General features: G+C 44.6%; 2 protein-coding genes and 1 pseudogene across 2 annotated transcripts; 2 read left to right on the forward strand and 1 right to left on the reverse strand.

The window, feature by feature from the left end:
• Positions 1 to 3690: 3690 nt before the first annotated feature.
• LOC117362074 lies at positions 3691 to 33322 on the reverse strand. The gene is made up of 2 exons (XM_033947849.1): positions 33264 to 33322; positions 3691 to 4872 (listed from the first exon to the last, which is right to left on the reverse strand). Exon 2 carries the CDS (start codon positions 4820 to 4822, stop codon positions 3695 to 3697), a length of 1128 nt encoding a protein of 375 aa, XP_033803740.1. The 5' UTR covers positions 4823 to 4872; positions 33264 to 33322; the 3' UTR covers positions 3691 to 3694.
• APBB1 (amyloid beta precursor protein binding family B member 1) lies at positions 32888 to 233817 on the forward strand. The gene is made up of 14 exons (XM_033947847.1): positions 32888 to 33018; positions 54859 to 55602; positions 95922 to 96127; positions 105256 to 105309; positions 114000 to 114085; positions 125779 to 125839; positions 126239 to 126385; positions 138318 to 138445; positions 162904 to 163018; positions 170860 to 170944; positions 201571 to 201654; positions 202625 to 202740; positions 226973 to 227149; positions 231111 to 233817. The coding sequence occupies exons 2-14, from the start codon at positions 54873 to 54875 to the stop codon at positions 231276 to 231278; spliced, it is 2157 nt and encodes a 718-aa protein (XP_033803738.1). The 5' UTR covers positions 32888 to 33018; positions 54859 to 54872; the 3' UTR covers positions 231279 to 233817.
• Positions 101019 to 101149, forward strand: LOC117363240 (annotated as a pseudogene).
• Positions 233818 to 252619: the final 18802 nt, after the last annotated feature.

Consider the following 252619-nt stretch of genomic DNA (forward strand, 5'->3'; position numbering starts at 1 on the left):
GGACGGGCTGTCTTTCTTACTAAGCTATGGAGTGGTTTACAAGAGCCATTTCCATATATAAAACTTGCTTTACGCATGGAAAATGACTCCCGTATTGGAACCCCATCAGCAATCTGATCTGCCTGTCGTTCTGATATATACCCTGGCCTCACAGCATCCATTTGATTCCTTTCCTTCCACCACCACCACCACTCAATTTCCCAGTTTGTCAGTTTCCTTTGAAGATACCTCACTCTGAACCAAATAAGGCACTGACTTAGGGTGCTAAATCTCAAGGGTGTCAAAGGCCTGCCTCATTGGTTGCTCTACAACAGCCAAATTCCTTGCTCCTGCTTAGTGGCAGCATCTTCCCACCCCATCCCCCATGTCCAGCATTGACTGGGTCCAGAATCCTTCAACTCTCTCAACTCCTGGAGTCTACCTTGACTTTCTTGCGTCTAGAGCTATCCTCGACCTACTTCAGTCGAGCTTTCGCCCTCATCCTCCTTGATACTGTAGATCAGTGGTTCCCAAACCTGCCCTGGAGGACCACCAGCTAGTCAGGTTTTCGGGATAGGGTTGGGAACCACTGCTGTAGATCACCGCTTACTCATCGATACACTGTCCTCGCTTGGATCTCATGGTTTTCTTCCTATCTTTCCCATTGCACTTTTACCGTAAGCTCTGAAGGATTCTCCACCACCACCATTCTGATGTACCTCAGGGCTTTGTCCTGGGACTTCTTCTTTTCTCCATCTAAACTTCTTCCCTTTGTGCTCTAATCTCTTCCCATGGTTTCCAGTATTACCTCTATGCTGATGACTCGCAAATCTACCTCTCTACACCATAAATTTCTACAGGAATCCAGGCCCGATTCTTAACTGCCTATCTGGCATTGCTACCTGGATGTCTCGCTGCCATCTAAAATTACACATGGCCAAAACTGAACTCCTTATCTTTCCTCCTAAACTCGCCTCTCCCCTTTCTCTGTTTCATTAGATAACTTATCTTCCCTGTCTCATCAGCTCACAACCTCAGGTTCATCTTTGATTCACCTCTTTCCTTCTTTTCACATTTCCATCAGACCACCAAAACCTGTCGTTTCTTTCTCTACCATGTCACGACCCTCATCGGCGCTCTCATTACCTCTTACCTGGACTACTGCAACTTGCTTCTCTCAGGTCTTCTGCTAAGCCATATCTCAATCTGTTCAGAATTCTGCCAGTGTCGTGTTCACATTATCTCTCTCTTCAGACCACTTCATTGGCTCCCTGTCCATTTCCACATACAGTTCAAAATCCTCTTACTGACATATAAGTGTATTCACTCTGTAGCTCCTCAGTATCTCTCCCTAAACTCTGCTCCAAGAACTCCGTTTCCTCAGGTAAGTATCTCTTGTCTGTACCCTTCTCCTCTACTGCCAGCTCCTGACTCCGTCCATTCTATCTTGCTGTGCCGTATGCCTTGGTACGTCAGGCTCCGTCTTTGGTGGTATTCAAATCCAGGCTGAAAGTACACTTTTTTGAAGCTGTGTTTAAGTCTTAACTCTACCAACTTGTATAGCATCTGTTTGTCATTCCTTCTATATTCCCCTATCCTATCCGCCTCATCATTCCCGTTGTAAGTCCCTACCTATGTTACTATGTTACCTGAGCAGCGTGCATAGATTCACCCTTTTTGTCCTGTGTCTGTTATAATTAAACTGTAAGCTCTTCTGAGCAGCGGCTGCTCTTTGGTGGGCCCTGGAGTTTTCCCTGTAGAAAAAAGAAGTTACATCAGAGGAGGAGGGACGGAACAGGAAAGCTATATGCAGCACACGTCCTAAGAAAATATAAGTTGATATACTGGGACAGACCGAAGGTCCATCAAGCCCAGTCTCCTGTTTCCAACAGTGGCCAATCCAGATCCCAAGTACCTGGCAGAAACCCAAAGAGTAGCAACATTCCAGAGCTGAGACTGTGATGTCATAATGCCTCATTCCACCAATGCCTAAGAGCCAACCTCAGCAGTGATGTCACAATGGCTCGATTGTCCTGTACTTGGTTCACATAAGAACATAAGAGCTGCCATACTGGAACAGAATGAAGGTCCATCAAGCCCAGTATCCTGCTTCCACAGTGGCCAACCCAGGTCACAAGTACCTGAAAATATTCCAAATTAGTAAAACAGATTTTAGGCTGCTTATCTTAGAACAGGGGTGTCAAAGTCCCTCCTCAAGGGCCACAATCCAGTCGGGTTTTCAGGATTTCCCCAATGAATATGCATGAGACCTAGAAGCATACAATGAAAGCAGTGCATGCAAATAGATCTCATGCATATTCATTGGGGAAATCCTGAAAACCCGACTGGATTGTGGCCCTCGAGGAGGGACGTTGACATCCCTGTCTTAGAAATTTCCCCAAGTCCCCAAGCTTTAATGGACTTTTAGGAAATTATCCAAACCTTTTTTAGACCCTGCTAAGCTAACAGCTTTCACCACATTCTCTGGCAACGAATTCCAGAGTTTAATTACACATTGAATGAAGAAATAGTTTCTCCAGTGTGTTATACATTTACCTTATTTTCCCACATATAGGTTGCCCCCATGTATAGGCCACAGCAAATGGTGATCTATGTTTTAAAACCAGTAGATATGCCGCCCCATGGTATTAGCCGCGGCTTATCTTACCGGTACATTACCTGCTGGACGGCTGCCTCCTCAAATCTCCAGCGGTGCAGGGCAGTTGCGATCTTTTTGGCATCCAGCCTGGCCTCGCACCGCTTGCTGAATGGCTGCCGTCAGTTCTCACAGGACTCGCAAGGACTGACGGCAGCCATTCAGCAAAAGGTGCGGGGGGCCAGGCTGGATGCTGAAAAGATCGCAACTGCCCTGCACCGCTGGAGATTCGAGGAGGCAGCCGGCAGCTGTTCAGTGAGGGATATATTTAAGGGGAGGGTGATTTTAAAGATTTAGATAGGCCACCCCATTTAAGTGAACCACACCCCATAGGCAGGTTTGTAAAACCCATGTATAGGCCACGGCCTATATATGGGGAAATACCGTACTACTTAGTAGCTTTATTGCATGCCCCTAGTCCTTTATAAGGGAAAAGGCAAATTTTAAGGTAAACTTGGGGAGGGGGGTTGAGAAATAGGGAATGATGTCAGAGGGAGACTGAGGAGTGGATGGAAATGAGGAGTCAAATCCTAGTGGATAGAGAAAGGAAATTAAAGAAAAGCAATGCCCAAGATGGATGAAGGAAGAGAGGAGGGAGAATCAAGCAATTCCGTTCAATTGGCTGCTTAGGAGGTGGGAATAAGATTTGGTTCTATATTAATACCTTTCGAGGATTTAAACGTCATTTGAATACGCTGTGCACCAGTAGCCTATATGAACCATTTCTCTGCATTGCTCGTCACACTAACCTTGCGTCAGTGTCTGAACAAGCTCTAAGTATTGTGCGTGAAATTTATTGCCCTTAGTATCCCCGAGTCATAAATGTTTCACATCTGAAAACAAACACTGAAGTCTTAGCCCAGCACAGCGCAGTCTGTAATATGAAATGTTTGATTGTGTGAATAGTGACCTGATCAAAAGACTTCCATTTGTTACATTTCAAGTTTTTATTGATTTAGCTAAAGATTAGATCATGACGATAATTAATACATATAACAATAGCTGAATGCATCTCAGTAACGTTTCTTTCTCTTGGAAGATCAGGTCTCCACAGGGATGTCAGCCAAAGATGCACACGGTACCAGTGGCCAGACGATGCTTGTATTCATGAAGAACAAAAGTTGCTTGTGGAAAGTTGCATTTCATGTCCAGTTTCCCAGGGACTGCATGAACAGTGATCCCTTCTCCTAGACCTTCCCCCAACTTCTGCAGCATCCTCTGGGCCAAGTACGTCTTGGCATAGTCTGGATTGGCTTCGATGTTAGCATACACGTCAGGTGGAGGATTGGGTATCTTCCACTCTAAGTCCCCGATCAGCAGGTGGATTTTATTCTTGTCAAGGAAGGAAGGGCTTTCATTATAACATGCCACCACATGGAGACCACATTCATGCCTCACTGAGATGAAGTTTCCCCTTACCAGAATCTCATGGGAGCTCTCCCCAAAGGAGTTAGAGACCATCACTGACCACTTCAGCCAGTCATAATTTTTTTCCAGTTTCTTCAGAATGCCAGTTGCAATTTCATCATTCTTCAACTTTTCCTTGTTCTCTAGGAATTTCTCGATATCCTCCGTTGCTTGTTCCTTGAAGTAGTGAACACACTCATAGGATACTGCCTTCATACGCTTATACAGGGCCTCCATCTTTCCTGACCAGCGAGACATCATCAGAGTGGTGTCTCTCCCAGTGAGGGAACTGTGGGTGAAGAGACAGAGAAGACCAGTTCCAATCACAAAGTTGACTTTCTCACAGAAGGCCATCATCTCCCACCGGCGTGGCTTGTGATCCAGTATCACCTGTTCCAGCAGTGTAATTTGATTGGCCAGGACAGAGACCCCCAGCAGTCGGTTGTATAGGGCATTTAGCTGCCGGTCAATTTTATAATCTGCAACATACTGCAGAAAGAGTTCTGTTTCTCTTTTGGTGAATTGCGCATTGGCTCGAACAACCATGCCTAACTGATAGTAGACCACCGAGATGTTGTCTTCGCAGTACACCACATCTGCATTATGCACCAAGCCTCTCCCAGAAGCCAGCTGTTTGTCAATGGCATCCAAGTTCTTTTGGACAAATTCCAGTTCCTCAGCTTTGGCAGTGCCTTGCAAGTATGCCTCAATGCCCAGCACCATGGACTTCATTGACTGCAGATATCCTATAGGCTCCAGCACTTTCCCAAACAATGCCATCCTCTGCTTGGCACAAGGTCCAGATGTTGTCTTCTCTCAGGCACTATCTACTGTAAGAAAAGATAGTTTAGTGATCTAATAGTCCTATGTCCCTAAAACACAGATTAACTTCTTTATCTTTTAACAACCATAACTTTCAAATTAAGATAAACACCTTGAGGACAATATTCAAGTGGACATTGAGAGGGTAATTTCATAAGGGGATGTCCAATTTAAGATGCATATAAGTGTCTATGGAGCTCATTTTTAAAGCACTTAGACTTACAAAGTTATATAGTGCTTTCAAAATATGCCTCTAAGGTGCTTTTTTAGAAGCATCCATACATCTAAATGGCAGCCTTTAAAATGTCTGGAGAAACCCAGATGTTTAAATGCTATTCAGACGTGGAAGATCACTACATCTAAATGTCAAAGAGTGAGGGTGAGGTTGAGGGTGGGGAGAGGGAGTGACAATAAAACATTCATGTCAAGCTTCTCCCTTCCTCTAGCCTGGCATCTTGACAGGGACACTGGTTTGCTGATTCCACTGTCCTGATGACAGAAAAATCAAACAGGGGCAGATCAATTACAAAAAGGCATCTGAAAGGAGTTCACCCTTTTGGGAGTGATCAGGACACCAGAGCATTTTTGCTAGTTATTTGGGGATGTTGGGGAGGTTTAGGGGACTTTTTTGTTGTTAAGTGAATGATCATTACTTAGTGACTCTAGAAGCATCTGTAAGAAACTTCTCACTATAAGAACATAAGAGTTGCCATACTAGGACAGACTGAAGGTCCAGCAAGCCCAGTATCCTGTTTGCAACAGTGGCCAAGCCAAGTCACAAATACCTTGCAAGATCCCAAGGAGTAAAACTGATCAATGAAACAAAATTCTTAAATTTGTAGATCACAACAGCAGATAAGTACTGTTAAGGCTCATCCTGTTTGTTAAATTCACTTCTTGGTATCGTGCTACTGATCTAATTTGGTCTCCCATCTTCCTAACACTTTCACTACCAGTCATCTCTTAACATTCTGGTAGCCAGTCCCTCTGATCCCCACTGGTCACTTACTCTGGGCCTTCCCAGTTGCTCTGGTTGCCGGCCTCTCGGTCTCCACCGGGCCTGGACACCACTAGTCCCTCTGGCTGCTGGCCTCTTGGCTCCAGCCGGTCCCTCTGATTCCTCCGCTGGTCTCTCCACCAGCCACTGTCAGCCAGAACTTCATCGGTACCTTGGTCCCTCCACAGACCCTAAGGTCACCAGTCATTCCCTGAGGACTCCCCCAGTCCTTCAGGCACTCTCTATGAGTACTTTCTAGGTCAGTGGTTCCCAACCCTGTCCTGGAGGACCACCAGGCTAATCGGATTTTCAGGCTAGCCCTAACGAATATGCATGAGAGAGATTTGCATATAATGGAAGTGACAGGCATGCAAATTTGCTCCATGCATATTCATTAGGACTATCCCGAAAACCCAATTGGCCTGGTGGTTGTCAGCCTAGCAATCAGCAGTTTTGGTTGCCCTAACCAATGTCAGCAAAGCCTATGGGAAATTATATTAATCTGACTCTGGATGCTTAATGTATGTGAATTCTGTGCAGGAGCACAGAATTCTGCAGTTAGGGCAACTAAAACTGCTGACTGCTAGGCTGACAGTGGTCCTCCAGGACAGAGTTGGGAACCACTGCTCTAGGTCACACAGATGCTCTCTTTGGGCCCTCTACTGGTCATCAAGCTTGAGAGCTCTCCAATTCCTCTATGTTCTACCAGGCAGGCTAATACAGGGCAGGCTCTCTCTCTCTCTCTTTGTTGCTCCATGTCCCCTGTCAGTACCTCTACTGCACTGGGCCCCCTATCTGCACCAGCCAGTACTGCAGGAGTTAGGCCAAAGCCAGCATTCCTGCTTCCAAAGGAGCTTACTTTTCTCTGCTTGGCACTTGTCCTTTTCAGCACCACTGTTCCCTCATTTATGTGAGTTATATTGTATTTATTTTCAGTTTTATTTCCACTTCTTTGCAGTGCCCCCTTCCTGATGACGTTATTACGAAACTCGAGTCGAAGGGAGGCTAAGTGGTTTCCAATTGCACAGGATCATTTTAGGGGATTATATTGAAGATCTGTACAAGCGCAGGAAAAACAGAAATACCGCCTTCCTATTTAAAACAACTCAAGCTAAGTGTTCTATTTAACACGTTAATATGAACATCGTAATATAAAATATATATTTGTTGTTGAAAGTGGAACAGAATGCTATGATGGTCCCTGGATACAACTGGCGCTAGTACCTGCATTTGTACTCACAGCGCTTTTTCAGTTGGTGATCTGAGCACTTTATTAGCACTTATTGCACTTTATATTTATAGGTATTTTTTGTCTATTTATTAACTTGTGGAGTATTTTTTAGTATGCAGATAGGCTCCATCTGCTGGTGAGGGACAGGAACTGCACCCTGTCACACTGACCACATCTCAAACAAGATATAGCAGAATTAGAAAGAAAATGATAAAAGGGATGCAATGACTTCCCTGTCCGGAAAAGCTAAAGCAGAAGAGACGGCTCAGAGGAGATAGGATAGAAATCTATAAAATACTGAGTGGAGTGAACAGGTAGATATGAATTGTTTGCTTACTCTTTCTAAAAATATTAGGACTAGGGGACATGCAATGAAGCTACTAAGTGGTAGATTTAAAACAGAACCTCCTAGTTTTTAGCATTGGAGGTTTGGGAGGTTCGTAGATCTCCTAGACGAACTCGTTTCTTTTTGAAAACTTGGGACCCATTTATTCAAAAACTTTCACCTAGACTAGAGCAAGAAGTTTAATTCTTAATGAATTATACTGAAGCTATGGTTGCCTTCATTGTATTCCAAAATCTGGTTGTTTTTGTCACCTTTCATCCTGGGAGGGAGGGGAGAATGGGAAGGGGGTGATAATGGGGGGACTATGGTTTGTATTATAAAATATTTGGAGGAATGATAGTTTTTTCATGATAGTATTTTATAGATTATATTTCTTCACAACATGTAATTAAACTCTGAAATTTGTTGGCAAAGAATGTAGTGAAAGTAGTTAGATTAGCAGGGTTTGAAAAAATTGTTTGGCTAATTTCTTAAAAGAGAAGTTAATATGTCAATGTAAAGATGGATTTGGGAAAATCCACTGCTTTCGCATTCCTAGAATATGCAGCACAAAATCTGTTTTTCTCCTTGGGATCCTGCCACGTACTTGGAACCTGGGTTGGCCACTGTTGGAAACAGGATACTGGGTTTGATGGACCTTCGGCAACTTTTATGTTCTAATTCTATGATAGAGGCACTAAGAGTTACATGCCTATTACACATAATTTAGCATAATTACATATGCACATAAATATCACAGCTCCTCCTAAAATGTGCTTCATTTATATTGCGCAGATTTGCAGAGATTGGGCAGGACCCCCACTTAGGCATGTAACTTACAAAATACATTAAACTTCATGCCCCGTCTCGGACATTTTGGTGCCAACACTTAACACAGCTTTCTGGCTTTCATACAGGAACGTAGGTATCTTGTTAGGCTTATATTCTACAAAGGAAAGAAGACGATCCTACCTCTATCAACCATACACTAAAAGTGCATGCTAATGCCCATGATAATTGGTAACCGCTGTAGTAACAAGGCCCTTCATCCATTTTGTCACACAAGTACCATATATAAATTCCCATATGAAACCCCTGTATCTTTCACCTGACTTCTATCCATATTTGCCCTACAAATGACCAAAAACCATGATAGTGAAGGTCTTCTTTGCCATCTTCAAATTACTAAGACTGATACTTAAGCTAAAACGTAGCCCCTATGTAGGAGAAACTGTTCTAAAAACATCTACATATATATCCAGCCTTTCCGGTATCAGATTTGAAGCCCATATTAGGAAAGTATTTTTATTCGATACTCAAGTACATTCTTGATCAAGGCCAGCATTACAGCTGGATTTAAAGAAGATTCTCAAGGACAGACAGTTCCATTAATAATTATTAGCCAGGTAAACGAGGAAATTGCCACATTCTTGTGAGACTAAGTAACATGGAATGCATCTTCTCATTAGGATGTACTCCTGAGTGACCTAAAACAGTTGGATACTGGGCACCATTAGTCTGATTTGGTATAGAGGGTGGAAAAGGATTAGGACTTGTCTACTGTCTTTTCTACAGTAGTAACAACCACATTCAAATTGATTTACAGGTATTTTCTTAAGTCACAAGGTGCAGCCCTAGGATTTACTATCACAAGTGGTCTGACCAGTAGCCACTATGGATTTGATTCAATTTGCTTAGCTTCCCACCGGAGCCTTTCTCTTCTGGCTTTCCCATCCAGAAGAAACATTGTCCTTTCATTCTTTCATTGTCCTCTCACCACCTCTCTACCTTAAAATCATGGGGCACATTATCCACACTATACCACTTTCTGATTCCTTAGCCTTAAACTTGTTCCCACTTATTTCATTTGGGTACAGGAAAAAGGAACAAAGACTCCCCTATGAGTAAAAATATGTCAGGCAGAAGAAAATAAGGGAAGACCAATTCGATTCCAACTTGAAAATGTAATATAAATCATCAACAATCAACTTGTAGATTAATAGGTTCAGACACATGCAGTATACCAGAAACCTGTCTGTAGATTCAGACTCAATTTCACAATTAGAATTTTAGTTTTTTTCATATGAAATTTTGTACTCCACCTTGATGTTTTCTATGAAAGGCAAATAATCAAATAATAGCTTAAAACAAATGAAAATAGTGCATCTTAAAGTTTCAACTTATGTCAGACCAATGGTCCATGAGCACCATTGGAAACAAAAATGGAAAGAATCCCTACGAACACCAGCACCATCTCCTCAATCAGAGTCTCTTGGAGGTTCCTCTGTTTTCTTCTCTTGCCTGCTACTCCTCTTTTAAAAAATCTATTCTTAGTGTCTCAGTTTCCTTTATTTTCTCCATCCCCTGCCATCTTCTCTTGCATCCCATTCTCTGGGTTTTCTTCATTACATTTCACATCATTTTCTGAAAACTGGAATTCTCTTTTTTCTTTCCCAGTTAAATCATGTTTCCTGCTCTCCTGTTGATTTTATTTCTGTCAGTTCCACATTACTTTCCTTTTCACAATCCAGCAGAAATCAGAGCAGCCTCTCTTCATCTCACCAAAGAACAATCTCCCAGTTCCCAAACCATCAACAAACCATCCCAGTCTCATACAACAGAAAACACACTCTCTCAGTTCCTACCCCAGTCTTACACCCTCACCCTATCAGAAAAGCCTCAGTCTCAAAGAGCCCAGTCTTCCAGTTTCCAAAACAACGCACTGTCCCAGTTTAACATAGCAAATGACGGAAGATAAAGAGCCAAATGGTCCATCCAGGCTGCCCAAACATACACTCTATAATTTAATGATTTTTAATTTAAATCGTACTTTTTCTTAGATATTTCTGGGCCAGAAACCCAAAGCTCTGCCCGGTACTGTGCATAAGTTCCATCTACTGGAGTCTCCGTCAAAGCTCACTCCAGCCCATCCTCAACTCAATGGTCAGTACTGGCCTTAGTTCTTCAATATATACACAGAAATCCTCTGTGTTCATCCCATGCTTGTTTGAATTTCACAAAAACAAAGAGCAACATTCTCAAAAAGAGACTAAGAGATAGCCCCAGTCTCACAGAAGAGTCTGTCCTTCCCTAACTCATCAACACATTGTCTCAGTTTCACACAACAGGGACAATCTTTTACTGCTCCCACTTCAACAGAACAGCCCTAATCTAAAAGAATAACAATCTCCCAGTCACCCACTTCACCAATACACTCTTTGGATTTCACAAAGGAATGGAAAATACTGTGTCCTACTCCAGGAGCAGTCCTGATGTCACAGGCACAACCTTGCATCATTTCACTTGTTCTGGTTTCTTACTATTATGTCTGATCCAGGTTCAGTCACTTTCTGCAGGTTCTGTGGCATGGAAAGGATACCTGTTCTGCAAATCTCAGCTGATGGAAGTAATGTATGAGAAGGACCTGTGCACTTTCAGCTAACTGTGCCAGGACAGAGGTGTGTGAAGGACATTGTGGCTTTGAAATTCTTATCTTTCCTAATCCATGTGATCATAAGAACAAAGGAATACAGAACAGGAAAGTCAACAAGGGACACGTGCCTACATATATTGGGGGAGTCTGGTGAAGGTCAGATACTGTGGTGGCCATGTTAGTCTATTAAAAAAACCCAAGGAAAATAAAATTACCTCAGTTCAATTTAACTAGCAATACATTTTGACTAGCTTTCAGAGCCGTCTTTCCTAGGGTTACCATACATATGGAAAAACCAGACATGTCCTCTTTTTAGAGGACTGTCCAAGCGTCCGGAGGGATTTCCAAAACCTGGCAGTTTGTCCGGGTTTTGGAATTCCTGAGCTCAGAGGCCGTGTCTTTGCACATGCGCGGCTATCACTGAGATGACGATATACACACAGATGCATGCATGTAACATCACTGTGTTGCAAGGATTCCAAAAGTGGTCTTCGAGCTTGAGGAGGTTCGTGGGGGGCAGGACTGGGGGAGGAACAGGGCAGAGCCAGAGCTGGAATGGGGCAGGGTGGGGCGGGGCAGGCGTCCTCTTTTTTCAAAGAAGAAATCTGGCAACCCTAGCCTTTCCAGGTCAGAAAAGTAAGAGCAACAGACGACCACATATGAAACAGTGTCAGGGGAAAAGCAGAGGTGGGAGAAGGAGTGAAAACAGGAGAGATGGTGGATGGGTGATCAGAGCATGTATAGTGCTATTGTGTGGCTCGGCTCTGTATAATGGACATTTTTGTAAGCAAAGGATAAAAGCTGGAACAGTGGAGGAAGCTGCCTCAGTTACTCAATTTTCTGTTTTTTCATGTTGGTTTAGAGCAGCGGTTCTCAACACAGTCCTTGGTTTTCAGGATACCCACAATAAATATGAATGAGATATATACATGCAATATCTCCATTATATGCACATTTATCTCATGCATATTCATTGTGGATATCTGGAAAAGCTGACTGGCTGGTTGCAATGGGGTAGCAGGTACCTGGGGCGGTCCTTCCCTGCCACACTTGCGCCCTCCTTTCCCACCCCATACCTCTTTAAATCTTTGCCAGGGTGAGCAATTTCTCCAGCCTAATGGCATTGGCTTTCCCTCTGACATCACTTCCTGGCCCCATGACCCGGAAGTGATTTCAGAGGAAGCCCAGCCGGTGTGAGAAACAGACTAGAGTAGTTGCTTGTGCTGGTGAAAATTTTAAATAGGTATGGGGGGGGCGAAGGGATGTCATGGGGGGCGGAGAGATGCCTGCACCCCCACCAAGAAAGAGCCAGGGGCGGTCTGGCCCCACCTTATTATGCCACTGGATGGGTGTGATTCGAGAGCCATTGATAGAAGCTGTGGTGTCTGGAAATTTGAATTTTCTTTGGAGAATTCAACTTTGAAGGATTTTGAAGGATAGAAGACTTACTGGTAAAAGAATGATGGCACTGAATAACAGAACAGCATTGAACACAGGAGGGTCAGTTCCAGCCAATTAGTCTATGAATCGCATGGAAAGAGAGAGTCTAATCTAATCTAGAATTTCTGAGTCGTGTTATGCCTAAACAGGTTCAAGGCGACTTACAATATAAGGAATTACAGAATGTATATGTTACATCATACTATACCATACATTTTTCTTCTATACTGCAAATTTCAGTTACGATTCAATGTGGTTTACAAGAAGATTAAGAACTGAGGAGTTTGAAGAAGGCAGAGTTATGAAGAGAGAATGGAGGTTCTACAACTCTACTGGTGTAGCACTTGAGTACAGTGTGGAATTTAGTAACATTAGTTAATTTGAGTTAGTTGTCTACAGTGTGTTTGCTTTCAAAGAAGAGGTGCAGACTGTTGTAGAATGTTTCCATCTGATGTCAGTCGGGAGGTTGTTCCAGGTCTTGGCGCCAAGATATGTGAAGAGCGAGTCAAATATGTGTTTGTATTTAACCTCCTTTGGAGACAGTTGAAGCAATTTCAGTTTTCTGGTTGATATAGGCCAGGAATTGATAAATAAGTTTATGAGTGGTTCCGCAGTTTTTGCATATATGATTTGGAACATTATGCATGATAGTTTGAAGGTGATATGAATTTTGATAGGCAGCTAGTGTAAGTTCTTATATTAAGATGAAGTGAGATGGAGTCAATTTTTTTTAGTTTGAATATCAGTCTGACCGCTGTTCTTTGAATCATCTATAGTTTGTTTAGGAGAGTAAAGACCAGCTTAGAGGGAGTTGCAATAATCCAGTTGGGACTATATAAGCATTTGCCTGAATACGGCAAAGTGACGTCCTTGAAAAAAGGGTCTGGATAAGTCTTAGCCTTCTCACTTTATAGAAGGTTTTCTTCCTTAGGTTGGATACTTGAGGTTCATACAATAGGGTGGAGTCAAGTATGACTCCAAGAACCTTGGACATCTTATTAATATCCAGCGTGGATTCAGAGGTTAGAGTAGTGGAAGGTACCAAGAAAATGTGGTAGAAAGTTACAGAACTCATTCACTTAAGGGTATAAAATGAAAGGGAATGCTTGAGGGTCTTTTGTCATTCCAGGCAGCAAAATTGGACCCCAATTTTATTAGAATTCTATTTGCAGTGTCAGATTACAGAACCCTCAGAAAGGACAGCGCTTGTGTGGTAGGTGGCACAAATTGAGCTCGTTGCTGCAGATACTGGAATTTGTGCCTGTGTGGTAATCAGCATACAATGTGCATGTACAGAGATACCCATTCATTTATTCTTTGATGGAGACGCTTGTGATGCAACAGCATTGGAGGGGGAATAGTGCTTGTGCCTCTTAGCTTTCTTACATGGTTCCCATGATGGCGGCAGCACCGGAGTAGCTGGACATTGAAGTCAACAGCTCTAGAGTAGGGCTATGAAGAGGAGCCTCAGAAGCGGAGTTGGCCATTCTCAATGCTGCGTCAAACTCAACCTGAAAATCTAAAAATTATTGGGAGATCAACGATCTTGAAAGAAAAACCGCTGACACGAGGATCCTCAGCGAGGAGTGGGAGGCTAGTAGGCTGAAGTCTAAAAGCATATTTAATATGGGAGGCCCAAAACATATTCAAATAATACATGCAGAAAATAAAAACGTATAAAATACGTATGTTAAAATCACATATGATACACACCAAAAGATGACTAGAAGACCAAAATATGGCTTCTCTGCTCCGCAGAAAACAAAGATGAGTTGGCAGCAGGGAGGAAGCCACCTGAGCATGCATGGAAGAGACAGGTTTCTTAAAGTGACAGCTCACTTTAGATGGTCCGTGCCGGGTTCTGTGGATGACCTCGACCACTAACAGGCTTAATTCCTGACTATCTTATAGAATCTTTTATCATGACAAACTCTAAACATTCTAGAAAATTTCACTCATTATTTTCATTCCCTTCTGTAAAGGGATGTAAATATAAGAAATTTCAGGAACGATTGCTATCTCATATATATTCATATTCCCAAATTCATATCAACAATTTCAACGTGCCTTAAAAACGTATCATTTTAGGGAATCTTTCAGAAGTTAGATATTGGATATTTATTCATTTCTATTACTCGTCTTTGTGAACCGCATAGAACTTAATGGTATTTACGGTATACAAGTGAGTTTTATGTTATGTGAGAATATGCTGCTTGCTTGTCCTGGGATAATTTTATATAGCTGCCGAAATGATTGAAAACATATAATCTATGCAATACGTAGTTATAATCATTACCAGAATACCACTAGAAAACTTACAAATACTCAGCCCAATTGGTGGGGCTCATAAACTAAACTAAACTAAACCTTAGGTTTGTATACCACATCTTCTCCATAGAGCTCGGCACGGTTTACAGGAGTTGGGAGAGAAAGGAACTCCAATGAAGAGTTAAAGGATAGAGTAAGAAGAATAATTAGAGGGCTTAGAATGCCAAAGATGGAGTAAGTATTACATTTTTGAGAATAGCCAGGTTTTCAGATGTTTGCGGAAAAATTGGAGAGAGCTCAGGTTCCGAAGAGGGGAGGTAAGGTTGTTCCAGAGCTCGGTGAATCTGAAGGGGAGGGAGGTCCCTAGTTTTCCTGCATGGGAAATGCCTTTTAATGAGGGGAAGGATAGTTTTAATTTGTGGGTGGGTCTGATGGTATTAGGATTTGAGGAATTCCAAGAAAGTGGGATAAAGGGAGGGAGGATGCCGTGTAGAATTTTGAAAGTTAGGCAGGCACATTTAAAGTGGACCCTGGCGATTATCGGAAGCCAGTGAAGCTTGGACAAGAGCGGTGAGACATGGTCAAATTTACTTTTTACGAAGATAAGCTTAGCCGTGGCATTCTGAATCCGCTGAAGTTTATGAAGGCTTTTCTTAGTTAGGCTTAAGTAGAAAGAGTTGCAATAATCCAATCTGGAAAGGATGATGGATTGGACGAGGACGGTAAAGTGTTTTTGATGGAAACAAGATCTTACTTTCTTTAGCATGTGAAGGTTGAAAAAGCATTTTTTTACCAAGGAATTGAGGTGGTCGTTGAAGGACAATGTGGAATCAATGATGATGCCCAGAACATTGCTTGAGAACTCAAGCTGCAGGGTGGAGCCAGAGGACAGTGGGATGGAGGTGGGTAGTTGGTCTAGTTGGTCATCCAAATTTAACCCTGCTGCCATTTTTAATTTACCCCATCAAACAAATTCCCATTCATTCAAACCCCCGCTGGTGCTGTGTTATGCTGCAAAAATAATATATTTTTGTCCTCACTAATTATAGCAGCTTATTTTTAAGATGTTGAGAGGTAGAGAATGTAAGGAAGGTCCCTGTCTCAGACAGCTTACTATCAAACTGTGATATAGGCATAGGGAGATTACAATTAGATGTAGCTCATTGGAGATCCTGGAGCAATGAGGGAAACCCCAGAGATCTGCTGGGCTCAGGTAAATTAGGAAGAAGGGGGTCTCACAGTTCTTACTGCCATCATATTTGTATTTTTCTTTCTCAGTGTGACTGTCTAGAAGCTACTCTCTCAATGTTTCTGCTACTTAAACCTCATGTCAGTTAGTCTCTCTCAACGTCCCTGCTATTTAACCACTGAGTCAATCTCTCTTGGTGTCCAACCTCTTAGCCAGGTTCTTTCGACATCCCTGTCACTATGACATATAACAATTATGGGTCATGCATTTGATATCCTGCCTTTCTCTAGTGGTGGGGTTAAGTGACTTGCTCAGTCATCAGGAGTTGTGGTGGCAATTGAACCCATATTCCCAGGTCGCAGCCCACATGTTGCTACTCCTCCACTCCATAGACCACAGGTGTCAAAGTCGGTCCTCGAGGGCCGCAATCCAGTCGGGTTTTCAGGATTTCCCCAATGAATATGCATGAGATCTATTAGCATACAATGAAAGCAGTGCTTGCAAATAGATCTCATGCATATTCATTGGGGAAATCCTGAAAACCCGACTGGATTGCGGCCCTCGAGGAGGGACTTTGACATCCCTGCCATAGACTGTATACCTGCCTATCTATGGTTGGTGTGGTGGTAATTCCAGCATTTTTATTTCACCCTAGATTTCTAAACCAATTTTTGAACACTGAGCAAACACAGGTTAATTACGACGTGTGCTAGATACAACTGTGTGTTCAGAGGTTGGTGTATGCCTTCCCTGTGGTGTGGGGGTGAAGAAGTGTATGCTCCCTGGGGGGAGAGGGGTGTTGGTATATATTGGACAGGCTGGATTAACCTGGCAGGTCTTTTATCTGCTGTCATTTACTATTTTACTCTGTCCAGCCCCATTTCATGAGATTTCACCTGTTTTATTTAATATATTGAAGAGTTTGTTGTACTGCCCAGTCTGTGAAATTCCTTCGGCCCCCCCTGCTGTACAAACAGAACTGGGAGCCAAGCAGATAAGGGCAGGGGAGGGTCAGCTATAACAGTGGTAAAGCTTTAGGCTTCTTCTAGCTGTTTACTTTCAGACCAAAGTCGAGGATGGAGGTCGGCCACTGAACCGCCAGCCTTGAAAAGAAGTTTACAGATGTGCACATAGAGAAATGTTGAGATTTCACATTCTAAATTGTACTTTCTCGTTTCGATGCTGGATACTTGGAAATACCGAGTTTGGCTGGAGCGTGGGCATGATGCCCCATCTAGGCATGAGCACTGGCACCAGCTCTGTGCTTGCTGCAAAGTAAGTGATTGAGTCGAACAGAGATTGACCTATAATTCTAGTATTCTACAAGAAAAGCAGGTGCTGTGGCTGTCCAACTGTGTTAAGGCAGCAAAGGAATATGCTGGAAGTGGGGTTCTCTTGTTCCTAGCTAACAGACCTACGCAGTGCTGTACAGATTTATGAAGGAGACAGTCCCTATTCAAAAGAGCTTACAATCAAGACAGACAAACAGGATGTCATGGATACAGTTATGGGAACGGTTCATCTGCTGGCTGGGTCGGTGGGAAGTAGGGTTATGGATTGAAGGCTATATCAATAAGGTGGGTTTGAAGTCTCAATGTGTGGTTGAGATGATGGTGCAGGGATGAGGGATTTAGATTTGTTAGGAACTAAGCTACCTTCTAGGAAAGGGGGAGCCTATTCCGAAAGGATGGAGTCCAGGCTGCTGACGCTAATATTTAAAAAGGAGTTAGAGCAGCTTTTAAACTGAGATTGGGGGGGGAGGGGGGAACTGACAGTCGCCCAGGAGCAGATGGTTCGGTGTGGATACTGTAGAATCAGAACAATTAGGCAGTCCCAATAGAGAGGTTTCAAAAATGTTGAAAGCCAAGAGTTCTTAAGAGGGAAGCAGAGTAAATATGTCAAGTTATTCCTGTCGTCTTCTCAGCAGCCCATAGATACAAGGAAAAAACACAATTTGAAGTGTCTGTATACCAGATGTATTCCACGTATTGAAAAAGGTGGAAAGAAAATGAAAGGCGATGTGAAAGAGGTTATTACAGTCAAGAAAACATCCTTTAAAGAACGGAAAAAGGATCTCAATGAAAAAAATAAGAAGAGACAAAAGTACTGGCAAGTTAGATGCAAAGCATTACTAGAAGCCTAAAAAATAAAGCGTATATAGCGCTGAAATAGATATAATAGGCATCTCAGAGACCTGGTGGAAGGACAATCAATGGGATACTGTGTTACCTGGGTACACATTATATCGCAATGATAGAGGAGATCAAATTGGAGGGGGGGTTGTGTTATATGTTAAAGAGGGAATTGAATCAAACAAGATAAACATTTTGCATGTGTGGAAGCCAAAAATATACAGCTAGGGTTATACGACCATTCCACGGGTCAGAATGGAGCAGACAGTTGCAAAATGTTTTCAGAGATTAGGAAAGATGGCAAATTGGGCAACAGATTTCAACTACATATTACATTTCTTTTGTGCTTGGCTTTGAGGACGATTAGCCTGCATTGTGTTGCTTTTTGCACCTGCATTCTTGGAGACTTTAATAAAGGATATTTTGAATTATTTTCATATTGGGAGTTTTTTGGCCCATGAAGCCTATCTGAAGCCTTTTTTTTTCTCCCAACTTTTTTGAGTCTTGAAGAAAGGCGACATAAGGAAGTACTTCTTCACAGAAAGAGTGGTTGACCGTTGGAATGAGCTTCCAGCGCAGGTGATCGAGGCCAACAGCGTGCTGGACTTCAAGAATAAATGGGATACATATGTGGGATCCCTACGAGGGTCAGAGGAGGAAAGAGGGGATCCCCAAGAGAGTCAATCTGAATAAATAGTCACTAGGTATAGACTTAAGAGGAAGGGACAGTACGGTGGGCAGACTTGATGGGCTATAGCCCTTTTTCTGCCGTCATCTTCTATGTTTCTATGTAAAGCTGTGTAGGGATTTTGGCAGGTTTGAAGCAGTATCATAATGTTTGACTAGTCTTCTGAGTTGTATGTAGATAAATTATTGGAGCATTTTGATTTCAACTACCCCAACATTGACTGGATACATGTTACATCATGGAGTGCTAGGGAGGTAAAATTCCTAGACGTCATATAAATGACTGCTTCTTGAAGCAATTGGTCTGGGAACTGACAAGAGGGAGAGCTATTTTAGATTTGGTCCTTAGTGGAATGTAGGACATAGTACGGGAGGTAAATATGAGCTAACTGGAGTGACATCGCTAAAAAAATTGACTATATCAGCATTCAATTTTTGCAGGGACAGCTATGAAAAAATGAGGAAAATGGTTAAAAAGAATCTGAAAGGGTCTGTGGCAAAGGTCATGTGTAAACCAGGTGTGGATGTTGTTTAAAAATACCATTGTGGAAGCCCAGACCAGATGTATTCCACATATTAAAAAAAAGTGAGCCTCACTTCAGTTGTTGGAAAAATAATGGAAGTTTTGCTGAAAGAAAGGATAGTGTACTTCCTTGAATCTAATGGGTTACAGGATCCGAGGCAACATGGCTTTACAAAAGGTAAATCGTGCCAAACGAACCTGATTGAATTTTTTGATTGGGTGACCAGAGAGCTGGATCGAAGGCATATGCTAGATGTAATTTACTTGGATTTCAGCAAAGCCTTTGATACAGTTCCTCATAGGAGGCTGTTGAACAAACTTGAAGGGCTGAAGTTAGGACCCAAAGTGGTGAACTGGGTCAGAAACTGGCTGTCGGACAGACGCCAGAGGGTGGTGGTTAATGGAAGTCACTCGAAGGAAGGAAAGGTGAGTAGTGGAGTCCCTCAGGGATCAGTGCTGGGGCCAATCCTGTTCAATATGTTTGTGAGTGACATTGCTGAAGGGTTAGAAGGAAAAGTGTGCCTTTTTGCAGATGATACCAAGATTTGTAACAGAGTAGACACCGAAGAGGGAGTGGAAAATATGAAAAAGGATCTGCAAAAGTTAGAGGAATGGTCTAATGCCTGGCAACTAAAATTCAATGCAAAGAAATGCAGAGTAATGCATTTGGGGATTAATAATAGGAAGGAACCGTATATGCCGGGAGGAGAGAAGCTGATATGCACGGACGGGGAGAGGGACCTTGGGGTGATAGTGTCCGAAGATCTAAAGGTGAAAAAACAGTGTGACAAGGCAGTGGCTGCTGCCAGAAGGATTCTGGGCTGTATAAAGAGAGGCGTAGTCAGTAGAAGGAAGAAGGTGTTGATGCCCCTGTACAGGTCATTGGTAAGGCCCCACTTGGAGTATTGTGTTCAATTTTGGAGACCGTATCTGGCGAAGGACGTAAGAAGACTTGAGGCGGTCCAGAGGAGGGCGACGAAAATGATAGGAGGCTTGCGCCAGAAGACGTATGAGGAGAAACTGGAAGCCCTGAATATGTATACCCTAGAGGAAAGGAGAGGCAGGGGAGATATGATTCAGACATTCAAATACTTGAAAGGTATTAACGTAGAACAAAATCTTTTTCAGAGAAAGGAAAATGATAAAACCAGAGAACATAATTTGAGGTTGAGGGGTGATAGATTCAAAGGCAATGTTAGGAAATTCTACTTTACGGAGAGGGTGGTGAATGCCTGGAATGAGCTCCCGAGAGAGGTGGTGGAGAGTAAAACTGTGACTGAGTTCAAAGAAGCGTGGGATGAACACAAAGGATCTAGAATCAGAAAATAAGATTAAATATTGAACTAAGGCCGGTACTGGGCAGACTTGCATGGTCTGTGTCTGTGTATGGCCGTTTGGGGAGGGCTTCAATGGCTGGGAGGTTGTAGATGGGCTGGAGTAAGTCTTAACAGAGATTTCAGCAGTTGGAACCCAAGCACAGTACCGGGTAAAGCTTTGGATTCTTGCCCAGAAATAGCTAAGAAGAAAAAATTGGATTCTTGCCCAGAAATAGCTAAGAAGAAAAAAAAAAAAATTTAAATTGAATCAGGTTGGGCAGACTGGATGGACCATTCGGGTCTTTGTCTGCCGTCATCTACTATGTTACTATGTTAGGTGGAAAGAAAATGAAAGCCGGTGTAGTTAAAAGGCGATGTGAAAGAGGCTATTAAAGCTAAGAAAACATCCTTTAAAGAATGGAAAAAGGATCCCAATGAAGAAAAGTAGAAGAAACATATGCACTGACAAGTTAAATGCTAAGAATCGATAAAGAAAGCTAAACAAGAATATGAAGAACAACTTGCCAGAGGCATAAACTCATAGTAACAATTTTTTAGGTAAATCAAAAGCAGAAATGTGAGGGAATCCGTGGGATCGTTGTTGGTTAAGGAGTAAAAGGAGCGCTCAGGGAGGATAAGGCCATAGTGGGGAGACTGAATGAATTCTTTGCATCAGTTTTATGGAAGAAGATGTAAGAAATTTTCTTGATACAGAAAACTCGATATTACTCTGTGATGAATTAGAAATGATTTTTTTAAATTTATTTTTTATTTATTTATAATTTTCAAAATATTCAGTTCAAGATTTAACTTGTACAGAAAGTGATTACAACAAAGAAAAATTTTCCCCCCCTAATTATATAAGAAAGTAAATATTGCTTAATCAACTCAAGTCCACAATAAGATGCAAGATGTAATGTAAACGGAATAAGAAATACTAACACAAGAAGCGTGGTTTATGATTAACTGATATACAGGTGTCTAATACATTAAAATTCTCATTTCTTTTCCTTCTCCCAGGGAGACAAAGCGAGAAAAGCCATTAGCTGATATGGCTCAAAAAAAAACATATTTCTAAGAATTAAATTGTATTATACACTTGCATGGGTGACGAAGATAAAAAGTCGCCCCCAGAGCTAATACTCCAGGTTTTAATAATAAAAAATCTTTTCTATGCTTTTGTGTGTCTCTTGCCAAATCTGGGAAGATTTGTATCTTAAAGTCAAAAAACTTTTTCTCTTTGTTTTTAAAGAAAAGTCTCAAAAGCCAATTTTATCCAAAGTAAGAGCTAAAGATGGTGTTACATCAATTGGTCCTTGATTTCTTTCCTGTTGATTCTGATTTTTATTCGGCAAATAGTAGACCTGTGTAAATGGAGGCAATGAATCTTCAGGAACTTCTAATATCTCCAACTACCGTAATAACGTTTTAACATTTCTCTTGGGGTAACTGTTAGAATTCGAGGAAAATTAATCAGTCTAAGATTGTTACTCCTGGAGGAATTTTCAAATGTCTCTATCTTCCTTCTTAAATTAACACTGTCCTTCATTAATGTCTCCTAAATCATTCGTCTTTAATATTCTGGATATTTATTTTTGATTCACCCAGGTCTTGTTTTATTTGAGAAACCTCCTTCTCTTGAGTCTTTATCTTCCCTGTTTTGACTAAATTGGCAGTCAAGTCCCACAAGGCATCTAATGTTACCTCTTGGGGCTTTATAATATTTAAAGTATGCAATTCTGATGATCACCAAAGGTTCTCCTCTTCTCTGTCTCTCCCGGCTCGGATCTAACCCTGATGTTCCATCCTCATGGATACTCAGGCTCCGATGAAAATTCCGAGAGCCTGAGTTGCTGTTTTCCTCACCTTCCCTGGACTCCTGCTCGGGACGGTGTGGGAGTCGAACTCCGCCTCCTGTGCAAATCCTAAAAAAAAAAAAAAAAATCCCTTGCTTCAAGAATATTTCGCTCTTAACCTCAATCTAATCATCTACTCTTTCTCCCCCCTCCCTGAGCCGCCTGTGCTGGTCGGATCGGGCTTGTCTTAGCCCTCTATAGCTCCGACCCCTCCATAGCCTGTCTGAGGACCACCGAAAAACTACCCCAAAGCTGCTCTCCAGAGCTGAGGATATAGGAAGCCATTGCCATCTCAACCCTACTTCCTTCGCCCGACACCACTTGCGCATAAAGAACTGAACCTGTTACCAAATCGTTCCTTTAGCTATATAATTGCCTACTTCTGCCCAAGTCCTTACATAAAACAAATTATGCTAAGCTCCACCTCTGTTTTTATCTTACCAGCAGAAATTGCCAAGTTCCACCTCCGTTTGTATTCTCACTAGAACAATTGGTGCTAAGTCTTCATCGGTTTTTAGTCTTCCCTACGTTTCACTAAGTTCCTCTCCTGAACTCAGTTGTCCCTCCATCCTGTTTATCCAGCTTCTTTGGTTCCCCTCTCTTGTTCCCTTTGACCTCACCATGAAGCCACCTTCTTGGCTCCTTCTCCTCCTACTTTGCACATGCACCAACACTTCACACTGCCAAAAACCTCTCCCTCCCAACCTACTCGATTCCACAAACTGCAGCAACACCTGCCCTGGCCTCAGAATCCCTGCACTAGTACGCACTAGAACCCACCCCTTCAAAAAGCCCAGAGGAGTCAACTATGTTTCCCTAAAGCCTGTTCCTCCAGCCAACCTACCCAGCCTTACCTCTGACTCTCTCACCCCAGTTCCAACACTCTACTGTAACGCCAGATCTGTCCGCAACAAGACCCAAATACTAAAAGACCTACTTGAAGACTTCGATCCGGGTTTCTTGTGCATCACAGAATCATGGATCGAAAAAGATAATTTATTCACACAAAATGAACTCTGCCCCCCTGGATACCATGGCCTCTTCTCTCCCAGAACCAACCGAAAAGGAGGAGGCCTGGCTTTGCTCTATAAATCATTCTTCGATGTTCATCTCCTTGAAAAGGGCAGTCATGCTTCTCTAGAATTCATGTTAGCTTCAGGCAATGATGAATTTCACCCCCACCCATTAGGTATCTTGCTACTTTACCGGCCACCAACCCCCTGGAGCAAATCCTCCGAACTCGTTCTCGAGACCTTAACAAGGGTCTTCCTAAAATTCCAGACTATTGATATCAATCTCCACCTAGATGACAACACCAGCAAGGATGCAACCGAATTCAAGAACTTCCTCACCTCCCTAGATTTCACCGCACCTACGCCTGCCCCTACCCACGAAAAGGGGCATACACTAGACATCATCAGTTTCCTCGACCTGACCGAACACAAAACTTCTGCCGAAGAGGTACGTTGGGAACATGTCCCCGGTCCGATCACCTTTTAGGCTCTTTCTGCCTTCCCATTTTCATGTCTCACCTTGGCAATCCACCCCAGGCCACAAACTATATTATCTACCGCAAAAAAATCACAAGTGAACTGTTCTGGACCCAATTTCTCAACAAACTTCCCTCTTTTCCTAAACCTATTGACCCAGAATCCAACTGGCACAACTGGGTAATCCTTTCTGAGACCACCTACTGTGCTTTTGCCCCTTTATCTACTAAACCTATCTCCTACTCCCGCAAGGCCCCCTGGTATCTTCCATACCACAGGGAATTGAAGCAGAAATGTAGAGATCTGGAGCGTAAATGGAAAAAATCTAAATCCCCTTCAGACAGACAATCCTGGAGAGACAATATCAAGTTCTACAACACAGTATTGAAAAAGGCAAGGAAGAATTTATATGGTGATAAAATTTCCAGATCAAAAAACCAAAATAGTATACTGTTCAACATCTGGCGCAACTTAACTTCAAAAAACAACTCCACCTTTCCCCCCTCCTCCCCATCCGCAGATGACCTAGCTAATTTTTTCAACAAAAAGATTACTACCATAAGGAGCTCTTTCCCCCCAACAGTCTCTTACAATTCTCTGGCACCCAAAGACTCCAACCCTATCCCTGCAGATAGATCCAGGACTGCCTTTGAACTCGTATCCGAACTCCAGATCTCTAAGCTTTGCCTCAAACTGAAATCCTGCAAATGCGTCCTGGATCCTTTCCCTTCCTACCTCTACGATAACATTCCTGCGCAGGCCATCTCCTCCCTTACCAGACTTATAAACTCTGCTTTATTATCGGGCCTGTTCTCCACAGAAATGGGACATATTGCCTTGTCCCCACTACTGAAAAAAGCTGATCATGACCCTTCCTTATCATATAAGGAAATTTGCCCTATAGCAAATATCCCTCTCCTGACCAAAATGCTAGAGGCCGTCATCTCTACCCAGCTCTCATCTTACCTAGAGAGATTCTCCATTCTCCTACCCTACCAATATGGCTTCCGACCTAGCTTCAGCACCGAATCCCTCCTAGTCTCCTTAATTTCAAAGGTGCAACAATTAGATTCTCGAAACAAGTTCGCTGTCCTATTGTAATTTGATCTCTCTGCAGCCTTCGATGTAGTCCACCATGATATTCTACTCTATCAACTTTCCGAGATAGGCATTGATTCCACCATCCTACAGTGGTTCTCGAACTTCCTATGTTCCCGTTCCTACACTGTCAACACAAATGGCACCATGTCCGTTCCTTGGAAACCATCTTGCGGAGTCCCACAGGGATCTCCCCTATCCCCTATTCTCTTTAACATCTATATGTCTTCTCTGAAATTCTTCCATCTATCTCCCCTCGAAACAATCTACATATATGCTGATGACATCCTCGTCCTTCTCGAGACTGAACAGAACCTAACCAACCTCCACGAGAACATTACAGCTTGCATAACAAGACTTCATTCCTGGTCCCTCTTGGTACAGATGAAACTGAAAGAGTCTAAAACAAAACTATTCTGGCTCGGCCCAAAATTAGAACACCTGCCCACCCTCTTTTCACTGCCCTCTGGCAACACTCAGCAGCTTGAGTTCTCAAGCAAGGTCCTAGGCTTCACCATCGATTCTTCCCTCTCCTTCAATGACCACCTCAACTCCTTGGCAAAATCATGCATTTTTAGCCTCCACATGTTGAGGAATGTAAGGTCCTACTTCCGCCAACATCATTTTGCTGTCTTTGTCCAATCTATCATCCTCTCCAAACTAGACTACTGTAATGCCATCTATTTAAGTTTAACAAAAAATAATCTTCAAAGACTCCAGCTAATCCAGAACACTGCGGCCAAGTTGATCTTCGCAAAACGCAAATCTGATCATGTCTCCCCACTTCTGTCCAAACTTCACTGGCTCCCAGTGATTTCCAGAGTTCATTTCAAGTGTGCCCGCCTGGCTTTTAAGATCATTCATGGCATCCTCCCCCTCTAACCCTACTATCTTATAACTCCTCGAGTCCTGACTCCACCAGGCCCACCTAAAAACATAAACTATCCTTCCCCTCTCTACATGGTATTATCTATGCGGGTAAACTGGGAAAATCCCTCCTTTTCAATATCACAGGGCTTTGGAACAATCTTACTGTCCCACTAAGGAACCTGAACTCCCTCCAACTATTCCGTAAGCACCTGAAAACTTGGCTTTTCACAAAAATGTAATTTTCTCTTCCCCCCTTCACGCATCCCCTACCCTTTCTCTTCCCCCCTTTATGCAACCCCAACTCTGATGGACCGCCGCGGGAGCGGACCGCTGAGCAAGATGGACCTCTGGTCTGACTCAACGGGGACAACTTCTTATGTTCTTAAGTTCTTAACCCTTTATTCTGCTCTTCCTATATTTAAGTTCTTGTAAACCATGCCGAGCTCTACATCTGAGGAGAAGATGCGGTATATAAACTTAAGGTTTAGTTTAGCCTCTGGGGGAGAATGCAAGTCGACTTCCGACTGCCTCTCTAACCCCGGGGAACTGGTGGCTCGAGGATTGAGGGGAGGAGCTCTCGTGTCGGGGCTCAATGTGGTCTCAAAGGTCTGAAGAGACGCCTCCGCTCTGTTCCCCGGAAGCGTCTCGGGCGTCAGCAACGCCGACGAGGCTATGACGCCCTGCATATGCCTCACTAAGTCCTCGATATTGCCAAAGGGAGCCGCTCCAGAGCATCACGAGGCTCCAGGGACGCTCTTCCCTCTCTTCTTCGGCATGACTGGTATGTATCTGGCGAACAACGTCGGAAGATAAGTTTTTGAAGAAAAGACTTTGCGGGCAGTCGCTCAGAGAACCGCAACCGCGGCCATCTTGGATCTTTTCCGATACAGCCGCAGCCTCTAGAAATGATTTTCAAGGGTGATGAGATGGATGAATTGAGAGAATTCTCGATTAACCTGGAAGAGGTACCAAGCCAAATTGACAAGAGTGATAAATCACCAGGATCGGATGGTATACATCTCAGGGTACTGAACGAACTCAAATATCAAAAATGAAATTGTTGTTCTGTTGTTAGTGATCTGTAACCTGTCGCTAAAATCGTCTGTAGTTCCTGAAGATTGGAGGGTGGCCAATGTTATGCTGGTTTTTTAAAAGGTTCTAGGGGATATCTGGGGAATTACAGACTGGTAAGCCTGACTTCAGTGCCGGGCAAAATAGTGGAAAAAATAATAAAAAATAAAATTGTGGAACATGTAGACAAACATGGGTTCATTTGGGGAAGGCTTTGGCTCGCCAATTTGCTTGACTTCTTTGAAAGTATGAATAAACATGTGGATAAAGATGAGCCAGTTGATATAGTGTTATCTAGATCAGTGTTTTTCAACCGCTGTTCCGCGGCACACTAGTGTGCCGCGAGATGTTGCCTGGTGTGCCGTACGGTCAGGGCCGCCATCAGGGCAGTACCACCAGTCTAGGGAGAGGGGCGGTCCGCCCCACGTGGACAGGAGAGAGCTGGACGGGGGACCCGTGGAGTTCAATACATCTCGAGCCGCGAGGCTCGTCTTCTGTTCCTGCCTGCCCTGCAGCTAACATATAGCCGATCGCAAGCGTTCCCCGATGTCAGCGCTGATGTCGGAGGGAGGGCTTAAGCAAAGCCTGCCCTCCGACGTTAGCACTGACGTCGGAGAATACTTCCGTTCGGCTATTTGTGCGCGGCAGGGCAGGCAGGAAGCAGAAGACAAGCCTCGCGGCTTGAGCTTCGTTTTGCTGAGAAAGTTGCAAAGATGGGCTGGGAGGCAAACACGGAACACAAAAGGGGGGAGGGAGTGCGTTTTGGACACAAGGCATGAACTTGGGAGAGAGGAAGGGAGGGAAAGAGATGCTGAGGTGGGGGAGGGAATGGGTTTTTGGACACAGAAGGCATGGACTTGGGAGAGAGGAAGGGCGGGAAAGAGATGCTGAGGTGGGGGAGGGAATGCGTTTTTGGACACAGAAGAAATGGACTTGGGAGAGAGGAAGGGAGGGAAAGAGATGCTGAGGTGGGGGAGGGAATGCGTTTTTGGACACAGAAGAAATGGACTTGGGAGAGAGGAAGGGAGGGAAAGAGATGCTGAGGTGGGGGAGGGAATGAGTGTTTGGACACAGAAGGCATGGACTTTGGAGAGAGGAAGGGAGGGAAAGAGATGGTTGTGTACACGGGGAATAGAAGAAAGGAGAATTTTTGGTCATAGGGAGGGAGTGAGGTACAGATAGTGGCATACCAGGGTGGGGGGGGGGCGGTCTGCCCCACCCCGGGTTTACGTCCCAAGGGGGTGCACAGCTGGCCACCCTCCAGTGTTGTCCCTAGGCCGGCAAACTGCGGCTCTTTAGCCACTTGAGTGCCACCGCCGCCAACGGTGTTGTTGGCGGTGGCAGCATTATAAAATACTTTCTTTGTGTTTATTCGATTCCTATTCAAGAGAATTACTTTATATATAGTCAATATAGGCACAGAGTTAAATTTTTTAACATTTTCTAATGGTGGTGTGCCTCGTGATTTTTTTAATGAAACAAGTGTGCCTTTGCCCAAAAAAGGTTGAAAAACACTGATCTAGATTACCAGAAAACTTTTGACAAAGTTCCTCATGAGAGGCTCATGAGAAAATTAAAGAGTCATGGGATAGGAGGCAATGTTCAATTGTGGATTAAGAATTGATTATCGGACAGAAAAAAAAAGGGTAGGGTTAAATGGTCATTTTTCTCAATGGAAAAAAGTAAATAATGGTGTGTCGCAGGGATCTGTACTGGAACTGCTGCAATTTAACTTATTTATAAATGAACTGGAAATTGTAATTACGTGTGAGGTGATTAAATTTGCAGATGACACTAATGTATTCAGAGTTGTTTAAACGCATGCGGACTATGAAAAACTGCAGGCAGACCTTAGTAAACTGGAAGACTGGGCATCCAAGTGGAGGATGAAATTTAATGTGGACAAATGCAAAGTAGAGAGTTGCGCGGGGACAGAAATCCCACCCGTCCCCACCCGTCCCCGCCAAAGTCCCACCCGTCCCCACCCGTCCCCGTGAGGAATCCCTCCATCCCCACCCGTCCCCGTGAGGAATCCCTCCGTCCCCACCCGTCCCCGCGAGGAATCCCCTCCGTCCCCACCCGTCCCCACGAGGAATCCCCTCCGTCCCCGCCCGTCCATATAAACTTCAGAAATAGTTATTTCATTTAATTATGCTACTGAATTAAAGGCTCTGGTAGAAACCCATTTACAAATAAGCAAAAAGACTTTATTAATTTGAAAATATTAATTGGGAAGAATACATACTTTGCAAATGGGTTTCTACCAGAGCCTCTAATGTTTATAAATTTTTATCAACACAACTAATATACTACTTTATCCTGAAGCAAAATAAAAAAAAAGAAATATAATTCTTTTCCTACCTTTGTTGCCTGGTTTCTGCTTTCCTCATGTTCTCATTCAATTCCTTCCATCCACTGTCTCTCTTCCTTCTGCATCTTCCATTTGCTCTGTTACTGTGCCTCTCCCTTTCTTCCCCCTTCCAAATTGGTCTGGCACCCATCTTCTTCTCTCCGCTCCCCCATAGTCTGGCATCTGTCTTCTTCCCTGCCAGTGTCTTCTCCCTACTCTCTCTTCCCCATTTCCTTTCAGCGTCCTGCTCCCCCCCATCTTCCCCATGTCCTGTCAGCGTCCTTCTCCCCCCTCTGTCTTCCACATGTGCTTTCAGTGTCCTTCTCCCCCCTCTGCTTCCCCATGTCCTTTCAGCGTCCTTCTCCCTCTCTGTCTTCCCCATGGCCTTTCAGCGTCCTTCTCCACCCACCCCCCGTCTTCCCCATGTCCTTTCAGCGTCCTTCTCCACCCCTTTGTCTTCCCCATGTGCTTTCAGCATCCTTCTCCCCCCTCTGTCTTCCACAAGTGCTTTCAGAGTCCTTCCCCCCCCCGCCCTTCCCATGGCCTTTCAGCGTCCTTCTCCACCCCTTTGTCTTCCCCATGTCCTTTCAGCGTCCTTCTCCACCCCTTTGTCTTCCCCATGTGCTTTCAGCATCCTTCTCCCCCCTCTGTCTTCCACAAGTGCTTTCAGATTCCTTCACCCCCCCCCCGCCCTTCCCATGGCCTTTCAGCGTCCTTCTCCACCCCTTTGTATTCCCCATGTGCTTTCAGCGTCCTTCTCCCTCCTCTGTCTTCAAGTGCTTTCAGAGTCCTTCCCCCCCTCCTCCCGTCTTCCCCATGGCCTTTCAGCGTCCTTCTCCCCACTCCTTCTCTACCGCCCCGGGTGCAGTACAGCCGGCCAGGTCCCCTTACTTTTGTGGCATTTCCCCAACCGACTGACAACAGCCCCGGTCCGACAAACCTCCCTGCCCTTAACTGCGAATCTAAATTACCTTATTACAGCTGCTGTAAGAAGATAATTTAGATTCGCGGCTACAGGGCAGGGAGGATTGTCGGACCGGGGCTGTTGTCGGTCGGTCGGTCGGGGAAGTGCCACAAAAGTAAGGGGACCTGGCCGGCTGTGCTGAAACCGGGGCGGGGTGTGGCGGGGCGGACCGCCCCCTCCCTTGGTAGCCACTCGAACCGCGAGGCTACTCTCCTCCTTACCTGCACTTCCTGCAGCACAGAGCCAAACGGAAGTCTTCCCGACGTCAGCGCTGACGTCGGGAAGACTTCCGTTCGGCTCTGTGCTGCAAGCAGAGAAGGTAGGGAGAAGAGCCGCGCGACTGAGTACATCCAGCTTTGTTTAAGCCCTCCCTCCCCTCCGACGTCAGCGCTGACGTCGGGAAGACTTCCGTTCGGCTCTGTGCTGCAAGCAGAGAAGGTAGGGAGAAGAGCCGCGCGACTGAGTACATCCAGCCCCGCAGGAACCCCGCGACCCTCGGAGGCGTCCCCACGGGATCCCCGCGACCCTAGGGGGCGTCCCCATGGGATCCCCGCAACCCTAGGGATCCCCGTGACCCAAAGGGGGAACCCGCGGGATGCCCGCGGGTCCCGCGGGATTCCCGTCGTCCCCGTTCCCGTGCAGCTCTCTAATGCAAAGTGATGTACACTGGGAAGAATAACCCAAATCAGTTAGCAGATGCTAGGGTCCACTTTGGGGATTAGTGCTCAAGAAAATGATCTGGGTGTCATTGTAGAGAATATGATGAAACCTTCCACCCATTGTGCCTCGGTGGCCAAAAAAGCAAACAAGATGCTAGGAATTATTTTAAAAGGGATGATTAACAAGACTAAGAAGGTTATAATGCCTCTGTATTGTTCTATGGTGCAACCTCACCTGGAGTATTGCATTCACTTCTGGTCTCCTTATCTCAAGAAAGATATAGCGGCACTAGATTAGAAAAGGTTCAAAAAAGAGGGACCAAGATGATAAAGGGGATGGAACTCCTCTCGTATGAGGAAAGACTAAAGAGGTTAGGGCTCTTCAGCTTGGAAAAGAGATGGCTGAGGGGAGATAGGATTGAAGTCTACAAAACCTTGAGTGGAGTAGAACAGGTACAAGTGGATCAATTTTTCACTCTGTCAAAAATTACAAAGACTAGGGGACACTCGATGAAGTTACAGTATACTTTTAAAACCAAAAGGAGGAAATTTTTTTTTCACTCAGAGAATAGTTAAGCTCTGGAACGCGTTGCCAGAGGTTGTGGTTAGAGCGGATAGTGCAGCTGGTTTTAAGAAAGATTGGACAATTTCCTGGAGGAAAAGTTCTCTGTATACAGTCTCTTCCCGTGTAAACCACTTAGAACTGTTTGTGGTATGGTGGTATATAAAAATAAAGTTATTATTATTATAGTCGGTTATTAAGCCTTGTTTGTCCTGGATCAGTAGCATGGAATCTTGCTATTTATTTATTTTTAAAAATTTCTATACTGTTTTTATCCAAAACTGTTCACAAGGGGTTACATACATAAAATGTTAAAAGTCTATAAGATAAAATAGAAATATTCAGTGCAGCATGAATTCAATATAGTTTAAATCAATTGCTCAGAAAAATGCATTAACAAATAGCTGATTCTTCAACATTTTCCTAAAAGAATTCCCCCTCCACATTTTCGAATTAGGCCAACAAGGCCATTCCATAGCCATTCTGTATGGGATTCCGGGATCTTGCTATTCTTTGGGATTCTGTAGGGAATTTTGCTATTCTTTGGGATTCTGTATGGAATGTTGCTATTCTTTGGGATTTTGTATGGAATGTTGCTATTCTTTGAGATTCTGTATGGAATGTTGCTACTGTTTGGGATTCTGTATGGAATGTAGATACTGTTTGGGATTCCAGGATCTTGCTATTCTTTGGGATTCTGTATGGAATGTTGCTATTCTTTGGGATTCTGCATGGAATGTTGCTATTCTTTGAGATTCTGTATGGAATGTTGCTACTGTTTGGGATTCTGCATGGAATGTTGCTATTCTTTGGGATTCTGTATGGAATGTTGCTACTCTTTGGGATTCTGTATGGAATGTTGCTACTCTTTGGGATTCCGGGATCTTGCTATTCTTTGGGATTCTGTATGGAATGTTGGTATTCTTTGGGATTCTGAATGGAATGTTGCTACTCTTTGGGATTCCGGAATCTTGCTATTCTTTGGGATTCTGTATGGAATTTTGCTATTCTTTGGGATTCTATATGGAATGTTGCTACTGTTTGGGATTCCAGGATATTGCTATTCTTTGGGATTCTGTATGGAATGTTGCTATTCTTTGAGATTCTGTATGGAATGTTGCTATTCTTTGGGATTCTGCATGGAATGTTGCTATTCTTTGGGATTCTGTATGGAATGTTGCTATTCTTTGAGATTCTGTATGGAATGTTGCTATTCTTTGGGATTCTGCATGGAATGTAGTTACTGTTTGGGTTTCTGCATGGAATGTTGCTACTCCTTGGGTTTTGGTCAGGTACTAGGGACCTGGACTGGCCACCCTGAAAACGGGCTACTGGGCGGCTAGTCTTAGGTTCTTTAGGGCAGGGGCTTGACGGGTCATTTCTTGCTGGGATGAACGGTTGGCAGTGGAGGAGCAGCAGCTGATGGGAGGAAGAAGGTTCTCCGGGAGGTAGAGAAGCAAATGGCGAGGCCTAGACGGGCTCCAGGCGAGCGAGCGAGCGAGCGCACGCGCGGTCTTTCCGAATGTACGATCTCAACGTTTCTCCGCGCGCGCGCGCGCCTCCTGGTCTTGGCGCTGCGGGGCGGAAGTGCGTCAGCGGATGTTGAGCGGCGGCGGCGCTTCCCGCTCCGCCGCTTGTTTTCCTGGGCTGTGAGGGCAGGAGCGGAAGCGGATCCGAGAGGCGGTCCTGGCACGTAAGCAGAACCGACGGCCTCTCCCTAGTCCAAGGCGGGGAGCCCAAAGGGAGGGGGCGAGGGCTCTTTCCACCCCCCCCCGGGAGGGAAAGCGCTGGCTGACGTCGTTTGGCGAACGGGTTTCCTGGCAGCCAAACGATCCGCCTAGGAAAGTCACCCCCCCCCCCGCTCCTGGGGGCGGCAGCGAGAGAAAGTGGGCTTTAGGTGGAAGATGTCTAGAGCATGAAGGAAGGGTCATCTAGTACCTGGCTTCCCCATGGACTTTTCCTCCAGGAACTTGTCCAAACCGCTCTTACCACATCCTCTGGCAACGCCTTCCAGAGCTTAACTATTCCTCCTATTGGTTTTAAAAGGATGTCCCTGTCCCCTAGTCTTTGTCATTTATGACGGAGTGAAAAATCGATTGTAGACTTCAATCATCTCCCCTCAGCCGTCTCTTTTCCATGCTGAAGAGCCCTAACCCAGGGGTGTCAAAGTCCCTCCTGGAGGGCCGCAATCCAGTCGGGTTTTCAGGATTTCCCCAGTGAATCTGCATTGAAAGCAGTGCAAGCACATAGATCTCATGCAGATTCATTGGGGAAATCCTGAAAACCCCACTCAAGGAGGGACTTTGAGACCCCTGCCCCTTGGAGGGTTCCCATAGAGCAAGGGTGTCAAAGTCCCTCCTGGAGGGCCGCAATCCAGTCGGGTTTTCAGGATTTCCCCAGTGAATATGCATTGAAAGCAGTACATGCACATAGATCTCATGCAGATTCATTGGGGAAATCCTGAAAACCCCACTCAAGGAGGGACTTTGAGACCCCTGCCCCTTGGAGGGTTCCCATAGAGCAAGGGTGTCAAAGTCCCTCCTGGAGGGCCGCAATCCAGTCGGGTTTTCAGGATTTCCCCAGTGAATATGCATTGAAAGCAGTACATGCACATAGATCTCATGCAGATTCATTGGGGAAATCCTGAAAACCCCACTCAAGGAGGGACTTTGAGACCCCTGCCCCTTGGAGGGTTCCCATAGAGCAAGGGTGTCAAAGTCCCTCCTGGAGGGCCGCAATCCAGTCGGGTTTTCAGGATTTCCCCAGTGAATATGCATTGAAAGCAGTGCATGCACATAGATCTCATGCAGATTCATTGGGGAAATCCTGAAAACCCAACTCAAGGAGGGACTTTGAGACCCCTGCCCCTTGGAGGGTTCCCATAGAGCAAGGGTGTCAAAGTCCCTCCTGGAGGGCCGCAATCCAGTCGGGTTTTCAGGATTTCCCCAATGAATATGCATTGAAAGCAATGCAAGCACATAGATCTCATGCAGATTCATTGAGGAAATCCTGCAAACCCGACTCAAGGAGGGACTTTGACACCCTTGCTCTATGGGAACCCTCCAAGGGGCAGGGGTCTCAAAGTCCCTCCGAGTTTTCAGGATTTCCCCAATCAATCTGCATGAGATCTATGTGCATGCACTGCTTTCAATGCATATTCATTGGGAAAATCCTGAAAACCCGACTCAAGGAGGGACTTTGAGACCCCTGCCCCTTGGAGGGTTCCCATAGAGCAAGGGTGTCAAAGTCCCTCCTGGAGGGCCGCAATCCAGTCGGGTTTTCAGGATTTCCCCAGTGAATATGCATTGAAAGCAGTACATGCACATAGATCTCATGCAGATTCATTGGGGAAATCCTGAAAACCCCACTCAAGGAGGGACTTTGACACCCTTGCTCTATGGGAACCCTCCAAGGGGCAGGGGTCTCAAAGTCCCTCCGAGTTTTCAGGATTTCCCCAATCAATCTGCATGAGATCTATGTGCATGCACTGCTTTCAATGCATATTCATTGGGAAAATCCTGAAAACCCGACTCAAGGAGGGACTTTGAGACCCCTGCCCCTTGGAGGGTTCCCATAGAGCAAAGGTGTCAAAGTCCCTCCTGGAGGGCCGCAATCCAGTCGGGTTTTCAGGATTTCCCAGTGAATATGCATTGAAAGCAGTACATGCACATAGATCTCATGCAGATTCATTGGGGAAAGCCTGAAAACCCGACTGGATTGCGGCCCTCGAGGACCGACAATGGACACCCCTGCCCTAACCTTTTTAGTCCTTCCTCATACCAGAGGAGTTCCATCCCCTTTACCATCTCGGTTGCTTTTCTTTTGAACCTTTTCTAATGCCGCTATATCTTTCTTGAAGATTGAACGCAATAGTCCAGATGAGGTTGCACAATGGAGCGATACAGGGGCATTAGTCTTGTTAACCTCCCCTTTTTTAATAATTCCCAGCATCCTGTTTGCTTTTTTGGCCACCACTGCACATTAGGTGGAAATTTTCATTGTATTGTGTAAGATGAAACCCAGATCTTTTCCCCAAAGTGGACCTTAGCATCCAGTAACTGTGATTTGGGTTATTCTTCCCAATATGCATCACTTTGCATTTGTCCACATTAAATTTCATCTGCCATTTGGACGCCCAGTCTTACAATTTCCTAAGGTTCACCTGCAATTTTTTTACAATCCACATGCGTTTTAACAACTTTGAACAGTTTAGTGTCATCTGCATATTTAATCACCTCACTCGTCAGTCCAATTACCAGATCATTTATACATAAGTTAAATAGCACCGGTCCCAGTACAGACCCCTGCGGTACTCTACTGTTTACTCTCCTCCATTGAGAAAAATGGCCATTTAACCCCTGATTTCTATCCGATAACCAATTCCTAATCCACAACTGAACTTTGCCACCTATCCCTTGACTCTTTAATTTTCTCAGGAGCCTATCATGAGGAACTTTATCAAAAGCTTTCTGAAAATCTAGATAAACTATCCACATGTTCAAAGAAGTCAAGCAAACTTGTGAGGCAAGATCTCCCTCAGCTTTTATTGGACTAACTCATTTTTGACTATACTGGAGTTTAGGACAGAATCAATAAAAGAGCTTAAGCTGTCCTTCCTCTGCCCTTATCAAGTTTAATGAAATAATCTATTCAAATCCACCTTAGAATTCCTGGGTCCCAGATTCTGGAATAGACTACCCCTATACTTATGTCAGGTCCCCTCCTATTACAGCTTCAGTAGAATAAGAATTACCATACTGGGATAAACCAAAGGTCCATCAAGCCCAGGATCCTGTTTCCAACAGTGGCCAACCTAGATCCCAAGTAGTAAAACAGATTTTATGCTGCTTATCGTAGGAATAAGCAGTGGATTTCCCCAAGCCATCTCAGTAATGACCTATGGACTTCTCTTTTAGGAAATATCCAAGTCTTTTTTTAAACCCTGCTAAGGTAGCTAACTTCACCACATTCTCCAGCAACAAATTCCAGAGTTTATTTACACACTGTGTGAAGAAATATTTTCTCCAGTTTGTTTTAAATCTACTACTTAGTAGCTTCATCACATGTCCCCTAGTCCTAGTATTTTTGAAGAATGAGCAAGTGATTTACATCTACCTTTTTACTCCACTCATTATTTTTTAAACCTCTATCATATCTCTCCTGAGCCATCTCTTCTCCAAGCTTAAGAGACCTAGCCTCTTTAGCCTTTCCTCATAGGGAAATCATCCCATGCCTTTTATCATTTTCATAAGTAAAGTCTGTACCTTTTCTAATTCCTCTATATCTTTTTTTGAGATACAACAAGGAGAACTGCACACAATATTTGAGGTGCAGCCATACCATAGAGCAATACGTGGGCATTATAACATTTTCATCTTTGTTTTCCATTCCTTTCCTAATAATTCCTAACATTCTATTTGCCTTCTTAGCTACCGCTGTATATTGAGCTGAGGGTTTCAACGTATCCTCAACAATGACACCTAGATCCTTTTCCTGGGCAGTGACTCCTAACATTGAACCCTGCATTACATAGTTCAGGTTCCTCTTTCCCATATGCGTCACTTTGCACTTGCTCACATCAAAAGTCATCTGCTATTTTGACGCCCAGTCTTGCCGTCTGACAAGGTCCTCTTGCAATTTTTCACAATCCATTTGCGATTGAACAACTTTGTGTCATCAGCATATTTAATTATCTCACTAGTTATTCCCATCTCTAGGTCATTGATAAATATGTTAAAAGCAGTGGTCCCAGCACAGACCCCTGGGAAACCCCACTATTTACCCTTCCCCATTGAGAAAATTGATCATTTAAACCTATTCTCCGTTTTCTTTCAACCAGTTCTTAATCCATAATAGGGTGTTCTAAATTGCAACTTACTAACAATAGCTCTGGAAGTTCATTTTTCAATTCTATCAGTACTCGGGGCTGTATACCATCAGGTCCAGGCTTTTTGCTACTTTTCAGTTTGTCAAACTGCCCCATTACATCTTCCAGTGTTAGAGATTTGTTTCAGTTTGTCTCATTCGGAAGCATTGAATACCATTTTTGGCACTGGTATTTTCCCTACATCTTCTTCGGTGAAGACTGAAGCAAAGAATTAATTTAATCTCTTCGCTAAGGCCGTGTCTTCCCTGAGTTCCCCTTTTTCCCCTCGGTCATCTAGCGGTCCAAACGATTCTCTTCCTGGCTTTTTTAAATATACCTAAAGAAGATTTTAGAATGGGGGAAATTCTAGAAATGGCACCGGTAAGATAAACTGTTCGAGGAGAGGTTTGATTTTTATTGTTGTAGAATCTGATTTTCTTTGTATTTTTCATGTGTGAGGTTGCAAGTCTGTATTTGTTGTCTGTTTTTATTCCTATTTTATTATGTAAGTAAAGTATTGTTGGATATGCGGGCTACAAATATTTTAAATAAATAAAATTAACAACTGCTATTTAAAATGGTAGAAAACTGCAACGTTAAAAGTGCCTACCAGCACATAAATAATTTGTGCAGGAATCGTGCCTATGTAGGCGCTTTAGGTTGTCTAGTGCCAGAAGTGGGGTTAAGTGGCCTAAAGCGCCTGTGAGACGCAGTTCACGAGAAAGGTGCTGGAAATGCAGACCTGGACAACCCTGGCCTACATTTCCGGTGCCTATCTTTCATGGAGGTACAATTCTCTATAGGGCGCCATTGCATGATTGGTGGCCAATGATTATCGGCACCCTATAGAGAATCTGGACCTATGTGTTTGTAATGCTATCTTCTTTTCAAGGGCCTAGATTCATCAACCTGCCTGATCCGGGCAGGTCTGTCGAATTTTGGAAGCTAAAATATGCAGATGGAGGCGATTGGAGGAACGCCCCCATCTGCCAGCACAGATCGCTTTTCTGCGATCCCCACGCATGCGCAGACCATCTCATATCTGGAAAAATTCAACATCCTAAATGACAATCAATCAGGTTTCCGCTCCGACCACAGTACCGAAACCATCATAGCCTCTCTACTAGACAACTTACACACACTCTTTAGCCAGGGCTCCAGCGTATTGATCGTGCAACTCGACCTGAGCAGTGCTTTTGACTTAGTCGACCACAACATTCTCTTAGACTGCCTTGCATTCATCGGCATCGCCGGCCAGGTCCTTAACTGGTTCCAGGGATTCCTAAGAAACAGATCATACCGAGTATTTAAGAATGACTCCTTTTCATACAGCTGGGACAACTCCTGTGGGGTTCCGCAGTGCTCCCCCCTGTCCCCTACTCTGTTTAATGTCTACCTCGCCTCCCTAGGTAATCTTCTGCATAGCCTCAAGCTCAAATTCTTCATATACGCTGATGACATCACAATCCCGCTATCCAGTTTCACTCCAGTATTCCTCACCTCCCTTTCAAATACACTCAATCAGATAGAACTTTGGATGCAATCCTACAGACTAAAACTAAACCCCGACAAAACAAAATTTTTCCTGGCTAGCCCCAAAGACAAAATCATAGACACCACAATTCATGTAAAATGATCGACCTTTCCCCTCGAACAAACCCTAAAAATACTAGGAGTCACACTAGACAAACACCTAACCCTGGAGAAGCACACCGACATTACAGTTAGGAAAAGCATCTCGGCGCTCTGGAAACTACGCACCATAAAAAAATATTTTGATGACACGTCATTCCGCCTCCTAGTGCAATCCTCCATTCTCAACATACTGGACTACTGTAATATCATTTACCTGAGCTCCACGAAGAAAACTATCAGAAGATTCAGAATGATCCAGAACACCGCTGTCCGCCTCATATTCGGCCTGAAAAAATGGGGACATGTTACCCCTTTTTACCACAAACTTCATTGGCTACCATTGGAATCCAGAGTCCTATTTAAATTCGCCTGTTTCTGTTACAAAACAGTATTCGGCCTAACCCCAAACTACATCAACCCACACTTCATTCTGAATCACAGAAACAGGAACTCCCGCAGAATCCAGCTATTTGCTTTCCCCTCTCTAAAACTCTGCCACTCCAATAAATTCTTCGGCAAAACCCTCGCCTTTCAGGCCGCCAAACTAAACCCATGGATAGCCCAATCAATCCTCGAGGCTCCAACCTACCTCAGCTTTAGAAAACTACTCAAAACTCACCTCTTCCAACGTCACGACACTTAATTGCCCCCTCCTCAAAGAACCCCGCCCCACCCCCCCTTTTTTATCTCGCCCCCCCACCCCCCGATCCATTCTATCCTCTCCCCAATTTTATCTACTTCGTCGCCCACATCCCCATTTAATTGAACACTTAACTCTATGTAAAACTGTTTAATTAATACTTAATTGCATGTAACTATGTTTAAATAATGTGTATCACATGTAACAACACACGTAACTATGTTTAATTAATGTAAATCTGTTCAGTTAATACTGTACCACATGTAACCATGTCTAATTAATGTGAACCGCCTAGAACTCACTGGGTATGGCGGTATACAAGAATAAAGTTATTATTATTATTATTAGCCCTGCGAGCCTGTGGTTTTAACCCGCTTTAAACCTGTGGGTTAAAACCACGGGCTCACATGGCGGGGAAGGGCAGGAGATTTTCGGGGAAGTTAGGGCAGGAGAACCAGGATGGCAAGCAGGCAGGAGATTTTCGGGGAAGTCAGGGCAGGAGATCAGGGGTGACGATGTGGCAAGCAGGCAGAAGAGGGCGGCAAGCAGGACTTTCAGAGTCGGAAAGAGGTTTTCAACTGGTCCCCAGAAGTCACTTCTTCAGTTGATCGGCCAGCCCAGTCAGATCGAGAATTTTGTGTTGTGAATCGCGTCCCTGCCTACTTTGCATGCGTTTCTCCTCATTTGCATGCACGGATCGCAGGAGAGGTTAGTCAATGAGGCTCGAGGGAAATCTGGTCGCAAACCGATCGGTACACGATCGGTTTCCTTTGTGAATCTAGCCCAAGGTCTCTCCTTGAATTTTTGGCTTGCCATTCATTGTGCTGTTTCCTATTACTTTCAGTCAGAGCTATCCTCCACTTTCTGAAGGATTTTCTTTTAGCTCTAACAGCTTCCCTCACTTCACTTGTTAACAATGCCGGCTCGTTAACCACAAGCTTCAGTCCCTGGGAGCTTTCTGCATGGGCCCCCTTGTGATTTAACAACTCTGAATACTTTGTGTCATTTTCATTTCCAGATCATTTATAAAAGTTACAAAGCACTGATCCTAGCATAGATCCCTAGGGAAGCCCCTTCAGTCACTTTTCTTCATTTGAGAGAGTTAACCATTTAGTCCTACTCCGTTTTGATCTTTTTACCAGATTCCAATCCACAATAGGACATTGCCTCCCTCTGTGGCATCATTTTAATTTCTTCAGGAGTCTCTTATGAGGGACTTGGTGTATCTGGGTTTTGAGAAAGTGTTTGACGCTCACAAGTTTAGAGGTTAAAAGGGTGGAAATTGTGGCATTGTCTTCACCTGACTAATTGAAGGCCGAATGAGTCCTTTTTCTCTCTTTAGGTCTTGTTAATAACTTTAAAAGAAGTAGCAATGAATCACTCAGACAGGTATTAAAACCTTTCCATATTCCATGTTTAGTTTTGTATTTTCATTTTCACTTCATTTTTTTGTATTATTTATAATTGGATTATCTTAACACTTTTTAAGTTGGAGCAGATTTCTGAGGAAAATAACTTCAACTTTTAATCTTGCATCAGCTGGATTGCCAACTCAGTAATTTTAACAGATTCCCAGGTTTCTTTCAGACAGGCATGCCTGGACATGTTTTAAGCATAGGCAAAGTCTTTGCATAAAGTGCTATATCTGATCTGGAAAGACAGCGTCACAGGTATAGTATGGGTAACCTCTGTAATGCACTAGGGATGATACACAAAGTCAGAGGCATGAAGAAAGTACAAGAGTTTTATTTACAGCATGCCGGACTCTTGTGCAGTGAGCAGCCTGCTTACAAGAGTGCCAGAAACAGGAAATGCACGGACATTTATGCCCTTTTCACTAAACATATGCAGACTAATATATGCAAAATCTACAACTTCTCATTTGTTACTTCTATAACTTTTCTACAATTATTATTGGTCCTAAGCCAGCACTTGTGATAGGTTCAGGGGTACAACTTATAGTCCTATAGGAAGCTAGTTCATTTACCTGCTTATCTAAGCCTTGCAGTTCTAACTGTTACATGTTTAGGAGGGCAGGGTACATCATGGCTCAAACTCTTATCTATTTAGCTTATAATGTGCAGGGACATTCATTTCAAGCAGGGACATACATTTCAAGCAGATGATATCAGCAGATTGTACAATGTTTCCAGTTATGTAGGCCAGAGCAGCATTTCAAACAACAGTTAACCATTTCATGACCCTACATTCCCCTCTTTCTGGCTGGCGTACCTAAGGAGCCAAGCCTGACAAAATAAAGTTAAGGGTCAGGAAAGTCGGGGTCCCCAGTGGGTACGGGACTATACTGGGAGAGGGCAAGAGCCAATGCAGCAGTGGAACGGTTGACAGCAGAGTCCACAGTGTGATGAAGAAACTTCATGGCCAGTGGGACCAAACAAGGTAGACAACATAGAACCAGGGAGGACAAAGCAGTTATCAGCAGAATTGTTTTCAGGGTCGTACCGGACGGTAACCAGGAGCCCAGGGAGCCAGAGAACCAGTCCGCGTTGAGGCCATGCCATATTTGAACAGGAACATGAGCCAGCTTGGTGATTCGGTCTACAACTTCCTCAATCACTTTCCCATCATCATCAAGTTCAAGGCAACAGTTGGAGAGGTCGAATTTACCACAGACACCCCCTTCAGCAGCTAGTAAATAGTCCAAAGCTAGACGATTCTGATAAATAGCAGTGCACATTTTAGCATTCGCTCTGCCAATGGTACTCAAAGCTCGGGTGGTCTCATTAGTTATCAGTTCGAGTACAGCTTGTAGACGAATAATGCGGTTCAGCATGTAGATTGGGGTCCTCGGCCCATGTGGAAAGTCTGTAAACAGCAATAATTCGTTCAGGAGGCCGGTCGTCACCCCATTTTCCAATCTGGAGGGAGTCAGACCGCTTCTGGCGACCCCTGGCATTGAAGATAGGGGCACCCAGGCTTTCGCCATCGGTAACAGGAAGAAGCTGGGGCGGATCATGCCGAGTACACATGTACCAGTCCAGTTTGCTGGCAACCAGGAGTATGCAAATAAGCCGCAGAGCCAGTATCGATCATCAGGGGCCGGCCAGTGATTATAGGAGATACCATTGAGCAGATTTTGTAGGGGGCTACCTGGCAAAGTGGAGGTGAGGTTGGTAGGCCAGGGAGTCCAGGTAGCTGTAGTGGCATTGAAGGACCAGAGCGAGGTACATTTGAAGTGTCCGACTTGAACATTGAAGGGACCATCAATCAGCTGCAGGCTGTGAGAGGCAACAATGGAAGTCCGCAAAGTCCATCGAGGAGGCCGAGGAGTGGAAGCAAAAGTAAGGTTCTGTGTAGATAGGCTTAACATGTCCAACTGCTTTGCCTCCCATGACCATTGCTCACCCATATTAGTTCCACCACAAACAAAACAATTGCTAATATTAAGGGTTTGTCCAGTAGCCTCAGCATATATAAACAGGTTTTGAGTAACTGCTGGAATTTCAATGTCTACTTTCATGTTTTCATAAAACTGAGGAAATACAATGGAGTGATGTACTGGTGCTCGGGGTTGGGTCACTACCTGCGTCAGACCCTTTGCCTGAAATTCTAAACCCAATACTCCCTTTCACATACTCTAATCGCTGATTCCACTTTTGGGGTTTCATGATAGTGAAGGAAACTGGGTTGCAGGCCCCTACCGGGCAGGTAGGGCTGGCATAGGGCCCAAGTGTAGAGTAGCGGAAGCTGGGGGTGGCTGGCCCTTTTTGTGGGTTAGGGGTTAAGTAGCCCACTTAACCAGGTGCCAATATTTACAGGCAAAGGCACCATACTTTCTCTGCCCGTACGGTGGAAGGATTATGAAAGGGCATATGTATTTATCACATGTGGAGTAGTATCTCTGCCAACTGAGGGACCCACAAGAAACAAAATACTTAGAGTCCTCCAGATCTGCAGCCCTATCAGCAAACCCACATGCATTAAAATACACAGTTACTGGCTTCCTGGGATCTACTATGGGAGTTTGGTTAACAAGCAGACCATCAGCCCCATTAATGCGGACTTTACCCATTTTTCATCTTCAATACTAGTGGGTTGGTAACATATAACTCCATCAGTGGTCTGGCATTTGCGATAATTGACTCCCTCATTGGAACAGACATCAGGTAAAGGGGCAATGTGACAACGGAATTGGGTTAATAATAATAATAATAATAACAGCTTATATACCGCAATACCGTGAAGTTCTATGCGGTTTACAGTACAGGAGGGCCATTTCTACCTGATTTCCATTACGGACCTCAAAAAGACATGGTTTACAGGACTCACGGGGTTGTGCCTGAGCTTCTGGCACAACAGGAAACAAATACAAAAGGAAGAAGCATAAGACAGTAAGAAGAAAACAGCAGTCAGATATGACACATAGGAGCATTCGGCAATGTATACACAGAAAACCCTTTTGTCACAGAGTGACTCTCAATGTACATAGAAGAAGGTTCAATTGGGGCAGTGGTTAACCACAAACAGTCAATCTAACTTAAAACTCTTGCTTAGTTCAGCACCTGCCTAGCAGCATAATAGTAAAAGTTCAAAACAGTCTTGGGATCCTGGTGATCTTCAGCTGCAGATCTGTTTTGCCCGGGATGGTCTGCCAAGTAGCAGCGGGTTTAATCCTGCTGTAGTGGAACCATGTTTCATGTCCGGACACCTTAACAGCTGTGGGAGAAGAAATTAGAACAGTGAAAGGCCCTTTCCATTTAGGTACTAGAGGGTCTGACTTCCAGGTTTTTAGCCATACTGTGTCCCCAGGGACATATCCATGAACCTGAATGGCTATTGGTAAGGGAGCTTGCTCTAGAACCCATTTATGCAGTTCTTGGAGGGTTCTAGCTAGGGATTGAACCTGGCTCTGGAGGATGTCTGAATCCAGGATAGTAATGGATCCAGGGTCGGGGTTCACAATTGGAGGCGGTCAGCCAAACACAAGTTCAAAGGGACTCAATCCGGTGGGTTTAGTTGGAGTGCATCTGATCTGCAGTAGGACAGAGGGTAATAGGACTGGCCAAGGCAAGTTGGTTTCTTCAATCCGCTTTGTGAGCAAGATTTTCAGAGTCCTGTTTATTCTTTCAACTTGACCTGAACTCTGGGAGAGGTACGCCGCGTGCAGTTTCCAGTCTATTTGGAGTGCCTGAGCCGTTTGCTGAACGACTTCAGCTACAAAGGCAGGGCCATTATTACTGCCTATGGATACAGGGAGGCCAAAGTGCGGGATTATGTCGTTCAGGAGGTGTTTAGTTACTTCTCGGGCGTGTTCAGTTCGAGTGGGGAAGGCTTCAACCCACCTGGTTAGAGTGTCTGTAAAGACTAGAAGGTGACTGAAAGAACGGGAAATAGGCATGTGGGTGAAGTCTACAGACAGAATTTGCATGGGATGTGCCCTGAGGGATTGGTGTCCCAGAGTTGGCAACCTCCTGGTAACAGGGTTAGTTTTGGAAAAGATGACACACTGGCGGACTGTATTGTAGACCAGCTGATCAAGATGGTTAATGTAAAAATGTTGCCGGAGTGTCAGTTTCATGGCGAGTTCTCCCGAATGTGCCAAAGCGTGGCACAGTTGGACTACTGTGAGGGCCAGGTGTTGTGGGATAAAAATGACCATTCTAGTTAATGTATCAGTGTCAGAAGCTGAATCGGTGCATATCTGAATCCACCCCCCTTTCAGGACAGACTGGCCTGAGAGTGTAAGGGCCCAAGTCTGCTCCTGAGAAGTATATCGAGGGGAAAGGTTGGCAAGGAAGGGGGTGATAGTGTAGAGGGAGCTGAAGGAGGGGGACAGAGACTAGCAGTTTGAGCAGTACGGTCGGCAAGGGCATTGCCATGAGAGACAAGATCCGTCACGCGCCTGTGAGCACGGCAGTGCATAACTGCAACACGTGAGGGTAGTTGTACAGCCTCAAGAAGGTTGAGGATAAGGGGGGCATGGTGGATCAGGGTGACCAGAGGCGGTAATGAAACCCGATGTTTCCAGATGGCCCCGTGGGCGTGAAGGTAAAGAAGGCATATTTAGAATCAGTATATATATCGCAGGACTTGGAATCAGCATACTGCAGGGCAGACGTGAGAGCATACAGTTCAGCTTCCTGGGCAGATGTACTGGTGGGGAAGGGCCCCATCAGCAAGGGAGAAGTGGCAGTAACTACAGCATAGCCAGCTACTCGGATACTGGAAGGTGTGACAGAGGAACTGCCATCTGTGAAAAGGGTAAGATCAGGGTCCCTAAGGAATGTCAGTGAGATCTGGACGGGAGGAATAAACAAGATCCACAGTGTCAAGACAATTATGTGTAACAGGATTAGGGGAGACCCGGGAGTAGAGTGGAGGGGTCCAGGAGGGATGAGACAGCAAGTGAGACCTGAGGATTTTCGCAGAGTAGCGCCTGATACTTGAGGAGGCCCTCATTAGTGAGCCAGAGGGAACCTTTATATGCTAAGAGATTGGTGACACAGTGGGGAACAAAAAGGTCGACATGTTGACCGAAAATAAGTTTGTTAGCATGCTGCAGGAGATCAGAAACGGCGGCGACGGCCCGAAGACAGGGAGGCCAACCAGCAGCGACAGGGCCCAATTGGTGAGAGAGATAAGCAATAGGTCTCCTCCAAGAGCCAAGGAACTGGGTGAGTACCTCTGGCCGCAATTCCAGATTTTTCTTGAACGTAGAGTTGAAAAGGTTTAGAAGGGTCGGGGAGGCCAAGAGCCGGGGCCTGAGTGAGGAGTCTCTGGAGACAACGGAAGGATTGTTCCTGTGATGTAGTCCAGGTTAAGGGGTCCAAGTCGGTACCCTTAGTAGAGTCATATAGGGGACGGGCAATTGTGGAGAAATCAGGGATCCAGATACGGCAGTAACCAGCAATACCAAGGAAAGTATGGAGGCTCTTGCGGTCATGGGGTGGTGGGAGACTACAGAATGCCTGGACACGAGACTGGGGAAGGGTCCTGGTGCCCTGAGTGATGTGGAAGCCGAGGTAAGTAACACGTGGCTGGCACAACTGGGCTTTACGGAGAGATACACGGTACCCACACTGAAGAAGGAACCAGAGGAGACAGCGGGTGTCTTCCCGACAAGCAGAGGCAGACAGGGAACAGAGGAGAAGGTCATCCACATATTGTAGGACCAGTGAATCAGAGGAAGGGGAGAACTGGGCCAGATCAGAAGCAAGAGTAGTGCTGAACAAGGTGGGGCTAATTTTAAAACTCTGGGGGAGGTAGGTCCAGGTTACTAGGGAGACTTGGCCTGTGTGTGGGTTTTTCCATTGAAAGGCAAAGATGGGCTGGCTAGAGGGGGCCAGACGGCAACAGAAAAAGGTATCCTTAAGATCAAGGACAGTAAAGTATGTGGCAGAAGGAGAACCAGCTCTAAAAGAGTGTGAGGGTTGGGGATCATGGGGTGAATATCCTCAGTGAGGCGATTAACAGCCCGCAAATCTTGAACTGGATGATAATCGGGAGGGTTTCCTGGCTTCAGAACTGGAAGTAAGGGGGTGTTTCAAGGCGACTTACAAGGGACCAAAAACCCACAGTCTAGTAGCCAGGACAAGTGTATGTGTATTCCCTGGAGTGCAGCCTGAGAAATACGATACTGCTTAATGGAAACAGGTATAGCAGAGGCTTTCAGAGTGACAACAAAAGGAGGGATGTTAGATGCCAGTCCAGGAGACCCAGACTCAGCCCAAATGGTCGGATCGAGGTCATTAAGGAAGTCATAGAAACATAGAAATAGACGGCAGATAAGGGCCACGGCCCATCTAGTCTGCCCACCCTAATGACCCTCCCCTACCTTTCTCTATGAATAGATCCCACGTGTCTATCCCATTTGGCCTTAAAATCAGGCACGCTGCTGGCCTCAATCACCTGTAGTGGAAGACTATTCCAGCGATCAATCACTCTTTCAGTGAAAAAGAATTTCCTGGTGTCACCTCGCAGTTTCCCGCCCCTGATTTTCCACGGATGCCCTCTTGTTGTCGTGGGACCCTTGAAAAAGAAGATATCTTCCTCCGCCTCGATGCGGCCCGTAAGATACTTGAACGTCTCGATCATGTCTCCCCTCTCTCTGCGCTCCTCGAGCGAGTATAGCTGTAATTTGTCAAGCCGTTCTTCGTATGGAAGATCCTTGAGTCCCGAGACCATCCGGGTGGCCATTCTCTGCACCGACTCCAGTCTCAGCACATCCTTGCGGTAATGTGGCCTCCAAAATTGCACACAGTATTCCAGGTGGGGCCTCACCATGGATCTATACAATGGCATAATGTCTTCCTCCTTACGGTTGACGAAACCCCTTCGTATGCAACCCATGATTTGTCTTGCCTTGGACGAAGCCTGCTCCACTTGATTGGCAGACTTCATGTCCTCACTGACGATTACCCCCAAGTCTCGTTCTGCTACCATTTTTGCTAGGATCTCGCCATTAAGGGTGTAAGACTTGCATGGATTTTTGCTGCCCAGGTGCATAATTTTGCATTTTTTGGCATTGAAGTTGAGTTGCCATGTCCTAGACCAGCGCTCCAGCAGGAGTAGGTCGTGCATCATGTTGTCGGGCATTGAATCTTCGTCTGTTGTGCTTTTGCCCACTACATTACTTAGTTTGGCGTCATCGGCGAATAATGTTATTTTACCTCGAAGCCCTTCTGCCAAGTCCCTTATAAAGATGTTGAATAGGATTGGGCCCAAGACTGAGCCCTGTGGCACTCCACTGATCACCTCCATCATTTTGGAGGGGGTGCCATTCACCACCACCCTTTGAAGCCTACCTCCAAGCCAGTTCCCAACCCATTGCGTCAATGTGTCACCTAATCCTATAGAACTCATCTTGCTCAGCAACCTGCGGTGTGGTACACTATCAAATACTTTGCTAAAGTCCAGGTACACGATGTCTAGGGACTCCCCAATATCCAGCTTCTCCGTCAAAGTCAGGCACAGAGAGAGAGGGTTTGTCAATGCTGGATACTGGCGATAATGGGTTAGTGACAAGAACTTGGCGGAGGGGCATGGCTAAATGGTCAGTATCTAAAATTTCTTGTCTCGGACATCTTCTCAAGGGAATCAGGGAAGGAGGATCAGTTCACAGCCGGTGGCTAATAGGGGAATCATCAGAAATGGAGTGGGTGTCTAGAGACGGGTATATGTTCTCATGGACTGATATGTTGGCTGGGGGTTGTGCAAAGGAAGCTGCGGCTTGAACAAGAGATGCAGGATTAGGATTGGGTATGGGCTGAGGGACGGTAGGTTGTTTAACAGGGGGATCAAAATTAGGGTGGGGTACTGGCGGCAGTGCCTCCAAATAAGAAGGTGGGGCAGTGGGTAAGGGTTGATTTTTCAAGTTTGGTACTATAATCGAAACCAGTTACAAATCCTCTCCTAAAGTTAGCTAACATTGTTTCAAGGGGATCCCCATAAACAAACAGACTTCCCCCCATCGTGCAATGGAGGACAAAAACACAGTGGCGTACCTAGGGTATGTGGCACCCGGGGCCCATCATTTTTTGACACCCCCCCCTATGTAAAAAAATATTTTTTGTAATGACCATGAAACAGAATAAATGGTCAGAATAGAAACAGGCAGTGAAAATTTTCTTATATTCCAAACATAACATAACATAAATTATGTCTGAATTGTCATGACATCAGAAGTACATATGGAGTAGTTGCAGGTGATGCTTGGGACAGTTCTGATTGTGTTAGTTCGGTTTTATGTGTTTTTTGAATAGAAGGGTTTTTATTTCTTTTTGAAGGTTTTGCAGTCTGTGGTTGATATCAATTGGTTGTAGAGTTGGGGGTCGAGTGTTGCAGCTCGAATGGCTAGGAGGTTGTCGAACAGTTTTTTTCTTTTGACGTTTTTGGTTGGAGGGTGTGTGAATGGTGCGTGAGTTCTCCTATGTCTGTTTGAAGTGGATTGAATTATTTAGCTGAATAAATTATTTACCCCCTCATCCCACACACATTAATTCTCTTCCATTTTTGTTCCCATTATAAAAAACACTGATAAGTTCCCAGAAAAAAAATACATTAAAATAAGAAGTGAAAACAAAGGCCCCTACAGATGAGAACATAACATAAGAATAGCCTAACTGGGTCAGACCAATGGTCCATCATGCCCAGTAACCCATTCTCATGGTAGCCAATCCAGGACACTAATACCTGGTCAAAACCCAAAGAGTAGCAACATTCCATGCTACCGATCCAGGGCAAGCAGACACTTCCCCCATGTCTTAATAACAGATTATGGACTTTTCCTCCAGGAATTTGTCCAAATCTTTCTTAAAACCAGCTACACTATCTGCTTTTACCATAACTTCTGGCCACTTCATTTTTAAGTTTAGATCTTTCCTTTCAAACAGAGACCTTGCTAGATGTCAAATACAGCACAAAGTAACTTCACATGGACTTAGCTGTGCAGGAAATGTGAATCTTCTCATACACCCACCATATAGTGCAAAAATGTGGAAAGGTCTGTTTTTTTCTTTCGATCACTACATAGCCTAATGCCACACAAGCAGCGCTGTTACAAACATATTCTGTAGGTCAATGCTAAGGATAACAAAGTTTCCTTCCTTGGACCAGAAGGAGATAAACCACTGGAAGAGATCCCAAAACAACACCCAAAGACCCACTCAGTGTGTGAACCAGTTGAGTGGAGTGGACTAACTGGGGGGTGGAAATGGGCCCGGAGTTTGCTCAGCAGAATTTCCCAGACCACCTCTTCCTCTCAACACATTGACACGCTGCCACCATCACCACTAGGAACACCTCACTGGGTAGGCCAGCTATGCTATAAACTTTATAAAACACATTATTATATTTTCTTATAAAGCACATATTTTAACTGAACTCTCTGACATCCTCAGCCTTTCCATTCACAAAAATAGAAGGAAGAAAAGTTCCCATTTCCTGCTGTCTCATGTCCCCGGCCTATACAATATTTTTTTTCTGCAGACCCTTTAAAAGTCTGACCAAATCCTCGTTTCACTTGCATTATAAAGTACTGAGGATGCCATCTCTCCCCAATCCCAGGTCCTAAAGTCTAAGACAGTAGCGCAAACTAATGCTGCCAGATACAGGAAAAAAAATTTTGATTCGATTCAGCCCTATTGAATTGGTTTTTCAATTCAATTTTCCTGCCCAGTTGGGTGATTTTTTTCAAAACTCCTGGTGGGTTTTATAGCTTTTTCACCCCCTTTGGCTTCTCCTAACCACACTGGCGCTGTGGTGTAAATAAAATAAAGAAACAAAAAGGACTTTTCCTCTCTCTGTTAAATCCTAGCTCACGTTTGCAGTCCAACACCAGCTCTGGCAGGATACACATTTCAAATCTGACATATTATAATCACAAAACAGAAAATAAAATTAATTTTTCTACCTTTTGTTGTCTGGTTATATTTCAAATCTTGTTGGTCCAAGGCTCTGGTTTTCTTCTGATAACTTGCTTGCCAGGGTCTCCTTCTTTCTGCATGCTAACCATCCATCTGCCAACTCTGTCCTCCCTTTCCATTTCCCTTCCCTTCCCAGGAAGTCTGGTATCTCCTTTTTTTCATCTCCCTCCACAGATCCACCTTTTCTTAAATACCCTTTCATCCGGCATCTCTCCCTCCTTCCCCACCATCCCAGAGTCCACCATCTCTCCCTTTCTTTTCCTAATTACCCTCCTATCCAGTATCTCTATCCCTCCTCCACACCATCCCTTGTGTCCAATTTCTCTCCCTTTCTGTTCCTTCCCTCCCTAAATCCCATGATCCATGATCTCTCTCCCTCTCCTCTATTTTCAGACCCATTATTTCTTCCCCCCCCCAAAGTTTGGCATATGCACGTCTCTTTGAACACCCCCTTCCCTCCGTGTACTTCTAAATCATGGTCCCCCCCAAAGGCCTGTCCCCCCTTAAAGGTCTGCCTGTCCCCCCTTGAAGGCCTGCACCCCCCTTGAAGGCCTGTCCCCCCCTTGAAGGCCTGCCTGCCTGTCCCCCCCTTGAAGGTCTGCACCCCCCGAAGGCCTGCACTCCCCCGAAGGCCTGTCCCCCACTTGAAGGCCTGTCCCACCCCCTTGTAGCTTCTCCCCCCCCTTGTAGGCCTGTCCCTCCTTGAAGGCCTGCCTGCCTTTCCCCCCCTTGAAGGCCTGTCCCCCCTTGAAGGCCTGCACCCCCCCTCGAAGGCCTGCACTCCCTTGAAGGTCTGCACCCTCCCCCCCGAAGGCCCCACTTGAAGGCCTGTCCCACCCCCTTGTAGCTTCTCCCCCCCTTGTAGGCCTGTCCCCCCCTTGAAGGCCTGCCTGCCTGCCTTTCCCCCCCTTGAAGGCCTGCACCCCCCCCCCCGAAGGCCTGCACTCCCTTGAAGGTCTGCACCCCCACGAAGGCCTGTCCCCCCCTTGAAGGCCTGTCCCACCCCCTTGTAGGCCTGTCCCCCCTTTAAGGCCTGCCTGCCTGCCTTTCCCCCCCTTGAAGGCCTGTCTCCCCCTTGAAGGCCTGCACCCCCCTTGAAGGCCTGCACCCCCCCTTGAAGGCCTGTCCCACTTGTAGGCCTGTCTCCCCCTTGAAGGTCTGTTCCCCCCCTTGAAGGCCTGCATCCCCTTGAAGGTCTGCACCCCCCAAAGGCCTACACCCCCCCCCGAAGGCCTGCACCCCCCCTGAAGGCCTGCCTGCCCCCCTTGAAGGCCTGCACCCCTTGAAGGTCTGCACGCCTCCCCCCGAAGGCCTGTCCCTCCTTGAAGGCCTGCCTGCCTGCCTGTCACCCCCTCCCCCTTGAAAGCCTGCTTGCCTGCCCGCCCGCCCCACCCTGAAGGCCTGATGCCCCGACCCACCCCGAAGGACCGCTCGCCCCCCTGGCCTCCCCGCACCACCTATGAAGCAGCCGCAGCAGGATCGCGAAGTCAGCGTCAGCGATCCCTGCGCTGCTTCCTGCGCCACGGTCCCGCCCCTCCTCTGACGTCAGAGAAAGGGCGGGATCGTGGCGCAGGAAGCAGCGCAGGGATCGCTGACGCTGAATTCGCGATCCTGCTGTGGGCTGCTTCACAGGTGGTGCAGGAAGGTCAGTGGGGCGAGCGGTCCTTCGGGGGTGGCGGGGGACTGAACGGCAAGGCCGGGAACACCCCCTTAGGGCTGGCACCCGGGGCGCACCGCCCCCCCCCCCCCCCCCCCCCCCTTGGTACGCCACTGCAAAAACACTTCCTCCTGTCCCTGGCCCTGCCCGTCGCCGAACGAGGGAAACGCAGTACTAGGAAATCTACACTCGCTTCATCCCAAGGACATCTCAATCACACACAATACACACGCCAGTAATATCTGTTACTCGAAACAGTGAAACACAGGTCCTATATTTCCTATCCGCGACTTCGGCGATGGATCAAGTGGCTTTCTAGGCAGGAGAAAAGAGACAGGATAGGAATGATCAATTCCTACTTACCAGATGGTGGCCACTCCAGGACAGAATTAAACTGATACAGATTCTTGTACTTTAAACTGAGATTGGATAAGTCAGTTGAAGTGGTCGAACTGCCCAAGGTTCTGCCAACCCCAAAAGGAGGGCTGCCGGCTAGGCAGACATGTCAGCTGTAGGACCAGAGAGAAGTGACCAATCGAGTGACCAGTGGTCAAGAGACCTTCAAGTCCCTGTTTGGGCGCCAAATGAAAGGTCACTTGGACACACAAAGTCAGAGGCATGAAGAAAGTACAAGAGTTTTATTTACAGCATGCCGGACTCTTGTGCATTGAGCAGCCTGCTTACAAGAGTGCCAGAAGCAGGAAATGCACGGACTTTTATGCCCTTTTCACGAAACATATGCAGACTAATATATGCAAAATCTACAACTTCTCATTTGTTACTTATATAACTTTTCTACAATTATTATTGGTCCTAAGCCAGCACTTGTGATAGGTTCAGGGGTACAACTTATAGTCCTATAGGAAGCTAGTTCATTTACCTGCTTATCTAAGCCTTGCAGTTCTAACTGTTACATGTTTAGGAGGGCAGGGTACATCATGGCTCAAACTCTTATCTATTTAGCTTACAATGTGCAGGGACATACATTTCAAGCAGGGACATACATTTCAAGCAGATGATATCAGCAGATTGTACATTGTTTCCAGCTATGTAGGCCAGAGCAGCAATTCAAACAACAGTTAACCATTTCATGACCTTACAATCATAGAAACAAAAAACATGATGACAGATAAAGGCCATATCACCCATTTAGTCTGCCCATCCCATGTGCCTATCCCAGGCCCTCATGAATTCACACACAGTCTCTGTCTCCACCACCTCTTCCAGGAGACTGTTCCATGCATCTACCACCCTTTCTGTAAAAAGGTATTTCCTTAGATCGGGGTAGGCAATTCTGGTCCTCGAGAACCGGAGCCAGGTCAGGTGTTCAAGATATCCACAATGAATAAGTATTAGATGGATTTGCATGCACTGTCTCCTTGAGATGCAAATCTGAATGCATATTTATTGTGGATATCCTGAAAACCTGACCTGGCTCCAGCTCTCGAGGACTGGAATTGTTTACCCCTGCCTTAGATCAGTGGTTCCCAAACCTGTCCTGGGGGACCCCCAGCTAGTCAGATTTTCAAGATATCCCTAATGAATATGCATGAGAGAGATTTGCATATAATGAAAGTGACAGGTATGAAAATCTCTCTCATACATATTCATTAGGGATATCTTGAAAACCTGACTGGCTGGGGGTCCCCCAGGACAGGTTTGGGAACCACTGCCTTAGATACTGAATATCACCTCTTAACTTCCTCCTATGCCCTCTCATTGCAGAGTTTCCTTTACATTACGTAGGTATTTAAGCATCTGCCCATCCGCAGTAACCATTATCTCTTTCTCCTTCTGAGAGATCCCACGTGCCTATCCCATGCCCTCTTGAATTCAGACACAGTCTTCGTCTCCACCACCTCCTCTGGGAGACTGTTCCATGCATCTACCACCCTTTCTGTAAAAAAGCATTTCCTTAGATTACTCCAGAGCCTATCACCTCTTAACTTCATCCTATGCCCTCTCATTGCAGAGTTTCCTTTCAAATGAAAGAGACTCGACTCATGTGCATTTACATTATGTAGGTATTTAAACGTCTCTATCATATCTCCCCTCTCTCATCCAAAGAATACAGATTGAGATCTTTAAGTCTGTCCCCATACGCCTTATCACAAAGACCACACACCATTTTGGTAGCCTTCCTCTGGACTAACTCCATCCTTTTTATATCTTTCTGAAGGTGCGGTCTCCAGAATTGTACACAATATTCTGAATGAGGTCTCACCAATGTCTTATTCAGGGGCATCAGTACCTCCTTTTTCCTACTGGCCATATGCAACCTAGCATCCTTCTAGCTTTCACCTTTTCCACCTGTTTAGCAGTCTTTCTCACTTGCTTTTTTTTTTCTTTAGGATTGTAGGGGGCCATGTCAGGATCGTTTACGAAGGATCTGTTAAATGATAACAGCTTTCTGCAGTCAAACCTGACCTTAGACCTCCACTCCTCCCACAACCAGCTTCTCAACAACCAGATAACAAAGAGCACGTCACCTAAGAGCCGCAAGATCTATGCTTCCACCAATGTGCAGAACGCCATGGGCCTGGGGGCTCCCTCCATTGGTGCAGGATCTGACTGTACCAATACGAAGTGGATAAAGGAAGGGCAGAATCAGCTGCGCAAAGCTGCCGAGCACGTGATGCAAGACCAGAATCAGAATGTGACTTGTGAGCTTCCCAAGAAAGAGCTATCTAATGAAAACCCTTTTGGGGACAAACAGGAAAGCCAGTCTTCCAATGCCAAGGGCTTCCTCGGCTATTACTCAGAGCTTGAGGTGTCGGCACGGAACTCCATGAACAGCAACAACAGCAGGGAGACACTGTTCATTGAACTGCAGGAAGAGAAGAAGGAAGAGAATGAGGAGGATGAAGACTCTACGCCGGTGCAGAGCGAGCAGATGCATCCTATTACCATGGATCTCAGCTCTGAGACTCTGAAACCCAAGCTTGAAGTAGATCTGCAGCCTGAGGGACCAAAAGATCATGGAAAGAGTGCTAGCCTACTGTTTGGAATGAGGAACACAGCAACCAGCGATGAGGACTCCAGCTGGGCTACACTGTCACAGGGAAGTCCATCCTGCAGTTCTCCTGATGATGCAGGTAGGACATGGGTAAGGGAGATGCCCTACAGAGCATTTTGTATTATTGGTGCTGCTTCTCTGTGTAATTATATTAGCTGCCTCTGGGCTTGAACTACCAACAGATTTTAAACTCTAAATTTCTTGGACCTCTGGAGTTCTAGTTCTGTTTCTTTCTCTGGGACCAGCAAAATCTCATAACTGCAGCTAAGCTTGGCTCAGTGACCTGCTGGGGTTGGGATATTGTACTATGGAGAAAGGGTGGGGAATTGCTTTAATATCTTTTAATGATGCCTGAAAATACAAGGATGATAATAGCATTTTATTTGTCTCTTGATATCCCATCTCACTAAACAGCCCAAATTAATTGCTGTTTTGAATCTGAGTGATATATAAGCATTTACATTTTAGATCGTGTTGATTAGTGTGTTGCATGCCGAGGAGGTACAAGTTATGATCATCAAGTGCTGATGAGCATAAAAATTGCTTAGTTACTTTTCTGGCCACCTGTGAAGGTGGTGGACCTTCCACATTAATAAAACAGGATTGTAGGTACATAGGGTACCAGCAAATGATATAAAAGAGGGATTCTGGAAGTCAAAGTTAGGCTTTTAGTAGAGAATGACATGGTGACAAGAATTTGTCCCTGTCCTCGTGGATAACTGTGGGAAACCGTCCCGTGTCATTCTTTAGTGTCAACCTCAGTCCTTCTACACTAGCATTCTTCAATGCAAGGCTTGAAGGTCAGTGGTTGTGTCCATTCAGACTTTGAATCTTATGTGAGCCAAGTTTAAGATAATGAAGCCATTGTGACATCACTGATAAGTTTGGCTCTTATTGGTGGAATGAGACATTATGATATCACAATATCTGCTCTGGATACCAGGACTGTCATTCTTTAGTGTCTGTCTCAACCTCAGTCTTTCTTCACTAACATTCTTCAATGCCAAGGCTTGAGGGTCAGTGGCTGGGCCCATATGGACTCTGATTCTTCCTCCTTAAAGAATGACATGGGGATGGTGACAAATTCTGTCACCATGTTAAGGTAGCATAGCATTGGGCTATTTTTCTATGTGGACAGTTATCTTTAACTATGCTTTCCCCAGAGGTCTGTATTTATTTTAGTTATTATTGGGAAACTTTTCCTAGATTCCATAAATCACCTTTTACAAACAATACTCCCCCAAATATGACAAAGGAAACCAGAAGTGAACTTAGAATATTAAATTAGTTAATTATAAGAATTAAATCAGCAAATTACAAAGAAGAATAACAGTACAGCTGGTTAATATATATTTTGATATGTGATCAGATTGTGTAAATATTTCTCAGCCCTCTAGCTCTTCAATCTTATTATTCTATGTTCTCCTAAACCTGGATTTTTGGGCCAAAAAATTGGCCCAAAAATGGGGGTCGCGGTTTATATTCGAGCCAATACACCGCCCTGTCCAAAATTTTTGCAGGCTACCGCCGCCGATCATCCTGCCGCCCTTCCTGTCCTAGACTCAGGCTCATACCTCTACTGACGATCGTCGGTGGAGATGCAGTGGTCAGGAGCAAACTTTCCAAATTCCTGCTCCGCTGTTAACTGGCTGCCGTGTCTGATCATCAGTGGAGGTGCAGCGGGCAGGAATGAACTTTCCATGTTCCTGCCCCGCTGTTAACTGGCTACAGTGTCTTCGGCCGCTGAGAAGAAGCACGAGCAGGTGCGAGATTTTGCGCTGCTGCTCAGTGCTGAGCGGCTTCCTTAATGGTTCCCACGATGCTTGGGGAGGGGCTTAAGGCTCTGATTGGCTCGGACACCTAAGACCCCTCTCATGGGGAGGGGCCTTAGGCATCTGAACCAATCAGGGCCTTGGGTTCCACTCTCTGTACCCCGGGAGTGGGCATTCCTCCTGCCTATTTTTGCTGGTGCAGAGAGGTTGGTCCCCGGTGCTGGTTCAATGGGGGGGAGGGGATTTTTTTCTTTTTTTAATGAGACAGATATTATGCCTGTATAACATGCACATCTGTGTCCGTAAAAAATAAAAGCTTTCCTGCCCTGAACACCTGAGTGGCAGGACACTTTCCCTGTCTCTCAGCTGTTTGAGCTTTCCCTGCTGGCTCTCACAGCGATCAATTGGACAGGGAATCGGGGATTATGACAAATCTCCACGTGAATCATTTGCATGCAAAGTTTTGGGTGCATCAATAGCTCTTTTAAAATTGGCCAAAAATCGGAGCGGAGTGGACCTAGTGCTTCTAGCTCTCTGTCTCTTTTTTTTTAATTATAAATTTTAAAGTTTACAATATCAAAGATACCAAGGATAAAGGTTACTTACATCAAATTTTACAATCATATACAGACACAAACTTTCCTTTTCAAGCCCACAATAAATGGAGAGGCATACATTAATCCAACTAACAAAATAAAGATAACTAAGAATTGGTTTAGATTCATAAAGAATCTTGACCATTCCATACTATTTGGGAATCAAAACCACCTATATTCTCAGTAGTGAGTCATTAATAAGCATTAAAGAAAAATATAATTTCTGTTCTCGAGATATTAGAAATTGTGGCAATTGAATTGGATCCCAAAATACATATTCTATGTCTTGTAATTTAACAACTGGATACGATTAACAAACTGGGTTGGAGTGTCAAAAGTGTATATTTCTTCAATAGGACACCTCAGCCCCACCACTCCACCGCTATGCCAACTCAAGAAAGCGGGAGATTTATGTGGTGCCTCATCATAGGTCATCCATTTTAAGTGCTGCGTAATATTTATTATAGTTTATAAAAGTTTTTTTTAGTTTAAATAGTTCAATAATTTATAATGAAAAAGTTAAAGAGCTTGTATACTTAGCTTAAACACAGCCGAACCTGGGAGTCTGACCCGACATGTTTTGCACATATAGTGCTGTCTCAAGGGTCTCCCTGTGTAAAAAACAAAAGTATAGGGAAGATGTAGTGAACCCTTCTATATACACTACCTCCCCCCCAACATACTCGCATCAACTCCCCCCATCTCAACTCAATCTTACCGAGGCCGCCGTTGTCATCCGACTCACAAGTAAGATCTCTGTGAAAGATGGCAGCGGTGTCCTCGGCTCGCATTTAAATTCAAAATCTTGTGATGTCATAACCACTCCCCCCAAAAACCTCATTGGTCCATTCAACCACCAGTCAAAGTAACCCATTCAACCTCCCCATTCAGTCCCCGAGGTTCCACCGTATTGAGTGAAAAAATCAACCTCTGCTCTTCCTCATTTAATCTCCGTAGATCTTTCCCACCATCCCACCCCGTTATCCTTTTGATAACACGCCATCTGATCTGATTAACTTATAATTATATAATCATGACGTTGATCAGATCAGATGGCGTGTTATCAAAAGGATAACGGGGAGGTATGGTGGGAAAGATCTACGGAGATTAAATGAAGAAGAGCAGAGGTTGATTTTTTCACTCGATACGGTGGAACCTCGGGGACTGAATGGGGATGTTGAATGGGTTACTTTGACTGGTGGTTGAATGGACCAATGAGGTTTTTGGAGGGAGTGGTTATGACATCACAAGATTTTGAATTTAAATGCGAGCCGAGGACGCCGCCATCTTTCACAGAGACCTTACTTGTGAGTCGGATGATAACGGTGGCCTCGGTAAGATTGAGTTGAGATGGGGGGAGTTGATGCGAGTATGTTGTTAATCGTATCCAGTTGATTTGAGAGGGTTGGTATTATCATTACATATTGGCCATTGTTATATAAGCTAGTTGTAATTTAACAAGACATTTACATGGAAATTTTAAATAGAACAATGCCTCAAGAGCTAAAACTCTTACTCTTAATTTCAAAAATTCTTTCCTTCTTAATTGCGTAGCTCTTGAGACATCAGGGAAAATTCTGACTAAATCTCCAAAAATTTTGTCAGCCTGTTTTTAAAGTAAAGTTTCATGATTAACATTTTGTCTATCTCACTCATGCATGTTAATACCATGGTGGACCTACTCTGAATAACATCCTGAGTATCTTCCAAAAACTCTCAGATTAATTTCACTTGCTTCCTGGTCGGATTGTATTTTCTTTTGCGGAATATAATAACAATTATATTAATTGGGAAATTCTCCGGATTGGGTAATCCCAGTATATCTTTAAAATACTTCCTTAGCAAAATTTCGGGAGATAGTAAATGAGTCACTGGGAAATTAACCAAGCGGAGATTCCTCGCTCTATGTATATTTTCCAACATTTCTATTTTAGAATATAACACCGTAGAATCCTTAACCGCAGACACTGAGACAGCTTGTAATGTATTACTTTGAGTTTCAACCACGCTTAGTCTTTTATCCAAAAAACTTAAATTGGAATCCACATTCTCAAACTTTTGAGATACAGAATGTGAATAACCCACAGTTTGTTTCATTGACTCTCTGAGAAACCCTTCAACTCTAGATATACCTAACCATAAATCCTTAAGGGTAATATCTTGTTTTTCCACTGCTAGTGGTTGATCTTCTACAACACCTGAAAACTCAAGTGGTTTAGGTATTTCAGAAAAATCCAATTTACTTATCTGGGTGGAAGATACCCCTAATTCAGTGGACATAGCGGGCATAGTATTCCCACTAGCGCAAGATACTGGTGAAGGGGGGGTCCTTTTGAGGGGACTCATCGATGCTCCTGATATGGGAGAGTTCATGTCCAGTGGAGGTCGTGAAGTGATTTCCGTAGATATTGTTAAATGTCTATCCATAGGACCCATAACAGCTGGTGTGGAACTTTTAGGCTTAATTTTCCTTTTGCCCATGGTAACAGAATTAAAGCGAAGAACCTTTGCTCCCTCTCCCCGGTTCCTCGTTGCGCCAAGGGGCTCCCAAGGGGCGGGGGAGCCCCTTCGGCCACGCCCTGTGGCCGCAACTGCAGCAGCGTTTGAATTTAAGGGAAATTTCACGAGCAGGGAAGACGGACCCGATGACGTCAGGGGTCCGTCTTCCTCGATGCCTGCCCGATTCTCCTTCGAGGCCAACGCTTTTGCAGAAGCACAGGGGAGCGTTCAAAAGTCTCCTCTGAGTGTCCCAATGAAGAAATAAATGCTCTCCCAGCTCTCTGTCTCTAGAAGGGTCACAATCCATACCTTCAAAAAGATATAAGCAGGATGGAATCAGTTCAGAGGAAGGCCACGAAAATGGTTGGTGGTCATCATACGGTGTATGGGGACAGACTTAAAGATCTCAATATGCGCTCACTTAGCTGCCCCTCACTATTTCTCTTCACTTATCTCCCCATGATCCCCCTCGTGAGCTCCGCTTAGCTGGTAAGTCCTTCCTTTCTGTGCCCTTCTCTTTGGCTGCCAACTCCAGACACCGTCCCTTCTGCCTTGCTGCGCCGTATGCTTGGAAAAAGATGCCTGAATCCCTACGGTGGGCTCTGTCTCTGGCAGTGTTCAAGGCACAGTTAAAAGCCCACCACCTCTTTGAGAGTGTTTTCGACCCCTAACTCCTTTCACCTTGGGTTCTGCATCCCCAATCCTGTATGTCATGCTGTCTGTTCAAGTTAGACTGTAAGGTCTTCTGAGCATGGACCGTCTATACATGTCAAAATGTACAGCGCTGTGTATACGTATCTGTGCCCATTGAAAAACAGATGACTGTCTTGACCAGTCACTTTTTTTAATGGCTTTTTTGATGGGGAGGTTTTATGCATCGCCAAGCGGGTAGTTTGCATGGGATTTTAATATTAAATATCCAATTTGTGAGGCTGGATCGGAAAATGGGTGATTGAGGGGAAAAATACGCGGTGAGCCGTTTTGTGCATCGGTCGTCAAATATGATCATCGCTAAAGCAGTCAAAATTGGGTTTAGCAACAATCGCTGACTTTAGCGCATCAAGCTGAGAGAAAGTACCTGCATATAATAAAATGTAAATTGCTTTGACTGTACCACAGAAAAGTAGCAGATCAAATTCCTTTACTCAAATTGTAAAGGGGTGGGTGTGCATGAATTTTGAGCACAAGGGACATCTCAGATACCTTGGTTAGTACATTTCTACAAGGGTAAATCAAAAGGTAAGGGCAAAACACATTTTAACGGTTTTAATAGAAGTAACTGTGTGCAATTGAATATATAAATTTTCCACATAGATCCCATGCAAGACGACACATTTGTTGTATTGTTCAACTAGCTTCTGCATTCCTGCAGAGAAGAAGTTTTTTGGCTGCTCCCGAAGCTGTCATGCTTTGTCTTTTACTCTCCGGGTCGCAGTGATGCACCCATGTTTCATCATAGGTGGCAGTTCTCTCCAGAATACTCAGATCTTCTTCATACTCTCTTGGGAACTAGGTCGCTGTTGCTTGTGCAGATCAGTAAGCTGTTTGGGAGCCCATCGTGTGCAGACTTTCCTGTATCCCAAGTCATCATGTATATGGCAAATGCAGATCCATAGTTAATATCCAAATTTGCATCCATTTGAGACACTGTTATCCATCAGTCTTCTCTAATCAAGGCATCTGCCCTGTCAATGTGTGTGCAATGTTGATGGGCAGCCAGAGCGACTTTCGGCGGTTACATCTGTTGTTCCCACTTTAAATCTTTTTACTTACTCACAAACCTTTCGTTGATTCATGATGCTATGTCGATACTGAGTCAATATCAAACGGTGAATTTCCACAGGTTTCACTTCCTCTGCCCAAAGAGACCTCACATTGTTCATTGGTGCAATCTTACAATGGAGTGTCCATGTTTCAGGCTAAGCACTGAACTGTGTGTGGACAAACTATTCAATAGGCAATGTACAAGTACATGTGTTGTTATTGCGTAATTTAACAATTGCCTTTAATTTCTGATTTGCCTTGGTAATTGTTCTTTCATGTTAATATGCAGAGTATCGTGTGTATTTCAATGAACAAAGCTCCTATCTTAATGCCATATGACTTGCACATTTGTTTTACATTCTGCTGCCATAAAAAATTCAAGGGTGTGAAGATTTGTTGCAAGGCACTAGCTAATTCCATTAGTTGAACAATATTTAGTCCGGTATGCTCCTTTTTTGCAAGCTAAATGCCTTATCAAATTATGAGCAAGGATTATCTTGCAGAAGGACGCATTGAAATGGGCTTAACAGGGCAATTGAAGCTTAACACACCTTCTTGAAGCAGCCAGAGATAGCTGTGCTTTGGGAATCCTGTCTTGCTACTGCTGCTGGGTTTCAGGTCCCACACATCCTGCCTTTTTTCCCTTCCTGAACACCTGCTATAATATTGCACAGAATTGTAATTTGGGAGGGGAGAAGACAGATCCAGGTCACTGTAATAGGTGGAGCTGTGGCAGAGATTAGAAAGGTTAGGACTGATAAGCATGTACATAAGGTAGACGATGGCTGATGTAACTCGGAAGATAATGCCGAGTGAAACTGAAGAGGAAAATTGATAAAAATAGCCGGAGTTCACATGACTTCTAAGAAGCAGCTGACAGGAAAGCTCTGGGAAACACCGAGTAGTAATTCTGTTTCAGAACACATCGGGGTCTTGGTATGGAAAGATAGGGGAAGTATGTCAAGCACAGCAGCTCATAGTTATATTTATTGATTTAAAGTTATTTTTATACCACCTCTCAGTGGAGGTTGTCTAAGCGGTTTTCCCTACCTGGGCAATGGAGGATTAAGTGACTTGCCCAGGGTCACAGAGAGCAGCGTGGGTCTTGAGGCTTTAGCTCTAACCACTGGGCCATTTCTTCCTGCTTCATACTGGTTGCTGTTAGCTGTGATCTGATAGTTTAGCTCTCTGCAAACACACTGTTCCCTCTGGATTTATGCTCTGCAGTATGAGCACTGTTGTTCTGCTTACAGCTAGTCCATTGCTCTCATGCTTTAGTCCAGGGCTTCCCAGACAGCTGAATGTCCAAAGTACCTTTATATAGTATTTCTATTCTGCTCTTTGAATTTTCTGTTCTTATCCTATACCATAAATCTTTACTTACGGTATATTAAAATTGGTACATGAGACACGAAGAGCTGAAACCAATTTTCCTGAGTATTAGCATCTTGTATCTGCTGCAGGTTTTTCATTAGCCAGGCTGGCTTTCGGGATGGTCACAATGAAAAGTGCATAATTTAGTCCACTGCCCCCATTATGTGTAAATCTATCCCATACATATTTGGTTTGAATATTTTGAAAACCAGACAGGTTTAACAAAACCAAGGTAGTAGATTACCCTAGTGATCAAAAATTGAGCTACAAGTGGCACTTGCAGTCAAAGAAAGATTAGCAGTAGGGTTAGGCAATGGATTCACTAGAGGTAGGTATTGTCAGACAAAACTGATCATAGTTGACCAGAGGGAGTGTGCTAGCTGTGGTTTATTTACATTTTAGCAAACCCTTCGACAGTGTTCACACAGACGTCTAATAAATAAACTGAGTGCCCTTAGGATATGCCCTAAAGTGACGGGTTGGGTCAGGAACTGGCTAAGTGGAAGACGACAGAGGGTAATGGTCAGTAGCGATGGCGCTGAGGAAAGGGATGTTACCAGTGGTGTTCCTCAAGGTTCGTTTTTTGGGCCTGTTCTTTTAAACATTTTTATAAGCGATATTGCCTTTTGGATAATACCAAATCTGCAATAGAGAAGATGCCCCGGATGGTGTGAATAACATGAAGAAAGACCTGGCGAAGCTTGAAGAATGGCCTGAAATTTGGCAGCTAAAATTTAATGCTAAGAAATGCAAGGTCATTCATTTGGGCTGCAAAAACTAGAGGGAATGGTACAGTTTAGGGGGTGAAGAACTTATGTGCATGACAGAAGAGCGGGACTTGCCTCATATCTTAAAGCAGGTAGATTCAGATAATCTGATGAAGAAATTACCTCAATTCTTCCCCTTCCCTGGTAAATATAAATTTAAGGTTTTTAAGAGCCTTTCAGAGAAACGTGGGCACTGGAGAATCCAGGTGGCAAGGCAGGGATCTGCAGATGGCAAGTCTTCAAGCTGCAGCTTCTCTAGGCTGGAAGTCATCCACACCACTGGGGCATGCGTTCTCTGTGGAGTTAATTATCTGTCTTTCAGGCTGTTTGTATCCAAGGCTCCATGTATGGCTGAGCTTTGTAAGCTTGGTATGGTGGTGTCTCAGCAGACATTGCACTGCATGTCCTAAATTTCAGAGGGCTGCACCCGATTGTTTCCCTGTACTGCTGACCTCAAGTAGAAGGTTTGGCTTGGCCTCTGTTAGTTTTGCTGCCTCCTGTTCAATAAAATTACTTTTCTAGACTATCTGATTATTCATTGTATGCTTTTATTCTTTTGAGCCCAGAGGGCATTAGAAAGTGAAGGAGAATGTCTGGAGCAAAATAACATTTCCAAAATTTCATGGAATGGGAACAAATTTGATGTGGGAGCAAATAGGTGAAAAGACGAATTTGAGTTGAAAAATGGACCAGATTGGACTTAAGGGATCCTGAGAAATAAGAGCTCCTTCTAATATGGTCCCCATGCTGACTTTGAGTGAAAGATGAGTATTTAAATTCCTTACAATAAAAGTTGATTTAAAAGTGCCAATCTTGGTGGAGTTTTGGACCCATGATGAGGATAGCATGTATGGTCTTATGAAGCATATTGGCTCATAAGTAACGTGACCATTTATTTTTTTCATCAAAACGGGATATCTGTTAATTGTTAGTCCCGCCTTCAATCCTGCCCTAGCTCCGCCCCAATCCTTCCCTAGTCCTGCCCCCAATTTCTTCCATTAATTTTTCATGTACACATAATATCTTATCTAATATAATAAAAGGCTAAGCCGCGCATGCGCAATTCCATCGCGTGTTCCAGCTGTCATAGGGGAAAACACCCTCTAGGGATTCAAGACAAAGTTAGACAAGTTCCTGATGAACCAGAACGTATGCAGTAAGGCTAGTCTTAGTTAGGGCACTGGTCTTTGACTTAAGGGCCGCCGCAAGGGTGGACTGCTGGACTGGTCTGACTCAGCAGTGGCAATTCTTATGTTCTTATGTAAGTTCTGGTCGCTTATTAGTGTGATTGTTTTATATGTATTTTTTATTATGTATGTTTATACTTGTGAGGTGCTTTGGAAAAAGCAGGGTATAAATAAAACAACCCCCCCACACACACACACATGCAATGCATAAAAAAGTACTTGGCTTTCCCTTTTGGTTTATCTTTGTTCATACTTATTGCTGATTGTTTTGTTGAACACTCTTTTTTCTCCATGTTTGTTTTTTAAGTTATATGTAATTACACAATCATAAATGTACAAAATGAAAACAGCCTGGAGAAGGACATAAAAGGAATTGAAGCGGTCCAGAGGAGGGCGATGAAAATGAGACGGGAAACCCTGAATATGTATACCCTAGAGCAGTGTTTTTCAACCTTTTTACACCTATGTTCCGGCAGAAATAAAAAAATTATTCTGTGGACCGGCATCTGTCCGTGGACTGGCGGTTGAACACTGGGCTAAGTTGTGGGCCAGACCCCGCCCCCATAATAGTACTAATTGTAACACTATTTTTTCCATTCATTTTTCACCGATACAAAATATGATCTTATTTACAACACACAATGGTTAACCACAAAATTAAACTACACAAAGCACACTGACAGCAGATTTAATTCTCAAAATTGACATAATTCAATCACTAAATTAAAAAATAAAATCATTCCCCCCTACCTTTGTTGTCTCCCTCCCTCCATGCTATGCCTTACCTTCTGGCCTGCTACCGCCTGGCCATTTTATGCCGCCCCCGGTATTATCTTCAGGCTGTCTTCCTCACTGATGCAGTGCACAAAGCTGGGGGCAGCAGCTCCTTGCGAATCCCGTGCCTCATTTGGAAGCCTTCCCTCTGACGTTGCAACGTCAGAGAGAAGGCTTCTGGATCAGGCGCAGGACACACGTAGGAGCCACTGCCCGTGGCTTTGTGCACTGAATCAGTGAGGAAGAGGGAGCTGGCTCGAAGATAACACCACATCGATCGCACCGTGGACCGGCAGTTGAAGAACACTGTTTTGGGCCTGATGCACATGCCTGCCCTGTGGACCAGCAGGAAATTTCTGTGGATCGACACTGGTCCACGGACCGGTGGTTGAAGAACAATGCCCTAGAGCACATGGGTGAAACACAAGACCTGCGGGCCGAATCCGGCCCGCCTGGCCTTTTTATTTGGCCCGCATCAATGCTACCAAACTGCCCTTTTTCGCAGCCCAGCATGTCCTCCCTCCCGTGCCGGTCCGATGTTGCCGTCGCGCCAGAAAGTCTACTGACTTCCGCAGCGATTTGGCAGTGTTGTCTGTGGCTCTCCCTCCTGCCTTCCATCTGCCATGGTCCACCTGGGTGGAAACAGGAAGTTGCGTGTCATTGGAGACAGATGCGGCAGGCGAAAAGCAGGAGGGGGAGCCATATACACCACTGCCGAATCACTGAGGCTGGAGGCCGGCAGACTCCTCGGCTTGGCGGCGACATCGGACCAGCGCTGGAGGGAAAGACACCAGGCTGTGAGAAGAGAGGGACTGGTGCTGGAGGGAAAGGCATGCTGGGCTGTGAAGAGAGTGAGATGAAGGGAGAGAGATTGGACCTGGGGTAGTGTGGAGAAAGAGGGAAAAAGATTCTTGAAGGGAGGACTGTTGGGAAGAGAAAGGGAGAAATAGTGGACCTGGGGAGACGCAGGCAGGCAGGCAGGGGGAGAGATGGGATGGGGGGCAGTTGGAAAGAGAAAGGGAGAGAAGTTGGATCTGGAGATGGAAAATTGATAGGTAGCTGAAAATTTAAAAAGGAGAAGGATGAGAAAGAGGGCGAGATTTGAGTGGACAGAGGCAAAAAAGAAAAAAGGAGAAAAGTTGAAAGGGAAAAATCAATATGTTGGAGACAGGGACTGGAACAGGAGAGAAGAGCAGAAAAAAAATGGACAGCAGACACTGGAAAGAGAATTAGAAGACAGACAAAATCAGAAAGAGAAACTGGGACTAAAAGCAAAATGACCAGACAACAAAAGGTAGAAAAAAATAATTTTATTTTCTATTTTGTGATTACAATATGTCAGATTTGAAATGTATATCCTGCCAGAGCTGGTGTTAAACAGCAAGCGTGAACTAGGACCTAAAAGAGAGAAAGTCTTTTATTTATTTTGTAGCCGGCGTGGGGTTGGAGAGATTGTATCCCTATACTTCTGCTAAGACTCACCCCCTCCTTTGCTGGTGCGCAGCGTGGGTTTTTGCGGTGGCAGCTATTGATCCGATGTTCACAGAAGTCTTGTGAGCATCGGAGCAGCCACTGGTGCTGGGGCCCAAACTGGAATGCGCTCCCGAGGGAGGTGGTGGAGAGGAAAATGGTGACAGGGTTCAAAAAAGCATCAGATGAATAAAGAGGATCTAGAATCAGAAAATAGTAAATATTGAAGAACTAAGGCCAGTACTGGGCAGACATGCACGGTCTGTGTCCATATATGGCCATTTGGTTGAGGATGGCTGGGATGGTTTAGATGGGCTGGAGTGAGCTTTAACAGAGACCACATTGTGAATGAAAAGGAAATCGCAATCAAAATAGGAATGACCTCCAAATACAAGAAGAAGAATAGGAAATTAAATGGCGAAACAAAAAGAAAAAGCAGTTCAACACTGTGTAATACTTTATAACCTAACAATAATATCTTTAATTGGATTCCTGAAAGCTATCAGTAACCATAAGAACATATATGAATAGCCATACTGGGTCAGAGTAATGATCCATCTAGCCTAGTATCTTGTTTCCACAATGGCCAATCCAGGTCAGGTCACATGTACCTGGCAGAAACCCAAATAGTAGCAACATTCCATGCTACTGATCCTAGGCAAACAGTGGCTTCCCCCCATGTTTGTCTCAATAGCAGACTATGGAAATTGTCCAAACCTTTTTAAACGCAGCTGCGTTAACTGCTGTTACCATAACATTTGGCAACATGTTCCAGAGCGTAACTGTTCTCCAAGTGAAAATATATTTCCTCCTATTGGTTTTAAAACTACAGGCCTGTGAGCTTGACCTCGGTTCCGGGAAAGATGATGGAAGCAATGGTAAAGGACACAATCTGCGAACACATAGAAAACAATGGACAACTGAAGGTGAGCCAGCATGGCTTCTGCAAGGGAAGGTCGTGCCTCACGAACTTGCTGTACTTCTTTGAGGGAATAAACAGCCAGATGGATAAGGGGGAATCCATAGACATTATTTACCTTGACTTCCAAAAAGCCTTCGACAAGGTACCCCACGAGCGGCTACTTAAAAAGCTGTGGAACCACGGGGTGCAATGGGATATCTACCGATGGATCAAACACTGGTTGGCAGGCAGAAAACAGAGGGTTGGAGTAAAGGGCCAATACTCAGACTGGCAATGGGTCACGAGTGGAGTTCCACAGGGGTCGGTGCTGGGACCTCTATTGTTCAATATATTTATTAACGATCTGGAGACGGGGTCAAAATGTGAGGTTATCAAATTTGTTGATGACACCAAACTCTGCAGCAGGGTTAGAAACACGGAAGACTGTGAAGCCCTGCAAAGGGACCTAACGAGACTGGAAGACTGGGCAAAAAAGTGGCAAATGAGTTTTAACGTAGAGAAATGCAAAGTCATGCATGTAGGGAAAAAGAACCCGATGTTCAGCTACAAAATGGGGGGAACACTGCTAGGGGTGAGTAACCTTGAAAGGGACCTGGGGGTGATGGTCGACACATACTGCACAATTTTGTATGTCCAAGCACCTAAACCTATTGTACATCTTATTTGCCTAATTACTTCTACTGTGTATGTTTACTTGTAGACCGTTCTGAGCTACTGGGAGAACGGGATATAAATCTAAATAAATAAATAAATAAATAAATAAATCACTGAAACCATCGGCGCAGTGTGCGACAGCCTCAAAGAAAGCAAACAGAATGCTGGGCATCATCAAAAAGGGTATCACAACCAGGACGAAGGAAGTCATCATGCCGCTATATCGCGCAATGGTGCGCCCGCACCTGGAGTACTGTGTTCAATACTGGTCGCCGTACCTCAAGAGGGACATGGCGGTACTCGAGGGAGTGCAGAAGAGGGCGACTAAACTGATAAAAGGTATGGAAAATTTTTCATACGCTGACAGGTTAAAAATGCTGGGGCTGTTCTCCCTGGAGAAGAGGAGATTTAGAGGGGACATGATAGAAACCTTCAAAATCCTAAAGGGCATAAAGAAAGTGAATAAGGACAGATTCTTCAAACTGTGGGGAGCCACAAGCACTAGGGGTCACTCGGAGAAGTTGAAAAGGGACAGGTTTAGAACAAATGCTAGGAAGTTCTTTTTTACCCAGAGGGTGGTGGACACATGGAACAAGCTTCCGGAGGAGGTGATAAGCCAGAACTCTGTACAGGGGTTCAAGGTAGGTTTGGATAGGTTCCTGGAGGATAAAGGGATAGAGGGGTATAGATAGAACTTGAGGTAGGTTATAGAAGTGGTCAGAAACCACTTCACAGGTCGCAGACCTGATGGGCCACCGCGGGAGCGGACCGCTGGGCGGGATGGACCTCTGGTCTGACCCAGTGGAGGCAACTTCTTATGTTCTTAAAAGTATTTCTATGGTAACATTACATTACATTAGTGATTTCTATTCCGCCAATACCTTGTGGTTCAAGATGGATTACAAAAGAAGTTATCTGGCCATTTCCAGAGGAATTGGAGAGAAGAGCGAGTTGCTTCAAAGAACTGGGAAGAGTCTTGCGGTGTTAGTTTGTCTTCAAGGATTTCTTGAATAGCATGGTTTTTATTTCTTTTCTGAGCGATTTGTAGTCTGGTGTCGTTATTAGTAAATTGGAAAATTGGTAGTCCAGTTTTGCTGCTTGTGTGGCTAGAAGGCCATCGTACAGTTTTTTTCATTTGATATCTCTGATTGGGGGATGTGTGAACGGTTTGTGGGTTCTCCTATGTCTGGTTGAGGTAGTTTGGATTAGGCGGTTGTTTAGGTAGGCTGGGCTGTCTCCGTTTATGGTTTTAATAATAATAATAACTTTATTTTTGTATACCGCCATACCCAGGGAGTTCTAGGCGGTTCACATCAATTAAACAGATTTACAAGAATTACAATTAATCAGATTTACAAGCAATGAAGTCGTTGAGGTAAGCATGAAGGGGTTGTATAAGTCATTGGAGTTAGCAGGTTGGGAGAGAACAATAAGAAGGAGTAAAGGGAGAGTTCATATCTTTGGTGGGGAGGTGAGAGAAGTGGAAGAAGGGGGGGATTAAATAGTAGGCAGTAGAATTTGAATTGTACACTTGCTTATATTGGGAGCCAGTGTGAGTCGAGGTATGCCGCCGTGATGTGGTCATGCTTCCTCAGTGAATAGATAAGTCTTAGTGCTGTATTTTGAACTGTTTATAGTTGTTTTTTCATGGTTGCGGGGCAGGGGAGATAGAGTATGTTGCAATAGTCTAGAACAGTGTTTTTCAACCTTTTTACACCCGTGGACCGGCAGAAATAAAATAATTATTTTGTGGACCGGCAAACTATTAAGACCGAAATAAAAAAAGCACATTTCTGCCCTGTCTCCGCAAACTCGGTCCCTACAAACCATCTGATCCCATCCACACAAGCCCAGTTATGATTTTATATTGAATGTATTTTATTAAAGTATAAAAAGAAACAATATTCTGTACAATTGTCATTTTATAAATATAAATATTCAGAGCAAGGACCAATAAAACCCCTGTCTCCCCTCCCCTTCACATATATCCCCTCTACTATCAAGAAAACTGAACAAGCCAAATTATTACAGAATGCTACACAGAAATATGCTAACAGAATACTGCAGTCAACACATGGCAGGAATAGTGTTAGGCTTTGCAGTCCCCAGTTATGTCTCTTAACAGGATATATATTTCAAATCTGATATATTGTAATGACAAAATAGAAATAAAATGATTTTTTTCTACCTTTTGTGGTCTCTGCTTTCATCTTCTTTCTACTCTTCCTTCCAGCGTCTGCCCGTTCCATCCACTGTCTGGCCTCTCCCCCTTCCATATGTATCTGACTTCTTTCTATGCCCCTCTCCCCTTTCCATCCAGCCTGTGCCTCCTCTCTCCTTTTTACATCATTCATTTCAGCTTCACTGCTTTCTTCATTTTTATCTCTCCTACACCAGATCTAGCATCTTTATCCCTCTCTCATTTCTCTGCTGACCCCCCTTTCCAGCATCAATCTCTCTCTACTTTCTCATTCCTGTCTCTCCCGTTTCCCTCCTCTAATCTCCCTGCCAGCTGTTTCCTTCTCCCTTCCCTCCTCCCCCCTATCCAACAGTAGCTCTCTTCCCATCCCTTTCCCTCTTCCCCTCCCAGCAGCATCTCTCCTTCTACCTCCCTCCAGGTGCAGTAGCAGCTCTCTCTTTATCCAGCAGCTTCCCAGCCTCCAACAGTGGCTTCCTCTCCTTCTAGCAGCTCTCAGTACTTGCTTGCAGCAGATTTCCTTAGACAGCCTTGGGTCCGTTGCCGCCTCTGAGGAAAGGGGAAATTGCCGAAGTGAATCATTGCCCTGGTAAGTACAGAGCTGCTAGGAGAGGAGACAGCCACTGTTGAAGGCTCCCCATGATCTTACTCCTGCTATGCCTTGCACATTCACGACCCCCCCAAGCCGGCAAAAACAACTTTGCACCGCAGGCCCTGCCGCCCAAAATGAGCCGGAGGCTCCTACCCACCGCATCCTGAACGTGGGGAGATTCTCAGCACAGACACTGCTGATGGCACCAGTCCACACACTGACCCCCACGTGCACGCTGACCCTTCTACTTGCACCTTCCCCGCAGCCCTCTTCTGTGACTCAGCAGGGGCAGCGATCAAGACAGGCTGCCGACGTCGAGCATTCCCTCTCTGAGTCCCGCCTATTTTGTTTCAACTTCCTGTTTCCGCATAGGCGAGACTCACAGAGGGAATGCCCGACGTCGGCAGCCTGTCTTGATCGCCCGAGGCTGGGAGGAACAGAAGATTTCCGCGAACACCACCGGGACAGGAAATTTAACAGCGTCGATCTCGCCAGCCCTGTGTGGACCGGCACCGGTCTGCGGACTGGCGGTTGAAGAACTGTGGTCTAGAAGACCTAGGACTAGGGACTGGACCAACAGCTGGAATTGTGTTCTGTCGAAGAATTTTCAAACTTGCCTCAAGTTTCTCATGACCATGAATGATTTTGTATTGTTTTGTTGATTTGTGGCTGCATAATATAGTATCTGTCTATCGTCATTCATAGAAGTTTTAGAGTGGGTTGTAAGGGGTATGTAATTGAGTTTATTACTAGATTTGTTATGGTTGGGGTTTTATTATTTTCGAGAAGAATGAATTTTGTCTTGTATGGGTTCAGTTTCAGTTTGTGATTTTTCATCCATATTGCTACTGCTTCAAGTGTCCTGTGTAGTGTGTCTGTCATGGAGGACGTTGGTTGGTCAAAAGTAAGGAGAATGGTGAAGTCGTCTGCATAGCTGTAGGAGGTTAAGCTTAAATTGTCCAGGCAGGTGCCAAGGGATGCAATGTAGAGATTGAAGAGAGTTGGGGATAGTGGAAATCCTTGGAGTACGCCGCAGGGGTTGGACCATGGTTCTGAATTTTCTTTGTTCAACTTTACTCTGTAAGTTCTGGATTGTAGGAATCCTTGAAACCATGTGTGTACCTTGTCTGTAATTCCTATTGTTTCTAGTATTTGTAGTAGAATGTTGTGGTCCACCAGGTCAAATGCTGCGGTGAGATCCAGTTGTATAATCAGCATTTTTCTACCTGTGCTGAAGTGTTGTCTAGCTGTGTCTGAGGGAACCCAGTAGTTTCTCTGTGCTGTAGTTGGTTCTGAAACCAGATTGTGTAGGGTAGAGTATATTGTGGTCTTCTAGGTAGTTGGTGAGGAGTTTGGCTACCAGGCCTTCCTTTAGTTTGACATAGAGTGGTATTGAGGCTATGGGTCTGTAGTTAGATGGTTGATCCGTTGCTCCTTTAGAGTCTTTTAGGATCGGGGTGATGACGATTTCGCTGAGGTCTTGTGGGAAAAGACCATCTGCGAGCAAGGAATACCTTTCATATGCTGAAAGATTAGAGAAACTGGGACTCTTTTCCCTGGAGAAGCAGAGACTTAGAGGGGACATGATAGAGACTTACAAGATCATGAAGGGCATGGAGAAAGTAGAGAGGGACAGATTCTTCAAACGTTCGAAAACTACAAGAACGAGAGGGCATTTGGAAAAATTAAGAGGGAACAGATTCAGAACCAATGCTAGGAAGTTGTTCTTCACCCAAAGGGTGGTGGACACCTGGAATGCGCTTCCGGAGGGTATGATAGGACAGAGTACAGTTTTGGTGTTCAAGAAGGGATTAGATAATTTCCTGAAGGAAAAGGGGATAGAAGGGTATAGATAGAGGATTACTATACAGGTCCTGGACCTGATGGGCCGCTGCATGAGCGGACTGCTGGGCGTGATGGACCTCTGGTCTGACTCAGCAGAGGCACTGCTTATGTTCTTATGTTTGTATCCATTGTATGAGGAGAGCGCGGAATTTGGTATTGGAGGATTTTAATAGGTATGGAGGACAGTGGTTGTATTTTTTGTAGAGTTTGTTAAGGTCGGACCATTGTATAGTTGGGAAGTGGGACCAAGTTCTGTCTGCTGCAGCTAATTCTTTTTCTGTGGGGGGCATTGTGATCTCTTCTAGGTTAGTTGGGGTTCCGGTGAGGGTAGTCCTAGCAGTTGTGATTTTGTTTTTAAAGGATTCGGCTAAAAGGGTGGCTGAGGGGGGAGGGGTGCCATTATTGGTCAGATAGAGTTTGGTGTCTGTGAGTTCTTTCAGTATTTGGAATAGTTTTTTTTTTGTGTCTTGAGTTTCTTTGCCTATTAGGTTGGTGTAGTGTGCCTTTCTTTTTTCTTTTAGTTTTAGCTTGTATTGTTGGTTTAGTTTTCTCCATGCTGTTTTCGTGGTTTCTTGGTTATTCTTTCTCCATTTTCTTTCTAGTCGTCTGCATTGTCTTTTGAGTAGGAGTAGTTCATTATCAAACCATTTGTCTGAACGTCTGCTAATTCTGGGTTTTGTTTGTATTGGGGCTAGCTCGTCTAGGGTAGCTGTGCTTAGCCTGCACCATTCTGAGATGAAGTCTTTGGGGTTGCATTCTTGGATTGTTGCATCTGTTTTAGTCCAGAATTCGGAGGGATCGATGTGTTTATGTGAGTTGTAGGTTGATCTTTGGGGTTTTGGTTTGGTTTTGTCTTTGGCCCAGTTGATGTTGAAGGAGTATGTGTAGTGGTCTGACCAGAGGGATCGAGACCACTTTCCATTTGATGTTTGAATCTCTGGCAGTAAGGGCTGCTGGGTCATGAAGGCTGCGATGTCTTGTTGGTGACCTTTCTCGTAACATCATCGAGAGTCCCCTAGTCTTTGTAACTTTTGATGGAGTAAAAAATCAGTGCTGTATCTACTGAAAAAAATCAAAGCTGAAGATCATAACATGGGATTAGAACTGAACATAAACAAGCCAAAGATCATGAACACAGAAAATGGTGGAAGTTTTTGAGCTTGAAGGCGATAGAATAGAAGTTGTAAAGGATTTCAATCTCTTGGGCTCTTTTGTAAACAAAGAAGCAACTAGCAGGGAGGAAATACTCCACACTTGGTCATGCTTCAGTGAAGGCTCTCGACAAAGGAGGTAAGGAGGTAAGAATCCAAACAAAGACCAGTCTTGTCCACACACTCATTTTCTTAGTGGTCAGTTACAGATGTGAAAGCTGGACACTTTTTTTTTTTCTTTATTTCTGGGCCATAGACCTTAGAAGGTCGCCCGGTACTGTCCTTTGGCTCCAACCACTGGAGTTGCCGTCGAAGCTCATGTCAACTTATCACCTACCAGGATTCAAACTGTGAAAGTCTGCCCTGCATCGTCCTCATATTTCAAATTGCTGGGGTTCCCATTGAAACCCTCCCAAGCCCTTTCTAAACCCAACTGCCGGGAGGACATGGACCATGCAAGTCTGCTTGGTACCAGCCTTAGTTCTTCGATTTATACCATTCACATTCTAATTAGAGATCCTCTGTGTTCATCCCATGCTTTTTTGAACTCTGACACCGTTTTCATTTCCACCACCTCCCTCGGGAGGGCATTCCAGGCATCCAACACCCTCCCAATGAAAATGAATTTCCTAACATTATTCTTGTCTATCAACCCTCAACCTCAATTCATGCCCTCTAATTTTACCAAGTTCCCTTTTCTGGCAAAGATTTGATTCTATATTAATACCTTTCAAGTATTTAAATGTCTGTATCATATCATCCCTGTCCCTCATCCCCTCTAAGGTATACATGTTGAAGTCTTCTAGTCTCTTCTCGTACGACTTTTGGATCAAACCCCCTACCATTTTTGTCATCTTCCTCTCTGGACTGCTTCAAATCTTCTTATCCTTAACCAGATACGGCCTTCAAAATTGAACACAACACTCCAAGTGGGGCCTCTACTGTTTATGCCTCTCTCAATACAGCCTAGCATCCTCCTGGCTACAGCCACCATCTTGCACACAGTTTTGTCACCTTCAGGTCCTTAGACACTATCACGCCAAGGTCCCTTTACCCTTCCATGCATATCAGCCTTTCACCTCCCAGCACATACATCTCACTTGGATTTCTACTGCTCAAATCTTTGCATTGAATTTTAGTTGCCAGACATTAGACCAGGGGTGCCCAATACGTCGATCGCGATCGACCGGTAGATCGGGAAGGCAACGTGAATCGATCGCAGAGCCCATCCCGGGCTCTGTGATAGACTTATGTTGCTGTCCCGATCTACCGGGCCGATCAACCTTTCTCTCCCCAACGTCAAAGTCGCCGCCGCCGGGCATCCACTTTAGTCTGGTTTTTTTTGTCATTTGGGGGGGAGGGAGGGCGGTGGCAGCAGTAGCAGCCTGAAAAAGAAATCATCCTGGCCGGGGTCGGTGTCATGCTCCGGAGCTTCTACCTCTTCCAGCAGCCTTCCTACCTGGCCCTCTCCCTTCTACCTGCATCCGGCCACACCCCCTGCTCCGTGGCTCTTTTCGGCAACTCGTCAGCAGCAGCGATCGACACAAATTTCTGACGTCGGGGCCTACCCTCTGCAAGTCCCGCTTGTTTCAACTTTCCACAAAGGCGGGACTCGCAGAGGGAAGGCCTCAATGTCGGTAGCCTGTCTTGATTACCATTGCTGACGAGTTGCTGAAGAGGGCTGCAGGGAAGGGTGTGTAGCTGGATGCAGGTGGAAGGGAGAGGGCCAGATGCAGAACTCGTGGGTGAGGGAGGAGAACGAGAGAGAGGGGAGGGAAACAAAAGGAAATATTTCATACCGGGCTGGGCTGGAGTGGAGGGAGGGTGGAAAAATTCTGGCTGCAAGAAAAGGGCGGAAAGCTGAAAATGGAGATAGTGACACAAGGAAGAGAAAGGGTAAGCAGGACCTACTGAATAAGGATAGAGATACAGAGGGGACATGCTGAAAGCAGGGGTGGTGGTGGTTTAACACAGAGGGAGAAATCCTAAAAAGGGGTTACATGGGTTTACAGAGGGAGACAATGCTGAAAGAGGCTAGATTGGCACACTGAGGGAATAATACTGAAATGGAGGGTTGATGGAGATACAGATGGAGCAATGCTGAAAGGGGGAGAGGAGATAGGGACACAGAGAGGGAACAATGCTGAAAAAGAGGAGGTGAAATAGAGACATAGAAGTAATGCTGAAAAAGGGGGGGAGATAAAGATATTGAAAGGGCAAATGGTGAACATGGGGTAAAGACAAGGACAGAGACAAATGAAGATTCTGAAAAAGTGGTGAGATAAGGATATAGGTGAGATGGACACAAATAAAGGTGATGTTGGAAAATAAGTGGAATGGTAATTCTGACAGACCACAGAAGGGAAATGCTGGATCAAGGAGAGATTGGGCTCAGGCAGGATGGAATGGGGAGAAATGCCTGGTTGGCCCGAAACTTCCTCTCCTACGTCAGAATTGACGTTGGGGAACAGAATGCTGGTTAGCGTGACACTTCTGCAGGGAGAGTTTGGGGCGGTGGTGGCTTGGGGGCTGTTCCCCGATGGCAGCGGCGGCAAACTGAGTGGCTTGGTGGAGGGCAGGGAGAAAGAAAGAAAGGGGGCAGGCAGGGAGACAGAAAGAAGGGGGAACAGGGAGACAGAAAGAAAGGGAAGCAGGGAGATAGAAAGAAAAAGTTGGGGGAGAGAATGAGGTCTGGAGGAAAGAAAACATACAGGAGGCTGAAAGAAGGGAAGAAAGATTGGATGCACAGTCAGAAGAAGAAAGTGCAACCAGAGACTCATGAAATCACCAAACAACAAAGGTAGGAAAAATGATTTTATTTTCAATTTAGTGATCAAAATGTGTCTGTTTTGAGAATTTATATCTGCTGTCCATATTTTGCACTATGGCTCCCTTTTACTAAACCGCAATAGCGTTTTTTAGCGCAGGGAGCCTATGAGCATCCAGAGCAGCGTAGAGCATTCAGCACAACTCCCTGTGCTAAGAACTGCTATCATGGTTTAGTAAAAAGGGAGGGGGTATATTTGTCTATTTTTGTATGGTTGTTACTGAGGTGACATTGCATAGAGTCATCTGCCGTGACCTCTTTGAAAAAACCCCGGAATATGAATGATAATTAACATTTTCTCTGCCTTTCAGTGTGCTTTGTGTGTGTTTTTTTATTTATTTCATTGTTGGTAGATCATTTTGACTTGGTCATTTTAAAAGTAGCTCGCAAGCCCAAAAAGTGTGGGCACCCCTGCATTAAACCATTCTTCCAGTTTTGCAGATCCTTTTTTCATGTTTTCCATTCCCTCCAAGGTGTCCACTTTGTTACAAATCTTGGTATCATCCGCAAAAAGGCAAACCTTATCTTCTAACCCTTTGACAATTTCGCTCACAAACATATTGAACAGAATTGGCCCCAACACCGATCCTTGAGTCACTCCACTACTCGTCTTTCCTTCCTCCGCGTAAATTCTATCAGCCACCACCCTCTGACATTTGTCTGTCAACCAGTTTCTAGACTAGTTCATCACTTTGGGTCCTAACTTCAGCCTATCAAGTTTGTTTAAGAGCCTCCTATGAGGAACCATGTCAAAGGCTTTGCTGAAATCCAAGTGGATTACATCTAGCATACATCCTTGATCCAATTCTCTAGTCACCCAGTCAATGAATTCAATCAGATTCGATTGGCACGCTTTACCTTGTTAGAGAATGATACGGGGACAGAATTTGTCCCCGTGGTTAACCAAGGGAAACCATCCCCATGTCATTCTTTAAGGAGAGAGGAAAGAATCAGAGTATGAATGGGCACAATCACTGACCCTCAAGCTTTACTTTTAAGAATGCTAGTGTAGAAGGACCGAGGTTAAGATAGACACTAAAGAATGACACAGTACGGTGAGATTAGAATCCATTAGATTCTAGGAATTCACTATCCCTTCCTTTACAAACGCTACCAAATTTTTCCCAAATAACCAAAGTGAGGCTTACCAGTCTGTAGTTTCCCACTTCATCTCTGTGACCACTTTTGTGTAAAGGAACCACATCCATTCTTCTCTAATTCCACGGAACCTCTCTTGTCTCCAGAAATATATTGAACGAATCTTAAAGTGGACCTGCCAGAATCTCTCTGAGATCCCTCAATATCCTGGGATGGATCCCAACCGGTTCTATGGCTTTGTCCACCTTCTATTTTTCAAGTTGTTTATAAATCCTTTCTTCTGTGAATGGCATGGCATCCACTCCATTTTCACATGTAACTTTGCCAGCCAATTGCAGTCCTTCTCCAGGATTTTCTTCTAAGAACACAGAAGTATTTCTTTAGCACGTTTGCATTTTCCTCATCACCTCTAATTCCCAGATCCAAATCAATATATCACTGCAACTGGAGGCCCTATGTGTGGCGCTTAAACTTGCAGGAACTCCTTTTCTCTAAGCAAGTGTGTAATTTCTTATGCCTGTCTCCATTGTAGCATGAACCCTAGAATGTAGAAATAAATAAACTCAAAGCCATTCAGAGGAAAGTGACCAAAACAGGATGGGGTCTGCGCCGGAAGGAGAAGAGAAGACAAATTCATGAAAGAATAAGGAAGAAAACAATCTTTCCCAAAGATGGAGGGGTTCTAGAACTATAGGATATGAAATGAAGTTGCAAAGGAAGAAACTGAAAAGCAATACCAGGAAATAACTTTTTTGCCAAGAGGGTGGTGGATGCCTGGAATGTTCTTCCATGGGAAATGGCGGGGTTTAAACCAATGATAGCATTTATAAACGGCATGGTTCCCTATATGAGATGAAGATGGAATGTAAATACAGAACATTTCCACTCACAGTAAACCTTAAATAACTTTCACATTTTAGGTTCAAACAATTTTTAGTGATGCAAACAACAACAAAGAAAATGGTGCAGTCTTCCCACATTTTAAAGCGTGGAAGACACCCCCAGGCCTAGAGGGGGAAGACTGCACCAGGCAATCGGAATTCTGGCTGCCTTTCTGAGCAGACACAGTGGGCCATGTTGGGGCGCTATCGACTCTTGCCACCTTGCTGGGCAGCCTAGATGGTCTGCGATCTGTTACTGTCTGCTTTTAATGATGAACTGGTCTGTGGCAGTGGAAGCAGAGATGCAGTAGCTTCTGGCTCATCTGTTGGGAGTATTGGCACACTGTTGAGAACGTGCTTGTTTGCTGGGGCGGGGAGTGACGGGGAATTGCAGATATGCTCCTGCTCATAAAAAACCTGATCTTCTTTTTCCCATAGACCTAGGATGGCAAAACAGCCATAGTAATTCAGATCCTGAAGGAGGGGGTGGGGGGAAGACTATGGGTTTGGAGGTCCATCTTCGGTTGGAATATAAAGAACTTGAGAGAGAGCTCTCACCTGTTGGCTCATACATACAAAGAAAATGTGGCCCCCTAGAACTTTCCATGTAACGCCGTACCCAGATGCTTCTCTGACTTCCTCCCTTGACCCTTCTCACTCCTGCTTTTGATGCTTTGGCTTCTCTTATATCCTATTCACTTTGTTCTGTCCTGTTTCACATTCTCTATATCTCTCATCATTTACTGTGTTATTGGCTTGACAATTTGTACTTATGTTGTCAAAATACTGTAAAGTGTTTATAAAGAGGTGAGAAGGATATGCTACAAATTATGGCAAAGCTATAACATGGACAATCCGTGTCTAGGAGATATATTTCACTGTTTTGCCACTTCTTCCCTTTACTGCCTTTGTTCATGTTGTTTTCTCTTCTCCCTTTCTCGCTGCTGCTTGTATTTATTATGTTTTTCCCAGGCCCCTCCCAGTATTTATTCCTTTTTCTGCCTTGATGGCATTTTATATTCACTCTGCATCTCTTTCTAGTCTCTTATGTTCACCCTGCCACTCCTTCCTCTCTCATATTTATGCTGCTTCTGCCTCTGTCCCTTGCTGCAGTTTCCCTGAGCACATTGCCTCTCTATCTATTTTATGTTTATACTCATCTACCTTGTTATCTTCTCCATCTCTATTCTTTGTCTGATACTCGGTCTCCCCCTTGAGAAACCAGACTTGCCTGCACGCAGGGGGACAGTGGGAGGGAAGAAGAGCTGCTTAGATCATGCTGCCGCCTGTTCACTTGCATCTTGGCTGGGAAGCAGAGAAACAGCATGTCTGCTTTCTAAGTGCTCAGAGCACAGTGTGGCTTGATCTTTGAGTCGGAGCAGAAATAGTCCTGAATCTGAGACTGCGACCCTCGGGATCAGTCTCTGAGGATTCTAAGATGGACTCTCTGTCGGCCTCAGCTGCTTCCTCTGATCATGTACACTGAGGACTACTTCTTGGCCATCATTTTGCAGGATAGCTCTCCAGGTAAGGTACGGAAAGCTGCTTGTCTTTTTGCTTGCATTTATCTAATGGGATTTTCTCAGTGTGTAAATCTGCCACGCTGCAGGGCTTTCAAGCATGCCTGCTTCTAGAATCTCATTCCATCACTGTGTGTTATACTCGGTGTTCAGGAAGCAGAAAAGAGAGTTCATCTAAAGAAATTACTGTCTCTTACACTCACTTGAAATATCTACTAATCTGAGGCACCACCTTAGTCCTTGTTCAAAAGAGTATTAACATTACTTGCCTTTCTCCCACCTGAAGCTCGGATCTTTACTTCCTCCAGCTCTTCCCTGTATGTCTTCCATCTGAAGCAGTAGTTTCCTCTCCTACTCTACCTCTAGCATTGCCCTGACATATTCTCATCCTCTGCTTCTATCGTGTCTTTATTCTTTCTTACAAGTGCCTTCTCGGTCCAAGGCATCCACGATTGTTTGACTTTTCAAGTGCTTACCGCAAGACTAATGCTAAGGGCACCACCATATTTACAGTCTGAGCCAACAAGGCAGGATTAGCTCAAGCCCCATCCCATTAGACGTCGGAAACTCTCCTGACTAAGTTCCAGGGGAGGAGTAGAGAATGACATGGGGAAAAGATTTGTCGCCGCCCCATCTCCATGAGCTCTTGTCTCCATCCATACAAAAATTCAAATTGGTGACCAGTGGACTTTCCTGCTCTCTGAATTTCAATACTTCTCTCTGCCCACAAATTTTGTGGTAGAAGCCATGCAATGAGATCTTCTGCTAAAAGAGCTTCTTAAGAGAAGCACACATTGATGAATTCCTCCCTTAGCTGCACTCTTTAAAGTAGCAGTTAAACTATGAGCTTGACTCTTGCTGTGTAAAAAAATAAATATTTAGCCTCTCATGAACTTGATTTCTTGTACCTTTTTACTAGCAACCAACTAATGCTTGAGGTTTCACCTTGAACCAGCATGTGCATAAGAATTGCCATTCTGTGACAGACTGAAGGTCCATCAAGCTCAATGTCATAAGAACATAAGAATAGCTTTACTGGGTCAGACCAATTGTTCATCAAGCCCAATAGCCTGTTCTCATGGTGGCCAATCCAGGTCACTAGTACCTGGCCCAAACCCAAGGAGTAGCAATATTTCATGCTATCGATCCAGGGCAAGCAGTGGCTTTCCAAGTGGTAAAAATGATTTTATACCGCTTATCCTAGGATTTCCCCAAGCCATCTCAATATTGGACTATTGACTTCTCTTTTAGGAAATTATCCAAACCTTTTTTAAATCCTGCTAAGCTAACTGATTTCTGGCAATGAATTAGAGTTTAATTACATGGTGTACGAAGAAATATTTTCTCTGGTTTGAATTAAATCTTCTTCTTAGTTGCTTCATTGCGTGCCCCCTAGTTCTAGTATCTTGGAAAGAGTGAACAAACAATTCACATCTACCCTTTCCACTCATTATTTTGTAGACCTCCATCTTATCACCCTTAAGCCATCTTTTCTCCAAGCTAAAGAACCCTAGCCGCATTAGCCTTTCCTCATAGGGAAGTCGTCCCATCCCTTTTATCATTTTCATTGCCCTTCTCTGTACCTTTTCTAATTCGGCTATATCTTTTTTTCAGATAAGATGACCAGAATTGCACAAAGTATTCAAGGTGTGGCCTTACCATAGAGTGATAGAAGGGCATTATAACACTCTCTGTTTTCCATTCCTTTCCTGATAATTCCTAACATTCTGTTTGCTTTCTTAGCTGCCACCACACATTGAGCTGAGGTTAAGGGTTTCAATGTATCCTCAACAATGACACCTATATACTTTTCCTGGGCAGTGACACCTAACATGGAAACCTGCATCACATAGCTATATTTCAAGTTCCTCTTTCCCACATGTATCATTTTGCACTTGCTCACATTAAATATAAGAACATAAGAATAGCCTTACTGGGTCAGACCAATGGTCTGTCAAGCCCAGTAGCCCGTTCTCAAGGTGGTCAATCTAGGTCCCTAGTACCTGGCCAAAACCTAAAGAGTAGCAACATTCCATGCTAGCGATCCAGGGCAAGCAGTGTCTTTCCCCATGTCTTTCTCAATAACGATGGACTTTTCCTCCAGGAAATTGTCCAAACCTTTCTTAAAACCAGCTACACTATCTGCTCTTACCACAGCCTCTGGCAATGTGTTCCAGAGTTTAACTATTCTCTAAGTGAAAAAAAAAAATTTCTCCCAGTCTCACAATCCTCTTACAATTTAACAACTTTGAACAACTTTATGTCATCAGCAAATTTAATTCTCTTACTAGTTATTCCCATCTCTAGATCATTGATTTAAAAAAAAAAAAAAAAAAGTCAAAAGGCAGTGGTCCCAGCACAGACCCCCTGAGGAACCTCACTATTAGACATTCCAAAAAGAGCTGTGAAAAATGAGTGGAAATAAGCAACAAAACTCTTGAAAATTGTCACAGGATGAAAACCCTCAGAGCCCCATTAAGGAGGAAACACTAATCCAGCTGGAAAAGCAAGTGACTTCATCGGCATGAATGCATCCTGTCCATTAGCCTATAAATACTAAAATTAGCCTATAAACTCTCAAATTTAAACAAGGCAGTTCATTGCAGATAAATACATGTAAAGTCATGTCATTATTGTAAATGCTAGAAAAAGTTAGTCAAAACTTATCTCTAGTTGTATCGGAAAGCAATGCTCATTCTCCCTGCTGATGTGGCCAAGCATTTCGAAAATAAAATTATTTTTTTCTACCTTTTGTTGTCTTGTCATTTCATTCTTCAAATCATGTTGGTCTCAGGCACTAGTCTCTGTTTTCTTTTGTCTTCTTTTAACTCACTTGCCAGGGTCTCCTGACCATTTGACATTTCTTCTTTCTCCATTAGAAACATAGAAACAGACGGCAGATAAGGGCCACGGCCCATCAAGTCTGCCCACCGCAATAACCCTCCCCTACCTTTCCCTGTGAAGAGATCCCACTGACGATCCCATTTTGTCTTAAAATCAGGCATGCTGCTGGCCTCAATTACCTGTAGCGGAAGATTATTCCAGCGATCAACCACCCTTTCGGTGAAGAAGTATTTCCTGGTGTCACCGTGTAGTTTTCCGCCCCTGATTTTCCACTGATGCCCTCTTGTTGCTGTGGGGCCCTTGAAAAAGAAGATATCCTCTTCCACCTCAATAAGGCCTGTGAGATATTTGAACGTCTCGATCATGTCACCCCTTTCTCTGCGTTCCTCAAGTGAGTACAGCTGCAATTTATTCAGCCATTCCTCATACGGGAGATCCTTGAGTCCCGAGACCATCCGGGTGGCCATTCGCTGAACCGACTCAAGTCTCAGCACATCTTTGCGGTAATGCGGCCTCCAGAATTGTACACAGTATTCCAGATGGGGTCTCACCATGGATCTATACAAAGGCATAATGACTTCGGGCTTACAGCTGACGAAACTCCTACGTATACAACCTATGATTTGTCTTGCTTTAGATGAAGCTTTCTCCACTTGCTTGGCAATCTTCATGTCCTCACTGATGATCACCCCTAAGTCATGTTCTGCTACAGTCCTCGCTAGGATCTCACCATTAAGGGTGTAAGTCTTGCATGGATTTTGGCTGCCAAGGTGCATGACTTTACATTTTTCGGTATTGAAACTTAGTTGCTAGGACCTGGACCAGCGCTCCAGTAGAAGTAGGTCGTGAACCATACTGTCAGGCATTGAGTTATCGACAGGCACTGTTTTCTTGTCTGTTGTGTTCTTGCCTACTACATTGCATAGTTTGGCGTCATCGCCATCCATCTTATATCTCTGTGTATGTATTGTTCCCCATGTTTAGCATCTCCCTTTTCTATGTTTATTATTTATTTGATACCTTACCAGTGCAGAAGGTTATGGTGGCTTAACAATAAATGCATAAAAACAATGAAAGAAACGCCAAAAAATAATAGTAAGGTTCATGCTCGTACACGTAACCAATCGTACAAATTTCCAATTGTAACATCTAATTCTGATCAGTCTCACTAAAAAGAGTAATTAAAAGCCATTTTTTAAAAATGTGTTTTTAAAATAGACTTAAATTTAATAAATGATTGTTCAGCCTGAATCTGAGGAGGTAAGCTATTCGATTAAAAAATAAGCTGTTTTTCGTGTGGATTCATAATGGACAAATTTGGGAGCAGGAAGAACCAGTCTATTAGCATCAATTGACCTCAGTGCACGGGAAGGACTATATGGTACAGTGACAGATGCTAAGAAAACCAGCTGAGAGAAGTGAAGTGCTTTAAATGTTAAGCATAGAATTTTGAATTGGCATCTGAACTGGATGGGGAGCCAATGTAGGTAGTTGAATCAATAGAGGAGGTAACATGCTTATATAATTTTGCTTTGTAGAGGAACCGAACTGTGGAATTTTGAAGTGTTTGTAAGCAATGTAGATTTAATGATAGAAACATAGAAACATAGAAAAGACAGCAGAAAAGGGCTATAGCCCACCAAGTCTGCCCATTCCAAATTCCCGCCCTTCTGATTTCACATGGGATCTCTAAGGGAGTAAAATCAGAAGGGCGGGAATTTGGAATGGGCAGACTTGGGCTATAGCCCTTTTCTGCTGTCTTTTCTATGTTTCTATGTTTCTATCATTAAATCTACATTGCTTACAAACACTTCAAAATTCCACAGTTCGGTTCCTCTACAAAGCAAAATTATATAAGCATGTTACCTCCTCTATTGATTCAACTACCTACATTGGCTCCCCATCCAGTTCAGATGCCAATTCAAAATTCTATGCTTAACATTTAAAGCACTTCACTTCTCTCAGCTGGTTTTCTTAGCATCTGTCACTGTACCATATACCGTATTTTCACGCATATAACGCGCGCGTTATACGTGTTTTTACCTACCGCGCATACCCCTCGCGCGTTATATGCGTGAGCGCGGTATACAAAATTTTTTTTACATAGTTCCCACCCCGCCCGACGCCCAATTCACCCCCCCCAGCAGGACCGCTCGCACCCCCACCCCGAAAGACCGCTCGCACGCGCTCCCACCCGCACCCGCATCCACGATCGGAGCAAGAGGGAGCCCAAGCCCTCTTGCCCGGCCGACTCCCCAACTCCCCGACAATATCGGGCCAGGAGGGAGCCCAAACCCTCCTGGCCACGACGACCCCCTACCCCCACCCCGCACTACATTACGGGCAGGAGGGATCCCAGGCCCTCCTGCCCTCAACGCAAACCCCCCTCCCTCCAACGACCGCCCCCCCCCCAAGAACCTCCGACCGCCCCCCCAGCCGACCCGCGACCCCCCTGGCCCATGAAGCACATGGGCCCAACCCGACCATGTGCCTCAGGCCGCGCCCCCAGGTGGGACCTAAGGCTCCAGGGCCTATTCTGATTGGCCCACGCGCCTTAGGCCCCACCAGTAGGCGGAGCTTTGGGACGGATGGGCCAATCCGGCCTCATTCCGTTGTTGGCTGCCTGCCGGACAGGCGGGTTTGGCTCCCGTCTGTCCCAACTACACAAAGGTACGGGGAAGGCGGGTGGGGGTGTCGTGGGGGTCGGCCAGGGGGGTCGCGGGTCTTTATAGTGCTCATGCCTAACTCATTGTCTTTATAGTGCTCATGCCTAACTCAGGGTTACCCGTGTGTCCATTTTTGCGTGCGTGTGTGTACACGCGCCGGAATGAGATATTGTCATCACAACAGCCCGATTCAGCCCTTCCCTGCAGCAATCAATACAGATAAGTGATGGCAGTAACTTTCCGTGCCGCTGACACAGCTGAAACCTGAACACAGTAACTCATTTGAGTTCGCTGCACAGTCTCTTCTCGTGGGTTCTTATTAGACTCTCTGCTGTGTCTTCCAGAAGGGAGGATATTTAGTGGGCAAGCCATAAGCTTCTAATAAAAGCATTTATGAGGGGGCGGTCGGAGGTTCTTGGGGGGGGCGGTCGTTGGAGGGAGGGGGGTTTGCGTCGAGGGCAGGAGGGCCTGGGATCCCTCCTGCCCGTAATGTAGTGCGGGGTGGGGGTAGGGGGTCGCCGTGGCCAGGAGGGTTTGGGCTCCCTTCTGGCCCGATATTGTCGGGGAGTCGGCGGTCCTTCGGGGTGGGGGTGCGAGTGGTCCTGCCGGGGGGGGGCAGGGCAGGGCAGGGCGGGTAAACGGAGAGTCGGGACAGCGCACGGAGAGTCGGGGAGGGCGAAAGGAGAGTCGGGGTGGCCAGAGGAGAGTCGGGGCGGGCGAAAGGACAGTCGGGCAGCATGCGCGGTATACCCGTGAGCGCGGTATACAAAAGTTTTTATACATAAAATCGTGGTTTCTGCGCGTTATACCCGTGTGCGCGTTATACACGGGTGCGCGTTATCTGCGTGAAAATACGGTAGTCCTTCCCGTGCACTGAGGTCAATTGATGCTAATAGACTGGTTCTTCCTGCTCCCAAATTTGTACGGTAATACGGTAATACTGCAGTAAACTGTCTATTCTTGACAGAACAAAAGCGTGGACAAAAGTATTCAATGCCTGGAAATCCAGGACAAAACTAAAGAGTCTAATTCACCGAAGTCAATAATAGCCTTTTTTGATCACCTGTGAAATCTGAAGATCAGAGCAGAATGCAGAATCAAAACATACTCCAAAATAGCGAAAACATGTCACAGTGGTCAGGTCAGTATCAAATAGATGAATATCTTACTTTGGTACTGGTAGAAGACCGGTAACCCAACAAACAGTTGTTTTTGAAGGGTTCAGAATGATCCCATGAGTTTTAAGCCAATTTGGAGTTTGTGAAGGTGCATTGTTGGAATGGTGACAAATTTATATTTGATGAAAGAACCAGGGAAACCCAAAGAATGTCATCGGCATAAACAAATGCCTTAATATTGGATCTTGAATCAGTGTGGCGAGAGGACTAAGAAATATATTAAACAGCAGTGGTGACAGAACAGACCCCTGAGGGACTCCACAATCTAGATCGAAAAGAGAGGAAGTCAAATTGATAGAGGCTAGGACTGTACCGGAAATCCCAATAGATATTAACTGTGATATGAGTAACGAATAATTGACCAGGTCAGAGGTTACTGAAAGGTCAGGTGATACTAACAGGATAATTTTACCTGCATCCAGATTAGAATGTAGGTCACTAGGGCCATAATAGTTGTTTCTATACTGTGGTTCGTTCTAAATCCAGTCTGTCGGGGATGTAAAATAAGCTTTTTATCGTGAGCTGGTCAAAAACAATTTTCTCTGTTATTTAGAAATGATACAAAGGTTAGATATTAGACAAAAGTTCTCTGGAAAATAATCAATAGCCAATTCTCTGGAAGATAATCAATAGCCAATTTGTCTCCTTTATGTCCCTTTCTAAGAACATAAGATTAGACTTACTGGATCAGACCAATAGTCTATCAAGCCCAGTAGCTCGTTCTCACGGTGGCCAATCCAGGTTACTAGTACGTAGTACGTGGCCTAAATCCAAGTACAGTAGTAGCAATATTCCATGCTACCAATCAAGGGCAAGCAGTGGCTTCCCCCATGTCTTTCTCAGTAACAGACTATGGACTTTTCCTCCAGGAAATTGTCCAACCCTTTCTTAAAATCAACTACGCTATCTGCTTTTATCACAACCTCTGGCAATGCGTTCCAGAGCTTAACTATTCTCTGAGTGAAAAATGTTTTCCTCCTATTAGTTTTAAAAGTGTTTCCCTGTAACTCCATCTCGAAGATGCTAATAATAAGGATGTTTCTGATTTTTTTATCTTCTCCATTCTATGGACTTTTCATTACCATCTATCACTTCTACTCACAAAAAGGGACACTCATTGGATATTATCAGCTTTTTAGATCACACTACCAAATGGACATCTATTGATGATGTCCACTGGCAGAAAGTCTCTTGGACTGATCATTATCTTGGTGAATTTTCTTTACCTATTTTCATGTCCCATATCTCGGAGAAATCTCAGCAGAAAAAAATCATCACCTTTAGAAAGAAAAATTCATTCAGAGCATTTCTGGTCTCAAGACCTAGCTTTTCTCACCCATTCTCCTAGCGAGTATTTTATTGGTGACACTTAGAATAATTGGAGATTCCTTTCAGAATTTACTCATTAATCTCTGGCACAATTAACTTCCCAAACAATCTCCTATGTTCAGAATGCACCGTGGTTTTTGCCCATTCATAGAGACCTTAAGCAAAATTATAGGAAGCTGGAAAGAAAATGGAAAAAATCCTACTCAGAGATAGATAAATTAAATTGAAGGCACATGCAATCAGGAAATACAATTTAGAACAAAGGAAAGTGAGAAAAAAATTACTATGGGTGTAAAATAGCTAAGTCCGATAAGCAAAACAACATCCTATTCAGATTTTGGCACTCTTTGACTAATTCAAATTTAAAATATGATCAATCCCTACATGTTGATGGTCGGTATATTAAACACAATAAAACTTGAAACTTGAAACACTGCACCTTCACCAGCGGGTAGAACTGGTGCACCAGAAGGTCCACAGTTAATTACTAGGTAACAGTAACTGGAAAGGCACCGGAGAATTTTCTAGCCTGAAACCCAACCATACTTGGTTTGTTTGGGCTTTTACTGCTGTATTTTGGTGGTGCCAGTTATGGAAAAATGCTCAATATTTAGGGGCATGATGGTCTAGTTGTAGTTGATGGACAGGGGATAGAGATGGGCTGGCAGAAGCCTTGGTCCGGGATGGAGATGCCCCTTCCCTGTGGAACTGGCCAGGCACACCACCCAACAGTTCAGGAAGGGCATCAGCGGAGAGGCCGGACAGAGGCATAGCGGGTGGATCAGAGCAAGAAATCACTGCCAAAAAAAACAACAACTTGTGGGGGGGGGGGGAAGAAATCCAAAATTCTGCGGTTTGTGGAGACCAACGGATCTATCGTGCAAAGAAAGTTTTCAGGACACGAGCTCATGACCCAGTATTTCCAAAAAGGGTCCTGCACCCTGCACATGACTGACATGAATCCTTCCCTCTGACGTCAGCTCTGACGTCGGGGGAAGATTTCTGGTCGGCTACGTGTTCATGCTGTAGGCAGGAAAAGACAAGCCTCTCGGCTCGAGCTGCCTCCAACCCCTACTATTATCTGGACGCAAATGTGGGACGCAAAAGGGGTTGAACGTGGGAAGCAAATGCAGGACACAGAAGGGGGGGAGGGAGTGCGTTTTTAGACACAGAAGGCATGAACTTGGGAGAGAGGATGGAGGAAGGTAAGGAAAGAGATGCTGAGGTGGGGGAGGGAATAGAAAGGAAGAATTGGGTGTGGGTGTGTTAGTGAGAGGGAAAGAGAGATGGTTGTGTACATGGGGAATGGAAGAAAGAATTTGTGGTCATAGAGAGAGAGTGAGGTATAGATGAGAGGGAGAAATATTGTGGTGGAAAATGAACAGTGGGACAGATTTAAAGGGTTAAAAGAGGGAGGAATGTTGGACATAGTGGTGAAAGGAATGGAGAAAGAGATGTGGCATGGTACTGGAGAGGGGTGATAGAAGGAGAAATGTTGGGCATGGGGCTGGTGGGCAGGAGCGAAAGATGAGAAAGGGATAAATGCTGGACCATGGTAGGAGGAACCAATGGACAGCAACAGAAGAATTTACAGAAGATGGGAAAGCGGAAAAAAGAAACTTGATGGAAAAATAAGTCTCCAGACAACAAAGGTAAAAAACGGAATTTATTGACTAAAATATGTTAGCTTTGGGAAATGTATATAGCAGATGTCTTTGTATTGTGTTCAAAAGAAAATGAAATGAATTTCTGGTTTTAATTTGTACAGTGTTGAAGTACTTGCTGACCCTTACTGTGACTGGTGGGGATCCCTAAGCACCGCCAGTAGAGGACCTCCTCTGGAGACGGCCAGAACTCCCTTCCACCAAGTGCAGCAGTCGCTGGCAGCATCCATGAACCACTGAGGTGCCAGCATCTGTGACTCAGGGTTGCTACTGCTGCCTGCCAAGCTTGGCAAAAGGGACCCCCGGCCAACTGCAGAGGAAGTCCTCAGCTGACAGCTTGGGAATCCTCATCAGCTGAGTATTTATATTTTATATTTACATTAGAGGCTCTGGTAGAAACCCGTTTACAAAGTATGTATACTTCCAAATTAATATTTCCAAATTAATAAAGTGTCTCTGCTTATTTGTAACATAGAAACATAGAAAGGTGACGGCAGAAAAGGGCTACAGCCCATCAAGTCTGCCCACTCTACTGACCCACCCCATTAAGTCTGAGTGCTGCTCGACCTACGTAGGGATCCCACGTGGATGTCCCATTTATTCTTAAAGTCGAGCACGCTTGTGGCCTTGATTACCTGCGTCGGAAGTTTGTTCCAGTGATCCACCACTCTTTCTGTGAAGAAATACTTCCTGATGTCACCTCTAAATTTCCCTCCCCTGAGTTTGAGCGGGTGCCCCCTTGTGACCGAGGGTCCCTTGGGAAGGAATATATCGTTTTCTACCTCGACACGACCTGTGACGTACTTAAAAGTCTCAATCATGTCACCCCTTTCCCTGCGCTCTTCTAGAGAGTACAGCTGCAATTTGCCCAGTCTTTCCTCGTATGAGAGACCCTTGAGTCCAGAGACCTTCCTAGTGGCCATTCGCTGGACCGACTCAGCTCGAAGCACATCTTTACGGTAATGTGGCCTCCAGAATTGCACACAGTACTCCAGATGAGGTCTCACCATGGTTCTATACAGTGGCATTATGACTTCAGGTTTGCGGCTGACGAAGCTTCTATTGATACATCCCATCATTTGCCTCGCCTTGGATGAGGCCTTCTCCACCTGTTTGGCAGCCTTCATGTCTGCACTGATGATCACTCCCAAGTCCCGTTCCTCTGAAGTCTTAGCTAGTGTTTCTCCATTCAAGGTGTATGTTCTGCATGGATTTCTGCTGCCGAGATGCATGACCTTACACTTTTTAGCGTTGAAGCCCAGCTGCCATGTCGTGGACCATTTTTCCAACTTGATCAGATCCTGCGTCATACCATCCGTGGGATTGCTTCCACCCACTATATTACACAGTTTGGCGTCGTCGGCGAACAGCGCTACTTTACCCTGAAGCCCTCGGGTCAAGTCCCTTATGAATATGTTAAAAAGGGATGGTCCCAGGACTGAGCCCTGCGGCACACCACTAGTCACCTCCGATGTCTCAGAGAGGGTGCCATTGACCACCACTTTCTGAAGTCTTCCACTCAGCCAATCGTTGACCCACGCCATTAGTTTCTCACCTAACCCCATCGATTTCATCTTGTTTAATAGTCTACGATGTGGGACACTGTCAAAAGCTTTACTGAAATCCAAGTATACTATGTCCAGAGACTCTCCCGAGTCCAGCTTTCCTGTCACCCAATCAAAGAAGCTGATGAGATTGGACTGGCATGACCTGCCCTTAGTGAATCCATGTTGACAGGGATCCCTCAGATTCCCATCATCCAATATTGCGTCTAATTTCTCTTTAAGTAGAGTTTCCATGAGTTTACACACTATCGATGTGAGACTTACTGGTCTGTAATTTGCGGCCTCCGCTCTGCAACCCTTTTTGTGCAGAGGAACCACGTTGGCAGTTTTCCAGTCCAGGGGGACTCTCCCTGGACTGTACCAGGGAGAGTCCCCCTGGACTGGACTGTAAATGGGTCTGTACCAGAGCCTTTAATTCAGTAGCATAATTAAATAAAATAACTATTTCTGAAGTTTATAGGGATGGATGGGGACGGTTTTGATTCCAGCGGGGACGGACAGGGACAGATTTGACTTCAGCGGGGACGGGTTTGACTCCTAGCGGGAACAAGTTTGATTCTACCGGGGATGGACGGGGACAGGTTTGATTTCTGTTCCTGCGCAACTCTCTATTACACACTGGAAAATGGATATTTCTCACAACCCATGGGGCAAATAACTCATTCCTCTTTTAAAAAGAGCAGATTTGGATCCCACCATTTCCTCTCATTACCGACTAGTTGTTAATATACCTTCTTTAGCAACTCTCCAGACCGACATAGGTTAATCTTACTAACGGGTTATATCTCATCATGACCAGCTGGTGGCGAATGAGACAAAACTTTGGAATGGTACTTAATAGGTTACTCCCCCTAATTACCTCAGTCTCCAGCAGGTGTTGGTGAGCTGTACCCATCTCCCTTTTGGAGGGCTGTTGGAATTTGTTCAGGACTCCCTAGTCCCTGTTTTTATGCCGGACTGAGCTTGGGTGGGCCCTGTTTGGGGGTCTGTCCAACCTTGGGGGTGTCAAAACCGGCGGGTCTCGAGTGGGGTCCCTCCCCCATTCCTCTACCTCCCCAACATTTTTTTACAGGTGCTTCAGCAATAAGCCTTGCCCCCTAAATCAAGCAAAGCGTACTGTTTTGAGAACCAGTGGAGTCTGTTCTGTGTAAAAAAGAAAAATAACTAAATCCTGAGGCAGTGCCGTTCTGAAGGGTTGCTTTCCCTTTAAATATGCTGTAAATTACTGTATTTGTTCAACTAACCGGCACTTTTTCTTAGCTAGGTTGTGTATGGAGCAATGAGCACTTTGCAGGGGAAAAAGTGCTCATTGTGATTCAGACGTGAGGCACTTGCGGCTGACCTGAAAACAGCTGTTCGGGCTGGTGCGGTGGAGGAGCCTCGTTGGCAGTGGGTGCTGGCGTACAAGGCTAATGCCTTGCTAGCCGGCAGCTGTTTGCAGGGAAGTCTTCCCCTGCCGCCCACAGAGGGTTTCCCTTACCGCTAAAGCAGCTGGGGATTTTCTGTCAGCTGTTTTCTCTCACAGCTGATGCCGGCTTGCCTGCTTTAGCAGCTGGGACAGTTCAGGCTTCCCAGCCGCTGCAGGCCCTGGAGAGGTTATTTTTTGGCATGATTTTCACATTTTTTGTCAGAAAGCCCCTCCATCTTGGATTTAGCCTCAGGTGACCTTCTCCCTGTTTTGGTATAACAGGGACAGTTATCAGCTGGGTCCCCTGCTGTGGCAGGAAGTCCCATGGTGCCACTGGGGGGATTTTTCCCCTCATTTTCTTTTGCTTTGTGTAAAGCATATATTCAGGCGGCTGGGGGTCCTGCTTGTGCCCCGGGAGGGGGGAGGGGTTGTTCCCTCTGCGCCCCCTGCTGTTTTGACCCCTTAACTCTTTCGCGTCCCCCCTCATCCAGGCTCCCGCAGGTGGTCTGGGACGAGGGCTTGTTTTTTTGAGGAGTGTTTTAACCAATGCATGAGGACCTGGACCCTTGTGGAGACCTCCAGGATCCTCTCGAGGGGATGTCCGCTGGTACGGGGACTCGTTTTTTTTCTGTCTACCAGCGAGGAGGTGTTCATGGTGCGCTTTTTTATTCAGAGGGACAAGCTCCCAGTTCTGATTCAGCCCTTGGTTCCTGCCCCCCCTCGCATGCCTCGCAGCACGTAGTACAAGGATGCTCCTCATCTGACCATCAAGTGCAAATTTGGCATGATATGGGGTCCACACCACCTGAGATGTCCATAATAATTGATTTTTACTAAAATGTAGATTTTTGAAATAAAATTAGGAAACCTAAGATAGCTGCTGCATTTTAGCACTAAAAATAGCTTGTGGGAGCATATCCAAAAGTCCAAAATTACAGAAAATAGGATTTTAGAGGGGAAGACATCCTCAAAACCCCTCAGTTTTGCTGAATTCAGATCCACCCTGATTTTCCTATAGACAGTAATGAACTGTACTCGCAGATCTGCCATCAGCTTCTCACTGCAATGGGAAAGGGCTTTCTGCCTTAGACAAGCAAGGGTAGCTCTAGTGGTTTGTTTATTTGGACTGCCTTTTATTCAGGTTCCAAAAACCTGAAACCTTCAACCACTCTTGATCCCACATGATTTTTCGGTGGGGGTGACGCAGCCAACCTTCTTCGCCAAGCCTTCAGGCCAGTCACAAGGACCAATCAACCTGCACTCAAGTGCCTGACTCCACAGGGGTGAGAACTGCTCTCAGGGAACCTAGCCCCAAGCTCTCAAGTGTTAACATAGGCAGGCCAGGCTACAGACCCCAAAGTCTGGCTCTTCTAGGCAGAGCTGCCCCAGGTTGGAACCTCTTAGCACAGGGAAGCCTCAAAAAATATCAGATTAAACCCCGAAAATAAAAAAATCTAGAGCAGATGAAAAGATATCTTCCCAACTCGCTTGCAAAAGTTAAGACTGGGGGGGGGGACTGAGAGAAGAAAATGATTGATGTCTTCTGCAAGTAGCTCGTGAGCTGAGGTGCTTAATCTATCCATGAGGAATCGTATGCTGTTTGCACAGGAGCTTAATTCATAGTGTCAAAACAGTGTACAAATTTAATTGTATACTGCGATAACCATATTAACCACATCGAACTCCATGGTGTTAGACTGTACATGGGCAGTGCAGGATACAAGTACAGGCTGCCAGGGAGCAGAATGTAATTGGCGTTAGAAACAGTTATAAACACAGAATACAGGTCACTAACTAAGGAGCAGAGCTTTGTGTAGTGTTAATCTTGTGTGGATTGCTTGTTTACATTTTCAGATTCCATCTGGAACCGTAATACTTTTGAGACGGACTCTGACCTGCCTGCTGGATGGATGAGGGTACAAGACACTTCGGGGACTTATTACTGGCACATTCCAACAGGGACTACCCAGTGGGAGCCACCCTTGGCACACTGCGATAGCAGTGGGACTCAGAAACACACGACCTGTTCTCAGGACACCACCCCTTCTGAAGAGCAACAGGTGAGCCTCCACATATTTTTTCAGTGTTTTCATAATAGCAATATTGGAAGCTGACTGTTGGATCATATTACATATTACTATATTACATTCGTAGGGACTTTAGTTGCATTTCTAAACTCCAAACGTGGGCCCAGTTTGTTCGGATGAAATTGAATGCATCCAAGACAAAATTATTGTGGCTTGGCCTGAAACTGGATTATCTCCCTAGTTCTGTAGCATTGTCCTCTGGAACTTCTTTACAAATCAAATTTTCTGCTAAGATTTTGGGAGTCCCTTTCGATTCCTCGCTCTCTTTTAAGGATCAGATTAGTTCTGTGATCAAGAAATGTTTTTTCAATCTGCGTATGCTTAGGAAAGTCAGACATCTTTTCCAACAACATTTTTCCTTTCTGGTTCAATCGATTATTTTATCTCATCTTGACTATTGTAATGCCCTGTATCTTGGTATTACAAAAAACTGTCTTTCTTGATTACAATTGATCCAGAACACTGCTGCCAGATTGATTTTCAGGAAATATAAGTTTGATCATGTAACACCATTACTTTATAATCTACACTGTGTATTTTAGAGTCCAGTTTAAATGTGCCTGCGTTATTTTCAAAATTCTCTTTGGAATTTTCTCTCCGCTAGACCCTCTATCTTGGAATCTTTATAGATTCTCTTTCGCAAGGGGCGATCTACAATTTAAGCTATCTTGTACATCCAGTAAAGATATCAAAAGAATCAAAGCTTTTGGTCAATCTTTGCCCTTCAAGTTCACTCAACTTTGGAATGATCTTCCACTTTCTCTACGAAGTTTTAGTTCTCTTTCATCCTTTAGCAAGTCTTCGAAAACCATTCTATTTACCAAACACTTTGGTAATTAATTTCTTTTTTATTTCTGCTATATTGTTTATTTGTATAATTTAATCACTGTTTTATATTTTTATTATCTTATCTAACCACTGTAAACTGAGTCGAGCTTTCCTAGATTGAGACCCGGTATACAAAACTAAGCATTAGATTAGATTAGGGCAGATTGTCCAAATGGGTTAATTTTGCACAGACATAACAGTAAATGAATCTCACTCCTAAATCAAAATAAGTGGAATATGACCTTTTTTTCTGAAAATAGCTGCTGTAGTAACATAGTAAATGATGGCAGATAAAGACCTGAACGGTCCATCCAGTCTGCTCAACCTACATGCTCCATAAATTAATTTAATTTAAATGGTCCTTTCCTTAGCAAAGCAGCAGATGAATCCAGAGACCAATGGGATAGCTCACTTCTACCAGCAGGTGGAGATAGAGAAACTGATTAACAGGTGTACTTATTTGCTGGCACTCCTCCTGTCTCATCAGTATTCTCTATCTCCAAGCAGGTGGAAGTCGCTATTCAACTAGCTCCTGGATTCTGGCTGTGGCTGGAACTTTATTACCTCCTGTTGAGATTTTCTCTTCAGTGAGACTGCCATTCTGTTTCTCCTGTTGAGCTTTTTCTCTTCAGTGAGACAGGGGTGTCCGGCTAATCGGTGCCGGCTTTAGAGGTTACACTTGGGCCCCCCCTTGTCCCTGCCTCACCCTCCCTCCAATGATAGAGGGTCTGCCCTGGTCCCTATTTTTCTTCTTTCCCATTTAAAAAAAAAAAAAAAAAAAAAAAAAAAAAAATGGGGCCTACACAGCTGACTTTTTTGCCCTGCTCGTGCTGGGCAGCAGGTGTTGCCGGCATCTACCGGCACTATCCAGTAGATTGTGAGTATGTGTTTTATTCTACTGGTCTCTGAGCTTTGTGGTTGTGTGAGAGCTGTGGGTTTTTGACTATGGCAGTTTTGTTTTGTGGTGGAATATGTTTTGGTATGAGCTTGCTTCAGTGAGGTAGGTGGCCTCTGTATTCCTGCGCATAACTAAGGAGCGCTTCTTTTTCTTACCCTAGCGCTTGTGCTGTGGGGTTGGTAGTTTCTGGGACATTGTTTCTTGATACTGCCACGACCCGTGGGTAAATGTAACTGTGTGGCTCTCGATATGGCCGCGAATTGTGAGGGCGGCTCCGGGTGTGTTATACATTATCTGAACTGGAGCTGAATCGTTCTATAGCGCGGGTGGTGCGAGCTTGTGCTCCCCTACTGTTGGGAGCCATGCGCCTTTTCCCCTTTCTTCCCCGAGGTGTGTTTTGCATTTTTTATATGCTTCGGTTATGGGCTCCGAGCCGGTGTGAGCGGCAATGTTCTAGGAGCCGGCCTATTTTGGCGCGAAACAGTCCGAGTTTGGGTCGCCAGCACTGCAATACTCGGGGAGTTATTCTGGGCGGCTGCCTTTCTCAGCGCGGGCCTCGCCGTCTGCTTTGCGGAGCGGTGTGCTGCGGTTTTGGCTATGAGCTCCCGGTCTGTTTTGTACAGCGCTGTTGGGGGAGCCAGCCGGTTTTGATTCTGGCAGGAAAGTGCCCGCGCTTGGGCCCCCAGCGCCGCGAGGTTCATTGACTCATGTCCTACAGCTAACTTAAGCGTGTACCGCGGCTTATTTTTGTTTGAAATCAGCTGTGCCCCGTATTGCAGTGCTCCATTTGCTGTGGTGTTGTCCACATGCTTCTCTTAACAAAAAAAAAAAAAAAAAAAAAAGAGGTTGTTATTGGGGGCTGTCCATTTATATACCTAGGCACTTCCACATTAAGTTTCTGCCCTGAGTTTGGCTGCCTATGCTTGGTTTTGCTGCCTTATGGGTTAGCGAACAGCAAGGTGGAGTAGGTGTCAAGGGCGTGCCAGTGTATCATTCGTGTGGTTCATTTCTTCACTCGGGGTTCCGATAACATGCGGCGATGTTGGAGGTTTCCTTAGGCCTTCTGCCTGGGTGCTGCGTCCGCCTGCTTGGGCTCTTGACTTGTTTCTGCGGGGTAGTTGCAGGAATTCCGAGTGGAGGGTCTCTCTTGAGGCCTGATGGTTCTTTTCTTCTTGCTGTGGGCCAGCTTGTCTGTGAAAACCTAGTGGCGCAAGGGTTGTGTGCTGGGTTAGTAACAAGGAGCTGAGGTTCAAGCCCCAGCTAAGGAGTAGAGCTGATATGGCTCCAAAAGAAGAGGCGAAGGTTCAAGTCTATTTAAAAAAAAAAAAAAAAAGCTAGACGGCCTTCCGCTCTAGAAGCATGGTCTAGTGGCGGCTGATCCCTAAGGGCAAGATCCTCTGCTTGCGAGGTCGTAGGGTAGCTGGCACTGTATGCCCAATGAATTCTCCCCTTCCGCTCTCTTTTGGAGTGGAAACCTGGTCTGTTTTCGGCCAGGTACAGCTCGTTTCTCTGGAGAGGCGTATGCTGCTTCTGGATTACGCCTGGTGCGCCTTGTCTTTCCTTTGCTTGCGTAAAGCTCAGGCAGGTTGCTGAATGTCCTCATGCTCCCCTTCACATCGCAAGACGGTGTTCTTTTTCCTGGTTGACAGTTTTCTCATGAAGGAGTAGTCGCTTTACTGTCATGTCAGGGAGCTGTGAACTTTTTTCAGGATGCTTGCACCTTTGCATCCTCCTCTCGTTTCCAGAGTCTCTCTGTTTTGCGTTTCTCTTTGAAGTGTGGTTGGTCCTCGGGACAGTTCTTGTAGTTCTTAGGGTACCACTTATTAGTGGGTGGCCAAGATGGGGGCTTTGGGCAGGCTGGATTCCATTCGGCTGCATTAGTTTCTCAGGGTTACCCATTTCTGCAGTCAACCTGGGAAGATATTTACATTTTCTCTATGGACTCTGAGTCTGCACTAGGTTGGCCTGCCTCTCTCGGAGCAGCGCTTTCGGTTTGGGGCACATTCCATTTCACCTACCCAAGGGTTCGGTGGCACTGCCAGGCGATTTGTCTGATTTATGCTTGACTGCCTGCTTGATTCGGACGACTTCCAGTCGGGTCTTTTGACTGACACGAAGCGGGTGGTTTCTTTTCCTCAATTCTTTACATGCGCATCTTCATATTTGCAGTGCTCTTTTTTCCTATACTAGTTATAGGTATATCGGGTTGAGGCGGTTATTCTTATAGGAGAGACTTGTAATTCTTTCCAGAGCCTTGAGTGTGGAGTCTCGATCTCAGATTAGCGTTCTTCGCTTACCATGGCTAAGAGTATGGGATTCTGTTCAGGTTCTAGCATCCATATTGCTGACCCCTCTGGGAACCTCGGCTTGCTTTCCCTTCTAACGCTCAGCAGCCGCTTTTATTCCAGTGGTTCTCGGTATCTCTGGGCTCCTATTAGTTGCTAGGCTTCTCCTGCATAGCTTTGTATGATTTAGGGGCTCAGAAAGATTGTCTTTCCAGGGCATGCCTCGGTCTTTCCTGGACTAGCTTATGACCACCGACTATTCCGGACTGTCGGGTTGGGGGGCTCGGGGGCTTCCATCCTCAGCTTCAGGAGTCTGGTCTTCAGAGGCGACTAAGTTCTGGTTCCTTCTTCTACTCTTGAGCATGGTCAGGCTTCCTTTCTGGAGCTTCAGACCATTCTTCCGGAATGCCGCTGAGGGCCCTTTCAGTCAGTATTATGATGGGGGTGTTTCTCTGCAGCTTGGGCAGTAGGTGATGTACTCAGTTGCCAGGTACAGTGGTTGTTCTACTTCGATGGGTGGACCCTCATCTTTCTATTCGGTTGACCGATCATTTTTCAGGTCAGGAAAAGAGTTTGGTTAGTCTTTCTCTCTGCGAAATCTGAGCATAGCTCATTTATTGGATGTTACTGTGTACAGCACTGCGTACGCTCTAGAAGTGTAGACGTTAGTTATAGTGATATCTTCTACATCCTGGTTATTGGGAATTTTGGCTCAGGTGTTCCACTTTTCTTGTGGTGGAAATAAGATCTCCTGGAACTTGACCTCATGGCCTCGTCTCACAATTCCATGCTTCCTAGCTTCTTAGGCGGGCACAGGAAGTGGGAGTTAAAGGGGGTAACAGTGTGGCTTCTTTCTTACAGCCATACCACCCTGAATGTGGTGGTATGGCTGTAAGATCCCGTCTGATCTCAGAAGCCAACCAGGATAGGGCCTGTTTAGTACCTGGATGGGTGACCACCTGGGAATACCAGGTGCTGTAGGCTTGAAAAAAAAAAAAAAAAAATCCTCTGGTTTCTCTTTTTCACTGTTTTCCCCTGGCTGATGATAGCTTGGATTTGCCATCTCAAGCTCGCTTTAGGGGCACAGTATTGGTACAATCTCTGGCTTGGCTGCGCTATGTGGATCTGTTGAGCCTTTCGACAGCCGGACTAAGAAGTTTCCTTTTATCTCCGACTTTGCTCTCCTTGATTGAGATCAACATGGATATTCATACTACTTTGGTATTACGACCTAGCTTTTGAGCAGTCTTGACTGGCGTGTGACGGTAATGCGAAGCAGGTTGTTTCTTCTCTTATCCAGGCGCTACAGACGTCTTCTCCTGTGGCTTCTGCTTCCTTTTGGAGGTGTTTCCTTTCTTGAATACTTCTCAACAGTTGCACCCTTCCTGAGTTCCTTTTTAGCACAGGTATATTGCCGATGGCATAGCGTTCAATTCCCTTCAGCTTCAATTACCATTCTTGGCTTGTTACAGGAACTAGGTATATGGCTCTTCGCTGACTTCTCAGCTTCCTGTAGTTCAGTTCCTAAAGAGAAGGCGGTATATTCATGCACCTCTTAGAAAGCCCGGTTTGGTGTAATTCATTCACGTACTTCTTCTAAGTTACCGATGGCTTCATTTTAGCCTTGTCCTTTGGGGCTCTAAAGAGCTGTGCGGTTGTCCATGGGATTCCTTGTGGTCATGGCTTCAGCTTTGAAGTTGCGATGTTGCAGGCCTTGTTCAACGGGGATTCCTATTCCTTATTTCCGTCATATGGGGTGTCAGTTCGGATGGTACCACTATTTCTTTCTAGGGGGTGTCATCCTTTCTTTTACATCATGCTCGCTTTTCCTTCCTTCTTCCTGGAAGGAGATAGTGGAAGCAGTACTTTTATTCACTGCATTTTTTGAAACGTATGTAGCGTTCTCCGCGAGATCGGTTTCTAACAACTGTTAGTGGTTTATATCTCCTTTTTGGGATTCTTCAAGGAACGCCTCAGGCGTATGGCGGCATCCGATGCCTACCTCGCTCAATGGTCCAGGAGGACATTCTTTATACTTGCCTGCTGGCAGGGGAGCGGGTGGCGATTGAACTTCATGACCATTCCGCTGGAGCGATGGCTGCTTCTTGGGCTCGGCCCAGAGGGGTTTTGCCTTGGAGGAGATTTGTCTCACGGCTAACTGGTCTTCCGAGAGTACCTTCTCTCCGCGTCTCTGCATGGATGTGCGGGCACATGCGATAGGGTTTTTTTGATGCTTCGGTCGTTGCGAAGGCGGCGTTTGCTTCCCACCCAAATTAAGGATTGCTTTGCTACATCCCATTGGTCTCTGGATTCATCTGCTGCTTTGCTAAGGAAGGTAAAATTATGTTCTTACCTGTTAATTTTCTTTCCTTTAGAAGCAGCAGATGAATCCAGAGCCCCACCCTTTCTGGTATCTGGTTGTCAGTTTTTCGTGTACGGCTTTTAGTGATTGGGTGTTGTTCATGATTGTATTCTGTATCGTTGCTGTTCGCGAGGTGTTCTGGGAAAGAAGTTTTTTACATGCTATACCTACTGATGGTTAAATGTGCTTGGGCAAGGAGCTATACTGATGAGACAGGAGGAGTGCCAGCAAATAAGTACACCTGTTAATCAGTTTCTCTATCTCCACCTGCTGGTAGAAGTGAGCTATCCCATTGGTCTCTGGATTCATCTGCTGCTTCTAAAGGAAAGAAAATTAACAGGTAAGAACATAATTTTACCTTTTCTTAGATATTTCTGGGCCAGAAACCCAGAGCCCTGCCTGGTAGTGTGCTTAGGTTCCATCTACTGGAGTGTCCATCAAAGCTCACTCCAGCCCATCTTAACCATCCCAGCTATCAAAGACCTCCCCAGCCAGTCCTCAACTGAATGTCCATATATGGGACACAGGCCATGCAAGCCTGCCCAGTACTGGCATAAGAACATAAGAAGTGCCTCTGCTGGGTCAGACCATAGGTCCATCATGCCCAGCAGTCCGCTCACGCCGGAACCAGTTGAGGACATAACCCGAGATTCCAAATGATGCCAAACAGTCCAGAAGAATGGTATTATCAACCAAATTAAATGCACTACTCAGGTCAAGTTGCAAGATCTTAGCACTTGAACCTTGGCTGAAAAGTAAGTGCAGGTAATCAAACAATGAAGCTATGATTGTTTCGGTACTGTAACCTGACCGAAAGCCAGATTGGTTGTCATATAAAATGTTATATTTCTCCAAATATGTAGTAAGTTTAGCATTTACCACCTCTTCTGCTAATTTAGTGACCGGAGATATACTGGCGATAGGTCTAAAATTAGATGCAATATTAGATGGTTCTTTTGCGGGGGTTTTTGATTAGTGTAATCATAATATGACCTTGTTTCACTGGGAACTTTCCTAAAGTTAATAAAAAGTTTATCCAAGTCAACAGCTTAATCTTAAAATTGACTCTGTGTGTTGCAATCTGTTGACTCTGTTAAATCATGCTGATAATGCAAACGAGGATGACACACTTGAGATGTCGCAAGACATATGAACACACTGAGCATGACCCACACCCCTTATGACTAGCCGGTACATCATTTTTCTGTCTCATGCCTCTACTGAACTGTGATCTAGTTATAAGATCTTTTAAATTTTTTCCCCTTGCATAAGCAAAGCGTGGCATGGCTTCAAATTGTGGATGGACTTGCAAAATGTGCTAATATTGTGTAATAATTTTGTAAGTCCATCCACAATTTGAAGCCATGCCATGCTTTGCTTATGCAGTCCGAAGAAACTGATGGAGAAATGACGGACGAGATTAAACACAACTGCAAGGGAGGCAACACAGTTATCATGGGTGACTTCAATTATCCGGGGATAGACTGGAGCCTAGGCACCTCCGGCTATGGTAGGAAGACCAAGTTCCTGGATGCTGTAGGTGATTGCTTCCTGGAACAACTTGTCAAGGAATATGCTTATCAGAGAGTGGATGCTTCAGATGGGCAGACTGAATAGGCCATTTGGTCGTTATCTGCCATCATGTTTCTATAACCATAAAGCTCTATGACCTCACAATGCAAGTGTTAAGCCTGTCTGTGAGAAACAATCTCCTGTTTCTTTTAAGGTGCATTTGACCACAAGTGTTGCTTTGTTGTGGGCCAAGACTCGAGCGATCTCTCTGCAGATCGGCAACTTGGTCCATTCTCCACACCTTTGCAAAGTTTTAAAGGGTGGATGTTGTGGTACAAAAGGACTCTGCCTTTGGTGCCTCCATGTTACAGGCCGGCACGGTCAGCCTACCCTAGATCCCTGGGACTGCTTTTGTATATCCCGCTATTTCTAGAATGGCACACCTATTGCACTGGAAAAAAAGATTATGTCCTTACCTTGATAATATCTTTTCCAGTAGACTCCTTCCTTGTCCTTCCTCCACCTGCCTACTGTCTCATTCTGTTAATGATTCTCCAAATTGGTTTTGGATGGCAGTCAACCCTTTGAGCCTTGAAGAATGCTGTGTTGTAGGTTGAGCATTTCCAGGGGTACTCCCTGAGCTCCTTTGATGCTTCTGTTAGCTGTTGCTAGTTCATTACTTGTTATAGTGTTTATGTTGATGCAGAACAATTCTATTGTTATGGAATGTCCCATCTGTATCCCATATTTGATTTGAGCTCTAGCATGCTTGGGTACTAACTGCAGGTGGCAGTAGAGTTCACAGTGAAGTAGGGGGGGTGACACAGAAAAAAATCCAGAGTGGATTCCTTCTGCAGATGGCTCTTAGCCATGGGGAGATAACCTGCTTGTCTAGATATTCTCAAGGTAAGGACATAATCTCTCTTTCTCTATCTTTGGATTATGTCTAGGTAATTTTAAAAAACCTTATCAAAGCCTGCAATTAGCTTAGGTTTCTCCATGATCAGTAGTGCCAGAAATCTTCCTTAGAGAGAGGCTCGTCACCATATGAGAGCCCCTGACTGTTAGTGGGCCAAATGTAGTGCCTAAGCCTTTGCTTGAAGTTCAACTATTTACATTTGTTTTCTTTGCTTCTTATACAAACACATAGCATAATCATGCCCTTTTGTAAAACATCTCACAGTTATTTTTTCACTCTTTTTGCCTCTTTCCTCAGCTAACATGGATGGGATTCAGTCACGAGCGATATGATGATGGAGAGCTCTGGAAGGTAAGAGTCCAGCACTGCTTATTTTTTTTAGGATGAAGGCAGTTCATTTTATATCTTGCCATTCTGTGATGCAACCAAAATGTTTTGCATATTATATACAGGGATTTTCACTATTCCTAGTGGCCTCACAATTTTAGTATTTGTATCTGGGATAATGGAAGTTAAGTGACTTTTTTAGGGTTGTAAGGAGCTGCCGTGATGAAGTTAAGAGGTGAGAGGCATAGGAGTAATCTAAGAAAATGCTATTTTATAGAAAGGGTGGTAGATGCATGGAATAGTCTCTCAGTAGAGGTGGTGAAGACGAAAATTGTGTCTGAATTCAAGAAAGCATGGGACAGGCACTTGAGATCTCTTAGGGAGAGGATGAGATAGTGGATGCTGCAGATGGATCGTTTGGCCTTTATTTGCCATCATGTTTCTATAACCATAAAGCTCTATGACCTCACAATGCAGGTGTTAAGAGCCTTAGCAAATAGGAAGAGGAGATGCAAATGTTAAGAGCCTTAGCCAATAGGGAGAGGAGGATGTAGTGGATGCTGCAGATGGACCATTTGGCTTTTATTTGCCATCATGTTTCTATAACCATAAAGCTCTATGACCTCACAATGCAGGTGTAAATAGGCTTAGCCTATAGGAAGAGGAGAGGCAAATGTTAAGAGCCTTAGCCAATAGGGAGAGGAGGAGATAGTGAATGCTGCAGATGGACCATTTGGCCTTTATCTGCCATCATGTTTCTGTGTTTCTATAACAAACAAGCAAACAATGGAGATGCCCAAGAAAAAAAGGTTACTCTTTATTTCAAAACTATGCTTTATTAGTATAATGACTCGACATGTGTTTTGGACCAATCAGCCTGCCTCAGGAGTCTTATTGTTTACAGAATGTATAATGCAGAGTAAAGTATATCAAAATCATATCAATAAATGCACTCTTTACCTTAAACTTCATGGTTGCTGAGAAAAGTGTGATAGCTTGATCGCAAATGAACATTTAGGATCTGCATAGCTCGTGCGTCTGACGTCAGTACCTTTCAATGTTGTACTGCGACTATGTGCTCTTTGGAGAAAACAATGCAAGTGTTAAGAGCCTTAGCCTACAAGGAAAGGAGGAGAGAGTGGGTGCTTCAGATGAGCAAACTGAATGGGCCATTTGGCCTTTATCTGCCATCATGTTTCTATGTTTCTATAACCATAAAGCTCTATGACCTCACAATGCAAGTGTTCTCCCCAGAAATTTTTTCCAGCTGGGTGGCATGAAAAAGTAGCCGGGTGGGGCGGGATGGGGAAATTTGGTGGTGGGGAAAATTAACCCCCTCTTTTACTAAGGTGCACTAGCATTTTTAGCACGCGTAAACCCCTGCGCTACATGGGAATACGCTAGTTCAATGCTGGCGTTAGAATTTTAGCGCGTATGGCAATTCTCTGCGCGCAAAGGGTCAAGGGTCTCTCGTACGAAGAAAGACTAAACAAATTGCAGCTCTACACTCTAGAGGAAGGCAGGGAGAGGGGGGACATGATTGAGACATTTAAATACATCACGGGACGTGTCGAGGTGGAAGAAGACATCTTCTTTCTCAAAGGACCCTCGGTAACAAGGGGGCATCCGCTCAAACTCAGAGGAGGGAAATTCAATAGTGACGTAAGGAAGTATTTCTTCACAGAAAGGGTTGTAGATCACTGGAACAAGCTTCCAGAGCAGGTGATCAAGGCCACCAGCGTGCTTGACTTTAAGAATAAATGGGATGCCCTAGTGGGATCCTTACGAGGGTCGAGTTAAGGAACTAGGTCATTAGTACTCAGACTTAATGGGGTGGGTCAGTAGAGTGGGCAGACTTGATGGGCTATAGCCCTTTTCTGCCGTCATCTTTCTATGTTTCTAAAGCGCACTCTAAAACCACCATCGTAACTTAGTAAAAGGAGCCCTAAATGTGTACTATTTTTATTAGTTAATTATTATTATTATTTTCCAATGCTCAATATGACTTCCTTTTTTAAGGTTTGACACTTGTGCCAGAATATTTTTACTAAATTTAAGAAGTATTTGCCCTCTTTCAAATGGTATAGAGGTTTAAAAAAGGGAAAGGCATTAATGAAGTCATTAGGTTCAATCTAGCCATTTATTTCTGCATGAATTTAAACAACAACAAAAAAGATAAATATAACTCATACAAGAAATGGCTCTACAGCAGGGGTGCCCACACTTTTTGGGCTTGCGAGCTACTTTTAAAATGACCAAGTCAAAATGATCTACCAACAATAAAATTTTTAAAAAAATACAAAGTACACAGTACGCGGAGAAAATGTTAATTATCATTTATATTCTGTGGGTTTTCAAAGCGGTCAAGGCAGACGATTCTATGCAATGTCACCTCAGGAACAACTATAAAAAAATAGACAAATATACCCCCTCCCTTTTTAGCAAATCGCAATAGCGGTTTTTAGCGCAGGGAGATGCACTGAATGCCTTCGCTGCTCTCGATGGTCATAGGCTCCCTGCGCTAAAAACCACTATTGCGGTTTAGTAAAAGGGGGCCATAGTGCAAAATATAGACAGCAAATATAAATTCTCAAAACAGACACATTTTGATCACTAAACTGAAAATAAAATCATTTTTCCTACCTTTTTGTCTGGTGATTTCATGAGTCTCTGGTTGCACTTCTTCTTCTGACTGTAAACCCAATATTTTTTTATTTCTGCCCCTCCCCTTTTCTTTCTGTCTCTCTTTCTTTCTCTCTCCCCGCTGCCTGCCTGTCTTTCTCTCTCCCCCTGCCCCCCCCAAGCCATCGCGCCGATTTCTCCACTTCACTGATTCTTTCCCTACCCCCTAAGCCATCACGCCGATTTCTCCCTGCTGCTTCCACGAGCCAGGCCAGGCACGTACAAGCGCCGGACTCACAAGACTTCACCTCTGACGTCAATTCTAACGTTGGAGAGGAAGTTCCAGGCCAGCCAGGCAGCAATTGGCTGGCCCAGAACTTCCTCTCTGATGTCAGAATTGACGTCAGAGGTGAAATCTTGTGAGTCCGGCGCTTGTATGCGCCTGGCCTGGCTCAGGGAGGCAGGAAGAAAAAGATTGCAAAGGCAGCGCGATTGACTCACATTGCCTTTGCGATCTACTGGTCGATTGCGCTCGACCATTTGGGCACCCCTGCTGTTATGGTATCCTGTCCTGACCTGAGGAAAGGGGTTTAGTCCCCAAAAAACTGCCTTATTTCCATTTCCTATTTATAAACTTTCTCAATACTACTTGATTCTATGTAAAGGAGAAAAAATCCATTTTTTTGTACCTTTTGTCGTTTCTGCTTTAATCATCTTCTCTTCGCTCTCTTCTTTCTATTCAGCATTTGTCCTCACTCCCTTCCATGCAACATCTGTCCTATCTTTGCCCCTTCCACCCAGCCTCTGCCCTCTCTTTCTACCCCTTCCATCTACTGTCCACCCTCTCTGTTCCCCTTGCATCCACTGTCCACCCTCTCTGCCCTTTCCATCCAGTGTCCGCCCACTCTCTGTTCCATATGGCATCTTCCCTCTTTCTACGTCCCTTCAATAAACTGTATATCCTGTGCCCTTTCTCTCCTTTGTACATGATTCATTTCAGCTTCACCCCCTCCCCTATGCTCTGGCATCTCTCTCTTCTCCTTTCCTTCCTTTCTTCCCACTCCACCCCATGGTCTGGCATCTCTATCTCCTTCCCTTCTCTCCCCCCATGCTTTGGGATCTCCATCCTTCCCCTCCCCCCATATGCGCTGACATCTCTCCCCCTCCCCTCCATGGTCTGGTAGCTCCTTTCCTTTCCCTCCCCTCCCATGGTCTTGGCATCTCTTGCCTCTCCTCTCCCTTCCCTGGTCTTTCTCCTCTCCCCAATTGGGTGCTGCTGCAGCAGCACTTCTCTTCCCCTCCCCTCCCCAATTGAGTGCAGCAGCAGCTTTTCTCTTCCCCCCCCAATTGGGTGCACCAACTTTTCTCTTCCCTTCCCCCAAAAATTGGGTGCAGCAGCAGCGACATTTCTCTTCCCTTCCCCCTACCCCCAAAATGGGTGCAGCAGCAGAACATTTCTCTTCCTCCTCCCCTCCCCCATTCAGTGCAGCAGCATTTCTCTTCCCCCTCGCCTCCCCCATTCGGTGCAGCAGCAACATTTCTCTTCCCTTACCCCCCAAAATGGGTGCAGCAGCAGCAAATTTCTCTTCTTCCTCCCCTCCCCCCCATTCGATGCAGCTGCAGCATTTCTCTTCCCATCCCTCCCAGCTCACACACCCGTTAGCAGAGTCGCTAGGCAAGTTGTAAGCTTCCCTCCGTCGCTGACCTATCTTCCATAAGTCAGCGACGGAGGGAAGCTTACAACTTGCTGCTTTTACTTGCTTCGGGCTTTCCTCATTACCAGGTCCTGTCTACTTTCTGTTTCCACAAAGGCAGGACCTGACAGCGAGGAAGGCCCAAAGCAAGTAAAAGCAGTAAGTTGTAAGCTTCCCTCCGGGGCTCTATCGTGTGCGTGCCGGCTTCCCTTCTCTTCCCTCCGAAACCGGAAGTTGCGTCCCATGGGGGGGAGGGAAGAGAAGGGAAGCTGGCACGTACACGATAGAGCCCCGGAGGGAAGCTTACAACTTGCTGCTTTTACTTGCTTCGGGCTTTCCTCACTGCCGGGTCCTGCCTTTGTGGAAACAGAAAGTAGGCAGGACCCGGCAACGAGGAAGGTCCGAAGCAAGTAAAAGCATACAGGCAAAAAAAAAAAAAAAAGGCAGGCGTCAAACAAAATTTTCGGCGGCAAGTCAGCCCAGGAAGGAGCATCGGCAGCAGCAGCAAGATTCGGCGGGTGGTCATCTAAATTAGCTGGGCGGAGCACCCGGCTAAAAGACCCTGGGGAGAACACTGCCTATGTATGTATAAACAACCAAATCTGTAACTCCTCTAGTATGTTCCACTCCATATATGTTAACTTGTAATGAAACAACAAGGCAAGCAGTCCACCAAAGAATCCAACATGAAATAAAAGAAGATCGGCAGAAAATAAATATTCAAATCATGTTTATTAAAGGTGCTCTCAAGAACCATGCCCGATGCATTTCGCCAAATAAGGCTAGTCAACACTAACAGAAAACCATGTCTTTCATACACACAGAACACAGATTCACCCTCACCCAGTATGGAATAAGTAATCACAAACTAAAAATAGAAATATGTTGATAAAGGTTAAACTGAACTGCCAAGAAGCCAAACTGCATACAGTGAAACACCACAGAAACAATGACACATAGCCCCCTAATACTCTTCAAAATATAAATATAGCAGATGTAAATTTGAAAATACCGACAATCACCACTTTACAAATTAACAAATAGAAATAAAACAAAAATTGAAAATACCATTTTATTGGACTAATCCATTTTTCAATTCAGAGGCCCTAGCCTCTTTCTTCAGGTCAATATAGTATACTGCTGTTACGTTATACTGTCCTGACCTGAGAAACGGGGTTTTGGTCTCTTAAAGTTAGAAAAAAAATGTATTAAAATGAGTCCAATAAAAAAATTACCTTATTTTCTACTTATAAAAGTTTTTTCAATACAAGTACAATACTATTTTATTCTAAAGCAACAAAAAAATTTTTCTACCTTTTGTCATGTCTGCTTTAATCATCTTCTTTCTAGCCAGCATCTGTCCGCTCTGTCTTTCATGCAGCATCAGCCCCTTCCATCCACTGTCCGCCCTATCCCGGTTCCATATGGCATCTTCCCTCTTTTTATGCTCCTTCAATAAACTGTCTATCCTGTGCCCCTTCTCTTCTCCTTTGTACAGGATTGAATTCAGCTCTGCCACCTCTCCATTTTTCTCTCTCTGTCACCACTCCATCCCCTATGCTCTGGCATCTCTCTCTTCTCCTTTCTTTCCTTCGCACCCCACAGTCTGGTATCTTCACTTCCCTGATTCTCTGGCATCTCTCTCCTTTCCTTTTCTTCCATCTCTCCCTCCTCCTCCATGCTCTGACATCTCCTCCTTCCTTTCCCCTTGGTCTGGCATACTTTCCTCCTTCCCTCCATGCCCTGGCATCTCTTCCTCCCTCCCTTCCCTCCAAGCCCTGGCATCTCATTTCATTCCCTCCCTCATCTTCTTTCTCCCTCTAGTTGGGTGCAGCAAGTCTCTCCCCCTCTGCTCCCTTTCCTCCTTCTGTCACCCAAGGCCTGGTGTCATGAACTTCTTCGGGCATCAATAGTCACAATTTGCTGCTTTTGCCAGCTTCGGGCCTTCTTCTCTGTTGGGTCCTGCCTTCATTGAAACAGGAAGTAGGCAGGACCCGACAGAGAGGAAGGCCTGAAGCTGGCAACAGCAATGAATTGTAAATGCTGTTGCTAGCTGAAGAAGTTCATGACGCCAGGCCGAGCACCCGGGGCAGACTGCTACTCTCTTCCCCCCCCCCGACTCTCCTATCTCTCCCTCCTTCCCATCACGTGACTCTAAACAGCACTGCTTCACTCTAAGCAGGCTGCTTCACGGCTTTCTCCTGCCGTGATTCCCTCTGGCACATCACTGATGAGGGAAGGAGGGAGAGATAGGAGGGTCAGATCGGGTTGGGGGGGTGCTCGGGATGATGATGAGGCTGTTGCTGCTGCCGGCGAATCTAGCAAGGGTGAGGTCCCAAAGCACAGCACTGGCGGGCCCCCCTGACCATTTCGGGCCCTAGGCCTGTGCCTACTGGGCCTATCCTTTAATACGCCCCTGCTTCCCCCCCCCCCCATATGCCCTGACATCTCTCTCTTCCACTCCATGGTCTGGTATCTCCTTTCCCTCCCTCCCATGGTCTTGGCATCTCTTTCCTCCTTTTCCTGGTCTTCCTTCTCCCTCCTTCCCTCTCTCTCCCCAATTGGGTGCAGCAGCATTTCTCTTCCCCCCTCCGTCCAAATTGGGTGCAGCAGCATTTCTCTTCCCCCTCCCTCCCAATTAGGTTTAGCAGCATGTCTCCCCCTCCCCCCATTGGGTACAGTAGAAGCAGCATTTCTCTTCCCCCCAATTGGGTACAGTAGAAGCAGCATTTCTCTTCCCCCTCCCCCCTAATTGGGTGCAGCAGCATGTCTCTTCCCCCCTCCCCCCATTTGGTGCAGCAGCAGTATCATTTCTCTTAACCCCCCTCCCAATTGGGTACAGCAGAAGCAACAGCATTTCTCTTCACCCTCCCCCCATTTGGTATAGCAGCAGCAGCAGCATCATTTCTCTTCCCCCTCCCCCTCTAATTGGTTACAGCAGCATTTCTCCTCTCATTCACCCCTCACCCCCCCAGTCTCACACACCCGGCAGATTCACTACAGACAAAAAGTTGCAAGTTTCCCTTCGTCGCTGACCTATCTCCTAAAGTACTAAAGTACCAGCAATAAAAGGTCTCAAAAAAGTTTATAAACAATTCAGGCCTCAGAAGTACCTTACTGTATGTCTATTTTTCTTTAAAGAGCATACAGGTCAATTATGGCACCCATGGTCGTCATAGGCCTCTATATAATTTTTTATCATTTTTTAATTTTTAGAACAGTTTTTTAGCTTAACAGCAAATAACTTATCTTTTATCTACGCGGGTGGGGGTAGGCACTCCAAAGGTCTCCTAAAGGTCAGCAACAGAGGGAAGCTTACAACTTGCTGCTCTTGCTTACTTCGGGCTTTTCTCGTTGCTGGTTCCTGCCTTCACAGAAACAGAAAGTAGGCAGGAACCGGCAGTGAGAAAGGCCAGAAGTAAGCAAGAACAAGTAAGCTTCCCTCCATGGCTGGCTTATTTCCCGCATGCTCCAGGGCTCTAATGGAACCACTGTCCGTGCCGGCTTCTCTTCCCTACCTCCCCCCCCCCCCCCCAGATGTAACTTCCGGTTTCGGAGGGAAGAGAGAGGAAACCGGGTTCAAGTCGCTTGCTGGGTTGTGTTTTGTTTAGTCAGGCAGGAGTCTTTCGGCGGCTCTTCAGGCTGCGCATTAAGCAGTGGCGGCAGAAGTATTCGCGGCAGGTGACAGCTGGGCGGGCATCTAAATTTGCTGGGTGGAGCGCCCGGCTAAAAAGCGCTGGGGAGAACACTGGTTAAGAGCAGATGCTGCGGATGGGCCATTTTACCTTTATCTGCCATTGTGTTTCTATAACCATAAAGCTCTATGACCTCACAATGCAAGTGTTAAGAGCCTTAGCCTACAGGGAGAGGAGGAGAGAGTGGATGCTTCGGATGGGCAGATTGGGTTGGCCATTTGGCCTTTTATCTGCTATCATGTTTCTAAGCAGTGGGAATTGAATCCAGTTCCCTTATTTCTCAGCCCACTACACTAACCATTAGGCTCCTCCTCCACTCTTTGATGGTGACAGGAACTCAATATATCACAGAAATCAGGATCCATATTCCAAGATATTAGTGTGAGCAGGATTAGAACTAATATCAGGATACAAGGAGTGGTTAGAGCAGTGGCTGAGAACCAGGGAAGCTCCTTCAGGCATTGGGAAAATCACTTAACTCTTCATTGTCTCAGATACAAATGTTAGACTATATTCCCTCCATAGACAATGAAATACCTTCCGTCCCTGAATGCAACTCTTAAACTACAACTGACAAAAAAAATTAAGAAAAAGGCATGACTTACATTCAAAATCTATGCGAGCAAGATCTGCATTTCAAAGAAAAACTACTGACAGGATATGTAGGTGAGCATTGTGAATGTGATGTATTTGCTTTCCTTAGGATCTCCAGTCAGCAGAGATGATCTCCGAGTCCTGTCAGAAGGATGTTGAAGAAAGCACCCTAGGCTATGTATCTCTGAAGATCAGGTGAGGAGGTGTAAGAAAGCTAAGGAAACTGCAAGTGGCACACTCTGCCTTGTGACAGTGTTTCATAGCACCATGAACACAGTGTGAATTGCTGAAGAGGGTTCAGGGGGAGCCTTTGCCACAAAAACATTCCCTTCTTTGCCAGGGTTCTTGTTCTGCATGCCTTTTCTTCACAAATTTCTTTGGGGTTTTGGAGTTTTCAGCCTGATAGTCTTTCTCCTATCTGTATTTAAAATTTTTTTAAAAAGAGGAGGATGAAAGAATTAGAACACTTTCCCTTCTACTTACAATACAAAAACATAAGAACATAAGAATTGCCGCTGTTGGGTCAGGCCAGTGGTCCATCGTGCCCAGCAGTCCGCTCACGCGGTGACCCTTTGGTCAAAGACCAGTGCCCTAACAGCCTAGCCCTACCTGTGTACGTTCTGATTCAGCAGCAACTTGTCTAACTTTGTCTTGAATCCCTGGAGGGTGTTTTCCCCTATGACAGACTCCGGAAGAGCGTTCCAGTTTTCTACCATTCTCTGAGTGAAGAAGAACTTCCTTACGTTCGTACAGAATCTATCCTCTTTCAATTTTAGAGAGTGCCCTCTCGTTTTCCCTACCTTGGAGAGGGTGAACAACCTGTCCGTATCTACTGAGTCTATTCCCTTCAGTACCTTGAATGTTTCGATCATGTCCCCTCTAAATCTCCTCTGTTCGAGGGAGAAAAGACCCAGTTTCTCTAATCTTTCACTATACGGCAACTCCTCCAGCCCCTTAAACATCTTAGTCTCTCTTCTCTGGACCCTTTCAAGTAGTACTGAGTCCTTCTTCATATATGGTGACCAGTGCTGGACGCAGTACTCCAGGTGAGGGTGCACCATGGCCCGGTACAGCGGCATGATAACCTTCTCCAATCTGTTTGTGACCTCCTTTATCATTCCTAGCATTCTGTTCACCCTTTTTGCCCGCCGCCGCCACTCATTTCATGGATGGCTTCATTGACTTGTCGATCATAACTCCCAAGTCTCTTTCCTGGGAGGACTCTCCAATTACCACCCCGGACATCCTGTATTCATGCATGAGATTTTTGTTACCTACATGCATCACTTTACACTTATCCACATTGAACCTCATCTGCCATGTTGATGCCCATTCCTCGAACCTGATTATGTCACGTTGCAGATCTTTGCAATCCCCCTGTGTCTTCACTACTCTGAATACCTTCGTATTGTTCACAAATTTAATCACCTGACTCGTCGTACCAAGGTCTAGATCATTTATAAAGATGTTGAAGAGCACGGGTCCAAGCGCCAAGCCTTGCGGCACCCCACTGGTGACGCTCTTCCAGTCCGAGTATTGTCCATTTACCCCCATTCTCTGTTTCCTATGATACAGCCAGTTTTTAATCCACGTGAGTATTTCTCCCTCGATTCCATGGCTTGCAATTTTCCGAAGTAGTCGTTCATGCGGAACCTTGTCAAATGCTTTCTGAAAATCCAGATATACAATTTCGACCGGGTCGCCCTTGTCTATCTGTCTGTTTACTCCATCAAAGAAGTGCAGCAAGTTCGTCAAACACGATCTGCCTTTGCTAAAACTGTGCTGACTGGTCCTCATCAGCACGTGTCTGTCAAGGTGATCAATGATGTGGTCCTTTATCAGTGATTCTAACATCTTTCCTGGTACCGAGGTCAGACTCACCGGTCTGTAGTTTCCCAGATCTCCCCTTGAAACTTTCTTGAAGATCGGCGTAACATTTGCCACCTTCCAGTCTTCCGGAATCTTTCTCGATTTGATCGACAGATTGGCTATTAGTTGAAACAGTTCAGCTGTGGTCCCTTTCAGTTCCTTGATGACTCTCGGATGGATGCCATCCGGTCCCGGGGATTTATCCTTTTAAGCCTATTAATCTGCCCACACACCTCCTCTAGACTGACCGTCAATCCTGTCGGCTTTTTGTCTTCGTTTACAGCATATAGCCTGATGTGTTCCGGTATGCTGTGTACATTTTCTTCGGTAAATATAGATGCAAAAAATGTGTTCAGTTTGTCGGCGATTGCTTTGTTCTCCTTTAACGCTCCCTTTATTCCATGGTCACCCGCTTCGTTCGCGGGTCGTTTCCCCCTTAATATATCGAAAGAACAGCTTGAAGTTCTTCACCTCTTAGGCTATTTTTTCCTTGTAGTCTCTTTTGGCCCCTTTTACTGCCCTATGGCACTTGTGTTGATGTTGTTTGTGCATGTTCCAGTTTTCATCCGTTTTTGACCTTTTCCATTCCTTAAACGAAGTTTTCTTGTCTCTTATCACTTCCTTCACCTCTACAGTGAGCCACGCCGGTTCTTTGTTCTTTTTCTTCTTCGATCCCTTGTTGATATGCGGTATATATAGATTTTGCACCTCGGTGATTGTGTCCTTAAAAGGGACCAAGCTTGCTCTAGCGTTTTTATAGTGCTTATCCTCTTCTTAATCTTCTTCCCTACCATGAGTCTCATCCCTTCGTAATTCCCTTTTCAGAAGTTCAGTGCCGTGGCTAAAGAGAATACACATCCCCGGGTTCAGAACTTGTGACTTCGGTTATTCGTAGTTTTCATCTGAATGACCCACCTCCCAGACCTCTCCACGTACTCGCTTTTCTAACAGTGAAGTGGTTCAGGAGTGATCTTCCTACGCTCCTGCCCTGTGCAGAACTGGGAACAAAAATGTCTGCCATGAGTTCCCATGGTGTCGCGGGAACTCCCTGCAGTCCTTTTTATTCCCAGCTTTGCTAGACCACCAGACTTTAAAAAGTAAGTACAGTGGAGAAGTCCAGGAGGGAGGTGTAGGTGGGTCAGAGTCAGCTCTAAGGTTATTATGCCCTTATTGTAACTTTGTCCCCTTTTTCCCCGCTTTCTTGTTAGTCATTATTGAAATTTGTTGTTTTTAAAGTATATTAATGTTTCTATGTTTTATTATATTATGTACATCGCTTAGAATGTTTATATAGGCGATATATTAAGAATTAAATAAACTTGAAACTTGAAACTATTCATGATTTTTCTATATTTGCGGGCTGGCTCTGCTAACTAATCCCCGCGAATATGAAGGGAGAAGTGTATACAAATTTTGGTGTTCTCATTAACTACAAAACTCCATCTGCTATCAGTCAGTACTATATATTCAGAAACTGTCTGTATCCTTGGTGGACTTACAAAGCTGCCTTTTCAAACCAACTTGAACATCCAGGACCCAATTAAGCAACATCTCTGCCTATGAAAAATAGGAAATCGAAACACAAGACAACAGTGTGCCTAGAGCACTGATACATAGATCCAAGAACAGAACTGGTAAGACCACTGCAGACTCCTGCATAGAAATTGTGCACTAGACCTTGATCAGACATGCACACCACAAATACACAAGTTAGAAAGAGAGATCACTGAACTGGTACCTGAGTCTCCAAGATCCCATCTAGGATGCCTAGTGTCAGAATAAGCCTTAAGAAGCATAATAGTCTCTGACATCATATCACACATTTATTGTAAAGATCAGTACCTGCAAGGGCTGTGAACAGGATATAACTGTGCAGACCCAAAACCAGGATAATGGCAGTCTCTCTTATTGTCCCTCCCTTCCGCCCTCCCCCCAATCCGCCTCCCTTACCCCTCCTTCTCCCATCTGTTACCTCCTTAAAAAATTTTAAAAAAATATACTCTATTTTCATAGCTCAAAGATTCAGTGTTCAAGATAAAGCTGTGTGCCCTTGCTGACAAACATTGAATATAGGGTTCCCAGGTCATCCATAAATGTCGTTGCTGCTTATTAATGGGAGACATTGCATGTGCCTCCAAAAGCATGAGAGTATGATTTCCTTAGCAACAGCAGCAGATGAATCCAGAGACCAATGGGATAGCCCACATCTACCAGCAGGCGGAGATAGAGAAACTGATTAACAGGTGGTCCTATTGGCTGGCACTCCTCCTGTATCTTCAGTATTCTCTATCTCCCAGCAGGAAAAGGTCGCTATTCAACTAGCTCCTGAATTCTGGCTGTGACTGGAACTTTATTTTCTCCTGTTGAGGTTTCTCTTCAGTGAGCTGGCAATGCTATTTCTCCTGTTGAGATTTTCTCTTCAGTGAGACAGGGGTGTCCGGCTGAACGGTGCCGGCTTTAGGGGTTACACCTGGGCCCCCCCCAGGTCCCTGCCTCACCCTCCCTCCAATGCTAGAGGGTATACCTAGGTCTCTCTTTTTCTTCTTTCCCTTACAAAAAATAAAAAAAAAGAGACCCTAATTACTATATATGAATGTGCCCTTCCTGTGGGGCTATACCGGTGTCTGCCAGCCCTGTCAACCAGGTTGTGAGTATTTCTTTTGTGAATTTCAACTGTGGTTTATATTTTCTAGTGGCGTTGGTGCTGTGAGTTTTGTTTTTGCTGTTGTCTTGGAACTGCAGGGTTTGTTGTTAGGTGTCCTGAATTCTGCGGGTTATGTTTTGGTAAATTATTTATTTCTGAATCACTGCACTTTGGACAGTTCGCTCGTGCTGACTTGGGAGATTAAATTTTGAGTTTTTCGTGTGTATGCTTATTTCGCCTGGTGGGCTCCAGCTATGTAATTTGGGCGCAGTTGTCCGAGCCGGTCCCTTCCCGCGCGCGGGAGATGCGTGCTTGTGTTCATGCATGGGTGGGAGAGCCCTAACGTTTCTGGCCTGTTCCCTACAGCTGCCGTTTGCCCGGTATCAGCTGCGGCGATGTTCCGGTTGAACGGATGGCCACGTTTGCGGAGCCTGTGCCTTTCAGCGAGCAGGAGGCTCGCGCTAATGCTCCAACGCTGGCGGGGGCGCTGCTGTGTCCTCGGAGTCTGTTTCAGCAGCTGGCTTCTCTTGGCGCTCACCGCGGTCTCCCTGTTTTTTAAAAAACTAAAAAATAACAGAAAAGATAAATTGATGCAGCTGTGGGTTGCAGTTGCTGTTGCCACGACAGTTTGATTCCCTGTGCGAGTTTTTCTCCAGAGGCAGTTCTTGAGGAGCCTTCTGGCTGTGCCTAAGGTTGCTGGAGTGGGAGACCCTTTCCATGCTTTTTCCTGCACTGAGTCGGTGCCGACAAATTGCCGCTGAGGGAGGTCAGTGGCAGGGGGATTCCCGGATCTTGGTTCGGTCCTATCCTATTATCTCCCAGGGTTGCTGTATGGTAAGGATTCTACTTGGTGTCTGTTTTCCTCTTCTTGGTGCCTTGGGGGCCGCGCGGCTGGTATCTGGTAGCGCTATAGCAATTTTCCTGGTACTGAAGTGCTAGGTATCCGGTTGACCTGCACAGTGCTTATGGTGCGGGGTAGCTTGGTAGCACCTTGCATTTTCCAGTGTGCAGGGCTCAGTTTTATTTGTTTCTGGAGCGACGCCAGGTTCTGTGTTTTCCAGGTTGCCATACGGACTTATGTGGCACCTTATTCTTCTACTGTTGGATACGTAGCCCCTTATTTTTTCCTGTGCACTTAGTTCTTCAAGTGTTCCCGTCTCCTTGACGCCATGTACTAGGCTGCTCTTGGACGCGGAAGCCCAGGCTATATGTCCATTTGCCTTCTCCTTGAAGTTTCTATTTCGGGAGGGGAGTCTTTCAGACATCCAGATATGTGGACTTTGCCAAGGGGCACTGTATTCTGTTTGTGCTTTTTCTTGTGGGGTCTTCCCTTTTGGAGCAGTTGGTTTTGGGGAACGCTTAAGTGGAGTTGTTTTCGCTCCCAGCTGTCCCGACTCTTCTTTTCAGTATTCTGGGCTGTATAGTCCAGGTTGGCCGGGTTCTTCTTCTTCTTATCATCTTTCTTAAGCTGCAAACCAGGTGTTTCTTTTCTTTGGTCCAGAGCTTACCACTCTAGTCCAGCCCATTCCCCGGCCTCCCGTGTGTCGTTCGATAGGGGCTGCTGACTCCTTTGATGTTCTAGCAGAAGGGGGGGGACGGGACGGGAGCATGTCTGGCCAACTTGGCATCCTCTTCTCCCTTTGCTGGTTCTTTCTGCACCTCCCTATATGTTGGGCAGCCAAAGGTGATGCGGGTGCAGGGTCCCCTTCAAGGCTTCCTGGCAATCGAGGCAGTAGTTCTGGTTCCCCCGGTCCAAAGGAGCATGGACGTGATACAGTTTTCTTGTTGGGGTCGATTAGTGGGAGTTCTTTACGGTGATAGGTCTCACAGGCGTATTCTTTCATATCCCCATATGGTATCGCCGGTATTTACACCGAACTCCGAATCGGCACTTGGTTTGCTTGCCTCTCTTAGAGCAACGCTTTCGGTTTTGCCCCATGCCATTTCGCCTACACAAGGCTTCACGATAATTTTAGAAAATGAGGGCAGTAGTTTTGGCACTACCAGGCGTTTCGCCTACTTTCTTCTTGACTAGCTGCTTGATTCGGACGTCGTTCGGTCGGGCCATTTGATTGCCTCAAAAGGGGTGGTTTCTTTTCCTCGGTTCTTTGGACTTGACTTCGAATTTGCATGGCGCTCTTTTCTCTTGTACTTCTTACAGGTATATTCGGAAGCTGTTTTTATTCATATAGGAGAGAACTGTGTTTCTTACCAGAGACTAGGGCGATGGGTCACAGTCTCAGGTTTGCATTCTTCTTCGGTCTCCATGCCCAAGAGTATGGGATGCTGTACAGGTTCTAGGATCCATGTTGCTGACTCCACTGGGAAATTCGGCTTGCTTTCCCATTATAACGCTACAGTAGTCGCTTTTGTTCCGGTTGTTTCCGGTATCTCAGGGCTCCAATTATTTGGTAGGCTCCTCAAGCATAGCTCTCTATGATTTGGTGGCTCAACGAGATTTCTCTTTTCAAAGGCATGCCTCGGTCTTTGCTGGACTACCACATGGTCACCAAATATCCCAGGCTGTCGGGTTGGGGGGCTCGGTACCTTCCATCCTCAGCTCCAGGAGTCTGGTCTTAAGAGGCGACTCAGTACTTGTTCATTCTTCTACTCTGGAGCATGGTCAGGCTACCTTTCTGGAGCTTCAGACCATTCTTCTGGAATGACACTGTAGGTCTTTTCAGTCAGTATTATGATGGGGGTATTTCTCTACAGCCTGGGCAGTAGTTGCTGTACTCAGTTGGCGGGTAAAGTTGTGGTTCTACTTCAATGGGTGGACCCTCATCTTCCTCTTCTGTTGGCAGATCATTTTATGAGTCAGGAAAAGAGTTTGGATAGACTTTCTCTCCGCAACATCTGAGCAAGGCCCATTTATTGTATGTTCCAGTGTACAGCGCTGTATACGCTCTAGAAAGTGTAGATGTTAGTAATAGTAAAATCTTCTACATCTTGGATATTGAGAATTTTGGCTCAGGCGTTTCAGCTCTTTTTATGGAAGTGAGATCTCCTGGACCTAGAACTCATGGCCTCATCTCAAAATTCTAAGCTTCCTAGCTTCTTCAGCCGGCACAGGGAATGGGAGTCAGAGGGGGTAGCAGCATGACCTCTTTCTCGCCTCTGGTTTCTCTTTTTTCAGTGTTTTCCCCTGGCTGATCTTGGCTTGGATTTGCCATCTCACGCTCACTTTCAGGGCACTGTATTGGATTGGCTTGCTATGTGGATCTGATGAGTCTTTCGACAACTGGTCTGTTGAGTTTCCTGGTTTCTCCGGATTTGCTCACCTAGGGTCCGATCACCATGGATATTCGTACCACTTTGGTATTACGACCTAGCATTTGAAAAGTCACGGCTGACATGTAAGGGTTATGCAAAGCAGGTTGTTTCTTCTCATATCCAGGCGATACAGACGTTTTCACCTGTGACTTATGCTTCCTTTTGGAGGTTTTTCCTTTCTTGGGAACTTCTCAACATTTGCACCCTTCCAGAGTTCTTTTTTGGCACTAGTGTATTGCCAAGGGCTTAGCGTTCAATTCCCTTCAGCTTCGAGTGCCATTCTTGGCTTGTTATAAGGGCTCTGTATAGTGCTCGTCGCTTACTTCTCAGCTTCCTGTAGTTCAGTTCCTAAACAGAGTACGGTATATTCGTACACCTCTTAGAAAATCCTGTCCGGAGTACAGTCTTGAGGTACTTCTTCGCAGTTTACCGAAGGCTTCATTTCATCCTTGTCGTCTGGAACTCTACAGGGCTGTGCCATTGAACACGGGGTTTCTTGTGGCCATGGCTTCTCCTCGGCGGTTGTCTGAGTTGTAGGCCTTGTTAAGCGGGGATTCCTATTTCTGATTTCCAAAATCTGTGGTGTCAGTTCGGAAGGTACCACAATTTCTTTCTAAGGAGGCGTCATCCTTTCTTTTATGACACTCTCACTTTTCCTTCCTTCTTCCTGGAAGGAGAAATGGGAAGATATACTTTTATTCTCTGCATTTTTTGAAAGTGCGTAGCGTTCTCCGCTAGCTAGGTTTCTAACAACTTTTAGTTGTTTAGATCGCCTTTTTGTATTCTTCATGGGACGCCTCAAATGTATGGCGGTGTCCAAAGCCTCCATCGCTCGATGGATCCAGGAGGACATTCTTTACGCTTGCTTGATGGCAGGGCAGCGGTTGGCGAAAGAACTTCATGTCCATTCCGCCAGAGCGATGGCTACTTCTTGGACTCGGTCCAGAGGTTTTTTCCTTGAAGGAGTTTTGTCTCGCGGCTACTTGGTCTTCCGAGAGTTCTTCTCTCAGCATTACTGGTTGGATGTGAGGGCGCATGCGGTAGATAAGTTTAGTGCTTCGGTTGTTGCGGAGGCGGCGTTTGCTTCCCACCCAGATTGAGGATTGCTTTGCTACATCCCATTGGTCTCTGGATTCATCTGCTGCTGTTGCTAAGGAAGGAAAAATTATGTTCTTACCTGTTAATTGTCTTTCCTTTAGACCACAGCAGATGAATCCAGAGCCCCACCCTTTTTGGATATTGTCTGTCGGTTTTCTTTTGCGACTTTCGAAGTTTGTTGTTGTGGATGGTTGTATTCTGTCTTATTGCCTTTTGAGATTTATTATGGGAAAGAAGTTTTTTACATTCTATGCCTATGGATGGTTGCGGCTGCTTGGGCAAGGAGCTATACTGATGATACAGGAGGAGTGCCAGCCAATAGGACCACCTGTTAATCAGTTTCTCTATCTCCGCCTGCTGGTAGATGTGGGCTATCCCATTGGTCTCTGGATTCATCTGCTGCGTCTAAAGGAAAGAAAATTAACAGGTAAGAACATAATTTTTCCATGCTGCTCTCTAGTGCCAAAAGGAGAGTGGAGCCTCCTCCAGCCAGTTTCAGCAAATGGATTTAAATGAATCTCGAATTCTTGTATTACAAAATTATCTACAAACTTTGGAAAGTGAAAATATGTAACATAGTAAATGATATCATCAACACCATACATCCAAAAATCAATCCAGTTGATATACAAAATAGGAGAAAAGACCTCAGTGTCTAATATGGGTGTTTTATCAAAAATGCAACTTCCCGTTTAGATAAACCTATCTCAAAATACCAACTTTGAGACTGGAAGACACATTCTTGGTCAAAACTTCCAAGACAAGTGGAAAAATATATTTCTTCTTGCAGCTATCTTATAAATATATCAAAATATCATCACACTTATTTGAAAAAGTAGTCTTCGTAGTGCTGGGCTTTAGAAGCAGGAAAAACCCGCCACGTGGAGCATAAGCATGTTGCAAAGCGGCTATACAATCTCCACCACCTGCACACTAATACCTCAATTTCCAAGAGGGCTCCCTGTTTTGTAAAAAGCTTCGTCAGGGAATTGAGCGTAAATTATCCAGCTTCACCAACACTGAGGTCTATTCTCCTATTTTGTATATCCTATTTTGTTATACTGTATGTACTGCTGGGTTGATTTTTGGATGTATGATGTTGATGATATGATATTGACATCCTTTCTTGTTTTTTGAGATTTTTGTACATAGTAAATGATGACAGATAAAGACCTGAATGGCCCATCAAGTCTGCCCTGTAACTACGTGCATTTCAATTTCATGATTGAGTTGTTGGGGTTTTTTTTCCCCCCACCTTTGTTTCTTCTGGACCACAAACCTTAGAAGTCCTGGTTCTGTCCTTAGGTTCCAACAACTGGAGTTGCTGTTGAAGCTTACTCCAGCCTATCCAAACCACCTCTTTTGAAGGATTCAGACCGTGAAAGTTTGCCCATTCAGATTCTGTGTTCATCCCATGCTTTTTTAAATTCTGTTACCACTTTCCTCTCTACAACCTCCCTCGGGTGGGCATTCTAGGCACCCACCACCCTCTCTGTGGCGCAGTGGTTAGAGCTACAGCCTCAGCACCCTGATGTTGTGAGTTCAAATCCCATGCTGTTCCTTGTGACACTGGGCGAGTCTCTTAATCCTTCATTCCTCCATATACATTAGAACCCGGAATGGGCTCCGTGATCGATTCGCGTTGCCTTTGCGATCTACTGGTCGATAGCGATCGACCTTTTGGACACCCCTGATCTAGAGTATACACATTCAACTCTTCCAGTTTCTCCTTGTTGTTGCCTTCAGATCCTTAACTACCATCACCCCAAGGTCCCTCTTCTTGTCTGTGCATATCAGCTTCTTGCCTCCCAGCACATGCATCATTTTACACTTGTTTGCATTGAATTTTAGTTGCCAGACATCAGACCATTCTTCCAACTTTTGCAGATCTTTTTTCATTTTTTCCATTCCCTCTGGGGTGTTCACTCTGTTACAAATCTTGGTATAATTTGCAAAAAGGCAAACCTTTCCTTCCAACCCTTTGGCAATATTACTCACAAATGTATTGAATAGCATCGATCCTTGAGTCATTCCATTATTCACCTTTCATTCCTCCAAGCAAATTCCATTAACTACCACCCTCTGACGTCTGTCCATCAACCAATTTCAAATTCACTTCACCACTTTGGGTCCTAACTTCAGCCGTGTCAAAGGCTTTGCTGAAATCTAAGTAAATTCAATCTAGTGCACTTCCTTGATCTAATTCTCTGGTTGCCCAGTCAAAGAATTCAGTCAGATTCGTTTGGCATGATTTACCTTTAGTGAAGCCATGTTGTCTCAGATTTTGTAACCCATTATTTTTCCAATCAAAGTGAGGCTTACAGGCTTGTAGTTTGCTGCTTCATTCCTGTGATCACTTTTATGCTATTCTCCAGTCTTCTCTGGATTCATCTGCTGCATCTAAAAGAAAGAAAATGATCAGATAAGACATGAGTTTTCATTATTATTATTATTATAACTATCTTTTGAAGTTGTAAGCCACTTTTTTACTGGCTCCATATTATAAAGGCTTGCCAGATTGGTAATGGGGTCCATTTCTGAAGAGGTTCTGAATGCCAGGCCTGAATCCATCAACATAGAAACATATTTATAGAGTAGCTGCTGTTATTTAAAGTCATACCGTCACATTGCACTGCAGAATTGTCATTTGGCTTCAGCTGATGATGCCTTTGAAAGTTGTTATAGCAGGTAGGTATTTTTTATTTATTTATTTTTGCTAAAGCCATTTGGTGCTAGTAAAAGAATGAGAGAATTGTAGTTTATCTTGTTAATCCTTTCTCTATTAATTGTCATTTTGGTTAGCTTCATTTCCTTCCTCTGCATACTGTTGATTTGAAATAGGTGGTGACGTGGAACGTAGATGGAGAAAATGGATATTGGACCTATTATGCCAATAGAAGATTTCCTTTGGTGCAGGGGGGAATTTAAAAGAAGGAGTCAACACTGTTCTTTCTCTTTCTTCAATGCCTCTACTTATCTTGCTTTTTGTTTGGTTTTCTTTCAGTTCTGATCAATGTAAAGATGAAGAACATCAGCCGTTGATGACCAATGAGCAGGAGTCTAAGGTGCCGATTTTGCAGGCTTTTATTAGCGAATAATCGCACATAGGTAGACATGATGGGTGATTATACAAGGGGACGGGCGCACGAGGAAGGGGTTTCACAATATGGGTAATTGAGAGGTGAGCAAGGAATGCCATGGTGTGGGCTATAGATTTGAAGATAGATGAGAGAGTGGTGTGTGGGAGCAAGGTTCACAGATGGCCAAACGAGTGGTGATGTGTAGAAGGTATGAGAGACACAGGGCAAGAGGTCTTTTGTCCTAATCAGAGATTTATAGCTGCAGTGCAAGATATATGGGTGATGTGGGGCAAATGGACTTTGCTCACCAATACAAGAGAGCTGTAGGCTTTGCCAAATGAAAAGCTGAAACATTAAATTGTAGCACTGTTCCCTTACCTGCAGTGTTTCTCAGTGCGCTTGCTGGGTTGGGTAGAGATGACTGAAGAGGAGCTTGCCCCAGGAAAGAGCAGTGTGGCAGTGAATAACTGCATTCGCCAGTTGTCGTACCACAAGCAAAGCCAGGACGATCCAGCAAGGGACTGGGGGGAGGTGAGTAGCTGAGACATCACTCAGAAACTGTCTCTCTTGTTCACTGTTTGAGACTGGGAGGAGGTGAGTTGCTGTGCTGCTATTGACATCCAGTGATATCTGTCTTCTGTGTCTGCCTTTGACTGAGGGACTAGGGCACAGGTGTCAAAGTCGGTCCTCGAGGGCCAGAATCCAGTCGGGTTTTCAGGATTTCCCCAATGAATCTGCATGAGATCTATTTGCATGCACTGCTTTCAATGCATATTCATTGGGGAAATCCAGAAAACCCAACTGGATTCCGGCCCTCGAGGAGGGACTTTGACACCCCTGGACTAGGGTGTGTGTGCTGTGAAGCCCTGTCATGTAGCTGAGATAGAATTTCTGATCTGCATTCTGAAGATGTGTTTTCAAATGCTTTTCAGGAAAGTTTGCTAATTTCTTTAGTCATTTGATGAATTGTAAAATCTGTTTTGAGCTACTAGCTTTTTTTTCCTTTGTTTATCTTGTACTCTAGATCACAGTTCTTCAACCGCCGGGCCGTGGACAGGTGCCGGTCCGCAAAAAAATCTTGCCGGTCCGCAAAGGATTCGGTCCCCGCCGCAACGAAAGGCCGGCGTCAGCTGACTTGCAACTTCCTGTTGCAGTCGCTGTGCCGGGACTCCTGCCTTCCACCGCGTTTGCCTCCTGCCTTGTCTCCCATTTTCCCAATCAAAGTTTTCTTTTTTTTTTACTTGCTCAATTAGCTTAAAATTTTGGAACAGTATAAGTTTTCCCCTTTCCATTTCTCCTCTTAGTGTGATATGAATATTGCAGCGCTCACCAGAAAGACCTAATGTCATCAAGGGGTGGATTGGTTGGTTGATTGGCATTCACACTGGTTGTGATAACATTTGCCTCCATCTTGGGCAGAGCAGTACTAGATATGCTGAATTGATAGAAGAAAAGTCAGGGTCTGCTTGTATGCTTTCTTTGGGAAGTATTTTGAGGGGATTAAACTCCCTCCCCCCCCCACCCCCACCCCCCGACTTATTTCCATCTGCAGTGCTAGCTTTTTCTGTGGTTTGGTTTTTATTTTTAACTTTTGTTTTAGGTTTTTTTTTTTAACTTTTGTTTTAAGTTTTTTATTCATTTTTCATATAACAACAAGTGTATCACATAAATTTATACAATTTCATTGAGTACACACTTGATATTCCTTCATGCATCACTGTAAATACAATGTATCATTATATAATCCTTTACTATAATATTGAAAAAGTATATAGTGCTTAATAAGTATACCAACTATTACTCAAATTAGAAACCCACCCCCTCCCCTTTCTTTGAAAATTGCATACACTACAACAAGATATAATGATAAGTTATTTATATTATGAAATGAATAAAATAAACCCACCCACATCCCCTCTTATCAAATATCTTATTATGGGAAAATTGTATCATTCATTGCAAAAGTCTGTTAATGGTCCCCAAATCTTCTTAAACGTATCAATATAACCTCTTTGTGTTGCAAATGTACACTCCATTTTATATATATGGCATACTGAATTCCACCAGAAGTTATAATTTAACCTGTCATAATTTTTCCAATTGTATGTTATTTGTTGAACTGCTACTCCAGTTGAACTGTTACTCCAGTTTTCTGTTTTCATAGAGGCTTGCCTACCTTTCATCTAAAAAGTCTTTTGATTGTGACTCTGACTCTGTCTATCCAGTGATGCATTCAGTCTGAATGCATGCAGTAACCTTGACAAACACGTTTTGCTTTTCCAGCTCAGACTGCCTGGAGCCTTAGGAATTTAGAGGATATCAAAAACATAGCACGGACCAAACTCATATCAAGATGCAATAGTGATTTGAAGGACACTTTTTTAAAAAAAGCTTCTGCAATAATCAAATTCACGCATTCATGTGGTAAGGCAAAACGGAACAAGAAAACAATCAGCATCAAGTGCTTGTAGGGCTCTACATTGTTTAAAAATTTCAATTGCACGACTAACTGCATTTAAAATTTATAATTGCACATTTACGGCTCGTGTTGGGTCCTCCAAAGACAAATGTGGACAATATTTTCAAGGATTATCTGAATAAAAGGAGTGTCAAGAACATTGGATTTCCATAGTTTTGTTTGGTTTGGTTGGTAATCACATAATTAATTACATAAAGTGCCCCCCTCACATTTTCTTCTATGTAGTTCAACATATACATAACAGAGGTATATTCTCAAAAAAAGACACATTTCAATTCAATTGTTCCATAGAAAGGCAGTATATCAAATCCCCTTACTAAACTAAACCTGATTCCCTTCCTCCATTGTTTTCAATGGATAATACTCTCGTCCGACTTGTCTCGTAGGCTCACAACCTCAGGGTCATCTTCGACTTATCTCTTTCCTTCTCTTTGCATATCGAGAAGACCACCAAAACTTGTCGATTCTTTCTCTACAACATTACCAAAATCCGTCCTTTCCTTTCTGAGCATGCCGCCAAGACCCTCGTCACCTCTCACCTAGTTACTGCAATGTGCTCCTTGCAGGTTTTCCGCTAAGCCATTTCTCGCTTCTTCAATCTTTTCAGAACGCTGCTGCATGCCTTATATTCCGCCAGGGTTGTTATGCTCACATTTCTCCTCTCCTCACATTTCTTCACTGGCTCCCTGTCCATTTCCGCATACAGTTCAAACTCTTCTTCCAGTGCAATAGGTGAGACATTCTAGACAGTAGGGTTATTTCCCCATAGCCGTGTGTTGCTGCAGAAGGAATCCACTCTGGATTTTTTACTCTGCCTCTGTTGTACTTCACTGGGCTCTCTAGCTCCACCTTCAGTTCTTTCCTTTTGCACGCATGTCTGCAGATGTGTTCTGCTCTCCCCATTTTATTATTTTAATTCAATGTAATTTCATCCCCTTTAAGGGTAATTTAATAATAATAAGTTATTCTTTAGCACTCTCCAGACCAGTAGAGGTTAACTTTACGAATGGGTATATATCTAATCATGACCAGCAGGTGGAGACTGAAAACAAAACTTTGGGACAGTATATCCTAGCCCCTCCTCTCTATTTCCCTCAGTCTTCTTTCAGTCTCCAGCAGGTGTTGAGTGATCTGTACCCATCTCCCTTGGTAGGGCTGTTGGAATTTGTTTAGGGGGTTTATTGTCCCTGTTTTTAGCCGGACGGAGCTTGGACGGACTCTGTTTGGGGGTCCGTCCGACCTCGGGGGTGTCAAACCCGGCGGGTCACGAGCGGGGTCCCTCCCCCCACTTCCTCCACCTCCCCACATTTTTCTAGAGGAGCCTCAGCAGTAAGCCTTGCCCCCTAAGTCAAGCAAGGCATATTGCTTCGAGAGCCTGTGGAGTCTGTTCTGTAAAAAAAAAAAAAAAATCCTGAGGTAGTGCTGGTCTGAAGGGTTGTTTCCCTTTAAGAAAACTGTATTTTACTGTATTTTTTCATGTAACCAGCACTTTTTTTATAGCTAGGTCGCGTATGGAGCAATTGTGCCCTTCTCCGGGGGAGTAGGACACAATTTTAGTCCAGCCGCGAGGCACTCGCGGCCGGCCTGAACTCGGCGGTTTGGGTCGGTGAGGTGGTGGAGCTCCGTCGGCAGCGGCTGCAGGCGCCCAGAGCTCCCCGCCGATGGTGCCTCGCGAGTCGGCTTGGAGCAGTGGGGAAGCCCGGTCTTCCACAACCGCCCACGGAGGGATTCCCCGAAGGATTCCCTCTCAGCTGATTTTTTGACAGCTGATGCCGGCTTGCCTGCTTTAGCGGCTGAGACTATTCAGGTTTCTCAGCCGCTTCAGGCTATGGAGGGAGCTTTTTTGGCGGGAAAACCGCCATCTTCTCTGTCTGGCCCCTCCATTTTGTCTTCCACCTCAGATGACCTTCCCCCTGTTTTGACTATGCAGGGGCAAGGTTCTGCTGGGTCCCCTGCTGTGGCAGGGAGTCCCTTGGGACCCTCGGGGGGTTTTTCTCCTGAATTTTTCTTTTCTTTATGCAGAGCCTATTTTCAGGCGGCTGGGGGTCCCGGTTGCGCCCAGGGGGTTTCGGGGGGTGGGTTTTCCTCCGCGCTCCCTGCGGCTTTGCCTCTTTCATCTGGCGTGACGTCCCCTCCGCCGCCTCCCTTGTCCAAGCGTCCGCGGGTGTCGTGGGACGAGAATTTGTGGTCGGAGGAACGGGTCGGTCTGGAGGAGGACCTGGACCCTTCTGAGGAGTTCCAGGACTCTCTGGAGGGGACGGAAGCTGGCGGCGGGTTGTCGGATTTCCCGTTCTCCAGTGACGAGGCGTCCGTGATGCGCCTTTTTCAGAAAGATGAGCTGCCTGACCTTATTCAACAGGTTTCTTCGGTTTTGCGTTTTGAGGACGCGCCGCCGGAGACTCCGCGTGTGGGGGACCCCCTGTTACGGGGGATCCGTTCCGTTTCCCGCTCTTTTCCTATGCATCAGGATATTCGGGATATTATTCTGGAGCAGTGGAAAACGCCGGAGACGCCGTTTCGGCTGGCGCGCAGCATGGCTCGCCTGTATCCCATTCCTGAAGGGGATCGGGCTACGTTAGCTTCGCCAGTCGTGGATGCGGTGGTCTCGGCAATTTCCAAGCGGCATACCGTGCCTGTTGAGGGCGGTTCTGCCTTGCGGGACCCTGAGGAGCGCAAATTGGAGAGCATCCTTAAGCAAAATTTTCAGGTCTCTGCCTTTGGGGTCCAGGCGGCTATTTGTGGGGGACTGGTCGCTCGCGCCGTGTTTCGGTGGGCGGAGCGGGTCTTGGATCGAGAGTCTGACGACTGGTCTCTGGTGGATCAGGAGGTTGCGAAGATTGAGATGGCGGCCTCATTCCTCTCAGATGCTCTATATGACTTGGTGCGGATATCGGCTAAGTCTATGGCTTTTGGCGTGGCCGCAAGGCGTGTGTTGTGGCTGCGCGCTTGGGCGGCGGATGCTGCGTCCAAAGCTAAGCTTACTAAATTTCCCTTTCGGGGGTCGTTTTTGTTTGGAGAGGACTTGGATAAGTTGATTCAGACTCTGTCGGACTCGAAAGTTCCCCGTCTGCCGGAGGACCGTGCCCGCCCGGCGTCTCGGGGGGGGTGCGGCCCGGGGGCGTTTGCGGGATTTTCGCAAGTATCGCCCTGGGCGTGGGGCTGCTTCTTTCCAGTCTCCGGGATTTTCCCGGGGTCGGTTCTTCCAGCGCATGCAGCCCTTTCGGGGGGCCCGTCGGGGGGCAGGGAATCCCTCCGCCGGTTCCCCCGCTTCCCGTCCTGCACAATGACGCCTTGCCGGTGCCCCCTTTGGTTCCGGTGGGGGCTCGGCTGCGCGAATTTTTCCCCAAATGGGCCGAGATCACGTCCGATCGGTGGGTCCTGGAGGTGGTGCGGGACGGTTATGCCCTGGAGTTCGCCCGCTCTCTGCCGGATTTTTTCCTCGCTTCTCCGTGTCAGACTCCGGGGAAGACGCAGGCTTTTCGCCAGACCCTTCAGCGCTTGCTAGATCTCAGGGCAGTTGTTCCGGTGCCCCCTCCGGAGTGGGGCACGGGCAGGTACTCCATTTACTTTGTGGTGCCCAAAAAGGAGGGGACCTTTCGGCCCATCCTCGATTTAAAAGGGGTCAACAGGGCTCTCAAGATTCCCTCTTTCCGTATGGAAACTCTGCGGTCGGTCATTCTGGCGGTTCAGCCGGGGGAGTTTCTCACTTCTCTCGATCTGACGGAGGCCTACTTGCATGTTCCCATTCGGGCCTCTCATCAGCGTTTCCTGCGCTTTGCGATCTTGGGTCGGCACTTTCAGTTCTGTGCGCTTCCTTTTGGGCTGGCCACGGCTCCTCGGACGTTCACCAAGGTGATGGTGGTCGTCGCGGCAGCCTTGCGGTCGGAGGGCATCCTGGTACACCCCTACCTGGACGACTGGTTAATTCGGGCAAAGTCGTTGCAGGAAAGCTCCCGGGTTACTGCTCGGGTGGTGGAGTTTCTCCGGTCGCTGGGCTGGGTGGTCAACCTTTCCAAGAGTCGGTTGGTCCCGGCTCAGCGTCTGGAGTACCTAGGGGTGCTGTTCGACACCTCCTTGGGGAAGGTCTTCCTCCCAGAGGGCCGGGTGAGCAAATTGCAATCTCAGATTCGCCTGCTTTTGGCGTCCCGGTGTCTTCGGGCGCGAGATTTCCTCCAGGTCTTGGGGTCGATGGCGGCGTCCCTGGACGTGGTGAGGTGGGCGCGGGCCCACATGCGTCCTCTCCAGTATGCTCTGCTCCGGAGGTGGTCTCCCCAGAGGCACGGGATGGATGTTCCGGTTCCCCTGCGAGGCTTGGCGCGCTGCAGTCTGCGTTGGTGGCTCCAGACCCCTCACCTAGTTCAGGGGGTGGGTCTGGATCTCCCGCAGTGGACGGTGCTCCTGACGGATGCGAGTCTCCTGGGTTGGGGGGCTCAGTGTTTGGGTCACTCAGCTCAGGGCACCTGGTCCGCGGAGGAGGCCGCCTGGTCGATCAACGTGTTGGAGACCAGAGCGGTCCGTCTGGCGCTGTTGGCTTTCCACTCCCTGTTGCTGGGCAAGTCGGTCAGAGTGCTGTCGGACAATGCCACGGCGGTGGCTTATGTCAATCGTCAGGGGGGCACCAAGAGCACTCAGGTGGCGCAGGAGGCGGCTCTGCTCATGGTTTGGGCGGAATCCCATCTGCTGGACCTCTCGGCCTCTCATATAGCCGGAGTAGAAAATGTTCAGGCAGACTTCCTCAGTCGTCACTTCCTAGATCCAGGAGAGTGGTGTCTCGGCGCCGAGGCGTTTCAGTTGATAGTGCAGGCTTGGGGGCAGCCCCTAATGGACCTGATGGCCACGGGTGGCAACGCCAAAGTGCCTCGCTTCTTCAGTCGTCGCAGGGACGGTCTGGCCGAAGGTCTGGATGCTCTGGTCCAGCAGTGGCCAACGGAGGGGCTGTTGTATGTGTTCCCTCCTTGGCCGCTGGTGGGCAGAGTGCTTCTTCGCATTGTTTACCATCCGGGTTTGGTGGTGCTGGTGGCGCCGGATTGGCCTCGCCGTCCGTGGTATGCGGATCTGGTGAGGCACCTGGTAGCGGATCCTCTTCCTCTGCCTCTCTCGGACGACCTTCTGATGCAGGGTCCCATTCCCATGTTCGACCCGTCTCCCTTCTGTCTTACGGCGTGGCTCTTGAAAGGGGTCGCCTTAGCAAGAAGGGATATTCAGACAAGGTGATCTCTACACTGTTGGGGTCCCGGAGGCTTTCTACCTCTCGGGCTTATGTGCGGGTTTGGCGTCTCTTTGAGGAATGGTGTCGGGCGCGGGGAGTGACCTCTTTTCGCGCTTCTCTGCCTAACATTCTAGAGTTCTTGCAGGATGGCCTGGATAGAGGCCTGGCTTGGTCTTCTCTCCGGGTTCATCTTGCGGCCCTGTCGGCTTTTCGAGGGTTGGTGTCAGGTCAGCGTTTATCGGCTCTTCCTGATGTGATTCGGTTTTTGCGGGCGGCCAAGTTGCTTAGGCCTCCCCTACGGCCCTCGGTTCCCTCTTGGGATCTTAATCTGGTTCTCTCGGTTCTGGTGCGTCCGCCTTTCGAGCCCTTGGACGTCTGTTCTTTGAAGGACCTTACTTTGAAGGCGGTCTTTTTGGTGGCCATTACTTCTGCTAGGCGTGTTTCTGAGCTGCAGGCTTTCTCTTGTAGGGCTCCCTTCTTGGAGTTTTCTAGGGAGCGGGTCGTCTTGCGGCCTGTTCCTTCCTTTCTGCCGAAGGTTGTTTCTCCTTTTCATGTCAATCAATCGGTGGTTCTCCCGGTCTTGGGTGGTCGGGAGGGCTCTTCTGAGCAACGGCAGCTGCGCAAGTTGGATGTCGGTCGGGTCCTTCGCTCTTATGTGCAGCGGACCCAGGAATTCCGGAAGTCCGATCATCTCTTTGTCCTCCTGGCGGGTCCTCGTCGGGGAGCTGGCGCTTCTAAGGCTACTATTGCGCGCTGGATCAAGGAGACGATTGCTTCCGCTTATCTTCTGAAACAGCAGCCTGTTCCGGAGTTTCTCAAGGCTCATTCCACTCGGGGTCAGGCGGCTTCTTGGGCTGAGTCGTCGCTCGTGCCTCCAGTGGATATTTGTAAGGCTGCGGTTTGGTCTTCCTTGCATTCCTTTGTTCGTCATTATCGGGTTGATGTGCAGGCGCGTCGGGACGCGGTGTTCGGTGAGCGTGTATTGGTATCGGCCCTTCGGGGGTCCCGCCCGTGAGAGGGACTGCTTTGGTACGTCCCATTCGTAAAGTTAACCTCTACTGGTCTGGAGAGTGCTAAAGAAGGAGAAATTAGGTTCTTACCTGCTAATTTACTTTCTTTTAGCTTCTCCAGACCAGTAGAGGTCCCCACCCTGTCTGTTGTTGTTGTTGTTGGGGCTGTTGCGCGGGCAGTTTTTGGTTTTTGCTGCGGGTTCTAGTATTTTTCTAGGGCCGGGGAGAATTGAAGAACAGCGGCTGTGGCTCGGCTGGCTTAGCTGGCGAGCTGTGGGGACATTCTTCCTTCGGGAATTTCTCCTCTGCACTTTCCAACAGCATTTTGGGTATGTTATTTGTTACTCCTTTCGGAGTATTGTTTTTTCTCTCTGTTGTTTTCCAGTTCTTGGTTCTGCTTGGCTATTCGGCAGACTGAGGGAAATAGAGAGGAGGGGCTAGGATATACTGTCCCAAAGTTTTGTTTTCAGTCTCCACCTGCTGGTCATGATTAGATATATACCCATTCGTAAAGTTAACCTCTACTGGTCTGGAGAAGCTAAAAGAAAGTAAATTAGCAGGTAAGAACCTAATTTCTCCTTCTTATATACCGCCAAACTGAAAAGGTTCTAGGTGGTTCACAACAAATAGAACTAATACATACAATGCAGATAAAATACATCAAATTATTAATGAAAAAACTTATTAAAAGGTAAAACAGGATGTATTAAGATACCATCCTATCAAATAGTTGTGTCTTTAACAGTTTTCTAAAATCAGAACAAGAAGAAACCTCTAACATAATTTTTCCAAGCCATACATTCAATATAGCGGCCTGAAACGAGAGGGTTCTCTCAAGGAACTTCTTGTAACGACAAGATTTTATGGAGGGATATGTAAACAAATGCACTCTGTGTGTAATCTTTAGAGTGTCTCAAAGAGAAGTGAGAAACAAGATAGTCTGGTGACATACCAAAGAATGATTTATAACAAATGCATGAAAATTTAAACAAAATTCTAGACTATCGGCAGCCAATGGAGTTTCTGATAAAAAGGAGTAATACGCTCCCATTTTTTTAAACCAAAAATGAGGCAGACAGCAGTATTCTGAACCACTCTCAATTTAGTGCTTGGAACGAAATTGAAGCACAGCCTTTTTGAGAATTCACAGACTTTGGTCTGTAGCTGACAGGCCAATCCCACTGGGTACCTGTTAGCCAGCCTGCATAGTTTCTCTGGAGCTCAGAGCCGTCCTTTTAATCACGGGTTGAGCGCAGGCTGTTAGGCGCCCTTAGGAGACTCAGCGAGGTCTCGCAGGGTGCTTTGTCGCTCGTCCCAGTGCACATCTGGTGGAGTGCAAGGGTGGAGATGTAGTCGGACATAGAGGTCTGACTGGCAATCCGAAGATCAGCTTTCCAGAACCATTCCCAGCATTGTAGCAGTGAAATTTCTCAACCAGCTACTGTAAGAGAGCTGAAAGCAGGTTGCAGCACACATCCTGTCAGGTCACAGTGAGTACACAGGCTGACAGCCTGTGATTGACTTCGGGGTAGGTTTGAAAAGTGGAGGTTTAAAGGTTTCTGGATGTTCCCATGTTTTTCCCCTCCTTTTTTTTACTTTTTTATAATCTTTATTGATTTTTTTCATCTTACACAACGTGCAACAATTATATATTCAAAAATGCCAAAGAGCAGCACTTACATACTTGCAAATTAACTGAAACAAATTACCCATCCCATTCCCCCCTCCCTACCTGGATGTGTGTATCTATTAACTAAAGTTTTAAATAATTTTTTTTGTTTAACAAATGACTCCAATGGACTCCAAATAACTTAAAAAATCTTACTATTCCCAGATTGTTCCGCTAGCATCTTTTCATATCTATAATATTAACAAAGTGTTTCCCACCAAAAAGAAAAATTCAACCTATCCCAATTTTTCCAATTTCTAATTATTAATTGCATGGTCACTCCAGTCATAAGAAGAAGTCTATTTTTATATTTGTCAATTGGACTATTAAGTTTTAACAATGTCCCAAATAAAATCATGTCATACGACAATGGAATAGAGACACCTAATACCAGATTAATTTTGCCCTAATTGACTTCCAGAAGTTGAGTATTAGTGGGCAATGAAATAAAATTTGATCCAGTGTCCCTACTTCAAGTTGACAGTACCAGCATCTATTAGATTTTGTGTTATCCAATTTTTGCAAATGAATAGGAGTCCAAAATATTCTATATAACAAAATAACCCAAGTTTGTCTCATAGATGCTGATGCTGTACATCTTATTCTCCAAGTCCAAATCCATGACCATTGTATAGCAGAAATTCTGCTTTGTTTCAATACTCCAAATGTCTTTTAAGCTTGTGTTAGGCTTTTTCTCCAAATATTTAGATAATGATTTCTACCACTTAGCGACTTGATTTCCTTGAAAATCTACCTGGAAACATAGGCCTGGCAAACTATACTAACTCTTTAAATTACGCCATTCTGAATGGCCTGTTTCAATTGCAACCATTTATAACCTTGATTTCAAGAAGTCTCTTCCTTCATTCTCTTTATTTGAGTATAGCTCAGAAGAGTATAAGGCTTTATAATAATCTAAAAATTGAGTTAAAACATCAGATATATGGGTGTAAATCTTGCCCTTTTCATCTTTAATGGACATAATCTTTCCTCTTCTCTTTGTAGCTTTAAGATAATTCGCCAATACTCTTCACACTTTATTCAAGTTTCCATAATACACCACTTGCTGAAGAAACAAATCTTTCCTAGCCAATTGTGAGCATATCTCATATTTGTATTTAGCCTTCAACAGGGCAGTCAAAGTATCTTGTTCCCATTTTAAAGCCAATTGTAATTCTAAATCAGAAATAATTTGTTCTAAATTGGAAAACTCTGTTCTAAGTAATTTCCTAATATGCGCTGAATATGAAATAATCTGCCCTCTTAAAGTTGCCTTGAAAGCATCCCATAGAGCTTCCAAAGATATCTCCTCCGAGGTATTGAGTTGAAAATACTCATTCAAAAGAAAAAAATACTCACCTTTCTGAAAAAACAACAAGCGGACATATATATTTTTTACAGGAAACGCATTTTTCAGCAATTGAAACAGCTAAACTAGAGGGTGGCTGGATCAAGCACTGTTTTTTTGCTCCAGTGATAAAGAAAAAGGCAGGTGTGGCCATCTTGGTCAATAATCAAATGACTCGGACATAGTGAAAAAACCAATATGGACTGCAGTAACACTTTCACTCTAAATGATGCATGAATGTCAAGCTGAATAATAAAACAGCACAGGCTATGCAATTCATCTAAACTGGAGGTAAAAGCCTCAGAAAAGGGCCCTCCCACCTCCACTAAAAGTGGTATGGATTCAAGTGGTTGAGCTGTCACCTCATCGGCAAAAACCCTCCATTAGAATTTCAGTTGAAAAAACTCTGTGTTTATTTGTAGAGGACATGAAAGATAGAAGAAAAAATGTATCAACTTATCCTTCTACTGATCGGTACACCGACGGTGGCCAGCCATCCTAAGATGCAGGAGACGTGTTCAGCGCTCCATTCTCTGAGTCTGATCAGTCGTGTCACACCCTGAGGCAGCAGATTTGTGAAACGCTGGCCACTGTCGGTGTACTGATCAGTAGAAGGATAAGTTAATACATTTTTTCTTGACAAATTCTGGCTTTGAAGGATTGGGGATCTCAATTTCCTTTGGGCAGTGTATGTCCTATGCTTTCTGCAGGCTCCATACCTGACTCTGGATGTACTGTATTTCTGCAGGGTAAGGATATGCTGCTAATACTGGAGAATGACACCCTGAATCTGGTGGATCCCTTGGAGCTTACACTGCTGTATTCCCAACCCATTGCCAGCATTCGAGTGTGGGGAGTTGGACGGGACAATGGAAGGTAGGTATAGATTGGGGGCTGAGACTTAACATGTTCTTGCTTTACACCGTGGGTAGCCGAGTGTGTATGGGAAGAAGACAGGAGGAATGTGGAATTTCCCTATATAATGGCCCTGTGTAGACAGAGAGAGTTGTTAAGGGCTGAATAGGGAGCCTCCGTGCTCTGCACACTTATTGTTACAGAGGGGAATCTCAGGATTTGAACCTGTTGTCTTCTGGCTTCCAAAGATAAAAGATGTGGAACATATATATGGACTAGGATTCATATTTAATCGCAATATATAATAAACCCCAATAATAAGGTATACACCATAAATCAATATTAAAGTCCTTTTTTGCATGTGACAGGCATTCTTTCCTTCTCAACATGGCCGTGTTTCGGCACATACGCCTTTCTCAGGAGAAGAAATCAACCTTACAATACATAAAATCCATATTTTGAACAATAAATATGCTAAAACTGAAATAAAAAATATATATCTAAAAAATGTCATGTCAGCAAATAAATGAAAATATACTAAACAAATTAAACATTAAAATCATCAATAAAAATGACATACATTTAAAACAAACCAGTCATAAACATGCTAAAAAACCACAGCTGATATGAACAAATGAGACAAAACAACAAAATCCAAATAGCACCAAAAGGTTCCACAAAGCCAATGAAACAGCAAAACGACACTTAGGATATGCATGAGAGAGATGACCATCTAGGTGTGCTTCCGGGAGAGGATTGAGAAGCACTGCTTTGAAGGATGTTGATGAGATGCCCTCCCTGGAACTATTCTGTGCAGATGAAGTGAAAAAATCTGCAAATTAGTTTACTAAATAATAGCAAATTCTTCACCTTAGAGTTGTAAAGGAATTCCTGTGCAAAATTGCAGACCTGCTGCTTGTAACTTGTCATTCAAATCTGCTACTAAAGCTGTACTTGACAATACAAAGATTTAAAACAGAATATGGAAAAAATAAAGCAAAAGGGGAACATTTCATAATAGAAATATGTTTAACAGATGAGACTTGTACATACTGACACAGAAGGATCCGGGTTAGCAGTTGATGTACTATCAGTTTTCAGAATGTGAACTAGGTAACTATAGACTGTTAAGCCGGCATTGGTTAAAACATTCTCTGAAGACAGGACAGCAAGTTTTCATGAATAGATGATATAATCTGAAGGATACTCTTCAGCTCATCTTATTTCAGTGGCTTTTAGGAAGGAGCATTGCACATACATATTTTTATCCCAGGACAAGCAGGCAGCATATTCTCTACATGTGGGTGACGTCACCGACGGAGCCCCCTAGCAGACGTTTTTGCAAGCAGACTTGCTTGAAGACCTTCAGGCTTGCGATTGGCCCGCGCATGCGCACGTGCCCCTCCCGCCCTGCCTAGGGCATGCGTCTCCTCAGCATGTCCTCAGTTCTCTGTTTTCCGTGGAGCCAGAAACACTGCTCCTTTGCTTCGCGCAATCTCATTGACCCTCTTGCACCGCGGCTTGTTTGGTTAATTTCTGTTGAGTTGCTGTGCTTGCGTCTTTAATTTCCTTTATTTTCATTTTTTTCTTCAGTTCGTATATTTTTGACCGGGTTCCCGGTCGTCCTCTGGCCTCGCGGGGCCGCAGCCGTCTTTTTTCTTATGTCCCGGCCTCGTTCCGGATTTAAAAACCATACTAAGTGCAACCGGGTTATCTCCATCACCGATCCTCATCGTTGGTGTGTGGAGTGCCTGGGTGCAGAGCACCGCGCTGAGTCGTGTCCCTGTTGTGCGACTTTACAACCGTGGGCTCTTCGTCGAAGGGTGGCCAAGATTCTCTAACTCTTTGGCCCCATGGATCCTGTGGGACAGGCCTCGAGCTCAACACCCTTGTTGGGCGTCTCAGCCTCGAAGTCCTCGGCCTCGAAGTCCCCGACAGCCTCGAAGGCTCCGGCCTCGGCCACTCCTGCTACTCCGGCCTCGGGTAAGTCTCCTCTTCCCTCCTCAGGTGTACCAGCAAAGAAGCCTATCTCGGAGTCTCATGTCAGCCCCGCCTCGTCGGCGTCTTCGAGACATCTATCTAAGAATGCCTCTTCACGTAGGGAATACTCTTCCTCGAGGTTGCCCCCAAAGGAGCGCACTGCTACACCTCCGACCCACCTACCTTTGGTCTCGGTGCCTATGTTCGAAGACATGCTTAAGGCTATCATTTTTTTTAAAAAATTCTTTATTCATTTTTCATCTTACAACAAGTGCACAATACTACATCATATTAACTGTTATCCCAGGACAAGCAGGCAGGTATTCTCACTAATGGGTGACGTGATCCAATGGAGCCCCGATGCGGACGCCTCACAAGCATTTTTGCTTGAGGAAACTCGAAGTTTCGAGTCGCCCGCACCGCGCATGCGCGAGTGCCTTCCAGCCCAGACCAGAGCGCATCTCCTCAGTTTTTACTTTTCCGCGGAGCCGAGAAGTCCGTCTTCGACTCTCTGCATGAAGATTTTTCACTTGTGCTTTCTAAAGTCCATGGTTTTGGGTTATTTTTCTCTTAATCGCTGATTTTCGTCATTCTTTCTTGTTTTAAAAAAAAAAAAAAAAAATTTCGATCTGTCTAACCGGGCAGGCCACGTGGCTGCAGCCCCGCGGCTTCAATCTTGCGGTGGAGCTTTTCCGGCCTATGTCCCGGCCTATCACCGGTTTTAAAAAGTGTGCAAAGTGCCAGCGCGCGATTTCGCTAATGGACCCTCATCGACGCTGTGTTCGGTGTCTCGGGCCTGAACACCTTCCGAAATCGTGCTGGCCTTGCTCCACACTCACCGCACGTGCTTTCAAGCGTCGTTGCGTCTTGTGGGAGTCGCTGTTCAGCATGGAGTCCTCGACGAAGCAGTCTTCATCGAAAGACCCCTCACCTTCGACTTCATCCGCTGCTCCCCAGCCTACCACCTCTGCGGCGCCAAGTCTCATCAAGCCTGCATCGTTCGTGCCGGCCCTGACTCCAGCGCCTGCTGCGATGCCTTCCTCGTTCTTTTCAGATCAGGTAGCACATCAACCTATTCCACCGGTAGTGCTAAAAGTGCCCAAGGCTTCTAGGCCCAAGCACTCACACACTACCCCTAAAGAACGCGAGGCCCGTGCAGGCGGTCCCATTGATGATGGGGATCCGTCCTTGCCGGCCTCGTTCCAGACCTTGTTAGAGAAGCAATTCATTGAGCTCTTCACCACCATAGGGCCTAAGCTTCTCTCTCAAATCCAGCCTGGGCACGGGGAGGCCTCCTGCGAGGTCGAGCCGCCTCCAGTGCCTCAGCGGTACACACACTCTCTACAGGGAGCAGAGTCTCTGCGAGTGTCTGGTCTGGCATCGGTGCATGCATCGCAAGGAGCAGAGTCTTTGCCCATGCCTCCATTGGAACCGATTCACTCGATGCAAGGAGTAGAGTCTTTGCGAGTGCCTCCATTGGAACCCATCCACTCGATGCAAGGAGCAGAGTCTTTGCGAGTGCCTCCATTGGAGCCGATCCACCCGATGCAGGGGTTTGAGTCTCTACGAGTACCCCGGGGTGATTCCAGCCATCCACCTGTGCTTCGATCAACCGCTTCCAGCCCCATCCACTACCTGGGGGCCTCAGCGAAGATCCAATCGCCTCGTCCCTCGAGGCCGATATCCAAACACAGTTCACATTGATCGAGGCATTCATCGAGGCACTCGTCCAGGCATGCCTCGCCTCATCGGAAGCAGCCTTTTCTTGAGTATTCTCCACCGGCTACTTCACCTCCTCCAATGCCGGAGCTCGAGGGCACACTGGGGTCTTTATCACCACCACGATCCCCGTCCTCCTTGGATCCAGAGGCCTCGACGTCCTCGAGCCCTTCTCGAGGCCCTGCTTCGGCTGACCAGCTGTTGTTCTCCTCGTTCCTTCGACAGATGGCAGACAACCTGGACATCCACCTGGACACAGGGTCCAAATTCTCCAAAGAATATCTGGAGACTATGCACCTCCCTCAACCACCTGCTGAATCCCTCAAGCTTCCTTTACATAAGTTGCTGGATCAGACCTTTGTGCGATGCCTTGAAACACCTTATTCCATCCCTGCTGTATCGATGGTTCCCAACTCTCCCATCAATCCCTTTTGGTGGAGTCCTCACTGCAGCGGTCTCACCCCTCCCAGGTCTATGCTGCCGTTCCACCTGGTAGAGAGGGCAAGACCATGGACCGATTTGGCAGGAGGATTTATCAGAACTCCATGATGACATCCAGGGTTCTGAACTACAACTTCCATTTCGTCACATATTTTGAGTTCTTCCTGTCGGTACTCCAGAAGTTCTTGCCCTATGTGGACCCTAGGGCACAATCTGAGTACCAGGAGGTTCTGGCCTCGCTGTCCCAGCTCCGGTTATAGCTGATGCAGTCATCCTACGATGCCTTTGAGCTCTCGGCTCGGGCTATAGCATGTGCGGTGGCCATGCGCCGGCTGACGTGGCTCAGGACCATCGATATGGACCCTAATCTTCAGGACAGGTTTGCCAATGTCCCATGCACTGGTACCAACCTCTTTGATGAATCCATCAAGGCGGTGACCAAGAAGCTCTCGGACCACGAGAAATCCTTCCAATCCATCCTGCGTCCGAAGCCTAAGCCTGCTCCTCCTCGCCCATCACGCCCTCCGCTGATATACCAGCGGCGTTACCCACCTAAGCAAGCTCTCCCCATCCGACAGCCTGTGAAGCGGCAGCATTCCCAAAAGCATCAACAGACGCCTCAGCCATCTACCGTCCCTAAGGCTCCTCAGCCCCTTTGACTGTCTCATAGAGGACGTAACTTCAGTCGTCCTGCCATTTTCAGTTGCTCCACCAATTGGAGGTCGTCTCCATCACTTTTACCATCGATGGATGACCATTACCTCCGACCTCTGGGTCCTTTCCATCGCCAGAGAAGGATACTCTCTCCAGTTCGATCGAGTCCCCCCGGAACATCCTCCAAGAGAGTATCCTTCCAACTTGACCTAGATCACCCTTCTTTTTCAGGAAGCTCAGGTAGCAATCTGCACCGGCGGCGTGCAGCCATTTTCCTCAGCCTTGCACAGATACCGGCGGGCTGCTGAGGACATCGTCGGCTCCCTAGTGGAGAGGAGCGTGGGAGCACTGCTCTGCCCCTCTCCCGAACCAGCAGGAGACCTCCACACAGCAGCAACAGCATCGGCGACTTTTTCTTTTTCTGCCTCGTGTTTCAGCGGCAGGAAACAGCCCTCGCCGCAGGAAAAAGAGTCCTCTCTCCACCTAGTTGTCTAGATCCTCTTCTTGTTTAGATACTAAATTGCCTAGCTCTTAAAAAATTTATATATATATATACACACACACACACACATATATACACTACCCAAAGCTCACCAAAGGCTAGCTTTACAAAAACAGGGCTAACTTCCCCCCCAAATAAAAATAAAAAAATAAAATATATTTTCACAACCCCAAAGCTCACCAAAGGCTCACCACCCTCTCACCATGAAGCCACCCTCGTGGCCCTTTCTCCTCCTACTTTGCTTTTCCCTCAACACCACCCTCTGTGTAATACCTCCTTCTCCAGATCTTCTCAATTCCGCGAATACCAATAATATGTGCCCTGGCCTCAAAATCCCCACGCTGATTCGCACCAGACCACATCCTCCCAACCCCCCCTCCCCCCCCCGAAGAATCAACCATACTTCTTTAAAGTCAGTTTCCCCTGCCAATCTCCCCAACCTTGCTTTTGACTCGCTCACCCCAGTCCCAACACTTTATTGCAACGCAAGATCCGCCTGCATCAAGCTTCAAATTCTAAAGGACCTACTCGAAGATTCTGACCCTGGTTTCCTATGCATCACGGAATCATGGATTTAAAAAGATGACCTATTTACACAAAACGAACTCTGCTCCCATGGCTACCAAGGTCTATTTTCACCTAGATCTAACTGTAAAGGAGGTGGCCTGGCAATTCACTACAAATCCTTTTTCAATGTTCAGCTCCTCGAAAGGGGTTGCCACACCTCACTAGAATACATACTTGCTTCCGTTAATGATGAACTGCACCCTCACCCACTGGGCATCCTGCTCCTATACCGCCCACCTACCCCTTGGAACAACTCCTCCAAACTCGTCCTTGAGCTATAACAAATGCCTTCCTCAAGTTCCAAAGGCTATTGATCATCGGAGACATCAATCTTCACCTAGACGAGATCACCAGCAAGGACACGATTGAACTTACTAGCTTCCTCGCCTCCCTTGGCCTCCCCCCCCCGCACCATCCCCTACCCATGAAAAGGGGCACATACTAGACCTCATTAGCTTCCTCGATCTTACCGCTCATAAGACGTCAGTTGATGACACTCGCTGGGAACATGTCCTCTGGTCTGACCACTTCCTTAGGGCTTTCTATCTCCCCATCTTTATGTCGCACCTTGGGGCTCCACCCCGTACTTCCAATCCCATTACCTTCCGCAAAAAAATCACAAGCGATCTGTTCTGGTCTGAATTTCTCAATCTATTCTCCTCTGCCCCTAAGCCTTCTGATTCAGGTACTAATTGGCATAACTGGGTCGCCCTCTCCGAACTCACCTATCTTTCCCTCGCTCTTCTTTCCACTAAATCCATCTCCTACCCCTGCAAAGGCCCCTTGGTACCTCCCATATCACAGAGAGCTAAAACAGAAATGTCGAACTCTGGAGCGCATATGGAAAAAATAAAAATGTCCCATAGACAGACAGTCCTGGAGAGTCAATATCAAGCTGTACAATACAGCGCTAAAAAAAGCAAGAAAGAACTTCTATGGTGACAAAATCTCCAGGTCCAACAATCAGAGCAGTACACTATTCAACATTTGGCGCTCCCTAACCTCCAAACGAGACCCCGCCGTGCTCCTCCTCTCCCTCAGCCGACGTTCTAGCAAAATTCTTCAACAATAAGGTTTCTTCCTTGAGATGCTCCTTCCCTCCTTCAGTCTCCTACAACTCCCTAGTGCCCACCGATTCCACCCCCACCCTAATGGGCTCCAACCCCAGCTGACAGATCCTGGACCACCTTTGAGCGCGTTTCTGATACCCTGGTCCTCAATCTCTGCCTCAAACTGAAATTCTGTAACTGCTCCTTGGACCCTTTCCCCTCCTACCTATACGAGAACATTCCCGCTCAGGCTATCTCTTCTATCACCAATCTCATAAACTCCGCCCTTCAGTCGGGCCATTTCTCCCCAGAAATGGGTCATATCGCCTTGACCCCACTACTGAAAAAAATCTGACCTTGACCCTTCCATAAAATCCAGCTATCACCCAATTGCAAATATCCCTCTCCTAACCAAGATGCTAGAGTCCATCATTTCTACCCAACTCTCATCATACTTAGAGAGATTCTCTATTCTTCTACCCTATCAATATGGCTTTCATCCTAACTTCAGCACCGAATCCCTACTGTCTTCCCTGATTTCAAGGGTTCAACAACTTCATTCTCGAAACAAGTTTACCGTCCTCCTACAATTCGACCATTCCGCTGCTTTCGACGTTGTTCACCATGATATTCTTGTTTACCAACTCTCTGAGATAGGCATCAACTGCACAGTCCTAGATTGGTTCTCTAAATTCCTCCGCTCTCGTTCTTACATTGTTAACATCAATGGCACCTCATCCTCCCCTGGATACCGAATTGTGGAGACCCGCAAGGCTCTCCACTATCTCCTATCCTTTTCAACATCTATATGTCCTCCCTAAAACTCCTTCACCTATCTCCCCTTGAAACAATTTACACTTATGCAGATGACATCCTCGTCCTCCTCGAGACCGATTCAAACCTCACCGACCTGTCTAAGAACATATCCTCCTGTATAATGAACCTACAATCCTGGGCCCACACTGTGCAAATGAAATTGAATGAGTCCAAAACAAGACTTCTTTGGCTCGGCCCAAAACTAGACCACCTACCCACCTCCATCCCACTACCCTCTGGCTCCTCTCTACAGCTTGAGTTCTCGAGCAAGGTCTTGGGCGTCATCATTGATTCCACATTGTCCTTCAATGACCACCTCCAATCCTTGGTAAAAAAATGCTTTTTCAGCCTTCACATGCTGAGGAAAGTTAGATCCTGCTTCCATCAAAAACATTTTACCCTCCTTGTCCAATCCACCATCCTTTCCAGATTGGACTATTGCAACTCTATCTACTTAAGCCTAACTAAGAAAAACTTCCATAGCCTCCAACGGATTCAGAACGCCGCAGCCAAGCTCATCTTCGCTAAAAGAAAATTTGACCATGTTTTCCCGCTCCTGGCCAAGCTCCACTGACTTCCTATTATCGCCAGGGTCCACTATAAATGCGCCTGTTTAGCATTCAAAATCCTACATGGTATCCTCCCTCCCCTTATCCCTCTTTCCTGGAATTCCTCAAACCCTAATACCACCAGATCCTCCCACAAATTAAAACTATCCTTCCCCTAGCTAAAAGGCATCCTCCACTTCAAAATCACTGAGCTCTGGAACAACCTTACCTCCCCTCTTCGGAACTTGAGCTCCCTCCAAGTTTTCTGCAAACATCTGAAAACCTGGCTCTCCCTTCAACTTAAGAATTCTAGGAAACTCTTATATCTTGGCATCCCAAGTCCTCTAAATTTTCTTCACACTGCTACCTCTAACCCTCTGTTGTAGTTCCTTCCTATTTCTTCCACTGTAAACCTAGCCGTGGAGAAGATGCGGTATACAAACCTAAAGATTAGATTAGTTTAGATTATTACAGCTCGGAGCTGTCGAGCCGGTTCCTGTGTCTCAACAGAACAAGGGTTTCTACTCCCGGTACTTCCTTGTTCCGAAGAAGACGGGCGATCTGCGACCCATTTTGGATCTCGGGGTCCTCAACAAGTTTCTGGTCAAAGAGAAGTTTCGCATGTTGACCCTGACATCCCTGTATCCCCTCCTCGAGCAGAACGACTGGTTATGCTCTCTGGATCTCAAGGAGGCCTACACTCACATTCCCATTCATCCGGCCTCACGCCAATACCTCAGATTCAGGGTGGGACATCTTCATCTTCAATACCGAGTGCTTCCTTTCCGCCTGGCCTCATCTCGTCATTCAGAGTCTTCACTAAGTGCCTGGTAGTGGTGGCCACAGCGCTCAGGAACTACGGCCTCCAGGTATTCCCCTACCTGGACGACTGGCTCATCAAGGATTCCATGTCTCAGGGAGTCGCCCTCGCGACCCAGAAGACGATTTGGTTACTGCAACATCTGGGGTTCGAGATAAACTTCCCGAAATCCCATCTACAACCTTCCCAGACTCTTCCTTTCATCGGAGCTGTTCTGGATATTACCCAACTCAGAGCGTTCCTCCCTCCCCAACGTCTGGAAGCTCTCCTCCATCTTTGCCACTTGGTGTCCTCTCGCCCATCCATCTCGGCGAGACACATGATGGTTCTCCTGGGCCACATGGCCTCTACAGTTCATGTGACTCCTTTTGCCAGACTTCACCTCAGGATTCCCCAGAGGACCCTGGCATCTCAGTGGATGCAGATATCCGACCCTCTGTCCCGACACATCCGGGTCACTCCTGCTCTGCAACAGTCTCTTCGCTGGTGGATGCTATCCTCCAATCTATCCAGAGGTTTGCTGTTTCAAACGCCCCCTCCCCCATCAAAAAGTCCTCACGACCGACTCGTCCACTTATGCCTGGGGGGCTCATCTGGACGGCCTCTGCACTCAGGGTTATTGGACCAGCACGGACTGCCAGTGCCACATCAATCTCCTGGAACTCAGGGCGATTTTCAATGCTTTCCAGCACCTGCTTCAAGACAAGGTGGTCCTCATTTGCACTGACAACCAAGTCGCCATGTATTATATCAACAAGCAGGGGGGCACGGGATCGGCCTCCCTCTGTCAGGAAGCTCTGAAAGTTTGGGATTAGGCGATTCGCCACAACACCTTCCTCAAAGCTGTCTACATTCAGGGGGCGGACAATGCCTTGGTGGACAACTTGAGTCATCTGCTGCAACCTCACGAGTGGACCCTCCACTCAACGCCCCTCCATCACATCTTTTCTCAGTGGGGAACACCTCAGATTGACCTCTTTGCAGCCCCCCACAACTTCAAACTGCCTCACTTCTGCTCCAGGATCTACACTCCTCACTGCCTCGAGGCAGATGCTTTCCTTCTGGACTGGACGAACCTCTTTCTATATGTGTTTCCTCCATTTCTTCTCATTCAAAAGACTAGTCAAACTCAAGTCAGACCATGCCACCATGATCCTGATTGCTCCACGGTGGCCCAGACAACCTTGGTACTCCCTTCTACTTCAACTCAGCAGCAGGGAGCCCTTCCTTCTACCAGTGTTTCCATCGCTGCTTACACAACAACAGGGATCTCTACTTCATCCCAACCTGCAGTCCCTACACCTGACAGCTTGGTTCCTCTCAACGTAATCCCTCTCCAGTTTTCTCAACCTGTGAGAGATGTCCTGGAAGCTTCAAGGAAGCCTGCTACTAGGCAATGCTACCACCAAAAGTGGACTACATTTTCTGCTTGGTGTTTTTCTCATCATCATGAGCCACAACACTCTTCCTTGTCTTCAGTTTTGGATTATCTTTTGCACCTGTCTCATTCTGGCCTCAAGTCTGCATCGATACGAGTCCATCTTAGTGCAATTGCTGCTTTCCACCAGCCTCTTCAAGGGAAACCTCTCTCTGCTCATCCGGTGGTTTCCAGATTCATGAAAGGACTTTTCCATGTCAATCCTCCCCTCAAACCGCCTCCAGTGGTTTGGGACCTCAATGTTGTTCTTTCTCAGCTTATGAAACCTCCATTCGAACCTCTTCACAAAGCTCACCTGAAGAATCTCACTTAGAAAGTGGTGTTTCTTATTGGCCTCACCTCTGCTCGTTGAATTAGTGAGCTTCAAGCATTGGTTGCGGATCCACCTTTCACAGTTTTCCACCATGACAAGGTGGTCCTTCGCACTCACCCAAAATTCCTCCCCAAAAGTGGTCTCGGAATTTCATCTGAATCAATCCATTGTTCTTCCTGTGTTTTTTCCAAAGCCTCATTCTCACCCTGGAGAATCAGCTCTTCATACTCTGGACTGTAAACGTGCCTTGGCTTTCTACCTGGAACGCACCAAGCCACACAGAACTGCTCCTCAACTTTTCATCTCCTTTGATCCGAACAAGTTGGGACGTCCCATCTCTAAGCGTACCATCTCCAACTGGATGGCGGCTTGTATCTCCTTCTGTTATGCCCAGGCTGGATTACCCCTTCGCAATAAAGTCACAGCCCATAAGGTCAGAGCAATGGCAGCTTCTGTAGCCTTCCTCAGATCAACACCGATTGAGGAGATTTGTAAGGCTGCCACTTGGTCCTTGGTTCACATCTTCACTTCTTATTATTGTCTGGATACTTTCTCCAGACGGGATGGACAGTTTGGCCAAACAGTATTACAAAATTTATTCTCTTAAGTTGCCAACTCTCCCACCATCCCATTGTGGTTAGCTTGGAGGTCACCCATTAGTGAGAATACCTGCCTGCTTATCCTGGGATAAAGCAATGTTACTTACTGTAACAGTTGTTATCCAGGGACAGCAGGCAGTTATTCTCACGTCCCACCCACCTCCCCTTGGTTGGCTTCTCTGCTAGCTATCTGAACTGAGGAGACGCGCTCTGGTCTGGGCGGGAAGGCACTCGCGCATACGACTCGAAACTTCGAGTTTCCTCAAGCAAAAGTGCTTGTGAGGCGTCCGCATCAGGGCTCCGTTGGATCACGTCACCCATTAGTGAGAATAGCTGCCTGCTGTCCCTGGATAACAACTGTTACGGTAAGTAACATTGCTTTACAAATCACTTGATATTCATACAATTCTGATTTTACATACATGAATTTATTCCCCCCTCAACCACCCTTCCCACAAATAATTGAATTCAAAATATCATTTATATATTATATTTCAATCTATTTGTTTTGTTTTGAAATTCTTTATTCATTTAAAACTGACAAACAAGTGATTAATATTAAAACATTACATTACTAATAAAATATACAGCACTTGACATCTATTAATCAAACCTTTAAAAGAACTATTTACCCTCCCCCCCTCCCCTACATGTAAATGTACTTTCATTAGGAAAATGATGTCTATAGATTGCAATAATTTGTTAATGGCCCCCAAATCATTTTAAAATTATTATAATTCCCTTTTTGTATGGCAATTGATCTTTCCATTTTATAAATATGATACAATGAATTCCACCAAAATGTATAGCTTGGTTGGTGCAGTGGATTTGCTTAAGGCTATCATTACCACACAGCTTTCCTTGGTGGTGAGCCAGCTAGTCCCGACTTCGACACCTTTGACCTCGGTCTCAACCCAGTTGCGGTCTGACCTGCCTGAGCGTCCCCTCGTCTCTCGAGGCCTCACCTGTAAGATTCGTTGGGTTTCCTCGAGCGAATCTTCCTCCCCTGAGTCGCCGAAGTGGGAAAGTCTTACCACCGACAGTTGGGTACTGTCTGTCATCCGGGAGGGGTACTCTCTCCACTTCAGTCGCGTACCCCCGGACCTGCCTCCAAGAGAGTTTCCTTCTGCTCAGTCTTGGCTTCCTCTCCTTCTGCAGGTTGCTCAGGCCCTTCTTCGCCTTCGGGCAGTCGGGGAGGTTCCCACGGAACAGTAGAACTCCAGATTTTATTCCCAGTACTTTCTGGTACCCAAGAAGACAGGGGATCTGCGTCCGATTCTGGACCTCCACGCTCTGAACAAGTTTTTGGTCCAGAAACGATTCAGAATGCTCACCCTTCCCACGTTGTATCCTCTCTTGGACGAGGGGGATTGGCTGTGCTCACTGAGTACACGCACATTCCGATACACTCGGCCTCTCGCCGGTATTTGAGATTCTGGGTGGGGAATCTCCATCTCCAGTATCGTGTTCTTCCCTTCAGCCTGGCGGCCTCTCCGAGGGTTTTCACGAAATGTCCGTGTCTCCGCGGCCTGCAGGTGTTTCCCTACCTCGACGACTGGTTAATCAAAGCATCTTCTCGCAACGAAGTACTGCGTGCGACAAGTCAGACCATCTTGCTCCTACAGAGTCTCAGCTTCGAGGTGAATTTTCCCAAGTCTCACCTCTGACCGTCCCAGTCTCTCAAGTTCATCGGAGCGGTCCTGGACATGGTTTGTCTCCGCTCCTTCTTGCCTCAGCCTCGTCAGGAGGCCCTTATCCGTTTGTGCCAAAGGGTGACCCATCTGCCCTCGGCGCCGTCTCGGCTCATGATGGTCCTCCTAGGTCACATGGTCTCCACGATTCACGTGACTCCTTTTTCCAGACTTCACCGCCGTATTCCTCTGGCATCCCAATGGAACCAGGATCGAGATCCTCTCTCTTGACGCATTATCGTGACTCCTTTGTTGCTCTCTCCGTTGGTGGATGCTCTCTTCCAATCTTTCCAGAGGTTTTCTGTTTCATGCTTCTCCTCCGCAAAAGGTCCTCATGACGGACTCGTCGACCTATGCTTGGGGGGGATCATCTGGACGGTCTGCGCACCCAGAGACTTTGGTCCCGTGCCGACCGCCTTTGTCACATCAATCTTCTGGAGCGTCGAGCGATTTTCCTCGCTCTGAAAGCCTTTTGTCACCGGCTTCGCGACCGGGTGGTGCTAGTTCGCACAGACAACCAGGTCGCCATGTATTATATCAACAAACAGGGGGGCACGGGGTCCAGGTCCCTGTGCCAGGAGGCAATGCGGCTCTGGGATTGGGCCATCCGCCGCAACATATTCATTCGAGTTGTCTACATTCAGGGCCAGCGAAACTGTCTGGCAGACAAGTTGAGTCGTCGTCTGCAGCCTCACGAGTGGTCCCTCCACTCTGTGACCCTCGTCAGGTGTTTGCTCGTTGGGGGACTCCGGACATCGATCTGTTCATGTCCCCCCTCAAATTATTTCAGTTAATTATGCTACTGAATTAAAGGCTCTGGTAGAAACCCATTTACAAATAAGCAAAAAGACTTTATTAATTTGGAAATATTAATTGGGAAGAATACATACTTTGTAAACGGGTTTCTACCAGAGCCTCTAATGTTTATAAATTTTTATCAACACAACTAATATACTACTTTATCCCGAAGCCAAAAAAAAAATAAGAAATAGAATTGTTTTCCTACCTTTGTTGCTTGGTTTCTGCTTTCCTCATGTTCTCATTCAATTCCTTCCATCCACTGTCTCTCTTCCTTCTGCATCTTCCATTTGCTCTGTTACTGTGCCTCTCCCTTTCTCCCCCCTTCCAAATTGGTCTGGCACCCATCTTCCTTCCGCTCCCCCCATAGTCTGGCATCTGTCTTCTTCCCTGCCAGCGTCTTCTCCCCACTCTCTCTTCCCCAGTTCCTTACAGCGTCCTCCCATCCCCATCTTCCCCATGTCCTGTCAGCGTCCTTCTCCCCCCTCTGTCTTCCCCATGGCCTTTCAGCATCCTTCTCTACCCCTTTGTCTTCCCCAGTGCTTTCAGCGTCCTTCTCCCCTCTCCTTCTCTCCCGCCCCGGGTGCAGCACAGCCGGCCAGGTCCCCTTACTTTTGTGGCGCTTCCCCGACTGACCGACCGATAACAGCCCCGGTCTGACAAACCTCCCTGCCCTTAACCGCGAATCTAAATTACCTTCTTACAGCTGCTGTAAGAAGGTAATTTAGATTCGCGGCTACAGGGCAGGGAGGTTTGTTGAACCGGGGCTGTTGTCGGTTGGTCGGTCGGGGAAGCACCACCAAAGTAAGGGGACCTGGCCGGCTGTGCTGCACCCGGGGCGGACCGCCCCCCTCCCTTGGTAGCCACTCGAGCCGCGAGGCTACTCTTCTTCTCCCTATGTGCTCTGCTTGCAGCACAGAGCCAAACGGAAGTCTTCCCGACGTCAGCGCTGACGTCGGAGGGAGGGAGGGCTTTGATTAACTTCCATGGATTCCCCTTGTCCCCGTTCCCATGCAGCTCTCTACTCTCTAGAATATATGCTAGTCTCTGTCAATGACGAGCTCCATCCTCACTCACTAGGTATCCTGCTATTATATCGCCCACCATCCCCCTGGAACAAATCCTCTGAACTCGTCCTTGAGACCATTACAAACGCTTTCCTCAAATTTCAAAGATTACTAATCATTGGGGATATTAATCTCCGCCTAAACGACACCACCAACAAGGATGCAACCGATCTCAATAACTTCCTCACTTCTTTAGGCTTCCCCCCTCCCCCGGCTCACTACCCAACCCATGAAAATTGGCATACCCTAGACATCATCAATTTCCTCGATCTCACCGATTATAAAACTTCAGTTGATGACACTCGCTGGGAACATGTCCCTTGGTCCGACCACTTTTTAGGGGCTTTCTGCCTTCCCATTTTCATGTCTTACCTCGGGTCCCCACCTCGTTCCTCCAACTCCATTAACTTCCGGAAAAAAATCACTAGCGATTTGTTCTGGACCAAATTCCTCAACCTAATTTCCACCAGCCCTAACCCTCCAAACCCTGAATCCAACTGGTACAATTGGACCACCTTCTCTGAGACCACCTACCACTCCCTCGCGCCACTATCCACTAAAACTATTTCCTACTCCCGCAAGGCCCCCTGGTACCTTCCTTATCACAGAGAGCTGAAGCAGAAATGTCGAATACTGGAACGCAAGTGGAAAAAATCTAAATCCCCCACAGACAGACAGTCCTAGAGGATTAATATTAAGCTCTACAACACTGAACTAAAAAAATCAAGGAAGAACTACTACGGTAACAAAATCTCGAGATCCAACAACCAAAGTAATACATTGTTCAACATTTGGCGCTCCATACCTCTAAACATGATTCCACCACACTCCCCTCTTCTCCTTCTGCCGAGGATCTAGCAAAATTTTTCATTGAGAAAGTCACTTCCTTACGACTCTCTTTCCCACCAGCACCCTCTTATAACTCCCTGGTGCTCACCGTCTCCAACCCTACCCTAACCATCGCCAACCATATCCCAGCCGACAGATCCTGGTCCGCCTTCGAGCTCATATCCGATTCCCTGGTCTCCAAACTCTGCCTCAAGCTAAAATCCTGCAACTGTACCTTGGATCCTTTCCCCTCCTACCTATACGAGAAAATTCCCACACAAGCCATCTCATCTCTCACCAAACTTATAAACTCCGCCCTACTTTCAGGCCTATTCTTGGCACAAATGGGACACATTGCCTTATCCCCTCCACTGAAAAAAGCCGATCTAGACCCCTCAACACCCTCCAGCTATCGCCCAATAGCAAATATTCCTCTCCTGACCAAGATGCTGGAGTCCATCATAGCCACCCAACTCTCATCCTATCTCGAGAGATTCTCCATTCTCTTACCCTACCAACATGGCTTCAGACCCAACTTCAGCACCGAATCCCTACTGGCCTCATTAATCTCAAAGGTCCAACAACTTCACTCCTGCAACAAGTTCGCTCTCCTTCTTCAATTCGACCTTTCTGCAGCTTTCGACATTGTCCATCATGACATACTAATTCTCCAACTCTCTGAAATTGGCATAAACTCCACAGTCTTAGACTGGTTCTCAAAATTCCTACGCTCCCACTCCTACTCTGTTAACATGAACGGCACCTCATCCTCCCCTTGGAAACCGATTTGCGGAGTTCCTCAGGGTTCTCCTCTATCCCCAATTCTCTTCAATGTGTATATGACCTCCCTGAAACTCCTCCAACTATCCCCCTTGGAAACACTTTACACTTACGCCGATGACATCCTTGTCCTCCTTGAGACTGATTCTAACCTCACCAACCTTTCTGAGAACATTTCTTCATGTATAGCTAATCTCCAATCCTGGGCTCTCACCGTACAAATGAAACTAAACGAGACCAAAACAAAACTACTTTGGCTCGGCCCAGATTTAGATCAGCTACCCACCCTCATTCCACTATCCTCCGGCACCACATTGAAGCTTGAGCACTCAAGCAAAGTTCTGGGAATCATCATTGACTCTACACTATCCTTCAACGATCACCTCAACTCCTTTGTAAAAAAATGCTTCTTCAATCTCCACATGTTAAGGAAAGTGAGATCCTGCTTCCATCAACAACACTTTGCCGTCCTCGTCCAATCCATCATTCTCTCCAGATTAGATTACTGTAACTCCATCTACTTAAGCCTAACAAAGAAAAGCCTTCGCAGACTTCAGCGGATTCAGAACACCGAGGCTAAACTAATCTTCGCAAAAAGAAAATTCGACCACGTCTCCCCGCTTCTGTCTAAGCTTCACTGGCTCCCAGTAACCCTTAGGGTTCACTACAAATGCGCCTGTCTAGCCTTCAAGTCTCTACACGGTATCCTTCCTCCTCTTTTCCCACTATCTTGGATCTCCTCGAATCCTAACTCCACCAGATCTACACAAAAATTCAAACTATCCTTCCCCTCTTTAAAAGGCATATCCCACACAGGAAAACTAGGGACATCCCTCCTCTTCAGGATCACCGAGCTGTGGAACGGCTTTTCTGCCCTGCTTCGGAGTACGACCTCCCTCCAACGCTTCCGAAAACATTTGAAAACCTGGCTTTTTTCTAAATTGTAACTACTCTCCCCCTCTTCGATATTCTAAGTCCCTCTATCTTCCTCTTTACTAAGTCCTTCCCCTCTTCATTGGAGTTCCTTTCTATATCAATTCCTGTAAACCGTGTCGAGCTCTACTTTTGTGGAGATGATGCGGTATACAAACTTAAGGTTTAGTTTAGTTTATAAATTTTTATCAACACAACTAATATACTACTTTATCCTGAAGCAAAAAAAAAATAATTTTTTTCCTACCTTTGTTGCCTGGTTTCTGCTTTCCTCGTGTTCTCATTCAATTCCTTCCATCCACTGTCTCTCTTCTCTCTGCGTCTTCCATTTGCTCTGTTACTGTGCCTCTCCCTTTCTCCCCCCTTCCAAATTGGTCTGACACCCATCTTCTTTCCTCCGCTCCCCCCATAATCTGGCATCTCTGTCTTCTTCCCTGCCAGCATCTTCTCCCCATTGTCTCTTTCCCATTTCCTTTCAGCGTCCTTCTCCCCCCATCTTCCCCATGTCCTGTCAGCATCCTTCTCCCCCCTCTGTCTTCCACATGTGCTTTCAGTGTCCTTCTCCTCCCTGTCTTCCCCATGTCCTTCCAGCGTCCTTCTCCCCCCTCTGTCTTCCCCATGTCCTTTCAGCATCCTTCTCTCCCCCTGTTTTCCCCATGTCCTTTCAGCGTCCTTCTCCCCCCCTCTGTCTTCCCCATGTCCTTTCAGCGTCCTTCTCTCCCCCTGTCTTCCCCATGTCCTTTCAGCGTCCTTCTCTCCCCCTGTCTTCCCCATGTCCTTTCAGCGTCCTTCTCCCCCTCCGTCTTCCCATGTCCTTTCAGCGTCCTTCTCCACCCCTTTGTTTTCCCCTCCTTTCAGCGTCCTTCTCCACCCCTTTGTTTTCCCCATGTCCTTTCAGCGTCCTTCTCCACCCCTTTGTCTTCCCTATGTGCTTTCAGCGTCCTTCTCCCCCTCCCGTCTTCCCCATGTCCTTTCAGTGTCCTTCTCCACCCCTTTGTCTTCCCCATGTCCTTTCAGCGTCCTTCTCCACCCCTTTGTCTTCCCTATGTGCTTTCAGCGTCCTTCTCCCCCCCTCCCGTCTTCCCCATGTCCTTTCAGCGTCCTTCTCCACCCTTTTGTCTTCCCCAGTGCTTTCAGCGTCCTTCTCCCCCCTCCCTCAGTTTTACCCATTTCTTCTCCACTCCACCTTTCCTCCCTTTCTCCCTCCCTGCCTCTTACCTTTGTGGCGCTTCCCCACCCGACCGACAATTTAGATTCGCGGCTACAGGGCAGGGAGGTTTGTCGGCCAGGCCTGTTTTCGGTCGGTCGGGGGAAGCGCAATCTATTCTAAGAATGCACTTTCTCTTTGTAACAGCATAATTGGCCTAAGTATTTTTGGTTTTACGAACTCCATTTTTTCTTATAATAAAGCAGTGTTGACTCAGGGTTTTTGCAGCTATATCCTGGGATGCACCGGTGAGGGGCCTGAGGCTCTGATTGGCCCAGACTAGTGCTGCCCAATTCAGGAAAAAAAATTTCGATTTGATTCAGCCTATTGAATTGGTTTTTCGATTCGATTTTCCTGCCCAATTGGGTGGGTTGGTTTTTTTTTTTTCCAAACATCCTGGTGGGTTTATTTTATATCCTCTTCACCCCCTTTGCCTTCTCCTAATCACACTGACGAAATGGTGTAAACAAAATAAACAAACAAAAAAGACTTTTCCTCTCTCTGTTAAATCCTAGCTCACGTTTGCGGTCTAACACCAGCTCTGGCAGGATACACATTTCAAATCTGACACATTGTAATCACAAAACAGAAAATTAAATTAGTTTTTCTACCTTTTGTTGTCTGGTCATTATTCAAATTTTGTTGGTCTCAGGTTCTGGTTGTCTTCTGATAACTTCCTTGCCAGGGTCTCCTTCTTTCTCCCTGCTAACCATCCATCTTCCATCTCTGTCCTTCCCTTCTGTTTCTCTTCTCTCCCCAGGAGGTCCAGTATCTTTCCTTTTTTTCGTCTCCCTCCACAAATCCACCTTTTCTTAATTACCCTTTCATCCAGCATCTCTCCTTCCTTCCCCACCACCCCAGGGTCCACCATCTCTACCTTTCTTTTCCCAACTACCCTCCTATCCAGTATCTCTATTCCCCCCACCATCCCTTGCATCCAACTTCTCTCCCTTTTTGTTCCTTCCCTCCCTAAATCCCATTGTCCATCATCTCTCTCCCTCTCCTCTATTTTCAGACCCATTTCTTCCCCAAAGTCTGGCATATGCACATCTCTTTGAACCTCCCCTTCCCTCCCTCCCTCCATGTACTTCTATACCATGGCCCCCCTCCCCTGAAGGTCTGTCCACCCTTGAAGGTCTGTCCCCCCCTGAAGGCCTGCACCCCACCCCTAAAGGTCTGTGTCACCATCCCTGAAGGCCTGTTTCCCCCTTGAAGACTCGTCCCCCCCTTAAAGGTCTGCATCCCACCCCTGAAGGCCTGCTTGTCCCCCCTAAAGGCCTGTCCTGCCCTTGAAGACCTGTCCCCCCCCCCTTTGAAGGCCTGCCTCCTCCCCTTGAAGGCCTATCCCCCCTTGAAGGCCTGCCTGTCCCCCCTCCTTGAAGACCTGTCCCCTCCTTTGAAGGCCTGCCTCCCCCTTGAAGGCTTGTCCCCGCCTTTAGGGCCTATCCCACCCCTGAAGGTATGCCTGTCCCCCTAAAGGCCTGTCCCCACCCCCCCTTGAAGACCTGTCCCCCCCCCCTTTGAAAGCCTGCCTGTCTGTCCCCCCCTGAGGACCTGTTTGCCTGTCCCACTCCCCCCCCCCCCAGCATCCGGCTTCCACCCCCCTGGCCTTCCCACACTGTTTACCTTCCAGGAACAGCCTGCAAACAAGATTGCAGTGCTAGCAATTTTAGTTCCGCTTCGGAGCTGTTTCCTCCGTCGCGGTCCCGCCCCCTCCTCTGAGGGGCCTTAAACAACCAAGGCCAATCAGAACCTTAGGCCCCCCTCCTCAGATGCATCCCGGTAAGGGGGGGGGGTTGTCTGAGGCAGAGGGAGGGGATTGCATGCTGGCAATAGAGCATTTTTTTGAAAATCTAGCCCAAAGAATGTTATAATGCCTCTGCATCACTCAATGGTGCGACTTCACCTTGAATATTGCATTCAGTTCTGGTCTCCTTATTTCAAAAAAGATATAGTGGCACTAGAAAAGGTTCAAAGAAGAGCAACCAGGATGATAAAGGGGATGGATCTCCTCTTGTATGAGGAAATACTAAAGAGGTTAGGGCTCTTCAGCTTGGAAAAGAGACGGCTGAGGGGAGATAGGATTGAAGTCTGAGTGGTGTAGAATGGGTACAAGTGGATCGATTTTTTTACTGTATTAATATTTACAAAGACTAAGAGATACTCGATGAAGTTAGAGTAATACTTTTAAAACCAATAGGAGAATAGTTAAGCTCTGGAATGTTCTTATGTTTTTATAACTTGGCCACCGTGAAGACAGGATACTGGGCTAAATGAACTAATGGTCTAACCCAGTAAGGCTATTCTTTTTTTGGGGGGGATTTTATTATATATTTGTTTTTCAAACTTAATTACCAAGCATAACTTGTACAGAAAGCAAATATTAGACATTTACATATTTCATCATATTAAGCAATCATTTTTAACAATAAAGACTAACTTTTGGCTAATTATGCTCAAGTCCTCAAGTAGGATCCAAAATGTTAAAGTCCAGCGAGAGCAAAAGAAAATTAATTAAAGATTAAAGTTGGTTATAGCGTTGATTGAAGGTGTATATTCCATTTAATCAGGGCTCAAGTTGGGGGTTTTTTCCTTTTCCAAGCGGGACAATGACAAAAAAGTTGTCAACTGGCATGGCTCAAAAAAGACATATTTAACAGCACGATAAGAGACAAAACATTTTCAAGGGTGCCGTAAATAGAAAGTGGCACCCAAAGATGTGACTCCAGATTTCATCAAAAGAAATTCATGGCGTGTCAAATCAGGAAACATTTGTATTTTTAAAACCTATAAATTATTTTTGTCTATTTTTAAAGAAAAGTTTTAACAACCATGTTTTATCAATTGAAAGAGCTACTGATATAATCAAAGTGAATGGCACTGCTGCCTCTCTATCAGATATTTCCAGCATTTCTGATACATTTAAAGGCTCTTGATCTGGTAAAGTTTTTAAAGCTTGATTTTTATCAGGAAGATAATATACACGAGAGAATGGGGGTAACATTTCCTCCGAAATTCCCAATATTTCTAGTAAGGCTATTACGAAAACCTGACTTGGCTGATGGTCCTTCAGAACAGGGTTGGGAGCCACCTGGTTCTGTTGTTTTCCTTGGCCCACAAACTGAGCTTTGCAAATCAGGTTGTAAATTGTTCATCCCTCAATTGTGATTTTGCAGTGTAATTTCAGGAATATGATGATGAGAGTGTGGCATAGTGGTTAGAGCTACATCCTCAGCACCCTGAGGTGGGTTTGAGCCCCACGCTACTCCTTGTGACTTGTCAATTAATCTTCGATAGCCCCAGGTACATTAGGTAGATCATGAGCCCACTGGGACAGACAGGGGAAATGCGTGAAGTACCTGTATGTAAACCGCTTTGAGTGTGGTTGTAAAACAATACGAACATAAGAATAGCCTTACTGGGTCGGACCAATGGTCCATCAAACCCAGTAGTCTGTTCTCATGGCATCCCATTGTGACAGCAGGTTTGGACAGTCGTTCCCCCCCCCCCCATTGTGATCTTTTTCAGGGTTAGTACTGAACTGTAGCCATATAGAGCGTATTATTGTAAGCTAGAGTTGTCATCTCTAAGTAAGATAAAATACAAATATTTTTTTTCACTTAACAAAAACAGTTTATGCTTTGGTGAGAAGTTGTCATTTCTTCTTTTGTTTGAAAACAACCTTTAGCTAAGGAGTCTCATCAGTATGATTAGTGATTTATGGAGATAAGGGGTGGCCCAGTAGTAGAGTTACTGCTTCACCACCCTGAGGTTGTGGGAACGAATCCTAGGGCTTCTTCTTGTGACCCTGGGCAAGTCACTTAATCCTCCATGTATATATGTGAACTGCTTTGAATGTGTAACCACAAAAAGGCCATCACCTGTCTCTTTTCATTTCTTCAAAGAAATAAAATTGTTTATTTTTGTCCTCTAAAGAAATGGGGAAAAGCAGTCACACATACCATCCTTGCTGCCTCCTGGATTTGAGTTCTAATTCATTGATAGAATTTGGTTGTTCTTCTTGACCATGGGAATTAGCATGGGAATTAACATGGCACCTTGGGAGGGAGAAATTGTCACCATGCATTGACCCCTTAGGGACATCAGCCATCAAAGTGTCACAGTGCAAGAGTGGTTAGGAATTATATATTGAGGGTCTGCAAATTGGACAAAGGGGAAGTTAGTCCTCCTGCCCACGACATCAGCAAGACTCCAACTTATCATCTCTCTGACTCCAGCCTGGCCTAGCTGCCCAGTAAGCAGCAGCTAATTTTCCCTTTTTCCCCTTTGCGGGGCTGCAGCAGACTTCCACAGCACAGTACTTGACCCTTTTGGTTACCCAAGGGTATCTGCCCCGGCAACATTATCATTGAAGGCTCCAAATGTTCATCTTTGTACAGCACCACATATTGTCAAAAGCTTTCACTAGTAATGTTGCCAGGGCAGCGCTGGGAATGTGATCCGTGACTGGCTGGAGCAGAGGGTACATTAGTACCAGCAATGCTGACCAGATTGAGCATTTGTGGACTATAGCTTGGAGATCTGTTAAATCTATTCTGCTAATTATCTAAGCTAGACTAGGACATTTCTTGATTTTCTGTCTCATTTTATCTTCTCTAAGGCTTGAATTAACAGCTGTTTGAAAGGTGTAAGTCCCTGTCTGGTCACGGTACCTGTGATATTACACACTCGGTGAAATCTAGGCCTCTGCTTTTATCTCTAGAGGCTACTGAAGCGACTTTGCAGATGTTTAGGTCTCTGACTTGTGATTCTCTTGCCCTGGCTCCTAATTTTGCTGTCCTTTTCTTTCTTTCTTGTCTGTTAATCCTGTACTTTTTGACTCTCTTGCTGCATTCTGGGATTCAGGGAGAGGTATGGTATTGCCCTGGCCTCCAGCTCCGTCACTTCATCAAGTCTCATTACAGCATCTTTCTGTGTGTCCTGCTCTTGCTGTGATGTGCTGATTATGTTTCCTGGGAGAGAAGATGGGGAAATGCAATAGAAATGCTAAGCATGGTCCTGCTGCACCATTTACCATGTGTATAAGTGACTTAAAGGGTTTCGAGATACATTTGCAGATAGCTGGTAAGGCAAGGTTTTCTATAACTCTGACTGAACTGTACTGGGATACAGCGAGGGCAGTGGAGGGCAATGTGCAAATAAACTGAAAGAAGAATTGGTGGAGGGGAGAAGCAACTTTCAGTGTGTGAGAAGAGCAGAGAGGAAAGACAAAGTAACAGTAATGGAAAAAGGAAGCAATCAGGACCCAGGCAAAAGCTGGAAAAGGGCAGTGATCATCAGAGGAGGATGCCGCCAAAGTGATCATGAGGTCAGAGTGAAGGAGAGGCAGCATATACTGAATTGAGCCAAGGAGAAGGAGTAGTATTTTGATTTTTAAGTGCAAACCCCTCTGTTGCGCCATAGCCTTGTCTTTCACTCTTTACTACCCCTGTCAGATAGCTGAGGAGAGATTAGACTGTGAGAAAGGAGAGCTTACTGCAGTCTCATGCAGATGTACACAGAGCCTTCCTGACCCAGGACTGGAGAGGTGACCCAGAATGGCCAGTCTGTTTTGATCATTATCATTGCAGTGCAACAATCGTTTCAGAAACTCATCCATCTTATCCAGATATTTATGGCTGTTTTGTCTCTCACCTTTGTGTCCAACCGAAAGGGGGTAGTCTGGTTATTGAAACACCACATTTGTTTGTCTCCACATGTATTGACAGGGATTTTGCGTATGTTGCAAGGGACAAGCTGACTCAGCTACTAAAATGCCACGTCTTCCATTGCGAGGCGCCTGCCAAGAATATTGCCACTAGCCTACACGAAATCTGTTCCAAGGTAAGAAACAAGACTTTCCTTGTCATCAACAGCAGATGAATCCAGAGACTAGTGGGATTAAGTCCATCAACCAGCAGGGGGAGATAGAGAGCACTGAATTGACCTTGGGTTTATCTTGGATGCACATCCTCCTGGCCAATCAGTATACTCCATCTCCAGCAGGTTGAGGATGGGTTTCTCACAGCTCCTAGATTCTGCAGTGGATTTCAGCCAGGCTTGCTGCAGCTACCACCACCAGTTTCCTAGATCTGAAAAATGACTGCTATCGTTCTGGTTCCTGGTTTCAGCTCCTGAGGACAGAAGGCTATTTGCTCCTGTTGCTGCGGCATCAGTAGAGCCTAGGGGTGTTGGCCATATTGAACCAACTTTAGGGGCAACATCTGGGCCCACCCAGGTCCCTTCCCCACCTCCCAGCCGGTGAAGAGAAGAAGAAGAAGCTGATGTGGTCGGAGGGTCATTTCACATAAGAAGAAAAGCCCGACTACGGGTGCCGGCACAGTTCCCTGTGCGCTGCAGCACTAACACTTCTCCCTTTGCCTTCCGGTAGTGCAGGAGCATATGAGTACTTGGCTTAAGCCTCAGTAGACATGTTCCTGTGACGTAGGCCTCAGTTGAGAAATGTTGTTGTGCATGTTCCTGGGGCTTTAGGCCTCAGTTGAGAAATGTTCCTGGGGCTTTAGGCCTCAGTTGAGAAATGCTCCTTTGCATGTTCCTGGGGCTTCGGATTCAGATGTTAAATCTTCCCATGGCCTCAGATGTAGAAATTTCGGTGACTTAGGCCTCAGTTAAAAAAAAAAAAAAGAAGAAGATTCTGGGGGCTTAAGCCTAGGATGGGATATGGTCTTATGGCATAGGCCTCAGTGGAGATCGATTTCTGGGGCTGGCCTCAGTTGAGAGCTCTTCCTGTGGCCTCAGAGGTTAAGATCTTCCTGTGGCTTTAGGCCTCAGAGGTAAGATCTTCCTGTGGTTTTAGACCTCAGAGGTAAGATCTTCCTGTGGCTTTAGGCCTCAGTGGTGAAATCTGGGGGCTTGGGGCCTCAGAGGTAATATATTCCTGTGGTTTAGGCCTCAGAGGTACGATATTCCTATGGCTTCGGCCTCAGTGGTAAGATATTCTTGTGACTTAGGCCTCAACAAGAAAAATATTCCTGCGGCTGAGGCCTCAATTAACACGATATTCCTGCATCTTAAGGCCTCAGATGAGATGTGTTCCTTTGGCTTGGGTCTCAGTAGAGGAAGATTTCTGTGGTTCAGTTGAGGCCTCAGTTGAGAATTATTCCTCTGGCTTAGGCCTCAGAGGTGAGTTCTTGTGGCCTTGGTCTCAGAGGTGACGTCTGCCTGTGGCTGAGACCGCAGATGAGGAACATTCCTGTGGCTTAGGCCTCTGAGGTGAAGTATGCCTGTGACTGAGGTCACTGATGAGTAATATTCCTGTGGCTTAGGCCTCAGAGGTGAGATCTTCCTGTGGCTTAGGCTGCAGATGAGTTTCAAGTTTAATAAGGATTTGATTGATCGCTTAATCAAAATTCGAAGCGATGTACATATCAATAAAATAACCAAATTTAGGGGACAACAAAATAAATGACAAAAACTAAATCTTGCAAAACATATTGTAAACTAACATTACAAACATATTAAAATACAAGGAAAGATAGGGAAAGGAAATACAAGTTATTTGATAGTAAATAAGACATTCAAAGGAAAAAAAAAGGAAGGGAAAAATCAATGTACTTCTGAGAAGCTATAAAATACAGTTGAAATAATGCCATTAGACGAGCTTACTAATTATCGAATGTGTCCTTAAAAAGAAAGCTTTTTAATTTGCTCTTAAATCTATCCAAGTTGCGTTCTTTCCTTAAGTAAATAGGGAGTGAGTTCCATGTTTGAGGGGCTGTGACAGAAAAAAATGACTCAAGGTGAACAAAGCCATGGAACTAGACAATTTGCACCCAAGAGTGCTCAGAGAATTGAGCGATGTCCTGACAAAACCGTTGGCTGAGCTATTCAATCTCTCCCTAAGTAAGTGGAAAGTTCCCCTGGACTGGAAATTAGCTAATGTCGTTCCTCTGCATAAAAAGGGTTGCAGGACAGAGGCTGCGAATTATAGACCGGTGAGTCTCACATCAATAGTGTGCAAACTCATGGAAACACTAATTAAAAGCAAATTGGACACGATCTTAAATGAAGGGAATCTTCGGGATCCCAGTCAGCATGGATTCACCAAGGGTAGGTCCTGCCAATCCAATCTCATCAGCTTCTTTGACTGGGTAACAAGAAAGTTGGACTTGGGAGAGTCTTTGGACGTCATGTACCTGGACTTTAGTAAAGCTTTTGAAAGTGTCCCACACCGCAGGCTGCTAAGCAAGATGGAATCGATGGGGTTAGGAGAGACACTAACTGCATGGGTCAATGATTGGCTGAGTGGCAGACTTCAGAGGGTGGTGGTTAATGGTACCCTCTATAAAACATCGGAGGTGACCAGTGGAGTGCCGCAGGGCTCGGTCCTGGGTCCACTCCTTTTCAACATATTCATAGGGGATCTGACTCAAGGGCTTCAAGATAAAATAACACTATTCGCCGATGATGCCAAACTATGTAATATAGTAAGTGAATGCAGTTTACAGAATTATATGGCGCAGGACATGCTTACATTGGAAAGTTGGTCCTCAACCTGGCAGCTGGGCTTCAATGCTAAGAAATGTAAGGTCATGCACCTCGGAAGCGGAAATCCATGCAGGACGTACTTCTTGAATGGAGAAACTTTAACTAGGACTTCAGCAGAACGAGATTTAGGAGTAATCATCAGTGCAGACATGAAAACTGCCAATCAAGTGGAGAAGGCTTCATCTAAGGCAAGGCAGATATTGGGTTGTATCAATAGAAGTTTCGTCAGCCGAAAGCCTGAAGTCATAATGCCGCTGTACAGGGCCATGGTGAGACCTCATCTGGAGTACTGTGTGCAATTCTGGAGGCCACATTACAGTAAAGATGTGCGCAGAATTGAATCAGTTCAGCGGACAGCCACCAGGATGATCTCGGGGCTCAAGGGTCTCTCGTACGAAGAGAGACTGAACAAATTGCAGCTCTACACTCTCGAGGATCGTAGGGTGAGGGGAGACATGATCGAAACATTTAAGTACCTCACGGGATGTGTCGAAGTGGAAGATGATATTTTCTTTCTCAAGGGACCCTCGGCCACAAGAAGGCACCCGCTCAAACTCAAAGGCGAAAATTTCATGGCTACACCAGAAAGTATTTCTTCACAGAGAGAGTGGTTGACCATTGAAACAAGCTTCCAGTGCAGGTGATCGAGGCAGACAGCGTGCCAAACTTTAAGAATAAATGGGATACCCATGTGGGATCCCTATGAGGGTCAAGATAAGGAAATTGGGTCATTAGGGCATAGACAGGGGGTGGGTAAGCAGAGTGGGCAGACTTGATGGGCTGTAGCCCTTTTCTGCCGTCATCTTCTATGTTTCTATATTTCTAAGTATTAATAATTTTAAGTGAGTTTCATGTGGCTCAGGCCTCAGTGAAGAAAATTTCCTGGGGTTTTGACCTCAGAAGGGAAATGCTCCTGTGACTTGGTCCTCAGTTCAACCTGTGGATTAGGCCTCAGTTGAGTGATATTCCAGTGGCTCAGGCCTCAGAGGAAGGAGGATTCCTGGGGGGCTCAGGCCTCAGTGGAAGGAGGATTCATGGGGGGCTCAGGCCTCAGTAGAAGGAGGATTCCTAGGGGGCTCAGGCCACAGTTGAAGGAGGATTCCTGGGGGGCTCAGGCCTCAGTGGAAGGAGGATTCCTGGGGGCTCCGGCCTCAGGGGAAGAAGGTTTCCTGGGGCTCCATCCTCAGGGGAAGAAGGTTTCCTGGGGCTCCGCCTCAGGGCAAGACATATTCCTGGGGCTTAGGCCTCAGATGAGAGAGGCTCCTCTGACATGAACCTCAGTTAAGAAATTCTCCTGTGGCTCAGGCTTTGATTGAGGAATATTCCAGTGGCTCAGGCCACAGTGGAAGGCTGATTCCTGTGGCCCAGGCCGCAGTGGAAGGCAGATTCCTGTAGCCCAGGCCGCAGTGGAAGGCAGATTCCTGTGGCCCAGGCATCAGTGGAAGTAAATTCCTGGGGCTCAGGCCTTGGTGGAGAAAGATTCCTGAGGAGTATTTTTACTCCTTTCTTGCATAGGGAAGCGGAAGCTGCTTCTACTACAGCTTGTAGCCAGGTCGGGCAGCAGCGGGCGGTAGGAGGCTCTAAGGGCGGTCGCTCAAGGCCCTTCCCTCTCGCAGCGGATCGGGGGTCACTGCAGTTGCAGCTGACGTCGTCACTGCTTTCAGTATTTCTACTCTCGGAGGAAGAACTCCACTTCCGGCAGTACTGCCTTTGCTACCGCTAACCGGCCAACTCTAGTTTGTGCCACACAAGCGGGTTGGCCTTCGTTGAGGAGCTATTTTACTTGTGGCCTGGTGTACCTTGTTTGGTTCCAGATGGATGGCAGTTAAGTTCTGGCTAGGCTGATTGCGGGCTAGTTGATAGCTCTCGCTATTGCTCTGAGTTATTCTTTCCACTCCTGGGTTCATTCATGTGGCGGAATGGACTGGCGGTTGAATAAGCTACCTCAGTGTCTGAGGCTGTTACTGTTTCTCCTTAGGACGCTGGGACAGGCACTTGTCAGTTCATGGCCCGGGTACAGAGTAGTGTCTGGTTACAAGGGGATGCCTTGCCTCCTCTGGCATTATTCTTGACTGGGGTCAACAGTGTGGCCTCCTGTGTCCTAGGGACTTGATACTTGAAGGGGCTTCAGTCAAATGGAGAATCTTCATTTGTCACGAGTCCAGGCTGGCTGTCTTAGAACTGAAATGGATAACCTGAACATACAGATGAATACACTGGACATACTGGCCTCACTTGTGTATGATGGACACTACAGACATTTTAAACCTATATTTTCACATAGCCAGGCCCAGCCTGTACCTTGCTATCTGTGAACACATGTATCCTTTGAAATGCTAACCCAGCTGGCCTTTGTGCTGCAAAGTTCCTGTCTCCATTCCCTGCTGGGAGGATATTTCTCCAAGGTTCTGCTGAACTGTTATCAGTGCTGTATGACTTAATATGTCAGGCACTCTGGAAAGCCATAAAACATTTATAACGAGCAAGGATCCCTGCATGATGATGTGGGTGTAGCGAGATGAGAGAACTTGGTACCAAAACATTTGCTCCCTGTCTCTGAACCGAGTTATGGGAACCAAGCAGCTGGATTGTTGAAAGGTCACCTTTGTCAACTTTCAGCATACAAGGAAGTCATCCTGAAGATGCACAGAATTGTAAAACCACTGATTAGCATCTGCAAGGTGATAAGGATCTCAGCACTGGAGGAAGAAAGTTCACCAAGCATTCTCTGCTTCTGCAAGGGACCCCCTACTGGGGGGGGGGGGAGGAGTGAGAGAGGCATGGACTGAGAGGAGGAATAGTTAGGTATACATTTTTGTACCAATAGGAAGTCACATGACCAGAATTTGGGGATGGGTTTTTTGGAACAAAGGAAGAATTTCTCTGTATAAAAAACACGTGCATCACAGGTATAGCCAGAGAGAAACATGCTTGGGTATGCCAGCAGGGATATGCTAGCCCCCTGCTAGGCATATGGGTGCAAGTTTTTCTCTCCATTGCATATTCTGAACTGACAATATATTTTTCTGCTATGCCTTTACTGCAGTAATTTTGTAAGTTTTTATACTAACAATAAACAAATATTGTCTGTTTTGGAAGATACAATGCCGTCTCGTAGTTATTCCAATGAGGTAAACAAAGCAGCTTTTACTTCAGAACTTTCCGAGGGAAGTAGGTCTGGTTTACGACGAGGCTCATGGAGTTTGCCATCAGCCAAGGATCGTTGCCAGACATGTTGATTGCATTCCACAGGAATGCAACCAACATGAACAGGAAGCCTGGTGATCGCATTAGCAGGCTGCTTTGCAGTCATACTGGAGGGACACTGTAGCTGGGGTTTTCCGCAGCATAGTGCTCTTAGGCAAGGATTGTTCCTGCTCACATGGGCTAGAGGGGTTCATAGGATACGTACTCTCTGGGTGTTGTATCTCCTTAGACATTTGCTGCAGGGAAGGTTTTCAGTTCACTTGTTTATTTTCCTCCCTGCGTTTGGACTGCTTTTGTACATCCCGCTAGTCTTTGGATCCATCTGCTGTTGATGACAAGGAAGGTAAAATTATGTCCTTACTTGATAATTTTCTTTCCTTTAGTCACAGCAGATGAATCCAGAGCCCTACCCTGGTGCGGGGTTTGTCGCTCTCAGGAGAGGTTTGGGCTTGCCTTTAGACTGAAGTTGCAGTCTCGATTTTGATGTATCAATGATTCAGGTAGCGCATGTGACGGAAGAAGTTCCATAGGTGTCCTATGTCTCATGTTTAATGCGGTTGATGTGATTTATGTGATTTACTTTTATATGATTTATTTCAACTGCTTTGAGAAGACCTATACTGATTGGTCAGGAGGATGTGCATCCAAGATATACTTGAGGTCAATTCAGTGCTCTCTATCTCCCCCTGCTGGTTGATGGACGTAATCCTACTAGTATCTGGATTCATCTGCTGTGACTAAAGGAAAGAAAATTATCAGGTAAGGACATAATTTTACCTTCCCAACTTACACAAAACTCTGTAGAAAGGAATTGAGAATATCACAGGGTTTCAAATTTTAGGATTCTACTGCTAAACAATAATCACCCTCAATGCAAAAAATGGTTTATTAGACCTAATATAGTACTATTTTGTACAGAACAGCAAAGAAGTTTACAATATAATACAGTACATCAGTTTCAGGAAAAAGAAATGAACACCAGACAAACACCGGGGCTTTCTCACCCCTCTCCTGCCTTGTCTTGTGTATTCCGTTTTTCTATGCTCACAATAAGTGTTACAAACATTCATCCAGAAAAGGTACCAAGCAATAGTTCAAGTGATTTGAAATAGTGATAAACACCAGTATTTCACCCTCAAATAAATCTGTAGATAGGTGGAAAATAATAGAATAGAAGTCTGTATCGGTCTATATTGTGATGATGGCTTGAGTCCTGCGTACAGTCCTGAGCACTTTATCTCATATGAATATAACAAAACTAAAGAGATACAGGAAAAGTGTGACCAAGCTCATAAAAAGAGTGCAGTGTCTCCTTTAAGAAGAAAGGTGTTATGGTAGAATCACCAGTAGGATGGAACAGGAATCTAAGCAACAAATCACTAACCTTGAAATGATACGAAGAAGGGAGTCCATGTCATGAAACTAATGATTTGTGCACTTGATGAAAAAAATACTCTGATGTGTTTCCAAACTGTGCAATTTGATACCAGAAGATTTGTGCAAGGCAGCTAGCATAGCCAGGTTTAAAAGAGCTTTAGATTATTCCTAGAGCAAAAATCCAGAAACTTTTACTATCCATATAGACCCAGAAAAGCTGCTGCATAATCCCTGAAGTGAGCAACAGGAATACATCTGCTGTCTGCAAAACATGGACTGGCTACTATTGGGGATGGGAATTTAAACTTAATGGACCTTTGGTCTGACTGAGCATGATATCCCTTACATAAGGTAAGACACGGGACTCCTCCAACTTGCAACTGACTGCAAGATCTCAGGTTTTCTATTCTTTAAATAAACCTGTTCTTTCAAATACTATGGTTTTCCATGTGTGGAGGCTTTTGCAATTATGTCATCCCTCTCAAAAGACCTGCACCCAGTAACTCTGGGTCTTCCTAGTTTCCCAAAAGCACGGGTTGGGAGGATGATGGTACCTTCCTTACTTACTGCAATATGTTGTTTCATTGCATTAGATCATGGCAGAGAGGCGGAGTGCTCGTTCTTTGGTCAATGGGCTGTTCCTTGATCACTCCAAGCTGGTGGATGTTCCATTTCAAGGTGCGTTTTTCTCTTAAACCTGTTAAATTGCTGTTTCTCTCTTCTCAATGTCAAATTCTTGAGCAGTGTTCTGCCTCGCTGGCCCTCTCTCTCCTCCACTCTCGCTTCCTGAGCACCGTTCTCTCTCAATGTCCCTGGCACACTCTTCACACTCACTTCCTGAGTATGTTCTCTTTCAGTGGTCCTGGCCCTCTCTACACTCTCGCTCCTTCAACACTGTTCTCTCTCACTGGCCTTGGCACACTCTACACGCTTGTTTCCTGAGTACTGTTCGCTTTCACTGGCCCTGGCACTCTCTACACTCTGGCTTCTTCAACACTGTTCACTGTCCCTGGCACACTCTACACCAGTGGTCTCAAACCCTTTGCAGGGCCACATTTTGGATTTGTAGGTACTTGGAGGGCCGGAGAAAAAATAGTTGTCTTATTAAAGAAATGACAACTTTGCATGAGGTAAAACTCTTTAGAGTTTATAAATCTTTCCTATAACATCTTTCCTTTTCCTTAACAAAAGATTATAACAGTTAGAATCTTTGGTTAACTTGAAAATTGCAAATGTGGTAGGTAAATCATTGGTATTTTAAATACTGAGTGCAATACACAGCCTTTTCTTACTAGAAGCTTGGGCACGTTTCTCTGACACCAAGTTATCAATATTAGGATCAATATCCTTGGAACATGCAACTTTCAAAACTGAAAACAAATAGGCGTCACTTAACTTGTTCCTTTGAACAGATTTTACTTGGTTCATTTTTGAAAATAATTGTTCGCATGAATATGTGCTTCCGAACATAGACAGAACCTGTGCAGCTAGGTTGTGAATGGTTTTCTATTTGTCCTTTGAAACACACTGATAGAATTCTGTAAGACTGCAACTGTTGAATTTTTCTTTTAGCAGAGAATCACACTGAAAATCTATTAATTCTACTTGAAGTTTTTCAGATGCATCATCAACACTACAAGAAAATGGTAACATGAATATGTTAAATATGCATTCAAATCGCCTGGCAAAGTCTTCCTTTAACACACCAATTTTGTTGAAAACTCAGCAAAATTAATTTCCTCTTCTGCCGTAATTACAAACTTCAAAGTTGGGAAGTGAGCAAGATTTCCCGCTTTAAGCTGAACTTCCCAAATGCATTAATATTGTCAGTCATATCAGTGACCAACTTATTTTGGCCTTGCAGTTTGACATTCAAATCATTCAAGTAGCCAGTTATGTCTGTGCTGAATACAAGTGAGACATCTTGAGTTTTACTTTCAAGGAACATCGTTATTTCATCTCTCAAATCCCAAAATCGTTTGAATACTCTTCCACAGAATTTCACTATGTTCACAGCCAATTTCTGTGGTGCAAGCTTTTTGAGCTAATATAGTTAATAATTTTTACTATAGGCTTCAAAATGTTGTCAACTTTTAAAACATGGCCACAAAGTGCACCTTGATGTATGATGCAGTGGAAATGTACAAATTGAATAACTGACCCTTCATCAATAAGTTTTTCTTTTATCTTTCCTACAACACCGTTTTTAGCACTTGCCATGGCAGGTGTACCATCAGTAACCAATGATGCTAGCTTCAACCAAGACAATTTTTCCTCCTCAAACATTACTTTAATTTTGTTAATGTCATCAGCTTTCGTAGTATCATGCATTGGTATTAGCTGGAGGAGTTCCTCCGTTATTGTAAGGTTCTCATTTACGCCGCGTATAAAAACGGTAGCTGTGCAACAAGTCTGTGCTCTCGTCAATTGCAAGTGAAAACTAAAGGAATCTTGCCGCTTTCTGAACCAGTTGCTCTTTTAGATCTGAAGCTAGTTCATCGATTCTACTAGCAACTGTGTTTGGCGAAAGACTGATTTCTTTAAACGCACTCAACTTTTCATGGCTTACTGTCTTGAGTAAGCAGTCTTTTATAAATAAACCGTCGGTGAAAGGCTTGGAATTTTCTGCAATCATTTTTGATAAGATGTAGCTTACTTTCACATTACCTGTTTTCTGTTTATTAACTCTCTGAAATATATTTTGTTGAGCACTTAAATCAGCTTTCAGTTTCTGAAGTTTATCCTCCCGTAGTGTCCCTTGCACAGATTCATACTTCTTTCCATGAACAGTCTGAAAATGGTGCCTTAAATTGTACTCCTTTGGGGCGGCTAAAGACATAACACACAATTACCATTCTCACAACAAAAGTACCGTAATTCCCATTTCTTGTTGAAAATTCTATGTTCATCTTCAGTTGATCGTTTGTTGCTGCAGCTCGGCTTAGAAAAAGACATGTCTGTAAGAACACGAACACACGTTTAAATAGCAATACTTTAACACTGGTATGGTCACACAGAACACAAACAACAAATATGGTGCGTCCCAGCAATTAAAACAAACCATCCAATCAGAAAATGGAATTGCAACTTCTAGCACTGCTCGTGGCTTCGATACAAAACAATGGCTTGGCAGCCGTATTATTAAATTGTAACTCAATTGGCGAATGATAGATGGCAGAATTTTCAAGGCAGGCCTCCCTAGAGCACAATATTGGATTGTTTGATGAAAAAAGGGACAATCCACAAAGCCACTGACCCAAAAATCAGAAGGAAAAGACCACAAAGAACACCAAGTGGAGCCAGTCCCTGGACTCAGGAGTTGTACGATACAAAATGCTTTATTTCAATTTGCCTCCATGGGAGTTTTCTTCAGTTTAGTCCTGCCTATAGCTGTCCACACAGTATATGTGAGGTGAAGGAAACTGCTGAAGGCACAACACATATAGAATCTTGTAATAATGGGCCTTGTAGGATCCCATAAAATTGCTTCTGATTTCAACTATACACAGCTGAAAGTGAAAAACTATCAAAATTTCAACAGCTCTCACTCACCTCCTCCAGCACTAGACACACGCACAAATTAATGTAAACCATTGGGAGCTACCCTGGGAGAATGGTATAGAAAATTGAATAAATAAATAAAATAAAATAAGCTGCACTGCCTTCAATCAACTCGCGTTCTAGAACATTGCCACCTCACTGCTCCAGCGACCTCACGCAAGCACTTTCCTGTGTCTGTGCGCGATTGTCCTCTCCATTCCTGCAGGAAAGCACTCGCATGAGGTTAGAGTTCCTTCTCAATTCTCCTTTCTAAAAGTCTGTTGTGAAATTTACCCTAGGTTCAGCTGCATTTGGGTTTTCTAACATACTGAGACTGTAGTACACTGAAGATATGCTTAGAAAAAAGCTCATACAGTACACAGAGGTTATTGTTAATGAAAATCAAGCAGAATGAACACACAAAACAGAACCCAAAGGATAGGACTAATTGTGCTCGGATAGATGAACGGGAAAAGTGAAATGAATGACAATTCCTGCAGAAAGAACGTGTCTGGGAAAAACATGAAAGTGAATGAAATGACTTAAGAAGGTGCATATAAATCAGTCAAAAGAATATGGATAGTGAAATAAAAGGAATTGTTGAATATGTGAACATATTGCAACGGATGTGTTATGTTCATAGAATAAAAGAATAATTATTATAAACATCTTGTGCTTGTCTAGACAAATGAAAATATGTAAGTATGCGCAGCGTGTGGGAGCCATGATAAATGGGTAGTGAATGTAGGATACTGGATGTGTACGTCATATGCGGGAAGATGATGAGATGGTGAAATAAGTATGCGTGGCAAATAATAAAAAAGTGAAATGCAATAAATTGAGTAATGAAAGGAAGATATTGGATGACCGGAATAAAACTGTTGGGAAGCCGACATGGCAGAAAAACAAACAAGTGGAACCACAGGAGAAATCATAGGGGGGTTTAAAAAATTTCTGTGGGAGAGACAAGTGCAATAAAGTTTATTGCAATTGTCTGTTACACAGAAATTTTATTTGCCCCCCCCCCTATGATTTCTCCTGTGGTGGTGTTTCTTCACATAGGCCAGTGGTAGGCAAACTCATTAGTCAAAAGAGCCAAAATCAGCAGTATGATTAAGATTTTTTTTTGAGAGCCATACCCCGTGTCCGCTTGCTCTACGATGGCTACGTCAACCTGACTGACACCCCGCTCGCCCGCACGTAATCAAAATCGATTCATGGCAGAGCCTCAAGAATGACACGGGGAAACAATTTGTCTCCGTCCCCACAAGCTCGGTCCCCGTCCCTGCAAACCATCTGATCCCATCCATACAAGCCTCGAATAGTTTTTTTTACTGAACTTATTATATTAAAGTATAAAAAGAAACAATATTCTGTACAATTGTCAATTTATAAATCAGCGTGTTCTTCCTACTCTGTCTTCCCCTTTCCCTTCAGTGTCCTCAGCCCATTCTCTCTCCACTTCACTTCAGCGCACGCACATAAAAACAAGCAAGCAATTTTATATCATTTTCATTCTGTTCATTCATAGAAATTAAAGTCTAAATAATGCCAGTCACATAACAATCCATGATTTTACAAAAATAATTCCCTGCACAGTCAAGACTGCAAGGATTACTAGATGTCTTTCAGCAACTCCCCTCCCTCTCCCTTACCTTCGTGGCCAAGTCAAAATGATCTACCAACAATAAAATTTTAAAAAATAAAAAGCACACTGTATACAGAGAAAATGTTAATTATCATTTATATTCTGCAGGTTTTCAAAGAGTTCAAGACAGATGACTTTATGCAATGTCACCTCAGTAACAACTATACAAAAATAGACAAATATACCCCCTCCCTTTTTACTAAACCGCAATAACGGATTTTAGCGCAGGGAGCTACGCTGAATGCCCTGCGCTGCTCTTAATGCTCCTAGGCTCCCTGCGCTAAAAACTGCTGTTGCAGTTTAATAAAAGGGGGCCATAGTGCAAAATATAGACAGCAGATATAAATTCTCAAAATGGACACATTTTGATCACTAAATTGAAAATAAAATCATTTTTTCCTGCCTTTATTGTCTGGTAATTTCATCAGTCTCTGGTTGCACTTTATTCTTCTGACTGTGCATCCAATATTTCTTTCCTTCTTTCAGCCTCCTGTATGCTTCCTCTTCTCCAGACCTCATTCCCTCCCCAACTTTTTATTTCTTTCCCCTACCCCCTTCTTTCTTTCTCTTTCCATGCCCCCTTTCTTACTGTATGCCTGTCTTTCTCTCTCTCTCCGTGCCCCCTTTCTTTCTTTCTTTCCCCATGCCCCCTTTCTTTCTTTCTGTGTTTCTCTCTCCATGCCCCCTTTCTGTCTGTGGCCCGTCTCCCTTCTTTCTTTCTGTCTCCCTGTCCCCCCTTTCTTTCTTTATTTCTCCCTGCCCTCCTCCAAGCCACCACCATAGGAGAACAGGCCAGTGCCGAGTTCTTAGTTCTCCCTACTTATCTTCACCAGCACGCGGCTGACCAATTCTCGCCACCCGACGTCAATTCTAACATCGGAGAGGTAGTTCCGGGCCAGCCAGGCAGCGATTGGCTGGTCCAGAACTTCCTCTCCGACGTTAGAATTGACATCGGGTGGCGAGAATTGGTCGGCTCCGCGCTGGGGAAGATAAGCAGGGAGAGCTAAGAACTCGGCACCAGCCTGTTCCCCGATTGCGGCGGTGGTAGCCTATTCACAGGCTGTGGTGGTGGCCTGTTCACCAATGGCGGTGACTTGGGGAATGGCAGTGAGAAGGGAAGCAAGTTGGGGACCCCTGCTTTAGGCGAGCCACTAGCCGCACTCAAGTGGCTAAAGAGCTGCAGTTTGCCGACCACTGTGAAGAAACACCACCACAGGAGAAATCATAGGGGTGAGGATCAAAAAAAATTTCTGTGTTTCAGACAATTGTAATAAATCAAAGCCTATGTGAAGAAACACCACCAAAGGAGAAATCATAGGGGGTTAAAAAAAAGAAATTTCTGTGGGACAGATAATTGCAATTTCCAAAGAAACACATTTTTCACATACTTGCCTAAGGCCTATAGCCCTACATAGAAACATAGAAATAGACGGCAGATAAGGGCCACGGCCCATCAAGTCTGCCCACTCCAATGACCCTCCCTATTTATCTTTGCGGATAGATCCCACATGTTTGTCCCATTTGGCCTTAAAATCTGGCACGCTTCTGGCCTCAATAACCTGAAGTGGAAGACTATTCCAGCGATCAACCACCCTTTCGGTGAAGAAGAACTTCCTAGTGTCACCGTGCAGTTTCCCGCCCCTGATTTTCCACTGATGTCCCCTTGTTGCTGCGGGACCCTTGAAAAAGAAGATATCCTCTTCCACTTCGATGCGACCCGTGAGGTACTTGAATGTCTCGATCATATCTCCCCTCTCTCTACGTTCCTCGAGTGAGTAGAGCTGCAACTTCCCTAACCGCTCCTCGTATGGGAGCTCCTTGAGTCCCGAGACCATCCTGGTGGCCATTCTCTGGACCAATTCCAGTCTCAGTACATCCTTGCGGTAATGTGGCTTCCAAAATTGCACACAGTACTCCAGGTGCAGTCTCACCATGGATCTATATAGTGGCATAATGACTTCAGGTTTACGGCTGACGAAACTCCTGCGTATGCAACCTATGATTTGCCTTGCTTTGGATGAAGCTTGCTCAACTTGGTTTGCAGACTTCATGTCATCCCTGACAATCACCCCTAAGTCTCTTTCTGCTTCAGTTTTTGTCAAGATCTCGCCATTTAGGGTGTAAATCTTGCATGGATTTCGGCTTCCCAGGTGCATGACTTTGCATTTTTTGGCATTGAAACTGAGTTGCCAGGACCTAGACCAGCGCTCCAGTAGAAGTAGGTCATGCATCATATCATCTGCCATCGAATTATTGTCTGTTGTGCTCTTGTTCACTACATTGCTTAGCTTGGCATCATCGGCGAATAATGTTATTCTTCCTCGGAGCCCTTCTGTCAAGTCTCTTATGTAGATGTTGAACAAGATTGGGCCCAGGACGGAGCCCTGTGGCACTCCACTTATCACCTCTGACATTTCGGAGGGGGTGCCATTCACCACCACCCTCTGAAGCCTACCTCCAAGCCAGTTCCCAACCCAATTTGTCAATGTGTCGCCCAAACCTAAAGAACTCATCTTGCTTAGCAACCTGCGGTGTGGTACGCTATCAAATGCCTTGCTGAAATCTAGGTAGACAATGTCCAGGGACTCACCAGCATCCAGCTTCCTCATCACCCAGTCAAAGAAGCTGATCAGGTTGGATTGGCAGGATCTCCCCTTAGTAAATCCATGTTGGCGGGGATCCCGTAGTTTCTCCTCGTCCATGATTCTATCCAATTGGTGTTTGATTAGGGTTTCCATTAGTTTGCTCACTATCGATGTGAGACTCACTGGTCTGTAATTTGCCATCTCCATCTTGGAGCCTTTCTTGTGGAGTGGGATGACGTTAGCTAAAGCTTGAACCTGTCTCGGACTCCCCATGACTATAGTGTGCTCCTATCTCAGGCTCGGTAATGTGTGTACCCTGTGGGGGTATTCCCGTTTGGGCTACTCGAGCTCCTTTAGTGCAATTTGCAACGTGTGCACTCTTTCTGGTCCCAGAATTATAATGTGTACCCCCTCTATACCCAGAATTGCTAAGTATCCTCCCCCTAGACCCAAAATTGTAATGAATCCCAGAAATATACTTTACTTAGCTCAGTCTCAAAAGAGTATTGGTAGCTTAGCTCGTCAGGTGGATTGTTTCTGCCCGTACCCTCCCCCAACTTACCTAGTTTAAAGCCCTGTGTAGTAGGCGGGCTAGACGGTGTCCAAGGACGTTCTTCCCCCTCCTGGTCAGGTGTAACCCGTCTGGTACCAGCAGTCCTTGCAGTGCCTCTCCGTGGTGTAGGAACCCAAAGTTCATCTCCTTGCACCATCCCTGCAGCCAATCGTTCGCCCTCCGGACTCGATCCTCTCTGGCACTGCCCTTGCCCCTCACTGGGAGGATCGAGGAGAAGACCACCTGCGCATCCATTCTCCTCAGCTTCTCTCCCAGGGCACTGAAGTCTTCAGGTATGCTCTCCGGGGTGCACCTGGCAGTGTCGTTGGTTCCAACGTGGATGAGGATCATAGGGAAGTGTTCCTGGGGTTTGATGAGTCTGTCCAGGTTATCGGTTACATCCCGGATCCTGGCCCCCGGCAAACAGCAGACCTCTCTTGATTGCAGATCAGGTCTACAAATTGGTTCCTCGGTGCCCCTTAGCAGCGAATCCCCGATGACCACAACTCTGCGCTTTCTAGGGGCGGGCCGACCTGTTGTCTCTGGAACCGGAACCGTCTGCTCAACCACTTCTTGTACCTCGTTGTCAGGATCCTCCTGTAGCAGCTGGTATCTGTTCTTAAGGGGGATATGTGGTGTCGATGTAGAGCTGCCCTGTATGTGAGAGAGAGAAACAGAATGAGGTTTTCTGCGTTTTCCTGTGGAGGAAGTCACCAGCTGCCAGGAATCAGCGTCTCCAGTGACTTCCTGAATTCCGACGGTTGGATTCAAGCCTGAAGTTTTGGAAGCTTTGGGAGTCTCAAGGATGGTCTTGTCAGGCTCTCGTTCGGCGATCTGAGACAGCTCCTGTATTATTCCGTCGATGAAGGTCTCGTCATCACGGATGCTCCTTAAGCGTTGAATCTCCTCTCTCAGGCTCCTCAGCTCTAGCAGAAGGCTTTCATCTGGCTGTTCAGTTGGTTCCGTCTGAGTGGAGACTGAAGACATCTTTGAGGGGATGGCCTCGGTCTGTACAGAGACCTCTGCCCTCTGTCCAGGCTCCCCCTCTGTCTGTACGAAGACCGTAGCCATCCCCTGGGTACTTTCGGCGACTGAGCTGCCTGTCTTGACTGAAGCCTTGCTGCCTCTAGTTCTGCCTGCCATATATAAGGTTTTTTATTATTATTATTTATTTATTTATTATTTAATTATTTTTTTTTTTAGATTTTTGTCAGAGGATAGATGGTAGTGTGTCTGCCTGTTAGAATAGAGAATTGATGGTAGTGTGTCTGCCTGTTAGAATAGAGTGGTTGGTGTGTCCGCCTATTAAGTGTGCTTGTTGGTTAGGTAGGAGTAGAGAGTTGAAAGTTGAAAGACCTGGAAGAGGGAAAGATTGAAGAAAGGTTGAAGTTGATTGGTAATTTAGCTAGTTGTAGGGTTTAGAGACCAGCTGAAATTGATAGCCCTTCCTTGATGCCCTTCTTGAGGCCCTTCGCAAAGGCGCTCTCGCTAAGGCGAGCGCCTTTGCCGCTCACCTTCGCCGCGCGCCGAACGGCCGCGAGCCGTTGGCTCGAGCCCTTATATGGGGTTGATCTGCAGTGACGTCGGGGGGGGGTGGGCGGAGTTACCACCGCGTCCCGTCCGCCTCCTCCTCTGACGATTTCAGCTCTCCTCTCCCCTGCTTAGCCTCCTCCGTCTCCTGTAAGCACCTCCGCTGCTTTTCCTCCCCTTTCTCTGCCTTCTCCGCTTCTCCGTACGCTCTCCGCTCCCTACACTGTAACCGCCACCACAGCCTGGGATGCCTCGTTGCTTGGTTCTGGTGCTTGTGGGCGAGCTGCAGGGCAGAGAGCCGTGTGCTCTGGATCCGGGCTGAGAGGGGGCAGAGGGAGGCTGAGACCGCGAGATGCACAGCGCAACCCGACAGCCGCTAATGCCGCTTAGAGACGCAAGCCAAAGTGGGCGGAGAGAGGCTGAGACCTGGAGAAGCACAGCGCCACCAGGAGACCGTTTGCCAACATTTCCTCCAACGCAAGTAAATTACAGGAGTCGCGGTCTGTATGCGATTGTCCTCTCCACAATCGGAAAACTTGTGAAATGGAGAGGACAGATCACGGGCCGCAAAATAGTCCCTGGGAGACTGCATGCGGCCCGCGGGCCGCGTGTTTGAGACCGCTGCTCTACACGCTCACTTCCTAAGTACCATTCTCTTTCACTGGCCCTGGTGCTCTCTACACTCTCGCTCTCAACACTGTTCTCTCTCACTGGCCTTGGGGTGCTCTACACACTCGCTTCCTGAGTACTATTCGCTTTCACTGGCCCTGGCACTCTCTACTCTCTGGCTTCTTCAACACTGTTCTCTCTCACTGGCCCTGGTGCTCTCTACACGCTCACTCCCTGAGTATTGTTCTCTCTCACTGGCCCTGGCACACTCTACACACTTACTTCCTAAGTACCGTTCTCTTTCACTGGCCCTGGCACTCATACACTCTCGCTCCTTCAACACTGTTCTCTCTCACTGGCCTTGGGGCGCTCTACACGCTCGCTTCCTGAGTATTATTCGCTTTCATTGGCCCTGGCTCTCTCTACACTCTGGCTTCTTCAACACTGTTCTCTATCACTGGCTCTGGCGCTTTCTACGCGCTCACTCCCTGAGCACTGTTCTCTCTCACTGATCCTGACACTCTACACTCTCGCTCCTTCAACACTGTTCTCTCTCACACTGGCCTTGGTGCGCTCTACATGCTCGTTTCCTGAGTACTGTTCTCTCTCACTGGCCCCGGCGCTGTCTACACGCTCACTTCCTGAGTATGTTCTCTTTCACTGGCCCTGGCCCTCTCTGCACTCTCGCTCCTTCGGCACTATTCTCTCTCACTGGCCCTGGCGCTCTGTACATGCTTACTCCCTGAGCACCGCTTTCTACATGCTCGCTCCCTGACCACCATTTTCTCTTGCTAGCCCTGGCACTTTCTACATGTTGATTGGGCACAATGCTGCCATTGCCACTCCTGCCTGGTCACCAGTATCTCATTACCCCTGCCACTTCCTCCACTCCTGTTCACTGCCACTCTTCCTGTTCATTGCCTAGGTATGCTATATTCTCTTTGCTGTTTCATGAAGCTCTGTATCTTCATGGTCTTTTCTTCCATTACTGCTCATTACATTACATTTTAGGTTTATGCTTTCCTCGTTTTCCTGCATTGCTCTAGCCCAGAGAAAACATTCCTTGTTATATGTGCTTCTGTTATCAGCTGTGAGTTTCTGTAATGAACTGAAGCAAATTGTTTGTTATTGAATTTGCCAGACTATCTTATTTGGCAAACAGGCTAAGGCAGATTCCGTACTAAGTAAAAATACGAAAGAAATACCAAATAGGAAAACAACATTGCAGAGGGGAGGAGTGATATATTGGTTAGAACTGCTGCCTTGGCACCCTGAGGTTGTGAGTTCAATCTCAGCATGCTCCCTGTGACCCCGGGCAAGTCACTTAACCCTCCATTGTCCTAAGTACTACAGATTGTGAACCTGCCAGGACTGATAGGAAAAATGCTGACTACTATTCATTGCTTTGGATGAAACTTTATGAAAAAGGCAGTTGATAAATCACAATAAATAAGTCACATGGGTTGAGTCTGCTGAGATAATCACTGGGCTAAACTAAGCACAGGAGAACAGTTTTCAGCTAGCTCTCCAAAAGGCAAATAAACAAAGTGTATTTTTAGGCTTACCTAAGCTTTTTAAAGGTTATCTCAGATAGAAAGAGCATTCCACAATGCTGGAACCAAAGGAGTGCCATGTTCTCGTGTCCTACACACTCGATCCTCCCCCTTCCTCTTCCTGTCTGATCTGTGAAAAAGAGTTCTGTGTTCCTTTCATCTGATCTCCTTTAAGTGTGTTATTTCTTATCCTGCTAGCCCAGTCCAGACAAGTGGGTTATACTCCCCCCAACCACCTGCTAGAAGCAGAAAGCATTAACACGTCTGTGATGACTTCTCCAGTAGACGGAATGGTGCAACCCTAGAACTTGCCAATATTTCTCTACTTCTAGCAGTTGGTGTGAATAAAAATTGCACAAAGATGTTTTAATTTTTACTATTAAAAAAAAGGCATATGGAATGTTTATGATTCAATATGAAACCTCATTTCCACTGGAATAGGGATGGTTTTCTGAACCATGGGACTTGCATTTGCTCCTGCGAGTCTGCGATCACTGTTTTCAGTACCTCTTCCTCATCTCTGCTTCTCCGTCAGTTATTTCTTTTGCAAGCAAGCCTGCAGGAGCAACTTTGATTTGCTCGGTCTTCTTTTTTGGTTTTCATGTAACTTTTACGTTTTTTCATGAGAATTTGTGATTCCTACTTGGCTCCAATAAGGAAGCGCTCCTGCTCGTGCTGCTCAGCCGAAGAAACTGGATTTATGCAGCTGGTAAGTAGTGGGGCAGGAGTTCGGAAAGCTTGCTCCTGTCTGCTGCACCTCCACCAGGGATCGACAGAAGTATGAGAATAGGGCAGGGATGAGGGACAGGGGGCAGAACCTGGGAGGTAGGGTGCAGAGTCTGACAGGGGAAGGAAGAAAGGGTGCTGGGTACAGGGCCTGACAGGGGAGGGAAGAAAGGAAGGGTGCTGGGTGCAGAGTCTGACAAGGGAGGGAATGAAGGGTGTTGGGTGCAGTGTCTGACAAGGGAGAGAGGGAAGGAAGTGTGCTGATGCAGAGCCTGACAGGGGGAAAGGGAGGGAAGAAAGGGTGCTGGGTGCAGAGTCTGACAAGGGAGGGAATGAAGGGTGTTGGGTGCAGTGTCTGACAAGGGAGAGAGGGAAGGAAGTGTGCTGGATGTAGAGCCTGACAGGGGGGAAGGGAGGGAAGAAAGGGTGCTGGGTGCAGTACCAGCAGGGGAGGGAGGGAAGGGGGCTGGGTGCAGAGCTTGGCAGGGAGGGAGCTGGGGTGCAGAGCCTGACAGCAGGGCACTTGAATATTAAGCCGCCCAACTTATATTTGAGTCAACCATTTTTTTTTCCTCCTTTTGGGGGGACTTATATTTGGATTGAAATATATTTGAAGTATATAAAGTACTTTTCAAGAATGGACCTTTTGCAGCTGCTGACTTTGGGTGATTAGTGCCCTGTGTCCAAATCGTTTCTTTCCTTAGCAAAGCAGCAGATGAATCCAGAGACTAGTGGGTATAGCTCACATCGACCAGCAGGTGGAGATAGAGACACTGATTAACAGTTGGCTTTAAAGCCTGGTGTTCTTCCTGTTGATTCAGTTTTGCTCGATCTCCCAGCAGGGGTGGAGCTATCTCTCTAGCTCCTGGATTCTCGGGTGCATTGGTGTTCGTGTCTACTCCTCTGTTGAGACTAGCTCTCTTCAGCAGGATAGGGGTGCCTGGCTAGGTGGTGCCGGCTTTGGGAGTTATACCTGGGCCCTCCCAGGTCCCTTCTCCACCCTCCCCTCCGGTTGATTGAGGGGTTTCCGTGGGCTCGCCGGTGGTGGTTTCTTCATTCCAGTTTACAAAAAAAACCCACTTCCTTACTTCCTGCTTGTGTTGAGCTGTGCCGTTTGAACGGCGTGCAGTACACTTACCAGCTTTATCCTTGCTGCATGTGGAGAGATCGGCGTGGGTGCTGGTGAATTGTTTCTGCTTTCTGCTTCATTTTTTTTTGTTGTTGTTCTGCGGAGTTCGTGCGCGAATGCCGGTTGGTTGAGGGCGGGGGCGGCGGCGGCTTCTCCATGTGCATTGTAAAAAAAAAAAAAAAAAAGTTTTTTTTGCCGGACCGGGTGATGGCGGCGGAGGCTAGTCTGCGGTGTTCACGCTGTGGGAAGCGCACAACACCGTCGGGTTTATGCTCAGGCGGGTGTTTAGATTCACCGGCTGAGGATTCTTTTTTACAGGCGTGTAACGTCGCCATTTCCCGGGTCCGGGAGGAGCGCGCAATATCCCCTGCCCTTGAGGTTGACTCGGTCGGGCTGCAGGGCTCTCCCGCGGCTGGGGGAAGTTTGGCAGCGATCGGGGGATCGGATGTGACAGCAGCAGCAGCAATGGCTCCGCTCTCAGGCACTGACCATGTTAGTTCCATGGCATTTGGACTGGGCTCGTTCACACCGGAGTTCATTATGCTCATGAACCGGGCTTTCATGTTACAGAGCGGTCAGCCGGCTCAGCCGGTTCCTGTGAGTTTTCCGGTCCTTCCGGGGCCTTCCACCTCGGGTTTTCACAGGGTTGCTGGTGCGACCGGGGATGAAATTTTTTCTCCGGTTAAATCACCAGTAATGAAGAAGCGCAGGCTTGCGTCAGCGAATGAGGGAGATCCTAGTATAGTTCCCCCTTCTTCTCTTCCTGAGTCTTTAGAGGAAGGAGAGGTTTTGGATTGGGAAGCGGAGGATCCCCCAGGTAGGGAAGTGGATGATCCTTCCGCTCTCCGCCTTTTTCATAGAGAAGAGCTCTCGTCCTTAATTTCCAAAGCTTTGCAGAGTTTAAACATCTCACAGGAAGACGCTAAGGCGTCGGGAAATCCCCTGATGGCGGGTACTCGTAGGCCAGCTAAGTCCTTTCCGGTGCATGAGGCCATGCAGGAGCTTATTTCGGCGCAGTGGGATACGCCGGAGGCCAGTTTAAGAGTGGCAAAGGCCATGCGGCTCTTGTATCCAGTTGACCCGACCGAACTTGAAAGGTTTAAATTGCCCAGGGTTGATGCTTTGGTGGCGGCAGTTACCAAAAGGACTACCTTGCCAGTGGATGGAGGTGTTACGCTGAGGGATGCCCAGGATAGGAAGATTGAATCTTCTCTGAAAATGTCTTTTGAAGTGGCTGCGATTACTTTACAGGCAGCGATTTGTAGCTCTTACGCAGCGCGAGCGTGTCTCCAGTGGTCTCAAGTGATGACGGATAATTTGGTAGAAGCCGGGGGTTCTGTCCCTTCGGAACTGGCTGATTTGGAGTCAGGTTTGGCTTATTTGGCAGATTACTTATATGATATTATTCACGCTTCTGCAAAGCAGATGTCGCTTTCGGTGGTTTCTCGCAGATCTTTATGGCTCCGTCATTGGGCAGCTGATGCGGCATCTAAGCTGCGGCTGGTGAAACTCCCTTTTAAAGGGGGTTTTTTGTTTGGAGAGGATTTAGATAGATTAGTGAAGGATTTTGGTGATACCAAAACTCAGCGGTTACCGGAAGATAGGCCTAGGCCCTCTTTGAAATCCTCGTCGTCCAGGCCACGTTTCAGGGATGTTAGGAGATACAGGTCTGGTAAACCTTTCTTTAGATCCGCTTCTGGTTCTTTCTCGTCTTCGAGACCTAGGTTTCAGCAGAAGAGTTCCTTTCGTACGACGAAGCCTCCTTCAGCTCAACCTGCCCATGCCCCAGCGAGTCGCACTCCCCAATGACGGGGTCTTGGCCCCCTCTGCCGGTCCCTTAGGGGGTCGGCTTTTGGCCTTTTTGGCGGAGTGGGCCAAGATTACGTCGGATCAATGGGTGTTGGGGATTATTCAAGACGGCTACAAGTTAGAGTTCGCCTCTCCCGTCGCCGATTCTTTCTTGGTGTCCCCGTGCTATGGAGCGGCCAAGGGAGACGCCGTCCGCTTAACTCTTCAGGTGCTTCTGGATCTGGGGGCGGTGGTGCCGGTGCTACCGGAAGAGGTGGGCCTCGGTATTTATTCCCTTTACTTCATTGTACCCAAAAAGGGGGAGTCGTTCAGGCCGGTGCTGGATCTCAAAGGGGTCAACAAGTTTCTCAGAGTTCGTCATTTCCGCATGGAGACGGTTCGCTCTGTTATTGCGGCAGTAAGGCCAGGAGAGTTTCTCACGTCCCTCGATCTCAAGGAGGCGTACCTCCATATTCCGATCTGGCCTCCGCATCAACGGTTTCTGCGGTTTGCGATCCTCGGCCAGCATTTTCAATTTCGGGCAATGCCCTTTGGCCTGGCAACGGCTCCCCGTACCTTTTCAAAAGTAATGGTAGTAGTGGCAGCTTTTCTGCGCAAGGAAGGGATTCGAGTACACCCTTACTTAGACGACTGGTTGATCCGGGCTTCTTCCAAACAGGAAAGTTTGTCGGTGACGCAAAGAGTAATCTCTCTCCTTCAGTCGTTGGGGTGGATAGTAAACTTTCCCAAGAGTTCTCTGTCCCCGTCCCAAACTTTGGTGCATCTGGGGGTCAGATTCGACACTTGTCTGGGGAAGGTGTTTCTACCCCGAGATCGGGGAGAGAAATTGCAGTCTCAGATTCGGTGTCTTCTCGGGGCACCCAGACCTCGAATTTGGGATTATGTACAAGTTCTGGGCTTGATGGTGGCGACTCTAGAGGTGGTTCCCTGGGCTCGGTTCCACATGAGGCCTTTACAGAAGTCGCTTCTTTCTCGTTGGTCCCCGGCATCTCTGGACTACAATCTGCGTCTCCCGTGGAGTCCTCTGGCGGCTCGCAGCATGCTCTGGTGGCTACGCGAGTTTCATCTTTTCCGGGGCATGCCGCTAGCGACGCCGGAATGGGTCGTGATTACGACGGATGCCAGTCTTCTGGGCTGGGGGGCTCAGTGCCTGCAAGCCTCAGTACAGGGGTTGTGGGCCGCGGAGGAGGCCCAGTGTTCAATCAATTTATTAGAGCTGAGAGCTATCAGGCGTGCGCTTCGGGCGTTTCAGTCCCTCATTCAGGACCGTCCGACCAGGGTCTTTTCGGACAGTGTCACGGCGGTGGCATATATAAATCGTCAGGGGGGTACCCGGAGTCCTCGGTTAGCCGAAGAAGCAATGCTGCTGTTTCGGTGGGCGGAGGTGCATGTTCCTCTGCTGTCAGCGGCTCACATTGCGGGTCACGAAAATGTTCAAGCAGACTTCCTCAGCAGAAATCTTCTCGATCCAGGTGAGTGGGAGCTGTCTCCTCGAGCGTTCGATCTGCTAGTCCTTCGGTGGGGGCTTCCAGCGATGGATCTCATGGCCTCGTCCCGCAATGCAAAGCTGCCTCGGTTCTTCAGCAGACGCAAGGAGAGGGGCTCGGAGGGGGTAGACGCATTAGCTCTCCCGTGGCCTCCGAATTCCCTTCTGTATGTATTTCCTCCCTGGCCGATGATAGGTCGAGTGTTGCATCGCATATCTCTCTTTCAGGGCAGGGTGATCCTGGTGGCTCCGGATTGGCCGCGTCGGCCATGGTATGCGGATCTAATTCAACTTTCAGCAGGCGAGCGGTTAACGTTCCAGGTGACTCAGGACTTACTGACGCAGGGTCCAATCGCTATCGAAAATCCGGCCCAATTTGGTCTTACGGCTTGGCTATTGAACGGTCGCGGCTGAGAAAGCGGGGCTATTCGGAACAATTAATTTCCACTCTGCTTCAAGCTAAAAAGCTTTCTAATTCTGCCTCCTATGCTAGAGTCTGGAAAATTTTTGAGTCATGGTGCGGAAGGCAGGGTATTGCGCCCTTTCAGGCTTCTCTATCAGCTATTCTGTCGTTTCTTCAGGAGGACGTATCTAAAGGGTTAGCCTATAACTCTCTGAAGGTTCAGGTGGCGGCCATTGCCTGTTATAGGGGCCGGGTGTCTCGCTCGACTCTCGCATCGCAGCCTAACGTGGTTCGATTCCTCAAGGGGGTTCACCATATCCGGCCGCCGGTGAAGCGTACATGTCCGGCATGGAATCTTAAACTTGTCCTGGGGAAATTGCAGGCAGCTCCATTTGAGCCGCTGGCTGCGGCGACGTTGAAAGATGTCACGTTGAAAACAGTATTTTTGGTAGCTTTGGCTTCGGCAAGACGGGTGTCGAAGCTGCAGGCGCTTTCTTGCAGGGAGCCTTTTTTGCGTATTTCGGATGCTGGAGTGTCTGTGCGGACAGTGCCGTCCTTCCTTCCTAAGGTGATTTCTTCGTTCCATATGAACCAGAGTTTATTCCTTCCGTCCTTTAGGAAAGAGGATTGGGGAAAACGATTCTCGTCTTTGCGTCTATTAGATGTTCGCCGAATGGTTCTTCATTATTTGGGGGTAACTAACAACTTTCGTCGCTCGGATCACCTGTTTGTGTTATTCGCGGGCAAGAACAAAGGGATGGCTGCGTCCAAGCTTCCATTGCTCGTTGGGTCAAAGAGACGATTGCGTCGGCTTATTTGTTGTCGGGGAAACAAGTACCGGAGCAACTTCGTGCTCATTCAACTCGAGCTCTGGCCACGTCTTGGGCAGAGTCCGGTGGTCTTGCGTTGGAGGAGATTTGCCGAGCGGCTACTTGGTCGTCTGGAAATACCTTTTCGAAACATTACCGTTTGGATGTGGCGGCCCGTGCGGAGGCTAGTTTTGGCGCTTCGGTGATTGCGGAGGCGGCATTGGCTTCCCACCCAGTTTGAATTGGCTTTGCTACATCCCACTAGTCTCTGGATTCATCTGCTGCTTTGCTAAGGAAGGTAAAATTATGTTCTTACCTGATAATTTTCTTTCCTTTATAAGCAGCAGATGAATCCAGAGCCCCACCCCAGTGGCCTTTCTGTCGGTATGTTAGTTTGCATATTTCAGTTGGGGTAATGTTGGTAATTGTATGGTTGCATTTCTAAATTACACATGTATTACTGGAATGAAGTTTTGAAGATGCTCATTCTCCTGTCTCGGGATGCTTGGGCAAAGGCATAACTGAATCAACAGGAAGAACACCAGGCTTTAAAGCCAACTGTTAATCAGTGTCTCTATCTCCACCTGCTGGTCGATGTGAGCTATACCCACTAGTCTCTGGATTCATCTGCTGCTTATAAAGGAAAGAAAATTATCAGGTAAGAACATAATTTTACCTTCAATTATGGCCCTTTACAGCCTAAGAAAAGCAAATTTGGCTATGGTCTGGATGACCTCATGGATTCGAGAATGAACTATTGCCCTAAGGCTTTGCCTGATAACAGACCCAGACCCTCTTTTGGTGCTGGTCATTCTAATTTTGTGGCTCACAGTGATCCTGACCGTTTGCAAGTGCCACGTCGCAGATTTCTTCACAGGGCCACGAATGACAGTATAATGGCTACAGGCATTCCCTGCTTTCTTCCTCCAGTTCTGCGTCCCCTGCTGAAGAGGCAAAATGTGCCAGGCCAAGAGATGCTCCTCTTCAGATAGGGGGCCGGTTCTTTCTGTTTTTCCCTTTAGATGCACATTACATCCAAGAAGTGAGTCTTGGATTTTCTTTGGTCAGGCTACAAGCCGGAAATTTCCTGGCCACTGCCAGATTGGACTCTCTTACAGGTCGCCTGGTCACCGCTCAAGATTCCAGCCATTGTTCAGCACTGGCAGGATAGTCAAGCTCTAGAGCTCGGGTTGCCCAAACTCTTTGGTTCAGGCGGATTCTCTACATACTTTCTCGTGCCCAGAAAGACTCAGAAGATTTTCAGTTCATAAATATGGCTCTGAAAGTTCCACATTTTCAAATGGAGACACTGGTTTGTTTGTTTTTTCCATTATTTTTTATTTTCAAATTTTACATAAAGTGTACATAATAATATAATATAATTGATAAATGCATAGTATCACTTTTATATCTAATACATTATATATTTAAATTTGATTTTCCCCCTCACCCTCCCCCCACCCTTTCATTACTTTAATATAAAATTTTTAATTTTCAAATTTTATAAAAATTATACAACATATTAGAATACAATTGATAAATATTCAATAACATTTTTATATATAATACAATATATTCTAAACAAATTTTGTCCCATTTCCCTCCCCCCATCCTTTTTTTACCTTTTATTCATATGTTACATTTTGTATAATATATTATAACTTATTATGTATAAATTATTTTCCTTACCCCCCTCTATGTGTGTCATAAAAAAAAATTCCTGAAAAGAAGAAAAAAAAAACAAACAAAATATTATATTATTTATTCATTATAGTATTTTGTCAATGGCCCCCATATTTTTTTAAATTTAGTATATGTCCCTCTTTGTATTGCTATTGTTCTTTCCATTTTAAAAATGTGACATATTGTATTCCACCAAAATGTATAATTTAGGTTGTTATAATTTTTCCAGTTATTAGTTATATGTTGAATGGCAACCCCTGTCATAATTAATAAAAGCTTATTATTTTCTGGTGAAATTTGACTTTTTTTTCTCATCAACATTCCAAATAAAATTGTATCATACGATATTGCAATATGATTTTCCATTAATTTGTTAATTTGTGGCCAAATTGAATTCCAAAAAGTTTTAATATAGGGACAATGATATAATAAATGATCTAATGTCCCTGGTTCTAGATTACAATGCCAGCATTTATTGGACTTAGAATTGTCTAATTTTTGTAAACGTGTTGGGGTCCAAAAAGCTCTATGTAGTAAAAAGAACCATGTTTGTCTCATAGATGCTGACACTGTACATCCCATTCTCCAAGACCAAATTAGTGGCCATTGAGATGCATTAATTTGATGTCCAATCTCAATGCTCCAAATGTCTCTTAGACCATTTTTTGGTTTTTTATTCAAATATTCAGATATTAATTTATACCACAATGCGGCTTGATGTCCTAGGAAGTCTGCTTTAAAGCATAAGAATTTTAAACTATATTGATTGTTCAATGTTTTCCATTCAGGGAACCCTATCTGAATGGCCTGCTTCAATTGCAACCATTTAAAACTTTGTGTTTTATTAAGACCAAATCTTTGTTGCAATTGTGAAAAATCAAGCAGTTTACCTTCTGAAATAACATCGTCTAAAGATCTAATGCCTGCAATAATCCAGTTCTTCCAAAGGATTTGAGTTCCGCCAATTTTGATCTTGGAGTTTATCCATATAGATTGATTAGTTGATTTGTATATTGGGATAGGTGTTAATTTATCAATAAATCTTAACGTTTTCCAAGTATCCATTATTATTTTATTTTCTCTGTATCTTCTAGGTATATTAATACTTGGAAGGTGAACTAAATTTAGGGGAAACATAAGGCGCCATTCTAAATACAACCAATCTGGTGCATTATCTATAAGTTCTGGGAGGATCCAATACATACCCTGACGTAAAATATAGGCTTGATGGTACCTATAGAAATTTGGAAAATTTACCCCTCCCTCCTTAATTGATTTTTGTAAAGTTACTAAAGCTATTCTAGGTGTTTTACCAAGCCAAAGAAATTTTGTTAAAATACTATTAAGTTTTTTATAAAAGGACCCCTGAAAATAAATAGGTATCATACTCATTTGATAGCAAACCACAGGCGATATCATCATTTTAATAGTTTGAACTCTTCCCCACCAAGAAATATGTAATGGGTTCCATTGTTCACATAACTCCGTAACTTTTTTTAATACATATTTTTCATTTTCTTTTACAGTATCTTCAATTGTATTTTTAACTTGAATGCCAAGATATTTAAATCCTTCTTCTTTCCATATGAATGGAAAAGTATCAAATAATCCTTTTACACAATGAACATTCAAGGGTATAATTTCAGATTTATTCCAATTAATTTTATAACCTGAAAATTTACCAAACTTATCAATTAATTCCAATAGAGAAGATAAGGTTGACTCTGGATTTCTCAAATAAAGCAAAATATCATCAGCATAAGCCGAAATTTTATATTCCATATCTGAATATGGAATACCTTGTATCTCCTTCGTTTGCTGTATTGCTAACAATAAGGGTTCTAATACAACATCAAACAACAAAGGAGACAAAGGACAGCCTTGTCTAACTCCCCTTTGTAATTGAAAACCATCAGATATCTTATTATTAATATTTAGTCTTGCAATTGGGAAGCTATACAATGTTTTTACCATTTGTATAAATCCAGAACCTATATCAAACCATTCTAAAGCTTGATACATAAAATTCCATTCTACCCTATCAAATGCTTTTTCAGCATCTAATGAAAGTGTAAAAGCCGGTTCATTCAATTTTTTTGATAAGTTTAGCATGTGAAATAATAGTCTAGAGTTATTAGAGGAATGTCTTTTAGCAACGAAACCTGTTTGATGCATATCTATAATATGTGGGAGAGCTTTGGCTAATCTTAAAGCCAAAATTTTCGCCAAAAGTTTATTATCAACATTTATCAAAGATATAGGCCTGTAGTTTGAAACCAAAGTAGGATCTTTATTTGGCTTAGGCAAAACAATTATTATTGATTCAGCCATAGTACCTTTAATATTACCTTTTATAAGTTGTGTCTGATATAAATTTAATAAATGTGGGGAAAGGATATTTTGAAATGTTTTATAAAATTCTACTGTATAACCATCACCACCTGGAGCGGATCCAACTCTAAGAGATTTCAATGCTGTTTCTAATTCTTTTAATGATATAGGTTCATCTAAACTCCGTTTTATATGATCAGGAACCTTAGGTCCATTAATTAAATCTAAAAAATTTTTCCCGTCTTTTTGTCTCTCCAAATAAGGCTCGGACGAATATAGGTCCTTATAAAATTTTAAAAATTGTTTTAATATTATATTTGTTTGATTTGTTATTATACCATTCTCATCTTTTATTCCATTAATATTAGTTTTTCTTTTTTTTGCTTTAAGATAATTTGCTAATAGTCTCCCCGCCTTATTAGAGCTTCCATAATACATTGTTTGCTTGGAAAACAAATCTCTTCTTATCATTTTTGAAGTTAATTCATTATATTTACCTTTAGCTTTCAATAGAGCTTGCAAAACATTATATTCCCATTTACTTACCAATTTAGCTTCTAAAATTTTTATTTCTTTTTCTAATTCTATATATTGCATTTTAATCTGTTTCCTACTAAAAGCTGAATATGATATAATATTTCCCCTCATAGTTGCTTTAAATGCATCCCATACATTCTCTATAGATGTATCCTCTACTAAATTTATTTGAAAGAATTCGTTAATTTGTGTTTTAAAATTTTCCAAAAATTTGTCATCCACAAGCAATGCATTATCAAATCTCCAAAGAGGTCTACCATTCTCTAATTGATCTAATTGTAATTCTATCCATACTCCCGCATGATCCGAAATAATAATAGGATCTATGGAAGCTCCAATCACTTGTTGCACTTTATTTGTTGAAACAAAAATATAATCTATTCTTGAAAATGATTTATGAACCTGTGAACAAAATGAAAATTCCTGATCATTAAAATGAAGAATACGCCATATATCTTGCAAATCACATGATTGAACCAAATTATCTAGACCTAAAGATTTAATACTTTTACCTGGTTTTTTATCCAATAATGGATCCATTACAGCATTAAAATCTCCAGCTACCACTAAATTAGAGGCAGTCAGTGGTAATAACATATTCTGTATTTTTTTAAAAAATTCTGATTGATTCGAATTAGGGGCATATATATTGAACAACGTCAGGGTATCTTTTCCCATACTTATATCAATATGTATCCATCTTCCATGTGGATCTGAATTTTTTACCTTAATCTTGGCCATACATTTTTTATTTATAAGAATTGCAACCCCTGCTTTTTTACCCACTGCTGGAGCAAAAAAACATTCCTTTACCCACCCACCTGATAATTTCTGTGATTCCTTCATATTAAGATGGGTCTCCTGCAGACAGTAAATATCCGCATTTTGCTGTTTTAGAAATGTTAATACTTTTTTCCTCTTGATTACGTGATTCAGGCCATTGACATTAATAGAATATATTTTAAAAGACATTATACATTTTAATATTTTTCATTATAATTTTTTTCCTCTCTTCCTCTATTTCTAAAATCCAAAAAATGTTTTTCACGACACACATATTTACCCCTAAAATATATATTCCCTTTTTTATTTTTTCCTTAAACTTTTCAGTAAATATTATCTTTTTCCCTCCCTTACCCACCCAATATAATGGCTGCTTAAGGACACACATTGGAATTGCAATACAAACATTCTCCTCCCCACTAGGCAATTATTATTCATTAAAATTCTCCCTTTATCTATTTATATTAACCATTAATATCTTTAGTCATATTTTCATATCATTTCATTAACATATATTTATCCATTTAACAGTATTTATTTATATATTTCTTGGTATTGTTATTTACATCATTAAGTTTTCATCTTAAATCATATATTTAGTATGTTATTAATGCTTTTTCCATATATTGCTCTTTCTTTCTTATACATCTTGAATTTATATTAAAATATCATAGGTTCTGGTTTAGAAAGAAAAGCTTTCAGTTTTTCAGGATCTTCGAAATATATGGATTTATCACCAGATGACACTCTCATTTTCGCTGGATAATATAGACCGTATTTAAAACCTTTTTCTTTTAGTTGAGGTCTCATATCTAGTAGTCGTTTTCTTTTATTTGCTGTGTTTTTGGCAAAGTCCGGTAGGAACCATATTCTAGATCCTTTATAATTAAGATTTTTGTCTTTCTTTGCAGCGTTTAAAATTTCCAAAGTTTGTTGGTATCTAAGCATTTTGAAAATTATTGGTCTTGGTCTGCTTTTGTTTTCCGTATTTTTAATTGGGATCCTATGCGCCCTTTCTATTTCTAGAGGTTGTTTCAGATCCATTTGTATTATTTTTGGAATTAGATTTTCTAGAAAAAGTATAACATTTTTCCCCTCCAAGTTTTCTTGAATTCCAAAAAGTTTAATGTTTTTCCTTCTTCCTCTATTCTCATAGTCTTCCAGTTGATCTTTTAATTTGTTTAATTCCATACTATCATTTTTGCATCTATTTGTTTCGATTTCTAAGACCTCCATTTTTGATTCTAGTTCAGTTGTTCTTTTGTTGTTACTTTCCATTTGTCTGTGAATGTTTATTATTTCTTCTTTCATTTCAGACATATTTGTTATTGTTTCTTTAAGCATTTGCTTTATTTGTCTTAGTTCTTCCATAACTTCAGCTTTACTTAGTATGTCGGGTTCCTCTGCTGGAAGTGGGATCTTGCTTGGTGTTATTTGATCTTGTTTTTGTCTTTTCGCTGATGTTCCAACCTCATTTTTGCTTTGTCTGGTACTTGCCATAATGTTAATTTTTTTTTTTTTTTTTTTTTTTTCTTTCTTTTCTTTGTAATTTCAGGAGATTATTTAATTTCTTTTGGTCAGAATTCACAATAATCTGTATTGTTTCAGTTTTTACACAATTATAATTTTTACAGTACTAATTTTAGTACCGCTTTGAAACTTTCCTCTTTTTGGTCAATTTTTCCCCAGCTTGACTTCACTATCTTCCTATATCAGTCAGAGAAAAGCTGTTAAAAATTATTTTCTTCTCAGTCTTTTTTTCAGTGTCAGCAGTTTCTTGTTTGTAATATATCTCAATATCTATCTATTATTGAAGAAAAATAAACAAATAGATAGGTTTCAGGCAGAAGTTCAGTTAGTTATTCTGTGTTCCATTTCTTCATTAAGCTGAAAATGGCCGCTTCAAACTGCCACACTTAAGAATTCTATTGACAACATCCACATTAAGAGTATAATCTTTCTTATACCTCTTTTTTTTTTAGTTAGTATTTTTACTTTTAAATAAGTCTTCTAGTAATTATAGCTTTAACAGTATTAATTTTAAAACTGTATTGAAACTTTTTCCTTCCGTTTGCCAATTCAATATATCAGCCTTTCCTCACAGTCATTTCACATTAGCTTAAAGACAATTTGGTAGAATCAGCAATTTTTCTTTAGTTAGCTACTATTCTTTTCAATATCAGCATATCTTCTTTATTGCCTCACCATTTCAGCTCTTCGATGTCTTGCCGTTTCAGCAGTGAAATAAAATCTGCAGTTTTGAGTCTTTTCACAGTTTTAAAAGAGGGTAGATTCAAACTGCCAGCTCTCTCTCTCTCTCTCCAATTCCTTTCGCTGTCAGTCACTCACCATATTATTTAAACTTTTTCCCTCTGTCATTTATTTGTCTCCGATGGTGCACCGATCCGTCGCTTATCTTCAATATCACGCCGTTTCAATGTTTAGAAAAAAATCGGCAATCCTCCTGCAGCTCCTCTCACAAGCCCAATCGCAGCTGTGATAGAGGAGAGCGAAATTTACTCAAGTAATCTGTTATTTCAATTAACTTTGAGTTATCTTTTTTTTTTAAGACTCACTTTTCTAAAGCCGGTATTCCTCTCTTTCGGCTTTTCATTCACAGGCTGCTTCAGCGCTGCATTTCAAGTCTCACAATATCGTTATAGAAAAAAAAAACGGTACTTTGCTTTCTCAGCTCCCAGTTACCTCAGGCTTCGTTTTTAACTTCAGCTAAAGAGGTCATCTCATTTATACTATGTTCTTCTTCTTTGTCGATTATTTCTTTGATGAAATTATCCAAAAGGAAAAATATTTTTTTATATTTTGTGCCTAGATGGTGAGGAGCTTTGCGACTACACTTCCATTCGTGTCTCGCGCTAAGCCACGCCCCTGGAGACACTGGTTTTAGTTATTGCAGTAGTAGAGTTTCTTGCCTTTCTGGTTCTCAAGGAAGCATATTTGCAATTTACTTTATTCCGACCAACCACAACTTTTTGCGGTTTCATGTTCTGGAACAGTATTACCAACACTTGACTCTGCTTTTTCGGCTGGCAATAGCCTCCCGGACCTACACAATGTGGTGGTGGTTATGGCGAGTTACATGCAAAAAAAAAAAAAAAAAAAAAAGGAAGCCATCTGATGATCATGCAGTTACTGGAATACCTCTTCTACTCGTCTGAGGGCTGCATCTATCTACCAGTAGCCTGCTGGCAGAACCTTATGTGCACAGGCTTCTCCACTTCTAGAGCGGCTGACTATCGGGATTTCTGGGATCCGTGGTTCCTTGGGCGAGGGCGCACAGGTGTCCTCTTCTGCATGCTTTTCTCTCTCGCTGGACTTGGCACAGGGATGACTTGCAAGCCTATCTACCTTGGACTCTGGAGGCCGAGCAAGCATGGACTGGTGGCTTCTCCTGCAATCGCTCCACGGGTGCGTACCGCTACATATCTCCTTCTGGATCATGGTGCTGTCCAATGTCAGCCTTTGTGGCTGAGGAGCCCAATGCAATTGCTCTCCTGTTCAGGGGAGTTGGACGCCCTCAGTGGAAGTGGTCCCTCAACCAATCAGAGCTCAGAGTCATTCGGCTAGCTCGGATGAGATTGCAGAAGACTCTGGAGGGCCAAATGGTTAAGGTCTTCTCTGGCTATGTGATGACAGTAGCCTATGTCAATCACCAGGAAGGGTCCAAGAGCACTCCTCTGGCTCAGAAAGCCCGCATTTTTTTTCCTTGGGCAGAGCACTGCTGGCAACTCATGTGGCAGGAATAGACAATGTTCAGGCTGACTTTGTCAGGAGATAGACTCTGGATTCCAGAGGCATTCCAAGCGATAGTGGGGTGCTGGGGATGGCCTCCTTTAACCTTATGGCCACGGCAAGAAACAAGAAAGTGGATCGCTTCTTTATTTGAAGATCTGAGCCCAGCTGCGCAGGACTTGACGCTATGGTACAGCTGTGGCCTCAGGAGATTTTCCTGTATATTTTTCATCCTGGGCCGATGATTGACCAGATCATTCAGAGGTTCGCGGCTCATCCGGGCTGCATCATTCTGGTAGCTCCAGATTGGCCTTGCAGACCCTGGTGCACAGATCTGATGCGTCTGCACCTCTCTGGACCTCTTCTCGTAGGGTCCAGTCTCCATTGAAGATCTGGGCTACTTTGCTCTTACGGCATGGCTATTGTGACCACAGTCTTGGAGCATAAAGGATATTCTGCCCCGGTTGTTGATACACTTCTGAAGTCTAAGAAGTCATCAATGGTGCCTACTTACACTAAGGTTTGGAAAGCCTTCAGCATTGGACCATATGCCCAGGACCAGGTGGACCCTTATTCAGCTCTGATCTTGCTAATTTTCACCTTTCTTCAGGTTGGGTCAGATAAAGTCCTTACTTCTCTTAGGGTCCAAGTGGCTGGGCTGTCCTGTTTTAGATCCTGGGAGTGTCGGTCTTCCTTGGCATTTCATCCTGATGTCGCTGGATTCTTGAAGGGGGCTATATGTGTCCGACTGCATGTTAAGCATCCTTTCCCTTCCTGGGACCTTAACTTGGTGTGGTCTAGATTTCTCAAGGCTCCTTTTGGGCCTCTTCGAGATATTTTTCTCTTGGACTTTGAGATGTTTTTCTCTTGGGCCAGACTGTTTTTCTGGTCGCTATTACTTAGGTGCTTCTTGTGTCGACATTGAAGGCTTTTTCTTTGCAGGGAACATTTCCTCTGTATTTCAGAGGTGGGAATTTTCCCTTTCGGGCGGTTCCTTCAAGTTTCAAGTTTATTAAAAATTTGATATCCTGCTTATCGAATTTCTAAGTGGTGTACAAAGGTAAAAATGGATAAAATTTGGGTAGTACATACTAATCTCATTAACAGACATACATTATCATACAATAAGGTAGGGGGTTGAAATACAATAATAGGATAGTAGATGGTAAATACAATAGGAAGGGAGAGATTTCATTTGTTTAGTTAGAAGTACGGTAATTTAGGGGGTTATAAATCGAATGCATGTAGCGCAGTGGTTAAAGCTACAACCTCAGCACCCTGGAGTTGTGGGTTCAAACCAATGCTGCTCCTTGTGACCCTGGGCAAGTCACTTAATCGTCCACTGCCCCAGGTACATTAGATAGATTGTGAGCCCACCAGGACAGACGGAAAAATGCTTCAGTACCTGAATAAACTCTTGTAAACCGTTTTGAGCTCTCCTGGGAGAACGGTATACAAAATTGAATAAATAAATAAAGTTTTTAAATTCGATTTGAATCGATCAGTGAAAATTCTTCCTGCAGATGTGAGGGCATAGAATTCCATACTTGGGGGGCAGTTACGGAGAAGATAGATGTTCGGGTAGTATCGTATATAATTTGGCGTAGTGAAGGAATAACTATAAGGTGTTGATTATTTAATTGGAGTGTTCTAGATAGGTTATAAGGCATGAGCAGTCTATCGATTAATTCTAGATAGTGAAAAATTCTGGATTTGAATGTTAAAAGTAAAATCTTACAAGTTATTCTATGGGAAACTGGTAACCAATGTGTGTTGATCAAAAATGGTGTCACATGGTCAAATTTTTTGACCTTAGCTAGAAGTTTAACCGTAGTATTTTGGATTATTTGTAGTCCGAGTTCTTTTTGGGTTATTCCCTTATATAACGCATTGCAATAATCTAGTCTAGAGATGACTAGTGAGTTTATTAGGGTATTTAAAGAAGACATTGCCAAAATGTTTGTAAGGGAACGAATCATGCGTAATCTGTGAAGGTAGTTTCAGTTTTTCATGTCAATCAGGAAGTGTGTTTGCCTGTCTTTCAACGGACAGATTTTAAGACATAGGACCGCATGTTGAAGAAACTGGATGAATGCAGAGTTTTTCTACTTTCTCAGGTTACCCACGAGTTTCGTCTCTGACCATTTATTTGTGCTGCCTCATTCAGTTAAGCAGGGTGCTCCCGCTTCCAAGGTCACAATTTTCAGATGGATCCCATAGGGCCAATTCGTCAGCCTACATTCTTTCTCAGAAGCAGTCTCCTGTTTCTGTCAAGGCGCATTCTATCAGGCATTCTTTGTGTGCCGAAGCTAGATCTGTCCCTCCTTAGGAGATTTGCAGAGCAGTGACGTGGTCTTCTCTTCACACTTTTGCCAAGTTCTACAGAGTAGACGTGGCGGCAAGACAAGACTCCACATTTGGATCCTTGGTCTTAAGGGTTGGTGCAGCAAGCCCACTCTGGTTTTTGGGGGGACTGCTTTTATATGTCCCTACTGTCTAAACTCCTGCCCAGTCCTTCCTGAGCCTGTCTGCTGTTTTAGTCTGTTTCATGCTTCTCTAAGTTGACTCTTGGACGCCTGTCTGCCATTGTAGGCTGGGAAGAATTTGTTTATATGTTTCAAGTTATTGAGGAGTAGTTTCTGAGCTCCTTTGAAGCCTGTGTTAGCGGTTTATAGTAATATTTAGGTACTTTTTGAGCAGAACAGTTTGTTAACCCCTGTTGCTACAGGTGCCTCTACTTCACGTGTGTGGGGTGGCTCTATGTGCTTGGGTACTAACTGAAGGTGGAGCTAGAGAGCCCAGTGAAGTACAACAGAGGCAGAGTGAAAAATCTGAAGTGGATTCCTTATGCAGCAGTACGCGGCTATAGGGAAATAACCCATACTGTCTAGAACAGGGCTGTCAAAGTCCCTCCTCGAGGGCTGTAATCCAGTCGGGTTTTCAGGATTTCCCCAATGAATATGCATTGAAAGCAGTGCATGCACATAGATCTCATGCATATTCATTGGGGAAATCCTGAAAACCCGACTGGATTCCGGCCCTCGAGGACCGACTTTGACACCTGTGGTCTAGAATGTCTTACCTATTGCACTGGAAAAGAACTTACCAGTGTAAGTACATATATTTCTCTCTCCGAATCCGCGGTTTCAGCATCTGCGGAATCGGTTATTCGTGATTTTATTTTATTTTTTTTTTTTGGGGGGGGGGGAGACCGAGTTTAATTTTTTGGGGCTATTTTAAAGCCTTACCTGGTGGTCTAGTGGGTTTTCGGGGCAGGAGCGATCTTCCTACGCTCCTGCCACTTGCAGATCACTTATAGGAAATGGCTGCCATGAGCTTCCGTAGTCTCTCGAGACTATGACGGGTACTCCCCGCAGCCATTTCTTATGAGTGATCTGCACGGGGCAAGAGCATAGGAAGATCGCTCTTGCCCCGAAAGCCCACTAGACCACCAGGTAAGGTCTGGGATGGTTTGTTTGAGTGAGAGTTTGTATTTAAAGCACAGGAGGGAGGCGGGGGTGGGTCAGAGCCGGCCGAGAAGTTATTCGTGGTTTTTCACACTTCGTGGTCTGGCTCTTCACCTAACCCCCGTGGATACGGAGGGAGAAGTGTTCTTGCCCCTTAGAACTCACAAGTTGCTCTTAATACTGAGGAAGTTGAAGTCACTTGACTGAGGTCACATGGAGCATCTGTGAGAGAAGCAGGACTTGAACCCTGGCTTCCCTAGATCTCAGCCTGCTGTTAAGAGCATATGTTTTTTTGCTGCTGTTGTACAGGTTGTTATTTTTATTCTCATTTTGAATCTTAATCTGCACATAAAATCTCCCTTTTTCTCCTCAGTTGAGTTCCCAGCTCCAAAGAACGAGTCTTTCCAGCGGTTTCAAGTGTTTTATTTGGGAAATGTCCCTGTCAACAAACCTATAGGTATGATCAAGGATATCTTACAAACCTATATACGCAAGTATCATGATATGAGTTATATGTGATTGGTCACATGCACCAGTCTTCTGGTTTTCATTGTGGTGCTTTGAAACATATAGTGGCCTTTGTTATGGTTGCTCCAAGTGGAATTGATGATGGTGAAGACACGTAGAGGTCTGTGTGATGGCCACATATAGTATGGTCTATGTCGCTGTTTCTCAAGTCAGTCCTGGAGTACCCCCTTGCTAGTCAGGTTTTCAGGATATCCACAATGAATATGCATGGAAAAGATTTGCATACAATGGAGGCAATGTATGCAAACAATCTCATGCTTATTTATTGTGGATCCTGTAAACCTGACTAGCAAGGGGGTACTCCAGGACTGACTTGAGAAACACTGGTCTATATTAGGAGCGAGTCTGTGAGACCAAAGGAAGAATGCATAGAAAATGTCATTAACCAGGGTTTGGGTGATTTTTAAACATTGTATTTTCAAATAATTTCTATATAGGCATTCCAGCACTTTGTTGTCTTTGTTTGTAGTTAAATTCATAGTTAATTATATCACAGAAGACCCGGAAAGCTCTGTGCATTTCCAGTTCTGATACTGTGTAATCTTGCGACCCGCTGACATTCATGTGGCCCAGCCCTGCTCTATGTGATGGCCTTGTAGTTCCATTGATGTCTTCTATCATGCCAATACCTTTCAGTTCTAGGCGGTTTAAAACAAGAAATTAGCCTGAGCATTCCCAGGGAGATTACAAGGTTGATAGCTATAGTCGGGAGCTGGGAAGGGTCGATACGGTTTGGTTAGATCATGGGCAGGGGAGTTAGGTGAAGAGGTAGGTTTTTATGGTTAAAGATACGTGGGGATTCATGAAGTAAAACGGTTAGAAACCAGGCTCTGTGCAGTTCATGCAACCAAAGATGTTTGTACTTTGCTCTCTGATTGCTGTATCGTTGGATTTTTCAGGGATGGATACAATTAATACAGTTTTAGACACAGTGCTGACCTCAAGCAACAGATTGGATTGGATCCCAGTACACGTTGATGTGGCATCTGCTACGCTTACCATTTTGCGAGAACAGGTAAAGCTGCACTTGAGAGCCGACCTGATTATTAAATGTTTAATTTTAATGTAATTAATTTTCAGTGGTAGTTCAGAGACAGTCAGATACAGTAGATATTGCTCAGTGGAAGGGAAAATGAATTGTCAGATATCACAAGGTCCACCCACATTTCAGGCAGGACATTCTCATGTCTGGTTTGTTTTCTTTCTCTGGGCACTATGAGGTATTTTTAGACTTGTATGATGTACAGCCAACTGGTATAAAAGCAGCCACTGTGTGCTCGTAATACTGATACAAGCCCTGTATGAGGAAGACTGTTTTCAAAAGCATTTGTACAGGTCAAAGTAACTTTTATATTCTTTGAAAACCTTGAAAGTGAGGTGAAGCTCTTTCAGCTGAGCTTTTTCTGGAAGGCCATTCTGAACTGCACAAATGTTTTGCTGCATCTGCCACTGTGCAAACCACCTCAGCCAGAGAAATCTTTAGTCATTTACAGAGGTATGATGACCTGACTGAAAACTGCCACTTCTCAAATGTGGTTAAAAATATGTGCAAGTTCCATAGAACATATACCGTGTTCTCCCCAGAAATTGTTTCCAGCCGGGTGGCATGAAAAAGTAGCCAGGTGGGGCGGGACAGGGAAATTTGGTGATTAGAATAGGGTCATTAAATCCAGTGGCGTACCTAGTATATATGACAGCCAGTACTGATCATTTTTTAACAACCCCCTCCTCTATATAAAAAAGTTATTTTTAGCCACACAAGGGTGCACCTAGGGAAAGGCAGCGTTTTAAACACTGCAGTGAGCACTAGAAAACCAACACACACATTGTAAAACTAAACAAACCAGATCCTGCACAGTCGATGCTAATAGAAAACCATGTCTTTTTCATACACACAGAACACAGAAACACACTCTCGCCAATATGGAATAACCACAAACTAAAAATAGAAATATGTAGACAAAAGTTAAACTAATGCAACACCAGAGAAACAGTGACATATGTCCCCTAATACTGTGCAAAATATAAAGACAATAGATGCAAATTTGAAAAAACTGATACATAACAATCACCACTTTCAAAATTAACAAATAATTCAATCCATACTCCCGCATGATCCGAAATAATAATAGGATCTATGGAAGCTTTAATCACCTGTTGCACCTTATTTGTTGAAACAAAAATATAATCTATTCTTGAAAATGATTTATGAACCTGTGAACAAAATGAAAATTCCTGATCATTAAAATGAAGAATACGCCATATATCCTTCAAATCACATGATTGAGCCAAATTATCTAAACCTAAAGATTTTATGCTTTTACCTGGTTTTTTATCCAATAATGGATCCATTACAGCATTAAAATCTCCAGCCACCACTAAATTAGAAGCAGCCAGTGGTAACAACATACTCTGTAACTTTTTAAAAAATTCTGATTGATTCGAATTAGGGGCATATATATTAAACAACGTCAGGGCATTATTTCCCATACTTATATCAATATGTATCCATCTTCCATGTGGATCTGAATTTATTACCTTAAAATTGGCCATACATTTTTTATTTATAAGAATTGCTACCCCTGCTTTTTTACCTGCTGCTGGAGCAAAAAAACATTCTTTTACCCACCCATCCTTTAGTTTTTTTTGATTCCTTTATGTTCAGATGAGTCTCCTGCAAACAATAAACATCCGCGTTTTGCTTTTTTAAAATTAAATTTCACCAGTAAATAACAAGCTTTTATTAATCATGACAGGGGTTGCCATTCAACATATAACCAACAATTGGAAGAATTATAATAACCTAAATTATACATTTTGGTGGAATACAATATGTCATATATTCAAAATGGAAAGAGCAATAGCAATACAAAGAGGGACATATACTAAATTTATAAAAATATGGGGGCCATTGACAAAATATTGCAATGAATAAATAGTTGGATTTTTCTTCTTCTTTTCTTCTTTTCAATATCTTCTTTGTGACACACATAGAGGGGGGGTAGTGAAAATAATTTTTACATAATATGATATAATATAATATACAATATGTAATGTATGATTGAAAAGTAATAGAAGGGTGGGGGGAGGGAGAGGGGATAAAAATATATTTAGAATATGATGTATTAGATATAAAAGTGATATTGTGTATTCATCAATTGTATTTTAATATTTTGTACACTTTATGTAAAACTTGAAAATAAAAAATAATAACATAAACAAAATTAACAAATAAAAACAAAACAACGAGAAATAATAAAATACCATTTTATTGGACTAATCCATTTTTCAATTAGCTTTCAAAGGCCAAATCTTTCTTCAAGACAGTACAGTATACAGCTGTTATGGTATCCTGTCCTGACCTGAGGAAAGGGGTTTAGTCCAAAAGAAATTGCCTTATTTCCATTTCCTATTTATAAAGCAACAACAAAAAGATTATTTCTACCTTTTGTAGTTTCTGCTTTAATCATCTTCTCTTCGCTCTTTTCTTTCTATACGTTTGTCCTCTCTCCCTTCCATGCAACATCTGCCCTCTATCTTTGCCCCTTCCACCCAGCCTCTGCTCTCTCTCTACCCCTTCCATCTACTGTTCACCCTCTCTCTGCCCCTTCCATCCACTGTCCACCCTCTATCTGCCCTTTCCATCCAGTGTCCGCCCTCTCTCTGCCCCTTCCATCCACTGTCCACCCTCTATCTGCCCTTTCCATCCAGTGTCCGCCCTCTCTCTCTCTCTTCCATACGGCATGTTCCCTCTTTTTATGTCACTTCAGTAAACTGTATATCCTATGCCCTTTCTCTCCTTTGTATGTGATTCATTTCAGCTTAATCCCCTTTCCATTTTTCTGTTTCCACCCCTATGCTCTGGCATCTCTCTCTTCTCCTTCCCTTCCCTCCCCCCATGCCCTGGCATCGCTCTCCTCTCCTATTTCTCCTTTTCTGCTTTGGCACCTCTTCTTCCTTTCCCTCTGGTCTGGCATTTGTCTCCTTAGTTTTCCTTCCCTCCCCCTTGCCCTGGCATCTCTCTCCTCTCCCCCTCAATTATCTGTCATCTTCTCTCCCTCCTTCCTTCCTTTCCCCTGAAATGGCATCTTTCTCCTTCCCCTATGCCCTGACATCTCCCTCCATGGTCCAGTATCACCTTTCCCTCCCTCCCATGGTCTTGGCATCTCTCTTTCCTATCCTCTCCCTTCCTGGTCTTCCTTCTCCCTCCTTCCCTCTCTCTCCCCAATTGGGTGCAGCAGCAGCATTTCTCTTCCCTCTCACTCTCCTCCTCTGCTCTTCCCCATCCATTCTCCTCCACTGCTCTTCCCCATCCATTCTCCTCCACTGCTCTCCCCTCAGTCCTGCTGCAGCTTTCTCTCTTCCATTTTAAGTCCAGCAGCACTCTCCTCTGTTCCCAATCCAGCAGCACCTCTCCCTCACGCCTCTCTCCACCACTCAGCTCCAACAGCATCTCTCCCTCCCCTCCTTTCTACTTCTGTTTCCCCCACTGACTAGCTACAGCACCTTTCCTTTCCACCCCCAGGGCCAGCAGCACTTCTCCTCTCCGACTAGTAGGGCTCCTCCTTTCCCTTTCCCTCCCCTCTGGCTAGAAGCAGTACCTTACCCACACCCCCAGATCTAGCAGCACCACTCCCTCCTCTCCTCTTTTCCTCACCTCCTATCAGCACCCCTCCCTATTATCTCCCAGGTCCATCGGCACCACTCCCCCCTCCCGATTAACAGGCTTTCACCGGCTTGGGGATTCCCCAGCCTGACTCGGCACAGTCTGAAGTTCTGTGTTTGACTCCGGCTAAAAAAAAACACACAAAAAAAACAGGTGATTTTTCAAACCCTCCCCGTAACACTAGCCTGGACTAACAGCAGCACTGCTCTCTCCTTATTGTAATTTGCCTGACTGCTGCCCTAGTTTTAGCGAGTCAATTCCCTCGAGCAGCCTCGGTGCCTCTGTTAGGCCGTCCCGCCTCTGAGGAAGAAGAAAGTTGCATCATCGGAGGTGGGGGCGGCCTAGCAAAATCCCCGAGGCTGTAGAAGGGAATTGACTCGATAAAGCTACGGCAGCAGTCAGGCAAATTACAATAAGGAGAGAGGGGTGCTGCTGCTAGTCCAGGCTAGTGTTATGGGGAGGGTTTGAAAAATCGCCTAGTTTTATCTTCTTTTTTTACTTGATGGGCCATTGGTCTGACTCAGTAAGACTATTTTTATCTTCTTATGTAAGTCCATTCTGAAAGACCTCCCTGCTAAGGCAGTATTTCTGGTGGTCATTTCCTAGGCACATCATGTATTGGAGATTCAAGCTCTGTCTTGTCAAGATCTTACTGTATATTTCCTAACTAAAACTACAACTCCTCCATGTCTACCAGTAGATGAAGAATAAGACTTGGCCTATCCAGCTGCGCTTTAAGATGAGCATTATCAAATAATCTTCTGTTTTTCTTGCAGACATGCTGTATCGCCCTTATGCCACTTTAGGGCAACAAATATCTTGGATCTCTTTTAATTGGAGAAGTTATGCCTCCCACTTTCCAAGATAGAACACAATTAGCAATTCACAACACTTTAGTTGTATTCTTTAAATGTGGTAAATTTCTCTCCCTCATCACCCTAAGAGCCCAGCCTTCCCCTGGGGTCTGCACATCTAAGAAGGAGCAGGATCCCATAGTTCTGAGATATTACAGGGCCACTCTTTTGTACCAAACCATGAACCACGGCAGCACACATACCAAATCCATAAATATCCAACAAGGTATTGGTTGCACTTTTAAGTCTCCATATATTTCCCATATACACCCCCTTCCCAACCTATAAACAAAAACACCCTACTTGCATTACTTTTTTTAACACTCCCTCCCTCTTTCCTCTCAATCCTCAAAGCTCAGTTGAAGTCTGATTAAAGTGGTCCTCTACTACATCCCATTTATCAGAAGACAGGGTCATAACTAATGCCGTGGGTCCCCACATCTCAGCATACGTAAGCAAGTGTAATCTATTGACTTAAGATAAATTCAGAAAACTATTAATATAACAAACACCAAGAAACCTTTTGCAGTCCGGATGTCTACCAGTCTTTAGGGTGTCTCTTATGCAAAATGGTCGCACAACAAGGAGTGGCCTACTCCAATAAGCCATAAGCCAACCAGCATGTCTGCTCAGCCCTGTTGGTTGATGTAATTGATGGCCTTTTAGCTGACTCTACCGTATTAAGATTCCCAGGAACCCTTGAGGAAAGTCTTTAGAATGGAAGGGTAGATCAGCATGAACCAAACATTTTTGTCTATTAGTAAGACAAGTGGGTGGAATTGCTATCTTTTCTCTTGCAGTGCTATTGAGCAGTCTTGAAAAATACATATGGGAGTGCCTTCATAGGTTAAAAGTCTTTTCTTTCAGTATCCCCAGAGAATCTTGAACTTGTGGATGTAATTCCTGCTTTAGCCCGCAGCGAACTCATGCTTCGTGGCTCTATCGTGTGCGTGCCGGCTTCCCTTCTCTTCTCCCCCCCCCCCCCCCCCGCCCCGGGACGTAACTTCCGGTTTCGAAGGGAAGAGAAGGGAAGCCGGCACGCACATGTTAGAGCCACGAAGCATGAGTTCGCTACGGGCTAAGGCTGGAAATATCCAAGCAGGTGAGAGGCGAGCATGGGCATTGGACGCCTGCGCACTCATAAAGCTGCAGCTGCCAATTAAGCTGCTAGCTTTCACTCAAGGTGTGAAAAATAACAAAAACATGAAAAATGATGCTAACGCAAAGTTACCAAAGTAATTTTATTGTTTCTATTTTTCTATCATGGACATCAAAAGGCTAGTTGCGTTAGTGGGAGGTCGTTATAGTTGCCAAAATGCTGGCCTTCTGATAACGAATTCAGCTCAATACTTCGCAACACCCCATTATATACCTTTGGCTCAGTGTGACATCATCGGCTGTGTGGGCCAATCAAAACTAACAGGTGGTATTTAAAAGTTAGACAAAGAAAATTCCTCTACGTTTAAAAGTTTCAGAAAATTACATTTGTTTACATTCATTTCTGAATATACATTAACATTTTATAACAATATCCAATATTCCTTTTATCCTTGTCACAAAGGTATATTAAGAGAATCATTTGTTAAAAGGATGCTGAAATATTGTCAGCATGCCTGTCATTCTTAAAGGAAAAGGAGAAGGAGAAGGCAGTCAAGGAGGAGGGGCCGTTCCCCCTCTCCTTGAAACCTAACAGCCTCATGTTGTAGCCTCTGACTAATTATTTCCAGATGTTGTGCTCAGTCTTCCTTTGAATTTCTTTTTATAAACCATTTCATTTTTAATATAAATTCTTTCATATCCATTCATACTTGGGCCCAACATTCATACATTCATAGCTTGGTCATTCATATTTCATAAATGGTATATCTCAGTTTAGGATATGTAATCCAATATGTTCTTCCTACCCAGCCTAAAGCACATCTGGTATCAATTAGAACCACGTGGCTTAGAAGCGGGAAACTCTGAACAAAGGACACAGACAGAAAGTCACTGATACAAAATGGAGTCCAAGACACAGAAGATACAGAAAAGACAGAGAACAAAATGAAGTCCATGTATATCCTGATTTCCTTCATGATCTAGCTTAATAGCAAAGTGCATAAAAAGAATATTATTATGCTTTCCCTTAATATTAATCTGTAGTGCGTTTTTCTGGCCTTGGCTAATATTCAGATTTTTATTCACCAGTTTTTCGTACGCTTCTATTGGGCATGGCCTTAACTATCACATATGCTTGTATCTAACTAGAGTTACCCAGAATCATACGAAAAACAGGCCCTTTTGTAGAAAAACTCTACAAAATACTGCACTATCATGTCCTGATGTCCATTCCATTACTGTCCCATAGACATTACGCCCTACTGGCCACGAGCCACTACTGCTCAGAGGTGGTGGGTTTTTTTTAAATGTTGAGCAACGGTGGCAGCACCAGGATTCACGATAGATGACAGCTGGGCGGTCATCTAAATTAGCTGGGCGGAGCGCCTGGCTAAAAGGCCCTAGGGAAAACACTGATATACTTCAGCCTGTTTAGGCTGCAGGAGGAAAACACATTTCTCCAATGACAAGTGGGCCATGTAATTCTTGCTTGTGGGTGATGTTATCCACAGAGCCCGGTATGGAAACACTGCCCAGAATACTGTTTAAGAGCCTTCCACTCCGACCTGCAAGTGCGGGACTAGCAATTTTTTCTCTTCCGCAGTGTTGTTAAAGCACATGTGGACTGTGAAAACCCTTAGGAAATTGGAAGATTGGGCATAGAAATGGTAGATGAAATTTAATGTGGACACATGCAGGGTAATGCACATTAGGAAGAATAATCCAAATCATACTTACCTGATGCCAGAGTCTTTAGACGTCAGCACCCAAGAACATAAGAACAGCCATATTGGGTCAGATCAGTGGTGCATTTAGCCCAGTATCCTGCCTCTAACAGTGGCCACAAGTACCTGGCAAAAAACTCAAAATAGTTGCAACATTCTATGCTAGCAGTCCCTGGGTGAGCAGCAGCTTCTCCCATGTTTGCCTCAATAGCAGACTATGAACCTTTCCTCCAGGAACTTGTCCAAACCTTTTTTTAAACACAGATACACTAACCATTGTTACTACGTGCTGTGACTTCAAATTCTAGAGCTTAACTATTCTTTGAGTGAAAAATATTTCCTCCTAATTATTTTAAAAATATTTCTATGTAATTTCATTGTGTCCCCTAGTCTTTTTACTTTTTGAAAGAGTAAAAAATCAATTCACTTTTACCCGTTCTGCACCACTCAGGATTTTGTAGTCCTCAATCATATCCCCCCGCAGCTGTTTCTCTTTTAAGCTGAAAAGCCCTAACCTCCTAAGTCTTACCTCATGAGAGGAATTCGTCCCCTTTATCATTTTGGTTGCTCTTTTTATCTTTTCTAGTTCCGCTATATCTTTTTTTGAGATTCAGCAACCAAATATGATTGCAATATTTGAGGTGAGATCCAGTGGCGTACCAAGGGGGGGACAGTCCGCCCTGGTTGCAGCCTTAGGGGGGTGCACAGCCGGCCAGGTCCAGAAAACTCAGCGGTGAATGGTCTTGAAAAAGCTCTCTTTCTCCCTCCCTGCCCCTTACCTTCGTGGCCACGAGTCTAAATTGCCTTCTTACAGCAGCCAGAGCCTTGAAGCTGCGTGTGGATACCGTAAAGGTCATCTCTGACGCAACCGGAAGTTGCATCAGAGACGATCTTTACGGCAGCCATATGCAACTACAACGCTCCGGCTGCTGTAAGAAGGCAGTTTAGACATCGCCGGCCACAGGGCAGGGAGGTTTGTCGGGTGGGGGGGAAGTGCCACAAAGGTAAGGGGCAGGGAGGGAGAAAGGGAGGAAAGGTGGGGTGGAGAGGAAAAGACGCTGAAGGGAAATGGGTAAAACAGAGGGGGGAGAAGAACGCTGAAAGCACATGGGGACGACAGAGGGGGAGAAGGACGCTGAAAGGACATGGGGAAGACAGGGGGAGAAGGACGCTGAAAGGACATGGGGAAGACAGAATAGGGAGAAGGACGCTGAAGGGAAATGGGGAAGGAGAGAGATGCCAGACTTTAAACTAGGTAAGTTGGGGGAGGGTACGGGCACAAATTACCTACCTGGTGTGCTAAACTGTCAATACTTTTTTGAGGCTGGGATAAGTAGTATACACACTTTCGAGTCTAGGGAAGGTTCACATTACAATTCGGAGTCACATTGTAATTCAGGATCTAGGAGGACTACACATTGCAATTCTGGGTCCGGGGAATGTACACACTGTAATTCCGGGACTAAGGGCAGTACACATTGTAATCCTGGGTTCAAGGGGTATACACATTGCAAATTTTGTGAAAGGAGTTCAAGTAGCCCATGCGGGAACTCCCCCACAGGATACACACATTTCCGTTTTTGAGATAGGTACACACTGTAACTCTGGGTCTGGGGAGTCCAGGTCAGGTACAAGATATAGCTCTGGGTCTAGAGGGAATATCAAATATGCGAATAATGCTAGAAGTGTCCAAGTAACTCAAACAGGAATATCCCCACTAAGACATAATAAAAACACAACATGGAAGGCTATGTACGTTAACACACACAGCTTGGGAAACAAGATACTGGATCTGGAAACAGAAATGAGGAATGCCGACCTGGATGTGGTGGCAATATCTGAGACCTGGCTCACAGACTCACACGGGTGGGACATGGTCATACCAGGTTACAACCTGCTTCGCCGGGACAGGGAGGGTAGATTGGGAGGTGGTGTTGCATTATATACAAAGGATGACATTAGGGTCACAAGGATCACAGATGTCCAATACACTGGGAATCCCTTTGGGTTAATCTGGCCAGAGGGAAGGACAAATGCCTGTATCTCGGCATTATTTACAGATCCCCAAGACAACAGGATGACCTGGATATGGAATTGATTGGAGATATAGAGAATATCACCTTGCGTGGGGACACGGTATTGTTAGGTGACTTCAACATGCCTGATGTGGACTGGGGCACACTTACCGCTGCTTCCGGCAGCAGCAGGAAGCTATTAAACTCTTTGAAGGGAGCACGTCTCAGGCAATTGGTGTTGGACCCAACAAGGGATCAGGCAATACTGGACCTGTTGCTTACCAATGGTGAAAGTGTCACAGAGGTCTCGGTGGGAGACACATTGGCCTCAAGCGACCATAACATGATATGGTTCAATCTTGGGAAAGGCTTCACTAAACCTGCCACACTGACCAAGGTCCTCAAATTCAAGGACGCAAACTTCCAAGAGATAAGTGACTTTGTTCACCAGATGCTACAAAGCCAAGCTGAAACCGATAGTGTGGATGAAATGTGGTCGACTCTGAAAGCCACCATACAGGAAGCGACAAACCGTTATGTTAAGCTAGTAAGTAAACGCCGTAGAAACAATAAACCATAGTGGTTCACTGCAGAGATCTCAGACCTCATCAAAGAAAAGAAAAAAGCATTCATCTCTTACAAACAATCAAGGGAACAGGACTCCAGGGCAGAATACCTGACCAAGTCAAAAGCCGTCAAAACAGCAGTCAGGGAGGCTAAATTCAACATGGAGGAATCTCTAGCAAAGAACATCCAGAAGGGAGATAAATCATTCTTCAGGTATATCAGTGACAGAAGTATAAACTCAGGGGGAATAGTACGTCTAAGGAAACCAGACGGAGATTATGTGGAAAAGGACTCAGAAAAAGCCCAACTGTTAAATGAATATTCCTGCTCTGTCTTCACCGGAGAAGCTCCGGGCATGGCCCTCAGTTACAGACAAGGGCTGACTCAGTTGACCTATTTAGCGATTTCAAATTTACGCCCAACAGTGTCCACGTTGAGCTGTCCAAGCTCAAGGTTTACAAGGTAATGGGACTGGACAACCTGCACCCCAGGGTACTCAGGGAGTTGAGTGATGTCTTGGCGGAGCCGCTGTCGGCGCTCTTCAACCTCTCCCTTAGTTCAGGTAGCGTCCCGTTGGACTGGAGGAAGGCTAACGTCATTCCACTCCACAAGAAAGGCTCCAAGACAGAAGCGGCAAACTACAGACCAGTGAGTCTCACATCAATAGTGAGCAAACTAATGGAAACTCTTATCAAACACCAATTAGATACGATCCTGAATGAAGAGAACCTACGGGATCCCCGTCAACATGGATTTACTAAGGGGAGATCTTGCCAATCCAACCTGATCAGCTTCTTTGACTGGGTGACGGGGAAGCTAGATGTTGGAGAGTCCCTGGACATCATATACCTGGACTTTAGCAAAGCATTCGATAGCGTACCTCATCGCAGGTTACTAAGCAAGATGAGTTCCATAGGATTGGGCGACACATTGACGAAGTGGGTTGGGAACTGGCTTGGAGGTAGGGTTCAAAGGGTAATGGTGAATGGCACCCCCTCTGAAATGACGGAGGTGATCAGTGGAGTGCCCCAGGGCTCTGTCTTGGGCCCGATACTGTTCAATATCTTTATAAGGGACTTGGCAGAAGGGCTCCGAGGTAAGATAACATTATTTGCCGATGACGCCAAACTAAGCAATATAGTTGGCAAAAGCACAATAGATAAAAATTCAATGCCCGACAATATGATGCATGATCTACGCTTACTAGAGAACTGGTCTAAGACATGGCAGCTCAGCTTCAATGCCAAAAAATGCAAAGTTATGCACCTGGGTACCCAGAATCCATGCAGGACTTATACCCTTAATGGCGAGATCCTAACAAGAACGGTTGCAGAACGAGACTTAGGGGTGATCGTCAGTGAGGACATGAAGGCTGCCAATCAAGTGGAGCAAGCTTCTTCCAAGGCAAGACAAATCATAGGTTGCATACGCAGGGGTTTCGTCAGCCGTAAGCCTTAAGTCATTATGCCTTTGTATAGATCCATGGTGAGACCGCACCTGGAGTACTGTGTGCAATTCTGGAGGCCACATTACCGTAAGGATGTGCTGAGGCTGGAATCGGTCCAGAGAATGGCCAACCGAATGGTCTCGGGACTGAAGGATCTCCCGTATGAAGAACGGTTAGATAAATTGCAGCTATACTCGCTCGAGGAGCGCAGAGAGAGGGGAGACATGATCGAGACGTTCAAGTATCTCACGGGCCGCATCGAGGTAGAAGAAGATATCTTCTTTTTCAGGGGTCCCACGGCAACAAGAGGATACCCGTGGAAAATCAGAGGCGGGAAACTGCACGGTGACACCAGGAAATTCTTTTTCACCGAAAGAGTGGTAGATCGCTGGAATGGTCTTCCACTTCAGGTGATTGAGGTCAGCAGTGTGCCTGATTTTAAGGCCAAATGGGATCGACACGTGGGTTCTATTTGCAAAGTAAAGGCGGGGGAGGGTCATTAGGGTGGGCAGACTGGATGGGCCGTGGCCCTTATCTGCCGTCGATTTCTATGTTTCTATATGAGGGGAGCGGAGGGAAGAAGACAGAGATGCCAGACTATGGGGGGAGCGGAGGGAAGAAGATGGGTGCCAGACCAATTTGGAAGGGGGGAGAAAGGGAGAGGCACAGTAACAGAGTAAATGGAAGACGCACAGAGAAGAGAGACAGTGGATGGAAGGAATTGAATGAGAAGATGAGGAAAGCAGAAACCAGACAAAAAAGGTAGAAAACAAATTCTATTTCTATTTTTTTTTTTTTTGGCTTCAGGATAAAGTAGTATATTAGTTGTGTTGATAAAAATTTATAAACAAATCCCTGCCAGCTGAACATCTCTTTCTCCAGTTCAGCAGTCAGAACTTTGATTTATAAGGAAGGAATAAGCTAAATATTGCAGTATTGAGGCTTGTATGGATGCTGCGGGGACGGTGACGGGGCGATGAATGGGATGGCGATGAAGGGGACGGTGCAGTGACGGGGACAGATTTTTTTTCCTCGTGTCATTCTCTAGTGCTCACGTCAAAAGCTTCCCTCTGACTCAGCTTCCTGTTTCCGTTTTTGACTGAGCACCGAGTTGCCGATCTGATGTTCTGTTGATGCTGGGGGTAGAAGGAGGCCCATTGCCTATCTTAAGTGTCATCGCGGGGGGGGGGGGAAGCATTGCCGATCTTGTTGCCAAAATCAGAAAGGTGAGGAAGGGAGAAAGAAGGGCCTGTGGTGGATGGAGAGATTGAGAGAAGGGGGCAGATGATGGAGTGGGGAGAAAGGGAAAAGAGAAGAGGGCAGATGATGGAAGTGGAGAGAAGGGGGAGGAAGAAGTGGCAGATGATGGAAGTGGGGAGAGAGAAGAGGGCAGATGATGGAAGTGGGGGTAAAGAGAGAGAAGGGGCAGAGAGAAGAGGGCAGATGATGGAAGTGGGGAGAAAGGAAAGATGATGGAAGTGGGGAGAGAGAAGAGGGCAAATGATGGAAGTGGGGAGAAGAGAGAGCAAATGCTGAATGGAAGTGGAGAAAGAGAACACATACTGGGTGGAAGGAGGGATAAAGAAAAAGGACATAAGCTGGATGGGGGAAGAAGATAGAGTTAGTGAGATGATAATAATAATAATAACTTTATTCTTGTATACCGCATTACCATGGAAGTTCTATGCGGTTAACAGAAGAAGAGACTGTACATTTACAGCGATGTTACAATTTCGTTAATGTTAGATTTACATTTTGGACGATACAAATTCGGTCAGGTACCTTTACATTTTTTTTTTTTTTTACAACAAATATACTGTGAAGTTATTTTGGCAGCTAGGTTATATGTTCAGAGCGGTTACAATTGCTATAGTTAGATACAGCAGCGTTACAGATAGCAGTGTTGAATGAGGTGGTAAGGGTTTAGGGGGAGAGGGGTGAGGGGAGGAGAGATCAGATAGTGGAGGGGTGAAGGAAAAGGGTGGCATTCTGTGGGTAGACATAGTGAAAAGAGGGAAACTGAGGACTGCATAGTAAGAAAGAATTTAATTTAGACGGAGGCAGAAAATAAAGAAAGAAGACCAGAGAAGGAAAGGGAAGAGAGAGAGGAGAGAGAGATGCCAGAGAACGAGGAAGGAGACAGAGATATCAGATCTGAGTGGAGGAAATGAGACGAGAGAGATGCTAAAAACCACAGGGGGGAGGGAAAGGGAGATGAAAGGAGAAAGATACCAGACCATGAGGGAACAGAGGGAAGATGATGGATGCCAGACCAAGGGGGGGAGTCTAGAGGAGAGATGGCAGGGGGAGACAAACAGTTTCTGGAAGGGGCAGACAGTGGATGGAATGGGCAGATGCTGGATTGAAGAATCAGGGCAGACACTGGAAGGAAAAGAGTGAAAAGAAGATTAAAGCAGAAACCAGAGACAATGAAAGGTAGAAAAAAATCATTTTATTTCTATTTTGTCATTAGAATATATCAGATTTGAAATATATATCATACTGGGGACTGCAAAGCCCAGGCAGTGCTTCTTTAGCTTCCAGCTGGCTTAGGGCTCTCTTGGACCAGGGGGCAGTTGCCCTAGTTGCACTCCCCTAACACTATTCCTGTCATGTGTGACTGCAGTATTCTGTTAGCATGATATTTCTGTGTAGCATTCTATAATAATTTGGCTTGTTCAGTTTTCTTGATAGTAGAGGGGATATATGTGAAGGGGAGGGAAGACAGGTTTTGTTGGTCCTTGCTCTGTATATTTACATTTATAAAATGACAATTGTACAGAATATTGTTTCTTTTTATACTTTAATAAAATATGTTCAATATAAAATCATAACTGAGACTTGTGCGGATGGGATCAGATGGTTTGTGGGGACTGAGCTTGCGGAGACGGGTTGAAAATGTGTTTTTTTAAATTTCAGTCTTAGTAGTTTGCCGGTCCACAAAATAATTCTTTTATATCTGCTGGTCCATGGGTGTAAAAAGGTTGAAAAACACTGCTCTAGAGCAGAGTCGGCAGCTGCGCTGAGGTGCAGGAAGGGCCCCTGATGACTCGTCTGCCAGCTTTGCTCCGGAAGAAATAAGTTATGTCGGAGACCCAGCAAACGCAGTCATGGAGGGTCCTTGCCGCATCTCCCTGCATCTGCCGGGTCAACCCCTCCCCCCCCCTGACGTAACTTACTTCTTCCGGAGCAAAGCCTGGAGTCATCGCGAGACCTTCCAGCTCATGGCTGCCAACACTGCTCCAGAGCTAGTACGTCGGAGTGGGGTGGACCGGCAGCCGGCAGCTACAGTCATTGTGAGAAAGGAGCAGGAATTCTGGAATGAAAGAGTGGTGCAGGGAGAGAAAGGGGGCAGAATGGTATGGAAGGGTGGTGCTGATGGAATTGATGTACAGGGAAAGGGGAGAGAGACATAAGGGAGAAGGATACTGGATGGAATTGGATTGGAGGGAAAGGAAGGGGGCAGATGCTGATTGAAGAGGGGTGGATGAGAGAAAGGGCAGACATTGGAAGGTAGTGTGGTGGGTAGAGGGGGAGCCTATGCTGGATGGAAGTGCAGACGGGTGAGATAAGGGAGCAAATGCAGGAAGGAAATGGGAGGAGAGAAAGAGGGGAGCAGACGATGGAAGTGGACAGAGAGAGGAGAAGGTATAGATGGAAGGGGTAGGGAAAGAGGGCACATGATGGAAGGAGGGGATAAATAAAAGGAGGGCACATGATGGGGGAAAAAGAATTGAGTTAGGGAAATACTGGAGGGGGTGAGGGAAAGAGGTGGCGAGCTGTAGGTAGACAGTAAAAAAGGAAATTGATGAGAGGGTAGTAAGAACGTAATCTAGATGCATGCAGAAAATAAATTGAAAAGGAAAATGAGGGAAGAAAGGGATTGCAGAAGAGAGATGTGGGAGAGGGAAGGAGAGGAGAGAGATGCCAGACCAATGGGTGTGAAAGGAGAGATGGAAGGGGGAGGTATACAGTTTCTGGAAGGGGCATAGAAGGAGAGAAGATGCCATATAGGGGAAGAGAGATGGCAGACAGTGGATGGAAGGAAGAGAGTAACAAGAAGATGAGGAAAGCAGAAACCAGAGAAGACAAAGGTAGAACAAAAATGTTCTATTTATTTATTGCTTTAGGAGACATGCGTCACTGTTTCTGTGGTGTTGCATTGTATGCAGAGTCCAGCTTCTTGCTGGTTCAATTTAACCTTTGTCAATGTATTTCTATTTTATCCCCCCTTTTACAAAACTGTGGAGCGTTTTTTAGCACCAGCCGTGGTGGTAGCAGCTCTGAGGCTCAGAATTCTATGAGCGTCAGAGCTGTTACCACTGTGGCTAAAATCCACACTACAGTTTTGTAAAAGAGGGAGGAGTTAGTTTGGGATGACATATTCCATACTAGGCGAAGGTGTGTTCTGTGTGTTCGAAAGACATGGTTTTCTGTTAGGATTGACGGTGTAGGATTGATCTGTACTAGTCTGGCTTGTTTAGTTTTACAATGGGTGTATTGATATTGTACTGCTCACTTCAGTATATAAGATGCTGCCTTTTCCTAGGTACTAATGTGTGACTTGTGGCTTGGTACTAAAAATTATGTTTTTCGTACAGATGGGGGGTGCCAAAAAATGATGGGCCCCGGGTGTCACATATGCTAGGTACGCCACTGGTGATATCGCACCATGGAGCGATAAAAAGGCATTATACTGGGACTGGAAGTGTCACCAGCGGGGTGCCGCAGGGCTCAGTGCTTGGACCCGTGCTCTTCAATATCTTTATAAACGATCTGGACATTGGTACGACGAGTGAGGTGATTAAATTTGCGGACAATATGAAGTTATTCAGAGTAGGGAAGACACAGGGGAATTGCGAAGATCTGCAACGTGACATATCAAGCTTGAGAAATGGGCATCGACAAATGAGGTTCAATGTGGATAAGTGCAAAGTGATGCAAGTCAGTAACAAAAATCTCATGCACAAATATAGGATGTCCGAGACGGTACTTGGAGAGACCTCCCAGGAAAGAGACTTGGGAGTTCTGATCAACAAGTCAATGAAGCCGTCTGCACAATGTGCTGCGTTGGCGAAAAGGGCGAACAGAATGCTAGGAATGATAAAGAAGGGGATCACAAACAGATCGGAAAAGGTTATCATGCCGTTGTACCGGGCCATAGTGCACCTCACCTGGAGTACTGCGTCCAGCACTGGTCGCCGTACATGAAGAAGGACAAGGTATTACTTGAAAGGGTCCAGAGAAGAGCGACTAAAATGGTTAAGGGGCTGGAGGAGTTGCCGTATAGTGAGAGATGGGAGAAACTGGGCCTCTTCTCCCTTGAAAAGAGGAGACTGAGAGGAGACATGATCGAAACATTCAAAATACTGAAGCGAATAGACTTAGTAGAAGACAGACTGTTCACACTCTCCAAGATAGGGAGAACGAGAGGGCACTCTCTAAAGTTGAAAGGGGATAGATTCCATACAAACGTAAGGAAGTTCTTCTTCACCCAGAGAGTGGTGGAGAGCTGGAATGCTCTTCCGGAGTCTATTGCAGGGGAAAATATCTTCCAAGGTTTTAAGACTAAGCTAGACAAGTTCCTGCTAAACTGGGACGTACACAGATGAGACTGGACTCATTTAGAGCACTGGTCTTTGACCTGGGGGCCGCTGCGTGAGTGGACTGCTGGGCAGGATGGACCACTGGTCTGACTCAGCAGCGGTAATTCTTATGTTCTTAATAATTCCTAGCATCCTGTTTACTTTTTTGGCCACTACCGTACACTGGTCAGAAGTCGTCGTACACAGTACACTAAAATCAAAGAGTGATAAATACTGGTCCGGATGGTATACACCCCAATTACTGAAAGAACATGGCCTCCATAGTGCATGTCACTCCCTTGGCAAGTCTTTATATGAGAACTACCCAGTTGACCCTAGCTTTCCAATGGTCTCAGGCCTTGGGAGACAGAGTGGATGTCATTCTTCTGTAGTAACTCCAGAGCTGGCTCAATCCCTCCTCTGCCCAATTTGACCTTGGGACTACCATTCTGAATTTCTCAGCTCCAGAAGGTGCTGCTGACAACAGATACATCCATCTTATATGGGTTCCACACTCAAGGCCTATGATTGGCCCCAAAAATGGATTTATAGATCAACCTTCTAGAGCTCTGGACAATTTGGAATGCTCTAAAGTAGTGATTCTTAACCTTTTTTGAGTTACGGACCTCTTTAAGAATCTGATGAAAGCTATGGACCCCCTTCCCCAGAAATATTCACATAAACACAACTTTGCATGCAATGAATATAATGGACTTTATTTATCGATATTTGATTGTCTCATACATATATGACATGCACAAAGTATTATTAAACCTTAAATTAAACAACGTAATTTGCAGATGGGCGACTTTTTGGCTTATCGGCAGCTGGAGGTAAGGGATCTGATCTTTCCTTTAGAGCGGCACCTTCAAGACTTAGTCAAGAAATATGAGGACGATGGGTTTACGGTCTCTCAATTGTATTCTGATCTTTAGTGGTTGTACCCTGGGAACAACGGGAGGCATTGCAGGAGAGATGGGGGAGGGATTTGGGTTTAGCCCACACTGCTGTGGATGTTGTACGATTAATCCATAGAATTCTTGAGCTTTCGGTCAGTGCTGATATGCAAGGGTATCAGTACCAGCTCTTGCATCGGGCTATGCTGCCTCCTCCACCTGTATTAAATGTTCCACAGACATCGGCACCCTTCTGCATGTTTTTTGGACATGTCCTAAGGTCCGATCTTTTTGGGTGGCCTTGATTCAATATCCAGGTTGTTTCACTGTATGATTCCTTTGTCAGCGGAGGGTTATTGCTGAATCACTATGAGGTCTTCCAGTTGATTAATAAGGGACACCGTCTTTTGTTACGTAAATCAGCTTTAGTGGGCAAAAAAGCAATCTTGTTTCAAGTTTCAAGTTTATTTAGGTCTTGATAAATCGCCTATTACAGAAATTCTAGGCGATGTACATAATATAATAAAACAGGTTTAAACTTATTAATCCAATAATAACTAACATGACAAGAAGGAAAGGGGGTGAAGTTACAATTAGGGAATGTGAAAGAGGAAAAAACAAAAGGTAGGGTAAAAATCGCAAAGCACTTTTGTAAATATTAATTAAAACAAAATAAATAATTAGGAACATCAATTTATACAGGATTCTGTGGCTAACAGGCAACCAATGTGCGTCTATCAATAAAGGTGATACATGATCAAATTTTTTACTGTTATAGATAAGTTTTATTGCGGTGTTTTGGACAATTTGGAGTCTCCTTTTTTCTTTTTGGGTAATGTTTAAGAATAAAGCATTACAGTAATCAATTTTTGCGATGATAAATGAATGTATCAGGATTTTTAAAGAAGAAGGATAAAGGAATTTGGCAATGGCTCTAATCTGACGTAGTTTAAAGAAACAGTTTTTGACGATAGCAGAAACATGTTCGTGGTAAGAGAGGTTTTCGTCGAATATTACCCCCAGAATTTTAATTGAAGATTCCATACTGATAGGTATGTTATGGAGAAAGAATGGGTTTATGAGAGAGATGTCTTTTTTCCAATTAAATAAAATGGATTTAGTCTTATTGATGTTTAATGCTAATTTATTCGAATTCAACCAATTATATACTTTTTCTAATTTATGATTTATAGTGGTGATGTCTGTACTACTTTCGGGATTCAAAGGGTGAAGTAATTGAATGTCGTCAGCATAGGAGAAGGGAATGAAACCTATGGCCTGACAGGTTTCCAATAGTGGCGATAAAAAAATATTAAATAATAGTGGAGAGAGGATGGATCCTTGAGGGATGCCGAATGTAGATGAAAAAATAGTGGAATCTTCGTTGTTAAATCTCACAGATGAGGTGCGGTTGTTAAGATAAGATTTAAACCAATCTAAGACTTTACCGCATATTCCTTTTTCTTCTAATCTATTTAGGAGTAAGTCGTGATCGATGGTGTCGAAGGCAGCGGATATATCTAAAGAAAAGAGAATAACCGATTTATGGTGGTCGAGATAGTATTGGATGTTAGTGGTTAAACCTATTAATGAATATTCTGTACTATGATTTTTTCTGAATCCAGTTTGGTGTGGGTGTAGAGCATTAGTTTTTTCAAAGAAATCTGACAGCTGGTTAAATATTAATTTTTCGGTAAGTTTGGCCAGAAATGTAACATTCGCAATCGGTCGGTAATTTGATAACTCGTTAATACTAATTTTGTGATTTTTAATAATAGGAGTAATTGATGCGAACTTCCATTGAGATGGAACTGTGGAAGTACAAAGACTGTTTTGAATAATGGACAAAATAAAAGGGCCAAAATGTGAAAAGTATTTTTTCAAATAAAAAGGTGGAATTAATTCTGAGCGAGAACTTTTAGTATTTACTTGGGAAAAAAGGGATTCAACATCATGAAGTGAGGGGATTGTAAAATTTGAACATTTTGCGGTCGGTATAAGATTTGGTTGGTCGGCATTAGAGGAAATAGTAGATGTACCTTGGGCAAAAGTATTGCGAATATTGTTTATCTTAAGGATGAAAGAGTCGGCTAGTTCTTGAGCTTTAAGGGAGGATGTTCGCTGAGAATGTTGAGATTTATTTAAAGGATCCATTGATTTTAAAATGTTATAGAGAACGGAGGAATTTTTTGCTGTTTCGATTTTTTTAGAGAAATAAGACTTTTTTGCAAGATTAATTTTAGTTTTGTATGTTGAGGCTATTTCCCTATATTTGTATTGATTGTCTGGTGTCTTATTATGTCGCCATTTTCTTTCAGATGAGCGCAATTGCTGTTTGATCAATCGTAATTCTGCACTATACCAAGGGTTATTAATTTTGCGAGGAAAAATGGTTTTTGAAATTGATGGAGATATTGTATCTAAAAGAGATGTCAGAGATGAATTCCAAGCTACTATTTGGCTTGTGATTGAATCAGAGTAAGTAGTTAAGATATCAGGATCAAGAAAGGAAGTAATATCTATATTTTCCAAATTTTTAAATTCTCTATAAACGATAGATTTGGTTTTAAATGGAGTATCTGTGAGAATGGTTTTAGACACATTGAATTTAAAAGTTATAAAATGATGATCAGACCATGGGATAGGTGTGACCATCAGATCAGAGAAATTAGACTTTTGAGAAGTTGGCATAAAGATCATATCTAAGGTGTGATTTGCTATGTGTGTAGGGACTGTTATTTGCGGATGGATATTAAGAGGGGTAAGAACATTAAGTAAATCTGTATGGATGACTGAGGAAGCCCCCTCTTTCTGGAGATGGAGAAATAGGCTTCATGCTTTGATGCTATTGGAACTTAAATATGCTAAACTTACATCAAAGCGCAAGACTTTTTTTTCTTCAAGTGTGGGAGGTATATATTTTTTCCTTTTCTCCTAGAGCTCGTAGTGCAGTGTAAATTCACTCTCCTCTTAGGGGAGAGGTGGGCTCTGGCATCTCACTTTCAAAAAAAAAGGGGGGGTTATTGGGTGGATGGGGTGTCCATGGTGGCTGGAATTCGAGAGCTGTATATTTGTAGCTGGTTCGGCCATAAGAGTTTGGCCCCCAGCATTCTAGTTATCTGTTGTTAGCCTTGGCTCTTGAATATCCTGTAATTGCTCTATTATTTGTAATTTGTAGATTTTCTGCAGTAGTTTTTTAGGGCTTCTTTAGTTGTTCTTTGGAAGGCGGGGGTTAAAGTTTGGTATTAATGGATAAGCTGTGCATGCATTGTTGTTTTGTGACCCGCATTTGTTGTGAGTTTGTTGTGTTGTCTTTGCTATGTATGTCTTTGTCTACCAATAAAAAACAGATTTGATCATAAAGTAAACAATCTTTTAAAAAAACACTCCTTTTTATGTAAAAAGTAATGGCCACTCATTATCATTATGAAATACAATCCTACGTTTTCTACTGCCATTACTACTACTATTACATCTACTCTTGTTATCTGCAAGAAAAATCAACAGTACAATGTCCTTGGGTGCAGGATTTTCTCCAGGTCTTGGAGTCGATGGCAGCCTCCCTGGACGTGGTTTGGTGGGCTCGGATTCACATGTGGCTGCTTCAGTATGCTCTGCTTCAGCAATGGTAGCCTCAGTTGCACAATCTGGACTCTCCGTTCCTCTTCAGGGGTTGGTTCGTTGCAGCCTCTGGTGGTGGCTAAAGTCTTCCAGTCTGGTGCAGGGAGTGAGTCTGGATCAGCCCCAGTAGACAGTGCTTCTCACAGACGCCAGTCTTCTTCGCTGGGAAGCTCAGTGTCTCGGTCACTTGGCTCAGGGCAGCTGGTCTCCGGAGGAGATGTTTTGGTCGATCAATGCTCTGGAGACCAGAGTCATCCGGTTGGTGTTGCTAGCATTCTAAACATCGCTGACAGGAAAGTTGGTTCAGGTTCTCATGGACAACACCATGGCGGTGGCTTACATCAATCGTCAGGGGGGAACCAGGAGTCCTCTGGTGGCGCAGGAGGCAACTCTGCTCATGGCCTGGGCAGAGGCTCATCTTTTCGACATCTCAGCTTCCCACATAGCGGGAGTGGAAAATGTCCAGGTGGACTTCTTCAGTTGACACTTGCTAGATCCTGGAGAGTTGTGTATTGGTCCCGCAGCCTTTGAGTTGATTGTGCAGGCTTGGGGTTAGCTGGTCATGGACCTGATGGTCACGAGTGTCAACGCCAAAGTGCCACGGTTCTTCAGTCGGTGCAGAGATATTCAGGCCAAGGGGCTGGATGCTCTGGTGCAGCCTTGGCCATCAGAGAGCCTCCTGTATGTGTTTCCCCCATGGCCAATGGTGGCCAGAGTCCTCCTTTGCATTGCTCGGCACACCAGCCGCATGATCATGGTTGCTCTGGACTGGCCCAGGTGCCCGTGGTACGTAGATCTGGTTCATTTTCTCGTGGCAGATCCTCTTCCACTGCCCCTCTTGCCCGACCTTCTGATACAGGACCCCATTCCAATGTTCGATCCAGGTCCCTTTTGTCTTACGCCTTGGCTCTTGAAAGGAAACGCCTAGGTAAGAAAGGTTATTCAGATAAAGTGATTTCCATTCTCTTGGGGGTCCCAGAGACTTTCCACCTCTCATGCTTATGTGTGAGTTTGGCGTATCTTTGAGGAGTGGTGTTCCGAGTATTGCATGGTTCCCATTTGCGCCTCTTTGCCTCCCATATTGGAGTTCTTGCAGTATGGCCTGGTTTTCCCTGGGTTCAGCTTGTGGCTTTGTCTGCATTTCGCGCTTTGCTGCATGGTTGGCATTTGACCTTTTCTCCGGATATGATTCATTTTTTGAGGGCAGCCAAATTGCTCCAGCCTCTGGTGCGGCCTTCGGTTCAAGCCTGGGATCTCAATCTGGTCCTGTCTGTGCTCATGTGCCCTCCTATTGAACCATTACTTCTGCGAGACGCATTTCTGAACTGCAGGATTTCTCTTGTAGGCCTCCCTTCCTGGAGTTTTCTAGGGAGCGCGTAGTACTGTGGCCGGTTTCTTCTTTTCTGCCGAAGGTGGTTTTGCTTTTTCATGTCAACCAGTCCGTGGTCCTCCCAGTCTTGGGTAGTTAGGAGGGTTCTTTGGAACAGAGGCAGTTGGCAAGTTGGATGTCTGCCGGGTCCTTTGCTCTTATGGTCAGCGGACCTAGGAGTTCCGGAAATCGGATCGTCTTTTTGTCCTCTTAGCGAGTTCTCGTAACGGGGACGGTGCTTCCAAGGCTACCATTGCACGCTGGATCAGAGAGACTATCACTTCAGCGTATCTTCTTCAAAATAAGTCTGTTCCAGAATTTCTCAAGGCTTATTCTACTCAGGATCAGGCTGCTTCTTGGGCTGAGTCTTTCCTGGTGCTTCCAGTAGATAACTGTAAAGCGGCAGCTTGGTCTTCTTTCTATTCCTTTGTGTGGCACTACCGTGTGGATATTCAGGTGCGTAGGGATGTGGTGTTCAGGGAATGTGTGCTTGTGGCGGCCCTTCGAGGGTCCCATCCATGATGGGTACTGCTTTGGTACATCCCATCAGTGAGCTGTGCCGGTCTGGAGAGACGATTAAAGGAGAAATTAGGTTCTTACCTGCTAATTTTCTTTCTTTTAGTCTCTTCAGACTGGCACAGTCCCTGCCCTGTCTGTTTTCTTTCAGGATTCGCATGAAGAGTGTGTTTTATTCAGCGGGATCTCGTGTTTTTGGTAGGTTAGGGGAGATTAAAAGAACAGCAGCTTTTGATTCATCTGACATAACTGGCGAGCTGTGGGGATGTTTCTGAAGGTCCTTCTACTCAATTTCCAACAGTGTTTTTTCTATGTTAATTGTTACTCCTGGGGGGAGTGTTGTTGCTGTTATACTTCACACTTATTAGTGTCTTAGTTCTGCTCGGCTATTCAGCAGAGGGGTTGTACTTGGGACTACAGCCAAAAGTTTGTGTCTGTCTCTCCCTGCTGGACATGGTGAGCTATTACCCATCAGTGAGCTGTGCTGGTCTGGAGAGACTAAAAGAAAGAAAATTAGCAGGTAAGAACCTAATTTCTCCATTTCCTAGTAAAGAAATTTTCACATTCCAGCAGAGGCAGTATAAAATGCTTATAACAAAGCACTACTTGGGAAGTGTGTGTTTGTATCCAGTTTTATCAATTCAACTTGGGCTTTTACATACTTGGATGCAGGCTAGGCAAGCTGGTTAGTTGAAACATGGGCCATTTTTGTCAATAAAGTCGCACTTTTGCACTTGATCACAGTCGACTCTACTGTTTGTTTGTTTTTTTGTTTTGACTGCTTGTGCTGTTATCCCTTTCTTTTTTGGACCTATAGGCTTATAACAAAGAACATGCTAATGTTTCTTCCTATGATTTGTTAAATGCCACTTTTTCCTTCTGATTTCAGACAGAAGAGGTTTTGTCAGAGTGTCGTGTGAGATTCCTCTCTTTTATGGGTGTTGGCAGGGATGTTCACACCTTTGCCTTTATCATGGCTAACGGACCTGATAACTTCTGCTGTCATATGTTTTGGTGTGAACCCAATGCTGCCACCCTTTCTGAGGCTGTCCAAGCTGCCTGTATGGTAAGCGTTGTTTTTTCCTTTGTCTTCATTTCAAATCATATATTATTGTATTTATCCAAACTGAAGGGAAAAAGCAATTATGACTATATGTATAAGAAAACCAGTTACTGAGTGGTTGTGAAACAGAGTACAATTCTCACATACCCTGTTTATGATAACCCTTAATTTAAAAACACACTCCCTCCCTCATAGACCCTGCTCCTCCTCTCCTGTTTAGGAGTGTCATGGCAGCACTTTTAAAACAGTTTCTCAGTAATGCTTCTAATTCAGACATTCTCAACAAGCAGTATGTATACCCCAGGTGTAGAAGAGACTTCATTAAGGGGTATGTAGCATACCTTCCTAAGAACCTTTCTGCTGCCACCTCCACCATACTGCTGCTTCTTCAGACCAGGCAGCTGCAGTGCCAAAACAGCTTGAAACAATCTCGGGGCCACCGCAGTCTCCCTGTGTGTGCTGTCAGCTTCTCCCCTCCATCCTGTTACAGGGCAAGGGACCAGTAGAGCTGACAGCGTGTGCACGTAGACTGTGCCTAAGTCTACTTCAGGTTGTTTGGAGAGAAAGCGGAAGCAGCTGGGGAACAAAGATGCGAGGGTAGAAACAGGAGAGAAGGAGAAAATGCTGGAGAGAGAGAAGAAAAATGGTGAGGAGAAAGGGATGAAGGATGGAAAGAAGAAAGGATTGAATTAGTGAAAGATGGGGAATAGGAGAGCCAGGGTGAGGGAAAGATGGAAAGCTATTGATAGAAGCAGTAAAAAGAGGGAAATCGAAGACTGGATAGAATTAAATCTGGACAGAGGGGCAGAAAACTAAATTGAAGAAAGCTGAGAGAAAAGTGAAAGTTAAGATGGAAGAACGCAGAACTTGGACCAACACAATTAGAAGAATAAAATGACCAGACATCAAGGGTAGAAAATACATTTTTATTTTCTGTTTTGTGATTAAAGTATGTAATGTCTGTTTCAATCTCTGCTAATTGGAGCTTGGGAGTTTGACTTGATGTTGAAAAACATTGTTCTAATGCCATCTTTAATATAACACAGCAAAGTAGTTTACAATCTAATGATAATAGAAATATAATCAGTAGTAAAACATTGCACCCGATTACATTCAGTGTATAAATAGACTTGGAGTTTCAAAAGATGCAAATGCAAAATCAAGTGATGTGAGAAGTGGCCTAGTGGTAGAGCTGTTGCCCCAGCACTGCTCCTTGTGACCCTGACAAGTCACTTAATCCTCCAGTGCCTCAGGTACAAAATAAGGACCTGTCTATATGGAAACCACTTTCAGTATGTAACCACATAAAGGCAATTTACAAATCCCATTTTTCCCTTTTCCCAATGTAACTAGACTGATTTTAAATGAAGAGTCTTGAGTCCCAGAGGGCAGGGGCAAAGTAAATAAAACCCCAACAATAATGCTGCTGCCTTAAAATAGGGATACTTTTGTTAATACAGAATTGATGTGCAGGGAAAAAAAGCCTGTATGCGGTAATAATTTGCTTGCCTACAGACTAGATAGGGTAAATTACTTATTTCTAATCAAATATTTTTTCATTATCATTTATGAATTATGTCGTATACATTCAAGTAAAAGAGAACTTGAAATAGGAAAACAGAAAAACATATTAGACATTAATTACATAATTGGGCAATATTGATTTTCCTTTAGTCCACAATACCTGTGGAGGCCAATGTTATTGATATACTTCAAATTATAAGGAAAAGTCTATGTCAATGCTAAGAGAGACAGAAAAAGCCAGTAAATTCTAATCAAATATTTAATAGCAGAGGAATAAAACTGAGCTCAGAAGATTTCAAGATTAGTAGAGGAGAGAATACAGGATCACCTGAATTTCTCACTACCATCTAAAATTAAACATGGCCAAGACTGAACTCCTTATCTTTCCTCCTAAACCCGCCTCTCCTCTTCCTCTTTCTTTCTCTTCGCATATACAACATACTGCCAAAAGCTGTCATTTCTTTCTCTACAACATTGCTAAAAATCTAGCCTTTCCTTTCTGAACACACTGCCCTGCTCCACGCTTTCATCACCTCTCGTCTGGACTACTGCAACTTGCTTCCCACAGGTCTTACGCTAAGCCATCTCCCTTCCCTTCAATCTGTTTAGAATTGTGCTGCATGCCTCATATTCCGCGAGGGTTGGTATGCTCACGTTACCCTCACCTCAAGTCACTTCACTGGATCCCTCCGTTTCTGCATACAGTTCAAACTCCTCTTATTGACCTACAAGTGTATTCATTCTGAGTATCTCAAATCTTTTATCTCTGCCCTGGGAACTCCGTTCGTTGGGCAAGTCTCTCTCTTCTGTATCCTTCTCTTTTAATGCCAGCTCTCAACTCCATCCCTTCTACCTTGCTGTGTCGTATGCCTGGAACAACCCGCCTGACTCAGTACATCGTGCTCTGTCTGTGGCGATATTCAACTCCATGCTGAAAGTCCACTTTTTTGAAGCTGCGTTTTAAGTCCTACCCCAACCTGCTTGTAAGGCATCCATATCTGTTAATTATTCCTGCTATAGCTCTTCACTCTATCCACCTCATCGTTCTCTGTGTAATTCCCTACCCGAGAAGTGTGTATAGATTCACCTTTGTGGTCCTGCTTGTCTGTCATAATTAGATTCTAAGCTCTTTCGAGCAGGGATTGTCTCGTGCGTGTTTTTAATGTACCACATTGCATGCATCTGGTAGTGCTATAGAAATAATAAATAATAGTAATAGGTCAGGAATTAAGGCTCAAAGTTAAAACCAGAACTTTGAATTAAATTTGCAGTGAACAGGTGGCCAGTAATGGCTGTTTATAGAGATAACTGTTATGCTGTGGATAAGAGCATTATGATGCCATTTAGATAAGATGATAGTGAAATGGTATGGATCCAAAACTGCCAACTGGTTACTAGTAGCGCAAGTCCAGGTGTTGGAAGCTCCCTTGGACATGTAGGCAAAAACAGACCAATCATGAGTGAAAGTAATGAAATGATTTGTTCTTCAGAAGGTTTTTTTTTTAAGCATTGATGATTTTCACTTTGTTCTTAGTGGGGTAGTGGAAGTTCAGCAAGGATTGTGTTTCATAGAAGGATAATGATGGCTTTCTTTCTGCTGTCAGAGAATCCTTGGTTGGGTAGTGAACTATTTCTACTCTTCAAGAGGTGTTATGTGTGTGGTATTTCTGGTGATGTGAGATTTTCTTTTGGGTTTCTCGGTAGAGTAGCAATAACTCTTAGGAAAGTCTCCTGATGAGTAGTGATTGACTCTTACCTTGATCTTAGAAGGGTAGATATTCAACCCATGGTGGTCCATGTTTTTCCAGATGTTTTTGCCACAGACTGAACTAGATCCAGATATCTGGACACCAGCAGTGAATATTGGGATCTTGGGCAGCCATCAGAGTTATCTGAATGCCGGGGCCCACGTAACCATCTGGCCCTTGTTAGGACAGTTATTTGTGTGGTTCTATATAGCTGGATGGTTATCTGAGAACTGGCACTGGCTAACTTCCAGGTCCATGCTGGCACTGCACTGATTATTCAACAATAGTAAACATCAGCAACAGGGATAGGCAGAGGGATGTAACTGGGCAGAACCTTTTATGCCTGGTTAAATTGCTCTTAATACATCCAAAACATTCCCTTGCGGATCAGAGATTATGACCCTGCTCTTATGAAGGTTTCATTCTGAGGCTGTCATTGCTGCCACCCCTACTCTTCAGGAGGATTGTCGATAGAGCAGTCATGGCTCTTGAGGATATTCCATGGTGGTGCAGTGAAGGCTTTCACCTTACTTCTGAGAAGGTTTCCTCATAAGACAGTACAGTAATGGCTTTTACTCTCTGGTAAGCTTTTGGGAGGACAGTGGTGGCTTTCCAGAATCTTTCTTGATGAAACAATGATGGTACTTTCTAGGGATTTTTACTCTGGTGTGTGTTGTTTTCTTTTCTTACAGCTGCGATATCAGAAGTGCTTGGATGCCCGACCCCAAGGTTCCAGCTCCTGCCTTCCTGCTCCTCCCGCAGATTCTGTTGCCCGCAGAGTGGGATCCAGTGTCCGCAAGGGGGTGCAGTCCCTCCTGGGTAGTTTTAAACCAAAACGCCTTGGAGCACAAACTCCTTGAACTGTATTGGGTTGGGAAATGTAGAGGGCAGCAAGTTACACCTACAGGTGCTTCTCCTGTGACACTATTTGACTGTGTCATGGTTGCTGCCTCTTTCTCCCTGGCCAGCTCTAATCCTGCCTCTCCTTCACACATCCTCTAATACTCTCACTCAACCTTCAGCTTTATCTATAACCTAACCAAGTCCCAACAGAAGCAGAGCATGAGAAGCCATGTGCCTCAGATCTCAGAGGAGAGGGTATGAGACATATATAAATGTGGAAGGGGAGATATGAGTTTAGGGCTGGTTATCTAACTAAAGAATAATGAGGGAGAAGGAGAGGAATGTATTGTATATGCAAGACTGGTGATGTGATTTGTAACTCATTTGACTCGACACTAAGGTGATGAATTGTGTGCAAGACTGGTTGTGTGGCCAACTCTGTAAGACTTCTTCTGCTTGTCCTGACAAGGCCCTGACTAGTCTCCGTTTTTGAGCATGTGCTGATATGTCCACAAACGCAGACTAGGGCCTTTCTTGTCATGTAACCACTTGATAAACAATTCTGCAAAAGTCAGAAGCAGATTACAATTTAAAAGTAACGTAGCACACATAGTTCTGAATCTGCGACATCTCCCCAAATCTTTTATCTAGAAATACTAATCTTCCAAATTGTAGTTAGCAGAAGCTAATTTGCCATCACTGGAACGGCATCTCTTATAACAGCTACGTACTGGTAGGTGTGTTCATTGTTGCTTTGCTACTTCTGGGAGAAGTTTATTTTCTACTGTATTTGATATGGTTTGTTTTCCCAGCATGGGACTTGTTCCACGCTATCTCCCTAGTCTAGTCTGTGGAATCCCAGACTAGAGATTTGCTGAAGGGCATTGGTTTCATTTGTACCAATGTAGTAATGACTAAGGCAAGAGGAATTGAAGCCTGTTAGGCCAAGGAAAAGAACTAAGCAAGAGCCTGATCCTGAGAGAGACACTGACCTGGGTATAAAGTTGTTGGAACCATTGAGCGTGTGAATCATGGGCATCAGTCTTGAGGTCTATATGCACAGGCCAGAGGTAGCCTTTGTTTTTGAGCATGCATGGATATATGCTGCTAAGGAAGTTGGATTCACCCGTGATATTCTGTATTTTAGCAGTTTTTGCTTAAAACATGATTTAAGAAAGTATTGAATAACTCAAAAAGTGTATATTTTGATTATTCAACAAAAATACTCCAAAGTGGATATCCTTGTGTGAAAGTATACGATATGTGAATGCTTCCATACAAAACTCTTTCAGCTCTGACATCTGAGGCCTTCCTTCCATGAACACGCATCTCAAGCCTTGCAACAACATTTCATTAATTTTTAGTTATGTTTTATTTTGTACCTAATTGTATATTTATTTAATATATTTATAATCCATCCATCTTTACAATCCTAAGTGAAGAATAAAGTCAGCATCCACAATGTTAGAACAGAAAATAAATGTAAGAAAATTGAAAAATATAATAATGATTAAATTGAAATTTAAAAGCTAATTTAAATGATTCAACTGCTTTTTAAAATATAAATAATCTCTCTCCAATCTTAATAACTGCTACTGGACTATACTGTTAATGATTTATATAGCACTACCAGACATACGCAGGGCTGTACAGAGTTACAAAGAAGACAGTCCCTGCTCAAAAGAGCTTATAATCTAAACAGACAAATAGGATGTCATGGATACAGTTAAGGGGAGCAGATAATCTGCTGGCTAGATAGCTGGTCCATGGATAATTCATTCCACATCTTTGGGGCAATTGCTGAATAAGTGTGTGCTAACAGTGGAGATCATGAACTATAGTTGGATGTGCAAACTGGAATTGAGGTGTCTAGCTCAGGACGCCTTGAGTTTTTCACCGGTATTTTATACCTCAGCATCTGCCAAACCGATGTTTGTGCCGGTCACATGTGAAGGGAGCATCCATTTTAGAACCATGAACCTCTAAAACACCAATGGACAATATCAGAATGTGTGTTTGGCTCATCCACATGAATGTTGGCTATTTTTCAAACCTTCACGTGTTTTGCTTTGTTTTTTTCCTGAAAATGTCACAGAGCTCTACATTAGTTGCCAATTTTGCTTTTCGAGAGGGGGCACAAGGAGGGGAGACCTCATCTACTTCCTCATATGGACTGTTGCTCAATATAAACCCCTTTCTGAAAGCTAGATGTCACAGATAGCAGGTCTAAATCCAAACCTTGATCCTATGGACATAGACGGCTATTCCCCATCTGAAATATGGAATACAGGTTTATTTTTCAGTCCATGTCCCCTTTTAAAATGCACATCATGAATTTTATGCAAATATATCCTACCTTTAAAAAAAAAATCAGAATTTAGGTTTTTGAATTTTGTGGCATAGCGTGGGCATAGCGCAGTCTGGGTCACCTGGATTTTCTACTCTTCAACTCCAGTATGGGGGAACCCCCCTCCCCCCAAAAATAACAAATCCAGATCCAGTCTGATATTCTCAGTTCTTTGGTTAAAGCATCAAGTGTCTTTCACTCCTATGGAGCCAAATCCAATAATCCTATTTCTTTGTACAGTCTTTGAAATGCTGACGGAGCATATCTTTGGGGCCTTCTTCAATTCTTCCCTCCCCCATCAAGCCAGTTCCTAGCTCAATGGCTCTGGATTTAGAGCAGGAAGCCCAAAACGAAAACAAGAGTTCAAATGAGCAAAAATTACCTTCTCAACAATTGTCCAGCACCAAAGCCCATGCAAAAGAAATCGGGAAGGGCTTAAATTCCCTCCCAACACTATCTTTCAATTCAGGCTCATAACAGTTTATGTTCACTCGAAAGTCTTGGAAACAGAGTTCCCAGCTCACCTCCCATTCATCAGTTATTCTGCTAACCTGATACCAGCCACAGGACTGTGTGTTTCAGAAGTAATTCCAATGAGACTCAACTGCTCACCTGAAGCTCCAGTTTACTCTGCAGAGATTTCCATCTCCTTCTCTAAAAGCTGCTTGCTCTTTTTCAGTGAAGTCCATCTGCTCAAACTGGCCTTTCTCATTCTTTGTTCCTCTTTCCAGCCCCTCTTCGATTCTAATGCATATTGTTTGGTAACCTAGAGAAACTGAACCACCTCTGTACTTCTCTAGACCTTTGCTCTTGGGAGATACTACCAAAGTGCTGCATATCACTCCCTTCCTGAAGCCAGACCAGGTCTTCATTATTCCTCCTGGTTTTCATTCTGAGACTGCCTGGAGAGTTCTTTGCCCTCTGGGGGCTCCCTCCTGACTAGTAAAATATCTAACATATGACTAATGTTATTGTTAGGTGTCATCGACTAGCAATTTCATGGATTACAGATCTAAAAAGAAATCGATTTTTTGCTAGTCTGGTAAAGTCCTACAGTGTCATCACCATGGTTGTTTTCATCATGTCCAACCATCTGGTTGCAGGTTGTCCTTTTTGCCTGGTTCCTTCAATCTTCCCAAACATGATGTCCTTCTACAATGATCTTTCTCTTCTGACGATGTGACCAAAATAAGAGAGTCGTAACATAGTAAATGATGGCAGATAAAGACCTGAACAGTCCATCCAGTCTGCCCATTAGTGATACTCATTTAAAAAATAAATGATTTGATTAACTTGTCTCTTCTTTGATACTTCTGGGCCGTAAACTGTAAAGTCTGGTATTGTCCTAGGTTCCAAATGTTGAAATTGCCGTCCAAGCTCACTTCAGCCTATCCAACCATCCCGTTGTTTGCAGGATATCTACCATAAAGTCTGGCCAGCAAAAGCCTCATGTTCCATATTAGTGGAGTTCACATTGATGCCTACCACAGCCCATCCTACACCGAATCACCATGTATGGGACATAAACCATGCAAGTCTGTCCAATACCAGCCTTAGATCTTTAATTTACATCCTTCGTTTTCTAATTAGAGATCCTCTATTTTTATTCCATGCTTTTTTGAAGTCCATCACCGTTTTCCTCTCCACCACTTCCCTCCAGGCATCTACCACCCGCTCCGTGAAGACAAATTTCCTAACATTGCTCCTAAGTCTTCCTCCCTGTAACCTCAAATTATGCCCTCTAGTTTTACCATTTTTTCTTCTCTGGAAAAGATTTGGTTCTATATTAATGCCTTTCAAGTATTTAAACGTCTGTATCATATCTCCCCTGTCCCTCCTCTCCTCCAGAATATACATATTTAGGTCTTCCAGTCTCTTCTCATACTTCTTTTGGTTCAAACATCTTACCATTTTTGTCGCCTTCCTCTGAACCGCTTCAAGTCTTTTTATATCCTTCGCCAGATACGGCTTCCAAAACTGAACACAATACTCCAAGTGTGGCCTCACCAACGACCTATGCAGGGGCATCAACACCTCCCTTCTTCTTCTGGTTACTCCTCTTTCTATACAGCCTAGCATCCTCCTGGCTACAGCCACCACCTTATCACATTGTTTAGATGCCTTTAGATCTTCAGACACAATCACCCCAAGGTCCCTCTCTCCATCTGTGCTTATCTGCCTCTCACCTCCCAGCACATACGTTTCCCTCAGATTTCTATCCCCCCAACTCTGCACTTCTTTGCATTAAATTTTAGTTGCCAGATGTTAGACCATTCTTCTAACTTTTGTAGATCCTTTTTCATATTTTCCACTCCGGGGTATCTACTCTGTTACAAATCTTGGTATCATCCACAAAAAGGCTAACCTTACCTTCTAACCCTTCAGCAGTGTCACACACAAACATATTAAACAGAATCAGTCTCAGCACTGATCCCCGAGGCACTCCACTAAGTTTCCAAGTTTATTAAAAATTTGTTATACCACCAAATCAAACTTCTTAGCGGTTTACAGAGCATTAAAAGGGATTACATAATGTAAGTAACAATGCTAAAAAACAAACATAGAATAAATTCTACAAACTCGTAACAGGACAAAGCAAAATTAGTAGCAGAACAGGAATGAAAGGAATTAGGTTAGAACTACATTATTGATAGGAAAGAAGGAACTAGTCGCCTTTCCCTCCGAGCAAATTCCATTAACCACCACCCTCTGGCATCTGTCCATCAACCAGCTTGTAATCCAGTTCACAACTTTGGGCTCTAACTTGAGCCCATAGAGTTTAAGAGCCTCCTATGAGGAACTGTGTTAAAGGCTTTGCTGAAATCTTAAGTAAATTACATCTAGCATACCTCCTTGATCCAGTTCTCTGGTCACTCAGTCAAAGAATTCAATCAGATTTGTTTGGCATGATTTATCTTTAGTAAATCCATGTTTCCTCGGATCTTGTAATCCATTAGATTATAAGAATTTCACTATCATTTCCTTTAGCAACGTTTCCATTATTTTTCCAGTAATCAAAATGAGGTTTACTGGTCTAATTTCCTGCTCATCTCTGCAACCACTTTTGAGAACAGGAACCACAACCGCTGTTCTCCAGTCCCATAGAACCTCTTCCGTCTCTAAAGATCTATTGAACAAATCTTTAAGAGGATCCGCCAGAACCCTCGGAGCTCCCTCAATATCCTGGGATGGATCCCGTCTGGTCCCATAGTTTTGTCCACCTTCAATTTTTCAATTTGTTCATAAATGCTTTCTTCTTTGAACGGTGCAGTATCCATTTCATTCTCAGGTGTAACTTTGCTGACCAATTGCGGTCCTTCTCCATGTTTTTCTTCTGTGAACACTGAACAGAAGTATTTGTTCAACATGTTTGCTTTTTCCTCATCTCTTTCCACATAGTGGTTCATACCTTCTTTCAGTCTTGTAATTCCATTTTTTTGTTTTCCTTCTTTCACTGATATACCTGAAAAAATTTATGTCTTCCTTTCTTATACAGTCATCTCCATTTAAGTGCACGTCCTTCGGACTGGGTCTCCACGTGCGCTTAAATGGAGTATGCGCTTAATAGGAATGGGGGGGAGGGTATGGGGAGGCTGTAGTTAAGCCGGCTCAGTTTAAATATGGCATGTGGGCTGCTGGAACCTAAAGTACAGGAAAGCTAAGCCCTACAGCTTGAGTGGAAGGGGGGCACTCACTTTCCCAGCTGTCCCAGCACTTAAGCCTAGCCATTCCCAGTGAACATAATGTGAAAGAATAGAGGTTGGACCTATGACATCAGTGCGCATAAGCGGATTGTGTGCTTATCCGAATTGCAAATATCCGGAGTTTATGTCCATTGACTTTAAAAAAAACCCCAAAAACGGACCATGGAGGTAGGCTGTGGATAATCGAAACGTGCGCTTAACCGACATGCACTTAGGTGGAGTCGACTGTGTTTATAGCCATTTGCTCTTCCGCTTGGACTTTCACCAGACGTATCTCTCTCTTGACTTCTTTCAGTTTCATCTGATATTCCTTTTTGTACTCTTCTTCAGCTTTTTAATATTTCACAAACACCAATTATTTTGCCTTTATTTTTTCCGCCACTAGTTTGGAGAACCATATTGGTTTCCTTTTTCTCTTATTTCTATTTATTTTCTTTACATAAAGGTCAGTAGCTCTTTTTATTGCGCCTTTCAACTTGGACCACTGTTTTTCCACTTCCATAATGTTTTCCCATCCAATCAGCTCTTTCTTCAGGTACTTCCCCATGCTCCTAAAGTCTGCATGAGTTCTGTGTAGCTGTCCTTCACTTTGGCTGCTATATCAAACCAAACTGTATAATGATTGCTACTTCCCAAGTGGGCCCCAGATCAAAGGCACAACCAGTATCCCTTGTGGGTTCCATTACCATTTGTCTGAGCAGAAGCCCTTGAAAGGCATCCACGATCTCCCGACTTCTTTCCAATTCTGTAGACGGAACTTTCCGGTGACTTCTCTAGCTCTGGGAGGGAACCTTCCTAGGAGGTATTGGGTCCAGTAATTCCTGCCTAGTTTTCACCAGAGGGAAAGCCCCCTGAGGAAAACACTCCTTGGTATTTCAGGAATTGTACATTAGAGCCATGGAACCATTTCCTTTCTCATCCATTGGGGATTTATCATCAACCTTTGGTTCCAGAGATTGGGGATCCCCATCAAGTAGCTCCTCTCACCAGAAGGCCTTGGGTGTCATTGTAGACAGTATGCTGAAACCTTCTGCCCAATGTGTAATAGCAGCCAAAAAAGCAAACAAGATGGTAGGAATTATTAGAAAAAGGATAGTAGACAAGACTTAAGAATGTTACAGTGTCGATGTGACCTTACCTTGAGTATTGCATTCAGTTCTGGTCACTGTATCTCAAAAAAGATAGAGACCAAGATGATAAAGGGGATGGGACTCCCCACATATATTATGAAAGAATAAAGACAGGGCTCTTCAGCTTGGAAAAGAGATGGCTGAGGGGAGATATTATCAAAGTCTACAAAATCCTGAATGGTGTAGAATGGGTACAAATAGATCCATTTTTTTACTCTATCAAAAATGACAGACTCAGTGAAGTACAGAGTAATACTTTTAAACCAATAGGAGGAAACATTTGCTCACTCAGAGAATAGTTAAGCTCTGGAACACATTGCCAGAGGACTTGGTAAGAGCAGTTAACATAGCTGGTTTTAAAAAAAATGGTTTGAACATGTTCCTGGAGGAAAAGTCCATAGTCTGCTGTTGAGACAGACATAGGGGAAACCACTTCTTGCCCTGGATTGGTGGCATGGAATTTGAGTTTTTTCCAGGTACTTGTGACTTGGATTGGCTTCCATGAAGATGGAATACTGAGCTAGATGGACCATTGATCTGATTCAGTATGGCTATTTGTATGTTCCTATCAAAAGATGTCTTCCATTCTTGTCTTCCAGAAGATGCTATAGCCTAGAGCAAATATTTCAAAGCTTTAAACTTTGTAAGGTCTTTTATTTAAGGTCAATACTTGAAAAAGTGATTACTCTGGAACACGTTAAATATCCTTATCTCAGACCTCGATGGTGTTACTGTATGTAAAATGGATTTTTAACACACAGATTGCAAACACCAACTTCATCATCGGTCTATTTATCATATTTAGTGCTTTAGGTTCAATAAATATATTTTAAACAAATTCTCGTCTCTTAGCTCTTTTTTGCAAACGCAGTTAATGGTACATATTCCGACATAGGACGCTGTTTCAAAGAATTCCCCATTTAGTTGCCGGTTCCATGTTATCCCGCCTGGTAGAAATTTACAATGCGGGATAACATGGAACCGGTAACTAAATGAGGAATTCTTTGAAATAGCATCCTATGTCAGAATATGCACCACTAACTGCGTTTGCAAAAATGAGCTAAGAGACGAGAATTTGTTTAAAATATATTTATTGAATCTAAAGCACTTTATAAGTATATGATAAATAGACCAATGACGAAGTTGATGTTTGCAATCTGTGTGTTAAAAATCCATTTTACACACAGTAACACTGTCGAGGCCTGAGATAAGGTTCTAATCACTTTTTCATAGCCTAGAGCAGACATATTTGATCTCTTCCCATCTTGGGCATGTTGCTGGAGATGGTGGTCCCTTATCCATAGACTTCTACATGAGTTACATGCTAATCAGTTGCTAGAAAGCTGAAATAATGATTCAGCCTTGCCCAGGATTTGACAAATTTCAGTTTCTAAACCACTCAGTTTTGGTTGGTTCTGCACTGATGCAAGCTAAGCACTCCAGGGTCTATACCAGTCTCGCATTGGGTAAGAATGATCAGACCCTGAGGTTGGGTGGGTATGAAGCTAGCCTAGAGAATGACCTGGGGATAAATTTGTCCCATCCCCATGGGATCTATCTCCATCCCTGCAAGCTCTATCCTCTGTACAAGCCTCAAACACTTAGGATTTTAAAGTGTTCGAGGCTTGTGCAGATGAGGACAAAGCTTGCAGGGATGGGGTTGCGATGGAGATAGATCCTGTAGGGACGGGGACATGTCATTTTCTAGCTTTATATGGTGCAATATGTACACAAGTATCTTATTAATCCAACACCATGTGTTGATGTCCTGCTGTAGGAGAGGGAAACATTCCTGGGGAACTTCATCAATCAATGCAGGGAGCATTTCATGATAAGAACTTTTGACAGCTGCTATTTACATCGCACTCTTACCTACGTTTCAGAAAACAATTGACGACTTATTTCTTTTATTTATTATAGAATCTTTATTAAACCGCATTGAACTCTATGGTTATGCAGTCTAGAAATTCGATGTTATGTTATGCAGTTAAAACAGGAGGAAAACTAGGTTGTTCATTCTGCGATGCACTGAATACATCCTCCAGAACCATGACAGTCATTGGCTTATTCTCTGACGTTTTGGCTGGTTTGGTCATGCAGGGAAGAGATGTCCATTTAGACAGTTGTTACTAGTGGAGAGCATTCATGGTATATTCAAGGCAGAAACTTCCACCTTTACATTCCTAGCAGGCATAAGGACCTAGGCAAAGACGTGGCAGCCCAAGTTTATTCAGGATTTTTTAGATCATTCTACAGGAACAACCTTGCAGAGAGTAAGAGACCAATTTTTCAAGAATACCTGTCAAGAGATTCTGTATATACTCAAATATAAACCTTGATTTTTGGACCAACAAAAGTCCTAAAATTGGAGGTCTCTATTTATATTCAGCTCCTCTGGTCTGTGTCCCAGACTTGTTGCAGGTCTCCCATGGGCCTTTTGGTGAGCCGGGACAGGAGTGATCCATCCCGTGTCCTGTCCCAGCCAACTCTAAACTACCATGACCCCTGTAGACCTTACCATTAAAGCCCTGGTGGTGAAGTGGGGCAGGAGTGATCTTCCTATGCCCCTGCCTCATGAAAGCCACAATCAAAAATGCCTGCTGTGGGTTTCTGTTGCAGTATCACAAGACTGGGGGAAATCAGGGTAGGCTTTTTTGATTGCAGCTCTCATGGGGCAGGAGTGTAACAAAATTGCCCCTGCCCTGCTTCACTGCTAGACCACCAGGGCTTTAAAGGTAAGGTCTGCAGGGGTCAGGGAAGCGAGGTGGTTTAGAATGGGCCAGGAAAGGATGTGGGAAAGATCGCTCTTGTCCTGGCTCACTGCTGGACCACCAGGGCTTCAGGCAGGCCTGTAGTGGGCATTGGGGACTGGTAGGAAGAAAAGGAAGGAAGGCACTTTAATATAAACCCCCTGGTTTATATTCGAGTCAACCTTTTTTTCCTCCCCCCCCCATTTTGGGGAAAAAATTTACCTTGATTTATATTGGTTGGTTTATATTCAAGCATATACGCTAATCACAGACAAGTATTCTGCAGGCTATTTAAAGGCTACAATTGCATTTGTACCATCATGCTGGGAAGCCCTCACAATAAGTATCTCCAAAGAGAAATAAAGTCCTCTTTGGTGCAACCTCACCTTTGATCCAAAACTGAGGAAAGGTGGTAGGGATTGAAATGTCTTCCCTGTCAAGAAAGGCTAAACAAGTTAGGGTTCTTCAGCTAGGGGAGATATAGGTCTATGAACTCATTAGTGGGATGGATAAGGTAATTAGAGAATGCTAGTTTATCCAAGGAGCTATTAGGGAGCCCATTTAAATTAGAAAACATATTTTGTACTCAACATAATTAGCTTTGAAAACTATTGTCAAGGATGTGGTAAAGGGAGTTAGCATAGCTGGGTTTAAAAAGGATTTAGAGAAGTTCCTAGAGGAAAGTATATAAAGAATGGATCTACTCTTTGGGATACTGATGAGTACTTGTGACCTGAATTAGCCACTGATGGAGACAGGATTCTAGGTTTAATGAGCCTTTGGTTTGAGCCAGTATAGCACATCTTGTGTTCTCTAGAACAGATTAGCAGACTGCAAAACTTACATTTGCTCCCTGGCAAGACTTGTACATCAAGTATGGGTGATGGCTGCCTGTCTTTTCTCAGTTCCATTAAAAGAAATTTGAAAGGGTGTCAATCCACACTTTCACATCACACTACTACTACCTGGACAACTAATCTTGGAGAGACTGCTATTTCTCAAGCTGTTCTCGAAGAATGCTTTAATTCAGTGGTCTCAAACCCGTGGCCCGGGGGCCACATGTGGCCCGCCAGGTACTATTTTGTGGCCCTCGGAATGTTTATCATAATCACAAAAGTAAAATAAAACAGTTTCTTGATCATGTGTCTCTTTAACTATAAATTACAATATTATTAAGACTTAGCCAAAAGGAAAGATTTATTACATTGCATTGATGTCTTCCATCTCGCTAATACCTTTCAGTTCTAGGCTGTTTACAACAAAAGTTGGCCTGGGCATTTCCAGGGAGAATACATGGTTAATAGATGTAGTATGTGTCGGGATCTGAGGAGGGTCGATCAGAATTAGTTAGCTCGTTTGCCAAATTTCTTGAATAGAAAAGTTTTAAGTTCTTTCCTGAATATTTTGTAGTTGGGCGTCATAGTCAGCAGATTGGAGAAGCGGTGGTCTAGTTTCGCTGCTCTGGTGGCTAATAGTCCGTCATATATTTTTTGCTTTGAACACCTTTGATGGGGGGGGGGGGTAAAGTATGCATGAGTTCTTGTCTGGATGTGTTTTTCCTGATTAGGTGGTTGTTCAGATAGCTTGGACTGTTTTCATTTAGGGCTTTGAATAGGGTGCAGTAGAATTTGTATTGTATGCGTGCTTGTACTGGGAGCCAGTATGAATCTCGGAAGGCAGTGGTAATGTGGTCATATATTTTCAGCAATTAAATCAATCTAAAAGTTGTATTTTGGGCTGTTTGTAATTGTTGGTTGGGCATGACAGGTATGGGATGTTACAGTAGGCCAGGAGTCCTAGGATTAGCGCTTGTACCAACTATAAAGAGTTTGACCTCATGCAAAATTGTCATTTCTTTTAATAAGACATGAACTCTTTTTTTCTGAGGCCCTCCAAATCCAAAACGTGGCCCTGCAAAGGGTTGGAGTTGGAGACCACTGCTTTAATTGGAGGTTGTCAACTCCCATGCAGAGCCAGGTTGCAGCTGCATAATTGGAACTCCACCTGAACTTTGGTGCATGATTTCACCCTACTTGTCAATAAAGAAAGCAGATTTGTCTACCTGTACTTCAGGATGTCCATAACACAGCAGACTAAATTAACACTCAGTCTTTCTAATCTTTATGAGTTCCTAGAGAGTTGGGTCTGCTCAACACTGTTGACTGACCACTCAGTTGCATGTATGATTTTGTCCCACTGTCTGTATACTTTGTTTCATTTGTATGCCATCACAAAATCTACTCAGTGAAGACCTGAAGTCTCCTTGCAATACAGAGAGGTTTCTGATCTGTCTTCAGCTTCCTTAGTGAGATCTCTGTAAACGGTGATTCTGTCCATCTCTCCAGAACATACTTTTTAAATGCCCTTTTCTTGCAGTGACTATAAAAAGATGATTGTGCCTGTTATTTTTATGGAACTATTTATTGGATAATATGTTTGTAAGAGTTGTATACATGGGCTCTTTTTATGTATTTAGTGGTCTCTTGAGGATTTCCTGTTGGTATACTATCAATCTGTTTCATCTCTAAACTCACTGATTCAGCTGGGCTTTGCATGGCCATCCAGGATCAGCAGGCTCTATGCTGGTGACTGCTGAAGAGTGACTTTTGTGTGGCGAGTCATTGCTACGAGAGAGAGAGAGACGGTGAAAATGCATGTGTTTACCTGTTGGTTATCTTTGCAGGCAAACATTGTCTTTTAATGTTTTGTTTTGGGTTTTTTTTTTTTTACTAGTTTTAAAGGTAGATCTGATCTTTTAATGATGAATCCTGGGAAAAAAGGTTGTGAAATCTTGAAGAACTAAATTTGTTTAATCTTTAAGGCCTGCACATTTCTGCTGTAATAATAAGTTTCTGTTGTACTAAATTCACAGGAATAAAAATCTGACCTAGTGTATGATGCTTTCAGTGCTTCAAGTTTATTAAAAGATTTTTTTAAACTGCTTAAGCAGGTTTCTAAGCGGTGTACAATATAAAATTACATAAGAACATATTAAAACATAAAAACAAGGGTTACTGGATAAAATCCAAGTGTCATAAAGCACAAATAAAACATTTGGACCTACTTCAAACAACAGGAAAGTGGGGAAGAACTACAATCGTTATAGAAAAGTGCAACATAAAAGGAGAGTACAATAGGTTAGAGTAAAAAGGAACAGTTGACTTTAATTTTGTCCTTAAAAGGACAGTTGTTATCCAAAGGCGTCCTGAAACAAGAATGTTTTTAGTTTTACTTTAACTTGTTTTAAATCGGGTCATGCTCTCTGCAAATATGGTAAACTATTGACTATGTTTAACTAGTAATAGGTTAATAATGTATTTGGTCCTGGGTAAGAGATCATCTACATGACAGGGGCAAATTAGAGCTGCTTTCTTTTGAGTGTCCACATGTAACGAATATCTATCTTTATTAGAAGCTTCTATATCGCTACTAATGAATGGGGGGGGGGGGGGGTCAATTCAAAGCAATTTTCACAGGCATCTGTAATGACTTTATCCATCCAGTGGGATATCAAGTCTATAATATCTTTTCTATATTATTTTGCCAACCACTTTGTTCTTATTTTAAACATACTTACTCATCATGCGTGGAGACAACACAAACCAATAAAGCATTGGGAGTAGGGAACATGTTCTTAAAGGGCCAATGACAACTTTGAAACTAGAGGAACTAATACTATATTATCTCTAATAATCCCCCAGCTTCAGGACACAGAACCTCCCCCAAACAAAAATAAAAAAATTGGTTGTATTTATTTATTAGAATTTTTTTCTCATGTTACAATCAACATAAAGGGAAAAAGGCAACAACAAACAGTATACCAAATTAAGAGGTCCATTTATTAAGGTGCACTAAAGATTAGCGTGGGCTAAGAACATAAGAATAGCCTTACTGGGGCAGACCAATAGTCCATTAAGCCCAGTAGCCCATTCTCACAGTGGCCAATCCAGGTCACTAGAATCTGGCCAAAACCCAAGGAATAGCAATATTTCATGCTACCAATAACAGGGCAAGCAATGGCTTCCCCCATGTCTTCCTCAATAACAGACTATGGACTTTTCCTCTAGGAACTTGTCCAAATCTTTCTTAAAACCAGCTATCCGCTATTACCACATCCTCTGGCAATGTTTTCCAGAGCTTAATTATTCTCCGAGTGAAAATTTTTTTCCTTCAATTGGTTTTAAAAGTATTTCCCTGTCCCCTAGTCTTTGTAATTTTTGATGGAGTGAAAAATCAATCCACTGATACCCATATTACTCCACTCAGGATTTTATAGACTTCAATCCTATCCCCCCTCATCCATCTCTTTTCCAAGCTAAAGAGCCTTAACTGTTTTAGTCTTTCTCATACAAGATGAGTTCCATCCTCTTTACCATCTTGGTCGCTCTTCTTTGAACCTTTTCTAGTGCCATGATATGTTTCTTGAGATAAGGAGACCAAAATTGAATGCAATACTCCAGATAAGGTCGCACCATGGAGTGTTACAGGGACATTATAACATTCTTAGTCTTGTTAACCATCCCTTTTTTAGAATATAATGGATGTCTTAGTATTTAGCGTGCACTAAATCGGTTAACACACCTTAAGTAAATATATATTTTCCTTTCTTTTCTTTCATTCTCCTTAACTCCTCTTGATGTGGGCTTGATAGGAAGAAATATACTAAGGGGTCCTTTTATTAAGCAGGCAATTATATTTACTACAATACCCAAATGCCTGTATTTAATTATAAGAAATTATTTCTCAGCATTATCAACATGCTCATCCTTATTTAAGAGAAATGTTTCCAAATGAGTAGGATCCAAGAAAACAAAATCCAATCCAATCTTTAGTTTTATATACAGATTCATCCCTACAAGAGGTCTCAACTCAGTTGACAAAATATTAGTAAAATATACAAAAGATTGGAACAAAATCTAATGTATAGTCATTATCTTGAAGGGGAGTCAATAATAAATTTTTGAAATAAGTATGTCTTCAATACTTTACGAAAAGTTATTAGATGAGGGAGAAACATAGTAACATAGTAAATGATAGCAGATAAAGAACCAAATGGCCCATCCAGTCTGCCCAGCCATGCATGCTCCATAAATTAATTATTTAGTTTAAACCCAGAGCCCTGCCCAGTAGTGTGCTTAAGTTCCATCTACTGGAGTCTCCATCAAAGCTCACTCCAGCCCATCTTAACCATCCCAGTCATCGAAACCCTCCCCAGCCCATCCTCAATTGAATGGTCATACTGTAGAAGGAAGCTCATTCCAAATTTTTACAAAAAGGATTGACAAATTATCCATAGCTTATTCTCTTAACAGTGGGAAAACCAAGTTTAAATTTCTGAGAACTCCTGAGAGTAGAATTTTTACTTGAATTAAAAGAAACAGGGACCAAAAGGATAAAGATCCCAAACAGAATTTTGAATATAGCAGTTGCACATTTAAACTGCATCCTCCAGTAGACAGGAAGCCAGTGAAGGGATCTTAATAAAAGGTGTAACGATCATATTTGTGTTTGCCATATATCAATTTGGCTGCCATGTTCTGAATAAGTTGTAGTCTTTTCAAATTGCTTCTACTTTAAACATACATAAAGTGAGTTGCAATAGTCTAATTGAGATAAGGTAATAGCCTGAACCAGGACTGTAAAGTGTTGCTGCAAAAATAAATGATGAACTCTTCTTAAGACTGAATAAACATTTTTTTTGTTACATTATTAATTTGGGAAAATAAAGACAGTGAAGAGCCTAAGATAAAACCCAGAATTTTTGATGAGAAATCAATTTTCAATAATTCACCAGAGGCTAACGATACTGAAATAGGCAACTGTTCTATTTTTGGCCCAAACCATAATAATTTTATTTTAGTGGTACAGTATTTAATTTCATGCATACTGAAGAGGCCCAATCCTGAATTCTTAGGATACAAGAATTAATATCCGATGTCAAACTACTCGGAGCAGGGTCAACTTCAAGCAAAATGAAAATATTGTTTGCATAAGTGAAAATTGTTTCAGTTGGAAGTAATTTCAGAAATTGTGTAGTCATATAGATGTTAAAATGGGAGACAATGGTGAGCCCTGTGACACCACACAAGCAGAGGTCCAGGTGGATGAAAATTTGCCCTCATGAACTCGATACAATCTTAGCATCAGAAATTCTTTAAACCAATCTAATACTTTTCTATCAAGACCAATGTTAGTTAACAATTGAATCAAAATGTCATGATTAACAACATCAAAAGCCACTGATAAATCAAACTGCAACAAGATGGCAAATCGACCCTGAGACAAAAGACCCTGAATTTTTGCTACCAATGAAATCAGTAATGTTTCTGTGCTAAAGTTTGGGCGGAAGCTATGCTGAAAAGGGGGCAGAATTGAGAGTTCATCCAGATATTCTGAAAGCTGTTTAGAAACAATAGATTCAATTAATTTGGTCACTATTGGTGTATTTGGTATGGGACAATAACTAGCAGGATCTAAATCTGTATTTTTCAGCGATGGAGAAAGTATATGTCCTATGTCAACTGAAAAATGGGCATTGGAAAGTAAGTGGTTTATTAGAGCCGTTAACCATGAAATAGCATAAGAAGGAATGTTACAAAAAAATATAGGCTGGAAAAGGGTGAAGTATGCTTTTTTTTTTTTTAACCAAATTTTGCACAAAGGTTGATTAATTGACTTTTTGTTAAGTCAAAAGTGCACCAATATCTATTTACTGGGTTATTATCTACAAGTAGTTCAGAATATGGAAAAACAAAAGAATCTGAACTATTTGAGAAAGAAGATATTATTGTTACGATTTTGTCATTAAAGAAGGTTGCCAGTTTATCATAAGAACATAAGAAGTTGCCCCCGCTGAGTCAGACCAGAGGTCCATCCTGCCCAGCGGTCCGCTCCCGCGGCGGCCCATCAGGCCCAGTGCCTGAACAGTGGTCCCTGACTGATTTTATAACTTACCTCTAATCCCATCCCTATAATTTACCTCTACTCTTTATCTGTACCCCTCAATCCCCAGAAGGTTTTTGAGTATTATTACATTGTTCCTTTTCCGTAGTAACATTTCCAGAGTGAAAATAAGGCTTTATTCTGATCAGACATTTACAGGAAAATTTTAGCAAAAAAGTACCTCTCCCTGCCAAAACCCTAGGTCTAAGCATGAGGAAGGCCTTTCGTCGAATCCGAATTTGTCTAGATATATTTGGGAACATTAAAATTGCCCATAGAAAAAAGCACAGATTTGAAAATAAGACTTCATAACCATAATCTTTTTCTCTACTGAAAACATAGAAACCACCAAGGTTGATCTTTTTAGGATAGGTCAAGACTATCTGGTATATTTATGTTATCTGTCTCACCCTCTTGGGCAATTTCCTTAACACCATGAGGAATATAATATGCATAAACCACATCTCTATCATCCATAGCCAACTGTAAAACATCCTTTACATATATTTTAAAGAATTCCCTAGGCGAGAGAAAATGAGTAACAGAAAAATTTAGTAGTCTCAAGTTAATTGCCCTTCAAGTATTCTCAAGTGTTTCTAACTGAATGCCTGTGTTGATTGACAAGACAATTTGAGCCTCTATATTACCATAATTCTTTTCCAAATTATTAATTCTTGACTCTTGTTCAGCAAATTTACTAGAAGTTGCTATAAAATGACAAGTTATCTTGTAACGACTTATGTAATTTAATTATAGGAAGCATGATTTCTTAAAGAAACCTCTTGTTCACTTTAAAGAGGAATCATTCAGTGAAGAATAAACAAAAGATATCGGTGCTGGTATCTTAACTGCCTCGATTCAAGGAGATTCCAACTGCTGAGATAAAGCAACAATTCTGATTTTTCACTAATTCTTGTATAGGAAAATCGTTTTCAAACCGTGTACTGGACTGATCCAATTTTTCTGAAACAAGTTGTGGGGGTGGGGTAGGGTCCCCTGATGATAGGGAGAGACCCAGATGTAGGGGAAATGTTTATTCATAGGACCCTTTAGTACCTCCTGTCTTCCCCATTTACCAAGCAGAGCAGAATCTCAACACTCTACACTTCAAAGGGACATGCTCCTTTGAGCAGGTGGCAGTCACGCCAAATATCTGTGTCCTAGGACCTCTCTCCAATGATAGGAAGGGATAAAGGTGCCCAGCCAGATGTCTTTGGCAGTAGAGTTTTCTCCCAAATTTGGTTGTAAAACAAACTTAAGAATCGCCCATCCCTTTGGCACTGCTCTCCTCCAGCCTTCCCCCTCCAAGACAACTGGATCTTCATATCTTGTCTCGAGGTTATGGTGCTTGAGCCAGTGCAGGGCCTTGAGGATTGCACATACTTGGAATCTAGAGCATATGCAGATGCTTAAGGCTCTGAACGAGTCCAACACCATAACTTCAAGACATGTCAAGAAGGGAGATGTGGTCATCATGGGTGGTTGAAGAAGAGCAATATCAGTTACTGCAGGATGGAAGACAGAAATGGTGATGAGCCTGGGTAGCAGGCTGGAAGAGGGAAATTAATTTATTTAACCACATTTATGTGTTACTTTTAACAAAGCAGCTTACAATTAAAACATACATAAAACACTAAGGGCTAGATTCACTAAGGAAACCGTGTACTGATTGGTTTGCGACCTGATTGTACTCTGGCCCGATCCGTGCATGCAAATGAGGGGACCGGCATACAAAGTAGGCAGGGATGTGATTCACTAAAGAAATCTTGGAAACTGACAGGGGTGGCCGATCAACACAAGAAGTGACTACTGGGGACCAGTCGACTGTCCTCGGCCTGAAATACCAGCCCTGCTGCCCATCTCTGCCCCTTCCAGCCGAGCCCTGCTCTTGCCACCCCAACTCTCCTGCTCTGCCGCCCTTCCCTGCGGTGCGAGCCTGTGGTTTTAAAGCAGAGAGCAGAAGAATCAATAATTGCCTGGTTTTAAAGTACTGAGAACCAAACTACAGTATGTGCTTACACAAGTTTCCCAATTAGATAAAAAGGAGTTTTTCTTTTTCAAGAAGGAATGCTATCTGTTGCTCCAAGAAAATGAGGGCATGAAAACGGTTAAACCAACTACAAAATGAAAGGAACTTTCACTAATCCACACACTAAAGATGGGGGGGGGGGGGGGGAGGGAGAGAGTTGTTTGGGTGTTTTGCATGTTATCGTGCTTTCTGAATCTGGTCAAGTGCTCATTCCTTCTAGCTGTAGAGATTCATAATGATTCAAAAGCCAACCTGCTGGAGTCCACATCAATCTCTGATCAGTGATCCTTTGCAAATATCTAAGGGCTGAATTCTGAAATTGTTTCTTTGGGTCAAGCCCAAAAAAGGCTTTACAAAATAAGTTAGTATCTCAATTTACATTTTAAAGAAACTGATGAAGCTACTCATCCTGGTAGACAAGCCTGCTGTTCAGTAAAATTAACTCAAAAGTACCCAAAATTGACTGACATTCATGGGGTTCAGCACTTGCCGAAAGCTCCAGAATCCTTCTTATTAAATGAGAGAAATCAAGAACTTCTAGCGTTGTGCCAAGATAATAATAACAACTTTATTTTTATACTAGTCTTATAGCCCGTTACATTAACGGGTGCTAGAATATATGTGTGTGTGTGTCTGTCTTTATTTATTTTTCTCTCTCCTTAGTCGCTTTCTGTGTTTTTTTTGGGGGGGGGAGGTTTCCTTGGCTGTCCACAACCACCCCTTGCCTGCTCCCCATCCATTATCCCTTCCTTTTACCTCCCCTGTGTCCTCCACCACTCCATCACTGCTCACCTTATCCAGCAGCAGCCCCTTTGTTTTACATCCCCCCTGTCCATCATCACCTTACATTAACGGGTGCTAGAATAGATTAGTCTTATCCAGTATGGCTATTCTTCTTATGTCTTACCCCCTCTATTCAGGCTCCCATTTCCCCTTTTACCCTCCCTATTTCCACCTTTTTTCACCAACTTAAAAATCTGTCCCCTTTCTCTGTCCTTCACCTCCATAGAACTCCCTCTTCATTCCCCCTTCACTTATTCTTCCAGCTCCTGTCTTCAGCCCCTTTCTCTCACATGCCCCCTTTTGTAGCCCCCCCTTCTCCCATCTCATCCTTTTTTCATCCCCAGCTCCCTTCTCTCACATATTCCTTTATAGCCCCCAAACCCAACCCCCTTCTCATACCTACTCTTCCAGCCCTCAGTTCTCCTCGAACGGTTGGGAGTGATTTATCCCTCCCCCCTTTTCCGGGCATCCGATCTTGCTCCAGGGGAGTTTACTTGGGGTGGGGGGGTCACAGCCGCAGGCATCGGGAGTAGTTTTTGTTGTTGCTTGGGGGGAGGTGGGGGTTCGGGAAATCGGGGGTAGTGCTGATCTGTTACATGTGGGTGTCGTCCGGCTCCCCTGGAGCAGGTTACTGTTCCATCCGAAGGTGAACGCCAGTCCCAAGTCTGAGCGATCCTCCCAAACTTGACCTCCCTTACCCGGGTTGCGTTAGCCAGTGCTAATGTGTGCAAGCGGCTGTAGCACCGGCTTCTCCACCCGGACCCTGAGCACGCGCCGCGCTCCGCCCCTTAGCTACCCGGAAGTACCGGGCTTCACTCGCCTGCTCCCAGTGGGCCAAGAGAGAGGGGGGAGTGGCTGCCGTGGTGATCTGGCCGACTCCCTGGTGACAGGAGCCGCGGCGGCACCTTTAAAGTGAAAAAATAACTGTGGCAAGGGAGCCGGCCAACTGGCAGTTCAAGTTGGAGCTTTGGTCTGGCCTGCTCCCTGCCGTATTGTATTTTTTAGTTGAAAGAAGCGGCGGTGGCTCCTCTCACGATCCCCGCCTGGGTCAGACTTCCGACGCAGGTGGGGATCATGAGAGGAGCCACCGCCGCGTCTTTCAAATAAAAAAATACAATATGGCAAGGCGGGCAGGGAGCAGGCCAGACCAAAGCTCCAACTTGAACTGCCAGTTGGCCGGCTCCCTTGCCACAGTTATTTTTTCACTTTAAAGGTGCCGCGGCGGCTCCTGTCACCAGGGAGTCGGCCAGATCACCACGGCAGCCACTCCCCCCTCTCTCTTGGCCCACTGGGAGCAGGCGAGTTCAGGTGAAAGGAAGAACTACATACCTGTTTAGCTCGTGGTTTTAAAGTTAGGCGGCCAGGCCAGGTCTTCAAAGCAGCTGCAGCCGCGGGTTTAAAGTTAGGCGGTCAGATATTCAGAGCGGCAGGGGGAGGCAACCTTTTATTAAATGTCTGCCGGGTAAAGCGCCGTGCCGAGTAGAGGAAGCAAACGCCGTGGCAGGAGAGCAGGGAGTGAGTTTTTCCTATGCGGTTGTTTGGGGGGGGGGGGTTTGTGAACAGGAAGTCGAGCAGAGGCGGGAGTGAGCTGTTCAGCTTCCCCTATCTGGGCAAACCGCTCTGGCGAAAATGGAGTGAAGTGCCGCGTGGGGCCGTAGTAAGCGCGGGGCATG

This window comes from Geotrypetes seraphini, chromosome 6 (assembly GCF_902459505.1).
Source record: "Geotrypetes seraphini chromosome 6, aGeoSer1.1, whole genome shotgun sequence".
NCBI classification, from domain to species: domain Eukaryota; kingdom Metazoa; phylum Chordata; class Amphibia; order Gymnophiona; family Dermophiidae; genus Geotrypetes; species Geotrypetes seraphini.

Coding starts and splice junctions, on each gene's coding strand:
- LOC117362074 (XM_033947849.1), bottom strand. CDS start 4,822: ATGGCATTGTTTGGGAAAGTGCTGGAGCCTATAGGATATCTGCAGTCA.
- APBB1 (XM_033947847.1), top strand. CDS start 54,873: ATGTCAGGATCGTTTACGAAGGATCTGTTAAATGATAACAGCTTTCTG. Junction 96,128..105,255: donor CCCCTTCTGAAGAGCAACAG/GTGAGCCTCCAC, acceptor CTCTTTCCTCAG/CTAACATGGATGGGATTCAG. Junction 163,019..170,859: donor TACACGAAATCTGTTCCAAG/GTAAGAAACAAG, acceptor TCATTGCATTAG/ATCATGGCAGAGAGGCGGAG.